Source organism: Tamandua tetradactyla, chromosome 4 (assembly GCF_023851605.1).
Source record: "Tamandua tetradactyla isolate mTamTet1 chromosome 4, mTamTet1.pri, whole genome shotgun sequence".
Lineage (NCBI taxonomy): Eukaryota > Metazoa > Chordata > Mammalia > Pilosa > Myrmecophagidae > Tamandua > Tamandua tetradactyla.
Window position 1 is genome coordinate 53,072,422 of NC_135330.1, and position 288,358 is coordinate 53,360,779.

The window sequence follows — 288,358 nt, forward strand, 5'->3', positions numbered from 1 at the left end:
GTAGTGGCCATTCTAGTAGGTGTGAAATGACATCTAAATGTGATGTTCATTTGTATGCTTGTTTGCTTTGGATGGACAGCATCAGAAATCAAACCCAGGTCTCCAGCATGGTAGGCAAGCTAAACGCAGTTTTGATTTGCATTTCCCTAATAGCTAGTGATTCTGTGAATCTTTTTATTCTCTGTGTAGCTATTTGCCTTTCCTCCTTGAAGAAATGTCTATTCAAGTCTTTTGCACATTTTTAAGTTGGGTTGTTTGTATTTTTATTGTTGAATTGTTGGACTTATTTATACATTCTGTATATTAAACCCTTATCAGATATTTTGTTTCCAAATATTTTCTCCCATTGAGTAGGTTGCATTTTCACTTTCTGAACAAAGTCCTTTAATGCACAAAAGGTTTTAATTTTAAGGAGGTCCCATTTATCCATTTTTCCTTTCATACCTTGTGCTATGGGTGTAAAGTCTAAGAAACCATAGTCTACCACAAAATCTTGAAGATGCTATGAAGTAATTACCATAAGCAGGCTTGTAGAGCTAAAATCTAGAATATGGACTAAGAAGAAGTGTTTGGATTTGGAGAATGGGGAGCTGATGCTTAACTTGAACACAATTGGCAAAAGATAGAAGCAATCCAAGTGCCCATGAACTAATGAATAATTTATACAAATAATAGGATATTATTCAGCAATAAACAAGAAAGAAGTACTGTATTCATGCAACAAATGGTTGAACCTTTATGACATGATGTTGAATGAAGTAAGCCAGACTCAAAAAAGACAAATATTGTATGATCTCAGTGATATGAAAACACTAAATTAAGCAAATTCATAAAGTTTAGAATATAGAATATAGTTTATTATGGGAGAAATGAGTATAGGGATGAGAAGTTAAGACTTAAATTATACAGGGTTACTACTGTAATAGTGGAAATATTTAGGAAATGGATCATGGTGTTGGTAACATAACATTGTGAATGTCATCAATAGCAATGAAACATATATCTGAAAGTGATTAAAATGGGAAGTGTATTGTTTCATATAGGGTAATAGAAATCAAATCCATGGAACTGCACTTCACAGTGAATGTTAAGTAAAATCACTAACTATAGTTAGTAATAAATTATAAAAATTTGCATGCAGGCCATGGTGGCTCAGCAGGCAGAGTTCTCACCTGCTATGCCAGAGACCAAGGTTCAATTCCCAGTGCCTGCCCAAGCAAAAAAAAAAAATTGTATTCCTCAAGTGTGATAAATTTTCCACAAAACTGGTAAGATATAAATAATAGTATAGAATAAGAGGACCCTGTATTCCATGCACAATTTTTCTGTAAACACATGACTACTCAAATAAAAATAGATTATGAAAATAAAGGGATGCAGAAATATTTCACATGCTAATCTTAATCAAAAGAAATATGGAATAGCTATATTAATTTCACCCAAAATGAATTTAAAAGCATGGAAAATTATTTTTTTTAATATCCTAACATTAAATGATAAGAAAACAAACAACACAACTTAAGAATGGCTATAGGTTCTGACAAGACACCTCACCAAATAAAATATGCAGATGTCAAATAAGCACAGGAAAAGGTATTCAGCAATCTATATTAATGAATTGTCAAATAACATCAGTGAGACAACACTATGCAGCAATTAGAGTAGCTGAAATCCAAAACAATGACAATACTAAATACCAATAAGGATATGGAGCAGTAGGAATTCTCATTCATTGTTGGTAATAATGCAGAATGTTAAAAACTTTTTGGAGGACAGTTTGGTACTTCCTTAAAAACTAAATGTATGAGCATCCCATATGATTCAGTAATTGCACTCATAAGTTTTGTCCAAAGAGTTGATAACTTGGGCCACTCAGATAGCTATACATGAATGTTTATATCACCTTTATTCATGATTTCCTAACACAGATGTGATTCAGTAGGTAATAGGATAAAGAAACTATGGTGCATTCATACAATGGAATATTATTCGGTGAAAGAAGGAAATGAGCTATCAGGCCATAAAGTGTCACGGAGGAAGCTGAAATGCATATTGGTAAATGAAAGAAGCCAATTTGGAAAGCTACATACTGTGTTATTCCAAATATATCACATTCTGGAAAGACAAAAATACAGAGACAGTAAAATGTCAATAGTTGCCATGAGCTCACTAGTAGAGATAGAGGAAAGGAAAAGTCAAGAGCAGCACATTTTAAGGGCACTGAAATTATTTGGTATGACACTTAAAAGGTGGAAATGTGACATTGTGCACTTGTCAAAACCCATGGAACTGTAAAAAAGAAAACAAAGATTGAAACCTAATGTAACTATGGACTTTAGCGAATAATAGTGTATTAATTTTGGTAGCCAATTTTAGCAAACGTGCCAAAGTAATGTAAGATGTTAATATCATGAAAAATTGTGCATGGTGGGTGGAGGACAGAATGGTATATGGGTACTATTTGTCTGTCCTGCTCTGTAAATTTAGAACTGTTTTAAAATGTAAAATCTATTAATATAAAATAAAATAGATGATATGGTGGTTTTTCTCTTTATTATACCCTGCTGGCTTTTCCCAAACTTCCCCTCAATTTGAATAAACTAGGAAAAAAACTATTATGAACAAATAGATATTACAATTTGTAATTGGATAACAAAATTTAAAATAAAACCTCTCATATGCAAATTTCCCATGTTAAGTGACTATAATGAGAAAGAAATTACTATTATTAATACCAACTAGAAGGACAAATATCACACCAATACTATGTGCCAATAATGAAGAGGAAGTAAGAGAATTGGAGGATTTGGGTTTTCTTATTTCTTTTCTGAAGGAATGAAAATGTTCTAAAGTTAATCATGGGATGCATGCAAAATTATGTGATGATGCATGAGCCAGTGATTTGTATACTTCAGATGGTTTCTAATATGTGTGGATATATCTCAATAAAATTACATTTAAAAACTGTATATAATATATTATAAAAGCAATGCAATATTATTCATAAAAATTATAAATGCAGACTTGCACAAAAGAAGAATCAATCTTGAATAGGAAGACTTGGCAACATATGGTCAATAATTCATAAACTGCATATACATTTATACAACCCATACATTTACTCTGAGAAAAGGTTGGCAAAACTCTTCTCTTTTCATTAGAAAATAACGTTGGATTCATCAAACAGGTTGCTGAAGGCAACCTTATGCTGCTGAAGGTTTCTTTGTCCCCAAGAGTTCAGTTCTTATCTTACTTCTTTCCTGTTGCATTTCAATCTGAGCTACAAGGAGAAATTAGGCTTCATTTTCCAAATTTATATGGAAATCTCTTTAGCTAAGAATCCATGTTCTTATTCTCTTCCATTCAGTTTCAGCACCTAATTTTCCCAAATTCTCTTCCACCTTAAAACAATAGTCACCTTTCTTCCAGTTTGCAATAACATATACATCACTTCTTTCTAAGGCATTATGAGAAGTATCTTTAGAGTCTACATATCTACTAGCTGTTTCTTCATAGCCTTCTAGGTCTTTGCTATCAAGCTGCCCACTATTCTTCTGGAATCTTCCCTTTATCCATTTCAAAAGCTGTTCCAACATGCTTTGTATTCACAAACTGAAGCACCCCATTTCCTTGGTACCAACATCTCTTTGGGTTTGTTAAAGCTGCCAGAATACAATATACCTGAATGGAATGGCCTTTAATAAGATACTCTATTCCATTATAAGTTTACAGTTTTAGGGTCATGAAAATGTTCAAATTAAGGTATCTATGAGAGGTTACCTTCACTCAAGAAAGGCTGATCATCAGAACATCTCTGTCAGTGGAACAGGCACATGATTATGTCTGGTAGCTTTCTCTCTTGTCTTCTCATTTCACATGGCTTCCCTGGGAACATTTTTCTTCTGCATCTCCATAGGTCTCTGGCTCTGTGTGCTCTGTTGGCTCCATGGGCTCCGAAGCTTTTTCCAAAATGATTCCACCTTATAGGGCTCCAGTGAATGACCCACCTTGAATGGATGTAGACACATCTCATTGGAAACCACCTAATCAAAAGCTCCCATCCACAATTGGTTGGGTCACATCTCCAGGGAAACAATGTAATCAAAAAGATCCCACCCAACAATATTGAATAAGGATTAAAGAACATGGATTTCTTGGAATACACAAATGTTTCAAGTCATATGAAGCCTTAGGGTTGGAAATTAACTGTGAGGCAGGCTAGAATAGGTAACCCAGAGGCCAAGGGCATCAGCCAATGTAGGCACAGAAGAAGGGAAAGAGTTAAGTCAGCTTTACCATGCAATAGAAACTAGGGTGCTATAGGAAATAGCTTAACTTCAAGGCACACAACATCAGTTGTTGGAGACTTTGGTCCTACTTCGCAGAAATGACAAACAAACAAAAAGAGGAAGAAAGGAGGATAGGTAAAACAAGAAGGGGATTTGTAGTTTTCCACACCTAACTTGAGCTTAACAGCATAGGAACAAGCCAGCATATAAAATCCCATGCCTAGCTTAATCATGGGCACATCTGTCCCTTGAGTATGTCCACATTAATTTCTTTAATGTGTACTATCTCCTCAATAAACTTCACTTCTTACTTTTATCCACTTCCTCATCCTTGAGTTATTTTCTGCAATGAGACCCAAAACCTGGATCAGTACTTGGCCCTGATAAAAGCAGAGATGTGGTAACATTTCTTTTTGGTGAGCCAACCAGCAGTAAATGTAAGGCACTGGTCCACAGAAACTGTGCTTTGTAATTCATACCCCTTGGTTCTGACTCTTGCCACACATCTTGGCCATTTTTTCTCATCTTCACATTACTGGCCTATTTACTTTTAATTCTCACCATTCTTATCAGAACTTGCATTCTTCCTTTTCAGAATTTGCATTCTGATGCTTGGATCAACACAAACCACAAATACTTAGCTCCTTATTCCCTGTGGTTTATGGCCAGAACCGTCGTCATCTTCTCTAGGAAAATTTCGCTTGGGACCTGAATCCGATCCCCTCTACTAAATCAAGACCAGAGATTTCTAAAGATCCTCTATGCTTCCTGTTTCTCCTTTACAGTCTTGGAAGACACCTTTACTTGCTGGTTCCTTCTCTTCTTTCTCCAGCTGACGCCCGACTGCTGTGTCTGAACCAAGGTAATTGTGTTAGTTTGGTAAAGCTGACAGAATTCACTGTAACAGAAATAGGTTGGCTTTTGTTTAGGGAATTTATTAAGTTACAAGTTTAGAGTTCTAAGGCCATATGAATTTCTAAACTAAGTCATCAAGAGAATGATACCTTGACTCAAGAAAGGCTGATTTGTGAAGGCATATGTTTGGTGTGGCAAGGCTTCTGGTGTCAAACATTTTCTCCAGGGGAATTTTCTTTCTGTATCTCAACATCTCTGTATGCCAGCTCTGTGCTTTTTCCAAAATGGTTTCCTCTTAAAAGACACCAGTAACTGGATTAATACCCACCTTGAACAGACAGTGTATTAGTTTGCTAAAGCTACTAGAAATGCAATATTCCAGGAACAGAACAGTCTTTAAAAAAAGGAATTCAATAGTTACTGGTTTAAAATTCTAAGACCATTAGAATGTCAAAATAAAGGTATCAACAAGAGGTTACCTTCACTCAAAAAATGCTGATGCCATCTTTAACATCTCTATAATCTGGGAATGTATGTGGCTGGCATCTGCTCGTCCTTGCCACTCATTCCATTGCTTCAAGTTTTTGATGCCAGTGGTTTACTTTCTAAGCATCTGTAGACCTTCATTTATTTTCTCTGGGACACAACTCTGGGTTCTGGCTTATTTAGCATCACATGGGAAAGTCCATGGTGACATCTGTGGGGCTCTGCTCATGTGGGGCTCTGCTTTCTCTGTTGACACTCGAAGAATAACCAAACACTCCTGTCTCTGACAGCTCTGAAGCAACTGTTCTCCAAGCATCTGCATCTGAGATTTCTCCAAAAAGTTTCTCCTTTTAAAGGACTGTAGTAAACTAATCAAGACCCACCTTGAATGGATGGAGTCACATGTTCATCTAATCAAAGAGCTACACTTACAATTGACCATATCACTTCCCCGTGGAGATAATCTAATCAAGAGTTTCCACATTGCAGTGTTGAATCAAGATGAAAAGAAATGGCTGCCCCCACAAGATTGGATTAAAATTAAAATATGTCTTTTGTGGGATACATAATAGTTTCGAACCAGCACAGATAGAGACACTCTATATAGAAACCATCTAATTAAAACGCCCTACCCACAATTGGGTGGTTCACATATCCTTGGAAACAACCTAATCAAAACAAATACCCCCAATATTAAATCAGATTAAAGAACATGACTTTTCTGGGATAAACAGGAGTTTCAAACTGATACAATACCAACATCAAGACTTTCTGTGGCACTATCTTCTATAGTTCAATTGCTGGTCCTTATATCCCTCTGGAGGATATTCATACTTGACCTTGTCCCATCCTCTTTTCACAACCCTCCCCCCCGAGGACATTCTAAGAGTCATACTTTTCCATCTTCTTCTGTGTATGGTCAGGAGTCTACTACAAGAGAAGACCCCATGTCACCCTTTTCACCCTGTGGATACTCCCCTCAAGGAAGCCAGTTCACAAATTAAGAACAGGGGAAAAGGGAATCCCTGCTCATAACTCTTTGCTCATGGTGGCTTCTAGATAGGGACATGAGTGGGTCTTCATGAAAAGACCATCCCCCTATGGGTGGGGAAGTGGCAGGGGTCCATTTTGGGACTTTCCCACAGCCCTTTAGGTCTCCAGGCATTTCATGCCATGACTGCTTTGGTTTTCATGGCACCTGACCTCAGGCAGATTCTGAGGAAGATGCTCCACATCTATCCTCTTTTCCTCCTCCTCCTTAATTCCTCCATGCAGAAACTCTTTCTTTGACTCCTTCACTGCTCTCTTTCCTTACTTCTTGTTTTCTATTGGGTTTATTCCAATGCCATAACACATAAAGTCTCTTGTGAGCAGGTGAAAGGAGATTCTCTAGGAAACCTCCCCTTTGGAGTACAAAGATATATTCAATCATCATCATGTCCAACCTCATTTCCTTGCCCTTTCCCCATAGCTATTGTGCAAAGGCTTCTCTAATACCTCTTTCTTTGTGATTTGCCCTTACACCACTCAACGCAAGCACCTTTGCTCAGCCTAACCCCAGTGTATCTCCTCCTCCTGAAAGGAAATGCAGGCCTCTGCCAAGAAGTACCCCCATCCCTGCAACTCCTCTTCCTATGGTGTTCTCTAAAATGAGGCTTAAGAGGATGGATATTTCAGGATACCTTGGCTCTATTGCTTGAGAATAGGCAAGGATCTGACTCAGAGTCTTCAGGAGGTTTCTGGTTTCTCAGCTCCCCGAGTCTCTTTGGGCACCTCAGGAAATGGCTCTTTCTTTCCCTTCCCCAGAAAAGATCTCTTGTCTGCTCAAGTCATTCTCCTTCCTTCCTCACTTTCAGTCCATCCTTTCCTCTTTCTGCCTTTTTTTCTTCCCATTACTTCCAACTGCCAAGTCCAACTATTTGTTTCTTTATCTCTTCCACTGTTCTTCATCCTTTATGCACACTCAGGGCTGGACCTGTGCCAAAATTCATGCTGGGGTCCAAAGGACCTCCAGTGGTACAGAAATGACTGAATTGTGGTGCTCCTTGAGGGACATTTATCCTTGGCCCTGACTACTCCTATTCCACTCCCTTTCCCCAGAATGAATTATCCAGGATATTTTTTGCCCATCTTCACCTTTGTAAATGGTCCCTTAAGAATTTTGCAAAACCCTAATTCTCTTAAATCTTTTGAACTCCACCCAGAGGAAAGAAAAGGGAGGCTTCAGATTGGTGAAGTAGGATCTGTCCCTTCAATTCCTCTGTGTATGGTGGTTTTAAGATTAGGTAATGGATGCTGCTTTACAAATGACTTCCTTGCTCATATCCTTTCCCAATGGATGGTGCAAGATTAGAGGTCTGGCTCAGAGCCACAAGGGTAAAGAGTTGAGATCATTGACCCTCTTAGTGAGTGAGTATCCCTATGTGTCTCTTCGTCCAGAGTATAGACAGTGAAAACACATCTGGTCATAGTTCTCTAGGAAGCCTCTTGAAGAATTGGAATGACCTGCCAAACAATGATTTGAAAAAGAGAAAAGCTAATATTTTGTTGCAATGTTGCTTGGTCTCAATATAAGCTAGGAAGTAGAGGACCATGGCTTCAAAATGGCATCCTTCCATTTAGTGCCATTTTCCAATTAAATTTCTCTTGCAAAATGGAGGGAATGAAATTCCACACATTCAGATTTTCATGTGTTTACACCATATTTACATCAGTTTTGGCACATTCTTCAGGTTTTGATGTTATGTCATAAATATAGTTTATCATTACACTTGTGATCTGCACCAAGTTCACATCTGTGATTCAATTGTTACCAATTTATGACAGCAAATCTGTGAATTCAGGTATCCCTGTGACAACAGGATAAGTATAACAGGAACCTTCCTACATGAGCATGAATTGTGGTTAGCTCTTTTCCATGATTGGAATAAAAAAGCTGGTATTAAGTGGGTCAAATTTTATTGATATTTTTGTGTTCTCTATATACAAACTTTTGCCGTTTTTTATCTATATATGAAAACTCTGTTCCTTCCAAGGCCATGGGTAAAATTTCTCTGTTCAGTCATGAACAGTCTACTATGAATTTCCAAGAGCAATCCATCATTTTCAAAGGCTACATCGAACTGCTATATAGAGAATTGCCCCATCAAATGTCTGGCTTGTTACATACCATTGATTAAAATTTTAATCTCCTTTAGCCTATCAGCTATGCTGTCCTGAAAAATTAGCCACCTACATGTATGCACATATTTCTGGATATTCCTATTTAGTGTGTGCAAGCTACACTGGCCAAAGAAAAAATGTAACTGTCTCCTGTTTTAAAATATTGTGGAGAAGTTTCTTAGCTTCCTTGGGTTGCTATAATAAGGTATGACAAATTAGGTGGTTTAAAACAGCTGAAATTGGTGATCAATATAGTGGTATAAGATATCTCCTGGAAAATCTCCTCTCAGACATAACTAATAAAAGGAAAATTTTGCTTGCTTGGATTTTGGGAGAATGAAAGTGAATGTTGAAAGACAGTAAAATGCCAAATCAAAGAAAAAGAGAAAAAGCTCACCAAAAGCAAGTTGGAGATTTAGGTCTTGGATCCACCAGTTTGGGTTCCTCCTCGATAGGGACACTGAAGCTTAAGAGTCACTGTGAGGCACCATATACTGAGTACCTTTGGCTGCAAATGCATACCAATGAGCCATTCAAAACAGCAACTGAGAACCCCATTGATATTTAGGCAGGGGGCCCCAAGTCTGCAGAGACTCAGGGTGAAGAAAAGTGGCTGAGGAGTGTCATATGCATGGTCACGGTGTATAATTCTTTTAAGGGCTGTTGAATTTGATTTGCTTATATTTTTCTTAAGGGTTTTTACATCTGTATTCATTAGAGAGATTGGTCTACAATTTTATTTTCTTTTAGCATCTTTATCTGGCTTGAGTATTAGGGTGAGATGAGCTGCACAGAATAAGTTAGGTAGCATTCCCTCTTCTTCAATTGTTTTTGGAAGAATTTAATCTGGATTTATATTAACTCTTCTTAGAATAATTGGGAAATTTTAACTGTGAAGCTGTATGGTTTGGGACATTTCTTTATTGTGAGGTTTATAGTACTGATTCAATTTCTTTAATTGTAATCAGATAATTGAAGTCTCCTAATTGTCTTAGAATCACTGTAGATTGCCCATGTGTATCTAGGAAATTGTCTATTTTATCTACATTGTCTAGTTTGTTGGCATACAGTTGTTCTTAATATTCTCTCATGATCCCGTTTATTTCAGTGGGGTCAGTAGTAATGTCCTTCTCCCATTTATGATTTTATTTATTTGCATAAATGTGTCTACTATAAAACCTTACAATCTAGGCCCCTGTTTTCTTATAAGCATTTTCTAGAGGAGACCATACAATAACTGTTCTTTCATTTCTGGTTTATTTTCCTCACCATATGTCCCACATGTTCATTCACATCATTGCATGCCTCACAACTTCATTCCTTTCTGTAGCAGCACAGTATTCAATCATATGTATCCACCATCATTTGCCAATGTATTTCTCAGCTGGTGTATCCTTCAGCCACCTGCATTCATTAGGCATCATGTATAATGCTGAAAGTTCATAGTCCATCAACGCTCTCAGTTTTAGATAATTTCAATCTTCCCAAGAGGAAGATAACCAATAAATGCACCCTCACCAAATAGGAAATCTAAACCTCCTCTTAACTCTCCCTCCCATTATTTGCCCTACTATTGTTGTCGTAGTGCTGATGCTTTTCTGTGAAACATAGCCCATAGCATGAAATAGCAGTTATTCCCTTGTACTCTGGACTTAACCACTGTTTTTACATGAATCATACCTCTGAAGTAATGCTTGCAAGAACTAATTTATATTTCTAGTGCTAATCAATGGAACACATAGGTCTGTACAATGTCTTTCAATCGTGGCCACCTTCAGTATGGTAATATTACTTATAGACCCACTGGTGAACTGCCTTCACTTTTATCTATTCCCTTACATTGGAGTTCAACTCCACTAGCTAACTGTTCACCCATCTCTAGCTTCTACATATCCCTAAGTCTCCCATATTCCTTATTTTAATCCTCTGATTTTACCTTACCATAGTCATAAATGTGGAGTCATACAGTATCTATCCTTTTTTGTCTGGCTTATTTCACTCAGCATTATGTCCTCAAGAATCACCCATCTTGTCATGTGCTTCAGGATGCCATCTCATCTTACTGCTACCTAATATGGCATCATATGTATATACCACGTTTTGTTTATCCAGACAACTGATGATGGGCATTTGGTGTGTTTCCATCATTTGGAGATTGTGAATAATGCTGCCATGAACATCAGTGTGCAAATCTCTGTTGTGTCACTGTTTTCAGCTTTTCTGGGTGTATACCAGTAACCCTATTGCAGAGTCATATGGAAACACAACATTTAGTTTCCAAAAGAACCACCAAACAGTCTTCAATAGTGCACCATTGTACGTTCCCACCAGCAGGACATGTGTCCCAGTTTCTCCACAACCTCTCCAACATTTAGAGTTGCCTGTTTATTTGACATCAGCCATTCTTATAGGTGTGAGGAAGTAGCTCATTGTAGTCTCGATCTGCATTTCCCTTATAGCCAATGAAAATGAACATTTCTTTCATGTGCTTTTCAGTCATCTGTATTTGCTCTTCAGAAAAGTGCCTATTCATATCTTTAGCACATTTAAAAATTGAGTTGTTCTTTTGTTGTTAAGCTGTATGATTTCTTTATGTATACAGGATATTAAACATTTGTGGGATATGTGATGTCCAAATATTTTCTCCCATTGAGGTGAATCAGCTGCCTCATCTTTTTGACAAGGTCTTTTGAGGTGCAGAAGCATTTAATTTTGACAAGTTCCTATTTATCATTTTTTTCTTTATTGCTTGTGCTTTGGGTGTAAAGTTCAGGAAGCTACCTCCTATTACTTGATCTTGAAGGTATTCCATACATTTTCTTTTAGAAGCTTCATGGTTCTCGTTCTTATATTTAGGTATTTGATCCATCTTGAGTTAATTTTTGTATAGGTCATAAAGTAAGTGTTCTCTTCCATTCTCTTGGCTTTTGATATCCAGTTCTCCCAAATATTTATTGAAAATACTTCTGTGTCCCAGTTCAGTGGATTTGCGGGACTTATCAAAAATCGACTGATCATAGATTTGCTGGTCTGTTTCTGCACTCTCAATTCAATTCCATTGGTCAATACTCCTACCTTTGTGCCAGCAACATGCTGTTTTGACTACTGTGGCTTTATAATAAGTTTTAAAGTGAGGGAGTATTAATCCTCCCACTTCGCTCTTCTCTTTTGGGATGCTTTTAGCTATTGAGGGTCTCTTTCTTCTCCAGATGAATTTGGTAACTAACTTTTCCAAGTCTTCAAAGTATGGTGTTGGAATTTTGACTAGTACAGCATTGAATTTGTAGTTCAATTTGAGTAGAATTCACATCTTAACTATATTTAACCTTCTATCCATGAGCATGAAATATCTTTCCACCAATTTAGATCTGCTTTGATTTCTTTTAGCAATGTTATGTTGTTTTCTGTATACAAGTCCTTTATGTCCCTAGTTAAGTTCATTCCTAAGTACTTAATTATTTTAATTTCTATTTTGAATGGATTTTTTTCCTTAACTGACTCCTCAGTTAGGTCATTGCTTGTGTATAGAAACATTACTGAGTTTTGCACATTAAATTTATATCATGCCACCTTGTCGAATTTGTTTATTAGCTCAAGAAACTTTGTGGTAGATTTCTCAGATTTTCCAAATATATCATGTTGTCTGCAAATAATGAAAGTTTTACTTCTTCCTTTCCAATTTGTATGCCATTTATTTCTTTGTCCTGCCTGATTGCCCTAGCTAGCACTTCTAGCACAATGTTGAATAATAGTAGTGGCAGTGGGCATCCTTGTCTTGTTCCTGACCTTAGAAGGAAAGCTTTCAGTCTCGCTCTATTGAGATTTCCTTTACTTCCTCAGGGTCTGTGGAAATTCACTCTTTCTCATTTCTCATTTTGTTTATTTGCATCTCTCTCTCTCTCTCTCTCTTTTTTTTTTTTTTTTTTGGTCTGTCTTGCTAGTGACACATCCATTTTATTGATTTTCTCAAGGAACCGAATTTTGGTTTTATTGATTCTTTCCATTTTTCTTTTGTTCTACCATTCATTTAACTCTGCTTTAATTTTTGTTATTTCTCTTCTTCTATTTGCTTGGGGTTAGTTTGCTGTTCTTCCTCAATTTCCTCCAGGTGAGCAGTGAAGTCCTTGATTTTTACTTTCTTGTCTTTTAATATAGGCATTTAGGGCAATAAATTTCCCTCTCAGCACAGCCTTTGCCACATCCCAAAAGTTCTTATAGGTTGTATTCTCATCTTGATTTGTCTCCAGATAGCTGCTGATTTCTCTAGAAATTTCTTCTTTGACCCACTGGTTATTTAAGAGTGTGTTATTTAATCTCCATATATTTGTGAATGTCCTTGTTGCTTGGTGGTTGAGAAGCAGCTTCATCCCATTGTGACCAGAGAAAGTGCTTTGTATAATTTCAATGTTTTTAAATTTATAAAGACTTGTTTTGTGCCTAGCACATGACCTATACTGGAGAATGTTCCCTGAGCACTAGAGAAGAATGCGTATCCTGATATTTTGGAGTGCAATGACGTATATATGTCTGTTAGGTCTAATTCATTTATCCAGTTGTTTAACTTTATTTCTTTGTTGATCTTGTGTCCAGTTGTTCTATCGATAGAGGAGAGTGGTTAATTGAAATCTACTACTATTATTGTTGTTGAAATGTCTATAGCTCCCTACAGGCTTGACAATGTCTGTCTCATGTACTTTGGAGCTCCTTGGTTGAGAGCATAAACATTTATGATTTCATAATCTTATTGGTAAATTGTCCTTTGATTAATATGTAGTGTCCATCTTTGTCTTTTCTGATGTCTTAATATTTAAAGTCTATTTTATCTGATAATGTTATAGCTACTCTTGTTTTCATTTGGTTACAACTTGCACGGAAAATCTTTTTCCATCCCTTCACTTTCAAACTATTTGTATCCTTGTGCCCAAGATAAGTGTCTTGTAAGCAGCATATAGCTGGATCATAATATTTACTCCCTTTGGCCAATCTATATCTTTTAATTGGTAAGTTTATTCCATTAACATTCAAAGTTATTACTGAAAAGGCATTTCTTGAATCCACCATCTTATTTTTGGATTTTACTTGTCAAATCTATACATCCTTTTTCCTCTTTCTCTTTTAATCCTTTAAGTTGCTCTTACTGGTTCTCTTCAATTCTGTGCCCTCCTCCAGACCTCCATTTCCTGTCTTTTTTTTTTTTTTTAACTGGCAGAACCTCCTTTAGTATTTCTTCAGGGCCAGTCTCTTGTTGACAAATTCTTTCAGAACTTCTTTGTCTGTGAAAATTTTAATCTCTCACTCAGTTTTGAAGGATAATTTGGCTGGGTACAAAATTCTTGACTGGGAGTCTTCCTATTTCAGGATCTTAAATTTATCATACCACTACCTTCTCATCTCTGTCATGCCAGTTGAGTAGTCTGAGCTCAGTCTTATGTGGTTTCCCTTGTATATAGTAGATTATTTTTCTCTTGCTGTTTTCAGAATTTTCTGCTTCTCTTCAGCATTTGACGGGCTGTTTAGTATGTATTTGGGGAAGGCCTGCTTGGAATTATTCTCTTTGAAGTTCATTGAGCTTCTTTGACTTGCATATTTATATCCTCTGTAAGGGTTGGGAAGTTTCCCTCCATTATATCCTCAACTAATCTTCTTAGCCCTTTACTTTTCTCTTCTCCTTCTGGGATACCAATGATTCTAATATTTGTGCACTTTGTTTTGTCCTTCATTTCCCTTAGATCCCATTAAAAATTTTTCAGCTTTTTTGCTATTTGCTGTTTTGAATACTTGAAATCAATTCTTCTATCCTCTCATTCATTTATTATTTCTTCTGTCTCTTCAAATCTGCTGATGTGTGTCTCTAGTATGTTTATTTGATTTACAGAATCTTTAATCCCTGTTATATTTGCTATTTTTCTTTCAAATTCCTCTTTTGGTTCTTCTGCTTTCTTCTTGATCTCCTTAATGTTATTAGCCATCCCATTTATTTTATATAGTAAAGTAATAAGAACATTTTAAATTAGTTCTTCCAACATCTATGTCTCCTCTATTGCTTTAATTTGGTCTTAGGCTGGGCTATATCTGTATGCATTGTGATATGCTTCGAGATCCTCTGTTCTTTTCAGCACATGTAAATATCTTGATTTACGTATTTTGGAAATTGATTTCTTTCAGTAGTCTAAAGCCTTGTGTTTGTGGGGTGGATGTGTAGAAAGCTGTAGAGCACAGGGTGGGGCACAACAGTGCAATGATGCATTGCAGTTCAGGTATAGGTGGAGTTTGGGGGTGCTGCTCTGCTGGCTGTGAAAGAGGGCACCCAACAGTGGAGTGGCTGTGTGGGTACACAGGTCTGGAGGGTGTGGTTCTGGTGTGCACTGGTTTAAGGCACAGGCCTTTTGTGCCCATGTGCCAAGCTATAGCAGTATGTTGTCCTTAGGCCTGCATAGACTGGGGGCAGATGTGAACTGGCTGTGCAGGTTAGAACTTCCCCAGAGCTAGGGTGTGTGACTGGAACATGCATAGGTCTACAAGTGCCATAATCTGATGTACCCATGCATAGAGGTCAGGGGGATCCTGGCAGGAAGGCAGAGCTGTGCAACTGCATGGGCTTTGGTTGGGTGTAGCTTAGGTATGGAGGTAAATTCCTGCAGCCTTTATGCACTGGCAACAACCTACAGAGAGCAAGGAGGGGAAAGTAGTGCTCAGGAGTGGCACAGAAGAGGTGGGTGGGGCTGTAACAGGTACACAAGTGAAAGGTTCGCAGGTCAGATGCACTTGGAGCATGGAGAGTGGGGGCAAGTGAAAGAGTTCAGGTGCATGGTGTGTGGGGAGTGGGGTGAGTTGCAGGTCACCAGTCTGCCCTGGTAAGGATAGTGCTTTCAAGAAACACAGCTTGGCTTACTTCCTAGACCCAGTCTCCTCATCCATGCACTCCTAGAGTATGTGAACTTCTGTTTGCACCAGGGAAATCTCTATGTTTCTCTGCTTCTCAGTTCCTCAGCTCTTACAACCAGGGCCACCCTACATGGTGCAGAAGACTCTCCCAGATCACTTACACTCTGGAATTGACCTCTCAGTGAGCCTCCAATCCTTCCTGTAACTGTTCCTTGGATCAGGGCTGAACACGATCTATCCTATTCCACCATCTTCCCAGAACTCGAATTGAAATCTGAATTTTTTTTTAACATGGGCATGCCCTTCTTTTTATTTAGGTCTTCTGTGATTTCTTTTAACGATTTCTTGTAGTTTTCATTGTACAGGAATTTCATACCTTTAGTTAAATTTATTCCTCAATATTTTATTCTTCTGGTTGCAATTGAAAATGGAATTTTTTTCTTGATTTCCTCCTCAGACTGTTCATTATTAGTGTATAAAACACTACAGATTTTTGAATGTTGATCTTGTAACCTGCCACTTTGCTGTTCTCGTTGATTAGATCAGTAGTTTTGCTGTGGAATTTTCAGGGATTTTCACGTATAGTATGTTATCATCTGCAGACAGTGAGAGTTTTTCTTCTTTCATTCCAATTTTGATGCCTTGTATTTGTTTTTCTTGTCTAATTGCTCTGTCTAGAACTTCCAACACAATGTTGAATAACAATGGTGATAGTGGAATCCTTGTCTTGTTCTTGATCTTAAAGAAGAAGGTGGAAAGTTTCCAGTTTTTCCCCATTGAGGATGAGGTCAGATGGGTTTTTTTTCATATATCCCCTTTATCCCTTCTATTCCTATCCTTTGAAGTGTTTTCAACAGGAAAGGATGTTGAACTTTCTCAAATGCCTTTTTTGCATCAATCGAGAGGATCATGTGGTTTTTCCGCTTTGATTTGTTTGATATGTTGTATTACATTAGTTGATTTCCTTGTGTTGAACCATCCTTGCATATCTGTAATGGATCCTACTTGGTCATGTTGCATAATTCTTTTTATGTGCTGCTGGATTTGATTTGCAAGAATTTTGCTTACGATTTTTGCATCTATATTCATTAGAGAGATTGGTCTGTAGTCTCCTCTTCTTGTAATATCTTTGCCGGGCTTTGATATGAGAGTGATGTTGGCTTCGTAGAATGAGTTAGGTAGCTTTCCTTGCTCTTCAATTGTTTTGAAGAGTTTGAGCAGGATTCGTACTAATTCTTTCTTGAATGTTTGGTAGAATTCACATGTGAAGCCATCTGGTCCTATAGTTTTCTGTTTGGGGAGCTTCTTAATGACTGATTCAATTTGTTTACTTCTGATTGGTTTGTTGATGTCATCTATTTCTTCTCGAGTCAGTGTTGGTTGTTCATGCCTTTCTAGGAAGTTGTCAATTTCATCTACATTGTCAAGTTTATTGGCATAAAGTTGTTCATAGTATCCTCTCATTACCTCCTTTATTTCTGCAGGGTCAGTGGCTATGTCTCCTCTTACATTTCTGATTTTATTTATTTGCATCCTCTCTCTTCTTCTTTTTGTCAGCCTCACTATGGGTTTACCAATCTTATTGATTTTCTCAAAGAATTTACTTCTGGTTTCATTGATTTTCTCAATTGTTTTCATGTTCTCCAGTTCGTTTATTTTTGCTCTAATCTTCATTATTTCTTTCCTTTTGCTTGCTTTGGGATTAGTTTGCTGTTCTTTCTCTCATTCTTCCAAGTGGACAGTTAATTACTCCATTTTTGCTTTTTTTTCTTTTTTGACATAAGCATTTAAGATAATAAATTTCCCTTTTAGCACTGCCTTTGCTGCATCCCATAACTTCTGATATGTTGTGGTTTCATTTTCTTTTGCCTCGAGATATTTCCTGATTTCTCTTGTAATTTCTTTCTTGACCCACTGATTGCCTAAGAGTGCATTATTGAGCCTCCATACATGTGTGAATTTTCTGGCACTCTATCCATTATTGATTTCCAATTTCATTACTTTATGATCTGAGAAAGTGTTTTGTATAATTTTAATCTTTTTAAATTTATTGAGACTTGCTTTGTGATCTAGCATATGGTCTATCCTTGAGAATAATCCATGAGTAGTTGAGAAAAAGGTATATCCTGCTGTTGTGGTGTGCAATGTTCTATAAAATTCTGTTAAGTCTAGCCCATTTATTGTATTATTAAAATACTTTTTCTTTATTGGTCCACTGTCTAGATGTTCTGTCCATTGATGAGATTGGGGAATTGAAGTCTCCAACAATTATGGTAGATGTGAGTATTTCTCTTTTCAGTGTTTGCCTCATGTACTTTGAAGCATTTTGGCTTGGTGTATAAAAATATTTATGATTATTATGTCATCTTGTTGAGTTGTTCCTTTTGTTAATACATAGTGCCCTTCTTTGTCTCTTTTAGCTCTTTTACATTTGAAGTCTAATCTGTTGGATATTAGTATAGCTACTCCTGCTCTTTTCTGATTGTTATTTGCATGAAATATCTTTTCCCTACATTTCGCTTTCAACCTATGTTTATCCTTGGGTCTACAATGTATTTCCTATAGAGATCATATAGATAGGTCTTGTTTTTTAATCCATTCACCAGTCTATGTCTTTTGATGAGGGAGTTTAATCCATTAGCATTTATTGTTATTATTGTACGGGCAGTACTTTCTTCTACAATTTTGCCTTTCAGATTTTGTATGTCATATTGAAGTTTTCTTCTTTTTACCTTTACTAATAGTCTTCATTTCTACATTCTTCTCCACACCTTTCTCTCCCAGTTATTTCCTATCCATCTCTAGTGCTCCCTTTAGTATTTCTTGCAGAGCCAGTTTCTTGGTCACAAATTCTCTCAGTGATATTTTTGCCTGAAAATGTTTTAATTTCTCCCTTATTTTTGAAGGACAATTTTACTGGATATAGCATTCTTGGTTGAGAGTCTTTCTCTTTTAGTAACTTAAACTTATCACCCTACTCTTTTCTCACCTCCATGGTTTCTGCTGAGAAATCTATGCATAGTCTTATTGGGCTTCCCTTGCATGAGATGGATTGCTCTTCTTTTCCTGCTTTCAAAACTCTCTCTTTCTCTTTGATATCTGACATTTTGATTAGTAAGTGTCTTGGAGTACATCTATTTGGATCTATTCTATTTGGGGTATGCTATACTTCTTGGATCTGTAATTTTAAGTCTTTCATAAGAGTTGGGAAATTTCCAGTGATAATTTCCTCCATTAGTTTTTCTCCCCCTTTTTCCTTCTCTTCTTCTTCTGGGACACCCACAACTCGTATATTTGTGTGCTTCATGTTGTCATTCAATTCTCTGAGACCCTGCTCATATTTTTCCATTCTTTTCCCTATATTTTCTTTTATTTATTATATTTCAGATGGCCCATCCTCCCGTTCACTAATCTTTCTGTCTATTGAAGTCTGACATTGTTGGTTTTCATTTTTTTATCTCTTCTATTGTGCCTTTCATCATATATGTTCTGTAATTTGTTTTTTCAGAGTTTTGATTTCTTCTTTTTGTTGATTCCTTGCCTTCTTTATATCATCCCTTAATTCGTTGATTTGATTTTTGATGAGATTTTCCATGTCTATTGAACATTCTGAACTAATTGTTTCAACTCCTGTATCTCATTTGAAGTATTGGTTTGTTCCTTTGAATGGGCCATTCCTTCAATTTTCCTAGAGTGATTCATTATTTTTTACTGGCATCTAGGCATTTAATTACCTTCATTAGTTTATTCTGGAGACTGTTTTCACTTTTTTAGCTAGGATATGCTTACTAGATAACTTTTTGTCTGTCTGTTCTTTGACATTCAGTCCAGCTTATTCTGGACTTCTAGCTTAGGTTTTGTTTAACAGATCAGAATTTTTCAGTTCTTGTTTTCTCGTTTCTTGCCCTGCCTGTATGGTGCCTTTTCCTCCCTTAGGAGGGTCTACTTAAGTATTGTAGACCTCAGGCAGAATTTTCCAGACCAAACTGGCCTCCTCTCAAGAGGAAGGAATCACCTGCATAAGTTTTCCCTGAGGGTGAGATCCAGAAGATTGAAAGGCTTTCCTATGAAGCCTCTGGACTCTTGAGTTTTTTCCTATCCCTCCCAGTGTATAGTGCTTTTCTGCCCGTGGATCCCACCAGCATAATGTGTTTCAGTACCTCTAATTTCAGCAGACTTTCCCTGCTGGGGGCATGGTTGAGTTAGAGGAGAGGTTGCAGGCTGGCTTTAATTGCTTCACTTTTCCACAACCTGGGATCAGAACTCCTTGAGAGAGGGAATCTACCTGGGCTGGACCTCACCCCTCTCCCAGGGAAGGCACAGGCAAAGCAGGATCCCCATTCCTTGGGTTTTCTAATCAAGAGCTTAAGTTGGTATGTTGCTTTGTGTATCTCCAGGTTCTATGTCCCCCCTCCTTTATTCAGGGCCAAGACCCTTTCAAGTATTATGTACTATCCGATCCCCCAAACCTCTGCTTATTATTTTTTCTTCTTCCATCAGCCTTGCTCTCTCTGTGCTGGGGCAAAAACCAGCAACCTCCCCTTTTACTCAAAGTTCAGCTGAGTTGGGGGCCTATTTTTGGTAGTCAGAGTTTGTTAATTAACTCCATGATTGGAGCTTGGTTGCACTCAACCTCTGTGTCTGGTAAAGCCTCTTTCCTTTCCCCCCTGAGAAGCAGCCTGTGGGGAAGGGGTGCCCTCCACTGCAGCTTGGAGACCTCACAGTTCTGGGTGGGCTCACAGCTGTTCCAGCCTATCCAGACTGGGGTATACTGTGCGTCTGGTCACTGACATGGTCCCAGCAATTGTTCTGTACTGTTTCTGGCTGTACACTAGCTGCCCTGGAGGACAAACTAAATCCTACACGTCACTAAACCACCATCTTGCCTCCTATCACTTTTATGTATTTTTTCTCTCCTTTTGATTTTGTCACTGTTTGGCTTATGTATTTCATGGCACCCTGCTGAAGTGCATACATATTTATGACTATTATTTCTTCTTGCTGGATTGCCCATTTATTAATAACATTCTTTTTCATCTCTTTTAACAGTTTTCTATTTAATGACTATTTTGTCTGATGTTAATATGTCTATCCATTCACTTTTTTTTTTGGTTACTGTTTGCAAGGAGTATCTTTTTCCAACTTTAATCTTACAACCTCTTTGAGCACTTTGGTCTAAGGTTAGTCTCTCGTAGAAAGCTGTTGGCTGCAGCTATGACCCTAAGGAATGTTATAGTAAAGCAAGAGAGAGAAAGGGATTGGGGATCCGGAGACATCAGTCTTCAGACAAGTTTATTTCCAGCCAAGTACAAAATTATATACTAGTAAGAAAGGTGATAAAGCTTGTTTGCATGCAAAAGTTAAACAATGCAAAAACAAGTTCCAGGAAAGTAAGTACTTCTAAGGCTAGGATGTTAAATTCCCTTAAGCAAGTGTCTTCCACACCTCATTGTGCTTTATCTGCATATCTTAGTTTCTATTGAAGTTCCAGATCGTGAAAGCTCAAGTGTGCATTTCCTCATATACTTGTGTCTGCAAGCTTTAGGTTAAGCAACAACCCTTTAACTCCTACAGAAAGCATATTAATGGATCATATTTTTTATCCATTTTGCCACAATGCATCTTTCAAACGGGTAGATTAATCCTTTATCATTCAATGTTAATAATGTAAAGATAGTACTTCAACTGTTTTATCCTTTGGCTTTATATGTAGAATCTCTCTCTCTCTTTCTCTCTCTCCCTCTCTCTCTCTCTCTCTCTCTCTCTCTCTCTCTCTCTCTCTCTCTCTCTCTCTCTCTCTCTCTCTCTCTCTCTCTCTCTCTCTCTCTCTCTCTCTCCCCCTCTCTCTCTCTCTCTCTTTCTCTCTCTCTCTGTTTGTCTTTTTCTCGTGTGTCTCATTCTTTCAGTTATCCTTATTGAAATGTCCCATTTATACACTCCCTTCCAAACTTCTCTCTTCTTTATTTTTGCTTTCACCCTGTTGCACTTTCTTTAGCATTTCTTGTAAATCAGTTATCTTGTTCATGAACTCTCTCAGTTTACATTTATCAGAATAATTTAATTCCTTCATTTTGAAGAGCTGTTTTAAGAGGTAAAGAATTCATGGATGACAAGCTCTTTTATATCAGTACCTTAAATATATTATAATACTGCCTTCTTGGCCTTCTTGCCCCCCTTGGTGTCTGATATGAAATCAGAGCTTAGTTTTATTATGCATCTCTTGTATGTGATGAATTCCTTTACTATTGCTGCTTTCAAAATTGGCTCTGTCTTCTGCAATTGACATCTGTATTAGAATTTCTATTGGCATAGGCCTACTACGATTTATTCTATCTGAAATAAGCTGTGCTTCTTGGATATATATCATTATGTCTTTCACAGGAGTTTGGAAATTTTCTGCCATAATTTCCTCAAATATTCTTTCTGCCCTTGCCCCCACTCTCCTTCTTCTGGAATGCCCATGACATGTATATTTTGTGCTTTGTATTGTCCTTCAATTCCTGAGACCCATCTCTACTTTTCCATTTTTTCTCTAACTGTTCTTTTACCTATAAGATTTTAGATATCCTATTTCTAGTTCAGTAATCCTTTCTTCTGACCCTTCACATCTTCTCTTGATGCCTCAAGTACATCCCACCCCCTTGCTCACACCTCATGCCAACCCTTAACAGGTTTGTGATTTACTTATTTATTTTTAAATGCAATTTTAATGAGATATATTCATACAGCACAGAATCCATCCAAAGTACGCAATCACTGACTCAGAGTATATCCCATAGATGTGCATCCCTCATCACGAACAACTTGAGAGCATTTTAACACTCCAAAAGAGGAAATAAAAAGAAAAAATCAGAAAACCCCAAATATCCCATACTCCTTATCCCCTCTAGTATCAAGGTGGCACATTTGTTACTGTTGATGAAAGAATATTAAGATATTGCAATTAAGTTTAGTCCATAGTTTGCAGTAGGTACATTTTTCCCTTTATACCACCCTATTATTGACTCCTTGAAATAGTTTTGAACATATGTTCTAGTTCACAAAAGAACGATTTTCATATTTGTACTGTTATTCAGATCCTTGTCTCCCACAAGATTCCCTGTTATATGTTCCCATTCTTCTTTTCTCTTCCAATTATGGTTTTTATTCCCATAAGTTCTGTTAATTTTTTTTTACAAGTTTTCAAATTCTCCTTTACATTCACAAAGTGTCTTTTTCATGTTACTTATCACTGCCATATTTTCTTTGACTTTCTTGAACTGATTTAGGGGATTTGTTGAATATCATTGATCAGTTGCTTCAAATCCTGTATCTGTTCTGAAGTTTTAGTTTGTTCCTTTGACTGGAATACATCTTTCTGTTTCCTAGTATGACTTATAATTTTTTGCTGGTGTTTTGGCATATTATTTTCTTGGTGAGTTTATTCTGGAGGTCAGTTTCTCTCACTTGCCTATGGTTTCATTATTGATTAGCATTGTGCTAAAGCTCTTCCTTACACCTGGTTCAACATATTCTAATGTTTAGATTAGCTCGTGTTTAGCTGATCACAACATTTTCATCCCCAGGAGAAAGCTTCTTTTCCTCTTTTTTTTTTTTCCGAATGACCTTCTCTGATTGTTTCAGATTTGCCTGTATACATTTTAAGTCTTCTTTTGTTATGTCTAGGTGTTTTTACTTAGAAGGCTAACTCTCAGAAGAGATTCTTCCCCGGAGAGGATGTACCAAATCAATTTTTCCAATCAAAACAGGCACAGGGTTCCATAAATGGCATGAAGATCAATTGCAATATCCCCTGGGGTGGAGGCCCAAAAGGACGCCTCTCTTCTCTATGGCACTCACGAATTCTGTGCTCTCCTGGCCTGCTCAGCTGAAGGCACTCTACTGCACCTGTTCTCTACAGTCATAAAATGCAGTACACACTTAATTTTCAACTAACTTGGCCATAGCCATGTGCATGGTTGAGACAGAAGCTACAAGCTGCTTTGGCGAGGGCAGGTTGAGATTGTTGCTCAGATCCCAGATCCTGGGGTCTAATACTCTAAACAATATCTGAAATCTGTTTTGAGCCAAGGTCCTATGTTATGGGAAGGAAATAGACACGTTGAGAAGTTAGTGTGTCTCTTATTTTAAAAATATTTTTATTGAGAAATCTTCACACACCATATAGTCCATGCAAAGCATACAATCAATGACTCACAATATCATCATATGATAGTGTATTCATCACCATGACCAGTTTTAGAACATTGGGATCACTCCAGAAAAAAATAGGAAGGAAAAATTAAAACCCCATTCATCTCTTGTCCCTTACCCCACACTCTCATTGACCATAGTATTGTAATCTACCTATTTTTTTTTACCCCTCATTTTCCATATTCTTTATTTATTTATTTGTCTTTGTTTTTTTACTCATCAGTCCATACTCTGGTCCTTTATAAAGGAACCATCAGTAGCAAGGATTTAACAATCACCTGGTCCCACTGTAAAAGCTTTATAGTTACACAATCATCATCAAGAATCAAGGCTACAAGAATGCAATTTGACAGTTTCAGGTATTTCTTTTTAGTTATTCTAATACATTTAAACCTAAAAAAGATACATCTATGCAATGCATAAGATTAACCTGTTGAATCAATTTTAAATATCTAAGTCACAGAAGCTTTATTTTCTCTCATTTTTTTCTAACCCTTTTGCTCAAGAGACATTTCTCATGAAAGCCTGGCTGATCTCTGGGAGTCCTGTACCAGATTGACATGGAGATTTATATTCCTGAGTCATGTCTCAAGTAAGGGGGTGGGCAATGATTTCACCTGCTAAGTTGACTTTGAAAGACAGACCATATCTGAGCAACAAAAGAGATTCTCTGGGGGTTATTCAAGAATCATCATAAGTAGGCTTAGCTTTACCCTGTAGGAATAAGTTTCATAGGGGCAACCTCTAAGATCAAAGGCTGGGCTTATTAAATCAATTATCCCCAGTGCTTGCAAGAATATCTGGAATTCCCAGATGGGGAAGTTTAATATTCTCTCCTTTCTACTCAGTTCCTTTCAAAGGGACTTTGAAATTACTTTTATATTCCCTTCCCAAATTACTCTGGGATGTATTGGAGCATCATATTAACCTGTACAAACTCTCACACCCTATTCAAGATTCCACATAATTATTGTGCTTGAATGAATTGACCACACAAGTTAAATTAGTATGCTATCAAAAACATGAATTTGGCATCAAACACACGTTCTTCCTTTGGTCTTACACAGAGGCAGAAGTTTTCAAAGCAGACCATATCATCCTTTACCTATACAGCTTTTCTTAATCACACCCACCTCCACCCCTGCTAGGAATGTAGTTGAGGCAGATTGCCAGCTCCTTTCTGCCATGGGTGTGTTTACTGTGTATCTGTTTGGGATCTGGAGTTCAGCATCAGAGTTCACTAATCAAGAGTCACATTCAGTGCCCTGGCTTGCCCTCCATCTTTTCTTGGGGAAGAGCTGTCTTTTAGCAACTTGGCCCCAGCCACATAAGTAAGTTACTATGTCTCTCAGTCAGCCCCAGTTCTCTTCCTGCTTGGGGTTGGGTTGAAAGGGAAGCTGCCCACTTAATTCTGTCCTGGGCTTGTTACAACTGTAGCTATAGTCAGAGCTAGAATGAAGACTCCAAATGATTCAGCATGATATGCACGTACCACCTGAAAGTGGACAGCTGTAGCACTACAACCCCTTTTTTGGAGTGTCCTTGAAGGACAGTGGTGAGTGGAAATCCTCCTAATGGGCAGAACCTCAAGTAATGCACCTGGTTGTTCATTTTTCTTGGAAAGATAACTGGCCAGGGGTGCATTTGTATAGTGACTCATGGCTGTTGCTAATGATTTGGATGGATGGTCAGGGACTTGGAAAATTGGTGACAAAGAGTTCTGGGGAAGAAGTATGTGGATAGACCTTTCTGGGTGGGCTAAGAACGTGAACATATTTGCATCCCATGTGAATGTGCATCAGAGGATGACTTCAGCAGAGGAAGGGTTTAATAATCAAGTGGATAAGCTGACACATTCTGTTGATACCAGTCAGCTTCTTTCCCAGCAACTCCTATCATTGCCCAATGGGCTCATGAACAAAGTGGTCTTGATGGTAGGGATGGGGGTCATGCATGGGCTCAGCAACATGGACTTCCACTCACCAAGGCTGACTTAGCTACAGCTAATTTTGGGTGCCCAATCTTCTGGAAGCAGAGACCCACACTCAGCCTCCAATATGACACCATTCCCTGAGGTGACCATCCAGCGAGATGGTGGTAGGTTGATTACATTGGACCACTCCCTTCATGGAAGGGACAGCAATTTGTTCTAACTGGAATAGTTGCATACTCTGGATATGGGTTTGCTTTCCCTGCATGCAATGCTTCTGCCAAAACTACCATCCGTGGGCTCACAGAATGCCTTATCCATCATCATGATATTCCATATAGCATTGCTTCTGATCAAGGAACACACTCCGCAGCAAATGAAGTGCAGGAATGGGCACATGCTCATGGAATTCTCTGGTCTTACCATGTTCCCCATCATCCAGAAATAGCTGGATTGATAAAACGGTGAAATGGACTTTTGAAAACTCGATTATGGTGCCAACTAGGTGACAATACCTTGAAAGGCTGGGGTAATGTTCTCCAGGAAGCTGTATATGCTTCCCTGTATGGTGCTTATTCTCCCATAGCCAGGTACTATGGGTCCAGGAACCAAGGGGTGGAAATGCGAGTGGTACCACTCAGTGTTACCCCTAATGATCCACTAGGAAAATTTTTGCTTCCTTTTGTCCCTGCAACCCTGAGTTCTGCTGGTCTACAGGTTTTTGTTCCAAGAGCGGGAGTGCTTCCACCAGGAGAAACAACAATGATTCCATTGAACTGGAATCTAAGACTGCCACCTGGTCATTTTTGGCTCCTCATATCCCTGGATCAACAAGTCAAAAAGAGGATTGCAGGGCGGGCCGCGGTGGCTCAGCGGGCAAAGTGCTTGCCTGCTATGCCGGAGGACCTCGGTTCGATTCCCGGCCCCAGCCCATGTAACAAAAACGGAGAAACAAAATACAATAAAAACAAGAAAATGTTTAAAAGATGTTTCCCTTTCTTCCTCCTTTCCTTCCTTCTCTCTGTCTTTCCTTTAAAAAAAAAAAAAAAAAAAAAAAAAAAAAAAAAAAAAAAAAGAGGATTGCATTATTGTCTGGGGTGATTCACCCTGACTATCAGGGGGAAATAATACTGCAACCATACAATGGAGATAAAGAAGAGTTTCTTGGAATATAGGAGATCCCCTAGTTTGTCTTTTAATTCTACCATGCCCTGTGATTAAAAACAATGGAAAACTGCAACAACCCAATCCAGGCTGGACTACCAATGGGTCAGAAACTTCAAGAATGAAGGTTTGGGTCACTCCACTAGGCAAAGAAACACAGCCAGCTGAAGGGCTTGCTGAGGGTAAAGGGAACAAGGAATGGGTGGTAGAAGAAGGTAGTGATAAATATGAACTACGACCACGTGATCAGTTACAAAAATGAGGACTGTGGTGCTGTTTTGTTCCTGTTATACTATTGAAGTTGTAAGATATCAAGTTTAAGAATGAATATTACCCAAGAATTTGCACCCTATTCTGGAGAGAGTTAATGTGTTTCCTGTTATATGCAGGGCAGTTGAGTATTGTTAGGTGAAAGAAAAAAATGTGCATTTGAATGTTTTATAATTAAAATTTAGATATGGTTAAAGGTGATATATATAGTTGCCAAGTTGACAAGAGGTGGACAGTCATGGTCAGGTTCATGTGTCAACTTGGCCAAGTGGTGGTACCTGTTTATCTGGTTGGGCAAGTGCTGGCCTGTCTCTTGCAATGAGGACATATCATAGAATTAAATCATGATCACGTCAGCTACATTCACAGTTGATTCCATTTGTAATCAGCCAAGCAGAGTGTCCTCTGCAATGAGTAATGCTCAATCTAATCACTGGACGCCTTTTGAGAAGGATTCAGAAGAGACAGTCTCTCTTCCTTCTTCAGCTGGTGAGCCTCTCCTGTGGAGTTCATCCAGATGCTCCATCAGAATCGTCAGCTTCACAGCCTGCTCTGCAGATTTTGGACTCTACAATCCCATGGTTACATAAGACACTTTTATAAATTATACTTGTGCAAGTGTTCCCTGTTGATTCTGTTTCTCTAGAGAACCCTAACTAATACAAACATGAGAATTCTGCCCACTCCAGGAATTGTGAGCCATCAATGCAGCCACATAAACCATCCATTTAGTGGTCTCTAACCTGTGCACTCTCCTTAGCCTGGTCCTTGGGAAGGCTGAGTAGTTCTCCTGCCTGGACTTGAAGGATGCCTTCTTCTGCATCTGGGTAGCCTCAGTCAGTCAGTAAGTATTTGCCTTTGAATAGGAAAGGCCCTCTCTGGGAACCAAAAGACAATACATTTGGAATCATTTACCCCAGGGGTTCAAAAGGAAAAAAAAAAATTTCCCCAGTATTTTCTGACAAGCACTAGGGAAGGGCTTGCAATTATTCTTGGGTAAAAATTACAACTGCACTATCCTACAGTATGTAGATGACCTCCTGCTGGCCACTGAATGCCTAAGTGACTGCGAGTGATGAACCAGAGTGCCTTCTTCACCATTTGAGCCAGGCAGGCTATGGTGTGTCCCAAAAAAAGGCCCAAATCTGCAAACAGCACATCAGATATTTGGGCCTCTACAGCAAGGGACCTGAAGCCTAGAACTGGAGCATAAGTGGGTACTCTGTGCCCACACCTACTTTCTAAAAACTAATCAGAGTTTTGGGAGCAACCAGGTTCTGCAAAGTCTGGGTCCAGAACTATGCACTTTTAGCAGGGCCCCTCTATGAAGTCACAAAGGGAGGTGACAGAGACCTGTTTCAGTAGAGATCTAAGCAAGAGCACACTTTCCAGCATCCAAAGATGGCACTCCACAGGTCCTGAGTCTAGGCCTCCTTGTCCACAGGCAGGAAGGGACAGCCATTGTGGTCTTGCCCTAAACTCTTGCACTGGATGGTGGAGAAGGCCTGTAGCATACCTCTTCAGACAACTGGACCATGTAGCACTTGGATGGTCTTCCTGCCTGAGTCGTTGCTGCCACTGACCTCTTAGCCCATGAGGCAGGGAAGTTCACATTTGGGCAGAACTTAACTGTGTTGGTCCCTCACGCAGTCTCCAGATTTATGGAGCAGAAGGAACACCTCTAGCTGTCAAAGACAAGCCTCACCAAGTTCCAGGCCACATTTTGCAAAACTCCAACTTTGGGGAAAAGACCCTCACTGCTAGGTTGGACACCCACCTTTATATATCCAGGCTCCCTTCCTGGGTAAAGCTATCATGTAAAATATGTGTCACCTGCCAAAGGGAAAAAAATAGCCAAACAATCTAGTGCCAGAATGGGAGGACTAAACAACCAGTTAGCAAGTCTAAGCCCATTTGAACACCTATTGGTCAACTTCACCAAAGTGCTATGGGCACAAAGGTATTGCTACATCCTGGTATTCATCTGCACTTTCTCAGGATGGGTGGAGGTGTACACCACCCACTCAGAAACTGCTCAAAGGTGGTCTGGACCCTCTTAAAGGACATTATTCCTCGGTATGGAATGCCACTCACGATTGGTTCCAAAAGCTGGAAAAGGCCTTACAGATGACTTGCAAGCTTCACGTTGCTTACTGGTCACATAAAGCAGTGGAAAGGTGGAATGAATGAATGGGACTATGAAGGGAAAATTGAAAGAAAATCTGCCAGAAAACAGAACTGATGTGGGTACAGGTGCTCCTTGTAGCTGTTAAGAATTAGATCTGCCCCTACAAGGAAAACTGGCTTCTCCCCTTTTGAACTAGTGTATGGGAGGCCACCATCCTGCACCAGAATCTTGCAGGGAAATTGGAAACTTAAGTCTAACCTAGCATCTGGTTCAGGTAGGAAAAGTTTTAAGTGAACTAAAAGGAAAACCGTTAGAAGCAGTTCTCGAGCCTTTTAAAGTCTACTTCACCCCCCATACATGGAATTGCACAAGGAACTTGGTGTGGGTGAATGACTGAAAAAGGTTCCTTCCAGTCCAATGAAGAGTTCCTTACAATGTCATTTTAGCTACCCCAACATCTGTGAAAATTGCAGATGTCATCCTGTTGCTCTACCACTCTCTGGTCAAACCAGCCATAGCAAATGACCCCTGGCAGTTCACCCCTGATCCTGAACACCCAACATACTTCACCTCTGAAAACCACTGCTCTCTTCTCCATCACAGCCAAACTCAACTCACCAGTCTCTGGCTGAAACCTGAGCAATCATCGTTGCCCTGTTCTAGCTCATGGGAGCAGCTAGTTAATGCACGGCTGAAGCCTCAGGAGACCTTCAAGCTCTGCTTCAGTCACTCCAGAAGCTGACTGATCTATGCATGGCCAAAGCTTGAGGAGCTGTGAACCAGCCTAAGAGTTGCTTTCCCCTTCCCTACAAATGCTCCTGTCCCTAGGGTTACTCCATTTAATCCCATGTTCTTGCTAATCAGGATCCTGGTCCTCCTGGTTTCCCTAGCCACTGACCAGAGTGTGTGTCTCCATTCCTTCCCTGAGGCTAATTGTTTGTTCATTGTGGCATAATTTTATTCTTGGCCTGGTAGCTTAGTCTTTTTCTCTCCCTCCCTCGCCATTTTGGCACGTCCAGTTTTTCTAAACCCCTGAATTACAAGCCTCACCGGCGACTAGTGATGATGCAGCCTTGTCTCTTTAACCCTATTGGTCTTCTCCTTATTCCTCCACCTGCCCAGCATTCACTGCTACAAGCACACTCAGGAACAACATCTCTATGGCGCCTGTGTGATTGGCTACCTTCCCCTGGAGGCCACGCCCTAACTCCGCCTCTCCTCAAACTGTATATAATCCAGGGCTCGCCGAGCCTCATGGTCTTTAGCTACTGGCGGCCCTGGCATAAGCGTCTACCAACAATAAAGCTACCTCGCTTTATGCCTTAATTGGCTCAGCCTCCAGTCCTTTATACCCGCAGCGAGGTCTCCTGCGCGTGCCCCTTGGACCCAGACCCCCAGCTTGAGCCCCTTTTCTGCGTGCGGCAGTGTCGTCTAGCAAGCAGTGAGAAGCTGAGGAGTAGAGGGTCCCCGATAGTTTAGCGGTTGGGCCAAACCGCAGTTCATGTGGTGGTAGACCTCATAGTCAGCAGCATGTGCTTCACTCCTCTGTTTCCGCTCAGCATGGTCATAAGCCTTTCCAAGGGGAATGATGCACACCAGTCATGCCTCAAGACCACCTATGCTGGGAAAAAGGGTGGAAACTACCATAATTTTCTATAACCAGTATTCATTCAAGGGCAGTTCTCAGACCTGTATTCTTAATGGAACCCAGCATTCGGTATGCACCCTAAAGGAAGATCCCCTAGTGTGATATAATCCCACCTCACCGAGTCAAGTAATTCTATGCTCATTGGTCTACCAAGGAAAGACTGTTGCTCATTCCCCTGAAGGAAGACCCACAGTCCATCTAACCTTCAACACATGTACTGTGCTGGGCTTCACTCACATGACTGAAAGCCTGCAGGACCGTAGTAGGGAGCTTGGCAGTCAGCTCCAACCACCAGCGCAGGTTTCAGGGATATTTGGGACACTACCCACTTGTACCAGTATTCAGTACAACTTTAACTCAGCTGGCTTAAGGAGCTCACCACTTCCAGCCCTCCTGGTAGACAGATGTACACAGTTCTAGGGATTCCCTAACTGGGAGTCAGGGCCAGTATGCCAATGAATGGCACAGGGTTCCATCCTGCTACACTGGAAAATATGGGCCTGCCATCTGGATCTAAACAGGGGCCCTTACTCCGCTTACTTCAGACAAGAGTCAGGCATGCCCAGACCCACCCAGAACCTGTTTGTACAGCTGGCTGAGGAGACAGCTTCCTCTCTCAATATCACCTCATGGTATGCCTGTGGAGGAACAGGAATAGGAAATCAGTGGCCATGAGAAGCCCAGGAATGGGGAGTGCCTACGAACCTAACCATCAATCTCCCTAAATTCCCTGAGCCTCAGGGCAGTCAGTGGTATCTAGTCACTACTGTGGTGGGGAAACATTGCAAGGCACAATGGGACTCATCATTCACCCCACCAGTCGGTGAGCTCCCATGTTTAGGATAGCAGGTATACAACACAAACACCAGGAAAACTACCTGGAAAGAGAAGGAACATGACAGCCTATCATTCCCTTTCCCTGCATTTGATCTGACTAAATATCAGGAGGATGTGAGCATCTGTGGCTCTTGGCCAGCCCAGGAGTGTTATATTGGATATGTGAGGAGACAGCCTATAGACAGTTACATCCTGGGTGGATTGAGTCACACGCAGTAGGAACCATCAGACCAGCCCTTGTCCTAGCCCCTCTGGTGTGGGGAAGACAGCTAAGATACCCTGTATCAGTGACTCCAAGACAGAAAATAAGTGTAAGTGCAGGAATTACCATTGGGGATTGGAAGGATAATGAGTAGCCCCCAGTACAAATAATCCAGGATCATGGACCTGCAACCTGGGCAAAAAATGGGTTCTTGAGGTATAGAACCCCCATTTATATGCTTAGCTGCATCATCCAACTTCAAGACATGTTGGAGTTATTAACTAACAGGATCACAATGGCCCTAAACTTCTTGGCTGATAATCAGGACAAGATTTGAGCCACAATGTGTCCGGATAGGCTGGTTCTAGACTATCTCCTAGCAGATAAGGGTGGAGTTTGTGGGAAGTTTAATTGGACTGACTGTTGCCTCCAAATAGATGAACAAGGGAAAGTCACCAGAGAACTAACCAATCAGATGAGGGAGCTAGCCCACGTGCCTATACAAACATGGAACAATTGGAGCCCATGTGAACTCTTTGGGGGATGATTTTCTGCCTTTGGGGGATTCAAAACCCTGATTATCAGGACCCTAAGCCTGCTAGGAAGATGCCTCCTTGTGCCATGCCTCTTACTGCTCCTAATAGGCAGTCCATGGCCCTCCATAGAGGCTCTGGTAGAAAAGGAAACAATGGCTCAGGTCCTGGAGGTGTGTAAATACCAGTTCCTAACACAACAGGAAGATGAGATATAAGTGATGCAATTGCTCAGTAGCGTGAGCATGCACCAAAGGGGTGAATGTGCCAGGCAAGCTCCTGGTAGCAGGTCTTTTCCCCCATAACCGCTCATCCACTTCTGTAAACTCAGCTTTCACAACCCTTCCTGGTTCTGGCCACCAATGAACAGTCAATCACCTCCCTCGAATGTAGCCAGTGACCATATTAGGAAAACGCTACCAGCCATTTTGTCTATAAATATCTTGTATTGGTCTTTGATCAGGGCTGAGACTTGCAGAGGCTACTCAGCTGACACACATGGCCATAGTCTAATAAAATCTACTTCCTGAAACTTCGGAGCCTCAATCCCAGTTCATTCTGTTTGTGTAACATACCTGGAGGCTTGCAGTCTCATTCCTGGTTACATGCTCCAGTCCTGTTTCCACGTAACATTCCTGGAGTCTCCAGCGGAGCCTCATTCCTAGTTTTACACTACACTGGCTTGTATCTGTTTTTCAGATTTTTTTTAAAAAGTCTGTGTTCTTTTAATCCATTCTTGTGGGGGCATAACTCTGTGGGTGTGACCTTTTCAGTAGATTGTTTCCATGGAGATATTACCCACCTCAATCAAGATAAGCCTTATTCCTTTATGATAGGAGAAAGGAAAAAGCACAAAGCCAGATAGCTTGGAGAGAGAGAAATGCCCAATCATTTTGGAGATAGAGACACTGAAACTAGAACACATGAGAAAGGGCCAGCAGATGTCAGTATATGCCTTATTTCCTCTTGTGGAAGTACAGATATACAGACGTGGAGACTTGATACTTCTTCAGCTGTTATAAAGACTTTATTAATTCTTTCAATCATCTTTTTCTCTATATAAATCATTTTGAAGAATGTCTATTAAATTATTTTGAAGCCCATTGGTTGCTTTTTCTTTGCATTTTTCATTCAGTTGGGAATGTTCTCCAATGCTATATAGAATGATTGGATACTATATTTTCAGCTCTGAGATTCAAATTTGGTTCCTTTATGAAATTATATATCTCTTAACCAAGATATATATGTAAAGATACATATTTATTACATATGTATATATGTATGTAAATTCTGTAATACTTATTTTTGCTCCCTTATTCATTTCAAAGATATGTTTAGTCTGCTGATTTTTCCATTTGGTTCTTGGGATCTGTTTCATTTTTTCTCTTGAATAAACTTTATATTTTCTGCTTCTCTTCATGTGTAGCATGACTTTTCTATGTAAATTGTGATTAATACATTATAGAGATTATAGACTTTAATCTGTTCACCTGAAGAATATTGACTTTTATTCTATTAAAGTTTTGGCTTTCAGCTTTATCAGGGTAAGTTATTTTTTTTTGCATTATTTCAAGAGAATATTTCTTAATCAACTTCTGTGCCCTGCTATGTACTCCTAAAACATTTGTTCTCTATTTCACTAGAACAAATGATGAATTTGTTAATCTACACTGGCCATGAACTCCAATCTCTTTCTCTCAACACTGTGCATTTCGGTATATTTTTCAGTCTTACAACATTTTCCTTTTCGATGGAGCTGCTTGGAGTTTTCACCTCATGTATGTTCAGTGAAGAGACACTAAGTAATTGAGGGGAGCTGATCTGCAGATCAGGTGGCTTCACTGATGGGCCTCCCTTTCTTCCTGCATTTCTATTCTAAATTGACATATGTTCTACCAACCCCGATTCAGACTTGCATTCCCATTGAAATAAGATTTCTGTTTTCTCGTTAAGCTTCATCAGTTGAAAAGCAGAATAAATACATATCTCACAGTTTGATTCCATTCTTTCAAGATTTTAACAGTTAATTTCTGCTTCCTTTTGTCACTCAAGCAGTTAATTTTTGCATTTCATGTTGGATTTATAGTTGTTATTTATAGAGGGGTGAGCCTGATAGACAGTATTCAATTCTCACAGAGGTTGTATATGTATTTATATATGATATTAAAATTTATGTTAACACTTAAATTTATTCTACTTATAGCACAGAAATAAATAAATACACAATTCTGAATCCACTCATGTATTTTCAATATTAATTATCTGCTCATTAGCAGTTCTTCTAAAGGAAAGGATGATTGTTTTACATGATAATTTTACATAACAATTTTACATAAGAAAATAATTGAGCATAAAATATATTGAAATGAAAATAAAAGAAAAAATGAAACATTTACTAAGAGAGAGGACAGTGTCTTTAAAGAAGAAGAGTCTTCAGTGATATTCCTCCAACAGAAGAATAACCATTGTTATGAGTCAAATCAACTGTGCCCTAAAATAGAGAGTCTCTTAAAGCACAATCATTAATATTAGTTTTCAAAAATCAGATTGCATCTAGAAGCCCATGAATATACAGTTATTAGCTACATTCCAAATATATTCATTGGTTTGCAGAGATCCCAATGTAATAAAATGGGGTGACAGTAACTAAAGAACAAAGAAAGTTTTCATGACATAGACTCAGAGTCATTCAATATGAATCAAATGGTTCACAAAGGACCTCACCGATTTTCAAGAAATTTTTGCTTAAAGATTAATATTTAATAAAATATTTTTCTAGTCAATCCATTTCTGCTTACACAGAAAGTTGTACACATGCATAGCAGATGATGAATTTAGCAAATTATTGTGAAACCACTCATAGAAACTAATCCTGATTTTGCAAAACTTTTTGAACTTTGATATTTACTAAATGACATCAATTAGCTAGCTGCATTTAATGCTTTCAAGTTCAAAGAGTCACACTTAATAACTGCTACTGAAGGCTTTTGCAAATTGAAGTAGTGCAACTGGAATATATGCATTTATACTCCATCAGGAATATCTAATATGCTATTCTTTATCAATGTCATTCTCAGCTTGTGGGTTTCCTTTGCTGGGGGAAAAGGTAAGTTGAAACAGATTTGAACACTCATTTTCTCTTACATGCAGCTATATGTCATTTCTACTTTCATGTGTCTATAGTTTTGGCTGGATTAACTGATAAGAATTTTCTATGTTGTGAGATTATAAATGATAAGAATATTCCATATTGTGAGACATAAATGCAAATCAATTTTAGCTTCTCTCAGTTCTTGGAAAATATTGAAGCAAATATAAATTTTAAATGATTTCTATTACTAAAATAATAAATTCTTCATTACATATTTTTAAATTCTGTCATTTTAAAAATGCAGAACTGTCACAGTCAAGTTTTTAAAAGTAAACACCCACTTGGGTAGAGCCACTCCAATGCTCTTTCCTCAGATATTACATTTTCCTATGTGATTTTAATCTTGGAAATATTCTTTAAAAGTTCAGGCCTCATGTAACTCTAAAAGGTCTCAAACCATACCTTGGTGCTCTTCCTCATAGATTTTACCAGCCTCTAAATCAATAACACAAGTGGGATACTTAAGCTAAAGAAATTATGAATTCATAAATTTGATTAGTAAAATAAAGTATAATTATTCATTAATTTAGGATATGATTTAAATGTTGGCAATAATTGAAAATCAACAAGATGACAGTGAAAAGCTGAAAGATTCTTCTATGTTCAAAGAATACGTATTTAATGTTCATAGTGAAATGACACAAAATCACTCGGTTAAATTTCACATAAAGTTGAATTTCTTATGTTACATTTACAAAATCATATATGTGAATAAAAAATTAATTTATCCCATTTTACTGTTAAATTTATAAAATTATTTAATGAAAAAGTAATGATAATACCTAAATTGTAAGAAGTTTCTAAGTCAGAAATTTAAATTTCCTGTGTATTATTTAGAACATTGAAATTCTTTCTTAGGAAACAATATGAACAATAGGAATATATTTGAGGAGAATGTGAATTCTATTTTCCCATGCTCTTATATGGGGACAAAAAAGTAGTAGGTTTTGCAGAAGGAATTTGTGAGCATTGGTAGTAAGATACCGAAAACAAATGGAAGCATCTGCTTCTGCATGCTCTAGTGGTGGAAATAGATTACTGTTAATTCCTCTAATAAATATTTGTTGTGAGCCTTTTATCTGCCAATTTATTCCAAGAGTGTTGGAGTTGTAGGAGTTTATGAGAGTCAGTGCCTCTTTCTTCACAGATATGTTGTCAAGTGGTGGACATTAAAAATACAATAATGATAAAAATACAGGAAAGAAAAATTAAAGGTTTTGAATGATTTATATGATAATGAAAAAATTATATAGGATAATGAAACAAAGGGAAGGAATATATTTCATAAAAGATGAATTCGGGAGTCCTCTACAGTTGTTACTTTTAAGGTTAAATTCTGAAAAGAAGAACCTACATACATGCAATAGCCTTGATGCATTAAAACAATCCTATTGTTTGATGCGAAACTGGAAGGCTGCTGTGGCTTATATTTAGGGCAGGAGTATTCAATTACTTTATGTAATTTCTCTCTTTCTTATGCTTCAGAGACTCACATAATGTGCACACTTGGTGGTGTCTCAGAAGTCTCTTGGGCTATTTTCACTTTTTATAATTCTTGTTGCATTCTGCTGCTCAGCCTGACTCATTTCAATTGTCTTGTCTTTAAGTTTGCTAGTTCTTTCTTCTGCTAGCTCTAATCTGCTATTGCCACCCTCCTTAGAATTTTAAATTTCAGTTATTATTGTTTCTAATTCCAGTGGATCTGTTTGGTTTCTTTTTAAAATTTCTATGATTTTCCTAATATTCTCATGTTGCTTATTCATTGTTTTCTTGATATCCCTTAGTTATTTCTCTGTTTCTACCTTCATCTCTTTGAGCATTCTGATGATCATTTTTTAAGATCTTTGTTTGGGATGCCCAGAATCTGCTCTTCTTTGTTAGTGTTTTCTAGATTTTATCCCTCTCTTTTGGATCGACTGTCATTTCCTATTTTGTTGTTTGTCTTGTACTCTTTTATTGGCCACTGTGTATTTTAATATTTTAAAATGTTAACTCTGGGATTTATTACCAGACATGTTTATTTCTTGATAGTGTAACCAGCTGGACATACGAAGAGATTGTCTCTAGTGTCAGCCATCTTATCAGGAAAGTTCCACCAAGATGATTGACAAGTGCAGCGTTCTACCATTTATGAGACTGTGTCTTGTCCTGGACTTGCGATTATCAACTGCTTTAGAGTTCTATGTTTTCAGGAGATTGAGTGGACCTTCTATTTCTAAGGAAACAGACCCTATCCCTCTTCCAGTTTTTCAAGGCAGATAATTTTTGCCCCATCTGCCTACATCAGTAATTTCTTACATTGCTTTCATTTTTGCCTCAAGCTGCTTTTCTTTAGAGAGAAAATTCTGGGAGTGGTGGCATGTTGGAAAGGAGTTTCCAAAGTCAGTTTTTCCCTATCGGAACAAGGTGAGGTACCCATGAGAAGAGTGTACACTGGGTCCACACTGCACAGGACAGGGAAACAGGAAAGGCACCAGGTGCTTATTCCTGAGTCCCCAAAGCTGTGCTTTTCTGATCTATCCAGCCAATGAGCACATGAACTTGGGTCCTGAGCTCTGAGGAAGCATAAAGTATAGCCTCAGAGTTTTTCTTCAAAAACAAATCTATGATTTATGTACTATAATCATCTTTTTTATATCTGAAGAAACTGTGATCTAAAACAGTAAAATTACATATCCTAGGTTACTAAGGCATAAATAGTAGAGATGAAATTAAAACCTAGGTTACCTGACAATAGAAGATACAGTAGATGTCAAGCATTTGCATCTATGTAAAATTACATAGATGCAATTTGGTAATACGGGCTTCCAGTATAGTTTTTTTTTAATTTTAAAAGATTAGCATGTGTTAATTATTTCCACTGATGCACCATGATAACATTCTGTGTTCAAATAACTCTTCTAAGAAGCATCCTCAGTTTATATTTGCACTTTGAGGGTATCATAAATACTTGATGAACTGAATTGAAGCCACTAAATGAAGTTTTGCCTCAAATAGTTAAGTCTATAGTAAATTGTAAGCCAAGATTACGTTAGCTATAATACCTTTCAATTTTGTATCATGACTGTTCAAGTTTGCTAGCTGCAAGATTGCAATATACCAGAAACAGAATGGCTTTTAAAAGGGGGAACTTATTACGTTGCAAGTTTACAGTTCTAAGGCTATGAAAATGTCCCAATCAAAACAAGTCTACAAAAATGTCAAAATTAAGGTACCAAGAGGAGGTTACCTTCACTCAAGAAAGGCTGATGAAGTTCAGGGTTTCTCTGTCAACTGGAAAAGCACATGGTGAACATGGCACCATCTGCTAGCTTTCTCTCCAGACTCCTCACTTCATGAAGCTTTCCCAGGGTGTATTCCTTCTTCATCTCCAAAGGTCTCTGGCTGCCTGAGCTCTCGTGGGTCTAATGGCTCTGTTGGTGTAAAGGTTTTTCCAAAATGGTTCCTTCTTAAAGAACTTCAGTAAGCAATCCCACCTTCAATAGGTGGAGAGCCACCTCCATGGAAATCATCTAATCAAAAGTTACCACCCACAATTGCATGGATAAGATTTCCGTGGAGGCAATCTAATCAAGTTTCCAGCCTACAGTACTCAGCAGGGATTCAAAGAAGCATCTGCCACCATAAATTGGTTCAGGATTAGAGCATGGCTTTTCTAGGTCACATAATCCTTTCAAACTACACAATGGCCAATCTGATGATGTTGGTTTTTGTAGTTAAATATTATAATCAAGTTGTTTAACTTAAAAACATACTTCATATTATTGATACTGATATCAGAAACTGCTACCACATTTACTGCTTAACACTATACAAAATCTTCAAGTTCTTCACAATTCCTTAGTCTAATCTACCCACAGTGAAAGGCAGGCATGTTCTTAGGAGTCCTTTTGAGCAAGCTTATACTTAGAGTCAATAATGATAAACTGATATTTATATTCAGCATAGCAAATGCAGTGTATTCTAGAGGCCTGTGTTGAAGCTTGCATCCTTACAAGTAGATATAGCTATGGTTAGTGAAAACTTTCTATAACTGCTGATGATATGTCTTAAAGGCCAAGAGTTGTCTTGATGATATGTCCTAAATGATAATATGTCCTAATGATAAGACTTAAATGACTCAGATAAGACATATAAGTCTTAAATGAAAAAGTCAGGTTTCTTATATAAAAGATGTGGTGGAGAAGCATGTACAAATGTCATCAGATGTGACTGCAGTGAGACTTCAATGAGCATGAAGCTCTGCTGATGCTGTTCATTGTTCCCAGGGACCCTAGTGTAGGATGCAGGTGGAGAAGTCAGGGACAGGTTACAGATAGACCTGTGCAGGGCTCTGAGATGCTGTACACACCATGTTGAAGAAATTTGCTTTTACTCACATTGATATGAGAATCAAGCAAACAATAAGTGACACTACAAAAGTTCACTAAGTTATATTCAAGGAGATGTATTAGAAAAGCAGTTGAACAGGTTCAGATAAGTAGTTACAGTGATATAATCCCAGAGAAACATGATTGAGAGAAGATAGTACCACAGATGGTGGTCAGGTTTTGTTTTGATTTTTTAAATAGAAAAACTGGATGGAGGGTAAAGACTCTAAAACAGGTCAGTTACATTTCAGAGGTGTATTGGCAATGACTTAAATTAAGTTCCTCAACAAACTATTGCAGAAATCTATTACTCTATAATATAAAAGCAGAAAGTTCATGATTTTTAAAGCTTACTTAGTAAAAATATTTATCACAGTAAATCTCTGTATTTGATTTTGTATAATAAAATGTCACTGGCCACCATTTGTTTTAAGAGGAGCCACTGACCCCAAACTCAAATAAACATAAGCAACATTATTTTAGTTAAAATTTAACTTACTACAAAAACAAATGTTAAGAGCAACAAATAAATCATTTATCAAGCATGCTAGTCAAAACAGAAATTATATTTTATATGACTGGCTGAATTATTTAGTTGAAAAAAATTTTCTGTTTTTATTAACCTAAGTCTTGATAACAGTTACTCAGTTCATTATTAAAATTTTGAAATTTACTCCCAATGATTTAAATATTTCCTGAAAGTCACCAGAGATTAACAATGGAGGTGCTATAGCTCACAAGAGCATTTATAGAGAGAAGGAGCGAATTCAATATCTATGTAACAAAGATTTTGAATACAGTGAAAGAGGAGATGTTGTGTGCACTAAATTTGAATGGAGTCCAAATCCTTCGAGTAAAGATAATGTTATCTTTCTTTGTTATCACATTTGTAATGTATCAATCATTTTTCTTTTTATAGTTTTTAAGTATGTATTTTTTTCTCTGAACCAGAGGATTAATTTTTCTAGGAATCAACTCTCAATGATAAATACAATACCTCAGAAAAATAAAACATAGAATTTCATATCTGTAAGATCCACTTTGAGAGCAGTTAGCATGAGCCTCTTACTCTGAAGATAGAAAGAGGACCAGAAAGCTTCAATAGCTAATTAAATATTGGTTGTCTAAAAACAGCTCTAGAGCAGTCAAAAAAACCCAGGACTCCTAATTCCAGGGATGTCCAATTCTCAGACAGTTACATTGCATCCTCTGCAGCCTGATTTTTGCTGTGAAAAGTAAATTATTTTACTATCAGTTGAGGAAATTATGAAATTAAATGAAAGAACATGGAGATTTTAACTGTGGGTCTAACATGAATCAACAATGATGTTGCTGCTGGAAAAAAATCTATATTTCTTAGTTTTCTTAATGGAAGGATGTTGCTCAGAGCCAAATAAGTAATGTCAGCCATGTCCTTTGCCCACCAAAAATTAAATCCATATTATGTGTTCTACTTAGCATGCCACATTTAAAAGTCCAGGTGTGCCAGTTTGAAGCTTTTATATACCCCAGAAGAGCCATGACTTTTTCTTGATCTAATCTTCTGGGGGCTTCCAGGTTTCTTTTCATCTAATTCAGCATTGTGGGGTGGAAATTGTGAATGGATTGGTTCCGTGGAGATGTAATACATCCCCTTTAAAATTAGAAACATTTTGGAGAAAGTTCGCAGCACACAGAAGCTTGGAGAACAATTGCTTTGGTGATGCCCTAGAACTGCCAACAGAGAGAGCAGATGCCTAGACAGGGATGTTTGGAGCCTAGCAGATATGTCCATGTGCCTTCCCATGAGATGCTAAGCAGGCCAGGACACAGGGTTGTGTCCCAGAGTAGCTAAGTGCAGACCCACAGATACAGACGGGAAACCACTGATATTATAATTTGGAATGAATGAAAACAGGAACAAGGACCAGCAGAGGCCAACCACATGCCTTCCCATGTGACAGATATCAACTTTGCTTGAGCCAAGGTATTCTTCCTTGGATGCCTTAGTTTGGACATTTTTGTGGACTTAGAACTGTAAACTTGTTACACAATAAACTCTCTTTTTAAGCATCATTCCATTAAACATTGTTAAAACTGCAATCTGACAATTTTAACAAACTAATAGAGATGGGCTCAAATTACCATGGTTTAGAAGTGAGACTATAGCCAGTTGAAAGGTTTTAGATATACTGTAAGAATAATATCAAGAAGATATGGCTGTAGCATGGTAATGATTATCTGAGATGTTTGCAAACATTCATGAAAAGGACTGAGTTAGGATTGAATGTGGGCTGCCACAGAGAATGCAACAAGTTGAAGTGGTATTCTACATGGACTCACAGGTGGAGTGAATTTCTAAAAGATTGATGTCTACAGATATTGCCATACTGTAGGGGGAGTCCTTCTGAACTTTGAATCATATGTTTCATAATTGCATGTATAAATCTTACTTTGATTATCCTCTTTTACAAAAACTAGAGTTAATTTTGGAGTTAATTTTAAAATTTTTAAGAAAAATTGGCTTGAGCCCACAGTTAGCTTCTAGGAGAACATCCTTTCTGAACAACCTTCACTTTCAAACACTGTTAATAAAATAGTTTTAGAAATATAATAATGAGCACTGTCTCGGTCAAGGAAATATTGTGTTGCTCAATATTTCTTCATAGTATTTATGGTTACTAAACACAGAAAGGCATTTATCCATTCCTTCAGCATTAGGCTCCATCATATGTTTTACTTTCAGAGTTCCTCTTAAATAGATAATCTGTCATCCAATCATCAAAATGTAACTTATTAAGCACATTTAAGTCAGGCCCTTTTCTTTGTATTAAGGATAAAATTGAGAATAAAACTTCATTCTCACTTTCAATGAGTGGAATGTATGATTTCAGGTGCTCCATTTTATGTAGACATACATCTCAGTGGAACATATCCTCTTCATCCAAACGTCTGCTTATTCTAATTATTTTTCTAAGTCACAGATTTCCACTTAAAATTCTTGCTTAGTGCACACTGTTTCCAAAAGGAAAATTTCACTGTTTTCCTAGGAATGATACAATTCCAAGATTTGCTTCTCTTGAAAAGTTCACTCAATCATGCACACACACACACCCACATGCAACACTACATATTTACAGAACACTTTCCTTCATTTTTTTTTCACTTCTTGGTCACAAGTACAAACACAAATTAAAAAATCAAAATTACCCTTTATGTCTTGTTTTCTTTAGGACAGGAGATGCTAAGCAAAGGCACTGGGAATGGAAACTATTTTCCACAAGATAAATCATTAATATCAATAATCTTTATTGCTAAGTATTGATCAATAATCTTAGTTCTAAGTAAAAGCCACTTTTGTTCCAAATCTATCCTTTTCCTCACAGACTACTGATTAAAATCACATAATGATAACCTTGATTTCTTAATTTTTCTTCAAATGCTTAATGGCTGTTTTTAACAGGAAAAAAAAATCTATGGCCCAACATATTTGGACAGTCTCAAATACCATTGTTTTGAATAGAGGCACACATCCTTGGTCACGTTTCAATAGCCTCTTTCATTTTAAGGGAGAATACATGAGTAGGGAATTACATTTGTCAAGGGGTTAGAGATTGAATAATGTCCCTCATAGGACATGTTCAAGTGTTAACCCATGGTCCTCTGGGTGTGGACTCATTTGTTCATAGGATCCCCCAAATCCTATTCAGTTGAGGGCAAATTGAATCAAGTATAAGACTTAATCCAATATGATTGAAGTCTTTATAAGTAGAGAAAATTTGGACTCAGCCAGTTACTTGCAATCAGATAAGGAGATAGATCTTGTCATGCACTGGAGGCACAGCTCCATGTAAACAATCAAAAAGCTCTGCCCAGCAACATTGAATGAGAATTTAGACATGGTTTTTCTGGGGTACACCACAGATTCGAACCAGCACATCCTATCATTTGCAAATGCAAAATACGTTCATTCTATAGCAATATCAGAAAGCCTTAAACAATTTAAGTAACAATAGAAATACAATACAAAATCATAAACAGTATAAAATCTCATCAAAGTTTGTTACAGACATGGTCTGTCCTAAGGTAAAATACTCCTCTGGCTCTGAATCTGCAAAACCCACAACAACTTATCTGCTGCCAATATACAAAGGCAGTACCATCATAGTATACATATTCCCATTTCTAGAAGGGGAAATTGAAAGTAACACAGGGCTCACTGTACCCATATGGTTGCTAAAAGTTGCAGGGCAAATTCCCTTAGTTTTCAAAGTCTGAGAGTCATTTATCTTGGGGCTTGAGAAAGCAGCTGCCCCACCCTTTCCAAGGGTCTACACAGTGGCTCATCTCTTTTCAAATGCAAATTTGGAGGACATCAGGGAGATCACCTTTTACTCAGCTCCACCCTCTCCAAGCATCAGGGCCACATTTAGACTCTCTGCCATCTCTGGAGCATATACCCCACCCCACATGTGGTGGCAGCCAGGCTCTCCCCAGTCCCCAAAAAATGTGTTCCACACCCTCCAAGGACCAAGGCAGCACAATTTTTCCACTGCAAGGAGGTGGAAGACCCACCCCCTGCCTTTGAGGCAAACCCACCCTCTCCAAGTAGTTGGGTGGGTACTCTGTCCTCAACTTACATGGTTATTCCTCTGAAGATATCCTATCTTCACTTTGTCCCTCAACTGAGTGTTTTAGTCCATATTGGCAGCATTTCCATTTATACAGATCCCACAACACTCTTGTTTACCTTCCATGGAGTAGGCAAGGATCGTGCCCATCAGACAGAAGGAATTTCCACAAATCCTTTCTAGATAACTCCATCTCCAATCCTGGCTTTCTTTGAAACAGCTGACTGGTTCCACATTTAGTCACATCCTTATGTTCGGCGCCAATCTCTGGGGTCTCCCTTCCTGGAAGTTCAGAATTTTGCAGAACATCAACTTCTGATTCCTTTGTACCCAAGAGTTCAGTTCTCATCTTATCTCTTTCCCATCACATTTTGCTATAAACTGCAAGGGGAAACCAGGCTGCACTTAACACATTTAATTTGGATACCTTAGCTTTTAAATCTGCTTTCCATTTAAAGCCATCAGTCAGTTTTGATGAATTCTCTGCCACTTTAAAACCAGGGTCACCTTCCTTCCAGTTTGCAATAACATGTGCCTCCTTTCTGTCTAGAGTCTTATCAGACATATCTTCAGAGTCCACATTCTGCCAACAGTCTCTTCAAAACATTCTAGGCCTTCTCTATCAAGCTCCTCATAATTTCAGAATCTCCCCCTTATGCATTTAAAAACTTGGTTCAACATGTTTAGTATTTGCAAACCAGAGCAACACTCCAGTTCTCTGGTACCAATATTTGTTCTAATTTGCAAGCTGCTAGATTGTGATATATTGGAAACAGCATGGCTTTTAAAAGGGGGAACTTATCAAGTTGCAAGTTTATAGTTCTAAAGCCATGAAAATGCCCAAATTAACGCTAGTCTATAAAAATATCCTAAATTAAGCCACCAACAAGAGGTTACCTTCACTCAAGAGAGACCAATAAAGTTCAGGGTTTCTCTCTCAGTGGAAGGGCATGTGGCAAAGTCTGCTAGCTTTCTCTCCCAGTTTCTTGTTTCATGAAGCTCCTCCAAGAATGTTTTCCTAATACATCCCCAAAGGTCTCTGGATGTGTGGGCTCTAAAACTTTTTCCAAATGGTTCTTTCTTGAAGGTTTCCTGTAAGCAACCCCACCTTGAATGGGTGGAGACACATCTTCACAGAAACCACCTAATGAAAATTTACCACCCACAATTGGGTGGGTCATGTCTCCATGGAAACAATCAAAATGTTCCCACCAAGCAATATTGAATGAGGATTAAATTATATGACTTTTGTAAGGTACGCCACAGGTTCAAACTGGCACAGAGGCCGAGATGAATCTGCAGCCATAGAGTGCCAAAGACTGCCTGCAAGCCTAACCCCACAATGTCTCAGATATTGCAGAGAGCATGGCCTGCTGATGCATTGATTTTGGACTTCTAGCTCTCCAAAGTGTGAGACAATAAATTCCTGTTGTTTCACCGACCAATTTATGGTCATTGATGTACAAGCCCTGAAAGACTAAGTCAAAAAGGATTCTTGTTCAGTGCTTGAGAGTGATCAGAAGTCATTCTATTCTTCATTAATTTAAGAAAATTGTCCCAATATCATTTTGTCAACCTCTTAGTTATGCTGTTGTTATTTATATCTCATAACTTTGGACTTCAAAGACTGGTGTAAAATTTGAGTACATACATTAAGTGAAATCTAAGTAAACATATACTACTGGATTGAAATGGGTAAATGAAAAATAATAGACATAGCAGAATGAAATGATAAAATAAAAATATATATACAATGAACAGATGTAAGGTTAGCACCAATTAATTCTTAACATAAATCACTGAAGATATATTTTATTTAAAACTTGTATTTATTTAAAACTTGTATTTAGGTATCCACATATTATTTTTAATAAAACCATTACAATATGTAGATAACATCCTGTTAGAAATAGAGACTTATTAATCACATATAATTCTGGAAGATGGGGTATGAATTTAAGACCATTAAAAGTCTATTGCTAAGACCTGAACATACAGAGTGGCAGTCTGGTTTGGAGAGAAGATTTATAAGTCATAATTACAACTAAGAGGATTAAAAAAAAACTTACTGGAATATGGTATCTAGTGGAAGGTTAGATTGATGATGAGGAAAGCACATGGGATATATTTCAAGGATTCTGTCATGAGGTTCTTGTGTCACAATCCAAAATGTTGAACATAGGAGGGAGGACATATATTGAGAGAAAGAGATGCTAATTTAGTCTGACATATTGAAAGTTGAACGTGCTTGTGAAATACACACATGTACATTTCCAATGTGAAGCCATGCTGAGCACATGGATTTAGATCCCAAAAAGGAAGAAATAGGCATAAGGGGTAGGGGCTATTTATTATAGAAATGAATTGAATTGCACAGAGAATATGAAGAGGGAAACAGCAAAATAAAGGATAATTATCACATAAAACCAACGTGTGAGACATAGCTATTCATTTATAAAATAAATAGTGTCTTCAGAGAAGATATCCCTGAGGTGGTGACTGATAGTGGTGAGCATCAATGTAAAAATCTAGGAGAGGGAAAATGGCAGAATAGGATAAGTCAAGTTCACCCCCACTCCAAAGAAGAGTTAGAAAGTGATGGGAAGGCAACAAGGTTGGCAATTCCTGGGAGTAAGTGACCTGAGAGGGTCCTCAACACCACAGAGGGAGGCTCTGGTTGCAAAAGCTAAAGAATTAAGACAAAGGGAACTGGAGACCATCTAGCTAGTGCAAAGAGTCTAACATACCCCTTACAAACAGAAGCCCTGAGTCCTCAGGAGTGAATTGACAGGGAGAACTGGATAAGTAAGTAAGGCAAGCCATGTTCCTTGAATACACTATTCTCATGAATGCCACCCCACCCTTTATCCTTCCTGCCCCCTTCAGGCAGTTACCTGTGCATCCTTGCTGCAGGCTCTCACCCTATGCCTCAGGTTACACCTTCCCCTAGGTCATACTGTCATGCAGTACCTCCCCACCCCATCTGAGCTCTGTGCATGCATACATCAGCATCCAGCTATCCCACCCCAACTCACATACGTGCACACATGCACCCCAAGATGCCACCCCTGCTTAGGGCAAGCACTGACATGTGCATCCAGGCCACATCTGCCCACAGCCCATGTTGGTGCAATCCTGTTTCACTGCCCCTGAACTGTGGGCACAGGCACACAAAGGCCTTGTTCCCCAGACCAACACACACTAGGATCCCACCATACAGATCTGGGCATGGGCACAGCCACATATTTCCTGTGAGGTGCCCACACATCCATGCACCAACCTCTTGACCCCTGCATCCCACCCTCATGCCCTGCACATGTACATACCTTTATCCTAGTCCTTGGCACACATGCTCTGCTCCCACACATGGCAGGTGTTTACATGCACATCTGTGCTACATAGCACTGGTTCTTCCCATGCATGCACCATTGCCCAAACACTCCCAAACCTGTGCAACCATGCCTTGGTCCTGCCCACCTGACATCACCCAACCCTGACTGATGTCCTGCAACCCTTGTGACTTCATCCCACCCATACACACTCATGTATCTGCATCCCCACTGCCTTAGAGCCCTCACACTCTGCAAGGACACATCTGCACCCTGTGGTGCTCCTTGTGCCCTGACTTCTCTACTCTGTATCCCACAGTCTGATACTTTGAATATTAACAGACTAAACTTATCAATTAAAAATACAGATAAGCAGAATGGGTTAAGAAATATAATCTAGCTATATACTGCTTACAAAGGACTCATTTTAGACACAAGCATGCAAACATTGAAAGTGAATGGATGGAAAAAGATGTTTCATGCAAGCTGTAATAAAAAAAGCAAGAGTTGCTATACTCATATCACAAAATAGGCTTTGTATGTAAAGTCATCCTAAGAGACAAAGAAGGACACTACATATTAATGAAAGGGACGACTTTCCAAGAATTTTGAGAATTTATAAGAATTATAAATATTTACACTACCATCAAGGAGCTCCAAAGTACATGAGACAAACATTGGCAAAAACTGAAGGGAGAAATAGATATTTTAACAATAATAGTAGGCTTCAATACACCACTCTCCTCTATATATAGAACCAGACAGAGGATCAACAAGTAAATAGAGAACTTAAACAAGTTGATAAATGAATTAGACCTAGCAGACATATATAGGTTGTTACACCCCAAAACATCAGGATATGCATTCTTCTCTAGTGCTCATGAACATTCTCCAGAATAGGTCATATACTGGGGCAAAAAGACACTCTTTATAAATTTAAAAACGTTGAAATTATTCAAAGCACTTTCACAAATATATGGAGATTAAATAACATACCCTTACACAACCAGTGGGTCAAAAAGGAAATTGCTAGAGAAATCAGTAGCTATCTGAAGATTAATGAAAATGATAATACAACATGTCAAAACTTATGGGATGCAGCATAGGCTGTGCTGAGAGAGGAATGCATTGTCCTAAATGCCTATATTAACAGAGAAGAAAGAACAAAGGTTGAGGACTTAACTGCCTACCTGGAGAAACATGAGAAAGAACAGCAAACCAACCCCAAAGAAAAGAGAAGAAGAGACTTAAAGATAAAAGCAGGGTTAAATGAGATGGAGAGCAAAACAACAATAGAAAGGAACAATAATACCAAAAGTTAGTTCTGTGAAAAAATCAGTAATTCAATGAACCACTAGCAAGGCTGAAAAAGAAAAATAGAGAGAGGATGCAAATAAATAAAATCAGCTATGAGAGGGCGGTTGTTATCACAGACTCGGAAGAAATAAAAAAAGATGATATGATCATACTTTAACAACTATATGCCAACAAACCTGACAACTTAGATACAATGGACAAATTCCTGGAAACATACAAACAAGCTAAACTGACACAAGAAGAAATAGAAGATCCCTCCCCCCCAAAAATATCACAATTAAAGAGACTCAATCAATCATCAAAAATCCTCCTACATAGAAAAGCCCAGGGCCAGATGACTTCACAGGTGAATTTTATCAAACATTCCAAAAAGAATTAACACCAATCCTGCTCAAATTTTCAAAAATTTAAAGAAAAAGGAATACTAACTAACACATTTCGTGAAGCTAAATCACTTTAATACCAAAACCTGGTGAAGATGCTATAAGAAGAGAAAATTATAGGCTAATCTCCCTAATGAACATAAATGCAAAGTTCTCAACAAAATACTAACAAATTAAATCCAAAAACATATTTAAAAATTATATGTAAAAATGAAGTGGAGTTTATACCAATAATGCAAGGACGGCTCAACACAAGAAAATCAATTAATGTAATACAATACATTAACAAATCTAAGGAAAAAATCACATGATCACCTTAATTGATGCTAAAAAAACATTTGTCAAAATTCAAGATCTTTTTCTGATAGAAAACACTTCAAAAACTAGGGGTCAAAGGTAACTTCCTCAATATGATAAAGGGCATATATGAAAAATTGATAGCCCACATCATACTGAATGGCAAGAAACTGAAAGCTTTCCCCCTCAGGTCAGGAAGGAGGCAAGGATGCTCACTCTCACCATTATTCAATGTTGTGCTAGAAGTTCTAGCTAGAGCAATCAGGCAGAAAAAGAAATTTTAAAAATCCAAATCGGAAAGGAAGAAGTAAAACTTTCATTACATTTAGATGACATGATACTATAGTTGGAAAATCCTGGAAATCTACAACTAAGTTACTCAAGCTAATGAACAAATTCAGCAAGGTGGTGGAATATAAAATTAAGATGCAAAAATCACTAATGTTTCTATATTCAGGCAAAGACCTAATTGAGACAATTAAAGAAAAATTCCATTCAAAATAGCAACAAAAAGAATCAAGCATCTAGGAATGAACTTGACTAGGAACATAGAGGGCTTGTACACAGAAAACTACATAATACTAACAGAAATCAAAGACCTAAATAGTTAGAAAGACATTCCCTGGTCACGTACAGGAAGGTTAAATGTAATTAATATGTCGATTCTACCCAAATTGGTCTACAGATCAATCAAAAATCCAACAAAGCACTTTGAAGATTTGGAAAAGCTAGATTCATCTGGAAGGGAAAGAGACCTCAAGTAGCTAAAAACATCCTAAAAAGAATAAATGAAGTGTGAGCATTAACACTTTTTGATTTTCAAAATTTATTAAAAAGTCACAGTGGTCAAAACAGCACGGTATTGACACAAAAATAGAATTATTGATGAATGCCATGGAATTAAGAGTGCAGAAATTGGCCACAAAATCTATGGTCAACTGATCTTCGACAAGGCCCTCAAGTCGTCTGACCTAGGACAAAATACATTTTTTAATAAATGGGCATGGGAAAACTGAAATCAATAGCCTAAAGAATGAAAGAGGATTCTTTCCTTACTTTACACCTTATACAAAAATTAACTCAAAGTGGATCAAACATTTAAATATAAGAAAAAGTACCATAAAGCTCCCAGAAGAAAATGTAGGGAAATATCTTGAAGACCTAGTAATAGGAGGCAGATCCCTAAATATTACACCCGAAGTGCAAGAAAGAAAACAATATAATAGTTAAATGGGAACTCCTCAAAATCAAATGCTTTTGTCCCTCAAAAGACTGTCGAAAAGATGATGAGGCAGCCAACTCAATGGGAGAAAATATTTGAAAATCATACATTGAATAAAGATTTGATATCCTATATACATAATGAAATCATACTAATCAAAAAAAAAGAACAAACAACCCAATTATAAAATGAGCTAAAGATATGAATAGGCATTTTTCTGAAGAGCAAATACAGATAACCAAAAAGCATATAAAGAGATGCTCATTTTCATTAGCTATAAAGGAAATGCAGATCAATACTACAACGTGATTCTACCTCACATGTAGAAGAATAACTATTATGTTATTTTGGTCTCCAGTGTCTTAGAGAAGCTAGAAGAAAAAATGAAATATCATGGAACTGTCACCCATACCAAACCTTAAAATCTGTTGTATAGCTATTTGTTAAAATGTACTTGAAGATTTATTGCTTATTTTATGTATGTTATTTTTCACAATAAAAAGTGTTTGAAGAAAAAATGGCTATTATTAAACAAACAAACGAGAAACAACAAATGTTGGAAGGGATGTGGAGAAACCTGAACACTTATGCACTGCTGGTGAGAATGTACAGACCCCGTGGAAGACAGTTTGGTGGTTCCTTAGGAAACTAAATATCAAGTTGCCCTATGACCCAGAAATAGCACTACATGGTATATATCCAGAAGAGCTGAAAACAGTGACAAAAATATTTGCACACTGATGTTCATAACAGCATTATTTACAATCACCAAAAGATGGAAACAATCCAAATGTCCATCAGTAGTTGAATGGATTAACAAAATGTAGTATACACACACAATGGAATATTATTCAGCAGCAAGATGAAATTATGTCTTGAAGCACATGACAAGATGGATGAACCTTGAAGACATAATGCTGAGTGAAATAAGTCACACAAAGGGATAGACACTGCATGACTCCACCTTTATGATCATGGTAAAGGTAAAATCAGAGGCTTATAGGGGATCTAGTGATACATATAAGCTAGAGATGGGTATATGGTTGGCTAATGAAGTTGAATTTAAATACAAAGGATAATTATAAGTGAAGGCAGTTCACCAGTGGTTCTATAAGAAATATTACCATATTGAAGGTGACCATGATTGAAAGGGGTTGTATAGACCCTGTGTCCCACTGATTAATAATACAAATGTTAGTAAATTCTTGCATGAACTGCTGCAAAGGTATGAATCTTGGGCAAAGAATGAATAAGTTCAAGATATGGGGGAAAACTGCTATTGCATGCTGTGAGCTATGTTCAACAGGAAAACATCAATAGTACCACAGCAATACCAGGGGTAAATGATGGGGGGAGGGACAAGTGTTAAGGGAAGGTTTGGATTTTCCATATGGTGAGGGTGTGCTTATTGGTCATCTTTCTCTTGGAGTCAATGAAATTATCTAAAATTGAGAGAATTGATGCACTGTTTGCTTTGGACATCATACATGATGCCCAATGAATGGAGGTGATGAAAAGATGCACTGGCTGAGAAGTAAATTGACGAATGATGATGTATATATATTATCAAATATTGTGCTGTCACAAATAGGAACAAAGTTGTGAGGCATGCAATCTTGTGAATGAACCTGTGGGACGTTTGGTGAAGCAAAATAACCCAGAAACCAAAGAAAAATATTGTATCATCTCATTTAGAAAATCCTTATATGAAAACAGGGGCTTAGATTGTAAGCTTTTTTAGTAGTCACATTTAATCTGGGGCAGCAATTGTAATTTCTGCATTTTGAGAGGTGGTTTTATATTTGGATAACCTGGTATTTAGATATAAGAATGAAGCCAATCAAGTCAAGATTAAGGTAATTCAGAACACAGGGGTAAGGAAGACATTATATATATTTTAAAACTCATCTACTCTTTAATACCAAATGAAGAATGGTTTATTTTGTCCATTACCTAAATCTTCTTTAACATATAATCTAACTCAACTTGTCTGAACAGATCATTTAAACAATCCAAACACAAAGGAGCCCATAATAAAAGTGAGGGCCTTTGATCCTCTATAGCTTAATAGAATGCCTGGATAAATCCCAGAACTCATTAAGCAGATAACCAAAATCCTTTGAGGGATGGAGAAAAAATTATGAAACTATTCAAGCTTAACCACTGGGGAAACCCTGATACTGTGTGAAACATTAAAGACATCCAAATCAATAGGCCAAGCACTTGAACTTGGAGGTTTACTCTTCTGAAGTGTATGTATATAATGGACAGGCTTAGCCTACCTATAGGTGCACCTAAGAATTATTTCTGAAGAACCTCTTTTGTTGCTCAGATGTGTCCTCTCTCTCCCTAAACCCAACTTGGCAAGTGAAATCACTGCCTTCCTCCCTAAATGGGACATCACATCCAGGTATGAAATTCTGCCTGGTGGCATGGGAGATGACTCCCAAAGAGGAACCTGGCTATGGCACCATGGCATCAACTACATCCTCTTCGTCAAAAGGGGGAAAAGAAGTATAACAAACAAGGTATCAGTGGCTGGGGGAGTTGAAATAGAGTTGAGAGGCTACTCTGGAGGGCACTCTTATGCATGCTTCAGTTACACACTGCTACTTGTCATAGCTTGCCAAACCCCAACCAAAACCATTCTTGCCAATCCTAAAGAATATCTAAGGCATTATATATGAGATTCTACAAAATTTCTATGCACTAGGGTAACTTTTCAGAAACCTACAACCTCCAGATGGGTCCCTGGACCTGATAAGTCCTGAAATGCAGAGGGGCCATCTCCTCCAAAGTATCACTTCTTCCATCCTCCTATCCCAAATCATTGATAATCCAAACACCCCAGGGGAGTGGGAGAAGGCTCACTGTTGATGGTGGAGTTGTACAGAAAGGGTAAGGTTTAACAAATAAGTATTTCTGCTGAATCATTTGTTGATATTTCTTTTTTAGTCTCTGGTGTCTTAGATAGCTAGAAGTAAAGATCCGGAGTTGTGGAATTGTAACCCATCCCAAACTCTGAAATCTACAAATAATTGTTGAAATATGCTCTGAAAGGTTTTGCTTTTTTGTATATATGTTATTTATCATAAAAAAAGAAAGAAAAGGTCAATTGTGATGATGGGTTCACAGCTATGTGATGATGTTGTGGTTCATTGATGGTGCACTTTGGATGTTTGCATTTTATGTGACTATATAGTATATATCAATGAAAAATAAAAATAATATCAAAGAAAAAAACAATATGAAAGAACCATGTGGTTATGGAACTGTTCGGTGTCTCGATTGTTGTGGTAGGTGCACAATCTCCCACAGGTGATAAAAAAAGCACTGAATGAAGCATGCACACAGAAATGAATACAATTAAGATCAGAGAAATATGAGTAAGATGTGTGAATTGTTACCATAAATGTCAATGTCCTAGTATATTATAGTTTATGCAAAATGTTGCAGGTGATCTGTCTGTATTATTATAATTGTATGAAACTGTACAATTATCTCAAAAACTTTTAATTAAAAAGTGAGTGATTGTGGTGATGGTTGCACAACACTGAATATATTGAAAAGCATTGAACTGTATACTGTAAGTGGGTGAATTTTATGGTATATAAAGTATATCAAAACCAAATTTTAATGGGAAAAATCTAGGAGAGAATCATTCAAGACACATATAAAGTGAAAATTATTAAGTAAAGTTTGGCATGTTTGAAGGCAGACAGAAGGTCAGTGCTGTAATAGCATAGAATGTAAGAGGGAAATTTGTAGGGGTTGAGATCTGAGGGGCAAACAGCCCTAAAAACTAAGTAGAGTAGAACAAGAGGAGCCAACGGAAAAATAAAATAAGAGAAAAGGGAAAAGTAATCTTCAGAAATGGAAGGAAAACCATGGCGTATAAGGCATTTGAGAGTGTCAAGAAGTCAGTGGTCAACAATGTATAATATTACAAAGTAACTTGCTCAGTTCAACAAGAATAGAGTAGTCTATTTTCATTTGTTAAAGCTGCCAGAATACAATATACCAAAAAAGCAATAGCTTTTAAAAAGGGTATGTATTAAGTTGCAAGTTTATAGTTCTAAGGCCATTAAAATGTCCAAACTTAAGTATCCAGAAAGAGATACCTTGATTCAAGAAAGGCTCATAGGTCTGGAACACCTCTGTCATCTGGGAAGGTATAAGGTGACCTCTGCTAGCTTTCTCTCCAGACTTTTCATTTCAAAGAATATTCTCTGGGCATATTCCTTCTGCAACTCCAAAGGTCTCTGGTCTTGCAGCTCTGGAGTTTTTCTCAAAATAGTTCTGTCTTAAAGGACTCTAGGAAGTGACCCCAACTTGAATGGTGGAGACACATCTCTGTGGAAACCACCTAATCAAAATGTCCCACCCACACTGGGTGAGTCACATGTCTGTGGAAACAATTTAAAGAATCCCACCCAACAATATTGAATGATGGTTAAACCACATGGCTTTTCTGGTGTACACAGCAGTTTCAAACCAGCACAAGCCCATAATATATACTACTACTACAATTTATTGTATAAAATGAGTTTTGGAATTTTGAAATTGGAGGACATTAGTGACTATTGTCAGATCAGTGTTAGGACCATGGAGGTGTTATAAGCCAGACACCAGTGGGTTAAAGAATAAGTGGGAGGTGGGAAAATGGAGACAGAAATTGAAAAATGTTTTGAGGAACTTGGTTGTAAAGGGGAGTATTAATGTAGCACATTAGTTAAACTGTGTCTACAGGTTGAGGAAATGATTTTAAAATTGGTAAAACTTGCATATCCATTTAAGAAAGAGAAATGAGGAAAGGAATAAATAATGGTGTGCAATACATGGAAAAATGGAGGATCTATAGGTGAGAAACTAACCTGAATTTGAAAGAAATGCCTTATCACATAAAACTGAAGGAGAGGTTTAATCCCAGAATATATATAACTTTTCCACAGAAGGAATGTTGAAAGAAATGAAGGGAAATCACAATTTTTAGGCTCAGCTCTTTTCTGTGAATACAAGAACTTATCTGTTGCAAAGGAGTAATTGGAGTAGGTGGCTTGAGGAAAGTGGCAAACATGGGGAAGATTTGGGAAATGGATTAAGAAGTAAATTAGGATCATGTAGATGAATGTCAGTTAATATTAGAAATATTCCACAGGTTGTTAGTCCAAAATACAATATGGTACCATTATAGATGTGACTTCACTGCAACAATGTTTAAGAGGCATAGTATGTTTCAAACTTTGTTGTAGTAACACATATACACTTAAAATTTCCCATTTTAGCCATTGTGCTGGTTTGAAAGGATGTATGTACTCTAGAAAAACCATGTTTTAATCTTAATCCCATTTTGTAAAGACGTCCATTTCTTCTAATCCCTATTCAGCATTGTGTGTTTGAAACTGTAATTAGATCATCCCCCCGGAGATGTGATTTAATCAAGAGGGTTGTTAAATTGGATTAAGTCAAGGTGTGTCTCCGCCCATTTGGGTGGTTCTTGATTTGTTTACCGGAATCATATAAAAGAGAACAACAAGAGAGATTTGGAGAGAGCAGAGAATGCCATAGCACCACGAAGCAGAGTCCACTAGCCAGTGAGTTTTGGAGACGAAGAAGGAAAATGCCTCCTGGGAAGCTGAAGAGGAAGCTATCAGATGATGCTGTACTCACCATGTGCCCTTCCAGCTGATAGAGAAACCCTGACCGTGTTCACCATGTGCCTTTACACTTGAGAGAGCAACCCTGAACTTCATTAGCCTTCTTGACCCAGGGTATCTTTCCCTGAATGCTTTAGATTGGACATTTCCATAGACTTGTTTTAATTGAGACATTTTCTCACCCTTAGAACTGTAAACTAACAATTTATTAAATTCCCCTTTTTAAAAGCTGTTCTGGTTCTGGTATATTGCATTCCAGCAGCTAGCAAAGTAGAACAGCCATTTTCAAGTGTACAATTCAGTGGTATTAATTATATTCACAATATTGTGCTATACCACTTTACACCCCCTAGGATGTCTATTATGTAAAAAATACCAGTGTTGGTGAAGAAGTGGAGACATATTAACTTTTATACATTGTTTTTGAGAACAGGTATGGGTGTTTTGAGTTCATTCATTCCTCAGAAATTTGGACATATGATTACCATATGACCTGGCAGTCCAACTGCTTAGTATAACATCCAAAATAATTGGAAACAGTGATCTGAACAGATATTTGTACATCAATGTTCATAACAGCATTATTCACAATAAGCAAAAGGTGGAGGCAGAGTATTTTTTTAATGAGCTTTATTAATTATGATGTCCTAGGTTAGGGGGTGTCAAGTTAAATCAGGGCTGTTCACTTTTTTTGGTTTGTAACACTTAAATGGAATACAGTAATGCCCATTTGTTTTATCTGTAGCTATATTCACACCTCAAGTACAGAATTGAATAATTTTATCACAGATTTTCTATCTCCCCCTTTCCAGTAAAGCTTTTCTAATCTCTGGACTAGGTTAAGGAGTTGCAGTAGGAAAAATATTTCCCCCAAATATCAGTAGCTTAATAGATTAAATTTACTTCCTGTTTGTGCTTGATAACAATTAGATCAAAGCGAAATATGTCATGAATTTTATTCTAAAGCTTTAATTCTAAGACATCACCTCTCTATGCTTTTCTGTCTCACTGTTACTGTGGAGAAGAGAACATAGAATTTCACACAATGGCTTTAAAACTTCTTTGCTAAAGTGATACATGTTAATTCCACACTTTTTTTCATATAGCCATGCCCAATTCAAAGAGGTGGGCAATTTTACCATGCATCTGGAAGGGAAAGGACCCTAATAGTTTTAAACAGCCCTTATGACAGCTGCAGAAATCAAGGAGGTTCTAGACAGTGGAAAGAACAGTTGGAATGATATATCATGAGGTGATTGCCAGATATGGAATATCATGATGTGTGGATGGCATTGGAAAAAGGGAACACGAGTGCAAATGGTAGAAATCTAAAAGATAAAAAATATAGCAGAGTGCATTATGGGTGATATAGTAGGAAGGATATGAGGCTGTACTCATTTTTTTTTTTAGAATTTTAGCTATTTTTATTGTATAGTATAACATATATACAAAGAAAAGAAATAAAAAAGCTTATTTTTTCAAAGCACTCTTCAACAAGTGATTACTGGACAGATCCCAGAGTTTATCACGGGCTACCATATAATCCTCTCAATGTTTTCCTTCTAGCTACTCCAGAATATAGGAGGTTGGAGGGCTTAAATATTTTTTATCACAATCAACTGTTTTCCTTCTTTTTTTTTGTGAAAAATAACATGCATACAAAAAAGCTATGGATTTCCAAGCATAGCACCACAATTAGTTGTAGAACATATTTCAGACTTTGACATCAGTTACAACTTCACAATTTTAAGTTTCTACTTCTAGCTGCTCTAAAATACTGGAGACTAAAAGAGATATCAATTTAATGATTCAGCATTCCTATTCATTTGTTAAATCTAGCTTCTATGTATAACTCCACTACCATATTTGATCTTTCCAGACCTCTCTTTAGGGGTGTTTGGGCTATTGCAATTCTAAATTTTTTTCATTGTAAGGGTCTGTCACTAATATGGGGTAGGGAGATGGAACTATCTGATGTTCTGGAGAGGCTGGGCTAGGTTTCAGGACTTATCTGGACCAGGGAACAATCTGGAGGCTGTAGGTTTCTGGAAAGTTACTCCAGTGCATGTAACCCTTGTGGAATCTTATCACCTAGTTGCCCTAGGTGTTCTTTAGAATTGGCTGGAGTGGTCCTGGTTGGAGTTTCACAGGTTGTGATGGTAGCAAGGTCTAACTGAAGCTTGCATAAGAGCAATCCCCGGAGTAGCCTCTTGACTCTATTTTGAACTCTCTCTGTCACTAATACTTTATTAATTACATTTCTTTTCTCCCTTTTGGTTAGGATGGAATTGTTGATCCCACAGTGCCAGGTCTGGATTCATACCTGGGAGTCATCTCCCACTTTGCAAGGGAGACTTTCACCCCTGTATGTCTTGTCCCACGTAGTGGGGAGGGCAATGATTTCACTCGGGCTTAGAGAGACTGAGGCCACATCTGAGCAACCACAGAGGTCCTCCAGAAATAACTCTTAGGCATGCCTATAGGTATTCAAGGCTTCTCTGCTACCTACATAATCTTCATAAGAGTAAGTCTCATGATTGAAGGCATGACCTATTGATTTGGGTGTCCCTAAAGTTTGACACAGTATCAGGGGATTCCCTGATGGTAAGGTGTAATAGTTCCAGTCTTTCTCCCTTCCCTCAGGGGACTTTGTCAATACTTTTTGATTATCTGATTAATATACTCTAGGATGTTTCCAGGCATTACAATAGTCTACACAGGATTAAAAGACCTTTCTTATTATGTGCTCCCTGTGTTTCAATTGTTCAAATGAGCTATACAGATAGGGTGAATTAGATTATGCACTACAGAAAATTTCAATTCCAGATGAAATAAACCTTTCTTTGATTGGTCTCAAGAGTATGTGTAGTTCTAAAATATAGACACTGTCTTCCTTATCCCTATGTTCTGAATTATTTAACCCCAAACTGTTCGGCTCTGTTCTTATTTCTAAATATCAGATTATACATATAAAACAGCCTCAAAAATCCAGAAATAATAATCACCACCCTGGACTTAATATGTCTGCTTTAAAAGCTTACAATCCAGGCCCCTGTTTCTAAGAAGCATTTTCTAAAGGTGACCATACCATTGTTGTTCTTTTCTTTCTGGCTTATTTTGTCTCACCAAATGTCCCACATGTTCATTCACATCATTACATGCCTCACAACTTCAATATGCTTTTTACTGTTTGTTTTCTTTATATTTTTTGCCTTTTTATTTCTTTTATACTGTACCATTTTCATTCATTTTATTGCTTTTTCTACTCTATTATTTTTAATTATTTTCTTAGTGGTTTTTCTAGGATTGTAACAAACTCTTAATTCATCATAATGTCTTTCATATAAAATTAATTCATTTCTACCAAAATATAGAAACTTTGCTCTTACTTCTGTATTCCCTTTCTCTCTTTTGTGTTATAATTTTCATAAATTATACCTTTATGAAATAAATCATAAATTTAAATACATTATAAATGTATTACATTTTTATGTAATATAAGCCCCAAATGCAGCTTTATAATCCTTGTTTTATGCAATTGCCTTTAGCTAAAAGAAAAAAATGAAAAAAATTAGGTCCTCTTTTATACTTGTCCATGTAATTCCCTTTATCTCGGATCTTTATTTCTTCACGTGAATTCAGGTTACTGTTGTGGGTCATTTCTTTTCATGTCCTACAAGGCAGGACTACAAGCACTGAACTGCCACAAGCTTTATCTGTGAACTCATTTATTTCTTCATCATTTTCAATTATAATTTTGCTATGAATAGCACTCAGAGTTGATATTTTGATAGCGCACATTGACATAACTGTGCCTATCACCACTCATTGTCTCTGATGAAAAACTGTTAATCATGTTGTGATTCCCCTGTACATGATTGAGTCATTATCTCTTAGCTGCTTTCATGGTTTTCTCATTATGTTTTGCTTTCTCCATTTTCAAAGTTTTCCTCTTTGTGTTTATCTTACTTGAAGTTAGCTGAGTTTCTAGAATTACTAAAGCGATGTTTATAAGTAAATGTGGGGATACTTTTCAGCCAATTTTTTTTAAATGTGTTTTTGAACTCTTCTTTATCTCTTCTACTTCTGCTACTCTAATAACAGGCCTGGTTATAGTCCTACAATGTCTCATATGTCTCTGGAACACAGTTTATTTTTCTTCATCTTTCTACTTTCTATTCGTCTTATTGGAAATTTTCTATTGATCTATCTTCAAATTTGTAATTCTTTCTTCCCCAAAGTCATATCTAATGTTTAATGTATCTAGTAAGTTTTTTTTTTTATTTTGGTTGCTTTACCTTTAAATTCCATGATTTTTGTTTAGAATATTTGAGAGTGATTTAGCCGGACTGTCCAGAGTCAAGCTGTGGTCTGGAGTTTGCAGTGAGTCTCCTGGCCTCACAGGCTGGAAGATTCTCTTCCAAGGTGGCTCACTCACATGGCTTCAGGCTGGAGGCTACAATTCACATGGGCCTTTCCACAGGTTGCTTGAATGGCCACTAACATTACCCAAAACTAGCGATCCAGAGAAGAGGAAGCCTCAATACCTTTTATGACAGAGACACACAATATCACTTCAGCCATATCTACTCAAAGTGAGTCACTCTGTCCACTCCACACTCAAAAGGAGGGCATTTAGGCTCCACTTTTTGGGCTGATGAGTGCTGAAGAAGTTGCGCTATTTTCTAAAACCATTACAGGTAAATGTTTCCTTTCCTCTGTATATGACAGTATATTACAAAGTTATACCACATTTAAACTGGTTTTCCATGAAAGAAAATGTAATGAATCATATTATAAGCCAGTTGACTCAATGTTAACTCCTGGCATAATTCCAGAACAAATTATAAGAAACATGAGTTGCTGACAGAAGAAGCTATTATTACTATGAGTAAGATTTCCATATATATATGAGGTATAAAGAAAATACTAAAGTTTATGGCTGGTTTAGGAAATTTTTAGATGAAGGGTATAAGTCAGCCCAAGTAAAACTAGGCCTCAACAAATTTAACCCAAGGGGACTTTTTGTAAATCCTTTGATCAAAATGGAGATAAGGGCTATTAGGTGGTTTATATCTAATTTGTAATTTTATTTAATAATCCAATCTGATAATCAGATGCAAGACTATGTTTTTGGGCCTATGCCATTACTCACTGTGGTCATCAAATAGTTTAATGCTTTGTGGGAAATGCAGTACAAATTCACAAGTGGAATGATACGAGGGATGATGAGAGTGAATCTACAATAGAACAGATTCACTAGTTAAAGAAAATAATAACTAACAGTTTGAATCCAAGAAGATAAAATTTAACAGTGATAATGACAAGATCTTGGATCTGGTCAAAGAAATCAACTGCACTAGTACAGACTAATTAATAACAGCTATCAATTAGTCAATATTTTAATAAATTTTAAGACCAGTTTGAGTCATTATGATGAAACCCACCATAACTGCTAAGGAAAACACAACCTGCATTGGTGGAAATGTAGGAGGGGAAAGAAGTCTATTCTTGCCATGTCAATCTCAAAGCTGATGGATCATAGGTGCAAAATAATATCTGCTTCATGGAACCACCTTATAAAAGAGATAAAGGTGGACTCATGCTTCAATGAGAAAGAATAGTGAAAGGACCCAGGCCTGTGATAAAACAATTCCTACTTTTTATTATATCTCATTTTTGTACCTTTTGGAAAGAATTAGAGTATTTTGTTTTGCTAGCATTCTATGACATACCATAATGAGATTGAAAAACATACTTGTCCTGGTGTCACACCACCAAGTTTCAAATCTTTGTTCTACAATGTAATGGGTAATTTCGTTTTTCAGACTCTCTTACTGCAGATCCAGACACTCAAAATTTTCCAGGGTAGAATTATTTCTACTGCTGATTGGCAGGTCTTGACATATTGTTATGGAATTTGCAGAACTGGGAGGTAAAAAGAAAATATTTTTAATAATCAAAAAAGGCATTGGGAAATAACAACTAACAGTTTCCTTAGAAGAAATGACATTAAGAAGAGCCTTTTAATCTGCAATATTTTGGAATCTAAAAAAAAAAGCAGGAAAAAGGTATCAGTATGAGAGAAATGGATTGTAGATGAAGTTTCTGTAATGAGAGAAGTTATCATTTACACATCTTAGATAACGAAAGACATTTAGGGTAAGCAAGGAATCAAAACCTATCATCCATATAACACATTGGGAGAAATTACCTGGGAAAATTTCTTATGAGACAAAAAAACAGATTGCAAGATGGGAGAATGAAGTGTGTAAGCAATAGTTGCTGGGCATTGTGTGTTGGAATGTGTTTTTAACTTGTTACATGAGGCTTCTTGAAATAGAAGGATCATATTTCCTAGAAAAACTAATGCTAGTCTGGAATTAAAAATAGTAAAATGTCTCTAAAACATCCAAGAAAAGTGCACAATTTCTGAAAATAAAAAAGATATCAACCTATTAATAGATAATATACATCTAAACATACTATATCTTTATTAAATTATTCAAATATCAGAATATTCTATATATATATTATATTTATTGAATATATTTATTTTCAACTATAAGAGTAATTTAATAAAGAACAAGTATCTCATACCTCACTTAAAAAATAAATATTATATAAGACACAGAAAGAATTTCATTTGCCAATTAAAATTAAAAGCAAGAAATCAGTTTACCATAATCTTAATTATTTGGTTATTAAGGATTATTCCTTGTCTACTTTTCCTGGTTAAAAAATTATGAAAAGAAAACTGGCTTGGATGAATTAATATGAGACACAAATAAGAATTTTTTTTTCTCTGTGAGGCAATCAAAAGAGATTTTTTGATGTGCTTCTCTTTGGATTTCCTAAATTATACAGAAGAGTAGAAAAATAAACTAATGGAGGCTATTAAATTAATTCCATGTCTCTCTGACTGACTCTCTCTCTCTCTCTTTCTCTCTCTCTCTGCTCACTCTCTCTATCTCCCCTAAATCTGAGCTGGGCTTAAAAGAAAAGCTCTTTCATGAGAGGGGGGTATGAAAAAGAAAGAAGAGAAAAGTCAGGTTGGCTGAGGGGGAAAATCTACACCTTCATTACTCAACTAGGTCGCTGATTTGTCAACCAGCGTTAAGGGTATATGTAATCAAGGAAAACACATTAAATAAGTCTGCACAGTTTTCTTCTTGGAGAGTGTTCAGACAAGTTTATGCCCACTGTGACCCAAAAGATGTAACTTAGTTTTCATTAGCAGTGACCTCCCCAAATACATCAGTAGTCAGAATCAAATAAATTTCCTTGTCTTAGAGTCCTTAATGCAAGGAAGGCAGTTATGATAAAAAGAGAATATAACTCATCAATGAAAAATTTAAAATCCAATTTAAGTGCTTGTTATGATAACATATATATATGGTTTTGTGTTTTTATTCCAAGTGAAGGGGTGTGATCTTCCACAAATAAAACATGGATATCTATATGAAACAGCATTTTTCAGACCATCCTTTCCAGCAGCTATAGGAAAAGCTTACTATTACTACTGTAATGACAATTTTGTGACTCCTGCACAACAACGCGGTGATTACATGAAATGCACAAAACAAGGATGGTCGCCGGCAGTACCATGCCTCAGTAAGTCACTGTTCTTATATCACACGTGTACATCTTTCAGAGATGGCAAGAGAAAAACACGGAAGTGATTAAGATCAAGTCTTGTCCTGCAAAATCAGGGCCAGCAAATGAGTGATGACAGCACATAGGACAAATATGGATCTGTTGATTTTTGAGGTGCTGTTCATGAACTTCAAATGAGAAGTAAAGATGGTATTGTTATAAGGGCATCTATAATGTACATTTTACCATATTTCAATTGTAAAAGCCAAAGGTAATAACATCAAATACTGATTATTCATTTTATTTTTAAATAGTTGAAGTTTTTCCTTAATTTGTACATCGTTTGGATGCATGTGCATCCTCATTTACACATTATAAAGGGAATCATCTTAATATTTTTTATTAAAGCAGTTGTAGATTCACAGAAAGACCATGCTGAATTTACAGAGTTCCCGAAAGTACCCCCAACACGCAATTTTCACTGTGATTAACAATTTGCTTTAGTGTGGTATCTCTTTTACAACCGATGAAAGAATATTATTGTAATTGTACTATTAACTACAGTCCATAGTTTATATTTTGGATTTAGTGTTTGTATTGTAAAGGTCTGTGTTTTAAAAAAAATTATTATACTATATATATATGTTAGCATGTATAACATCCTAAAATTTCCAATTTTATTATAATTTATTGTTTTTTATATATATATAATTTATTATTTTGAGTAAAATCGTGTTATTTTTCATTTATCTTTTTATGGCTTTCAGGACGATGCTATTTTCATTCTGTGGAAAATGGACATAGTTTAAGGGCAAAATACACATATTTAGAGCATGAAACTGTAGACGTTGAGTGCAATCCTGGCTACAGTCTTCCAAATGAACACACCAAAATTACATGCACAGAGCAGGACTGGTCCCCTCCTCCCAGGTGCATCCGTGTCGGTAAGTTTCTGCTCTGAGATGTCAAGATACTTATCTTGTTATATGACTCACAAATGTTAACTGCAACAAATGTATATATTAACTTCTTCTTACCCTGCCAATAGAACCTATGTGTTTTTTTTCCATGTGTACATGGATATACAAAAATTTCTTGATAAAATATAAGAAAATACATGTCCCTATCTAGATATTTTTCAAGAATACAGAAAAACAATTTGAACACAATATTTGTTGGTTAAGTCGTGAAATATTTGCATTGATATCACTAAATCAGTTGACTCGATTACAAATTATAACCAGAAAATAAATGCAGTGCTAACTAAAAATGTCATTCATATGCTTAGGTAGCTACTCAACATGCATTTTTACAAGATATTGATTCTCAGTGTATCTCAGAGGTCTGTAACCCAGAATTGATTTTCTGGGACATTGTGTATGTTCTACTCTCCAAGATGATTTCCAGCTGTTTTCCACTGTAGGTGGACCAATATACACTCGCTTTACATCCCTGTTAATGATTAGTGATGCTGCTTTATATCTTTGTTAATGATTAGAGATGCATTTTAGTGTTTCCACTTTGAGTACTTATAAAATGCTACAGCATTGAAGTTGTAAATTGAGCTCTTTTTTATAAATTAGGCAAAGCATATACTCATGCGCTTATTGGTAATCACTTTTTAAAATCTAGGCCATGAATATTAATGGTTTCTTCATTTGTCTTTTTTGTGTATTTTTATATTCTAGGGATTCTTTCTATTCTCTGAATATGAATTTCAATTATACTTATTGAAAATATTTCTTCTTTTCTAAGGCCTGTGTTTTTCTTTTCTTTAAGATATCCTTAGTGAACAGTTTATTATTTCCTGCAGTTATTAACCTGTTTTCATGATTAATATTGCTTGTGTCTTCTTCAAGAACATAGAGAATGCAATATTTTATTCTAAAAACTTTTAATATTTCTCCTCCCCTGTTAAATAGTTAATCCGGTTTGAGTTTATTTATATGCATGGTAACTATCAAATTTCCATTTTTTTAGAAAATTTGGAAATCCAACATTTCCCCAGGGCTCTGTAATTGCACCTGTCTCATATATCATAAACATATATCATGAGTATTAATTTGAGCTCTCTATTTTGTGCCATAATAATTATTTAAAATCATTGCTCCAGATCTACCCTGTTTTAACTACTTTAGATTTGTAATAAGTCTGGACATCTAGTGAAGACATTTCAGCCTATTTTTTTCTTTATCATTCTTTGATTTATTCTTGGGCTTTGATCTCAGGTACTTTATTTGCATCCTTTCTATTTTTCTTTGTCAGTCTTGCTAGTGACCCATCCATTTTATTGATGTTTCCAATGAACCAGCTTTTGGTTTTATTGATTCTTTCTTTTGTTCTTTTATTCTCCCATTCATTTAACTCTACTTTAATCTTTGTCATTTCTCTTCTTCTGTTTGCATCTGTTGCTATTCTTTCCCAAGTTCCTCCAGGTGAACAGCTAAGTGCTCCATTTTTGCTGTTTCTAGTTTTATAATATAGGCTTTTAGGGCAATAACCTTCCCTCTCAGCACAGCCTTTTCTGCCTCCCACAAGTTTTGATAAATTGTATTCTCCTTTTTATTCATCTCCAGATAGCTAATGATTTCTTTAGCAATTTCTTCTCTGACTCACTGTTTATTTAAAAGTGTGCTATTTAATCTCCATGTATTTGTGAATGTTCTTGTTCTTTGATGGTTATTGAGATCCAGCTTCGTTCCCATGTGATCAGAGAAGGCGCTTTGAATAATTTCAATGTCTGTAAATTTATAAAGACTTGTTTTGTGCCCCCAGCATATGATCTATATTAGAGAATGTTGCATGAGCACTAGAGAAGAATGTATACCCTTGTGTTTTGGGATGCAATGACCTATATATGTCTGTTAGGTCTAATTAATTTATCAAGTTGTATAACTTCTCTACTTCTTTGTTCATCCTCTGTCTGGTTGTTCTATCTATAGAGGAGAGTGGTGTATTGAAGTTTCCTACTATTATTGCTGAAACATCTATTGCTCCCTTCAGTTTTGCTAATGTCTGTCTCATATACTTTGAAGCTCCTTGATTGGGAGCATGATCATTTATCATTGTTTTCTCTTCTTGATGAATCATCCCTTTTATTAATATATGGTGTCCTTCTTTGTCTCATGATACGTTTGCATTTAATGTCTGTTTTGTCCAATATGAGTATAGCTAATCCTGGTTTCTTTTGGTAACAACTTTTGTGGGAAATCTTTTTTCATCCTTTCACTTTCAATCTATTTGTATCCTTTCTCTAAAACGAGTCTCTTGTAAGCAGCATATATGTGGATTATATTTCTTAATCCATTCTGCCAATCTGTATCTTTTAATTGGTAAGTGTAGTCCGTGAACATTCAAAGTTATTACTGAAAAGGCATTTCTTGAATCCACCATCCTACTTTTTGGCTTTATTTGTCAGATCTATATTTTCTTTTCCCTCTTTCTGTTTTTATCCTTTAAGTTACCCTTACTTGTACTCTTCAATTCTGTGCCTTCCTCCAGAACCCCTCTCCTGTCTTTTCAACTGGCAGAACTCACGTTAGCATTCCTTGTAGGGCCAGTCTCTTGTTGACAAAATCTCTCAGGATTTGTTCATATGTGAAAATTTTAATCTCTCCCTCAATTTTGAAGGACAGCTTGGCTGGGTTGAGAATTCTTGGCTGGAAATCTTTCTTTTTCAGGATTTTAAATATATCATACCACTGCCTTCTCGCATCCATGGTGCCAGTTGAGTACTCTGAATTCAGTCTTATGTGGTTTCCCTTGTATGTAGTAGGTTGTTTTTCTCTTGCCACTTTCAGAATTTTCTACTTCTCATCAACATTTGACAGAGTGATTAATATGTGTCTTGGGGAAGGTCCATTTGGATTTATTCTGTATGGAGTTTATTGGGCTTCTTTGATTGTATATTTATGTCCTTTATAAGGGTTGGGAAGTTTTCCCTGATTATATCTTCAATTACTCTTCCTGGTCTTTTACTCCTCTTTTCTCTTTCTGGAACACCAATGATTCTTATATTTGTGTGCTTTGTTTTGTTCATCATTTCACTGAGCTCCAATTCCATTTTTTCCATCTTTTTTGGCCATTTGCTGTTTTGAGTACTCAAAATCAGTTATCCTGTCCTCTAGCTAATTTATGCTTTCTTCTGTCTCTTCAAATCTGGTGTTGTGTGCTTCTAGCATTTTTTTAATGGGTCAAGAAGAGTCTGTGATATCTGCTATTTTTCTTTTTATTCTTTCAAATCCTTCTTTATGTTCTTATGGTGCCTTGATCTTCTTTATGCCATTAGCCATCCCATTTTGTTTTTTTTACATTTTTTATTAATTTTTAATTTTTTTTTAAAATATCAAAAAACACCAAACACAAACATTCGTAACTTTTGATCATTCCGTGCTACATATATAATCAGTAATTCACAGTAATATTCACAGTAATTCACAGTAATATCATCACATAGTTGCATATTCATCATCATGATCATTTCTTGGAACATTTGGATCTATTCAGAAAAAGAAATAAAAAGAAAACAGTAAAAAATTCATAGATACCATACCCCCACTCCTCCCCCTCACCAAGCACCAGCATTTCAAGCTAAATTTGTTTTAACATTGTTCCCCCCTATTACTCATCTTTATTCCATATGTTTTACTCATCTGTTGATAAGGTAGATAAAACGAGCATCAGACACAAGGTTTTCACAATCACACAGTCACATTGTGAAAACTATATCATTATACAGTCATCATCAAGGAACATGGCTACTGGAACACAGATCCACATTTTCAGGCAGTTCCCTCCAGCCTTTCCACTACGTCCTGACCAACAAGGTGATATCTATTTAATCCATAAGAATAACCTCCAGGATAACCTTTCAACTCTGTTTGCAGTCTCTCAGCCATTGATACTTTATTTTGTCTCATTTTTCTCTTCCCTCTTTTGGTCGAGAAGGTTTCCTCAGTACCCTGATGCTGAGTCTCAGCTCATTTTAGGGTTTTTCTCAGTCCCTTGATGCTGAGTCTCAGCTCATTCTAGGATTTCTGTCCCACGTTGCCAGGAAGGTCCATACCCCTGGGAGTCATGTTCCACATAGACAGGGGTAGGGTCGTGAGTTTTCTTGTTGTGTTGGCTGGAGAGAGAGGCCACATCTGAGCAACAAAAGAGGTTCTCTTGGGGGTGACTTGTTGGCCTAATTTTAAGTAGGCTTGACCTATCCTTTGTGGGGTTAAGTTTCATATGAACAAATCCTAAGATTGGGGGCTCAGCCTATAGCTTTGATTGTCTGCACTGCTTGTAAGAATATCAAGAACTCAACTTGGGGAAGTTGAATTTTCCCCCTTTCTCACCATTCCCTGAAGGGGACTTTACAAATACTTTTTTATTCACTGTTCAAATCACTCTGCATCCCACTTATTTTATTAAGTAGAGTTATATGAACATCTTGATTAGTTGTTCCAATGTCTGTGTCTTCTTTGTTGTTTTAATATGGTCCTTAGGCTGGGCTGTATCTATCTGCATTGTGCTATGCTTAGTGATCTTATGTTGTTTTCAAACATGTAAATATCTTGATTGAATTACTTTGGGAGTTGATTTCTTTCAACAGTCTAAAGCGTTGTGTTTGTGGAGTGACTGTGTAGCAGAATGTGGGTATTGGGTGGGGCACAACAGTGCAGTGGTGCATTGCAGCACAGGTATGGGCACAGGCTGGGGATGTTATGCTGGTACTTGTGAACGTGGGTGCCCTGTGGTCAGGGAGGATGTAACAGTGAGGGTGTACAAGTCTGGGGCACGTAACCCTGCTGTGCTTTGGTCTAGGGCATGGGACCCTTTGTGCTCATGTGCAGAGCTATGGCAGCAAGTCAGCATTATACCTGCATGGGCTGGGGGCGGATGTGACCTGGTTGCGCAGGTCATCTTTTTGTCAGAGCTCGGGGGCATGACTTGATTTCATGTTCTTTAGACCTTTTCATCAAGTTCCTTCACAAATTCTGTTTAGATTGTTATTGGAATTACTTTGGTTCTCCAGATCAAATCATGGAAAATATATATCTTTATGACACCTCAGCCTTCCTTTTATTTAATGTGATATATTTTGAAGTTGTTTGATCTATTTGAATGTCTGTATTATAAATTTTCTTATGAGAAGATTTTAGATATGATTTATATCTCTTATAAATGATATGTTTATTATTTATTTAAGCTTTAAGTATATTCATCTTATGTGATTTGAAATTTTAAAAATATATAATAAGTAATGTTGCTTAAAATTTGGAATGAGCATTTGTTGATGGTATTTGACTTACATCATTACTAGCTTTGCTTGTTTATCTTAATTGTTTTTTTTTTTCTGTTTGGAATTTTGGTTATTTCACGTGAAGAGGTGCAACTACTCTCTCGTATTTTCCACTTTACATTTCCTATTCAGGTAGATTGCTTTGGCACTTTTCTTGTAGCAACCCAATCACTTAAAATATTTTAGTGCAATTATATTTATCATTTTATTTTTCAATAAGCAATTTGAATCAACTTTATCTAGGTATAATTATATACAATAAAATTCACACTTGTTTAGTTTGTAGGCCAAAGACTTGCGAAATGGGCCCATGTGCATAACTCAGTCCAGTCAGAAGCAATTTTAATCTCCCTGAAGGTTGTTTTGTGCCCTTCTCTGCTCAATTTCTTTCCACAAACTGCACTGCAAGCCTCTAACGGTACGGGTTCTGAATGGACCACCTTTACATACTGCCACATGGCCGCCTTTGGTAAAATCCTAATTAAGTAAAAGCAGTTTTGCCATTGGGTAAGTATGAATTTTGTTTAAATGTAGCTTTGGAAGTTAGACTCCACCTAGGCAGATTAGATTTCCATTTATGAATTCCCACAGTCTAGGGGAAATGCGCATCTCCTGTGCGATCATTCCTGTGCTTCTGATGCTGAGGTCCTCGGCCTTTGTTTCTGCATTATTTATGCTTCCTCCTGGTAAGTAATACTTCTCTGCTGCTCCTGTGTCCGCGTGAGTGCTCTTTCCTATTGTTTTCCCTATCATGCTGTTGACTTATCTGTTGCCTCTTTTTTCAAAATATAGTCTATCGATTCCTGGCTTACATACTTCCCCCTCCCCCCAAAAAGAAACCAAGCAAACAAACAACAAAAAACAAACAGAAATCAACAAATGGTGCCGCAGTAATGGGATACTCACATGGAAAAAGAATGAAATGTGACCTCCGCCATCCGGCATACAGAAAAATTATGCATATATTCTGAAGTTGCATTAGCTCTCCAGGCTGCTTACTATCTTTTTCACAGCTCATAAATTAATATCACCTATAATAATATGGGTCTTTTTCTTAGTATTTAATCTCTTGATTAGTGGCACATTTGACTTATCCTCAGTTTCTGGCTTGTGTCAGTTTTGCACAAGGTGTTTTTGGAGTGTTTTGCACAATATTCAACAATTCACAGAACATGATATTATCATTGATTGCTTATTATGTGAATAGAGTTTGAACATATATTTCATAATAAAAATTGTGCTTCCCTAGTGTGATGTCTGATGGGTGATAGTTACTTTGAAATATACTTTGGTCTGAGTATGCCAAAGTTCCTCCCAGAAGTGCCTTTGGTAAACACTGAGGCTATTACTAGTAGATGTCAACGCCTACTGACAATGACATCCAGTACTGACAATGGATTTAGTTTGACAACAATTCTTAACTTTGAATATTGTCCTTCACCCATAAAAATATGGTCTAGGGCAGGGCCAGGTATTAAATAGATTTTTATATAAATGGCCAGATAGTAAATATATTTTTCTTGGGGGCTTGCAGTATGTCTGGTGCTAATACTCAACTCAGTTGTAGCATGAGAGCAGCTGCAGACATTATGCAAACAAAAGAGTATGTCTGTGTTTCAAAAAAGTTTATTTGCAATAAGAGTCACCAAGGCTTTTTGGTCCACAGGCAGTGATTTGCCAACAATTGGTCTAGAGGCATTGTGTTACATAACAATATGACAATTCAGGTCTGCTACAGATATTTTATGCCTGTGTGTCCAACAGATAATTGCCTAGGTTGTAGTTATGCAGTGGTCTGAGTCTCTGTTGTTGAAGAAAGCTTTTTGTGTACATATTTGAGTTAATAGTTCCAACAAGTAACTTCCCAAAAGAGATTATCCCATATAAATAACTTGAAAAATTGGGAATAAAAAACCAAAGTAATATTGGTTCTCCTCCCAGATATTATTCACAAGGTGTTATTAGCATTATTGAAATGTGTCACATAGATAATTCCAGACAGAATGCTCTTTAAACCTCCCAAAATCCAATCTGGACTTTCAGCTTCAAACAAAAGGGAGATTTATGTAGAGAAATATCTTCATCGTAGTGGGCATTTGTAAATACAACTAAGAGATTGTATGCTTTTGGTTTCCATTTTACACAAGGTACCAAGGCAATCTTAGCTTTTCCTTTCTGCCTTATGCAAATATTGACCTCTTTCTGGTCAACAGAGCAATCTGTTCCCTTTTTTTCATTTCACCTTCATACTCACCCAGATCTTCTACCCCCCAGCAAACCTCGGGTAGAATCATCAGTTTAAGCTGGAGGATTGACCCCTAGAAATGGCAACATTTTGATACCCCTTTTGCCCATTTTCAGTAATATAGAGTAGGAGGGAATAAAGGAAATTTATAAGACTCACATCCATGTGAGGAAGATGTAGAAACCAGTAATTCAAGTTTAAGCACATGAGAAAAAATGTATGTCCTTACAGTCCTTTAAAATTGGCCACTAGTAAATAATATAGAGTAATTAGACCCATTATTATATGGTGTCAAGTTAGTAATTTATCTTTCCTCTGAAATGGAAAATGCAATCCAGTTTTCACATCTATGTAACAGGAACAGTAAAATAAAAAGTTTATTTGATTTTCTTTGCTATAGCCCATGCCATTTTCCTATCTTCTTCATAATAATGCAACAGTTTATCCAATGGTGCGTCATGTTTACAATGAAATATGTTATGTTTTAACCCACTTTCATCCTCTTATACAAGCCATTCTTTCAGTCTTTTACTGCCATAGCCTATCCAATTTAATAAGTTGGCATTTCATTTGCTCATTGCATTTTATTAATGTCAACTACTCTGTTGGTGGTAAGCTCTAAGTTTAGTTTATTGTACGTGATGTTTCTTAGCCCATTGTTATACTGTATCAGCAGTAAAATGGACTCTCCTTGATTAGATGATTTATAATCAGGTGGATCAAAACTGAAGTATTTTCTGCTCTAAGCCTTAGGTTGTATTAGAGATTTTTGTTTTGTTTACAGGATATGAAAATTAAGATGCAGTATTATATATATATATATATATATATTTCTGACTACGACGTTTGGTATCTACATGGAATTCTGGGTATCAAGCTAAGAAAATCCACTTGCCAACAATGGACTCCCCAAGATTCCATTGGTACTTGGCCTGTCATTGCTTTCAGGGTCTGATAATTCCATTGCACTTTTTTTTTCCTGGTGGATTTTTGAAGAGAGGCTAATAACATCCCATGATATGACATGTAATTTCTTCAGAAATCATACAAACCTTCAAAGTCTGTGCCTCTACCTTGGATTTTGAAACTCATAGAATCAGCTACTTATTTTTTCCTTAGCTTTCACTTCATGCTTTTCCTGAGCCAGACGTGAAGGCCCAGGGTCTACTTAGGAATTTTTTTTTAACATTCATCCTGACTTAGACATGCATTTGACTTTCTAAATTCCCCAAATTTTGATTGCCCTAATTTCCAAATAAACTCTTCTTCAGGTTTTCATGCCAGCAATTTGGCATTCCACTATAAGCCACAAACTGTAGTATTTTAGCCCAGTTTGTTGCAGGTTGTCCATTTGCCTTCTACAGATAGGGACAGGTTCTTGGAGTTGTCATTTTGGAGCTGTTCATTGTTGGTATATAGACACACTGCCGGATTTTTCAAGCTGATCCCATACAATCCACTCTGCCAGATTAATTTATAAGATCTAGTTGCTTTCATATAGATTATTTGCGATTTCATCTATATAGGATTGTGACATCTGTGAATTTGGCTTTCATTCCTTTTCTTGTCTAATTTTCCACCAAAACATAGAATAGCAGTGATGAAAGCAGGTCTCCTCCACTTTTTTTGTTCTTATGTGGAAAGCTTTTATTCTTTTACCATTGAGTATGATGTTACCTGCAAGCTTTTCTTGCATGTCCTTTGTTGTGTTGAAGAAATTTGCAAATGTTCCTAGTTTCCTGAGTTTTTATCAAAAAATGGTATAGGATTTAGTTCAATGCCTTTTCTGTGTAATTGAGATGATTATGTGGGCCTTTTTTTCCCCTTTATTGTCTTAGTATCGTTTGTTGTGTTTTCATTTTCTTATATTGTTTCCTTGCATTCCTAGGATAAATCCCACTTGATCATGGTGAAGAATCTTTTCAACGTGCCGTTGGATTCAGTTTTCTAGTATTTTGTTGATAATATTTGAATTTATATTCATATTTGATATTGGTCTGTAGTTTTCTTGTGATATTTTTATTTGCCCTTCCTAAAGTGATGTTGGCTTCACTGAACAAGTTAAGAAGTGTTACCATGTCTTTGAATTTCTGGAGTGTTTTAAAGGAATTGTGTTACTCAACTTACTTTTTATTTATGTTGTCATATCATTGTCTGTTTATAAATTCTTTCTATTGAAAATATGCTTGTACTTTCACCCTTTTAGAAACATGTCTGAGATCAGATATCACTATTGAGAATGGGTTTCTTTCTGAAAATGAGCATGCATATTTGTTGAACAAACAAGCTCAATATAAGTGTAAACAAGGCTATGTAACACCAGAGGGTGAAACCACAGGATCAATTACCTGTTTACAAAGAGGATGGTCAGATCAACCCACGTGCATTAGTAAGTACTTTATTTTGTTATTAATCATTTTTCTGATGACAGTGTGCAAATGTTTAATTCTTTGTTGGGGGGAGGGCTTATGTGTTTCCATTGAAAAGATAAATAAAACACTTTGAGAAATTGTGTGTGTGGGTGTTAATATATATATATCTAGAAATATTTCTCTATCGATTACCTAAATATTTATAAAGATTTTCTAAAAATAATTTGAGTTTATTTCATTGACTAACTTTATTATCCCAAAGCCACTCAGTAATTCTTCTGAAGTGTGAGTATAAATTCATTTTGATTCTTTAATTTTGTTTTCCTTTTCTTTCAGTTTTCATGCTTTCTATGAGCTGTCTGAAGAAAAAAACGATAAAAGCCATCCCCATGTGAACTCATTTTATATTAAATTGTGATCAATTATCTACTATAAGGCTTTCTTATTATGGAGGAGAAAATGTTGATAAATACATTGATCTTTTTATCAAATTAATCCATTTACCTTTATATATATTTCATAACTGCTTACCGTTATATTCCTTCAAAGTTAACAAAAGGTCAATCTGGTGTTCTGAAAATGTAATATACACCATTAATGGCCTATTTTGCTACCAGCATGTGGCAAGCTCCCTGAAGTAAATAGCATTGACAAAAATGTTGTTAGCATAAATTTTTCAAGGGTTTTAATTACTGAAAATAATGATGACTAGAGAAATAATTTTTATTTTTGGTATATTTCAGGACATCTTATCACTTGTCTTTTGAGATAATTTTAAAATAGTAATTAATTTAGAAGTGCATACTAATTTGCAAAGCTCTTTATTCCTTGGAAGGATTTACACAATTATCCCTTCAAAAACATGATAAATGAAAACCTTAATTTTATTATGACACAGAATCTTGTGATAAGCCAGTATTTGAGAATGCCATATCCAAAAATAACAGCGCATGGTTTAAGCTATATGACAAGTTACACTATGAATGCAATGACGGATTTGAAACAACAGACAGAACCATCACGGGCTCCATAGTGTGTAGAGAGGATGGTTGGTCCAGTACACCCACATGTCTAGGTAAGTATTTTATTTCAGGTATTCATTTTTCAGAATTAAAAAAATTAATAACATGCTCTTTTCTTCAAATTGGTACTATCTAGAGATATTTTAAGGAACAATGACTAAGGTGTCTTCTGATTTAATGTGAACTAAAAAGGGATTGTTTAAGATGATAATCTATCTTCCAAGCATTACATCAAAGTAAAGTTTCTTGTGGGGCACAAATATTGTAGATTACTGATTGAAATATAAATCCTTTTCAAGTTATCCCAAGACAAATTTTCCAATTGTTTGAAACTGGTCATCCATCATCAAAATGATGCTTTGTTACATTTCCTCAGCTATTTGGTTCCTAGTTCCTGCTTTACACCTACCCCTCATTAGTTTCTCCTGTTACTGCCAGGAGCACTTCTTTTTCAGACACTGCTAATTTCCATGGACAATTGGCTATTAACAAATAGCTGTTTGTTTTCCTGGGTTAAAAAAGAAGGCTTCCATCTGTGTAAAGCTGAGTGGATGTAGTGTGTTCCACACAGAGAATGGTATGTGCAATGCTGTGAAATTAAAAGTATATTCAGGAAATACCAGGGTGAGTAGAGTCAATTTAAGCTATCTGAAGTTTTTATGTATAGCGATTTGGGGGGTGTGCAGGTAAAAGCAAGGCTATCATCAAGGTTATTTCAGGAATGTTACCATTGGTATTTAGTTTTGTTCTTGAGAAAAAGCCATACCATACATTTAAATAAATAAATGATTGCATTAGAATTTCAATATTAAAAGTTTTTCTCTGCCTGCATTCTTTGCTTGTGGTAGGGAAGAGATGAAGCAGTGAATTTATACATAGAAACAGTGTGATTCCAGATCAAGCAACTGTTGAAGTTTAACAGACTGATGAATAGTGCAGCCTTTGGAGTCAGCCTGCCTAGATTCTAATTCCTTTTCTGGTATTTGCTAACCACGTATCTTTGGGAAAGATACCTACCTTATTTGAAGCTTTCTTGAATCTCTTATCTCTGAAATACTTTAATACTTAAAGCTGTTGCAATGTTTCCAATGATTGTCATGGTTATTAGGGTAAGTAATCCATGTGAAGTGCTTGTCACAGTGTAAGACTAAAGAAAGTTGAATCCTAATTACATCAGTGTAATAGTTGCAGTGATCAACACATCTAATTCCATTCGTGTGTTCAGTAGAGGACTGTAGAATGTGGTGGATGTGGCAACATAAAGACAATGAAACAAGCATGGGGACATAACCCTTTCAAGAACTTTGTGCCAGGAAAGAAAAAGTTAAGAATATTGCTAGAAGAAAATTATGTCCTGAAAAGATGGTTTCTTTTTTTAAAGATGGGAAACATGAAAATATGGATGAGAAGGCCATAGTAGAGAGGAAACAGCAAAAGACTGAATGCATGAATAGGTATGTCCTCATGAGAATGGAAAGAAGGGGAACCAAAGCTCCTGTGATTGGGCTGGACTTTGGTGTCCACAGGGCTTCTTCCAACTTTTTAGCAGGAGCAAGGGGGGAAAGTAGTTGAAAAATTTCAAGTGTAAAGAAGCAGAAGCTGATGGTTTCTATTTCCATGCAAAGTATGAGACCAGGTCATCTGAAACTGAGTGGTGCATGGGGGTAGAGTCAGAAGAAACACTGGGTGAAAATTTTGAAATAAAGACTGCAGAGGAAAGGACACTAAAGACTTCAGAAAAAAGGAAATCTTAGTTCATTATAAACCAAAGTGGACTTGCTTAGAATCCTGAAGGCTGAGTTAAATTTGCTTCTTTCAGACCATCTAACTAATGTCTTTTATGTTCCAGATAATAGTGAAAAATACAAACATGAGCTTGCCTTTCCAGATTTTTTCATTCCAATGTAAGAGAATGAAAACATGTAAACCAAATATTGACCCGAAAACTAAATATAATTTTTATGTATTCTATATAACATTGTGTTCAAAGAGAAGAAAGTAGTGAAGGATTCAGATTGAAAACAGGAGCAGGCTGAGGGCTCTATTTTGTCTGGGATGGCATCCATCCAAAGATAATTAGAGAAGTCCTCCAGGTGAGAGGAAAGGATACGTTTAACGGCTAGGACAGCAAGGAACATGGCCTATCTAAAAAAATTAAAAATTAAAAATAACTGGAGGGCTGGCCACGGTGGCTCAGCTGGCAGAATTCACATCAAGGCTGTATTGTAAAAAAATTGGATTTTATTCTGAATGAGAAGATTTTAGAATGATCATACAATTCTTTTCATATACCTGAGGCAGCTCCAGATTTTATGAAGCCAAAAGTGTATGCAATTTTGAGTGGCATTCTTTAAAAAAGAATGCAAAATCCCCAATACATAATTCCCATGGCCATACCAATTCTTCAAACATGAAAGGAAAATATGGAGAGGAAATTGAACTGACAGAGACTATTAGGAACTGATGTGGATAATACTAAACAGTTTCCCAATTCAATAAAATAAGCCCTTGATTGGGGCTTGTTCTTATGAAACTTATTTCTGCAATGAGGAAGCTAAGCCTGTTTGTAATTTTGCCTGAGAGCCATCCCTGAAAGCCTCTTTTGTTGCTCAGATGTGCTCACTCTTTAAGCTAACTCTGCAAATAAACTCAATGCCCATCCCCTACATGGGACATGACTCTCAGGGATACAGGCCTTCCTGGCAGTGAGGGACATGAGTATCAGGTATGAGCCTGGCCCTGACACCATGGGGTAGAGAATGCCTTCTTGACAGAAGGGGAAAAAGAAATGAACCAAAATAAAGTGGCAATGGCTAAGAGATTTCAAATAGAGTTGAGAGGTCATTCTGAAGGTTACTCTTATGCAGGCTTCAGCCAGATATTGCAAACCACCACCGTATGCCAAACTCCAACCAGCAGTGTTCCTGAAAGCCTTAGGGAGTGCTCTTGGCTCCATCTAAGTCCATATGAAAGTTTTTCTTAGTAAGTCTATTTTTCCCTGAAGATTGAGAGGAAGGTCAAATGAGAGGGTGGAGATGTAACTGAGAAAGTAGAATGTAACAAGTGACTGTGACTACTGCCACATAATATATCTATTTCTTTTTAGTATCTAGTGTTTTAGAATAGCCAGAAGGAAATACCTGAAGTTGTTCAACTGTAATCTGGTAGCACTGGTCTTTGATAACGAGTGTCAAACCATATAGAAAAAGCAAAAACAAAAAAGTCAGTTGCTTGTGTTTATGTGGATCTACTTTTGGATATTTTGTTCTTTCTCCCGTCTACATCTTCATCTACAGATATAAATCTGATAATTCTACACTGTCTTAGTTAATCTACCCCATAAGTCTTAAACTTAGGTAGAGTCCAATACTAGTGGTCAATAAGAGAATGGGGAAAGGGATATGCAGGTTTTATTTTCTTTTTATTATTTTTTTTTCTGGAGTAATACACATGTTCTAAAAATGGTCGTGGTGATAATGTACAATTTATGACAATACTGTGAAACCCTGATTGTGTAATTTGAATGGACTGTTTGATGTGTGAATATATCTTAATGAAATTTCATTGAAAAATAGTAACAAATGTACCACACCAATATTCTGGATCAACAAATGGGGCAGGATAAAAAGTATGAGAGGATTTAGTTTTATTCTTATTTCTTTTCTGTAGTAATGAATATGGTTTTAAATTGATCAATGGTATGTGGGCACAACCATTTGATGATACAATGTGCTATTGATGGTATACTTTGGATGGTTTGAATGTGTGTGAACATATCTCGATAAAATCACAAATAATAAGTAATAAATAAATAAGTAAATAAATAAAGGAAACCAATGTGGGTTAATGTTTTTTTTTGCAAATTTTATCAACATAGCTGACAATATGAATCAACACATATTGTTAGACATTAGCAATGCATTTTAATTCACCAAGGATTGAATGATCAAAGGACATGTTGTGCTTTTAAAATATTCTTCTCTCATTAATCTGCAGAAAACTGCACACAGATGAGTTTAGTTTTGACTTAATTTCAAATGTACTGTGAGTTCTATACTTATGTGAAAGGTTTCAAAAATTGTCATAAACTACTTAAAACTAAACAGTATCCTCAACAATCGTATCAATATAAATGAAAAGAAATTCATGAAAACATTTGCAGAGTCAATACTAGAATTAAAGATTTTATTACTCATTTTATTAATTATGATTGGAGAAAAAAATATCTTCAATTATATGTCTGTCCATTCAATCTCTTCCTTTAATCACCTTTCCTAAGTTATTATTTCTATATAAATATAGTAGTTGGGAAATACCTGACAGTCAGGTCTTTTTTTACTTGTTAAGCATTTGCTACAACAAGATGAGAAAAATAATTTGTATAAATTGAAGTAAAAATATATAAACAAACATACATGCAAATAACTAATTGCTGTGTGGTTGATTGGAACAGAATTTTAGGGGAGGAATTCCAATGATTTACATTCAAAGGAGATTTTTCTCAGCAGACGGCTAAACTCAACATAAAAAAAAATGAAAGTAAATTTGTTTAGTTACCTTTTTCTCACATTACTCTTAAAATAGTTACTTTATATTCGATGTTATTATTACATGGCAATACTTGACTTTTCAATAGTTTGTTCTTAACATGATGCTAATTTTTATATTACAAGTATTTTATATTCCAATTATTTATTTTAAGAATTAAACAGTGAGGGTGCATGGGTGTTTCAGTTGCAGAATTCTCACCTATGTGGGGAGACCAGATACAATTCCCAGCGCGGGCATGCAGACGTATGCACACATACACACACACATGCACACACATACACATTAAGCGCTGAGAAAGGAGGATTTAAAATTAAATTATTCAATGTTAATGATAAAAACCAAAAGAAGCAAGCTGAATTTACAGATATAAATTCAGGAATCTGTATTTTCCTAAGGGTGTACAAAATGTAATAGTAAATTTTTCCAAGCAGGAAGATTTATTTTATGGCTTTACGCGTACACAGCTCACAGCACCTCTTTTTACAAGTCATGTATAAAATTTGTCAATGAACAATTATTCTGGATAAATTATTTTACTGTTTTTTTTTTAATAGAAAGAGCATGTGGTGTTCCAGATTTAGAACAAAACTTAAGTGCTTCTCCCAGGAAACATAGTTATAAAGTTGGAGATGTGTTGAAATTGTCCTGCAGAATAGGACTTACAATTGTTGGACCAGATTCAATTCAGTGCTACCATTTCGGATGGTCCCCAAATGCACCAACATGTAAAGGTGAATATTTATTTACGATTCCTGAAACGAGGATTAGTATTTTGGTATCAATTTCTATTTTTCCCTTCATTTTCTGCACAATTGTGGTACATCTAAAATCTAACGTATTAAGCCAGAGATGTTATACCTGGCAAGAATGTGGGTTGAGTGGTAGGTACCTCAGTTTCCCTTAAGAAATTAATCACCAATTGTTTCTTAAAATACATATTGGAAGCAATGATTGGAGGGACTTCTTTTTTTTTTTTCTTTTCTTTTGCACATGATGCCATTTTATCTGTCACTGTTCTCAAAAGATCTAGAACCAAATGATAAAGAGATATATTAAAAGGAATTGGCACACATGATTGAAAGTGCTACTCTCTGTAAGACAGGCTAGAGGCTGGAAATCCTGGTGAATGTGAGGTTGAAATCATTTTTGTTTTAATGCTGCACAGATAATATTCAGTATGATTTCCTGTGAGTTATTAACTTAGTCATTCAAAGAAATATGTTCTGTGCATACATGCCCTTCCTTTCTACTCTCTTTCTCTCTCTTCAGTGTTCTCTAGCTTTTAGTGATGACCTCTCTGATGAAGTCTTAATTCCAAATTACTCAGGCTAGAAACTAAAGAAGGAATTGAGTGTACAGTCTTGAGGCAGAATTCCTTCTTTCACATGGAACCCAGGTTTTTACATATAAGGTCTCCAACTGATTGGATGGGCTCCACCAACATTATCAACTGGAAATATCCATTATTTCAAGTCAACTTTTTATAGATACTAATCCCATCTTCAAAATATATCCTCAGCAACATCTAGGCCAAACAATTTGACATCATAACCTAGCCAAGTTAATACATAAAACTATCATAGCCACCATTGACATTGGATTTTTATGGGCCTTACCTTCAATTTCAATGAGATGTCTAAACAACATTCAAACAGCTTATAGTCAATTCAATTTATGTATGACTTAATCAAAGTTAAAGGTTAATCAGTGATTGCTTCAAGTGATGGTACTTTTTTCAACAAGTTGTGATGAAATGTTTTCATGGATTATAAGTATAAATTTAATTTATACAACATATTTGCTAATCTGTATACTTTGGCAAAATAGACATATTAAACATTTAAAGCCTCAAATATGCATCTAATATGATAGTTCAATCTAAGTAAAGAAACTGGAAAATTGTAATCAGTGGAAATGCCATTTTCTTTTTCATTGTGTAAGAATACTGTTATAACTTAAAGATTAAGTAATAAATAAAGACTAAACTTTATTTTGCCCACTTTATATTATAAAATAGGCATTTCATCTTATTGACACAATATTTCTGCTCTAGGGCAAGTAGACTCTTGTGGTCCACCTCCTCAGCTTAGCAACGGGGAAATTAAAGAAAGGAAACAAGTCTATGAACACGGTGAGGTGGTGGAATACGATTGCAATCCCAGATATCTAATCAAAGGGCCTAAGAAAATTCAATGCATTAATGGAGAATGGACAGCTTTGCCTATATGTATTGGTAATGCATATAAAATACTAACATTGCAATGAACTTTTTGTTTGGGTTCTTGTAAAGGCATACAATATATTTTAAAAATAAATATGTTTTTGTGAAATTTGCATAGAGGAGGAGAGAACATGTGGAGATATTCCTGAACTTGAGCATGGTGATGTGCTGTCCTCTGACCCTCCCTATCACCATGGAGATTCAGTGAACTTCAACTGCAGAGAAACATTTACAATGGTTGGACACAGATCAATTACCTGTATTCGTGGAATGTGGACCACACTCCCTCAGTGCATTGGTGAGAATACAGTTCTCCAACTGACATTTAATCATGTTTAATATATTTATTATAAAAATCATTTGCAATGATATTTTTTGAATTTAGAGATGTTACTGAAAATGTCTGGTCTTATATTTCAATAAATCTAAAATTTGTTGTTTATTTTTCAATATGTGTCTAAAGGCGGGAAATATAAACTGGCAATAGAATTTTATGTTCTGTTCTGTCCTGATATTAATGTAGTTTGTTTCTATAATTTGAACCTGTATCTTATTTATAGACTGTATAACTCCACAATTGGACGTTAGTCTCTTTCTCTCAAAGCTTCTAAATAAAATAGTTTCTTTGTCTGTGTCTGTTTCAAATGCAGCAGAAAGAATCTACTGTGCTGAAGAGTGAGTGGGTCTCAGGTCCTCTTAGTCAGTAGTATAACAGCTTCATGAGACAGTGGGAGTTGGGCAAGTAAAATTGTGATTTATGGACTTCACTTTATCTGTGAATCATCCTATCCCTTTGGTCACCAAATTTTTGATGACTAAAGGGTCTTGGGGACCCAATTCATTTTTCCTTGGAATGAGTTCTTTCCCAAATTTTTCCTGGCCCTCCATTCAAAGACAGCTTTTGACTTCTAGTCTTATTCATTCATCAGATCCTTAGATATTAATTACCCTAGGAAAAATTAGGGGGTAAACTCAAGCTTGAAGAAAAGAGATTAGTAGCTGTTTTGTTTACTTCTTTATTTTCAACACCAAGACGAGTAAGAATTTCTTAGGTGAATCAAAACATGTTGCTTATCGATCCTCACATTTTTGCAAAGTATGTCCCTGCCGGTGTTACTGCCGCTTCAAGACCCAAGCTCACCTTTGTTGTCTTCTACCTCCACAAATAATTTCATCTCATTCAGCATGGGAGGAATACCCCAAATTATATCCACTAAAACCCCTCAAATTTTCACTCTTACCCACAGCAAAACTTTTGTTTCAATTAGTACTGTCTTCTGAGCTCAGAAATTCCCTTCATAAAATTCATCCTCTACCTATATTCAGTTTGTTGTAAACCATCCTAGGTTATTATAGACATACTCCACCAATTTTCCCCTCTCAAAGTTTATTTTTGCATGCTTCTGTTATGGCTTCTTTTCTCTTCTTCATATCTATTTTTTGCCTAAAAACAAAGGAATCCGTGCAGGAAACCAATCAACCACATGACAACGACGATGTTAACAACGATATAGCCATCTTATTCCAGTTATAAAGAGAATCCCTTGGTTTGCCTCCCTCGACAACTCTGAACGATGTTGTAGGTCATTCCTTCTTAAAAACAGGGCTAATTCTGAAGTCTTGAGTGTGTTTGGAAACAGTCCTTTATTTCTTTCAAGGTTGCTTTACAAAATCGTTACTTTTGTTTGGCCAAACATTTCACTTTTCTTTATTCTGTTTGAACCTCTCCTTTTCCAATCAGTAACAAAAAATTACATCAAAATCTACATTGATATTTCATCAAATTCAAACAGACCCCATATTTAGTAACATTTGAAATATGTATCTATATCTATATAACAATACTCTATGGTACGTATATTAACTTATGCAGAAGCCGGCAAAGATTTACTATTTCCGTGTTACAGTATTATTTGACTACCACATGATCTGTATTAAATACCTTCTCAAAGAATCGAAGATTACATGTAGAAAAGAGGTTTGACTTTTAGTACCCAATTTCCATGTATCTGACTCTTTTTTGTGGTGATTATACAAAAGATCTGCATAAATATTCACATTCTGTGTATCATAAGGTATGTGCTCTTATTATGTTTTATCTGCTATATTGAGGAATATATTTAAACTAACAACTTCTTATATCGTATTCCCACAAATCATGCCTTTATTTAATGTTTTCAGGTTTCCAATTAAATATAATATAGTCATTTTGAAATCAAGAAAATGAATGTGGACATTTACTGAGATTTTAAATATTGGACCAAATTTAGTTGTGGGATGACTCTTTACTATGTATATTATCCTAAGAAGTGAATCTCTTATGCTCCTCAAATTTCCAAGGGGCAAAATGTCTTTATGACAAATATTTTGTCTGAAATTTCAAAAAGCTGACACAGTTTATCTTTGTGTTTAATAGCCCATCCTAAGCAAAATGACCAAGAATAAATTGATTGGTGGAACTTACAAGAAAAATCATGATGTCATTATACTACTGAATCTTCAATAATTTTATGTAGCAATTCTTTAGATTCTTTATAATTATCAATCATGGGAATATTTTCATTTTACAGCAACAGACCAACTTATGAAATGTAAATCATCAAGATCAGTTTTACTTGAGGCAAATGTAAAACATATATCTGAATTTAACCATAATACCAACTTAAATTACAAATGTAAAGGAAAAAAAGAAAACAAACAATCAACCTGTGTAAATGGAATATGGCATCCTGAATTAAACTGTACAGGTAAGCTTTTACTTTTAATGCTTGAAAAATTTATTCTATTTCTTCCTAACTTATAAAAGTTGTATCTTTTTACCCTTCTTAAAAAATTGGCTATTTACAATTACAAATACTTTTCAAGCTGGAGAGGGTTAAGTTGAAAACAGAGTCTGAAAACCAAGGTGCAAAACGAGTTTATTGAGCTAAGTGACACGTGTAGGAGCAGAACTAAAAGAGAGTCACTGCTCAAAGAACAGTGGCAGGGGAAGAGTTTATATACTCAGCACAAAGAAAGGGTATGGGGGAATGGTGAGGGGCAGGCAAAGAAGATGTGAGCTAAGAGAATTGTCTGGGGCAGGAAGATTTTGGGAGCCATAAATCTGCAGAAGCTGCCCATGTAGGATGTTTATGTAGGAATGGGCTTATCTGGTGAAAAGCAGCACACTTGCTAATTTCAGCATGACTTGTTTATCACAGTTCCTTCCTTCCCATGGAGGCATTAGCACCACAAAACACTGTTGGTGTGACTTTCTGCTTCAGTTGCTTTTTGCTTCTTCTTTGTAGTTTCCTAGGTAAAAATGGAAGTTTAAGCAAATTAAGATGACTAGTAAAGCTATTTACCATTCTAAATTCATTGAGAGTAATTTAGATACTAGCCAAAGCATTGTTTTCTAAATACTAAATATATCTTATGCATTATTTAGCTTGATAACAAAGCACCCATAAACTTGGTGAATTTAAATTAACATCTGGGTACTAGGTATGCTCATTACTATTAGAGTCCCTTAGCTTCCAATTCCTTTGATTACAAATATATGCATCTATACCTATAACTCCACATATAGATATACCTATGCCTGTATCCTCACCTATACTTATGCATATCCCTGTAACTATTATTTATTATCTATCTCCAATTTATCTGGCAACAACCTATCAATTATCTACCAACCTATCCATCATCTTCCTATCATTTATTTGTATTCTCTCATCTTTCTATTCTCTTTTTATCTATATTTATCTTGAAAACCCTGAGTCATATTGACACTTTCAGTTCCAATTGCATAACACAGGGTTCATTCTAAACTACCCACATTTCATATTTGTAACACTCTTCTCCAACTGGGGGAGACCTTGCCCCAATTTCCTCATTAGTTTTACCAATTTTTACAAGCCTAGATACATACAAATTATTTCCATACAATATGAAAGTAAACCTATATACTTGGAGTTCAACATGTTTATAGATGTTTTCCTATGGAAGCAAGTAATATTTACACATGGTGACATGCATATGTTTGTCTAAATTTTCTTCTAGAAGCTTTGCAGTTTTATTATTTATATCTAGGAATAGCATCCAGCTCATATAAATGTCTGAGTATGTGTAATGTAGAAGCTGATTTTTTTTTCTTTATAGATAAACTGTTCTAGGAACATGTATTTAAAAACTGAAATGAAACCAGTTGACTGTTGTACTGTTGGCTTATTTCTGGACACTTTATTCAGCCCATTTGACTGTTTGTTCATCTTTATGTCCAAATCACATTGCTTTAATTATTTTAGCTTTATATTATGTTCTCAAGCTATGATTTTCATTGTTAAGATGTTCTAGTTATTCTGTTGTTTGCTTTTCCATGGAAGTTTAAAAAAACCTTTTCAATTTCTTGTAATTTCTACTTAAATGACAAAAGGGTTGACATCAAATCTATTGATTAATAAAGAGAAATGACATCTCAGCCATATTGAGTTCCCCACTCTATGAACATAATGCATCTCCCCCATTATTGAGTTCTCTTTCATTTTCTCATTATTTTTTTGAAGTGTAGAAGGTCATCAGATTTCAACAATATATGCCCATTTTATTCTTTCAATATTATAAACACAATCCTTCAAAATTATTTTTTGAGGTTTTTCTTGCAAGAAAAAAAAAAACACTGATTTTGTATTTCATTTTGTGTCCTGCAACCATACTAAGTTCCCTTATTCATTCTATTTATTATTTTGTTAGAATTCTCTGTAGACAATTATATCATTGTAAGTGGATGATTTTATTTCTTCCTGTATTGTTCTTACATTATTTTGGTTCTTTTCTTATTTCATTCGCTAGGATCTGCAGTAAGCATGGAAAGGAAGTGATAAAAGCAAACAATCTTGTCCTGTTCCTGCATTGGGAGGGGCTATTTATTAAATATTTCGCCACAATTAAGATAGTAGTTCTAGGATTTTTGTAGATAATTTTTATGAGATTGAAGATGTTTCTTTCTCTTCTTAATCAGTTGACAACTGAATTTGTTAAATACTTTTCCTGCATCTATTGATATGATAATAATATCATTTCATTTTAATTCTGTTACTATGATGAATTACATATGTCAATTTTTGAATGTTAAACAGCTGTTTAATTACTGGGGTAAACTCCACTCAGTCATGATATTTTGTCCATCTATATTTTGAAGTAGAAGATTTGTTAATATGTTGTTTAGGTTATTTGCAATTGCATTAGATTCCTGAAGCTGCTGTAACAATGTAACACAAACTGGGTGATTTTAACAGTCAAAATTTGTATAGACACAGCTCTGAAGGCTAGAAATTCAAGGTCAAGTTGCTGACAGGACCATGCTTCCTCTGAAGTATGGAGGGAAGAATCTGTTCCATGTGTCTCCTGACTTCTGGTGGTGGTTTGTTTGCAGCTGATGATTTTCTCTGCAGTGATTGTCCCCTGGTGTTCTCTGAGCTATCGGTTTGTGTCCAATTCTCACCTTATTATAAGGACAGGCAGTACTGGATAGGGTCCAATAGGGACACCATATTGGATTCATTTGACCAGGTCTACTCCCAAATACTCTACTCCCAAATAAATTCTCCTGCTGAAGCTCTGGGGGATTAAGACTTATCTTTTGAGGGTCACAATTCAGTCTATAACTGCACCTCTGTTTATGGGGAAATTGGTCTGTCTTTACATTTTTCTGTGATATCTATTTTGCAAGATTTTGTTATTTAGTGACATACAGTAAATTGAGAAATGTCCCCTGTTCCTGTTTTCTGAAAGGGTATGTGCAACATTGATATTGTTTTCCTTAAATGTTTGAAAGATTTCATCTGGGTAGCCATGTGATCCTGTAGTTTACATAGTTTGAAGATTTTTTTAATGGAGAATTCAATTTGTTTACTAAGGGTACCTCTTGATTTCCTATATTGTCTTTTCTCAATGTAATGGAGTTGAAGTTTTCACGAGCTATTTCCATTTTATCTAACTTAAAAAATTGACTGGCATACACTTGCTTCTTATAGTTATTTAAGATCCTAAATGCCTTTTAATATCTATTAGAACTTTGGTGGTATAGTTTATTTTCTTCTTGATAGTTTTAATATCTTGTACTTTTATGTTGACCCCTTTTCCTAGATTTTTAACTGAATTAATCTTTTCAAATAACCAATTTTAGTTTTGCTAATATTTTCTATTTCCTCTCTTCTCTGTTTTGAGCTTTCTTAACTTAATCTGTTTTTAGCTTTGTTAATTTTATCTATTTTCTCTTTTCTATTGATTTTATTGCTTTCTTCCTTCAAATAGCTTTTATTTTAGTTTTTCTTCTTTTCTTCATTTCTTAAAGTGAAAAATTAAATTGTGTCTCTAACCAATCTACTTTTAAAATATTATTCTTTTAAAGCTACATTTTTCTTCCTAAGTAATGCTTTAGCTGTGTCCCACAGATTTTTTTCTTAAATTTTATTTTCTTGGAATTTTTAAAAAATTTTTATTGTGATTACTTCTTTGATCTGTCTGCTATGTAGAAACTTCTTGTTTATGTTACAAATATTTATGTTTTTATATACTTTACTTTTACTCATTTTGAATTTAATTCTGTGGTTTTAGAGAACATACTATGGAGGATTTCAATGTTTTGTAATTTATTACTATTTTTTGTTGTACATTATACTGTCTATTTTAATGATTTTGTCATGGTCACATAAAAAAATAAATGCAGACTCTATTGTTTTAGGTTAAATTGGCTCTTAGTGGTCTTAACAATTTTTTGTGTCTTTCTGATTTTTTGTTTTACCAGTCATAATAAGAAAGGTGTCAATATTGCTAACTGGGCTTGTTAAATTGTCTATTTAGTTCTATCCATTTTTTACTTTGATATTTTTTAGACATATACACATTTATAAGGTATTTGGATTTATTCATGGACTCTTTTAAATAATTACAAACTATTTTTATATCTTTATGATACTCCTTGACTTGAAGTCTATATTGTCTGATTATAATGAAGACAATTTATTTAAAACAATTGACCATTTCCATGTGATATTGGCAGCCTCAAAAATGTCCAAATAATCAACATCCTCAAATTATGATCCCTAAATTCAAAGCTCAAATAATGTAATAAGAGAAATAGCTACATACTTTTTTACACATCTCACATTTTGGAAAATAATAAATCACTTATGACTTACCATAAAAAATATTTTAAATTAAATGACAATGTTAGTAAGGCCCATAAAATTCTATAGAATACAGGAAAAACAAGACTATATTTAAATATATATAGCTTTAAAACATCCTTATAAAACATGAAAACAAAAGAAAAGCAACAGGTGTTGTATTAGTTAAGGTTCTCTAGAGAAGCAGAATCAACAGGAAACGCTCGCAAGTACGAAATTTATATAAGTGTCTCACTTAACCGTGGGAATGCAGAGTTCAAAACTCTGCAGGGCATGCTGTGAAGCTGGCGATTCCGATGGAATCGGAGAGGCTCGCCAGCCAAAACCGGAAGAGAGCCTGTCTGTTCTGAATCCTTAAAAGGCTTCCAGTGATTAGATTGAGCATCACTCATTGCAGAAGACACTCCTGTTGGCTGATTACAGATGGAATCAGCTGTGGATGCAGCTGACATGCTCATGATTTAATTCTATGACATGTCCTCATCGCAACAGACACGTCGGCACTTGCCCAGCCAGACAAACAAGTACCACCACTTGGCCAAGTTGACACATGAACCTGACTACAACAGGTGTTATAATTAGATGCTAGGAAAGCATATACACTAAAAAGGCATAGTATGAAGGAGTAAAACATTAATTAGTATAATGTAAATTTAAGCTAAAAAATATATAGTGGAAACCAAGATTTAAATTTCTGCTTTGGAGAAATTTTTCTGGCAAAATGTACCAAGAGGAAGTACAATTTATGATTATTAGGAGAAAATGTGAGTAAATAGTCATTAAAGAAGAAAAATTTCCCGAGAATACATTGAAAAAATATGCCAACAAATTTAAAAACAGGAATGAAACAGAAAATAATTTTAATAAAATTAAAACATTCATATTGATGAAGACAGAGATAGAAAGAAAAGAAAGAAAGATAGAAAGAGAAAGAAACCTGATGATGTAATAAAAATTAATGCAGGGTATGCAGTGAAATATCTCCCTGAATGTGTAATTTAGTTAAATCATATTAATGGTTAGAAATAAAGGAAATAGGTTTTACATAAATTATGTAAGATTTATCACAAAAAGAATAAAAGGCATACGCTGCAAGGAGGAGCAAGAGAATATCAACCAAAAGTGATAATATTAAAATGTTATAGAAGCTAAAAAGTATTACATATATAAATATGAAGCATAATAATTATTTGATCATTTTTGATGCATTGCTACTGAATTATGTAGTTATTGTAAATTATCCTTTTAATTTTTTCAAACTTTTGCTTTTCTAAGCAAGCAATCAATTTTATTGTTTCTAGAAGTAAAAACACCATCGTGTCCTCCTCCACCTCAAATTCCCAATCTTCAAAATATAACAACTACAGTAAATTATCAGGATGGAGAAAAAGTATCTGTCCTCTGTGAAGAAAATTATCTACTTCAGGGACCAGAAGAAATTGTGTGCCAAGATGGAAGATGGCAGTCAGTCCCACGCTGTGTTGGTCAGTAGTTCCCAACCTGCTTCATTCTTTCCGACTGAGGTTCCTATGCCTCTGGGGGTCACTTAATTGAAGAAGGTGAAGACCTTCATCCATATCTAATACACTGTATCCTGAAACAACGCATTACAATTAGGTGTCTAAATCAATCAACATTCTTTCACTTCTCTCAAATGTATCCAGGCAAAACACTGGAACGTTCTTTAAATATGGGATAAACTTTTGTTTACTCCTAGTTCAGTCCTCAGGAGGAAAAGGTCAAGATTGAAGGTGGACATTGAACAACGGGGTATAACTTAGATATTATGGGGATATATATCTTTGGAAGTTGCAAATGTCTATTCAGTTTTTAAAAATAGTATATGTTTACATTACCTTAGTTTTAAAACCTCCAATAAAATTTGATTTTATTTTTCAATTTAAATATTATGCTTGTGCTTGACCCTTTGATTTCTGTATTTTATCTAGAAAAAATGCCATGTTCTGAACCACCTCTTATAGAACATGGAATCATTGAATCATTTATATTTTCTGAAGAAAGGAAAGAAACATCCAAACCTAGGCGTTACAGACATGGCACTACGTTAAGATATACCTGTGAAGATGGTTTCAGGATAGCTGAAGAAGATGAGATAACATGCTACATGGGAAGATGGAATTCTACACCTCGGTGTGCAGGTGAGGGCAGTGTGCCAAACTAGTATTCTGTGTTCAGTGTAACTCATTAACAGTAATCAATTGTCATCAAGGTCAATAGCCAGACTATTTTGATTATATATATTTATATGTATATATAAATCATTGTATATTTACTATTAAAAACAATTTTACAGTGTCCCTTTGGATTTCTTCTTTTTCATGTTTTTTAACTTTTTATTCAAAAAGTTTCCTACTTAGAGGTTAAGATAGATCTAAGTGGAAAGAACTACACAAAACCCATGTGATTTAACATTACACAGACTCTGCTCGATATCTCTGTTTAGTTTGCTAAAGTTGCTGAAAGGCAACATACCGGAAATGGGCTGGCTTTTAACAGTGGGGATCCATTAGTTTCCAAGCTTACAGTTCTGAGGCTGTAAAAGTGTCCAGATCAAGGCACCAACAGGCAATCCCGTGACTCTGAGCTCCCCTTGCATATAGCAAGGCACAAGGCAACCTCTGCTGGTCCTTGTCACCCTGGTTTCACAGCTTTCAACTTCAGGCTTCTCCGTTTGTGAATTTCTTTCTGATCTTCCGTTCATGTCCTTCTCGCAGCGTCTGTTTTCTCTCTGTTTCATGCTCTTATACAGTGCTCCAGTAAGAGGATTAAGACCCACCTCGGGCAAGCCTCAACTGAAGTAACCTAATCAAAGGGTCCCACCCAAAAAACGTCTACACCCGTAAAGAGTGGATTAGTTTAAGAACATATTTGCTGGGATACATAGCTTCAAACCCTTGTAAGCTCCCAACCTCTTTACCTATCGTTTCTGAACTTTCTAAGCAAGTTGCCAAGTTGATGACATATGACATATATGTTAGTTTGTCCCTCAAATCAAGAATACTGTTCTACATTTAAAAAGAAAGAACGTCCATCAAGTTAAAAAAGAAAATTAACAATTATGCATCACTATCCATCATTCAAGTTTTACCCTCAGTCAGGTTTCACCAATGGTCCCAGTTACGTCCTTACAACACAAGGACTCAGCTCACAGTGGGGCATTGCATTTAGTTACCATGTGTCTTAAGAATCCTTCAATCAGGAATGTCTTCTTAGTCTTTCTATGATTTTTAGAGGCTGAACGCTTGTGATGGATATGCCTTAGTGTGGGTTTCTCTAATGTTTCCATGTCATTATCTAGAGGTATGTGTCTCAGTCAGGAATACTGCTGACATGACACAATGTTCTTCCCTGTAGATAGATCACTTGGAGGCAGGGACGTGGTGGCCATTTTGTCCTATTACTGTTGATCGTAACTTGATTCTTTGGCTAAGGTATAGTCTGTCAAGCTTCTTTTTTCATAGAGTAATCTTTTCCTTTCTGTAAAGACAAGTGTTTTCCATGGACATTTTTGAGACTATGCTAATATCCTGTTTCTTCTCAAAAGTCACCCACTAGTTTTAACATGTATTGATAATGCTTGACTAAGACAATTATTACTGCAATGTTCACAAAATATGATTCTCTAACTCAATCATGCCTGTTTGTTAGGAAGCTAATATATGGAAGAAAGAGCTTCCCTTTTTCTTTTCATTTATTACTGACATATATCTGTGTGAATGCAAATATTCCTATTTTATTGTTGTTCTTAGCTATACTGATGATCTGAATCCACTGACGTGGTCACTGGGAGTCCCTTGAAGCTGTTTCTTTGTCTTTTTCTTATCATTATCGAACACTTCTTTATGTGCCATGAGTTCTAGGCTTATCTTGTATTTTCATTACCTCAATTCATCAATTTCTTCAGGAAGCTCTATTTCCTTCTGAGAATAATGGCAATCATAGTATAAAAATTAAAGTGTTAAAAAAAAACTGGTAGGTAATTCATCCAGACGGATTTCTCTGGGTGGACATGAAGCTTATAGACTTCCCGAAGTTCTCTTTATTCCTGATAACTTTCAAACAGTGCTGGAGGGCCTAATAAATCTGGTGAAGAAGCTCTGAAAAAGGGCTTTGAGACAACAGCAGTTAACACATTGTTCTGAATACTGTTTTTGGAAAAATCTTATTCCTTCTCTACCCAGTTCTTCTCCTGGCTCCAACTTAGAACGTATATCTGATTTGCAGACCTGATATACCACTAAGACCAGATGACTGATGTTCCCCAACATCACATTTCTGAACAGCTTTCACTGGGATGTGTTCGGCAGGGCCCACTCATCCAGGATGAACTCTATAACTACATCTTTAAGTTCATTAACTCCAGTGCTTCCATTGTCAACAGATCAGCTGACAACATCTTCATATGGGTTTTCTTTCACAATCAGATAAGCAGTGTGCATGGTCCAAAGTACTCCCATAGCCACGATGCCTCCTACGTGGGTCCCTTTGGATTTCCTGCAATATAGTAGTACTTTTCTTAGGTTCCTTGATCTTCAGTCTATTTACTTTTAACATCCTGGTTAGGTAGAGAAGCACTAGTCACCTATTTCATATAAATGAATTGATAGTTTAGTTTAAGTTCTTGCTCAGATTGATAGAGGAACAGACACTATAATGGTGGGTTTAGGAAATGATTTTACACCTCCTTTGTGATATGAGGTAGTCATTGGATTATTTATTTTCAAATAAAGCTATTAAGTATGACAACCAGTACATAAACTTACATTTTAGACTTAGTGTTATGGATTTATTTTTCAAAAAAATTTCTTTTTAGGAATTCCTTGTGAAAAGCCACCTTCAATTCCTCAAGGTGCTCCTTCTCCAAATTTGGACAGTTATGAATATGGACAAGAAGTTACATATGCGTGTAACATCGGCTTTGGGATTGATGGACCTGCTTCTATAAAATGTTTAGGAGGAAGGTGGCCCCCTCCACCAGTATGCAAAAGTACAGTGTATTTTTATTCTACAAAAAAATATCTATTTTTCAAAGCATAAATGGTACAAGTGACAACCAAGCAGCAATTCTAGAATTTAACAAGTTATCTCTGGAAAGTTGTGTTCTGGCAGAGAAGTAGAACCTTAGTAATAAGAAACGGTTGACATCAGGAACCAAATTATCTCCTTTTCACATCCTCTTGTGTGCATTTTCAGCATCCTCCATTATACATTCTCAGACTGATCATATCTGTTCATGGAGCAGAGCTGGTCCTTCCTCATTCTCATTATTCATTTTGCTATTAATTTTTGAATTATGTCCTTATAAATATATAATTTTCCAGAAGCTAAAAAAGAGAAAGAAATATGCACATAATGTTAATGGCTGGTATGAGGAAGGTTAGAAGGTAAATGCACGATGTAAGAATGTCTGCAAGCATTAGAACTACATATATCTTCTCAGGCTTCTGATATTACTATTTCCACTTTATCCCTTTGATAAATGTAGAACAGTTAAACACAATTAAGTTGTCTCCTTACAAACATGTTTTGTCAAGTTATGAAAAATATTGTATAGCATTCATTGGTTTGATATGTAGTTGATATTATTTTAGTATTTCATTGTTAGCTATTATGTATTTTTAAATATTTACTGACCAAGTGCATATATTTCTTTAGAAACAGATTGTTCTGGATTACCCAATGTTGGTAACGCCATACTTGTAAGTCGGAAGAAGAAATTATATAGATCTGGAGAGCAATTAATGTATAAATGTCCAGAGTATTTCCAATTGGATGGATCAAATATTGTTAAGTGTGTTAACAGAAACTGGATAGGAAGTCCAAAATGCAGAGGTACTGTCATGAAATTTTAAAATTTACCTATTGAAGTGCTTTAAGCAATAGAATATAGAAGTTTTTGTTTCTAGCACCATTTAGAAATGGATATAGACTAATGTTTAGAACTGATTAAAAAGATGGGACTGGATGTGCACGTGTATCTTGTCACTCAGTGACACTCAGAGTCTTCCCTGGATCAGCAGCATGAGCGTCTTCTATGAAATTGTTAGACATGGAAACTCATGGCTCAGCTGGGTTCTTGGAGCAGAAACTCTGGTGGGAGGTTATGACACTTTTTTTGACAAGGCCCCAGTGTAGTGCATGTGCACTTCAATTTGGGAACTGCAGCTGTAGCCTGTTATTACTTCACATTCTCTTGTAATTTCTGATGAATGATAGCATTGTTCATTGCAGTGTCCTTAAGCATTTTCCAAAAGAGTCATTAGAGTTGCTTCTGTCACTTAAAAATTTATTTTTCTGCTACTTTCTCACATCTGCTGAATCTTTTTGATTGCTATCTTCCTAATTAACTGTATTATTTTTCAAAGTGTGCTCTTAATTCTGACCTATTTTCTAGAAGTGCATACCTCTGCTTACTTTTTTAAGGGACTAAATTTCTGATTAATGAGGAGGATAATTGCTTATCCAATCTGATGTCACATAATCTCTTTATTATGCCTTTTTTAGATTCTAAATTCACATTGAATTTTTGTAATTTATATTTATATACCATTCTTATGTTCACTGACTTCATAGAGGAGAAAAAAGATTTCTCAAACATATAATGAAAGATGAGAGAGAGATTTAAGGATGTAGACATTCAAATCTTGTAATGAAAATGTATTTACTGACATTCTTTCAATCTTACATATAATTTTTGAAATTAGTAAAATTTTACATAACAAATTATCTACTGATTTTAAATCGGCCTTGGAATATATTTAGAATCTCCTTCATTGAATTGCTATTCAAAATGCTCACTAACTGAGGAAACTTTTTCCTTTCTATTCAGATATCTCCTGTGTGAATCCACCCTTAGTGGAAAATGCTCATGTAATATCCCCCCGTATGGATAGATACCCACCTGGTGAGAGAGTACGGTATGAATGCATCAAAGCTTTTGATCTATTTGGGGAAGTAGAAGTGACATGCCTAAATGGAACCTGGACAGAATTACCTAAATGCAGAGGTAGAGTATTTTATTCTCAAAAATCTGTAGAGAAAATAATAGGGATACATGTGTGGATGCAAATATATAGTGAGATAGTGCTCAAGGAATATGCTATTTTAAATGAAAATAAAATAATGGTGCTTAAAATCCCATTCATTTTGTGGACCAAACAAGTAATTTGGTATGTTTGTTTTATGAATGATTGGATGTATTAAAGGAGCAGTTAAAATCTTGGAAAATTCCCTAAATTAAGCATTAAGACCCTGAGTTATTTCCTTCAGAATAAACATGTAAAAGATATTTTAATTTGAAATTTGCAAGATGTGGCTTGGAAGTGATCATACAATGTGATATAAATTTGAGCATCTTCAGCATATTAATTATGTCTAATTGGATTTGAGTAACTGACCTCATTCAGAGAAAATGAAGTCTCCACACTTGGTTTTGTGGTAATTCACATTTAGAGTTCAATAGATAAAATAAGTCAGTAAAAGGGATATTTTATTAGCTTCTTCTATTTTGTTAAATTAAATGTTCGCCTGGTATAATACTTTCTAATTTATACTATGAATATATTTAAGTTTATATCTTCAATGTTAACTTTTTGGAGTCAGCATGTACTTGGTATTGTTTTATTTCCACATATTCTTTCTTGGTCTTTGAACAGGTATATTTACAACACGTAATATAAATAAATTCTTGAAATATTAAGGCTTAATATGCCATCTCATTATTGTGCTTCTTTTTCCTTTTTTGTTCATAATTCCATTTCTTGTCTTCCCTGTGGGTTCCTTGACATTTTTAGAATTTCATTTTCATTTCTCTACATTGTATTTGTTAACATCTCCTTGTTTAGTTTTATGTTTTAGTAGTTCCTCTAGGTATTGACAATACATATGGAAAACCTATCAATATCTATTGGCCTCGACATGTTATCATTTCAGGTGAAGTAAGGAAATCTTACTTCCATTAAGGTCCATTTAGTTTTCCCACTTTTTTAATATAAATGTCTGAAGTATTTTGTCTACATACACTGATGTATCAGATAATATGATTTCATGCATCATTTACAAAACTCATGTTAAGATAGATATTATATTTATGCCTACTTTTATGAATTTTATTTTTCATTTTTCTTTCCTGAAATCTCAATCGTTTTTCTGTTATCTTTTCCTTAATATTGGCAGAAATTACTTTAGCCTTTCTTTAAAGGTATATCTGTAGGAGGAAAATTCTCTTGAATTTCTATATCTTAAGATATCTTTAGCTGCTGTTATTCCTAAAGATTAGTTTGCTTGTTTGTATTTTGTGTTGAAAGTTGTTTTATTGCAGCACTTGAAAAGCATTGTACCACTTCCTTCTGATGTTCATGGTCGGATGTGAAACAAAGTATCACTTGAATATTTAATCCCCTATTACATAATTTCATTCCAGGTGCTTTCAAGATTTTTTCTTTTCTTTACTTTTTAGCAGTTTGATTATGATGTGCCACAGGGTGAATTTATTTGGAATTCTCCTGTTTGGAGTCCACTCAGTTTCTTGATCATGTAGATTTATACCTTAGGCCCAATTTGGGAAATTTTCAGTCATCAGTTTTTTTTTTTTTTAATGCTGTGGTATTGAGATACATTCACTCACCCTACAATCCTTCCGAAGTATATAATTGTTGACTCACAGTGTCATCACATAGTTGTACTTTCATCACCATGATCAATTTTAGAACGTTTTTATTAATCCAGAAAAAGGAATAAAAAGAAAACTCCAAATATCCCATATCCCTTATTTCCGTCTATCATTGACCCTTAGTACTGGTGTGTACATTTTTGCCTATTGAAGAAAGAATATTACGATAGTACTATTAACTAGCTGTAATCCATAGTTTGCAATAGGTACATTTTCCCCATATACACTTCTATTATTGTCTCCTTGTAATAGTGGCATACGTTTCTTTCAATTCATGAAAGAACTTTTCATATTTGTACTATCAATCATAGTCATTGCCACCCCAAGTTTCACTGTGCTATACACTCTCATCTTTCAACCTCCAGATTTCATTCTGATGACATATATGAATCTAAATTCCCCCTTGTACCACATGCACCCAAAATTCAGGACTGTGAATTATATTCACCATAATGTGCTGCCATCACCTCTATCCATTTTCAAATATTCAAGCTAGACCTAGTTAAAAATCTGTGCACATTAAGCAACAACTCCTTATCTTTCTGGTCTCATTCTATATTCTAGTATCCTGTGTTCTAAATTTTACATCTATAAGTTTACATACTATAATTATTTCACATTAGTGAGATCATACAATATTTGTCCTTCTTGTCTGATCTAATGTCCTCAAGGTTCATCCATGTCGTGTGCTTTAACTTCATTCTTTCTTGTAGCTTAATAATATTCCATCAAGTGTATATACGACATTTGATTTATCCACCCATCAGATATTGGACATTTGGGTTGTCTCCATCATTTGACAGTAGTGAATAATGCCACTATGAACGCTGGTGTGCAAATGTCAGTTCCTGTCTCTGCTTTCAAATCCTCTGGGTATTTACCAAGTCATAGGATAGGCTTCCTGAGGAACTCCAAACCGTCCTCCACAGATGCTACACCATTTTACATTCCTACCAGCAGTGCCTACGTGTTCCTATTTCTACACAGCCTCACAAACACTTGACGTTTCCTGTTTTTTTAAATTTATTTATTAATCAAAAAATTTAACAAACCAAATAAAACTTTAATATATATATAAGTAATCCACAATATCATCACTTAGTTGCATATTCATCATTTCTTAGAACATTTGCATCCATTCAGAAAAAGAAATAAAAAGACAATAGAAAAAGAAATAAAAACAAAACAGAAAAAAAGGAAGATTATACCTACCATACCTCTTACCCCTCACTTTCACTGATCACTTGCATTTGAAACTAAATTTGTTTTAACATTTGTTCCCCCTATTATTTATTTTTATTCCAAATGTTCTACTCATCTGTTGACAAGGTAGATAAAAGGAGCATCAGACACAAGGTTTTCACAATCACACAGTCACATTGTGAAAGCCATATCATTATTCAATCTTCCTCAAGAAACATGGCTACTGGAATACAGCTCTACATTTTCAGGCAGTTCCCTGAAACCTCTCCATTACATCTGAATAACAAGGTGATATCTACTCAATGCGTAACAATAACCTCCAGGATAACCTCTCGACTCTGTTTGGAATCTCTCAGCCATTGACACTGTCTCATTTCACTCTTACCCCTTTTTGTTGAGAAGGTTTTCTCAATCTCTTGATGCTGAGTTTCAGCTCATTCTTGGGTTTTTCTCAATCCCTTGATGCTGAGTCTCAGCTCATTCAGGATTTCTTTCCCACGTTGCCAGAAAGGTCCACACCCCTTGGAGTTGTGTCCCACGTAGAGAGGGGGAGGGTGGTGAGATTGCTTGTTGTGTTGGCTGGAGAGAGAGGCCACATCTGAGCAACAAAAGAGGCTCTCTCAGGGGTGACTCTTAGGCTTAAATTTTAAGTAGACTTGACCTATCCTTTGTGGGGTTAAGTTTCATATGAACAAACCCCAAAACTGGGGGCTCAACCTATAGTTTTGGTTGTCCACGCTGCTTGTGAGAATATCAAGAATTCCACATGGGGAAGTTGAATTCCTCCCCGTTCTTCCCATTCCCCAAAGGGGGCTTTGCAAATACTTTTCCACTCATTGATCGAATCACTCTGGGATTCATCGGGACATCACTCTGGACAAACCAACAAAATCTCAGGTCCTACCTGAGATTCCAAGTACTTATGGTGTTCAAAGTTATATTAGGAGATGCACTAGTCAAAATATAAATTTTGTACCAAATAAACATTTTTTGCTTTAGTCTCACACATAAGGTGACATTTTAAAATATTAATTACCATCTATTCTCAGTACCCTGCAATAGTGACATTCCTTTGTTCTTCCTCATGCAAAAACATTTTTAAAATTTGCACAATTAGTCACTATTATTATACACTCTAGGCATTCCTAGATTATACCATCTCAATCTTTAATATCTATCTTTCTTTCTGATTTCATTTATGTCCCCATCCCTCCTCCCTCTATCATTCTCACATGCAGCTGCATTCAGTGTTTTAACGTAATTATATTATAGTTAGGTAGTATTGTTCTGTCCATTTCTGAGTTTTTGTATTCAGTCTTGTTGCACAGTCTGTATCCCTTCAGCTCTAATTACCCGATATCTTACCCTATTTCTATCTTCTGATGGTCTCTGTTACCAACAAAATATTCCAAATTTATTCACTAATGTCAGTTCATATCAGTGAGACCATACAGTATTCGTCCTTTTGTTTGTGACTAATCTCACTGAGCATAATGTCTTCAAGGTCCATCCATGTTGTTATATACTTCATAACTTTATTCTGTCTTACAGCTGCATAATATTCCATCATATGTATATACCACAGTTTCTATAGCCACTCGTCTGTTGATGGACATTTGCCTGTTTTCATCTGTTTGCAATTGTAAATAATGCTGCTATAAACATTGGTGTGCAAATGTCCGTTTTTGTTTTTGCCCTTATGTCCTTTGAGTAGATAACTATCAATGGTATTGCCAGGTCATATGGCAATTCTATGTTCAGCTTTTTCAGGACCACTAAACTGCCTTCCACAGCAGTTGCATCATTTGACATTCCCACCAACAGTGAATAAGTGTGCCTCTTTCTACACATCCTCTCCAGCACTTGTCATTTTCTGTTTTATTGATAATGGCCATTCTGATGGGTGTGAGATGATAACTCCTTGTGGTTTTGACTTGCATTTCTCTAATGGCCAGGGACATTGAGCATCTCTTCATGGGCCTTTTGGCCATTTGTATTTACTCTTCTGAGAAGTGTCTGTTCAAGTCTTTTTCCCATTTTGTAATTGGATTGGCTGTCTTTTTGCTGCTGAGTTGAACAATCTCTTTATAAATTCTGGATACTAGACCTTTATCTGATATGTCGTTTCCAAATATTGTCTCCCATCGGGAGGCTGTCTTTTTACTTTCTTGACGAAGTTCTTTGATGCGCAAAAAGTGTTTAATTTTGAGGAGTTCCCATTTCTTTCTTTCTTTCTTCAGTGCTCTTGCTTTGGGTGTAAGGTCTATAAAACACCTCCAATTATAAGATTATTAGATATTTCCCTACATTTTCCTCTAACTGTTTTATGGTCTTAGACCTAATGTTTAGATCTTTGATCCATTTTGAGTTAACTTTTGTATAGGGTGTGAGATACGGGTCCTCTTTCATTCTTTTGCATATGGATATCCAGTTCTCTAGGCACCATTGAAGAGACTATTCTGTCCCAGGTGAGTTGGCTTGACTGCCTTATCAAAGATCAAATGTCCATAGATGAGAGGGTCTATATCTGAACACTCTATTCAATTCCATTGGTTGATATATCTATCTTTATGCCAGTACCATGCTGTTTTGAACAGTGTAGCTTCATAATATGCCTTAAAGTCAGGCAGCGTGAGACCTCCAGCTCGCTTTTTCCCCCTCAAGATACTTTTAACAATTCAGGGCACCTTGCCCTTCCCAGATGAATTTGTTTATTGGTTTTTCTATTCCTGAAAAGTAAGTTGTTGGGATTTTGATTGGTATTGCATTGAATCTGTAAATCATTTTAGGTAGAATTGACATCTTAACTACATTTAGTCTTCCAATCCATGAACACGGTATGCCTTTCCATCTATTTAGGTCTTCTGTGATTTCTTTTAACAATTTCTTGTGGTTTTCTTTGTATAGGTCTTTTGTCTCTTTAGTTAAATTTATTCCTGAATAATTTATTATTTTGGTTGCAATTGTAAATGGAATTCGTTTCTTGATTTCCCCCTCAGATTGTTCATTACTAGTGTATAGAAACACTACAGATTTTTTGAATGTTGATCTTGTAACCTGCTACTTGACTGTACTCGTTTATTAGCTCTAGTAGTTTTGCTGTGGATTTTTTCAGGGTTTTTGACGTATAGTATCATATCATCTGCAAACAGTGAGAGTTTTACTTCTTCCATTCCAATTTTGATGCCTTGTATTTCTTTTTCTTATCTAATTGCTCTGACTAGAACTTCCAACACGATGTTGAATAACAGTGGTGATCGTGGACATCCTTATCTTGTTCCTGATCTTAGGGGGACAGTTTTCGGTTTTTCCCCATTGAGGATGATATTAGCTGTGGGTTTTTCATAAATTCCCTTTATCATTTTGAGGAAGTTCCCTTGTATCCCTATCCTTTGAAGTGTTTTCAATAGGAAATGATGTTGAATTTTGTCAAATGCCTTCTCCTCATCAATCGAGATGATCATGTGATTTTTCTGCTTTGATTTGTTGATATGGTATGTTACATTAATTGATTTTCTTATGTTGAACCATCCTTGCATACCTGGGATGACTCCTACATGGTCATGATGTATAATTCTTTTAATGTGTTGCTGGATTCGATTTCCTAGAATTTTGTTGAGGATTTTTGCATCTATATTTATTAGAGAGATTGGTCTGTAGTTTTCTTTTTTGTAATATCTTGTCTGGTTTTGGTATGAGGGTGATGCTGGCTTCATAGAATGAGTTAGGTAGCTTTCCCTTCTCTTCAATTTTTTTGGAGAGTTTGAGCAGGATTGGTACTAATTCTTTCTGGAATGTTTGGTAGAATTCACATGTGATGCCATCGGATCCTGGCCTTTTTTTTGGGGGGGGGAGCTTTTTAATGGCTGGTTCAATTTCTTTACCTGTGATTGCTTTGTTGAGGTCATCTGTTTCTTCTCGAGTCAAAGTTGGTTGTTCATGCCTTTCTAGGAAGTTGTCCATTTCACCTACATTGTTGTATTTATTAGCATGAAGTTATTCATAGTATCCTGTTATTACCTCCTTTATTTCTGTGGGGTCAGTGGTTATGTCTCCTCTTCCATTTCTGATCTTATTTATTTGCCTCCTCATTCTTCTTCATTTTGTCAGTCTTGCTAAGGGCCCATCAATCTTATTGATTTTCTCATAGAACCAGTTTCTGGTTTTATTGATTTTCTCAATTGTTTTCATGTTCTCAATTTCATTTGTATCTGCTCTAATCTTTGTTATTTCTTTTTGCTTGCTTGGGGTTAGTTTGCTTTTCTTTCTCTAGTTCTTCCAAGTGGACAGTTAATTCCTGAATTTTTGCCCTTTCTTCTTTTTTGATATAGGCATTTAGGGCAATGAATTTCCCTCTTAGCACTGCCTTTGCCACTTCCCGTAAGTTTTGATATGTTGTGTTTACATTTTTATTTGCCTTGAGATATGTACTGATTTCTCTTCTAATTTCTTTCTTGACCCACTGGCTGTTTAAGAGTGTGTTGTTGAGCCTCCACATATTTGTGAGTTTTCTGGCGCTCTGCCTATATTGATTTCCAAGTTCATTCCTTTATGATCTGAGAAAGTATTTTGTTTGATTTCAATCTTTTTAAATTTATTGAGACTTGCTTTGTGACCCAGCATATGGTCTATATTTGAGAATGATCCATGAGCACTTGAGGAAAAGGTGTATCCTGCTGTTATGAGGTGTAATGTTCTATAAATATCTGTTAAGTCTAGCTCATTTATTGTATTATTCAAATTCTCTGTTTCTTTATTGATCCTCTCTCTAGATGTTCTATTCATTGATGAGAGTGGGGAATTGAAGCCTCCAACTTTTATGGTAATGTGTCTATTTCTCTTTTCAGGGTTTTCATTGTTTGCCACATGTATTTTGGAGCATTTTGGTTCGGTGCATAAATATTTATGATTGTTATATCTTCATGCTGAATTGTTCCTTTCATTAATACATAGTGTCCTTCTTTGTCTCTTTTAACTGTTTTTCATTTGAAGTCTAATTTGTTGGATGTTAGTATAGCTATTCCTGCCCTTTTCTGGTTGTTGTTTGCATAAAATATCTTTTCCCAACCTTTCACTTTCAACCTTTGTTTATCTTTGGGTCTAAGATGTGTTTCCTGTAGACAGCATATAAAATGATCCTGTTTATTAATCCATTCTGCCAGTCTATGTCTTTTGATTGGGGAGTTTAGTCCATTAACATTTAGTGTTATTACTGTATGGGTTGTACTTTTTTCTACCATTTTGCCTTTTGGATTTTATATGTCATATCTAATTTTCCTTCTTTCTACACTCTTTTCCACACCTCTTCTTCTGTCTTTGTTTCTGTCTCTAGTGCTCCCTTTAGTATTTCTTGCAGAGCTGGTCTCTTGGTCACAAATTCTCTCAGTGATTTTTTTTCTGAAATGTTTTAATTTCTCCTTCATTTTTTTAAGGACAGTTTTGCTGGGTATAGAATTCTTGGTTGGCAGTTTTTGTTTTTAGTAATTTAAATATATCATCCCACTGTCTTCTTGCCTCCATGCTTTCTGCTGAGAAATCTACGCATAGTCTTATTGAGTTTCCCTTGTATGTGATGGATTGGTTTTCTCTTGCTGCTTTCAGGATCCTCTCTTTCTCTTTGACCTCTGACATTCTGATAGTAAGTGTCTTGGAGTACATCTATTTGAATCTATTCTCTTTGGGGTATGCTGCACTTCTTGGATATGTCATGTTAAGTCTTTCACAAGAGTTGGGAAATTTCCAGTGATAATTTCTTCCATTAGTTTTTCTGTTCCTTTTCCCTTCTCTTCTCCTTCTGGCACACCCACAACATGTATATTTGTACACTTCATATTATCACTCAACTCCCTGAGTCCCTGCTCATATTTTTCCCTGTAGTTTCTGTTTTCTTGTTGGATTTCAGTTTTTCTGTCTTCCAGTTCACTAATCCTACCCTCTGTCTCTTGAAATCTACCATTGTAGGTTTCCATTGTTTTTTTCATCTCTTCTACTGTGCCTTTCATTCCCATGAGTTCTGTGATTTGTTTTTTCAGAATTTCCATTTCTTCTTTTTGCTCATTCCTTGACTTCTTCATATCCTCCCTCAATTAGGTGATTTGGCTTTTGATGAGGTTTTCCATGTCTGTTTGTATATTCTGAATTAATTGTTTCAGCTCTTGTAACTCATTTGAACTGTTGGTTTGGTCCTTTGACTGGGCCGTATCTTCAATTTTCCTGGTGTGATTTGTTATTTTCTGCTGGCATCTAGACATTTAATTACCTTAATTAGTTTATTCTGGAGATTGCTTTCACTTCTCCTACCTAGCGTTTTCTTGCTGGATGAATTTGTTGTCTATCCATTCTTTGACATTCAGTTCAGCTTTTTCTGGACCTCTAGCTTAGGTTTTGTTTAACAGATATGAAGTTTTCGGTTCTTGTTTTCTTGTTTCTTGCCCTGTTTGTATGGTGCCTTTCCCCCCCAACCCTTAGGAGGTTCTACATAGGTATTATAGACTCTGCTGGGTTTTGCTAGACTAAACTGTCCTTGTATCAGGGAGAAGGAGTCACCTGCATCAGTTTTCCCTGAGTGTGGGACCCAGGAAGTTAAAAGACTTTCCTGTGAAGTCTCTGGGCTCTGTTTTTCTTATCTTGCCCAGTATGTGGTGCTTGTCTGCCTGCGGATCCCACCAGAATAAGATGATGTAGCAGCTTTAACTTTGGAACACTCTCCCTGTTTGGGGCATGGTGAACACCGAGGAGAGGTTATAGGCTGGTTTTAATGGCTTCAAATTACCAAGCCCTGGGGTCTGAATTCCTTGAGGGAGAGATTCCACCTGAGTTGTGCTTCACCCCTCCCCTAGGGAAGGCACAGGCTCGAGACAAGCCCTACCTGAAAGGAGCTTCTTCTGCCTATGCCCTGGGCTGTTTCAGCCTGAAAGTCCTGCCACTGAATCCAGAGGCAGTCAAGCCTTTGTAGAAACACAGCCACAAAAACCTCTGTTTCTTTTCTTTTTTTTTTTTCCTTTAGCCAAATGAGCAACCTCCACTTTGACCAGGTTCACCTGAGCTGGGGGCCTTATTTTAGTAGTCAGAATTTGTTAACTAACACCACAATTGCTGTTTGGTTGGACTCAGCCCCTTCTGCTGTTAAAGTCTCTTTCCTTTCCCCTCTGGGAAGCAGCCTGTGGGGGCAGGTTACTGGCCATGGTGGCTTGGGGAACTCACAGTTCTGGGGAGGCTCGCAGCTGGTCCAGCTGGTCCAGACTGGGGTATGCTGTGTGTCCGGTCTCTGATGAGGCTCTAGGAGCTGTTCTGTACTTTTTCTGGTTATTTAGTAGTTGTTCCGGAGGATGAACTAAAACGTGCACATTGCTAAGTCGCCATCTTGGCCCCACCCCTAATACACAATTTTTCCTGTTTTTTTAATAGCAGCCATTTTCATTGGTGTGAGATGATATCTCATTTGGTTTTGATATGAATTTTCTTAATAGCTATTGAAACTGAGTATCTTTTTAAGTACTTTATAACCATTTGTATTTCCTTTTAAGAAACTCTATTATTCATGTCTTTGCTCATATTTTAATACGGTAGTTTGAGTTTTAATTGTTGAGCTGTAGGATTTCTTTGTATATTCTGGATATTGAACTCTTGTCAGATTTATGATTTCCAAATATTTTCTCCTGATGAGTCAGCTGCCTTTTCACCCTTTTCACAAAGTCCTTTGAAGAACAGACGTATTCAATTTTTATGAGGTCCCATTTATCTATATTTTCTTTCATTGCTTTTGCTTTAGTGTAAAGTTTAAGAAACTGCTGTCTATCCATAGATCTTACAGATATTTCCTATGTTTTTTTTAAGAAATTGTTGGTGCTGGTTCTTTTTTTAAAAAACTTTTCAAATTGTATAATATCACATATATACAAAGCAAAGAAAGAAAAAAGCAATAATTTTCAAAGCACTCTAAACTACTTGAGAAGCCCAGAGTTTGTCATGGGCTAACATATCATCATCACAAACTATTCCTTCTAGCTGCTCCAGAATATTGGAGGTTAGAAGGGATATTTATTTTTATCATTGCAATAGATTTTTTCTTTTTTGTGTAAATAACATAAATACAAGAGAGCAATAAATTTCAAAGCACAGTACAACCATTAGTTATAGAGGAGGTTTCAGAGTTTGGTATGGGTTACAATTCCACAATTTTAGGTTTTTATTTCTAGCTGCTCTAAGATACTGGAGACTGAAAAGGAATATCAATATAATGATTCAGCCTTCTTACTTATTTGTTAAACCCTATTTTCTCTGTATAACTCCAGCCTCACTTTTGATCTTTCTCCCACTCTTTAGGGGTATTTGAGCTATGGCCATTCTAGTTTTCTCATGCTTGAAGGAGCTGTCAATTATATAGGATAGGGAGACAGAACTAACTGATGATCTGGAGAGGCTGGACCTTCAGGTTTCAGGATTTATTTGTTCCAGGGGCCCATCTGGAAGTTGTAGTTCTCTGAAAAGTTACCCTAGGACATGGAACTTTCACAGAATCTTATATATGCCCTAGGTGTCTTTATGATTGGCTGGAATGATTTTGGTTGGGGTTTGGCAAGTTATGATAGGTAGCAATGTCTAAATGAAGTGTGATTAACAGTGACCTCCAGAGTAGCCTCTCAACTCTATTTGAACTCTCAGCCACTGTTACCTTTTTTATTGCACTTCTTTCCCCCTTTTGGTCAGGGTGGTATTGTTGATCCCACAGTGCCAGGGCCAGACTCATCCCTGGGAGTCATCTCTCATACCACAAGGGAGACTATCACCTCTGGATGTCATGTCTGATGTATCGGGAGGGCGATGATTTCACTTGCAGAGTTGGGTTTAGAGAGCGTTAGACTACATCTGAGCAACAAAAGAGGTTCTCCAGAAATAACTCTTCAGTATACTATGGTAAGCTAAGCTTTGGTGCTACATACATAAACTTCACAACAACAAGGCTCAAGGAGTTGGGTTATTGATTTGGGTGTCCCTAATGCTTGACTACAATATCAGGGGTTTTCCTGTGGTTAAGTTTAATAGTTCCATATTTTTTTCTCCCATCCTAAAAGGACTTTTTGATTATCTGCTTAATATAGTCAGGAATTAATCCAGGCATTACATTTATCTATACAGGATTAAAAATCCTCATTCTTATTCTGAGCTCCCTGTGTTTCAATTATTTAAATGAGCTATCCAAACAGGTAGAGTTAGATTATGTGCTACAGAAAATTTAGGTTCTTGACAAAATAAATCTTTCTTCTTTTGGTCTCAAAGACTAGGTGAGGTTCTATAATATAGACAATGTCTTCCTTACCCCTATGTTCTGAATTACCTTAATACTGACCTGATCAGCATTGTTTTGTTCTCTAAATACAAGGTTATATATATAAATGTATAACAGTCTCTCAAAATCCAGAAATAATAATTACTACTTCATACTAAACGTGACTGCCGTAAGAGTTTACAATCTGGGTGCCAGTTTTCTTATAAGCATTTTCTAAAGCAGACCATACAATAATTTCTCTTTTGTTTCTGGCTGATTTTGTCTCACCAAATGTCCCACAGGTTCCTTCACAATGCTACATGCCTCACTATTTTGTACCTTTATGCAGTGGCACAATATTAGATCATATATATACACCATATGTTCACTATTCTACTTCTCAATCAGTGCATTCTTCAGTCACCTCCATTCATTAGGTGCCATATATAATGTCCAAAGTCAACAGCCATCAACACTGTCAATTTTAGATAATTTCATTGGTCCCAAGAGAAAGACAACCAATAAACATACCTTTACCAGATAGAAAATCTAAACTTCCCCTTAACACTTGTCGCTCCCTCCATTATTTACCTTTGGTGTTGCTGTGGTACTGTTGGTGTTTTCCAGTTAAACATAGCCCGTAGCATGCAATAGCAGTTTTCCCTCTATACCCTGAACATATGCTCTCTTTGTACAGCAATCATGCTTTTGAAGTAGTTCATGCAAGAACTTGTTTATATTTGCAGTGTTAACCAGTAGGACAAATGGATCTTTAAAACCCCTTTCAATCATGTTCACCTTCAGTATAGTAATATTACTTACAGACCCCTTAGTGAACTGCCTTCCCTTCTTTGTATTCCCTTACATTTGTGTTCAACCTCATTAACTAACTGTTCCTGCATATCTAGTTTCTATGTATCTCTAAGTTCCCTATATTCTGTATTGTAAGCCTCTCATTTTGTCTTTACCATGGTCATAAAAGGGGAGCCATGCAGTACCTGGCATTTTATGTCTGGCTTATTTCACTAAGCATTGTGTCCTCAAGACTCATTTGTCTTGTCATGTGCTTTATTATGCCATTTAGTTTAGTTGCTGCATAATATTCCATTTTATGTATATGCCACGTTTTGTTAATCCACTCATTTTTTGATGGGCATTGGGATTGTTTCTGTCTTTTGGCAATTGTGAATAATGCTGCTATGAACATCGGTGTACAAATGCCTGTTTGTGTCACTGTTTTCAGCTCTTCTAGGTATATACCGAGTAGTGCCATTACCAGGACATAGGGCAACTCGATATTTAGTTTCCTAAGGAACCGCCGAACTGTCTTCCATAGCAGCTATATCATCATACTTTCCCACCAGCAGTGCATAAGCATCCCAATTTGTGCACATCCTCTTCAGCAGTTGTGATTTCCTGTTTGTTTAATAGCAGCCATTTTCATAGGTGTGAGGTGGGATCTCATTGTAGTCTTGATCTGCATTTCCCTTATAGCTGATGAAAATGAGCATTTCCTCGTGCTTTTGAGCCATTTGTATTTGCTCTTCAGAAAAATGAGTATTCATATCTTTAGTCCATTTTGTAATTGGGTTGGTGGCTCTTTTGTCATTGAGTTGTATGATTTCTTTATGTATATAGGATATCAAACCTTTGTCTGATGTGTGAGTTCCAAATGTTTTCTCCCATTGAATTGTCTGCCTCTTTATCATTTTGACAAAGTCTTTTGAGGCCATAAGCATTTGATTTGGAGAAGTTCCCAATTATCTATTTTTTCTTTTGTTGTTTGTGCTTTGGGTATACAATTTAGGAAGCTACCTCCCATTCCTAGGTCTTGAAGATTTTCCTTACATTTTTTTCTAGGAGCTTCATGGTACTGGTTCTTATATTCAGGTAGTTGATCCACTTTGAGTTAATTTTTGTATTGGGTGTAAGGTAAGTGTTCTCTCTCATTCTTTTAGCTAGTGATATCCAGTTCTCCCATGTCCATTTATTGAAGAAATTATTTTGTTTCAGTTCAGTAGATTTGGGGGTCTTGCCAAAAATCAGTTTACTGTAGATTTGGTGGTCTATTTCTGCACTCTCAATTTGATACTGTTGGTCAATATTTCTATCTTTGTGCGAGTACCATGCTGGTTTGACCACTGTGGCTTTATAATATGTTTCAAAATCAGAAAGTGCTAATACTCCCACCGTATTCTTTTTAGGATACTTTTAGCTATTTAGGACATCTCCCTTCCAGATGAATTTGTCAAATTGCCTTTCCAAGGCTTCAAATCAAAGTAGGTTGTTGTAACTTTGGAACTTCATTGAATCTGTAGATCAATTTGGGTAGAATTGATATCTTAACTATATTTAAACTTCCTATTTATGAACAGGGAATGTCTTTCCACCTATTTAGATCATCTTTGATTTCTTTTAGCAATGTTATGTAGTTTTCTGTGTACAAGTCCTTTATGTCCCTAGTTAAGATCATTCCTAGATACTCGATTCTTTTACTTGCTATTTTGAATGGAATTTTTTCCTTAACTAATTCCTCAATTAGGTCATTGCTTGTACTTAGAAGCATTACTAATTTTTGCACATTGCTATCCAGTGAGGTTGCTGAATTGTTTATTACCTCAAGTAATTTTGTGGATTTCTTAGGATTTTCCAAGTATAGTATCACATTATCCTCGAACTATGAAAGTTTTATTTCTTCCTTGTCAAATTTAGATACATTTTGTTTCTTTGTCCTGACTGATTGCTGTAGCTAGAACTTCTAGTACAAAGTTGAATAATAGTGGTGACAGAGGGCACCCTTGTCATGTTCCCGATCTTAGGGAGGAAGCTTTTAGTCTCTCTACATTGAGTACAATGCTGGCTATGAATTTTTCACATATTCCCTTTACCATATTGATGAAGTTAACTTTGGTTCCTAACTTTTGAGGTACTTTTATCAGAAAAGGATGTTGAATTTTGTCAAATGCTTTTTCGGCATCACCGGTATGATTGGCCTGTAGCTTTCCTTCTTATAAGCATCTTCACCTGGTTTTGGTATTAAAGTGATGTTAGCTTCATAAAATGCGTTATGTAATGTTCCTTTTTCTTCAATTTTTTTGGAAAAGTTTGATCAAGATTGGTGTTAGTTCTTCTTGGAATGTTTGATAAAATTCCCTGTGAAGCCCTCTGACCTTGGGCTTTTCTCTGGAGGAAGATTTTTGATTACCGATTAAATCTTTTTATTTGTGATTGGTTTGTTGAGATCTTCTGTTTTTTCCCGAGTCAGTGTAGCTTGTTTGTGTGTTTCCAAGAATGTTCATTTCATCTAAGTTGTCTAGCTTGTTGTTGTATAGCTGTTTATACTATCCTCTTTTGGTTTCTTTTATTTCTTCAGGGTCTGTGGTAATGACCCCGCCCATTTCTGATTTTGATCATTTGAGTCCTCTCTCCCTTTTAATTTGTCAGACTTTCTAATGATTTGTTGATTTTATTGATTTTCTCATAGAACCAGCTTTTGGTTTTATTGATTCTTTCTATTCTTTTTTTATTTCATTCATTTAACTGTGCTTTAATTATTGTTATTTCTCTTTTTCCTATTTGTTTTGGGGTTGGTTTGTTGTTCTTTCTCAAATTCCTTCAGGTGTGCTGTTAAGTCCTCAATTTTTGCTTTTCCTCACTTCTTAATATAAACATTTAGGGCAATAAATTTCCCTCTCAGCATAGCCTTTCCCACATCCTATAAGTTCTGATAGGCTGTATTTTCATTTTCATTCATCTCCAGATAGCTACTGATTTCTCTAGCAATTTCTCCTCTGACCCACTGATTGTTTAAGAATGTGTTTCTTAATCTCCATATATTTGTGAAAGTTCTCATTCTTTGTTGGTTATTGTCATCTAGCCTCATTGCATTGTTATCAGAGTAAGTGCTTTGAATAATTTCAGTGTTTTTAAATTTATAAAGACCTATTTTGTGCCCTAGCATATTATCTATCCCAGAGAATGTTCCATGAGCACTGGAGAAGAATATATATCCTCCTGTTTTGGGGTGTAATAACCTATATATGTGTTAGGTCTAATTCAGTTATCAAGTTATTTAACTTGTCTATTTCCTTGTTGATCCTCTGTCTGTTTGTTCTATTTATACAGGAGAGTGGTGTTTTGAAGTCTCCCACTATTATTGTTGAAACGTCTATTACTTCCTTCTGTTTTGCCAATGTCTGTCTCATGTATTTTAGGCACTCCTTGATTGGGAGCATAAGCATTTATGATTACTATTTCTTATTGGTTAATCATCCCTTCAATTAATATATAGTGTTTTTCTTTGTCTTTTGTGATGCCTTTACGTTTAAAGTCTTTTTTTGTCTGATATTAATATAGTCACCCCTGCTTTCTTTTGGTTACAACTTGCATGGAACACCATTTTCCATCCTTTCACTTTCAATCTATTTGTATCCTTGTGTCTAAGATGAGTCTCTTATAAGCAGTATATATGTAGATTATATTTCTTTCTTTTATTTTTTGGCATGGACAGGCTCTGGGTAGCCCAGGTCCTGGCATGGCAGGTGAGAACTCTGCCACTGAGCCACCATTGTACTGCCCTTCCATCTTTCTCTTTTTATCCTTTAAGTTACTCTTATGGGTACTCTTCAATTCTGTGCCCTTTTCCAGACCTCCCTCTCCTGTCTCTTTTATTCAGCTGGCGTACATTCCTTTAGTATTTCTTGTAGGGCCAATCGCCTGTTGACAAAATCTTTCAGCATTTGTTTGTTTGTGAAAATATTAATATCTCTTTCAATTTTGAAAGACAATTTGGCCAGTTACAGAATTCTTGGCTGGAATCTTTCTCTTTCAAGATCTTAAATTTATCAGGCCTCTGCCACTTGAGTAGTCTGAACACAGTCTTATGTGATTTCCTTTGTATGGTGTAAATTGTTTTTCTCTTGCTGCTTTCAGGACTTTCTGCTTCTCTTCACCATTTGGCAGAGTGAGTAATATCTGCCTTGGCAAAGTCCTATTGGATTTATTCTATTTGGAGTTCATTGGGCTTCTTTGATTTGTATATTTATGTCCTTTATAAGGGTTGCGAAGTTTTCCCCCTTATATATTCAGCTGATCTTCCTGGTCCTTTACTCTTCTCTTTTCCTTCTGGGACACCAATGATTCTTATATTAATGTGCTTTGGTTTGTCCAGCATTTCCCTGAGATCCAATTCAGGTTTATCCATATTTTTTTATATTTGCTGTTTTGAGTGTTTGAAATCAGTTCTCCTGTCCTCTAGTTCACTTATCCTTTCTTCTGTCTTTTCAAGTCTGCCATTGTCTTTCTTTTATTATATTTTTAATTTGGTCTACAGGAGCTTTAATCTCTATTATATCTGTTATTTTATCATTAATTCTTTCAAATTCCTCTTTATGTTCTTCTAATTTCTTCTTGATCTCCTTTATGTCATTAACCATCCCATTTATTTTATTTAGAAGTGTTATATAAACATCTTTGATTAATTCTTCCAAAGTCTGTATCTCCTCCAGTGTTTCAATTTGGTCACTAAGCTTGGCTCTGTTTGTCTGCATCTTGATATGCTGAGTGATTTTCTGTTGTCTTCAAGGCATAAAAATGATTCAGTAGTGTTACTATGGAAGTTGATTTCTTTCAATAATCTAAAGCTTTGTATTTGCAGGATGGATGTGGCAGAATGTGGGGTGTTGGGTGGGTCACAGCAGTGCAGTGATGGCTTGCAGCACAGGTATGGGCACAGTTTGGGGAAATTATGGTGATGCCTGTGAGCATGGAATGTGCAGTGTGGGGTTGTGGAGGTGTGGTGCAGGGCTTTGGAGATGTGGTGAAACTCAAGCACACCTTGGAGCACAGAAGAAGCATGTGGCATGCAGGACATAGAAGTAGGGCAGTGTGGAAAGTGGATGGAGGGGCTGTGTCGATGCATGGGGGCTGGTGTGCAGGTAGGATGTGGGTGGGCACATGGAGCATGGGGGTTTGGATATCAGGGTGTAGGGTAGATGACACAGATGTTGGGGCAGAGGGTGACAGGGCATGGATGTGTCCTTGCACAGAAGGAATGGTCCAGGGGGCCCAGATGTGGATGTCAGAGTGTATAAAGTTGTGGCACAGGACACAGGAGTTGTGGGATGTGGGTCGGGGAGGTTGATTTCGGGTGGGTAGGCACTGGCGTGGTTAGGCAGGTGTGGAGGGGTTTGGATCAGGTGTGCACGCATGCAGGGAAGGGTCTATGTAGCACAGATGCACACCTAAGCACCTGCCAGGTGTGGGAGGTTATAGTGAAAGAATTGGGGTGTAATGGGATTCAGGTGTGTGAGGATTCACGTGTTGCCTGGTGGGAGAGGCGCACGTGAACATAACACATTCAAGGGAGGCAGCTTGGCTTGCTTCCTAGTCCTGTTCTCCTTATTTGTGCACTCCTGTGTCTCCAGGCTTCCATTTAGAAATGGGCATGTTAGGCTCTTTGCATTGGTTGGATGGTGTCTGGCTCTCTGCATCTGAATTCCTTAGCTTTTACAACCAAGATCTTCCTATGGGGTGAAGAAGACCCTCCCAGGTCACTTACCCCTTGGAATTGTTGTCTCAGTTGCCTTTCCACCTCTTCTCTAGCTGCTCCTTGGATCAGGGGTAAACTTGACCTAATCTATTCTGCCATCTTTCCAGAACTCTGGTACTCATTCTTATATTTAGGGCATCTTTGGGGCATTTTGAGTTAATTTTTGTATAAGGTGTGAGATATGGGTCCTCTTTCATTCTTTTGGATATGGATTGTCTGGTTTTCATAGCACCATATATTTTAGGATTTTAATGTTTTGTCATTTTTATGGTTCCTGAAAATCTTTTAATATGTTCTTTGCTTTCATTATATTTTCCTCCTGCGTGATTTCCATTGTTCTAACCTCAAGTTCATAGATTCCTTCTTCTGCCATATCCAATTGACTGTTAAATTCATTGAATCGTTTAAAGAAAACTTCTGGGATTATATCATCAATTTTGTAATTTCCATTACAGTTTCAAAAAATTATTGTTAAATAATTCTACACTCCTGGGCATCTTAATATTGGCATCTATTGAATGACTTTTCTCTTTTGAGGTTTTCCTCATTCTTGATAGGTTGAGTGATTTTCCACTGTATCCTAGAAATTTGGGCTATTACGGCTTGAAACTTCGGATATTACTTATCCATTTCAGTAGTCTCTATTACTAGCATGTAAGGTGCCAGCTCAGGCTCACCACTTGGCTTCACTCACCCCATGGGAGAAAGAATAGATGCCTTGTTATCTCAGGGTGTTGGAAATTTATGATCTTCACTTGTTCTCTGCTGATTGAAGGTTGGGAGATCTTCAATAACTTCTATATTTTTTTCTAGAAAGTTTTGGTGTTGTGAAAAAGGTGGCAGTATGGGTCCTTTCCCGGGCCTCAGGTTTGAGATTGCAGGCCCTTTAGGGGACTTTTTTGTTTTATCCTGATATCGTTTCTGAGATGCAATCTTCTCCAATGCTTATTCCAAGAGGCAAAAATAAAACTCAAGTAGCCCACTGCTTATTACTCCTTGACTCTCAAATTCTTAGCTGTGTCTACTTCTCTACCTCTACCAAGTCTTTATAGTTTCATTCTATATATTGTATCCAGGATTTTTAGTTGTACTTGGCAAAAAATATAAGCAAAGATGTTTCTAAAATACTGTTTTCAGAAGAAGACACCAAAAATTCCCTTTTATTTTATACATAGGATATTCTTTGCAATTTTCCAAAGAGTTGACATTTCTTTTGTAATCTAAGTGAAAATCAAACGAATATCTAAGGACTCAAAGGACTGCAAGAGTTTTGCCTGTTTATCTTAGCTATCCTATAGTTAAACATCAATGCACAGAAAATAACATTATTATATTGGAATATTATAAAACAAACATACTTATTAATAATTTGTGTTTGCTTTATTGTGAGATGAAATAAAGAGCCATGAAATGGTGTGACTCACTACATTTGATTAGAATTTTTAAAGCGAAATATGTCTATTGTTAGAAATCAATGCAAATCTTGACGTATATTGTGCTGTTTTTCTTTGCCTCAATTTAATCTGTAAGTTGATTTTTTCTCAAAAAATAATATTTTTTAGATTCTAAAGGAAAATGCGGGCCCCCTCCACCTATTAAAAATGGAGACTTAACCTTATTTCCACAAGTAGAATATGCTCCAGGAATGTCAGTGGAGTATAAATGCCAGGCCTTTTATGTACTTCAGGGTGACACACATGCGACATGTAGAAATGGAGAGTGGTCAGAACCACCAAAATGTTTAGGTAAGTGCCTCACTCTTCCAGATATCCAAGAATACAAGAGTAATATGAATAAACTTTGACTGTTTATGATTGAATTTTCATGGAACAACACACAAGCAAACTGCTGAGTGCTTGACTACAAAATATTAATATGTTTGGAACCAAAGATTGGGAAATTATTATTCAAATGCAGTGCTAATGGAAGATTTCTGAATTCAGGACACTTAATGTGATAATTCACATTTTGAATCCTTTTTAATAACATCACATTATCACTCATTAAGCCTAATACTTTATTTTTCCATGTTGTATTTTAACATTTAAAAAATCTATGCTACAATTTTTTATAGAGATGGCTTGGTAAAATTTTTGGAAAGAATTCCTGAGACAGTATGTAAGATTTTATTGAAAACCTAGACATCTATGGAAAGTGAGATTTGTATTAATTAATGTTTTATGTACTTTTTTGTACTTACAGAGGCATGTGTAATATCAGAGGATAAGATGAATGAACATAACATAATGTTTAAGTGGTCACATGAGAAAAAACTGTATTCCAGAACAGATGATGTTATTGAATTCCAATGTAAGTATGGATATTACCTAGCAGACACATCAGCTCCTCTTCGAACGAAGTGTCAGGAAGGGACAGTGATATATCCCACTTGTAATTAAAATTTGGTATTCTGCATTTATGTAATGAAAATAAGTGCACTGAATTTGAATTTTGCATTGTTAATCCAATTCAACTCTATCTTATCTTGTATTTGTTAACACATTTTTATTCATTTCAGAATTTGTGTTAAATATTAAGTGGATGATGTTACTGTAATCAGAGAGACCAGTGTCTCACTTCTTAAATGTGCTAGATTAAAACTTGGCAAACAATTGTGTTATGTGTGCTATTCATAAACCAATTGCAAGATATTTGATGCATTCACTTCAGGCTTGCTTCCCTCTGTCACTCTTTTAATTCTCTCAAACCTTTCCCCATAACTTTTGAGCTCTGAGTCTCTGTTATATCAGAAAGAATGGAAAAGATAGGGTTGTCTCCATCTTTAAAATCCTACACTTCATAAACACGTAAAGCCAACTGAGTGATATCTTATGTAATTGACATGGTATCTATAACTTTTTTTGATTCCTAATATATCAACATATAAATATAACAAATATGAAATGTGTGATGCTCTATATGAAGTCAGGCATATTCCATGATCCAAACATATCAGAATGGAATTCAGATCCCATTGGTTGTATAATCATTGTAACTGTCATAAAAAGTGGTGGATACTCAATACCAGGTATAATCATACATACACACACTTACAATTTTTTTTAGTATGAAATTAATATTTATTGAATAAAGATGAACATAAAATGCTATAATATATTTGCAATGACTGTTTCTGAATTAGAGTTAATAGGGGAAAGGATTGATGTTTAAGACCTTCATAGCGCTGCATATGCTCTAATTTTCTACCTTTAACCTTCAATACCAAAAAGATGTTATTTAAATTATGGCTGACTAGAAAGCTAAGGAATGCATGTGAAGAAATATGAAGAGATTGTTGGGAAAGAGCCTGAGTCCTACAACATACTCGTCATTTTCTTGGTGAATAAAGATCTTGGAGATTGTTCGACAACAAGATGCAAAATTTAATTTTTGTGTGCAAATATTTTAAACAACACTAATGTGTTACATCACTCATGGATAGAAATATTTTAATTTCCACAAAGCATAAACCATTTAAGATGTACCCGAAATTTTATTGTTTGAATTGAAAATGAATCTGAACTAACTACAGCATGAAGGAGTTGGTTTGAGGAACTCGTCCTGTGGAACAACTGACCATCTGAACAGGAAGGACCAAGCAGGGAGCTCACCTCCCCTTTCTCAGTCCTGCCCACACACAAGAACTCAGTATCTCCAACCAGATCAATATTTAGTGCAAGGACACTTTGTAGGTGAGGCTGTGTAGTCAATTATACATCACATCAGAAAAACTTAGATGCTTCATAACAGGTAGACCCCATATCTGAGCAGTGTATCACCCTTGCAACAAAGAAACTGATCTTCGAGATGGTCTATTGTATTAAATGTGTGTAAAGATTCCCATTGGTAGGAAAAAAGGCACACACCAGGGCTCAGAGACTGATGACTGCAGGCAGGAAGTCAATTAAGAAGCTCTCTCAGTGGAGGGAGTCTAAAGAATAACTTCAGCCTGCCTCCAGGAGGTTGCACAACATTATATACACTGCGTTACATAGGGTGAGAGGGATTAGTTTGACTGATGAGTTATACTATGTTTGGTGGGGAATTAAGGTAAAGAGATGTAGCATTTTAAGATGGGTAGGTAGTGAGACTTGGTTAAGGGCAGGAGCTCTAAGGGCCAATAGGGAACCGAAGCTTTTTTTGTTCATCCTTGGAAGGAATTGGTGGGTTGCATTCAAGCACATAGACTATGGTTTCCTCAATCAGTCATGTAGGTCATGGATGGGGGGTTGTTGTCACTGGGAAATAAATCGCAGCTTGTTGATCATTGCCAACTTTGTGAGGTGGAAACCTCTGACACCAATCGACCATTTACTATTATTATTTTTAGATACGATAGCTAAACAGTCTTTCTGTTTACACAACAGCATTGAGACCATTCTAAATCAGTGTTATATCCCTACGTACATTTTCCCCAACTTTAAACTTATAGAAATCTTAGAATAAGAGTTTAATAAACACCATTAGAACTAGAATCTAGATTCAGACATAATTAAAAATTTTCCAAATACATTTTCTATAGTTATCTGTCTCTCTACACATTTCTCTATGTTTGTGTGAGTGACCATAAGAAAATAATTTGCAGACATTACCAAATTCTACTTTAAGTTGTTCAGAATGAATCTCCAACAAAGAATTGCATGTACATTAAAAATGTTATCATTTTCACCTATGAATGTTCTTACTAATTCCTTAATTCATCCATCTCCTGTTTATCCTCTGTAGTTGTTATTTAAGGGAAAATTGATTAAGAACATAATCAATGTTTGAGCATTTTATATGATTGCTTTTGAGTTTTTCATCTTTAAATACAATATCTCTTCATTCTATTATTGTGTATTTTGTCAAACATTTACTTTTTTTTTAATTAGAGGTGCACACTGCCTACCACCAATACCTTTCATTTGTCTGGAACAGTTGATAGTATTCAAAATTATTTAGAGATAATTTTATTATTCATTTTTAACACTAGAGTTCATTGTTACAATTGATGAAGGATTATTAAAATACTTTCATCTATTGTACATTATTACTTTAGTTATAAATCTTCCCATATACCACCCTATTTTTACCACCATATATTAGTATTGAACATTTGTTATAATTCATGAAACACATTCTTGTATTTGTAATATTAACTACAATCTATCATCTACAATAGATGTGCTATACAGCCCCAGGTTTCATCTTTTAATTTTTATTCTAGTAACATATACATCCTAATTTTCTTCTCTTAACCACATTCACCTACAGAATTCAGTTTTTTAATTAAACTCAGATAATACCACCATCTCTTTCCAAACCTTTATCTTCAGCCTAAATAGGAAATCTGTAAACTTAATATCCAGGTTGTCACATACATCAGGATTTCATTTCTTTTTACAGCAGGATGATATTCCGTTGTATGTATGTAATGCATTTTGTTTGTCCATTCATCAGTTGATGGACACTTGAGTTGCTTACATCTTCTGTCAGTTGTGAATTATGTTGCAGTGAACATTGTGTTTAAGTGTCTGTTGGAATCCCTGCTTTTATTTCTTCTGGTTAAATTCCTAGAAGCCATTTCCAGATCACATTTGTTCAACTTTACTAGCTGCTAGAATGCAATATACTAGAAATGGAATGACTTTTGAAAAGGGGAATTTAATACATCACAATTTAACAGTTTTTGGGTTGGGAAAATAAATGTCCCAATTAAAGCAAGTCTATAGAAATCTCTAATCTAAGGCATCCAGGGAAAGATACCTTGATGCAAGAAGGCCGATGAAGTTCAGGGTTTCTCTCTCAAGTGGAAAGGCAGATGGTGAACACGATCAGATTTCTCTCTCTGGGCTGGAAGAGCACATGGTGAACATGACATCCTCTGGCATGTTCCTCTCCAGCTGCCAGGGAAGTGTTTTCTTCTCCATCTCCAAAAGCAGCTGGTGTGAGCTCTCTGCTTCCTGGTTCTGCATTCTCTGGCATGGCTTTCTCGTGGCTCTGCTGTTCTTCTCTCCTCTCTCTGAGTCTCCAGCTTTCTCCGAAATGTTTCCTCCTTTATATATTCCAGCAAAGTAATCAAGTCCCACCTGGAATGGCTGCAGACATGTCTCCACCTCATCCAATTTTATTCCAGGGAGATAATCTATTCCAAGTTTCCAACATACAGTACTGAATAGGGATTAGAAGAAATGGCTGCCTTTACAAAATGGGATTAGGATTCAAACATGGCTTTTCTAGGGTACATACATCCTCTTAAACTGGCATACATAGCAATTGTATTTTTAGCTTGTGATGATCCCCCTCACTGCATTTCACAACTGCTGCACCATGTTACTTCACCCTCAGCAATGGATGAGTGTTCCAATTTCTCTACATCCTCTCCAACACTTACAGTTTGCTTTTCTTTAAAAAAAAATACAGCTAATTCTAGTAGGTGTGAAATGATATTTCCTTATTATTTTTTAATTGAAAAATCTTCACAGGCACACGGTCCATTCATGATATATAATTAATGGCTCACAATATCATCACATAGTTGTGCATTCATCACCATGATCATTTTTAGAACATTTGTGTCACTCCAGAAAAAGAAATATAAAGAAAAAATTCATACATCCCATACCCCTAACCCATCCCTCTTATTGATCTCTAGTATTCCAATCTTCACAATTTTTTATGCTTTATTTCTCCCTATTATTTATTTATTTTTATCCTTATTTTTTTACTCATTAGCCCATACCCTGGATAAAAGAAGCATCAGACACAATGTTTTCACAGTCACACAATCATGTTGTAAATGTTATGTGGTTATGCAATCATCTTTCAAGAATCGAGAACAGTTTCAGGTACTTGCCTCCAGTGACTCCAATACACCATAAACTAAAGGTGATATCTATATAATGCCTCGGAATAACCTCCAGGATAATCTCTCGACTCTATTTGAAATCTCTCGCCACTGAAACTTTATTTTGCCTCATTTCTTTCCCCCCTTTGGTCAAGAAGGCTTTCTCAATCCCATGATGCTGGGTCCCAGCTCTTCCCAGGAGTCAGGTCTCACGTTGCCAAGGAGATTTACACTCCTGAGAGTCATGTCCCATGCAAGGGGGAGGGCAGTAAGTTTACCTGACAAGTTGGCTTAGAGAAAGAGGACACATCTAAGCAATAAAACTGGATCTCTGGGGGTTACTCTCAGGCATAATTATAAATAGGCTTAGCTACTTCTTTGTGGGAATAATTTTCATAGGGGTGAACCCCAAGATCGAAGACTCAGCCTATTGAGTTGGTTGTCCCAACTGTTTGCAAGAGTATCAGGAATTCCCCAGATGGAGAAGGTGAATATTTCTTCTTTTCTCCCCAGTTCCCAAGGAGACTTTGCAAATACTTTTTTATTCTCTGCCCAAATTACTCTGGGATATATCACAGCATCACATTAACCTATACAAACCAATAAAAGCTCACATTCTATTTAAGATTCCATGTACTTATGGTGTTCAACTAAACTGAACACACAAGTTAAATTTTGTAGTGCACTACCCAAAATACAAATTTTGCACCAAATAAACATCCCTTCCTTTGGTCTCACACAGAAGTTGAACTTTTAAAATATTGGTCATCACATTCTTTACCCAGTATTCTGATCTGCCTCAGTCCTATCCAGATCAGGTTCATTTATATCTCCAGTTGAAGTCTGATCACTTTTTCAACCTTTTTAACAGTTGCTGTATGGGGTAATGCTGACTTTCATAGCTTCCATGTTCCACCTTGCTCTCAAGAGTCACATACATAACTGAAGTTTCAGGAAATGACCAGGTTATACTCAAATAGTTCAGTATCTCAGAATTTAGAAATAACAGTTACAACTCCTGCATATATACAACTACTTTTAACAGCTTACAATCTAGGACTCTTCACAATAGGACCCAACCTGATAACCCATGCTCTCAAATTCAATTCTCCAAGTTTGTCCATTATTGTTAGTCCATATGATTGAAGCATGATAATATTTGTCTTTTTGTTCCTGACATTTCATTCAACATACTGCCTTCAAGTTTCATTCACCTAGTTGCATGTCTCACACCGTCATTCCTTCTTGCATGGCCAGTCAGTATTACTACTGATTGGCCATGTAAGGGGAAACCACTGTTCCCCCTTCCTTCCCTCAATTGCTATACCCTTTGGTCACCTCCATCCATTGCCAATTGCTAACACTGCCCCCATAAACATGAGTGTACAATTTTTCTTTCATTTCCCACTCTCAGTTCTTCCATGTCTGTATCTAACAACAGGGTTGCAGGATCATATGGCAACCCCATCCCTAGCCTCTTGTGGAACAACCACACGGTCCTCCCAGGGGCTGATCCTCTCAGTTTCCCTATCAACAATGAATGGGTATATCTCTTTCTCCATATTTTCTATAGCATTTTTTTCTCTCTGTTCATTTTTAAACAGTTTTATTCACACATCATATAACCCAACCTAAAGTCAAGCCTTTACCCCTATAATCTATATGTAGACATTTCCTTTTCTTTTGCACAGAATCCATACCTCTGACTTGTTGACATTTAGTTTTGGCATAATGCCTTTGTTGCATTTAGTGGAAACATATTACAATGTTACTGTTGAGTAAAGACTCTACTTTCCATTGATTGAACTTTTTTCTGTATCCCATCCTTTTTTAGTACCTTGCAATGTTTACATTCATTAGATCTCCCTCATGCAAACATGCTTTTTTTATATATTTGTACATTTCATCACCATCATTATCCACTCTGGGTATTCCTAAATTGTACCATTTCATTCTTTATCCTCTATATTTCCTGGTGATTTCATGTGTGTCCCTAGCCCTTCTCCTTCTCCCTCAATCATTCTCACATTCAACTTCATTCAGTGTACTTGTATGATTGTGATACAATCAGATTGCATAGCACTATGCATTTAGGAATTTTTACAATCACTCTTATTGCACAATATGTATTCCTTCAGCACCAAATGCCAATTTCTACCTTATTTCTATCATCTGATAACCTGTGTTCTTAACTTTAATTCCCAGAGTTCATTCATTTATGTTTTAAGTTCATATTAGTGAAACCATACAGTATTTATCCTCTTGTTTCTGGTTAATTTCACACAGCATAATTTTTTCAAGTTTCATCCCTGTTGTCACATGTTTCATGATTTTATTATGTCTTACAGCTGCTTAATATCTCATTGTATGTAGATACCACAGCTTGTTTAGTCACTCATCAATTGATAGACATTTGTGCTGTTTCTATCTCTTCACAATCAAAAAGAATGTGAATGCTAAAATCTTTGGTTTGCAAATGTCCTTTATTGTACTTGCCTTCAGTTCCTCTGAATACATATCTAGTAATGGGATTGCTGGATCATACAGCAATTTCTGTACTTACCTTCCTGAGCAACCACCAAACTGCTTTCTAGAGTGGTTGTACTATTTTACATTCCCACCAGAAGTGGAAAATTGTGCCTTTTTCCCCACATCCTCTTTGGCATTTGTCATTTTCTGATTTTATTTTTGATAATGGCCATTCTAATGAGTGTAAAATATCTTATTATAGTTTTGATTTGCATTTCCCTAATAGCCCTTGAAGTTGATCATCTTTTAGCCATTTGTATTTCCTCTTCTGAGACGTGTCTATTCATGTCTCTTGTCTATTTTTAAATTGGGTTGTTTGTCTTTTTGTTGTTGAGTTGAAGAATCACTTGATATATTCTAGGTAATAAACTCTTTTCTGATATGTGATTTCCAAATACTGTCTCCCAGGGTGTAGGCTGCCTTTTTACTTTCCTGACACGATTCTTTGATGCAAAAATTTGTTTAATTTTTAGGAGTTCTTATTTATCTGTTTCTTTTAAAATGCTCATGCTTTGAATATAAAGTGTAGGAAACCACCTCCTATTACAAGAGTTAAAGATTTTTCCTTACATTTTCTCCTGAAAGTTTTATAATCTTAACTCTAATGTTTAGGTTTTTGATTCATTTTAGTTTATCTGTGTAATGGGTGTGAGATCTGGATCCTCTTTCACTCTTTTGCATATGGATATCCAGTTCTCCAAATACTATTTATTGAAGAGGCTGCTCTGTCCATAGTGAGTTCACTTGCCTTATGAACGATTAATTGTCCATAGATGACGATGTGTGTTTTTGAACACTGAATTCAATTTCATTGTTTGGTATATCTATCTTTATGCCAGTACCATGCTGTTTTGTCCACTATACCTTTGTAATATGCTTTAGGATCCAGTAGTGTGAGACCTTCCACTTCATTTTTCTTTCCAAAATATTTTAGCTCTTTGGGACATGCTACCCTTCCAAATAAATGTGGTTATTGGTTTTTCTTATTTCTGTAAAGTAAGTTGCTGGGATTTCAATTGGTATTGCATTGAATGCATAAATCAATTTGGATAGAATTTTATTCTTAGCTGTGTTTAGTCTTCCAGTTGATGAGCACAATATGCCCTTCCATTTCTTTAGGTCTTCCATACATTTTTTTAAAGCTATTTCTTGTAATCTTCTTTGTATAGGTCTTTTGTTTCCTCAGTTTAATTTATTTGTAGTATTTGATCCTTTTGGTTGCTTTTATGAATGGAATGCTTTTCTTGATTTCCTTCTCAGATTGCTCATCACTAGTATATAGAAACACAGATGATTTGGGGGTATTGATCTTGTATCCTGCCACTTTGTTGCACTTATTTATTAGGTCTCATAGCTTAGCTGTAAATATTCATTTCAACTTTTTCATGACATTTAGCATAGATTCTATTTGACCAGTATTTTTCAGTTTTGTTTTTCTGTTTCATGCCTGCCTATGCGGGCCTTTTTTTTTTCATGAGGGTCGCCTCAGATATTATTGACTAAAATCAGATTTTCTCAGACCAGACAGGCCCATGTCTTAGGAGGAGAGAGTAGCCAGCATATGTTTTCTCTGAGGGTGAGACCCAGCATGCTGTCAGACTTTCCTATGAAGCCTCTAGATCAAACAATATTCCTATCCTGCTCTGCATGTGGTGTTTGACTACCTGTGGCTTCACACCAAAAAAAAGTGATGTGGTGTCTTTAATTCAGCAGACTCTCCCTGCAAGTGGTGTGGTTGAGACAGAGACTTACTAGGCAGGATCTGGTTGCTTCTGTTTTCCAGACCTGGGGCCTGAATATCCTGAAAAAGGGTCTTCACTTGAGCTGGAGTTTGCTCCCTTTTCTTGGGAGCTATTCTCTTTAGGAATTAATCCCTTTCACTTGCCTATTTACTTTGTCTCTCAGACATGCCTTAGTTGTGCCCTTTCCTGGGGCAGTGTTGGAGACTGAGACTGCTTGCAGTTCTATCTAGTGATCTGTTAAGACATAAAATACAAGTAAAAAGCCTTTTCTAAGCTGGACCTCCATTCCCCAGGTTTACCAATCAAGAGCTTGAGCTGGTACATGGCTCTATGTACTCACAGACTTGATATGTCCTCTCCTTTTGGGGGCCCAGGCATCTACCCTTATTTTGTGTGGTCTACTTAAAAAAAACTCTGTTTTTTATTATTTTTTAAATTTTCCTCAACAGTCCTACTCCCTCTCTGCTGGGGTGGAAACTCCTGGTTCCGTTAGTGCTTATTCCAGGTTTATCTGTGCTTGGGGCCCATTTTTGCAGTCAGAATTTGTTAATTTATTCCATTCTGAGAATATGATTGAACTAAGCTTTTGCTACTAGTAAAGTCTGTTTCCTTTTCCCTCAGGGAACAAACCTGCCATGCCCATGGGGAAGGGCACTGACCTCTGCTGCTTGGGAGACTTAGAGTTCTGTGTTGGATCTCAGCTGTTCCACAAATGCCAGACTAGTGTATGCTGTGTGTCCAGTCACTGATGTTCCCTGAGCAGTTATTCTGTACAGTTCCTGGTTATTTACTAGCTGCTCTGGAGGATGAAAGAAATTGCACACCTCACTATGCCACCATCTTGCCCATCTCTCTCTCACTGTGGTTTTTGATATGCAGGTTCCTAATACCAAGCAAAACTGAGCATCTATTCATGGGCTTTTTAGCCATTTGTGTTTCCTCTTTGAAGAATGTCTATTCTTATCTTTTGTCCATTTTTAATAGGGTTGTTTTTCTATTTATTTTTTATTTGTAAGATAAAGGTGTTAATCTCAGCACTTTACTTTCTGTTCCTAGTTTAATCTAACTAGTAATTAATCTATTAGATTAATTCATCTCATTAATCTATGAGACCTTTCAGCTCTGCTCACAGGAGTAAGATAACATCCAGAGCAGGATGAAACCATATGGATTAATATCAACACCTTCCCCGCTTTCAAAAATGAGATAAAAGCCCTGAACGGTCAACAAGGCAAGTAGGGTCTACAAGATATTAGGATATACTTATTACTAGACAAAGATCATAGATTCTTCAGCTTGACATGCTTAATAACCAATTCCCAAGACACTGAGGTTTCAAAGAGAGAAAGAGTTTATTACTAGGCACATAGTAGGAGAGCAGATGACCTACTGGCCAAAATCTGCTGCTCCAAGTTTAGGGGTATCAAAGTTTTTAAGGATTTTAGCAAAGAGTGATGAGGTTATTTCAAATAACAAGTTCAAAGCAGAAAAGTAAATGGTACTATCATTATCATTATCATTTCTATAGGAGAAAATAAGCTAAAAGTAGGAGAGGCAGAGCTATCACTTCAATACTAAATGTGTAAGTGAAAAGGATGGGAAACATTATCTTTCAATAGCAGAATCTAGCTGACATGATTTACAAATGTCCGGGGCTATGGCTAGGTAATGGCTGACTTCATTAGCATTAAGGCTTTTGCCCTACAAGAAAATGACCAAATAAAGGACATGATAGCTCTTGTAGTCACAAAGGCACAAGATAAGGGTTTTTACACTCACTTTAGATATCAGGCAGCTGAGTTATACGTTAGGGATTTCAGGTTACTCCCCAGTCTACTCCAATATCCCAGAAAACAGAAAGGCATATGATTCTGTAATCAAAATCATCCCTTAAAAACTAATTTCTCACTTACAATTCCTCCCTCTCATTTGACAATTATCTCTCAACCTGGAGGGATATCTGGGCAATAACTCTTTGACTGCTTCAAAGCTGAAAAAGGATATTGTCATTAAAGGGCAGAGGAATAAAAGAATGAAATCAATTATTGCAGGAGAGTCCAGTATTTCTGGGTTTCAGATCTTCTTTGGCATTGGAACAATCTGGAGATGTTAAGTTTCTGAAAAACAAATGTAATAAGTAAAGTTTTACAGAGCACAGCCCATCTTTCAGGGTTTCCAGGAACACTGTTTGTTGGGGGTTGCCATGTTGTGGCAGTGTGCAACATCTGACTGAAACTTGCATGACAGTAACCTCCAGAATAACCTCTAGACTCAATTTGAAATCTCTCAGACATTGAAATTCTGTTTCTTTACCCCTTTTGGCCAGTTCATCCATGGTATTAGGGCTAGGGTCATCCTTGTAACTTATGTCTCACAAGGCTAAGGCCAGTTATGTCCCACGATGCCATGGCCAGTTTTGTCCCACGATGCCAGGGCCAGTTATGTCCCACGATGCCAGGGCCAGTGTTGGGCTTGTAGCCCTGGAAATTATGTCTCACATTGGGAGGAAGCTCAGAGTTTGTCTTAGAGAGAGACCACATTTGAGCAGCAGCAGAGATTTTCTGCAGATGGCTCTTAGGCACTAATCCTAAGTAGGTTCAGTTTACTATTACAGAAATAAATTTCATAAGGGAAAGCTTCAAAATTGTGCCCCTGGCTTATTAAATTTAGAGCCCCTCTAGCTTACAAAAATGTCAAGAATTCCCTAGGTGGGGGGGTTTCATAGTTCTATTTTTTCCAGTCCCTCAAGGGACTTCACAAACATTTTTCATTTTCTGCCCCAAATACTCTGAAATGCATTACTGCATAACACTAACTTGTGCAGAACATTAAGATTTTGCTTCTTATTCCAGGTTCTATATCAAATAAAGCTGAATTAATTTGTTTAACTGACTAGAAATATTAAATTAAATACTGGAAATTTTGGACAAAATAAACATTTTCCTTTTTATCCCACACAAAAGTTAAAGCTTTTAGGGGTGCACAGGTCATTCAGTGATAGAGTGCTCCCCTTTCATGTGGGGGACCCAGTTTTGATTCCCCAACCATGCACTCCCCCCCAAAAATAGTTAAAGCTTTGAAATATGAATATATTATTCTTTACCTTGCATATTGATTTATGTTAGTTTTAACCAGATCAGTTTCATCACATCATTAAATGGAGCTGATTATTTTCAGTTGTTTTTTAACAGTATGGACTTATGTTGAATTTCAGAGTTTATGAATTAAACCTGAGTCTCAGGTGTTGTTCTAGTTTGCTAACTGCCAGAATGCAATATGTCAGAAACAAATGGCCTTTAAAAGGGGGAATTTAACAAGCTGGTAGTGTACAGTTCTAAGGCTGAGAAAATGCCCCAATTAAACAAGTCTATAGAAATTTCCAATCACAGGCATCCAGGGAAAGATACCTTGATTCAAGAAAGCTGATGAAGTTCAGGGATTCTTTCCAAGTGAGAAGGCACATGTTGAACACAGTCAGGGTTTCTCTCTTACCTGGAAGGGCACATGGCAAACACGGTGTCATCTGCTAGCTTCTTCTCCTGGCTTCATGTTTCATGAAGCTCCCTGGGAAGCATTTTCCTTCTTTATCTCCAAAGGTCGCTGGCTGGTGGGCTCTGCTTTGTGGTGTTACAGCATTCTCTGCTCTCTCTGAATCTCTCATTCCCCAAAATGTTTCCCCTTTTATAGGACTTCAGAAGACCAGTCAAGACCTACCCAAATTGGTGGAGACACATCTCCCTTAACCCGGTTTAATAACAACTCTTGATTGTGTTGCATCTTCATATGATCTAATTACATGCAGTATTGAATAGGGATTATTCTGCCTTTATGAAATGGGATTTAGATTAAATTATGGCTTTTCTAGGGGACATACATCCTTTCAAACCAGCACAGGTGTCATATAGATACTTAAAGTTTCAAAGAATTACTAGGTTATATAAAGAGCAAAGCATTTCAGAATTTAAAGATAACAGTTAACACTTGCAATCTGAGCTTTAATTTTATAAGCGTTTTTAAATGAAGCTGATTTCCAAAAAAAAAAAAAAAAAAACCAATGTTAGACAGTTGTTTATATAATAGTAGGAAAGTTAATTTACAAAATTAACTTATGGTTTCTAAAATCTAGTTCAGAGTTTTATTTATTTAAATGCACTCTCATATTTAGGTCTTAGAAGTATCATCTCTTCTATGAGGTCTTCTTAGGTTATGCTTTATCTGTCTGCTTTTAAAATTCCTCCAGTATTTTAATTCCTGCATTATGACTGCTTTATACTATGCCCTGGTACAAGTATATTCTAACTAGAATATAAACTCTTTGAAGCTAAGACTTACATCTTTTCTATTCATGACAGCATTTAATAACAACAATATTTGACTAATGTTAAAAATGTCACTACAAATTCAAATTCTCCCACATATGGAGGTAATAAATAGCCAAGTAACTAAAGGTCAGTTTATTTGAAATCTAGGTAAACAAGATTGTAAATAAATCCATTTATATTTCTTACTAAACTTAACTGATTTCTTAAACAGTATGTTTGAAGCATTAGTATATTTTAAATTATACTCTGTATAAGTTTATTACCAGGCACATTGCTCAGTTCATGTAATCTATCCAGTTAGGTTATTTTAAGAGGAATTTCAATAATATATTTATAATATTAACTCATTTTATCAGTAAGTTTATATAGATTTGGGAAGAACACACTCAAGCAGTTTGTTCAGTTCAAAATTTATCATAAAATTCCTTTTACCAGAGGCTGAAAAAACCTGTTTGTTTTCATAATGTCTTACAATACAAACAATTTTAAAAGTACATTGACTATCAAGTTCTGGAAAATACACTACAATTATTTAATTTGTCCCAAACCTAAACCCAGGAAAATTTAACATATCTTTCCAAGATCTTACTGAAATTTGATAATTAGATTTTATTCAGTTACTCCTATCCCAAAGTTATTTTTATTTTAATAATAATATGATTACTACAGTTGTAATTGCAAAGCTATCATTGGAAAAAATAATATTAGTAAACATATCCTATTCTATAGCATTTTTATGCTTACCATTTCTAGTCTCTAGCCCCAGTAAAAAAGAATTCTAAACCACACTTCACCATATTTTTCCATTCCTAGCACTCCCACACATCTGCTTTAGGTGGTGTCTGGAGAATGAGAAGTAACAGGCCTGGTGACCACAGGAGAGTCTGCAATGTACATCTTGTAGCAATTCCGAATAAAGAGAATAGAGTAGATGTTGCATAAGCAATGTGAGAAGCAAATGGCTGAAGATTTTTGAAAGTTGAAGGCAGACAGGAGTCCTCAAAATGTGATAACATAAAGTGTGGAGCAAGATATTAAAAAAAAATTCCAAACAGAGAGACCACTCAATGAAACTGCAGAATTAATGGGTAACTAGGAAAATGTAAAATGATACCCCAGAGGAAAAGGCCTTTGGAACAATGGTCAGTGGACCTTTCATCAACAAAGTAAGATGCCAGTAGACAAAGTCAGAAAGTCTTCAAAGTTTTGAGCGAAAACAACTGTCAGCTCTTTGCTGGTGAATTCCATCACTCAACACTAAGGATGAAATAATATTTTGGGATAAGGAAAGAGAGGCTTCCTGACTCAGATGTTTCAGGACAGAGCTAATAATGAATGTTTTTCAGCAAGAAGAAATGTAAATTGAAAATAAGTTGGAGGATATAAGAAAATTTGAGTGTAAAAATTCATCCAAAGCAATGAAAGAAAAAACGTAAACCATGGAAATGATTACAGATCTGGGCAAAGATGAATACACACATAACTGCCGTTATAGTGAACACCATGAATTTGTCAGCAGAAAATGCTTACTTTACCCACAAAAAACTGGAAATAATAAATACATACCAAACACAACAGAAAGAATGCAATGATCTCTGTTGTATATGTAAGTTGGAATAGTTTAACATTATGCAGTAAATTAAAGAAAATTCTCAACTAACAAAAGGAAATACAAATCTGAAAAAAAAAAGATGTATCTTAATTTACACTCTCTTATGTCAGTATAGAGAGGAGGGGCTCCTTTAATAAGTGGCATACAATTTATGGTAGTAGTAGGAGTGGTTAGCAAGTGTTCTATTTTTTATTTTCACAGATAACATATATCTTCTAATTACTCCCTTTTTTGTCTTCTTTAAAGAATACGAAAGTCTCAAACTGTGCCATCTCATTACAGTCACTCCATATCAGGAAACGTACAAATAGGAGACTAAAACCACCCAGTAATTTGAACACAGATATTTTAATAAAAGTTTTATGAGAAGGCGATTACAGTTATAAGCTTTAGATAAAAGAATTAAAGTGAACTCTAAAGAGTATAGTACAAACCAATATAGCAAGCACTCATCACCTCTAAGGCTGAGATAGAGAATTCAAAGAAGAGCGTCCTAGTAGTAAGTTAAATAAACAAAGGGCTTTTACACATTCTCATGAAGCCTCAACTTCTCTAAAGTCAGTAAGAACATAAGAAGTTTTACATTATCATATCTTTTAAGTTGAAATACTTTTGTATTATGCAATAAATAAAATAAAATTTTAATTAACAAAAGAAAATATGTATCTGAAGAAAAAAAATGTGCCTAGCTCATCAGTGCCTTCTTCCATCAGTACAGAGAAGTGCTCTCCCTTAATAAATGGCTTTCATTTTTTTTGGTATTGGGGGAGTGGTTGTTAAGTCTTCTATTTTTTATTTCTATAGATAACTAATTTCTTCTTCACACTCTCATTTCATCTTGATCACCAAGTCCTTTGGTATCAGTTAGGGTGCAGTGAGGAGACTAAAATCACACAGTAATTTGAACAGGGAAACTTAAAATTTATTATGAACAGGGGATTAGAGTTGCAAATTTTAACTAATAGGAATTAAAGTGAACTCTAAAGAATGGAGTACAAGCTGATATAGGGGCACCTATAACCCCTAGGGATGAGATAGAGAATTCAAGAAATTACTTTACTCCCTGTAGTAAATTAAAATAATGGGGCTTTTTCAGACCACCATGAAGCCTCAGCATCTCTAAAGTCAACAACAACATAAGGAGTTGTGCATCGTCATGTCTCTGCCTCTTAGAACCTATGGTTATTTCCCTCAGTGGCCACCCCCATAAGGCTAAATATAATATATATAAATAATTTATGTACATTACAGTCATGTTTCCTAGTCAATATATATAGCTTCTTCTGACTACAATAGAGGGAGAACTAAAAATTTGTTCTGTGCTTGCTTTTTCTTTTTTTAACTGTAAGTTTATTTGATAAATCTTATCAAACCTTCATTTGCTGGCAGATTGCTCTCATTTACTTAGAAAGACTTCATCTAAATGAATTTGGCAACGCTTCAGGAAAAGAATCATTCTAAAATGACTTTAAATGAAAACATAAATTGTGACATCTTTCACTTCTGAGATTGAAATTTGTGCTTTTACCTGATAAAAAAATGTATTTAATATCAAATTATTTGAATGATGAGCCATCTTACATTCATGTGAAGGACTGAACCTTGCACATGTTTCTTTTATTTGTCATCACATATTTTAAAAAACTAATCAATGAACCCAACAATAAAATACAACTTCACAATTTAGCATTATTGCCTGAGAAATAGTAAACTGAGTTTCAAGGCAATAAAAGCATTTATTTGAACTCTTAGAACTACATTGCTGGGAGCACAGATTTAGATAGCAACCCCGATTTTTTCTCGTTTTGTGGTTTACATAACTGGGTTTTTAAAGAAAAAGAAAGTTACATAAATTGCTTTTAAAGAATTATTATTATTGGATATTTGCTCCATATGTCCTTCCAGTTAGGCATTTTACCGATTTCTTTATCTTGGGGTTGGTTCATGGTGTCTAGATGTCCTCAGATTTCTGAGAAACATGTTTGCTTATGAATGTGCATACTTTGGTATATGTGCATGGCTCAGATGTGCATAAGAGAAACTTTAGAATGGCTTCATGACTGTACAGAACATCTCTTAGCCATAGTAACTCATTTTATTTTATTTCTTTTCACACAATCATTACAGTGGAATTTTTCTTCTGAGGCTTAACATTCATATAATAAACTGTTAAAGATACATTATTTATGTGTGCTGCTTCATGAATATTTTACATTTTATACACCCACTTCACCATAACCTTGATCAAGATATATAATGGTCACACGATTCAGTACTGCTTTTCTCTTCTTTTGCTTTTCAGTACAGCCCTTCTTATGCCACCTCCCACTTATATCCTGCCCATCTCCAGAAATAAATAGATTTCTGGACTTGCAAATTTTGTGCAATCTTGTCTGTTTTGAACTTCATGCTATTGGAATTGTAATCAATATACAGTTTTCTCTCTTAGATTTCTTTTTGACTCAAGAATTTATCATTTTTTTCTTTAATGATTATTGATCCTTAAATTCTTTTAAATTAATATTTCAGTATGCTTTTTTTTTTACAAAGTTTATCCTTTGAGCTTCCCATTTATGCTTACAGTCATTGCTTCATTGGTGTGATAAAGAGACCAAAGATCAGTTTTGTTTACCCAGTAGTTGCTCCACACTTCTGGGAAAACTTCATTTCATCATTGATGGTGTTGGTGCATAGACAAGTGATCTGTGTGTGTGCAAATGCTTTGGACTCACTTCAGTTGCATTGATCAGCTTTTCTTACATTATGCCACTAATACATTTTTTTAACAGTATGTGTTTTTATATATCTTTATACCTTCTGCTGAAAATCTTCCAAAATAGTTCCTATCAAGTTTACCTTGGCCTTACACACATGTGTTTTTTTGTTGTCATGTCAATTATCCATCCATACATATATATATATGGGGCAGACTACAGTGGCTCAGCAGGCAGAGTTCTTGCCTGCCATGCCAGAGACCGGCATTCACTTCCCATTGCCTATCTATGAAAAAAAAAAATATATATATATATGAGTCATATTCACCCCTACAGGGGACATGGCATCCAGGGGTGAAAGTCTCCCTGGTGACGTGGGAGATGAATCCAGACCTGGCAGCTTGGGATCAACAATTCCATCCTGATCAAAAGGGGGAAAAGAAGTGTGATTAATAAAGTATCATTGGCAGATAGAGTTCAAATAGAGTTGAGGGGCTACTCTGGAGGTTGCTCTTATGCAAGCTTCAGGTAGACTTTGCTACCTACCATAACCTGCCAACCCCCAACGAGAACCATTCCAGCCAATCCCAAAGAACACTTAGGGCAACGTATAATATTCCACAAGTGTTCCACGTACTAGAGTAACTTTCCAGAAACCTACAACTTTCATATGGGTCCCTGGACCAGATAAATCCTGAAACCTAGAAGGGCCAGCCTCTCCAGAACATCAGATAGTTCCATATCCCTACCCCATATCAGTGACAGGCCCTTCCAATATCAAAAGTTTAGAATTGCCATAGCCCAAACACCCTTAAAGAGAGGAATGGAATGATCAAAGGTAGTGGTGGTGTTATACAGAGAAGATAGGATTTAACAAATGAATATGAAATGCTGAATCATTAAATTTATATCTCTTTTAGTGTCCAATATTTTAGAGCAGCTAGAAGTAAAAACCTAAAATTGTGAGATTGTAATGTGTCAAACTCTGAAATGTGTTCTACAACAAATTGTGGTGCTGTGCTTTGAAATTTATAGCTTTTTTGTATATATGGTATTTTTCACATAAAAAGAAGGAAAAAAGTCAATTGTGATGATAAAAATATATTTAAGCCCTCTAGCTTCCTATATTCTGGAGCAGCTAGAAGGAAAATTACAAGAGGATCATATAGTAGCCCATGACAAACTTTGGAATCTGTCCTGTAACTACTTGTTGAAGAGTGCTTTGAAAACTATTGCTTTTTTATTTCTTTCCTTTGTATATATGCTATATTATACAATAAAAAACTTAAAAAATTAAAAATATATACATGAGTCATAGTCAGAGCATAAGTTATTTGGAGAGTACTGATATCTTAACCATGGACTTCCAGCCTGTGAATAACATGTGCTTCTCTTTTTAGCCTTTTTGTATGTCCTTAGCAACATTTTGCAATTTTCACTATAGAGATTTACTAATATTTTGTTGAATTGTTTATATTTTATGTTTTTTGGTCTTCATAAAGGATAATTCTCTTATTAAATTTCATTTTACAATTCTGTGTTGCAGGAGAAAAATCTCTTTTTCTATACTTGTTCTAAGGTTGTTTTCCTAAATAATTTTTGCGATGTCCATAAGATTTTAATTACACAGTTTTGTTTTACTATTTTACCACTGTTGTTTCTTTTATTTTTTCTTCTTGATTTAATGAATTTGTAGGAACCTATTTACTAAGAACTACTCTTTATTATTCTCTGGTAATTCTCTTTGTTCTTAATTTTATTTTATCTGTTATTAATGTAACCACTCCAATTGTCATGCACTTAATTTCTCACATGATAAACATTTCTAAAAGTTTTTCTCAGATGTGGCCTCTCTCTCTTAGCCAACACAAGCAAACTCACTGCCCACCCCTCTCTACGTGGGACATGACCCTCAGGGGTGTGGACCTTCCTGGCAATGTGAGACAGAAATCTGAGAATGAGCTGGGTCTCAACATTAAGGGATTGAAAAACCTTCTCGACCAATAGGGGGAAGAGAGAAATAAGACAAAATTGAGTGTCAATGGCTGAGAGATTGCAAACAGAGTCAAGAGGTTATCCTGGAGGTTATTCTTATGCATAATATAGCTATCACCTTTTTAGTTAAGGTGTAATGAATGGCTAGAGGGAACTGCCTGAAAATGTAGAGCTGTGTTCCAGTAGCAATGTTTTTTAAGATGATTGTATAATGATATAACTTTCACAATGTGACTGTACGATTGTGAAAACCTTGTGTCTGATGCTTCTTTTATCCACCTTATTGACAGATGCATAAAACATATGGATTAAAAATAAAGAAATAATAGTGGGAGCAAATGTTAAAATAAATTTAGTAAAGAGAAAATTGTTTTTGCTTTCAGTTTAACTGTATTTATATGTTTAAATAGTCCCTTTTAAAGCAAATTTCATTGAATTTAAAATTTGTATTCAATTTCACAATGTCTTCCTTTTCATTTGTGTAGTTAGCTTATTTTTATTTTATATTGGTGATAATATTGTAAAATTAATTTGAATTGTCCCCCTGAATATGTTCATTGTTCTTGTATGCTTGTTTGTTTTTACTGACACCAATCATCTCTCTATGATTGTTGAAACTAATCTTAAGAATCTAGCTTAATGATTTTATGCCTTTATGTCCTCATAGACCCCATGAAAATTGAAGTAGAGAAAATTTCTACCACTACATAAAGTGTTCTCAGGTATATTTCCAGTCTGTAGGACAACAAATATCTAAAAGTAACCACAGTTATGATTAGATTTGCCAGATCCTGAACTTCATTTGAATGGAATTATATCAAATACAATTTGCATGTATCTATGTTTGACTTTTCTCTTGAAAGAATAGTTGTAATTTTCATCCAAGTTGTTGGCTATAGCAGTATTTCTTTTTTTTTAATTGCTGGTCAATATTGCAATGTATGAAAATGTTACAAGTTTTTATCAATTCTCTTGCAACAGTTCATTTGGACTAGTTCTTTTTGTTGTTGATGTTTTATATAAAATAAAATGAACCACTTCGCATGTATCTTTTTGTGGGCACACACTCTGAATTCTTAAGAATGTTCAAATTACAACGTTTAACTGATAAGAAAGGCATAAATTTTACTTTACTGTTAATTACTGACATATTCCAAATGGGATAGCATTTTACTCTTTGTGGTGATTTGGATTTAATGCACAAGAAAAGCAAGTTCTTAAACATAATGTATTTGGGTGGGTGCAGTCCTTTGTAAATAGCACCTTTTGCTGCAGGTACTTCAGTTAAGGTGTGATCAGACTAATCAGACAGGTCCTAATCTTATTTCTGGAGTCTGTTATAAGAGAACAAACTTCAGACAGAGAGAGTGGAAGCCACAGAGGGAACAGCAGGAAATTGAACATTAATGAGTCTTGGGAGAGGTGGGAGAGACAAGGATACTCCTCCATGTGACATGTCAAATTCTTACATTTGCCTCCCACTGAGATTGGCTCTTCATAGGGGAGGCTCCAACAGCCCTCTCTCTCAGGGTAAGTGAGGCCTTTTTGTCTGAGGTGTGATCGCTTAGTCTGTCAGACTGGCAGTGACTGTCGGAGAGTCGTGTGAGCACTCCCCGACCGCAACCGACAGACATATCCAGGGGTTGCAGGTCACTCTCCCGAGGGACGCCTCAGGATTGGGGGACCTCCAGGGACGCCTGGAGGCTTCCTACAGGGCCGACTCTGATTCCGTTTCCCTTCTGACGGGGGTAGACTCGATCACAGTCATCAGGCCAGTCTGAGCTGTGTCTCTGAAACTGTGTAAACGTGGTGTGCCGGCTCTGTGTGTGTCTGTCTGTATTTGTGTGTTGGGAATTGTTTTTGTTTTACCAAAGATGGGTCAGGGAATGTCGACTCCACTTTCTCTGACCTTAAGACAGTGGTCTGAGGTCAGGGAAAGAGGTCAGAATCTATCTCTTATAGTAAAGAAAGGCAAATGGCAGACCTTCTGCTCAGCCGAGTGGCCCTCCTTTAACGTGGAATGGCCTCGTGAAGGAGCTTTTCATCTACCCTTGATTCGGGCCGTCAAGTCAGTCATCTTCCGCCCTGACCCGTATGGCCACCCGGACCAGCAGCCCTACATCATGGTTTGGCAGGACCTGTGTGAAAACCCACCTCCATGGGTAAAGCCGTTTCTCACTCCTCTTGGTCAACATGACTCTCCCTCTGTACTCCCAATCAAGGTGCCGGGGCCTTCTCAAGCTCTCAGACTCTATCCTTCCTACCTCCTGCAGTCCTACCAATCCCAATCGATCTACTCCTCTTTGACGCAGGTCCTTCTTCCCCTCCTCCCTACCCTTCAGCTCCGGTACAGGACCCCCCTTCTCTTAGCTCACCTTCTCCCTCCTCTAGTTCTCTCTCCCCGCCCTCTTCCATTTCCTCTCCGCAGGTTCACCAACAGATGATCCCAGATGAACCAGGACCGGCACATAGTACACGAAGCAGACGAGCACTAAGCCCATCTGATGTGGCGGTCACTCTCCCCCTCAGACCATACGGGCCTCCAGTGGATGATGGACACGGGGGAGAAATGCCCGCTCTACAATACTGGCCCTTTTCCTCCTCTGACTTATATAACTGGAAAAATAATAACCCTCCTTTTTCCGAGTCTCCTACTAGGCTGACTGGATTGGTGGAGTCCCTTATGTTCTCTCACCAGCCCACTTGGGATGATTGTCAACAACTCCTGGGGACTCTCTTCACCACGGAGGAGCGAGATCGGATCCTACTAGAAGCCAGGAAGCAAGTTCCTGGACAAGACGGGAGACCCACCCAACTCCAGCATGTCATCGATGATTGGTTCCCGCTGCGCCACCCTAATTGGAACCCGAACACCTCTGAAGGTAGGGAGCATCTGTCCATCTATCACCAAACTCTAGTAGCGGGTCTCCAAGCAGCCGCACGCCGGACCACCAATTTGGCCAAGGTAAGAGAGGTTATTCAGGGAGCGGACGAATCGCCCTCAGTCTTTTTAGAAAAACAAATGGAAGCATACCATAGGTATACTCACTTTGACCCTCAATCAGAGGATCAAAGAGCCTCAGTGGCCATGGCCTTTATCGGCCAATCAGCTCCAGACATTAGACGCAAGCTGCAGCGCTTAGACGGGTTGCAGGACCTAGCCTTGCGAGATTTAGTCAAAGAAGCTGAAAAAGTGTTTTATAAAAGAGAAACAGAGGAGGAAAAGAACAAAGGAGAGAGAGAGGGAGAGGAAAAAGAGATGGTAAGAAAGAAAAGGAGAACGAAAGAATTAACAAAGATCCTGGCCACAGTAGTTGAAAGAAACACTGAAGTAGAGGACGAGCTAGAGAAAATCCCTCGGGTCGGCATTATCGTACCCCCCCTTAGTCCAGACCAGTGTGCCTACTACAAAGAAACTGGGCACTGGGCCAAAAACTGTCCGAAAATACGGAGGGGTACTAGGCCCCCAAATTGGCAACAATCGGCCACGTTGGCTCTAGAAAGTGAAGACTAGGGGAGTCAGGGCTCGGCACCCCTCCCCGAGCTCAGGGTAAAATTTAATGTGGAGGGGACACCAATTAATTTTGAAGTCGACACAGGAAGAGTAGTGTCGGCCCTCCAAGAACCTATAGGCCCGCTCTCTACAAAAAGGTCCTTAGTGCAGGGAGCAAATGGCAGTCGCTACCGCACCTGTACTACCAAAAGAACCATGGACCTGGGGAAGGGGAAGGTTCAACACTCCTTCCTAGTCATCCCTGAGTGCCCTGCCCCACTTATGGGAAGAGACTTGTTAACTAAACTAAGGGCGAGAATCACCTTCAATCCTAAGGGGCCAAAGGTGGAATTTTTAAACCCACTAGTAAGCCAACCTGTAATAACTGCCCTCACCTTGCCAGTCGAAGAAGAATATCAGCTGTATGTAAAACCAGAACAGCTCCACAGTTCTATTCCTCAGGCCTGGCTTGAAGAATTCCCTAATTCCTGGGCAGAAGTTGCCAGGTTAGGGTTGGCAGTCAATCAGCCCCCAGTAGTAGTGACCCTAAAGCCCACCGCCTCTCCAATTCGGGTAAAACAATACTACTTAAGCAAGGAAGCCTGGGAAGGAATCAAGCCCCATATAGAGAAATTCCTTGGCTTGGGAGAACTTAAGCCCTGTCAATCAGCCTGGAACACTCCCTTATTGCCAGTCAAAAAGCCAGGGACTAGAGACTATAGACCGGTGCAAGACTTACGGGAAGTAAATAGCAGAGTGCAGGATATACATCCTACGGTGTCAAATCCCTATAACCTGCTCAGCACTCTCCATCCTGAAAAGACTTGGTATACTGTGCTTGATCTAAAAGATGCTTTCTTCTGTCTGCCCTTGCATAAGGACAGTCAACCCTTGTTTGCTTTCGAGTGGATCGATCCAGAGACGGGATCCTCGAACCAACTGACTTGGACACGCTTGCCCCAGGGGTTCAAAAACTCCCCCACCATTTTTGACGAAGCTCTTCATAAAGACTTAAGCTCCTTCAGAATTCAGCATCCCAGAATCACCTTGCTACAATATGTGGACGACTTACTGTTGCAGCAGACACTAAGAGGACTGTGAGTATGGAACCCGAAAATGTTAAATGAGCTAGCCGCACTGGGGTACCGAGCCTCGGCCAAAAAGGCCCAAATCTGTAAAATGGAAGTAATCTTTCTGGGATATACTCTTAAGAATGGAAAGCGATGGCTCACCAAGGCTAGAAAGAAAACTGTAACACAGATACCCCCGCCCATGACCCGAAAGCAGCTACGAGAGTTCTTAGGGACAGCGGGATTCTGCTGGTTGTGGATCCCATGGTTTGCAGCCCTTGCTGCCCCATTATATCCCTTGCTCAAAGGGAGCACTGATTTCCAGTGGGGAATAAAACAGCAGGAAGCCTTCGACAGCATTAAAAAGCGTCCTGTCAGCTCCAGCTTTAACCCTCCCAGACGTGAATAAACCTTTCACGCTTTACATAGAAGAAAGGAGAGGCGTGGCTAGAGGGGTCCTAACACAGGCTTTAGGCCCCTGGAGGAGACCGGTGGCCTATCTGTCCAAGTGATGAGATTCAGTTGCCAGCGGATGGCCACGCTGTCTCAAGGCCATCACGGCAGCTGCCCTCCTGGCAAAAGACGCAGACAAACTCACTCTAGGACAGAAGCTGACCATAATAGCCCCTTACGCCCTGGAGAGCATAATCCGCCAGCCTCCAGATAGATGGATGTCAAATGCCAGAATTACCCACTATCAAAGCATCCTCCTAGACAAAGACAGGGTACTTTCGGGGCCCCGTCAGCTTTAAACCCGGCTACCCTGCTCCCGGATGAGACCGCGGACCTGTGCTGCACACTTGCCAAGAATATTAGCTGAAGAACCGAATCCGCAGAGACTTAAAAGACAACCATTACCTAACTCAGAGGTAACCTGGTTTTCGGACAGAAGCAGCTTTCTCCAACATGGTAAGAGGCGAGCGGGAGCGGCGGTAGTCAGTGGGACAAAAGTTATTTGGTCTTCTAGCCTCCCGGAGGGAACATCTGCCCAAAAGGCTGAACTAATTGCCTTCACAAAAGCTCTAGAACTAGCAAAAGAAAAGCAAGTGACTATCTATACAGATAGCCGTTATGCCTTTGCTACTGCCCATGTACATGGGGCAATTTACCAACAAAGAGGGCTATTAACCTCAGCTGGTAAAGAAATCAAACACAAAGAGGAAATTCTTAAACTCCTGGCAGCAGTCATGCTTCCCAAAGACTAGCCATTGTCCACTATGCTAGCCACCAAAGAGGCTTGGACCCAATAACCATGGGTAATACGCGAGCAGATGAAGAAGCAAAAGTGGCAGCATTAAGGGACTCTGTAAACTTGGTCCTAATAACCAAAGAAAACCAGCAACCCCCTGAAACACTATCTGAAGTTACACCCCAAGGAGAATTGGAAGCCCTAGCTTACATACAGCAGGTCCACCAGCTCACTCACCTGGGGACAGGGAAACTACAGCAGCTCCTGCAAGACCAGAGGGAATCGTACCCTCTGGCAGCCTCAAAAAGAAGAGAACTGGCAGATCGCGTAGCTAGAGAATGTCAGGCGTGTCAAATTGTGAACGCCTACCCCACCAAAGCTCCTAACGGAAAAAGACTAAGGGGAACTCGACCTGGGCAGTTCTGGGAAGTCGACTTTACTGAAATTAAACCTGCAAAATATGGACTTAAATACTTACTAGTTTTTATAGACACCTTTTCAGGATGGGTTGAAGCCTACCCAACTAAGAAAGAAACAGCCCAGGTCGTAATCAAGAAGATTATGGAAGAAATTTTTCCCCGGTTCAGTCTACCAAAGGTAATAGGGTCAGATAACGGACCCGCATTTGTAGCCCAGTTAAGTCAGGGTGTGGCCAGGATATTGGGGATTGATTGGAAATTGCATTGCGCATACAGACCCCAAAGCTCAGGACAGGTAGAAAAAATGAACAGGACAATTAAAGAGACCCTAACCAAATTAGCTATAGAGACTGGCTTGAAGGATTGGACCATGCTCCTGCCTTATGCCCTGTTCAGGGCCCGGAATACCCCCTCTGCTCTTATGTGTAATCTAACCCCTTATGAAATCTTGTATGGAGCGCCACCTCCAGTCAAAGACATGTCCTCCATTCTAGAGATTAATAGTTCCCTTCATACCCCCTTGCTTGACAGGCTGTGAGTCTTGGAAAAAGCCCAGCGGTTCCTGTGGCGGCAGCTCTCCACCTCCTACCAGCCAGGAGACAACAGAACTCCGCATCAATATCAGGTGGGAGACTTCGTCTACATCCGCCGCCACCAGGTACAGACTCTTGAACCTCGCTGGAAAGGACCGTATCAGGTACTCTTGACCACCCCCACCGCAGTCAAGGTCGATGGCATCGCATCCTGGATCCATGCATCTCACCTCAAACCTGCGCCTTCGCCCTCTGAGTCCCAATGGAAACTGGAAAGGACTGACAATCCTCTCAAGCTGCGGGTTCGTAGGGTTACTACTCCTTCTCCTCCTTCCCCCAGGGGACCCCAATTCCAACCCGCATAAGCCTTGGAAATGGACAATATCCAGATGGGAAAATGGGAAGACTATAAAAACTTGGGAAGGAGCAGGGGAAACTTCTTTTCTAGTGACCCCTTGTAATCTTACTATTCTGAGGGACGACCCCGTGCCCTGTTGCGACCTAACCCCCATTACCTATGTCCCGCATCCAACAGGTAAAAAGTTATTAATAGCCCAGGGCATTATTATTGTGCCTACTGGGGCTGTGAGACTTTAGCTACAAAATGGGCAACCTCAGGCGACCCCTTCCTTAAAGTAGGATACCAGAAAAACTGTTCTAATAATCCTGAAACCTGTGGGTCTGATGGGCTTGGGAACATCTATGGAGGACTCACGACTGACGGTAGGCTACATCGAAATACTCACAAAACCTTGTGCTAAAATATGGCTTAATATCACTAATCCCTCAGATACAGTTGGATAAGTGGAAAAACTGGGGAGTCAGGCTATATGAAAAGGCACTGATAGGGGAGAACTAATACTAATTAAGAAGGAAGAAATTCCCCAAAAAGCTATCAGGGTAGGCCCCAACCCTGTTCTGACTATGAAAAACCCAGGGCCTCGTGCGAAGCCTACGCCCCCAGGAAGGCCTAACAATAGCTCCCTAATTCCCACTTCTCCACCCCTTTCGACTCTCCACAATCCAGAGACTCCTGGTGACCGATTATACAACCTAATTCTAGGAGCCTTGTCTGCCCTCAATCACTCCCGACTGATCTCACCCCATCATGCTGGCTTTGCCTGTCGCTTCGCCGCCCTATTATGAAGGAATAGCTATAAATAAATCATATACCATCCTCCCTAATGGCACATCTTGCGACTGGGACAGCGACCATAAGCTTACCTTGTCTGAAGTTATGGGACAAGGAACTTGTATAGGTAACCCTCCTCCCCACGTTAAAATCTTATGTGCCACCATTAACCAAACCCAAAATAATAATAAATTCCTCCAACCTCCCCCAGGTTTAAAGTGGGCATGTGACACCGGAATTACTCCTTGTGTATCTACAAAGGTTTTTAACAACTCTGTCAACTATTGTGTATTGGTTTCTGTATATCCCCGAATTCTCTATCATTCAGGGACAGACTTAGAAACTGCACTATTAAGCCAAACCAGATACAAAAGAGAACCAATCTCAATAACTCTAGCAGTCCTTATGGGGGTAACTGTCACTGCCGGTATAGGCACAGGGACTGCTGCCATTGTACATAGCAATCAACAAACCAGTCAATTACAGGCCGCGATAGATCAAGACTTAAAAAAATAGAAAGATCTGTCTCAGCCCTCCAGAATTCTCTAACCTCCCTTTCAGAAGTAGTTCTGCAGAATAGGCGGGGACTTGACTTACTTTTCCTTAAAGAGGGGGGACTATGTGCAGCCTTAAAAGAACAGTGTTGTTTCTATGCGGATCACTCTGGTGTTGTTAAAGAGTCCATGACAAAACTCAGAGAGCACCTTCGTGAAAGACAAAAAGAATGAGAGGCGCAACACGGATGGTTTGAATCTTGGTTTACCAAATCCCCCTGGTTGACGATGCTATTATCTGCTCTCGCTGGACCTTTAATTGTGTTACTTTTAATAATAACTATAGGACCATATATTCTAAATAAAATTATACAGTTTTTACAAAAACAGATTGGAAGTGTCAAATTAATGCTCATCAGACAACAGTGCTCAGTATTAAATAACCCAGAAAATCTCTAAGATTAGAGATATACAAAAAGGAGTGGGGAATGTAAAAAGGAATTTTTATAAAGCTTAACAGTAGCTAATTTTTCCTGCTTAATTTAGCTATTTACATATATTTTAGCTTATGAATAACAGAAATATCCAGCAAAAACATTTGTGTCATCTTATATTCACTGCTATACATTTGGTGTGAGTTGAAAAGAAAAGAGTTATGGGCCCCATCAGGCTGAAGATAAACAATCCTGGCGCCAAGATTACTTGTTGTAAAAATACCAAGATTACTTGTTGTAAAACTGTTAAGATTACTTGTTATAAAAATGTTAAGATTACTTGTTGTAAAACCTTTAAGAAATGCTTGTTATAAAACTGTTCGTTATCTGTTTTTTGTTTTTTTTTTTTTGCAAAACAGCACCTGTGACCCATGCTCAACCCCCACCCCCCTCATCTTACCCCTTAAAAAGCTTTTGCAAACTCAGGTTCGGGGCTCTCTGGTCCGGCGTGTTCAGTGAGCCCCACGCATGTGTGGTAAATAAACCCCTTGCGTGTTGCATGAGAGAACGTCTCTTGGAGTCGTCTTTTGCGTGGCAAAACACTCGAATTCTCAAATTCTTACACTATAAAAGGTAATGCTGACTTTCACAGCTGTAGAACTTTAGCTCTGATTCTCAAGTATTACACAAATGCCTCTCATTCCAGGGAACCACCAGGTTGTACACAAAGAGTTCAAAGTCTCAGAATTTAGAAACAACAGTGACAATTCTAGAATGGATGTAATTTCTGTAAGTGCTTACAATCTAGGAATCTTTACAAAAGACTTTCACCTGATAAGCTATGCTGTTGAATTCATTCTCAGAGTTTGCACATTGTTGCTTCCTATTGAAACTGAGCTCGAAGAATATTAAGGAATGATGAGAAAAAAAAGAAAGGAAGAAAGAAAGAAAGATACAGATGGGCTCAGGGGGTCTGAAGCTTGAGTTTACTTCAAACAGACTTCAGACAATTTTATTCTTAACCAGATCCTGGTTATATACCACAGGATGTCAATAGGCATGCATGCATTTCCTGAGGGAGCAAAGTTTTTATCTTTCAGTGTTCTTCATATTTAACATAACCATTTGTGGTAAACATTCTCTTCCTCCCAGACTGCTCTACATAACAATCTCCACAGTTTACTGCCACCATCCTGTGGTCAGTTGCTTCCAACAAATTCTGTAGGTCTTGCTTTAAACCCTTGGCTCCTACATTTCCCCCTTTTTATTTTATAAGCCGAGGAAAACAAGAATCACATTTTTAGGGTGACTATAAGCAGAGGTGACCGAGCCTGTCTTAGGTTGCCCTTAGGCTCTGAAGGAAGGGTCTTCCCCATCATTGGCTGCCAGTCAAGCTCTCTGACTTTGATTCAGGAGGGAGCCAAGAGTTTTCGCAAGAATCACCTTTTTAGGGTGGTTATAAGCAGAGGTGACAGGCGCCTGTCTTAGGTTGCCCTTAGGCTCTAAAGGAAGGGTCTTACCCATCATTGGCTGCCAGTCAAGCTCACTGACTTTGATTCTTCGTTGTTAAACAGAGCTGAGGAGGAAGTGAAGTATAAACAGCCCCAAACCTAAGATTTTTTAGCTCTTAGGTAAGTGATTGTGTAACATTACCTCCATAGGCTACATGTAAATTATTCTGAGATAATTCTAATACTCCTTTTTTGTAATTCTAAGATATCAGGACTTAAACTATCTGAAAGCCTTAAAAGATGCCTTTTTACCTTTTCCCATTCTATTTCAGACAGATTATATGTTAAAAGGGGGTAATAGAAAAACTACTCTCATTCCATTTACACTTTAAACTTTGTAAAAAATTTAAATTATACATTTGATCTCCAATATGAACCAATGTCATTTTTATATCATTTAGTCTATTATTAATTTGCTCATCAATGAGATTGTCTATGCCACAGTTCACTGGTGTTTTTCTAACAATGCTGCATTTGTATAGTTTGATGCAATGCAGTTCCAGCGACTGCAGCCACTGTGATGCTTCCAATGACTCCAATGACAGCTGCAATAATGAGTCCAATTAGTCTGTTAGTCCTTTTTAGATATTCTTTTGCCAAATGGATCAGTATATGTTTCTGCAGAGGATTGCCAGGAACTTGACATCTGCACCGGCAGCCAAATGCCTCTTCTCCTTGCTGCTATAATCGTCTCATTTTCCTGCAACATAAATGCTTGGAGACAAGAGAATAGAGGACAATTCCCACAATTAGAAGTTTGATTTCTTACATGCATATGAACTTTGACAAATATGTATGGATCTCTAATACATATTTGTATATAGTGTTTATGGCTGCTATTTAAAAAGAAGTTATAGTTACTAGAATTGGCTATAAAAATTGGTCTCAGTCCTAGGAAAATTTTCTGTCAATTTCTTTGATTAATGGTATATCTATCATCCCATGAATTTGGCACAAATTATCCTCCATGAATTAAACCCTGATTTAGCTTGCCTGTCCATATAGTCTCAGTTATCTTCAAGTTAGAGATGGGAGACCCCACAGGAGCTGCATGTCTTACAATTCCATAGGAATCATTAATTAAGATAACTGCTCAATCCATATGACATAACTGCCATCCATTCCAACTTTCTTTCCCATCTAACAGGCAAGTATCCTTTGTTTCCATAGAGTTATGCATACAGGCCTTTCTAAAAATGGAAGAATTAAATTTGACACCAGTTTTCTTCTTACTGGACCTGCGAATCCTAAACTAGTATTCAGATTATTTTGGTAAAGTTGAATTGGCCCATGTTAGGGCCCACAGCAGAGGTGGGTTAGGAATATAAACCCAATAAGTATGACTATGTCCCTGTCCTTCAGCAATTAAAGTTATATGTCCTATAATATACATTACCCATTTAGTTATTTTCATCCGGGTTGACATGTCTGGGTTTTATTCTCTTCGAGGGAATCCAAACCGAGGTTCTGTCATCTGCAATGACAAGAGCAAAACCCCTACCCCACACCTTTACCATTCCTGGTTTCCATAAATCATCTTTAACATCTTTCCAATAGATTGGCTGCAGCTGCAGTTCTGTTTGGGTTGTATCATTTTTCTTTCCCAAATTACTAAAATGTTGTTCTGCAGGAGTCTGATGAATTATCATAAATGTTTTTTTTAATTTAAAGTAAAAAGTGCTTTTGCTAATTGATCTTTAGATGTACTTATTTTCATTATGTCATTTTCCTGATCATCATCTCCCCCTTTTTGTTTAAAGAGCATAGACTTTAGCATCCAGTTTGCTCATTTAATAATTCCTTGCCTTGAGGGATTATGAGGAATTCCTGTGATATGAGTAATATTAAAAGTAGTACAAAATTTATGAACTTACTTTCCTGTATAAGCAGGACCATTGTCCATTTAATAGATTGAGGGCATTCCACAACAGCAAAAGCATTAAGTAAATGTGATTGAACATGGCAAAAACGATCTTCAGATTGTGCGGTAGCCCACATGAAATGAGAACAAGTGTATATGATAACATGTACATATTGCATTTTACCAAAATGTGAAATATGAGTAACATCCACTTGCCATAATTCATTTGCTTTTTGACCTCTAGGATTAATCCCTGATGCAAATGGGAGTACATTTAAAGGTCCACAGGTTTGACAAGTCCTAATAATGTCCTGAGCTTGCTGTTTAAATAAAGACGGGAATTTCTTTCACAGCCCTTTGCTATTGATATGAGTCAATTTGTGAAATGTAGTGGGATCTTGAATTAAACTCACAAGACTATCTACTTGCTGATTTTGTAATGACAAAGGACCTGGAAGATTGGTATGAGCTCTTTATATGCAAGATAAAAAGGATTAATTTGACTTCTGATTAATGTTTGTAAATGCAAAAACATTCAGGAGAGTTCATCTCTTTCAAACAAAGAAGCTGTCTCAATGTGAGTAACTATTTGGCAAACATATTTAAAATCAGAAACAATATTAAGAGATTGTGGAAAACTTTGCAATACTTGAATTACAGCTGCTAATTCAGTATGCTGGGCTGAGTATAAGGCATTTTTAAACTTGTTTTCCACTGGGGTGACATATTCCCATTAATATTATTATTAGTAAAGACAGTAATAGCTAGCGGGGAAGCCAGAACTATTTTAGGCAAAATCCATTGCGTTCATTTTTAAAAATTGTAAAAGTTTTGACATAGCAAATGATTATTCATTTGTCTTTTAAAATTATTTAATGCTATTTGCCAAGAGGTATTGAAAATATATAGAGTTTGAACCTCTTCATTTGTGAGATCACACACTATGCGATTAGGATCATGACTTCTTAATAATATTTTTGGTGACTTTTGGCTATTAAAGAAATAATCTTTTGCAAATATGTATTTAAACATTTTTGTCAATTGTTTGGTAAAAAAATCCATTTTAAAACACTGTCTTGCTAAAATAGTCCTGTGCGAGATTGCAAGGTAAAGAAAATAATAAAATCAACAGGCTTTTTTAGATTTGAACAAGCTGTCCTTTTTGAATGCATTGTTCAATTAATTGTAACTCTCATTCAGCTGCAGCTGTTAACTGCCTTTTGCTTAATAAATCAGAATCTCCTTGTAAAATATCAAACAAGTTTTGTAACATATAATTAGGAATCCCTAAAGTGGCAGGTAGCAAAAATGAAAGCAGAGTGTCAATAGTGACGTGCTTTTAGTAAATGACCAGATTTTTTAAATTGAATTCATTGGATTGGTTGAAAAAGAATGCAAGAATGTGGATTCTTTATAATTGGTTGTGCACTTTTGCTAATTTTAAATTTATTGCATGCAGTTTTTATGATATTTTCTCACAACAGTGGCCAAATTCCAATTTGCTTACATGACCGGGCCCAGTTCGGTCCTCTGGGAACTGGCTAAGGACCGAAAGAAGCTTCCTGGGACCTAGACATCTTTATTAAAGTACACCTCCTTCTGGGAAGATAGCCAGTCTTCCCAGCTAGAGTATACATTTTAACTATTTCTTACCAAGGTCACGTGATAGCAACATCAGTTGCATGTAATGGCAACATCAGGTGAACAAAAAAGACTCCACAAGTATATTTTTTCCTTGCATTCAACCCTCAAATCTGATCTGCTTCCAATATAAGCCATGGTTATCTTGGGATAAATTTAGTTTATACATATATAGTTTATATAAACACTGAACAAAGCATTAAAGTATTTTGGCTTAAAGAAATTTAGGTATTTATATGATTTGAATATTATTTAGTCAGTAATAGATTCATTTATAGTAATAGTACTTAGATTAATAGATTAAGCCACCTGGTTTAGGTCAAAAGCAGTTTTTGCCAGTATAATGATACCAGGGGGAAATTAGTATTTTTTATACAGATAACAACATGATAAAACTTAATATAAGTTTTTTTGATAAAACACAGACTCTTTGCTTTTTAACTAACTATTTAGAAAAAAAATTTTTTTTATCTTTTCATTAGAACAGGCTAAGAATCCAAGAAAACATTGTCATTTTAGACTCATTAAATCTTTCTTGATTTTAGACATAATTTCCATTTTTACAAACCCTCAGCACTTATTATATTAGTTTAGGCTTTGTCCCATATTTTTCTCATTTAGTAACAGTTATTCATTTTAGGATAAAACTATTCTGTTTTCCTATTAATAAAAATACATCTTTCATATTTTTCATACTTAAATCATTACTTTGAACAAATATTTTACCACATATAATTACCATCAAAATTAAATTTGTTAGAATAATGTTAAATACTTAAAATACTTTAGTTAATGTTTCAAATATGCATTAACTATCAATATATAGTTTTTAACAAGAATTTTTAGTTTTAAAGTTCTTAAAATATATTTCTTTTTAAAATATGAATAGGAGCTAAACTCATGGCCAGTTTCCAAACCACTGCCTGTCGAGAATTTAAGCCAACAAAAGATGGGACTACCATTCCCACTCTCCGTCACAAGACTTTACCTGTAGTATTGGTATAAATCTCATAGAATAATCATTCAGACTAAACAAAGGTAACCTAACACAACACCTTGAGTCAGAACTACAATCCCGAACTGCATACCCCCTTGGGGACCAACCTGCCACAGGAACCATCAATGAGCACTGACCCCCATTTGGTATGGCACCTTTCTCACTGAATACTCTCTGACTCAGGTGTACATGAATCCCTATATAAAGGCAGCCCATCAAGAACAAGGCCAGAAACCAATCTTTATTTATCCTGCTCTGCCAAAGGCATGGCAAAGAAGCAATTTTTAAAATCTATCATAATAAAGCAGTTCTTAGAAATTAAAAATGGTGTGGGCAAGCCAGGCTGCAATGACTCCATAGGCTGAACCACAGTATCAACTTTTATCAAATCAGTCAACATTCTCCATTTTCCTGACCTCCCTCCTGCAATAATTATTGGAGAATTCCAAGAACCATGAGACTCCTCTAAACGTCCTGCTCCAAACTGTGCCCAAATCAACCGAGTCAGAGCCTCAAACCTCTCTGCAGATAAGGGCCACTGCTCAACCCACAAAGGCCTGCCTGTAGTATTTGTGTGGATGTCCCTGGAGTGTTTCCTCACTTTATGCTTTAAGAGTTCCCTTATTAGATCCCTGTTTGGGCACCAATTGCCGAGTCCATCTCAAGGAACTGTCCAAACAGGGTAAGAAGGGGTAGTGGGAGATTGAGAAGAAACACAACTTAGAGTTTATGTTCACTGCAGAGCCTTCATAACCAATTTCCATTACTTAAGATTTAAAACATTATGGCCTTAAGGCTGAAATGAAAAACGATGTTTTTGAATGAGATCAAATAAGCTTAAAAATTCAGATGTTTTAACAGGCACCCTAGTACCTTTAACACACACACATATTTCTCCAGCCACCTATTATGATTACCCGTTACCCTGATGATCCAAGGAAAATGCTTACTTTACCAATATGACTCGAGTCCTCTTCTATTGGCTGGACACACGTGCCTCTAATGAGGCTTTTCCTTGGTTCCTTAATATTGATTTGGAGTCTTCTTCGAGCCCCACGTTGGGCACCAAATGTTGCTTCATATTGAAATGGAGCTCAAAGGATATTAAGAAATGATGAGAAAAAAAGAAAGGAAGAAAGAAAGAAAGACACAGACGGGCTCAGTGGGTCTGAAGCTTGAGTTTACTTCAAACAGACTTCTGACAATTTTGTTCCTAACCAGATCCTGGTTATATACCACAGGATGTCAATAGGCATGCATGCATTTCCTGAGGGAGCAAAGTTCTTATCTTTCAGTGTTCTTCATACTTAACATAAGCATTTGTGGTAAACATTCTCTTCCTCCCAGACTGCTCTACATAACAATCTTCACAGTTTACTGCCGCCATCCTGAGGCCAGCTGCTTCCAACAAATTCTGTAGGTCTTGCTTTAAACCCTTGGCTCCTACAGCACATCATAGGTAGTCCTTATTAGTGAAGCATAATAATATTTGTCTTCTTGTTTCTGGTTTATTTAATTCAGTATACTGGTCTGACCTTTTGCTAATACTTTAATTGCATTGGTTATTTCTCAGTGTTCTTCCAGGGATTTCTTATGGATTTCTTATGGATCCTTATGTTTTATTTATTCATTTATTTTTTAGCTAGCATAGCTGTCACATTTGGTTTGGCCTCTGTCTCTCCCAACCTCATATTTTTTTAGTTCATAATTTTTAAAACGGACAGTCTACCACCTCTATTTGATTATGTCTTGTTTAGTGTTCCTACAAGCTTGTTATTAAATGGGAGGTGGAAATCTTCACACTTCTATTTCACTGCACCTTCAATTCTTTGGTTTTTGTAACATGTGCTCCATTTCCACCACCATTTCAGGTCCCTTTAAGACACCTTTAAAGGGAGGTTTGCACAGTTCATCAATCCAGTGTCCTCTCCTTACAGCAAAGAATCAGGCCTCCCCAGGATTACTTCTGCTGGACCCTACTCTCTCTAATGCTGTGGACCCAAGAAACAAAGGAGTAGTGATCATCTGTGATTCTGTGCTGTTCTTAGTTTCTGTTCCCTTAGATTTGACTTTGAGGTCAGGGAGGATATTGGGGCTGGGTCTGATAGGCTAATGTTGAAAGGATAGGGGGCCGGGCCAGAGGTCGAGCTTGAGGAGGGGAGGGGAGAAGGCAGAAAGGGTTTTTAGCAGCACTGCCAGAAACAGAGAAAAGCAGCCAGCACAGTCGAGGGGAGAAAACGAAAGCAGCCAGTGGAAGCGCAAGCTTTTTTTTTTTTTTTTTTTTTTTTGCATTTTGCTGAACTAGGAGCTATTTGTCAAAATATCTCATTCAGCAAATAATTTGAATTTGGGGGCTGTTAATGTTTCTCCTTGAGATAATTCCATTTAACTTGACCAAAACATCCCCACAGGGGCTAAGTAATTTGGGGTTATTAGAGTGCACCCCTTTCTTTTAGAAAGGAACGAGAACTAGGACCAAAATCAGAAAACGTCAAGTGAGAAGCCATCCTTCGCACATGCGCTTCCCCAGACTTGACTGCCTGATTATTTTTCATAGTAGCAGCAGAAAAATAGGAGAGAAATAGTAGTGAATTCTATTACCTGATGGCCAGAAAACTCCATTTCAATGGGCCCACAAGATTTTAGCTTCACAAACAGATTTGACATTACCTGCAACTCGGCGGGAGTTCAAAGATCCTAGAGGGGCTAGCCAATGCGGTCAGACTTAAAACAGGAGAAGATGGAACACAAAGAATCCCTGCTGGCACCAAGTCCTTCCCCGAGCTGCCATCCTGCCATCATCCCGGTGTTCACCTTTGAGACCCACTCTTCACATGCCCACTGAGTCCTTAGTGTTGGAGTTAGTTTTTGATCGCTGTGTAAGAAATTGCACGACATTTCAAACAACACAAACTGATTACCTCAGGGTTTCTGTAGGTCAGAAGTTTGAGCAGAGTGGTCACGTACTCTGCTCAGGGTGTCACAAAGCAGATCAAAGTGTGGGTTTGGCTGAGTGCCTACTGGAGTCTTTAGTAGGGAAGCTCCCACACCTTCTCAGGCTGTTGGTAGACACATTTCTTGGTGGTTAGACAACAAATGTCTTCTTTGTGTTGCTACTTGTTGACCAAATTCTACTTTCAGCCCCTAGAGGTCACTCTCAGAGACTTGCCATTTGGTCCTCTCTATATGACCTCTCATATCTCCAAGCTGTGACTTCACGAAGGGTCCAGTCCCCTTTCCAGGCTCACCTGATCAGGTCAAGCCTACCCCAGACATTCTCCATATTGATGAACTCCATGTCAACTGAGTAGACATCTACTCATGTAGTGACATCCCATCCAGTCATAAGTTTCTCATGCAGTAAAGGGTAAAAGACCATACAAGGATCAATCACCGAAGGATGGAAATAATGATGCCATATTAGATTTCTGTCTCCAACAGTATTGATAAGGAATACATTCTGGAGTGCCGAAAAGTGGATGTCAGGAGACTGGGGCAAAGCATTGCTGGGATTATTTAAGAAAAATGGGACAAATATTTTGCTAAGCAGAAAAGTTGTTAGAAGAACAACAAAAAAGCAGTAATAAGATCATTAGGCTAAACTTAATCTGATGAGAGGCACTCTGAGGAGTGTTTCTTAGGAGCTCATTGAAGAAGCCTTCAGAATTGGATTCAGACACAAACTGAAAGGGCAGGTGAAACCTCCAATTACCAACCCCTCTCTTACCAATTTGGAAAATTTTCATTTCTTTTTGCTTGAACTCTCACCTCATTGTTTATTTAGAAAAAGCTTGCTTCATGACAAGAAAAGTGGGTTTCTATGACCCTGCAGTTCCTGCCTTGGCCGGTCCTGGTGGTTCTAACCACACTGAACATTCTAATCCTCCATTTAAGACCAAGCGTTTTTGGCCACACAGATTCTCTGCTTTACCCTCCCCCTTAGGCCTGCCTTACCCAAGACTGATTAGGCCACAGCCTCTCCCCCAATCTGTCACCACCTTTTTTGATCACCTTCTCCAGGCAGTAGAAGAGCCCCAACTCTATTTTGCTCATGGAGCTGATCTAAGGTTTCCTCCAGCCTCCTCATTAGTCAATGAAGCAATAAACCCTTTCTCTTCTCAAAATACATAGTGACTAAAAGTGACTTCAGTGCACATCAGGCTGATGAGCTCAGTTTTGGCAACAGTACAGGTCCAGAAAGTGCAATAATGGCTGGCTAAGAGCATTCGGGAGTATTTACCTACGTGAAAGGTGCAAAGGGTCAAGAGGAGCCATATATTTGGGATAACTTCACCACCCCTTCTGCCCCAAGGAAAAATCCTTGAGGGCAAATCAGTGTCCCCACTCTCTCCCTAGGACCCACCACAACACGGTTCTTAGTCTGCACAACATAAAATCTCAACAAATAACTGTTTAATAAATAATAATATGTGTACCTGAAATAGCACCTTGAGACATTATTTCAGCTTCAATTGCTTTATGATTTGGACAAAACATCAAACCTAGGTGTTTTCTGAGGAGTGGTGTGTTCATGAACCTGCTGATTCAATTTTCTCATTGTTCTTATACTGCCAAAGAAAGGATTTGTCATGTATTTCAAAGGTTAAAGGCCTCCCCTTTCAAAGGATGGTTTATACTTGATTGTGCTTTCCTCCTTTCTCTCTCCAATTTCTCTTATTGTCCTAGCCCTCTAAGACTGTCTATGCATGAGAATTCCCAAGTGCAGAGCACCTGGAGGCCTGAGTTCGAGTGTCTGGGTCAGCAGTGTTCATGGTCCAATTACCAGGACTAGGGACAGGGCAGCAGGCACGGGGCCTTCCTGCAGGGACTGACTGAGCCGCATCTGTGAACTGCCATCTCACCAGCCCAGTACCCTCTCAGGGCCCCCACCGCAACCCATTCCCCCTCCCCACCCACCCCCTCCCCAGTGCCCTCAGAGTCCCCCATGTATCCCTTGCACAGGGTCGCCATTGTCAAGATGGCCATAGCTGGGAAGCTCTGCAGAGGCACCGCCATAACAGCCGCGGAACCCGCTGAGGCCGCTCTCCTGGCAGTTGCCCAGGGGGCCTCCCACTGGGGCCTGACAAAGCAGAGACCAGGCACCGGAGCAGGAGCTGGGAAGAACCGGAGAGGCTGGGGTCCTGGGGGCGGCACTGTGGTGAGGCCACAGCAGGCCAGGAGAGGTTTGCGGGTCAGAGCTGGTCTCCCAGGGCTCAGGGGCTGGGGGTGGCTGTGGTCGGCCGGGGGTGGCACTTTGGGAGTCTGTGGGGTCCCTGCTGTGGGCTTTTTGGGTTTCAAAAGTTGGGTTTCTAATTGGGGTGGTTTTGTGGGCCCTGTTGTTTTAAAAAACAAAGGTTTCACATTCCTGATTTCTAACAGTCTCTTACAAATTTATCAGAAAAGGATGAACATATCAATGAAAAAAAGAAACTTGGCAGAAGGAAACCTATCAGTAAAGAAGAATTTGCCCTAACCAGTAAATCCCAAGGAATGCATGAATGATCCAAGGACAAGCGAAAGCTAAAATGAGGTAACATTACTTTACTTATTGATTGAAGAAAAATCAATGATCATTGGAGATGTTGTGAATACAGTAAAAAAGATGCTTCCAGGTACATAGGTCTGTGATAGATGCTTTTGGTAGCCCCTTGAGGGAAAGTAGCTGAGTGCATGAATCAGACAGGTTTACTAGCTCTTCTAATGAAAAATGTCCTCACAGATACATCCCTAAATATTCCATGTCACTGTTCATTTCAGTATTGCTTTAGATTAACACAAAAGGATTGGAAACCTAAATACAAACTAGGGAGGAAATTTGTATATAAGTTTTCTTAAGATGGAATATTATGGAAGTATATTCAAAAGAGATGTCTTTCTCAAACTATTTTAACGTGGAAGAACATACACATAGTTTTAATATTTAGGTAAATTTCGTGCCATTTAGAGACTGAGCCAATCATAAATCTTTAATGTTTTCAATGTCAATATAGTAAATACTATGTCTGCATGTAAATATATCTTATTTATTAATCCAAATATATTGAAAATAGGAAACTAAATATTCATAGTGGATGTATTCGATGATGGGATTGTGGGTTGCTTTTAGTTTATGCTTTTTGTTTCATAGATATCTTAAAGTATCTGTAGTGCTCATGGGATGCATATGTGGAGTGAAAATGATCTATCTTTAGAAACATAATTCAGTAAAATTGGGGTTAATTTTAACCCCAAACTACTACACTACCCTGGCTTGAATTTATTTTTCTTTGCATATGAAATAACCAAAACCCATTGTACGTTTTTTCTTGTACCAAATAAACATTTTGCTTTAGTCTCACATGTAAGGCAAAATTTTAAAATATGAATTAACATCTATTTTCAGCACCCTGCAGTAATAACATTCTTTGTTCTTCCTCATGAAAAAACATTTTTAAATTTGTACATTTAGACACTATCATTATACACTCGGCATTCCTAGATTATGCCATCTCAGTCTTTAGCATCTGTCTTTCTTTCTGATTTCATTTGTGCACCAGCCCACCTCCCTCTATCATTCTCACATTCAGCTTCATTCAGTGTTTTAAGATAATTGTATTACACTTAGGTAGTATTGTGCTGTCCATTTCTGAGTTTTTACATTCAGTCCTGTTGCGCAATCTGTATCCCTTCAGCTCCAAATACCCAATATCTTACCCTATTTCTAACTCTTGATGGTCTAAATTCTCCAAGTTTATTCACTAATGTCAGTTCATTTCAGTGAGCCCATACAGTATTTGTCTTTTTGTTTCTGGCTAATCTCACTCAGCATCACGTCCTCAATTATGTTTTACAGCTGTGCAATATTCCATCATATGTATATACCACAGTTTGTTTAGCCACTCATCTGTTGATGGATATTTTGGCTTTTTCCATCTCTTTGCAATTGTAAATAATACTGCTGTAAACATTGGTGTGCAAATGTCTGTTTGTGTCCTTGCTCTCATGTCCTCTCAGTAGATACCTAGCACTGGTATTGCCGGGTCATATGGCAATTCTCTATTTAGCTTTTTGAGGAACCGCCAAACTGCTTTCCACAGTGGTTGTACCATTTGACATTCCCACCAACAGTGGATAAGTGTGCCTCTTTCTTCACATCCTCTCCAGCATTTGTAATTTTCTGTTTTATTGATAATGGCCATTTTGGTGGGTGTGAGATGATATCTCATTTTGGTTTTGATTTGCATTTCCCTAATAACCAGGGAAGTCAAGCATCTCTTCATGTGCCTTTTGGTCATTTGTATTTCCTCCTCAGAGAAGTGTCTGTTCAAGTCTTTTGCCCATTTTGTTGTTGGGTTGGCTGTCATTTTGTTGTTGAGTTGAACAATCTCTTTATAAATTCTGGATACTAGATCTTTATCTGATATGTCATTTACAAATACTGTTTCCCATTGTGCAGGCTGTCTTTTTACTTTCTTGACAAAATTCTTTGATGTGCAAAAGTGTTTAATTTTGAATAGTTCCCATTTATTCATTTCTTTCTTCAATGCTCTTGCTTTGGGTGTAAGTCTAGGAAACCACTTCCTTGTATAAGATTTATAAGATATTTCCTTACATTTTTATCTAACAGTTTTATCATCTTAGATCTAATGTTTAGGTCTTTGATGCATTTTGAGTTAATTTTTGTATAGGGTGTGAGATATGGGTCTTCTTTCTTGTGCATATGGATATCCAGTTCTCTAGGCACCATTTATTTATTTTTTTGTAAAAAAGCTTTTTATTTTAAAAATGTAACATATATACAAAGCAAAGAAAAAAGAAAGAAAGACTTTTTAAAGCACACTTCAACAAGCAATTACAGAACAGATCTCAGAGTAGGCACCATTTATTGAAGAGACTGTTCTGTCCCAGGTGAGTTGGCTTGACTGCCTTATCAAAGATCAATTGTCCATAGATGAGAGGGTCTATATCTGAACACTCTATTGTATTCCATTGGTCAGCATATCTCTCTTTATGCCAGTACCATGTTGTTTTGACCACTGTAGCTTCATAATATGCCTTAAAGTCAGGTAGCGTGAGACCTCCGAGTTCATTTTTTTTCTCAGGATACTTTTAGCTATTCGGGGCACCCTGCCCTTACAGATAAATTTGGTTGTTGGATTTTCTATTTCTGAAAAGTAAGTTGTTGTGATTTTCATTGGTATTGCATTGAATCTGTAAATCAATTTCGGTAGAATTGACATCTTAATTATATTTAGTCTACCAATCCACAAGCACGGTATACCGTTCCATCTATTGAGATCTCCTGTGATTTCTTTTAACCATTTCTTGTCATTTCTTTGTATAGGTCTTTTGTCCCTTAAGTTCAATTTATTCCTAAATATTTTCTTCTTTTGGCTGCAATTGTAAATAGAATTATTTTCTTGATTTTCCCCTCAGATGTTCATTACTAATGTATAGAAACACTGAAGATTTTTGAGTGTTGATCTTGTAACCTTCCACTTTGCTGTATTCGTGTATTAGCTCTAGCAGTTTTGCTGTGGATTTTTTGGGGTTTTTGACATATATTATCATATCATCTGTAAACAGTGAGAGTTTTACTTCTTCCTTTCCAATTTTGATGCCTTGTATTTCTTTTTCTTCTCTAATTGCTCTGGCTGGGACTTTCAACACAGTGTTGAATAACAGTGGTGATAGTGGACATCCTTGTCTTGTTCCTGATCTTAGGGGGAAAGTTTTCAGTTTTTCCCCATGAGGATGATGTTAGCTGTGGGCTTTTCATCTATTCCTTTATCATTTTGAGGAAGTTCCCTTCTATTCCTATCCTTTGAAGTTTATTCAACAGGAAATGATGTTAAATTTTGTCAAATGCCTTTTCTGCATCAATCGAGATGATCATGTGGTTTTTCTGCTTTGATTTGTTGATATGGTGTATTACATGAATTGATTTTCTTGTGTTGAACCATCCTTGCATACCTGGGATGAGTCCTACTTGGTCATGGTGTATAATTCTTTGAACGTGTTGGTGGATTCGATTAGCTGGAATTTTGCTGAGGATTTTCACATCTGTATTCATAGAGAGATTGGTCTGTAGTTGTTTTTTTTTTTTTTAATATCTTTGCCTGGCTTTGGTATGAGGGTGATGTTGGCTTTGTAGAATGAGTTAGGTAAGTTTCTCTCCTCTTCAATTTTTTTGAAACATGTGAGTGGAATTGGTACTAATTCTTTCTGAAATGTTTGGTAGAATTCACCTGTGAAGCTATCTGGTCATGGACTCCTCTTTTTGGGGAGCTTCTTAATGACTGATTTAATTTCTTTACTTGTGATTGGTTTGTTGAAGTCATCTATGTCTTCTCGAGTCAAAGTTGTTTGTTCATGCCTTTCTAGAAAGTTGTCCATTTCCTCTACATTGTCGTGTTTATTATGATGAAGTTGTTCATAGTATCCTGTCATGACTTCTGTGGGGTCAGTGGTTATGTCTCCTCTTCCATTTCTGATCTTCTTTTTGTCAATCTTGCTAAGGGTTCATCAATCTTATTGATTTTTTCATAGAACCAGCATTTCGTTTTGTTGATTTTCTCAAGGGTTTCCATATTCTCAATTTCATTTATTTCTGCTCTAATCTTCATTAATTCTTTCCTTTTGCTTGCTTTGGGTTTAGTTTGCAGTTATTTCTCTACTTCTTCCAAGTGGACAGTTAATTCCTCAATTTTTGCCCTTTCTTGATTTTTGATATAGGCATTTAGGGCAATAAATTTCTCTCTTAGCACTGCCATGCTGCATCCCATCAGCTTTGATATGTTGTGCTTTCGTTTTCGTTTGCCTCATGATATGTACTGATTTCTCTTGTAATTTCTTCCTTGACCCACTAGTTGTTTAAGAGTGTGTTGTTGAGCCTCCACATATTTGTGATTTTTCTGGCACTCTGACTATTACTGATTTCCAACTTCATTCCTTTATGATGCGAGAAAGTGTTTTGTATGATTTCCATCTTTTTAAATAAATGGAGACTTGCTTTGTGACCCAGCATATGGTCTATCCTTGTGAATGATCCATGAGCACTTGAGAAAAAGGTGTATCCTGCTGTTGTGGGGTGTAATGTTCCATAAATATCTGTTAAGTCTAGCCCATTTATTGTATTATTCAAATTCTCTGCTTATTTTTTGATCTCTGTCTAGATGTTCTGTCCATTGATGAGAATGTGGAATTGAAGTCTCCAACTTAAGGCAGACGTGTGTACTTCTCTTTTCAGTGTTTCCAGTGTTTGCCTCATGTATTTTCGAGCATTCTGGCTTGGTACATAAATATTTATGATTGGTATGTCTTCTTGTTGAATTGTTCCTTTTACTAATACATAGTGTCTGAAACCCATCGTGCCTTTAAGACAAAAACAGAGGTACAACCTGAATATTTTTGCCCAAACTCTATATTTTAGTCCAATATTGCATTATGAGCCAGGCTATGTAAGTGAATTAAGGCAATGTATCTGTAGAAGCTGAGAAAAAAGAACAAGGGATACAGTCTGACAGAATCAGAATAAACATTATTTCTTAATTCAACATACCTTGCATTGAGAAAAATCAAATCATTTCATGAGCATAGTCTCAGGAAGTTCGAACAGAGAAGCTGCATTCATCTGATGCACTTGCTTTCCTCAGTCACACCACAAGTTATCACTGACACACACTTACTACAAGAGATATTTTGTTCTTCCTCTTCATTAGAAATGAAATGATTCTCCTCTGGTTCTTGCATCCTGTGTTATCTTCTATTATAGCCTGTGGTTTTTTTCCTTTGTAAAGCTTTTCAATGGAAATTGTTGAATTCTTATATTTTTTATTTGCTCATTTATTTATTGCTATTTCTGTCTTCTAGGTCCCATGAGATCTATAATAGCAGAAATTTGATTTTTTTTGTTGACCATCAATGCCAAGATCACAGCATAATGCTTGGCCTATAGAAGACACTGAATAAAGAAGAAACTTGCTAATGAATGGAGATACAACCAAGTACTGTTATTCCTATTTTGCCTAGTTCTAGTACTTTCAAATTTAATTTTCACAATCTATGAATCTAATTTCTTTTATAGCATAATTTGTGCCTATCATTTTGTTTATTTTCTCTAAACTTTTTGGCAATCACTGAAGATAGAAAATTACTACTCTATGAAAATCTGCTCCTGGCCTCAAGGAGCTTCTGCTCCTGGCCTCAGGGAGCCAATGGAGGGGAATCTAGAAGTGGGCAGAGATCAGGAGCCAATGCTTCAGCTTCAGGGTAAGGCTCAGGTGTCTGAGGGCTGGGCTGGTGCCTGTATCTGGGCACTTGGGCAAGGAGCTTCAAACATTTGACTGCTCACTCAGTTTGTGACTTTTGAGTGCTTACTATAGACAGGCATGGTGCTTGGTGCCAAGCGGTGAACAGTCTATGGGGCAGATAGCCAGACAGACAATGATTGGGTGGAAAATGGAAGAATGAATGATTAAGTGACTATCAGATGGTGCTGGATGCTAAGAGAAAGAGAATCGGTTGTGGAGACAGTGAGTGCTTAGGGTGCAGGTTGTTGGGAGTTGATCTGGGAAGTCCTGATTGACAAGTTCACTCTTCGTGGGGTGCCTGAATGAGGTGAGGAATGGAGCCCTGTGGCTGCTGGGGAACGAGCCAACCAGGGTGAAAGAATAGCAGGCACCAAGATGCTGGGGCAGGATCATGCTTGGAAACTCTCTGGGGATAATAGTTTTCAGCCCAAAGGGTCAATGTGCTTGCCACTTAGTAAGCGGTCAATAAATAACAGGAGTTATTCTTCCTCTTTGTAGTCCCTGACTGGGTGATGCTCTCTGTACTCTGTGAGTTGAGAGGTTATCCTGGAGGTTATTCTTATGCATTAAGTAGATATCACCTTGTTGTTCAAGATGTAGTGGAGAGGCTGGAGGGAATTGCCTGAAAATGTAGTGCTGTGTTCCAGTAGCCATGTTTTTGATGATGATTATAACAATGATATAGCTTTCACAATGAGACTCTGTGAATGTGAAAATCTTATATCTGATGCTCCTTTTAGCTACTATATCAACAGAAGAGTAGAACATATGGAATAAAAATAAATAATAGGGGGAACAAATGTTAAAATAAATTCAGTTTGAAATAGTGGTAAATGAAAGTGAGGGGTTAGGGGTATGATACGTATAGTTTTTTTTTTCTCTATTATCATTTTATTTCTTTTTCTGTTGTCTTTTTATTTCTTTTTCTAAATCGATGCAAATGTACTAAGAAATGATGAATATGCAACTATGTGATGATATTAAGAATTACTGATTATATATGTAGAATGGAATGATTTCCAAATGTTTTGTTTGTTAATTTTTTTTAATTAATAAAAAAAGAGTTATTGAGAAAAAAGCATTTGCCAGATCAATAACTGCATACCAGGTACTAAGGGATGTATTGATTTGCTCAAGCAATAATACCACATCTGGAGCAGCAGCTGCATTTGGAGTTACCACCTGGTTGAGCTTATGATAATCCACTGTCATCCTCCAAGACCCATCTGTTTTCTGCACAGGCCAAATAAGAGAGTTGATTGGGAATGTGATGAGAATCACCACCCAGGTATCCTTCAAGTCCTTAAGAATGGCAGTAATCTCTGAAATCCCTCCAGGAATCCAGTGTTACTTCTGATTTACTATTTTGTTAAGTAGGGGCATTTCTAGTGGCTTCCCCCTAGCCTTTCCCACCATAATAGCCTTCACTCCACAAGTTAGAGTACCAATGATGTGGGGATTCTGCCCATAGCTCAGTATGTCTATTTTAATTATACATTCTGGAACTGGGGAAATAACAGCAGTATGGGCCTAGGGACTCACTGGACCCACTGTGAGATAGACCTGAGCTAAAACTCCATCTATCACTTGACCTTCATAAACCCCACTCTGGTGGGCCAGAGTGATATTTTGGGCCCCCTGGAATTAACGTCTCTTCTGAACCCGTGTCTAATAGCCCAAAAAATATCTTATCATTTCCTTTTCCCCAATGCACAGTTACCCTGGTAAAAGGACATTGGTCTCCTTGGAGAAGGCTTGGAAGAAGATTCACAGTACATATTTCTGGCAGTGTTACAGTGTTCTCCCCAAAGGGACTTGGCCTCCCCTTCGTTCAACTGCCTAGATGCCCAGCCAAAAATAACAAGTCATACTAAGAAAACTGAAGATATGGCCCAGTCAAAGGAACATACCAACAACTAAAATATGATACATGAGTGGAAACAACTACCTCAGGACATTCAAACAGACATGAAAAATCACATCAACAATCAAATCAATAAGTTGAGGGAGGATATAAAGAAGGCATTGGCCAAAATAAAAAAGAAATCAAGAGTTTGGGAAAACAAATCATGGAACTTATGGGAATAAAAGGCACAATAGAAGAGATGGAGAAAAAAAAAGGAAACCTACAGTAGTAGATTTGAAGAGGTAGAAGAAAGGATTAGTGAACTAGAGGACTGGATATCTGAAATAGGACATACAAAAGAATATGCAGGAATACAATGGAGAAATGTGAGCTGCATCTCAGGAAATGGAATAACAACCTGAAGCCCATGAACATACATGTTGTGGGCATGTGAGAAGGAGAAGAGAAGGGAAAAGGAGGAGAAAGATTAGTGGTGGAAATTATCACAGACAATTTTTGATTTCTAATGACTTGGACAGGCCGGGCACCCAGGCTCCACTTGACCCTCTGTCATGCTCAGGTTGAGGTTAGGAGATCCACTAGGAAATCCACTCAAGTCATCTCAGGAAGCAAGGAGAATATAGATAGGCAGAGGCCTCACAAGGGTCCAAGAGTCACCCAAAGCCCTGGGACAGCTCTGGTTCAAGGCTGGGGAGCTGGGAACCGCACTGCCAGCTAAGAGTTCACCACAGCTAAGAACCACCTCAGCTAAGGCCTCAGTTTCCTCACTTGGTTTTGCTCCCTGCTCCTAAAGCCTAAATGCACCATATTAGAAGTACTGTTCAATTATGGCTGGACTGTGTGGCCTTGGGCCAGTCCCAATCCTACCTGAGCTGGACACCAAGGGGGTTGCCTTTTAGTTCAAAACTTTCAAGTTTGCCTGTCTGCCTTGCTGCACAAGACTAGCCTTGCAGCCTGGCTGGGGCCACAGGACAGGCTGCAAGTGGTGACTAGCCCTGCCAGGGACTGCAGAGGGCTTGGGAGTGGATTTTCTGAGCACAAGATAGGAGGATTCACTGCAATGTCTTCCCAACCTCTGGGACAGCTCCATGGCTGGGAGGCAAAGCATAGCTTTCAGCTGCAATTGACACTGTGCTGTGCCCCAAACACACCAGCACAGCTGAGGAGAAACCCCTCCAGGAGCTCCAGTCAAGTTTACAGCATAGCATCTTCTATCCAGATCCTTCATCAGAAAATCACAACACATCTCTCTCTCTAGCAGGAGATATAAGCAGGCAACTGTGAGGTGGAAGAATGGAAACATTCTTGAGGTTAAAGCCAAAATGCATTATATTAGAAGCATATTGGCAAATATGTAGGTGAGACCATGAACTGGTCTTTCCTTTAGAAAGCTGAAGGTGTGAACACAGAGAGAGGGATGTGGAAAGCACCCTGTAGTAGTAAGAAAGGGTCCTGAACCTGACTCCATCACCAATTTTCTGTATGACACTGGGTAAGAACCTACCCTCTCTGGGCTATGTTTGCTTATCTTTTCTGTCTGACATGTTATTACTAAGCTCCACAGGTTTGCTATTCCCTAACCTCTGACCTCCACTGCCTCCTTCACAGGTTCTGCCAGAAAAACTATTTTCACACACCCACCTTCCAAGGTGGATACAAGGCTGCAGGCATAGCTCAGAGATTTTGCTTACTGGGGAGAGATCAACTACAGCAAAATTATCATTTTGCTGCCAGAAATGAAGCCAGCTGTGATCTAGAATAAGATAATGCAGCTCATTCTCCTAACGTTTCCTCTTGTTAACAAGTGCCTAGAAATCTCCTGGCCCAAGGCTTTGACAAGGAGGAAAAAACATGCATGGCAGGAGCACCCAACCCCACCAGGTGGAGCAAGGGGGCAGCAGTGCTGGCAACAGGGGAATGGTCCTAAAGGCCTCTCAGGAACCATGTCTGCCAAGGGGCATGGCAGACTCAGAGGCATTCCTTCCTTGTCAGGTTGGAGAAGAAGCCAGGCCGTGCCCAGGGTTCCATAGGTCTTGCCCTGTTTGGGCTCCATGGAGGAGGAACCAACATGGCCAGGAAGGGCACACATGACTTGAGTGACAGAGCAAAGCTCCAGGTAGCGAGGATGGCCCAGGCCTGAAGAGTGTCATTGATTTTGGGGTCTGTCGAGAGCTGCCCCCTCAGCCAGGGCAGGGGTGGGTTTGGGAGAAACAGGCTGGGGGGGGCCTTCAGGAAACATCTGAGTGCCCCCACTTCTCACAGGTGTCAAGAACCTAAGGGAAGACCCAACTTTCCTCACAGGAATGAGGAAATTGAGGCCCAGCGTGGAAAGGCACTTGCCTGAGGCCACCTAGCAAATGAGTGATGGGAGTGGTGTTAGAATTTGGGTCTCCTGACCCCCAGGTTAGGGCTCTTCTAGAACTCTGATGCCAGCCACCACGTCTGAGGTGACTTGATCAGCCCAAGGGCTCCTGCCAATGGCCACATGAGGGAACAATGTTAGAGGCAGCACCCCCTGGCCCCAGGTGAACATTCAAATGGCTTCAGTCCCAGCTGATAACTCAACTGCAAACTTCCCAAGAGACCCTGAACCAGAACCCAATAGCTAAGCCAGACTCAGATGTCTGACCCTAAGAAACCGCTAGATAATAAATTGCTTTAAGACACTAAGTTTTGTTATATGTCAACAATAAGTAATGCACTGTTATTAACCCCATTTTACAGATGAGAAAATCAAGGCACTAAGAGGAAAGTCACTGTGCAGGGAGGGTCACAGAGGTAAGAAGCAGCAGAGCACCATTTGAACCCTGGCCCTCAGGGCCCCGAGTTCACTGCAAGCAAATGCATGTCCTGATGCCACGTTGTGCTGACTCATCTAATCTCCCCCAAACATCTAACCCCCCAAACCACTGTTCTTAGCCCATTTTCACAGAGGAGGAAACCCATTCAGAGAAGTTTCCCACTTTCTGTCATGGCTTCGAGCAGGTGCAGTGGTGATGAGCCCGGGTCCTGCTCCCCTCTGGGGCAGGAGCTGACATTCTGGCTGAGTGGTTAGCTAGCTCTGATGCTCAGAAGCCACAGGGTGTTGGTCAAGCCATTCATGTCTTTGAGCCTCAGTGTCCTTGTCTGCATAGGGTCAAAGTTTAGCTCTCTGTGAGGCTCTAAGGAGAGTCTGAGCAAATCTCCCATGGGTGGTTCTGGAGGTGGGGCCAGGAGATGAGACAGAACCCAGCCATCAAGTCAACCCCATCACTCCTGAGAAAGTCACCTCAGACCAAGATAAAAGGCAGAGACGAAGAGCAGGCTGGGTGGGGGCACGGTGCCTGGGGTGCATGTACAGAGCCTGCCCTGGTTCAGGACCCCTGAGAAGGCCTGGCCCCAGCCACCGTGGCTCAGGATTCCCCTGAGTGAGACCTCTACGGCAGTGGCTGCACTTTCCACTGTGGTTAGTGATTCATAACCATCAGATCATCCAGTTCTAAATAACGGGCCCTCAGAGATCATTTCAGTTAACCACCTCCAACTCTGAAACTTAAACTTTTGGAAACCAAGCCATGAGAGATGAAGCCATTGGCCCAAATCTCTCAGCCATTGACATTTTGCCTCATTTTACTCTTCCCCCTTTTGGTCAAGAAGGTTCTCTCAATCTCTTGATGTTAATTCTCAGCTCATTCCAGGGTTTTTCTCAGTCCTTTGATGCTGAGTCTCAGCTCATTCCAGGATCTTTGTCCCACGTTGCCAGGAAGGTCCACACCCCTGGGAGTCATGTCCCATGCAGAGAGGGGGAGGGTGGTGAGACTGCTCATCATATTGGCTGGAGAGAGAGGCCACATCTGAACAAGAAAAGAGGCTCTGTTGGGGGTGACTCTTAGGCCTAAATTTTAAGTAGACTTGACCTATCTTTTGTGGGGTTAAGTTTCATGTGAACAAACCCCAAGACTGGGGGCTCAGCCTATAGCTTTGGTTGTCCACACTGCTTGTGAGAATATCAAGAATTCAACTTGGGGAAGTTGAATTTCTCCCCACTCTCACCATTCCCCGGAGGGGGCTTGCAAATACTTTTTCAGTCACTGATCAAATCATTCTGGGATTCATCAGGGGATCACTCTGGACAAACCAACAAAATCTCATGTGCTACCTGAGATTCCAAGTACTTATGACATTCAATCAAAATATCTACATGAGTTATATTAGGAAATGCCCCTGTCAAAATCTAAATTTTGTAACAAACATTTTTTGCTTTAGTCTTACACATAATGTGACATTTTGAAGTATTAGTTATCATCTATTTTCAGCACCCTGCAATAATGAAAATCCTTTGTTCTCCCTCATGCAAAAACATTTTTAAAATTTGTACATTGTACATTTCACTATTATTATACACTCTAGGCATTCCTGGATTATACCATGTTGATATTTAACATCTATCTTTCTTTCTGATTTGATTTATGTCCCCAGTCCTCCTCCCTCTACCATTCTCACATGCAGCTTCATTCAGTATTTTAACATAAATATATTACAGTTAGGTAGTATTGTGCTGTCCATTTCTGAGTTTTTGTATCCAGTCCTGCTGCACAGTCCGTATCCCTTCAACTCCAATTACCCACTATCTTACCCTATTTCTATCTCCTGATGGTCTCTGTTACCAATGACATATTCCAAGTTTATTCTCTAATGTCGGTTCATATCAGTGAGACCATACAGTATTTGTCCTTTAGTTTTTGGCTAGTCTCACTCAGCATAATGTTCTCTAGGTCCATCCATGTTGTTACATGCTTCATAAGTTTATTCTGTCTTAGAGCTGCATAACATACCATCGTATGTATATACCAGTTTGTTTAGCCACTCGTTTGTTGATGGACATTTTGGCTGTTTCCATCTCCTTGTAATTGTAAATAATGCTGCCATAAACACTGGTGTGCAAATGTCCATTTGTGTCTTTGCCCTTAAGTCCTCTGAGTAGATACCTAGCAATGGTATTGCTGGGTAAGGTGCCTTTTCCCTCCCCACCCTTAGGAGGGTCTACATAGGTATTACAGACTCCAGCCAGGTTTTCCCAGACTAAGCTGGCCTCCTTTGGGGGGGGGGAAGGAATCACCTGCATCAGTTTTCCCTGAGTGTGAGACCCAGCAGGTTGAAAGACTTTCCTGTGAAGTCTCTGGGCTCTGTTTTTCTTATCTTGCCCAATATGTGGCACTTGTCTCTCTGTGTGTCCCACCAGCAAAAGATGTTGTGGCTCCTTTAACTTTGGAAGGCTCTCCCTGCTGGGGGCATGGTGGAGACAGAGGAAAGGTTGTAGGCTGGTTTTAATGGCTTCAAATTGCGAAGCCCTGGGGTCTGAATTCCTTGAGAGAGGGATTCCACCTGAGTTGTGTTACACCTCTCCCGTGGGGAAGGTTCAGGTGGGAGACAGCCCTGAAAGCAGCCTGTTTCTGCATTTGGGGCAGTTGCAGCATGTGTAATCCCACCACTGAATCCAGAGGCAGCCAAGCCTCTGAAGAAACAACCTCAGAAGGCTCCGTTTCATCCCCTTTCATCTTTTTTAGTTAGCCCAATAGGCGACCTCTGCCTTGACCAGTTTCACCTGAGCTGGGGGCCTATTTTTAGTAGTCAGAATTTGTTTATTAATGCCACTATTGGTGTTTGGTTGGACTCAGTCCCTGCTACTGTTAGAGACTCTTTCCTTTCCCTCTGGGAAGCTGCCTGTGGGGAAGGGGTGCCAGGCGCCAGCTGCCGTGGCTTGGGGAACTGCACGTGGCTTGGGGAACTGTGCGCGGCTTGGGGAATCACTGTTCCGGAGACTCACAGCCAGTCCAGCTGGTCCAGACTGGGGTACGCTGTGTGTCCGGTCACTGTTGTGGCTCTGGGAGCTGTTCTGCATTGTTTCTGGTTTTTTAGTAGTTGCTCTACAGGATGAACTAAAAATGCACGCACATTACTAAGCTGCCATCTTGGCCCCCTCAATAACTCTTAGTAAGGCCCACCAGAAGCACTTTGCTTTCAGCTGGCAAGGTCAGCAATATCATTTCACTGTCCTACCTCAGGAGTATATCAACTCTCCAGCCCTAATATTGTCTGCAGGGACCTTGATTGTTTCTCTCTCCCACAACACATCACACAGGTCCATTATATTGATAATATCACATTGATTGGACCTAGTGAGCATGAGCAAATTTACTCTAGACTTATTGGTAAGGTATTTGCATTTCAGAGGATGGGAGCTGAAACCAACAAAAATACAGGGAACTTCCACCTCAGTAAAATTTCTAGGTGTCCAGTTGTGCAGGACATGTTGAGATATCCCTTCTAGGGTGAGGGATAAGTTGCTGCATCTGGCCCCTCCTAGGACCATAAGAGAGGCACAGCACCTAGTTGGTTTCTTTGGATTTTGGCAACAACATGGCCCTCATTTGGGTGTGTTACTCTGACCTATTTATCAAGTGACCAGAAAAGCTGTTAATTTTGAGAGGGGACCTGAACAAGAGGAGGCTCTAAGACAGGTCAAAGCTGCTGTATAAGCTGCTCTGCCACGTGAACTATATGATCCAGCAGATCCAATGGTCCTGGAAGTGTCAGTGGCAAATAGAGATGCTGTTTGGAGCCTTTGGGAGGCCCACATATGTGAATCACAATGCAAACGCTTAGGATTTTGGAGTAAAGTCTTACCACCTGTTTCAGATAATTGCTCTTCCTTTGAGAAACAGCTTTTCACCTGCTGCTGGGCCTCAGGAGAGACTGAACACTTAACCATGGGCCACCAAGTTACCATGAGATCTGAGTTGCCTATCATGAACTGGGTTTTGTTTGACCCACTAAGCCATAAAGCTGGACACACACAGCAGCACTCCATCATAAAACGGGAATGACATATATGAGATAGGAACAGAGCAGTTCCTGAAGGCACAAGTAATTACTTTAGGAAGTGGCCTACATGCCATTGGTCTCCACTCCGGCCACATTATCTTCTCCTTCTAAGACCAGAGCTATGGCATTTTGGGGATTTCCTTATAGTGAACTGCCTGAGGAAGAGAAAACTCAGACCTGATTTACAGATGATTCAGCATGATATGTGGATACCACCCAAAAGTGGACAGATGCAGCACTACAGCCCCTTTTGGAGTGTCCTTGAAGGACACTGGTCAGTGGAAATCCTCCCATTGCACAAAACTTTGAGCAGTGCACCTGGTGGTTCATTTTGCTTGGAGGGAGAACTGACCAGAGGTGCATTTGTATACTAATTCATGAGCTGTTGTCAATGTTTTGGCTGGATGGCCAGGGACATGGAAAGATCATAATTGGAAAATTAGTGACAAAGCAGTCTGGGGGAGAGATATGTGGATAGACCTTTCTCAGTGGGCTAAAACCATGAAGATATTTGTGTCCCATGTGAATGCACATGAGAGAATGATTTCAGCAAAGGAAGGTTTTAATAACTGTGTATAAGATGACCCGTTCTATGGATACCAGTCAGCCTCTTTCCCCGCAACTCCTGTCATTGTCCAATGGACTCATGAAAAAAGTAGTTGTGGTGGTAGGGATGGAGGTTATGCATGAGCTCAGCAACATGGACACCCACTCACCAAGGCGGACCTGGCAGTAGCCACTGCTGACTGCCCAATCTGCCAGCAGCAGAGATCCACACTCAGCCCCCAATATGAAACCATTCCCTGAGGTGGCCAGCAAGCTACATGGTGGCAGGTTGATTAATTGAACCACTGTCTCCATGGAAGGGGCAGTGATTTGTTCTGACTGGAATAGATACACTCTAGATATGGGTTTGCTTTCCTTGTACACAATACTTCTGCCAAAACTACCATCCATGGGCTTACAGAATGCCTTATCCATCATCATGGTATTCCATAGAACATTGTCTCTGATCAAGGAGTATACTTCACAACAAATGAAATGTGGAAATAGGCACATGATCATGGAATTCTCTGGTCTTTTCAGATTCCCATCATCCAGAAGTAGCTGGATTGATAGAAGGGTGAAATGACATTTTGAAAACTCGATTATGGTGCCAACTAGGTGGCAATAACTTGAAGGGCTGGGATAATGTTCTCCAGGAAGCTGTGTATTATCTGAATCAGTGTCCACTGTATGGTGGTTTTTCTCTCTTAGCCAGTATCCATGGGTCCAGGAATCAAGGGGTGAAAATGGAAGTGGGACCATCAACTATAATGCCTGGTGATCCACCAGGTAATTTTTGCTTCCTGTCCCTTTGACCTTGAGCTCTGTTGGAATAAAGGTTTTAGTTCCAAAAGGAACACTATTTCCACCAGGAGAAACAACAATGATTCCGTTGAACTGGAATCAAAGATTGCCACCTGGTCACTTTGGGATACTTATGACCCTGGATCAAATAGCCAAGAAGGGGATTATGTTACTGACTGAGGTGATTCACCCTGACTACCAGGGGTGAATAGGACTGAAACTGCACAATGGAGGTAAACAAGACATTTCCTGGAATATAGGAGATCCCCTAGGGTGCCTTTTAGTACTACCATGCCTTGTGATTAAAATCAAGGGAAAATTGCAACAACCCAATCCCGGTTGTGGATTGGCCATGTGGTGGTACCTGTTTGTCTGTTTGGGCAAGTGCTGGCCTATCTGTTGTTACGAGGACATTTCATAGAATTAAATCACGATCACATTGGCTGCATCCACAGCTAGATTCCATCTGTAATCAGCCAAAGGGAGGGTCTTCTGCAATGAGTGATATTTAATCTAATCAATGGAAGGCTTTTAAGGAGGATTCAGAAGGGACAGTCTCTCTTCCTGCTTTGGCTGATAAGCCTCTCCTGTGGAGTTTGTTCAGACCCTCCATTGGAATCATCAGCTTTACAGCCTGCCCTATGGATTTTGGATTCTATATTCCCATGGTTACATGAGACACTTTTATAAATTTTACATATGGATATTTCCTGTTGATTCTGTTTCTCTAGATAATGCTAACTTATATGCAGTTGATCTTAATTAGTCTACTGGAATCCTTTAAAAGAGGAAACATTTGGGAGAGAGCCAGAAATGACAGAACTCACAGAGCTGACAGATGTTATCATGTGATGTTAAGCAAGCCAGAACTAGGAAAAAGCCAAGGGAAAGCAAGACATGAAATTCAACCCCAAAGAAGCAAAATGAGGAACCCACACAAGAACTTAGACTGAAAGCAATGGAGGTCAGGAGTAAGGGAACTACTCCTGGGACCACATGACTACTCAGCTGACAGAGGTGTTCCTGACCCATTAGCCATCCTTGAATTAAGGTACCTTTCCCTTAATCCCTTAGTTTTGACATGTTTATAGACTTAGAACTATGAATTTGTAACTTATTAAATTTCCCTTTTTAAAAGCCACTGTGCTTCTGGTATATCACATACCAGCAGCTTGCAAACTAATAGACCATCAAACTGTAAATCACAATGGCAACACCATTTACATTTCCACAAAAATTGAATGAGCGTTCCTATTCCTCCACATCCTCTCCAACACTTACAGTTTTCTGTTTTTTAATAGTGGTCATTCTAGTAGGTATGAAATGACATCTAAATGTGATGTTCATTTGTATGCTTGTTTGCTTTGGATGGACAGCACCAGGAATCGAACCTAGGTCTCCAGCATGGTAGGCAAGCTAAATGCAGTTTTGATTTGCATTTCCCAAATAGCTAGTGATTTTGTGAATCTTTTTATTCTCTGTGTAGCTATTTGTATTTCTTCCTTGAAGAGATGTCTATTCAAGTCTTTTGCACATTTTTCAGTTGGGTTGTTTGTCTTTTTATTGTTGAATTGTTGGACTTATTTATACATTCTGGATACTAAACCCTTATCAGATATTTTGTCTCCAAATATTTTCTCCCATTGAGTAGGTTGCATTTTCACTTTCTGAACAAAGTCCTTTAATGCACAAAAGGTTTTAATTTTAAAGAGGTCCCATTTATCCATTTTTCCTTTCATACCTTGTGCTATGGGTGTAAAGTCTAAGAAACCATAGTCTACCACAAAATCTTGAAGATGCTATGAAGTAATTACCATAAGCAGGCTTGTAGAGCTAAAATCTAGAATATGGGCTATTAAGAAGTGTTTGGATTTGGAGAATGGGGAGCTGATGCTTAACTTGAACACAATTGGCAAAAGAGAGAAGCAATCCAAGTACCCATGAACTAATGAATAATTTATACAAATAATAGGATATTATTCAGCAATAAACAAGAAAGAAGTACTGTATTCATGCAACAAATGGTTGAACCTTTATGACATGATGTTGAATGAAATAAGCCAGACTCAAAAAAGACAAATATTGTATGATCTCAGTGATATGAAAACATTAAATTAAGCAAATTCATAAAGTTTAGAATATAGAATATAGTTTATTATGGGAGAAGTGGGTATAGGGATGAGAAGTTAAGACTTAAATTATACAGTGTTACTACTGTAATAATGGAAATACTTAGGAAATGGATCATGGTGTTGGTAACATAACATTGTGAATGTCATCAATAGCAATGAAACATATATCTGAAAGTGATTAAAATGGGAAGTGTATTGTTTCATATAGGGCAATATAAATCAAATCCATGGAACTGCACTTCACAGTGAATGTTAAGTAAAATCACTAACTATAGTTAATAATAAATTCTAAAAATTTGCATGCAGGTCATGGTGGCTCAGCAGGCAGAGTTCTCACCTGCTATGCCAGAGACCAAGGTTCAATTCCCAGTGCCTGCCCAAGCAAAAAAAAAAAATTGCGTTCCTCAAGTGTGATAAATGTTCCACAAAACTGGTAAGATATAAATAATAGCATAGAATAAGAGGACCCTGTATTCCATGCACAATTTTTCTGTAAACACATGACTACTCAAATAAAAATAGATTATGAAAATAAAGGGATGCAGAAATATTTCACATGCTAATCTTAATCAAAAGAAATATGGAATAGCTATATTAATTTCACCCAAAATGAATTTAAAAGCATGGAAAATTATTTTTTTAAATATCCTAACATTAAATGATAAGAAAATAAACAACACAACTTAAGAATGGCTAAGGTTCTGACAAGACACCTCACCAAATAAAATATGCAGATGTCAAATAAGCACAGAAGAAGGTATTCAGCAATCTATATTAATGAATTGTCAATTAAAACATCAGTGAGACAGCACTATGCAGCAATTAGAGTAGCTGAAATCCAAAACAATGGCAATACTAAATACCAATAAGGATATGGAGCAGTAGGAATTCTCATTCATTGTTGGTAATAATGCAAAATGTTAAAAACTTTTTGGAGGCCAGTTTGGTATTTCCTTAAAAACTAAATGTATGAGCATCCCATATGATTCAGTAATTGCACTCATAAGTTTTGTCCAAAGAGTTGATAACTTGGGCCACTCAGATAGCTATACATGAATGTTTATATCACCTTTATTCATGATTTCCTAACACAGATGTGATTCAGTAGGTAAAAGGATAAAGAAACTATGGTACATTCATATAATGGAATATTATTCAGTGAAAGAAGGAAATGAGCTATCAGGCCACGAAGTGTCACGGAGGAAGCTGAAATGCATATTAGTAAATGAAAGAAGCCAATTTGGAAAGCTGCATACCGTGTTATTCCAAATATATCACGTTCTGGAAAGACAAAAATACAGAGACAGTAAAATGTCAATAGTTGCCATGAGCTCACTAGTAGAGATAGAGGAAAGGAAAAGTCAAGAGCAGCACATTTTAAGGGCACTGAAATTATTTGGTATGACACTTAAATGGTGGAAATGTGACATTGTGCACTTGTCAAAACCCATGGAACTGTAAAAAAAAAAACAAACAAAGATTGAAACCTAATGTAACCATGGACTTTAGCTAAAAATAATGTATTACTTTGGGTAGTCAATTTTAGCAAATGTGCCAAACTAATGTAAGATGTTAATACCATGAAAAATTGTGCATGGTGGGTGGAGGCCAGAAGGGTATATGGGTACTATTTGTCTGTCCTGCTCTGTAAATTTAGAACTGTTTTAAAATGTAAAATCTATTAATATAAAATAAAATAGATGATATGGTGGTTTTTCTCTTTATTATACCCTGCTGGCTTTTCCCAATCTTCCGCTCAATTTGAATAAACTAGGAAAAAAACTATTATGAACAAATAGATATTACAATTTGTAATTGGATAACAAAATTTAAAATAAAACCTCTCATATGCAAATTTACCATGTTAAGTGACTATAATGAGAAAGAAATTACTATTATTAAAACCAACTAGAAGGACAAATATCACACCAATACTATGTGCCAATAATGAAAAGGAAGTAAGAGAATTGGAGGATTTGGGTTTTCTTATTTCTTTTCTGAAGGAATGAAAATGTTCTAAAGTTAATCATGGGATGCATGCAAAATAATGTGATGATGCATGAGCCAGTGATTTGTATACTTCAGATGGTTTGTAAGATGTGTGGATATATCTCAATAAAATTACATTTAAAAACTGTATATAATATATTATAAAAGCAATGCAATATTATTCCTAAAAATTATAAATGCAGACTTGCACAAAAGAAGAATCAATCTTGAATAGGAAGACTTGGCAACACATGGTCAATAATTCATAAATTGCACATACATTTATACAACCCATACATTTACTCTGAGAAAAGGTTGGCAAAACTCTTCTCTTTTCATTAGAAAATAGCATTGGATTCATCAAACAGGTTACTGAAGGCAACCTTATGCTGCTGAAGGTTTCTTTGTCCCCAAGAGTTCAGTTCTCATCTTACTTCTTTCCTGTTGCATTTCAATCTGAGCTACAAGGAGAAATTAGGCTTCATTTTCCAAATTTATATGGAAATCTCCTTAGCCAAAAATCCGTGTTCTTATTCTCTTCCATTCAGTTTCAGCACCTAATTTTCCCCAATTCTCTTCCACCTTAAACAACAGTCACCTTCCTTCCAGTTTGCAATAACACATACATCACTTCTTTCTAAGGCATTATGAGAAGTATCTTTAGAGTCTACATATCTACTAACTGTTTCTTCATAGCCTTCTAGGTCTTTGCTATCAAGCTTCCCACTATTCTTCTGGAATCTTCCCTTTATCCATTTCAAAAGCTGTTCCAACATGCTTTGTATTCACACACTGAAGCACCCCATTTCCTTGGTACCAACATCTCTTTGGGTTTGTTAAAGCTGCCAGAATGCAATATACCTGAAATGGAATGGCCTTTAATAAGATACTCTATTCCATTATAAGTTTACAGTTTTAGGGTCATGAAAATGTTCAAATTAAGGTATCAATGAGAGGTTACCTTCACTCAAGAAAGGCTGATGTCATCAGAACATCTCTGTCAGTGGGACAGGCACATGATTATGTCTGGTAGCTTTCTCTCTTGTCTTCTCATTTCACATGGCTTCCCTGGAAACATTTTTCTTCTGCATCTCCATAGGTCTCTGGCTCTGTGGGCTCTGTTGGCTCCATGGGTTCTGAAGTTTTTTCCAAAATGAATCCATCTTATAGGGCTCCAGTGAATGACCCACCTTGAATGGATGTAGACACATCTCATTGGAAACCACCTAATCAAAAGCTCCCATCCACAATTGGTTGGGTCACATCTCCAGGGAAACAATGTAATCAAAAAGATCCCACCCAACAATATTGAATAAGGATTAAAGAACATGGATTTCTTGGAATACACAAATGTTTCAAGTCATATGAAGCTTATTCCATTCCAAACTTATAATGGAATAGAGTATCTTATTAAAGTCCATTCCATTTCAGATATATTGCATTCTGGAAGCTTTAACAAACCCAAAGAGATGTTGGGTTGGAAATTAACTGTGAGGCAGGCTAGAATAGGTAACCCAGAGGCCAAGGGCATCAGCCAATGTAGGCACAGAAGAAGGGAAAGAGTTAAGTCAGCTTTACCACTGCAATAGAAACTAGGGTGCTATAGGAAATAGCTTAACTTCAAGGCACACAACATCAGTTGTTGGAGACTTTTGTCCTACTTCGCAGAAATGACAAACAAACAAAAAGAAGAAGAAAGGAGGATAGGTAAAGCAAGAAGGGGATTTGTAGTTTTCCACACCTAACTTGAGCTTAACAGCATAGGAACAAGCCAGCATATAAAATCCCATGCCTAGCTTAAACATGGGCACATCTGTCCCTTGAGTAAGCCCACATTAATTTCTTTAATGTGTACTATCTCCTCAATAAACCTCACTTCTTACTTTTATCCACTTCCTCATCCTTGAGTTATTTTCTGCAATGAGAACCAAAACCTGGATCAGGACTTGGCCCTGATAAAAGCAGAGATGTGGTAACATTTCTTTTTGGTGAGCCAACCAGCAGTAAATGTAAGGCACTGGTTCATGGAAACTGTGCTTTGTAATTCATACCCCTTGGTTCTGACTCTTGCCACACATCTTGGCCATTTTTTCTCATCTTCATATTACTGGCTTATTTACTTTTAATTCTCACCATTCTTATCAGAACTTGCATTCTTCCTTTTCAGAATTTGCATTCTGATGCTTGGATCGACACAAACCACAAATACTTAGCTCCTTATTCCCTGTGGTTTATGGCCAGAACCGTCGTTATCTTCTCTAGGAAAATTTCGCTTGGGACCTGTATCTGATCCCCTCTCCTAAATCAAGACCAGAGATTTCTAAAGATCCTCTATGCTTCCTGTTCCTCCTTTACAGTCTTGTAAGACACCTTTCCTTGCTGGTTCCTTCTCTTCTTTCTCCAGCTGTCACCCGTCTGCTGGGTCTGAACCAAGGTAATTGTGTTAGTTTGGTAAAGCTGGCAGAATTCACTGTAACAGAAATAGGTTGGCTTTTGTTTAGGGAATTTATTAATTTGCAAGTTTAGAGTTCTAAGGCCATATGAATTTCTAAACTAAGTCATCAAGAGAATGATACCTTGACTCAAGAAAGGCTGATTTGTGAAGGCACATGTTTGGTATGGCAAGGCTTCTGGTGTCAAACATTTTCTGCAGGGGAATTTTCTTTCTGTATCTCAACATCTCTGTATGCCAGCTCTGTGCTTTTTCCAAAATGGTCTCCTCTTAAAAGACACCAGTAACTGGATTAATACCCACCTTGAACAGACAGTGTATTATTTTGCTAAAGCTAGTAGAAATGCAATAACCCAGGAACAGAACAGTCTTTAAAAAAAGGAATTCAATAGTTACTGGTTTAACATTCTAAGACCATGAGAATGTCCAAATAAAGGTATCAACAAGAGGTTACCTTCACTCAAAAAATGCTGATGCCATCTTGAACATCTCTATAATTTGGGAATGCATGTGGCTGGCATCTGCTGGTCCTTGCCACTCATTCCATTGCTTCAAGTTTTTGATGCCAGTGGTTTCCTTTCTAAGCATCTGTAGACCTTCATTTATTTTCTCTGGGACACAACTCTGGGTTCTGGCTTACTTGGCATCACATGGGAAAGTCCATGGTGACATCTGTGGGGCTCTGCTCATGTCCAGGCATCTGCTTTCTCTGTTGACACTCGAAGAATAACCAAACACTCCTGTCTCTGACAGCTCTGAAGCAACTGTTTTCCAAGCATCTGCATCTGAGATTTCTCCAAAAATTTCTCCTTTTAAAGGACTGTAGTAAACTAATCAAGACCCACCTTGAATGGATGGAGTCACATGTTCATCTAATCAAAGAGCTACACTTATAATTGACCATATCACTTCCCCGTGGAGATAATCTAATCGAGAGTTTCCACATTGCAGTGTTGAATCAAGATGAAAAGAAATGGCTGCCCCCACAAGACTGGATTAAAATTAAAATATGTCTTTTGTGGGATACATAATAGTTTTGAACCAGCACAGATAGAGACACTCTATATAGAAACCATCTAATTAAAACGTCCTACCCACAATTGGGTGGTTCACATATCCATGGAAACAACCTAATCAAAACAAATACCCCCAATATTAAATCAGATTAAAGAACATGACTTTTCTGGGATAAACAAGAGTTTCAAACTGATACAATACCAACATCGAGAATTTCTGTGGCACTATCTTCAATAGTTCAATTGCTGGTCCTTATATCCCTCTGGAGGATATTCATACTTGACCTTGTCCCATCCTCTTTTCACAACCCCTCCCCACGAGGACATTCTAAGAGTCATACTTTCCCATCTTCTTCTGTGTATGGTCAGGAGTCTACTACAAGAGAAGACCCCACGTCACCCTTTTCACCCTGTGGATACTCCCCTCAAGGAAGCCAGTTCACAAATTAAGAACAGGGGAAAAGGGAATCCCTGCTCATAACTCTTTGCTCATGGTGGCTTCTAGATAGGGACATGGGTGGGTCTTCATGAAAAGACCATCCCCCTATGGGTGGGAAAGTGGCAGGGGTCCATCTTGGAACTTTCCCACAGCCCTTTAGGTCTCCAGGCATTTCATGCCATGACTGCTTTTGGTTTTCATGGCACCTGACCTCAGGCAGATTCTGAGGAAGATGCTCCACATCTATCCTCTTTTCCTCCTCCTCCCTAATTCCTCCATGCAGAAACTCTTTCTTTGACTCCTTCACTGCTCTCTTTCCTTACTCCTTGTTTTCTGTTGGGTTTATTCCAATGCCATAACACATAAAGTCTCTTGTGAGCAGGTGAAAGGAGATTCTCTAGGAAACCTCCCCTTTGGAGTACAAAGATATATTCAATCATCATCATGTCCAACCTCATTTCCTTGCCCTTTCCCCATAGCTATTGTGCAAAGGCTTCTCTAATACCTCTTTCTTTGTGATTTGCCCTTACACCACTCAACGCAAGCACCTTTGCTCAGCCTAACCCCAGTGTACTCCTCCTCCTGAAAGGAAATGCAGGCCTCTGCCAAGAAGTACACCCATCCCTGCAACTCCTCTGCCTATGGTGTTCTCTAAAAGGAGGCTTAAGAGGATGGATATTTCAGGATACCTTGGCTCTATTGCTTCAGAATAGGCAAGGATCTGACTCAGAGTCTTCAGGAGGTTTCTGGTTTCTCAGCTCCCCTAGTCTCTTTGGGCACCTCAGGAAATGGCTCTTTCTTTCCCTTCCCCAGAAAAGATCTCTTGTCTGCTCAAGTCATTCTCCTTCCTTCCTCACTTTCAGTCCATCCTTTCCTCTTTCTGCCTTTTTTTCTTCCCATTACTTCCAACTGCCAAGTCCAACTATTTGTTTCTTTATCTCTTCCACTGTTCTTCATCCTTTATGCACACTCAGGGCTGGACCTGTGCCAAAATTCATGCTGGGGTCCAAAGGACCTCCAGTGGTACAGAAATGACTGAATTGTGGTGCTCCTTGAGGGACATTTATCCTTGGCCCTGACTACTCCTATTCCACTCCCTTTCCCCAGAAAGAATTATCCAGGATATTTTTTGCCCATCTTCACCTTTGTAAATGGTCCCGTAAGAATTTTGCAAAACCCTAATTCTCTTAAATCTTTTGAACTCCACCCAGGGGAAAGAAAAGGGAGGCTTCAGATTGGTGAAGTAGGATCTGTCCCTTCAATTCCTCTGTGTATGGTGGTTTTAAGATTAGGTAATGGATGCTGCTTTACAAATGGCTTCCTGGCTCATATCCTGTCCCAATGGATGGTGCAAGATTAGAGGTCTGGCTCAGAGCCACAAGGGAAAAAAGTTGAGATCATTGACCCTCTTAGTGAGTGAGTATCCCTATGTGTCTCTTCATCCATAGTATAGGCAGTGAAAACACATCTGGTCATAGTTCTCTAGGAAACCTCTTGAAGAATTGGAATGACCTGCCAACCAATGATTTGAAAAAGAGAAAAGCTAATGTTTTGTTGCAATGTTGCTTGGTCTCAATATAAGCTAGGAAGTAGAGGACCATGGCTTCAAAATGGCATCCTTCCATTTAGTGCCATTTTCCAATTAAATTTCTCTTGCAAAATGGAGGGAAAGAGGAAAGAAATTCCACACATTCAGGTTTTCATGTGTTTACACCATATTTACATCAGTTTTGGCACATTCTTCAGGTTTTGATGTTATGTCATCAATATAGTTTATCATTACACTTGTGATCTGCACCAAGTTCACATCTGTGATTCAATTGTTACCAATTTATGATAGCAAATCTGTGAATTCAGGTAGCCCTGTGACAACAGGATAAGTATAACAGGAACCTTCCTACATGAGCATGAATTGTGGTTAGCTCTTTTCCATGATTGGAATTAAAAAGCTGGTATTAAGTGGGTCAAACTTTTATTGATTTTTTTGTGTTCTCTATATACAAACTTTTGCCCTTTTTTTATCTATATATGAAAACTCTGTTCCTTCCAAGGCCATGGGTAAAATTTCTCTGTTCAGTCATGAACAATCTACTATGAATTTCCAAGAGCAATCCATCATTTTCAAAGGCTACATCGAACTGCTATATAGAGAATTGCCCCATCAAATGTCTGGCTTGTTACATACCATTGATTAAAATTTTAATCTCCTTTAGCCTATCAGCTATGCTGTCCTGAAAAATTAGCCACCTACATGTATGCACATATTTCTGGATATTCCCATTTAGTGTGTGCAAGCTACACTGGCCAAAGAAAAAATGTAACTGTCTTCTGTTTTAAAATATTGTGGAGAAGTTTCTTAGCTTCCTTGGGTTGCTATAATAAGGTATCACAAATTAGGTGGTTTAAAACAGCTGAAATTGGTGATCAATATAGTGGTATAAGATATCTCCTGGAAAATCTCCTCTCAGACATAACTAATAAAAGGAAAATTTTGCTTGCTTGGATTTTGGGAGAATGAAAGTGAATGTTGAAAGACAGTAAAATGCCAAATCAAAGAAAAAGAGAAAAAGCTCACCAAAAACAGGTTGGAGATTTAGGTCTTGGATCCACCAGTTTGGGTTCCTCCTCGATAGGGACACTGAAGCTTAAGAGTCACTGTGAGGCACCATATACTGAGTACCTTTGGCTGCAAATGCAGACCAATGAGCCATTCAAAACAGCAACTGAGAACCCCATTGATATCTAGGCAGGGGGCCCCAAGTCTGCAGAGATTCAGGGTGAAGAAAAGTGGCTGAGGAGTGTCATATGCATGGTCACGGTGTATAATTCTTTTAAGGGCTGTTGAATTTGATTTGCTTATATTTTTCTTAAGGGTTTTTACATCTGTATTCATTAGAGAGATTGGTCTACAATTTTATTTTCTTTTAGCATCTTTATCTGGCTTGAGTATTAGGGTGAGATGAGCTGCACAGAATAAGTTAGGTAGCATTCCCTCTTCTTCAATTGTTTTTGGAAGAATTTAATCTGGATTTATATTAACTCTTCTTAGAATAATTGGGAAATTTCAACTGTGAAGCTGTATGGTTTGGGACATTTCTTTATTGTGAGGTTTATAGTACTGATTCAATTTCTTTAATTGTAATCAGATAATTGAAGTCTCCTAATTGTCTTAGAATCACTGTAGATTGCCCATGTGTATCTAGGAAATTGTCTATTTTATCTACATTGTCTAGTTTGTTGGCATACAGTTGTTCTTAATATTCTCTTATGATCCCGTTTATTTCAGTGGGGTCAGTAGTAATGTCCTTCTCCCATTTATGATTTTATTTATTTGCATAAATGTGTCTACTATAAAACCTTACAATCTAGGCCCCTGTTTTCTTATAAGCATTTTCTAGAGGAGACCATACAATAACTGTTCTTTCATTTCTGGTTTATTTTCCTCACCATATGTCCCACATGTTCATTCACATCATTGCATGCCTCACAACTTCATTCCTTTCTGTAGCAGCACAGTATTCAATCATATGTATCCACCATCATTTGCCAATGTATTTCTCAGCTGGTGTATCCTTCAGCCACCTGCATTCATTAGGCATCATGTATAATGCTGAAAGTTCATAGTCCATCAACGCTCTCAGTTTTAGATAATTTCAATCTTCCCAAGAGGAAGATAACCAATAAATGCACCCTCACCAAATAGGAAATCTAAACCTCCTCTTAACTCTCCCTCCCATTATTTACCCTACTATTGTTGTCGTAGTGCTGATGCTTTTCTGTGAAACATAGCCCATAGCATGAAATAGCAGTTATTCCCTTGTACTCTGGACTTAAACACTGTTTTTACATGAATCATACCTCTGAAGTAATGCTTGCAAGAACTAATTTATATTTCTAGTGCTAATCAATGGAACACATAGGTCTGTACAATGTCTTTCAATCGTGGCCACCTTCAGTATGGTAATATTACTTATAGACCCACTGGTGAACTGCCTTCACTTCTATCTATTCCCTTACATTGGAGTTCAACTCCACTAGCTAACTGTTCACCCATCTCTAGCTTCTACATATCCCTAAGTCTCCCATATTCCTTATTTTAATCCTCTGATTTTACCTTACCATAGTCCACATAAATGTGGAGTCATACAGTATCTATCCTTTTTTGTCTGGCTTATTTCACTCAGCATTATGTCCTCAAGAATCACCCATCTTGTCATGTGCTTCAGGATGCCATCTCATCTTACTGCTACCTAATATGGCATCATATGTATATACCACGTTTTGTTTATCCAGACAACTGATGATGGGCATTTGGTGTGTTTCCATCATTTGGAGATTGTGAATAATGCTGCCATGAACATCAGTGTGCAAATCTCTGTTGTGTCACTGTTTTCAGCTTTTCTGGGTGTATACCAGTAACCCTATTGCAGAGTCATATGGAAACACAACATTTAGTTTCCAAAAGAACCACCAAACAGTCTTCAATAGTGCACCATTGTACGTTCCCACCAGCAGGACATGTGTCCCAGTTTCTCCACAACCTCTCCAACATTTAGAGTTGCCTGTTTATTTGACATCAGCCATTCTTATAGGTGTGAGGAAGTAGCTCATTGTAGTCTCGATCTGCATTTCCCTTATAGCCAATGAAAATGAACATTTCTTTCATGTGCTTTTCAGTCATCTGTATTTGCTCTTCAGAAAAGTGCCTATTCATATCTTTAGCACATTTAAAAATTGAGTTGTTCTTTTGTTGTTAAGCTGTATGATTTCTTTATGTATACAGGATATTAAACATTTGTGGGATATGTGATGTCCAAATATTTTCTCCCATTGAGGTGAATCAGCTGCCTCATCTTTTTGACAAGGTCTTTTGAGGTGCAGAAGCATTTAATTTTGACAAGTTCCTATTTATCATTTTTTTCTTTATTGCTTGTGCTTTGGGTGTAAAGTTCAGGAAGCTACCTCCTATTACTTGATCTTGAAGGTATTCCATACATTTTCTTTTAGAAGCTTCATGGTTCTCGTTCTTATATTTAGGTATTTGATCCATCTTGAGTTAATTTTTGTATAGGTCATAAAGTAAGTGTTCTCTTCCATTCTCTTGGCTTTTGATATCCAGTTCTCCCAAATATTTATTGAAAATACTTCTGTGTCCCAGTTCAGTGGATTTGCGGGACTTATCAAAAATCAACTGATCATAGATTTGCTGGTCTGTTTCTGCACTCTCAATTCAATTCCATTGGTCAATACTCCTACCTTTGTGCCAGCAACATGCTGTTTTGACTACTGTGGCTTTATAATAAGTTTTAAAGTGAGGGAGTATTAATCCTCCCACTTCGCTCTTCTCTTTTGGGATGCTTTTAGCTATTGAAGGTCTCTTTCTTCTCCAGATGAATTTGGTAATTAACTTTTCCAAGTCTTCAAAGTATGGTGTTGGAATTTTGACTGGTACAGCATTGAATTTGTAGTTCAATTTGAGTAGAATTCACATCTTAACTATATTTAACCTTCTATCCATGAGCATGAAATATCTTTCCACCAATTTAGATCTGCTTTGATTTATTTTAGCAATGTTATGTTGTTTTCTGTATACAAGTCCTTTATGTCCCTAGTTAAGTTCATTCCTAAGTACTTAATTATTTTAATTTCTATTTTGAATGGATTTTTTTCCTTAACTGACTCCTCAGTTAGGTCATTGCTTGTGTATAGAAACATTACTGAGTTTTGCACATTAAATTTATATCATGCCACCTTGTCGAATTTGTTTATTAGCTCAAGAAACTTTGTGGTAGATTTCTCAGATTTTCCAAATATAATATCATGTTGTCTGCAAATAATGAAAGTTTTACTTCTTCCTTTCCAATTTGTATGCCATTTATTTCTTTGTCCTGCCTGATTGCCCTAGCTAGCACTTCTAGCACAATGTTGAATAATAGTAGTGGCAGTGGGCATCCTTGTCTTGTTCCTGACCTTAGAAGGAAAGCTTTCAGTCTCTCTCTATTGAGATTTCCTTTACTTCTTCAGGGTCTGTGGAAATTCACTCTTTCTCATTTCTCATTTTGTTTATTTGCACCTCTCTCTCTCTCTCTCTCTCTCTTTTTTTTTTTTTTTTTTTGGTCTGTCTTGCTAGTGACACATCCATTTTATTGATTTTCTCAAGGAACCGAATTTTGGTTTTATTGATTCTTTCCATTTTTCTTTTGTTCTACCATTCATTTAACTCTGCTTTAATTTTTGTTATTTCTCTTCTTCTATTTGCTTGGGGTTAGTTTGCTGTTCTTCCTCAATTTCCTCCAGGTGAGCAGTGAAGTCCTTGATTTTTACTTTCTTGTCTTTTAATATAGGCATTTAGGGCAATAAATTTCCCTCTCAGCACAGCCTTTGCCACATCCCAAAAGTTCTTATAGGTTGTATTCTCATCTTGATTTGTCTCCAGATAGCTGCTGATTTCTCTAGAAATTTCTTCTTTGACCCACTGGTTATTTAAGAGTGTGTTATTTAATCTCCATATATTTGTGAATGTCCTTGTTGCTTGGTGGTTGAGAAGCAGCTTCATCCCATTGTGACCAGAGAAAGTGCTTTGTATAATTTCAATGTTTTTAAATTTATAAAGACTTGTTTTGTGCCTAGCACATGACCTATACTGGAGAATGTTCCCTGAGCACTAGAGAAGAATGCGTATCCTGATATTTTGGAGTGCAATGACGTATATATGTCTGTTAGGTCTAATTCATTTATCCAGTTGTTTAACTTCTTTATTTCTTTGTTGATCTTGTGTCCAGTTGTTCTATTGATAGAGAAGAGTGGTTAATTGAAATCTACTACTATTATTGTTGTCGAAATGTCTATAGCTCCCTACAGGCTTGACAATGTCTGTCTCATGTACTTTGGAGCTCCTTGGTTGAGAGCATAAATATTTATGATTTCATAATCTTATTGGTAAATTGTCCTTTGATTAATATGTAGTGTCCATCTTTGTCTTTTCTGATGTCTTAATATTTAAAGTCTATTTTATCTGATAATGTTATAGCTACTCTTGTTTTCATTTGGTTACAACTTGCACGGAAAATCTTTTTCCATCCCTTCACTTTCAAACTATTTGTATCCTTGTGCCCAAGATAAGTGTCTTGTAAGCAGCATATAGCTGGATCATAATATTTACTCCCTTTGGCCAATCTATATCTTTTAATTGGTAAGTTTATTCCATTAACATTCAAAGTTATTACTGAAAAGGCATTTCTTGAATCCACCATCTTATTTTTGGATTTTACTTGTCAAATCTATACATCCTTTTTCCTCTTTCTCTTTTAATCCTTTAAGTTGCTCTTACTGGTTCTCTTCAATTCTGTGCCCTCCTCCAGACCTCCATTTCCTGTCTTTTTTTTTTTTTAACTGGCAGAACTTCCTTTAGTATTTCTTCAGGGCCAGTCTCTTGTAGACAGATTCTTTCAGAACTTCTTTGTCTGTGAAAATTTTAATCTCTCACTCAGTTTTGAAGGACAATTTGGCTGGGTACAAAATTCTTGACTGGGAATCTTCCTATTTCAGGATCTTAAATTTATCATACCACTACCTTCTCATCTCTGTCATGCCAATTGAGTAGTCTGAGCTCAGTCTTATGTGGTTTCCCTTGTATATAGTAGATTATTTTTCTCTTGTTGTTTTCAGAATTTTCTGCTTCTCTTCAGCATTTGACGGGCTGTTTAGTATGTATTTGGGGAAGGCCTGCTTGGAATTATTCTCTTTGAAGTTCATTGAGCTTCTTTGACTTGCATATTTATATCCTCTGTAAGGGTTGGGAAGTTTCCCTCCATTATATCCTCAACTAATCTTCTTAGCCCTTTACTTTTCTCTTCTCCTTCTGGGATACCAATGATTCTAATATTTGTGCACTTTGTTTTGTCCTTCATTTCCCTTAGATCCCATTAAAAATTTTTCAGCTTTTTTGCTATTTGCTGTTTTGAATACTTGAAATCAATTCTTCTATCCTCTCATTCATTTATTATTTCTTCTGTCTCTTCAAATCTGCTGATGTGTGTCTCTAGTATGTTTATTTGATTTAGAATCTTTAATACCTGCTATATTTGCTATTTTTCTTTCAAATTCCTCTTTTGGTTCTTCTGCTTTCTTCTTGATCTCCTTAATGTTATTAGCCATCCCATTTATTTTATATAGTAAAGTAATAAGAACATTTTAAATTAGTTCTTCCAACATCTATGTCTCCTCTATTGCTTTAATTTGGTCTTAGGCTGGGCTATATCTGTATGCATTGTGATATGCTTCGAGATCCTCTGTTCTTTTCAGCACATGTAAATATCTTGATTTACGTATTTTGGAAATTGATTTCTTTCACTAGTCTAAAGCCTTGTGTTTGTGGGGTGGATGTGTAGAAAGCTGTAGAGCACTGGGTGGGGCACAACAGTGCAGTGATGCATTGCAGTGCAGGTATAGGTGGAGTTTGGGGGTGCTGCTCTGGTGGCTGTGAAAGTGGGCACCCAACAGTGGAGTGGCTGTGTGGGTACACAGGTCTGGAGGGTGTGGTTCTGGTGTGCGCTGGTTTAGGGCACAGGCCTTTTGTGCCCATGTGCCAAGCTATAGCAGTATGTTGTCCTTAGGCCTGCATAGACTGGGGGCAGATGTGAACTGGCTGTGCAGGTAAGAACTTTCCCAGAGCTAGGGTGTGTGACTGGAACATGCATAGGTCTAGAAGTGCCATAATCTGATGTACCCATGCATAGAGGTCAGGGGAATCCTGGCAGGGGGGCAGAGCTGTGCAACTGCATGGGCTTTGGTTGGGTGTAGCTTAGGTATGCAGGTAAATTCCTGCAGACTTTATGCACTGGCAACAACCTACAGAGAGCAAGGAGGGGAAAGTAGTGCTCAGGAGTGGCACAGAAGAGGTGGGTGGGGCTGTAACAGGTACACAAGTGAAAGGTTCGCAGGTCAGATGCACTTGGAGCACGGAGAGTGGGGGCAAGTGAAAGAGTTCAGGTGCATGGTGTATGGGGAGTGGGGTGAGTTGCAGGTCACCAGTCTGCCCTGGTAAGGATAGTGCTTTCAAGGAACCAGCTTGGCTTACTTCCTAGACCCAGTCTCCTCATCCATGCACTCCTAGAGTATGTGAACTTCTGTTTGCACCAGGGAAATCTCTATGTTTCTCTGCTTCTCAGTTCCTCAGCTCTTACAACCAGGGCCACCCTACATGGTGCAGAACACTCTCCCAGATCACTTACACTCTGGAATTGACCTCTCAGTGAGCCTCCAATCCTTCCTGTAACTGTTCCTTGGATCAGGGCTGAACATGATCTACCCTATTCCGCCATCTTCCCAGAACTCAAATTGAAATCTGAATTTTTTTTTAACATGGGCATGCCCTTCTTTTTATTTAGGTCTTCTGTGATTTCTTTTAACGATTTCTTGTAGTTTTCATTGTACAGGAATTTCATACCTTTAGTTAAATTTATTCCTCAATATTTTATTCTTCTGGTTGCAATTGAAAATGGAATTTTTTTCTTGATTTCCTCTTCAGATTGTGTATAAAATCTGAGTGTATAAAACACTACAGATTTTTGAGTGTTGATCTTGTAACCTGCCACTTTGCTGTTCTCGTTGATTAGATCAGTAGTTTTGCTGTGGAATTTTCAGGGATTTTCACGTATAGTATGTTATCATCTGCAGACAGTGAGAGTTTTTCTTCTTTCATTCCAATTTTGATGCCTTGTATTTGTTTTTCTTGTCTAATTGCTCTGTCTAGAACTTCCAACACAATGTTGAATAACAATGGTGATAGTGGAATCCTTGTCTTGTTCTTGATCTTAAAGAAGAAGGTGGAAAGTTTCCAGTTTTTCCCCATTGAGGATGAGGTCAGATGGGTTTTTTTTCATATATCCCCTTTATCCCTTCTATTCCTATCCTTTGAAGTGTTTTCAACAGGAAAGGATGTTGAACTTTCTCAAATGCCTTTTTTGCATCAATCGAGAGGATCATGTGGTTTTTCTGCTTTGATTTGTTTGATATGTTGTATTACATTAGTTGATTTCCTTGTGTTGAACCATCCTTGCATATCTGTAATGGATCCTACTTGGTCATGTTGCATAATTCTTTTTATGTGCTGCTGGATTTGATTTGCAAGAATTTTGCTTACGATTTTTGCATCTATATTCATTAGGGAGATTGGTCTGTAGTCTCCTCTTCTTGTAATATCTTTGCCGGGCTTTGATATGAGAGTGATGTTGGCTTCGTAGAATGAGTTAGGTAGCTTTCCTTGCTCTTCAATTGTTTTGAAGAGTTTTAGCAGGATTCGTACTAATTCTTTCTTGAATGTTTGGTAGAATTCACATGTGAAGCCATCTGGTCCTATAGTTTTCTGTTTGGGGAGCTTCTTAATGACTGATTCAATTTGTTTACTTCTGATTGGTTTGTTGATGTCATCTATTTCTTCTCGAGTCAGTGTTGGTTGTTCATGCCTTTCTAGGAAGTTGTCAATTTCATCTACATTGTCAAGTTTATTGGCATAAAGTTGTTCATAGTATCCTCTCATTACCTCCTTTATTTCTGCAGGGCCAGTGGCTATGTCTCCTCTTACATTTCTGATTTTATTTATTTGCATCCTCTCTCTTCTTCTTTTTGTCAGCCTCACTATGGGTTTACCAATCTTATTGATTTTCTCAAAGAATTTACTTCTGGTTTCATTGATTTTCTCAATTGTTTTCATGTTCTCCAGTTCGTTTATTTTTGCTCTAATCTTCATTATTTCTTTCCTTTTGCTTGCTTTGGGATTAGTTTGCTGTTCTTTCTCTCATTCTTCCAAGTGGACAGTTAATTACTCCATTTTTGCTTTTTTTTTTCTTTTTTGACATAAGCATTTAAGATAATAAATTTCCCTTTTAGCACTGCCTTTGCTGCATCCCATAACTTCTGATATGTTGTGGTTTCATTTTCTTTTGCCTCGAGATATTTCCTGATTTCTCTTGTAATTTCTTTCTTGACCCACTGGTTGTCTAAGAGTGCATTATTGAGCCTCCATACATGTGTGAATTTTCTGGCACTCTATCCATTATTGATTTCCAATTTCATTACTTTATGATCTGAGAAAGTGTTTTGTATAATTTTAATCTTTTTAAATTTATTGAGACTTGCTTTGTGATCTAGCATATGGTCTATCCTTGAGAATAATCCATGAGTAGTTGAGAAAAAGGTATATCCTGCTGTTGTGGTGTGCAATGTTCTATAAAATTCTGTTAAGTCTAGCTCATTTATTGTATTATTAAAATACTTTTTCTTTATTGATCCACTGTCTAGATGTTCTGTCCATTGATGAGATTGGGGAATTGAAGTCTCCAACAATTATGGTAGATGTGAGTATTTCTCTTTTCAGTGTTTGCCTCATGTACTTTGAAGCATTTTGGCTTGGTGTATAAAAATATTTATGATTATTATGTCATCTTGTTGAGTTGTTCCTTTTGTTAATACATAGTGCCCTTCTTTGTCTCTTTTAGCTGTTTTACATTTGAAGTCTAATCTGTTGGATATTAGTATAGCTACTCCTGCTCTTTTCTGATTGTTATTTGCATGAAATATCTTTTCCCTACATTTCGCTTTCAACCTATGTTTATCCTTGGGTCTACAATGTATTTCCTATAGAGATCATATAGATAGGTCTTGTTTTTTAATCCATTCACCAGTCTATGTCTTTTGATGAGGGAGTTTAATCCATTAGCATTTAGTGTTATTATTGTATGGGCAGTACTTTCTTCTACAATTTTGCCTTTCAGATTTTGTATGTCATATTGAAGTTTTCTTCTTTTTACCTTTACTAATAGTCTTCTTTTCTACATTCTTCTCCACACCTTTCTCTCCCAGTTATTTCCTATCCATCTCTAGTGCTCCCTTTAGTATTTCTTGCAGAGCCAGTTTCTTGGTCACAAATTCTCTCAGTGATATTTTTGCCTGAAAATGTTTTAATTTCTCCCTTATTTTAGAAGGACAATTTTACTGGATATAGCATTCTTGGTTGAGAGTCTTTCTCTTTTAGTAACTTAAACTTATCACCCTACTCTTTTCTCACCTCCATGGTTTCTGCTGAGAAATCTATGCATAGTCTTATTGGGCTTCCCTTGCATGAGATGGATTGCTCTTCTCTTCCTGCTTTCAAAACTCTCTCTTTCTCTTTGATATCTGACATTTTGATTAGTAAGTGTCTTGGAGTACATCTATTTGGATCTATTCTATTTGGGGTATGCTATACTTCTTGGATCTGTAATTTTAAGTCTTTCATAAGAGTTGGGAAATTTCCAGTGATAATTTCCTCCATTAGTTTTTCTCCCCCTTTTTCCTTCTCTTCTTCTTCTGGGACACCCACAACTCGTATATTTGTGTGCTTCATGTTGTCATTCAATTCTCTGAGACCCTGCTCATATTTTTCCATTCTTTTCCCTATATTTTCTTTTATTTATTATATTTCAGATGGCCCATCCTCCAGTTCACTAATCTTTCTGTCTATTGAAGTCTGACATTGTCGGTTTTCATTTTTTTATCTCTTCTATTGTGCCTTTCATCATATAAGTTCTGTAATTTGTTTTTTCGGAGTTTTGATTTCTTCTTTTTGTTGATTCCTTGCCTTCTTTATATCATCCCTTAATTCGTTGATTTGATTTTTGATGAGATTTTCCATGTCTATTGAACATTCTGAACTAATTGTTTCAACTCCTGTATCTCATTTGAAGTATTGGTTTGTTCCTTTGAATGGGCCATTCCTTCAATTTTCCTAGAGTGATTCATTATTTTTTACTGGCATCTAGGCATTTAACTACCTTCATTAGTTTATTCTGGAGACTGTTTTCACTTTTTTTAGCTAGGATATGCTTACTAGATAACTTTTTGTCTGTCTGTTCTTTGACATTCAGTCCAGCTTATTCTGGACTTCTAGCTTAGGTTTTGTTTAACAGATCAGAATTTTTCAGTTCTTGTTTTCTCGTTTCTTGCCCTGCCTGTATGGTGCCTTTTCCTCCCTTAGGAGGGTCTACTTAAGTATTGTAGACCTCAGGCAGAATTTTCCAGACCAAACTGGCCTCCTCTCAAGAGGAAGGAATCACCTGCATAAGTTTTTCCTGAGGGTGAGATCCAGAAGATTGAAAGGCTTTCCTATGAAGCCTCTGGACTCTTGAGTTTTTTCCTATCCCTCCCAGTGTATAGTGCTTTTCTGCCCGTGGGTCCCACCAGCATAATGTGATTCAGTACCTCTAATTTCAGCAGACTTTCCCTGCTGGGGGCATGGTTGAGTTAGAGGAGAGGTTGCAGGCTGGCTTTAATTGCTTCACTTTTCCACAACCTGGGATCAGAACTCCTTGAGAGAGGGAATCTACCTGGGCTGGACCTCACCCCTCTCCCAGGGAAGGCACAGGCAAAGCAGGATCCCCATTCCTTGGGTTTTCTAATCAAGAGCTTAAGTTGGTATGCTGCTTTGTGTATCTCCAGGTTCTATGTCCCCCTCCTTTATTCAGGGCCAAGACCCTTTCAAGTATTATGTACTATCCGATCCCCAAAACCTCTGCTTATTATTTTTTCTTCTTCCATCAGCCTTGCTCTCTCTGTGCTGGGGCAAAAACCAGCAACCTCCCCTTTTACTCAAAGTTCAGCTGAGTTGGGGGCCTATTTTTGGTAGTCAGAGTTTGTTAATTAACTCCATGATTGGAGCTTGGTTGCACTCAACCTCTGTGTCTGGTAAAGCCTCTTTCCTTTCCCCCCTGAGAAGCAGCCTGTGGGGAAGGGGTGCCCTCCACTGCAGCTTGGAGACCTCACAGTTCTGGGTGGGCTCACAGCTTTTCCAGCCTATCCAGACTGGGGTATACTGTGCGTCTGGTCACTGACATGGTCCCAGCAATTGTTCTGTACTGTTTCTGGCTGTACACTAGCTGCCCTGGAGGACAAACTAAATCCTACACGTCACTAAACCACCATCTTGCCTCCTATCACTTTTATGTATTTTTTCTCTCCTTTTGATTTTGTCACTGTTTGGCTTATGTATTTCATGGCACCCTGCTGAAGTGCATACATATTTATGACTATTATTTCTTCTTGCTGGATTGCCCATTTATTAATAACATTCTTTTTCATCTCTTTTAACAGTTTTCTATTTAATGACTATTTTGTCTGATGTTAATATGTCTATCCATTCACTTTTTTTTTTGGTTACTGTTTGCAAGGAGTATCTTTTTCCAACTTTAATCTTACAACCTCTTTGAGCACTTTGGTCTAAGGTTAGTCTCTCGTAGAAAGCTGTTGGCTGCAGCTATGACCCTAAGGAATGTTATAGTAAAGCAAGAGAGAGAAAGGGATTGGGGATCCGGAGACATCAGTCTTCAGACAAGTTTATTTCCAGCCAAGTACAAAATTATATACTAGTAAGAAAGGTGATAAAGCTTGTTTGCATGCAAAAGTTAAACAATGCAAAAACAAGTTCCAGGAAAGTAAGTACTTCTAAGGCTAGGATGTTAATTTCCCTTAAGCAAGTGTCTTCCACACCTCATTGTGCTTTATCTGCATATCTTAGTTTCTATTGAAGTTCCAGATCGTGAAAGCTCAAGTGTGCATTTCCTCATATACTTGTGTCTGCAAGCTTTAGGTTAAGCAACAACCCTTTAACTCCTACAGAAAGCATATTAATGGATCATATTTTTTATCCATTCTGCCACAATGCATCTTTCAAACGGGTAGATTAATCCTTTATCATTCAATGTTAATAATGTAAAGATAGTACTTCAACTGTTTTATCCTTTGGCTTTATATGTAGAATCTCTCTCTCTCTCTCTCTCTCTCTCTCTCTCTCTCTCTTTCTCATGTATCTCATCTTTTCAGTTAACCTTATTGAAATGTCCCATTTATACACTTATTGAAATGTCCCATTTATACACTACCTTCCAAACTTCTCTCTTCTTTATTTTTGCTTTCACCCTGTTGCATTTCCTTTAGCATTTCTTGTAAATCAGTTATCTTGTTCATGAACTCTCTCAGTTTACATTTATCAGAATAATTTAATTCTTTCATTTTGAAGAGCTGTTTTAAGAGGTAAAGAATTCATGGATGTCAAGCTCTTTTATATCAGTACCTTAAACATATTATAATACTGCCTTCTTGGTCTTCTTGCCACCCCTTGGTGTCTGATATGAAATCAGAGCTTAGTCTTATTATGCATCTCTTGTATGTGATGAATTCCTTTACTATTGCTGTTTTCAAAATTGGCTCTGTCTTCTGCAATTGACATTTGTATTAGTATTTCTATTGGCATAGACCTATTATGATTTATTCTATCTGAAGTAAGGTGTGCTTCTTGGATATATATCATTGTGTCTTTCACAGGAGTTTGGAAATTTTCTGCCATAATTTCCTCAAATATTCTTTCTGCCCCTGCCCCCATTCTCCTTCTTCTGGAATGCCCATGACATGTATATTTTGTGCTTTGTATTGTCCTTCAATTCCTGAGACCCATCTCTACTTTTCCATTTTTTCTCTAACTGTTCTTTTACCTATAAGATTTTAGATATCCTATTTCTAGTTCACTGATCCTTTCTTCTGACTCTTCACATCTGCTCTTGGATGCCTCAAGTACATCCCACTCCCTTGCTCACACCTCATGCCAACCCTTAACAAGTTTGTGATTTACTTATTTATTTTTAAATGCAATTTTAATGAGATATATTCATACAGCACAGAATCCATCCAAAGTACGCAATCACTGACTCAGAGTATATCCCATATGTGCATCCCTCACCACAAACAACTTGAGAGCATTTTAACACTCCAAAAGAGGAAATAAAAAGAAAAAATCAGAAAACCCCAAATATCCCATACTCCTTATCCCCTCTAGTATCAAGGTGGTACATTTATTACTGTTGATGAAAGAATATTAAGATATTGCAATTAAGTTTAGTCCATAGTTTGCAATAGGTACATTTTTCCCTTTATACCACCCTATTGTTGACTCCTTGAAATAGTTTTGAACATATGTTCTAGTTCACAAAAGAACGATTTTCGTATTTGTACTGTTATTCAGATCTTTGTCTCCCACAAGATTCCCTGTTATATGTTCCCATTCTTCTTTTCTCTTCCAATTATGGTTTTTATTCCCATAAGTTCTGTTAATTTTGTTTTACCAATTTTCAAATTCTCCTTTACATTCACAAAGTATTTTTTTCATGTTACTTATCTCTGCCATATTTTCTTTGAATTTCTTGAATTGATTTAGGGGATTTGTTGAATATCATTGATCAATTGCTTCAAATCCTGTATCTGTTCTGAAGTTTTAGTTTGTTCCTTTGACTGGAACACATCTTTCTGTTTCCTAGTATGACATAATTTTTTGCTGGTGTTTTGGCATATTATTTTCTTGGTGAGTTTACTCTGGAGGTCAGTTTCTCTCACTTGCCTATGGTTTCATTATTGATTAGCATTGTGCTAAAGCTCTTCTTTGACACCTGGTTCAACATATTTTAAATGTTTAGATTAGCTCGTGTTTAGCTGATCAGAACATTTTCATTCCCAGGAGAAAGCTTCTTTTCCTCTTTTCTTTTTTCAGAATGACCTTCTCTGATTATTTCAGATTTACCTGTATACATTTTAAGTCTTCTTTTGTTATGTCTAGGTGTTTTTACCTAAAAGGCTAACTCTCAGAAGAGATTCTTCCCTGGAGAGGGTGTACCAAATCAATTTTTCCAATCAAAACAGACACAGGGTTCCATGAATGGCATGAAGATCAATTGCAATATGCCCTGGGGTGGAGGCCCAGGAGGACGCCTCTCTTCTCTATGGCACTCACGAATTCTGTGCTCTCCTGGCCTGCTAAGCTGAAGGCACTCTACTGCACCTGTTCTCTACAGTCATAAAATGCAGTACACACTTAATTTTCAACTGACTTGGCCATAGCCAGGTGCATGGTTGAGACAGAAGCTACAAGCTGCTTTGGCGAGGGCAGGTTGAGATTGTTGCTCAGATCCCAGACCCTGGGGTCTAATACTGTAAACAATATCTGAAATCTGTTTTGAGCCAAGGCCCTATGTTATGGGAAGGAAATAGACACGTTGAGAAGTTAGTGTGTCTCTTATTTTAAAAATATTTTTATTGAGAAATCTTCACACACCATACAGTCCATGCAAAGCATACAATCAATGACTCACAATATCATCATATGATAGTGTGTATTCATGGTGTATTCATCACCATGATCAGTTTTAGAACATTGGGATCACTCCAGAAAAAAATAGGAAGGAAAAATAAAAACCCCATTCATCTCATGTCCCTTATCCCACCCTCTCATTGACCATAGTATTGTAATCTACCTATTTTTTTTTACCCCTCATTCTCCATATTCTTTATTTATTTATTTGTCTTTGTTTTTTTTACTCATCAGTCCATACTCTGGTCCCTTATAAAGGAACCATCAGTAACAAGGATTTAACAATCACCTGGTCCCACTGTAAAAGCTTTATAGTTACACAATCATCATCAAGAATCAAGGCTACCAGAATGCAATTTGACAGTTTCAGGTATTTCTTTTTAGTTATTCTAATACATTAAAACCTAAAAAATATACATCTATGTGATGCATAAGATTAACCTGTTGAATCAATTTTAAATATTTCAGTCACAGAAGCTTTATTTTCTCTCATTTTTCTCTAACCCTTTTGCTCAAGAGACATTTCTCATGAAAGCCTGGCTGATCTCTGGGAGTCCTGTACCAGATTGACATGGAGATTTATATTCCTGAGTCATGTCTCAAGTAAGGGGGTGGGCAATGATTTCACCTGCTAAGTTGACTTTGAAAGACTGACCATATCTGAGTAACAGAAGAGGTTCTCTGGGGGTTATTCAAGAATCATCATAAGTAGGCTTAGCTTTACCCTGTAGGAATAAGTTTCATAGGGGCAACCTCTAAGATCAAAGGCTGGGCTTATTAAATCAATTATCCCCAGTGCTTGCAAGAATATCTGGAATTCCCAGATGGGGAAGTTGAATATTTTCTCCTTTCTACTCAGTTCTTTTCAAAGGGACTTTGAAATTATTTTTATATTCCCTTCCCAAATTACTCTGGGATGTATTGGAGCATCATATTAACCTGTACAAACTCTCACACCCTATTCAAGATTCCACATAATTATTGTGCTTGAATGAATTGACCACACAAGTTAAATTAGTATGCTATCAAAAACATGAATTTGGCATCAAACACACGTTCTTCCTTTGGTCTTACACAGAGGCAGAATTTTCAAAGCAGACCATATCATCCTTTACCTATACAGCTTTTCTTAATCACACCCACCTCCACCCCTGCTAGGAATGTAGTTGAGGCAGATTGCCAGCTCCTTTCTGCCATGGGTGTGTTTACTGTGTATCTGTTTGGGATCTGAAGTTCAGCATCAGAGTTCACCAATCAAGAGTCACATTCAGTGCCCTGGCTTGCCCTCCATCTTTTCTTGGGGAAGAGCTGTCTTTTAGCAACTTGGCCCCAGCCACCCCAGTAAGTTACTATGTCTCTCAGTCAGCCCCAGTTCTCTTCCTGCTTGTGGTTGGGTTGAAAGGGGGAGCTGCCCACTTAATTCTGTCCTGGGCTTGTTACAACTGTAACTATAGTCAAAGCTAGAATGAAGACTCCAAATTTGCTAATCAAAAGCCACAAGCATTGCCTTCTTCAGGAAGAGCTGTCCTTAGGCAAACTGATACCCACTGCCCCAACTGGTTACTTATCTTTCAGTACGCCCTGCTTCCTCCCCTTCTGGGACAAGATTTGAAACATGATTTGCTAGGTACTTTCTGCTCTGGATAGGTATAAATTTAGCTGTGCCTGGAGCTGATATCCAGCAGTCCAAATTTGTAATTGGAAACCCAATCTGTGCCTGGCCATATTCCATGCCCCTGTTCCTAAAAGTGAAGGCTTCTATTTCTATCCAGAAAGTGGATCCAGAAGCAGCCTGCAGTGTCAGTGAGGAATGGGCATAACGCTTTGCAGATGGGAGAGATCTATTCACAGATATTCACTTCAGTTTATCAGTCTCTTCTTTCCATTCTCCCTTGGACAATGACAGTATAATTCCGGTCTCTGTTGTACTAAAAAAGAAGTGTTTCAGTTTCTGACAACTAGTGCTTGCCTGGAGAGGAAACAGAATCCTGGAGCTCCCTGTACTGCCATCATACCTTCTTGGCTCTTTTGCATCATTTCTATAATAACAGCTGAAAGACAGTTATCCAAAATTGCTCAGTTTTTTATTTGCCTGTACAAGCGTAGCTAGCAAGCTCGTGACCGCAGGCTGCTTTTTCCCATAACCACTCATCTGCTTCTGCATACTCAGCTTTCACAACCTCTTCCTGGTTCTGGCCACGAGCAAGCAGCCAATCATATCCCTCAAGTGTAGTCAGTTACCATATTAGGAAAATGTTACCAGCCATTCTGTCTACAAATATCTTGTATCAGCCCCTTAGCAGGGCTCAGGATTTCAGAGGTTACTTGGTGGGACCTATGGCCATAGACTAATGAAACCTATTTCCTGAAACTTCAGAGCCTCAACTAGGTTCCTTCTGTTTGCGTGTAATATTCCAAGAAGCTTGCAGCCTCATTCATGGTTATGCACTCCAGTCTTGTTACTGCATAATGTTCCTGCAGGCTCCAGTACAGACTCATTCTTGGTTTTGTGCTACACTTCCAGGGGCTCATCTGGGATAGAGAGCTGGTGGTATTCTCACCTCTGTCACCGGTGGTGGTGACATCACCCAGATGGAGACTCAGTGGAATCCAATACCAGCAATGGGAATTTTCCCTGTCATTTGGACTCCTGACCTCCCTGCCATGGCACTTGTCTCTGCCAGAGTGGAAAGAGATCTGATATAGTTTCTGGAACCAGGTAACAGGGAGGACAGCCTGTCTGACTGGCAATCACCCAGGTGTGTTAAGTATCAGCCCACTCATAAAAGGTTAGAGGAGCCTAAGTGGAAGGGGAGTTGATCACCTCCTAAGGCTACCCAGATACCCTTGGTCTCTACTTGGATGACCAAGCAAAATTAATCTCTTCAGGTCTGATTCTGTAAAGGGCATGTTGGTTGAATGTGCATGACTAAATGAGTGAAAGGAAGTGATGGGCTGTAGGAGCCATGTTCCATGCCTCAGTTGAATTTGGACCCTGTAATTCCTGCATCTCCATTGGGAGGAGCCATACTGAATGAAGTGACTGTTTGTCTGAAACCTTCTGTTGTTCCATTATTAACCCTCTCCCTATCTGTTGGTGCTGGCCATATGGGAAGGGATGTCAGCAAGACACCACTAGAATGCATGATGTCCAACTTTAAGAAAGATTTTTTACTGAAGACTGGGAAGCCAAGCTGATCCCTGGCCAACTTAGGGACTTTTGTGAATTGAAATACACCACCATTTTGGGTAGATTGACCATCCGAGGGAACTTTTGAATCAGAAAAAGTGAAGGCAGTTTATAGTGTAATGGCAGGGGTGCCGGACACCCAACTCAGCTTCCCTAAACTGCCACTTGGCTGGAAGTTGCAAAGGAGAAGGCAGGGAGGATAAAAGATTCCTCACTCAAGTGGCAGACAAGCCATGCAAGAAACTGAAGGGCAAGTCCAAGGTCCCAGTTCTATCCAGTAAACCAGAAGAAGAAGATCCCCTGCCTTATTGTCTGCCATCCACAGCCTCACCAAATTCCTCCTCAATGAGCCCAGAATTCCCCAGTAGTTCAGAAACACCACCCGAGGCTCCATTGACTCTGACCACTCTTGGGCCCCCCCACCCTAGACACAGCCACTGCGGCCCTGACCAGGCATGAAAAATGCCCCAGTACCTGTTATGCAGCTATTGATCTGGCAAATGTTTCTTGTCAATAGCTCTTAGTAAGGCCTACCAGAAACCCTTTGTTTGCAATTGGCAAGGTCAGCAATATCCTTTCACTGTCCTACTTCAGGGGTATATCAACCCTCCAACCCTATGTCATAATCTTGTCTACAGGGACCTTGATCGTTTCTCCCTCCCATAAGACATCACACTGGTCCATTATATTGATGATATGATGTCGGTTGGACCTGGTAAGCAAGAAGTAGCAAATACTCTAGACTCATTATTAAAGCATTTGCATATCAGAGGATGGGAGAGAAATCCAACAAAAAAACAAGGTCCTTCCACCTCAGTGAAATTTCTTGGTGTCCAGTGGTGTGGGACATGTTGAGATATCCCTTCTAAGGTTAAGGATAAATTGCTGCATATGGCCCCCCCAATGACCAAAAAACAGGCACAACACCTAGTTGGTCTCTTTGGATTTTGGTGACAACATATTCCTCATTTGGGTGTGCTACTTAGGCCCAATTATTGAGTGACCAGAAAAGCTCATAAGTTTGAGTGTTGACCTGAAAAAGAGGAGGCTGTGCAACATGGCCGAGCTGCTATACAAGCTTCTCTGCCCTTTGGGCCGTATGATCCAGCAGATTCAATGGTGCTGGAAGTGTCAGTGGCAAATAGAGATGCTGTCTGGAGTATTTGGCAGGCCCCTATGGGAGAATCAGAGTGCAGACCCTTAGGACTTTGGAGCAAAGTTTTACCATCTGTTGCATATAACTACTCTCCTTTTGCGAAACAGCTTTTGGCCTGCTACTGGGCCTTAGAAGAGACTGAATGCTTAATCACCAAGTTACCATGTTACCTGAGTTGTCTATCATGAGCTGGGTCTTGTCTGACCACCAAGCCATAAAGTTGGGCATGCCCAGCAGCACTCTACTGTAAAGTGGAAATGGTGTATACAAGATAGGACCTGAGCAGGTCCTGAAGGCACAAGTAAGTTACAGGAGGAAGTGACCCAAACGTCCATGGCTCCACTTCTACCACATTACCTTCTCTTTCCCAGACCAGAGCTATTGCTTCTTGGGGATTTCCCTATAATGAATTTACCAAGGAAGAGAAAGCTAGGGCCTGGTTTATAGATGATTCAGCATGATATGCAGGTACCACCTGAAAGTGGACAGCTGTAGCACTACAACCCCTTTTTTGGAGTGTCCTTGAAGGACAGTGGTGAGTGGAAATCCTCCTAATGGGCAGAACCTCAAGTAATGCACCTGGTTGTTCATTTTTCTTGGAAGGATAACTGGCCAGGGGTGCATTTATACAGTGACTCATGGCTATTGCTAATGATTTGGATGGATAGTCAGGGACTTGGAAAATTGGTGACAAAGAGGTCTGGGGAAGAAGTATGTGGATAGACCTTTCTGGGTGGGCTAAAACCATGAACATATTTGCATCCCATGTGAATGTGCACCAGAGGATGACTTCAGCAGAGGAAGGGTTTAATAATCAAGTGGATAAGCTGACACATTCTGTTAATACCAGTCAGCCTCTTTCCCAGCAACTCCTATCATTGCCCAATGGGCTCATGAACAAAGTGGTCTTGATGGTAGGGATGGGGGTCATGCATAGGCTCAGCAACATGGACTTCCACTCACCAAGGCTGACTTGGCTACAGCTACTTTTGGGTGCCCAATCTTCTGGAAGCAGAGACCCACACTCAGCCTCCATATGACAACATTCCCTGAGGTGACCATCCAGCGAGATGGTGGTAGATTGATTACATTGGACCACTCCCTTCATGGAAGAGACAGTGATTTGTTCTAACTGGAATAGTTGCATACTCTGGATATGGGTTTGCTTTCCCTGCATGCAATGCCTCTGCCAAAACTACCATCCGTGGACTCACAGAATGCTTTATCCATCATCATGATATTCCATATAGCATTGCTTCTGATCAAGGAACACACTCCACAGTAAATGAAGTGTGGGGATGGGCACATGCTCATGGAATTCTCTGGTCTTACCATGTTCCCCATCATCCAGAAATAGCTGGATTGATAAAACGGTGGAATGGACTTTTGAAAACTCGATTATGGTGCCAACTAGGTGACAATACCTTGAAAGGCTGGGGTAATGTTCTCCAGGAAGTTGTATATGCTTCCCTGTATGGTGCTTATTCTCCCATAGCCAGCTACTACAGGTCCAGGAACCAAGGGGTGGAAATGCGAGTGGTACCACTCAGTGTTACCCCTAATGATCCACTAGGAAAATTTTTGCTTCCTTTTGTCCCTGCAACCCTGAGTTCTGCTGGTCTACAGGTTTTTGTTCCAAGAGGGGAAGTGCTTCTACCAGGAGAAACAACAATGATTCCATTGAACTGGAATCTAAGACTGCCACCTGGTCATTTTTGGCTCCTCATGTCCCTGGATCAACAAGTCAAAAAGAGGATTGCATTATTGTCTGGGGTGATTCACCCTGACTATCAGGGGGAAATAAGACTGCAACCATACAATGGAGATAAAGAAGAGTTTCTTGGAATATAGGAGATCCCCTAGTTTGTCTTTTAGTACTACAATGCCCTGTGATTAAAAACAATGGAAAACTGCAACAGCCCAATCCAGGCTGGACTACCAATGGGTCTGAAACTTCAAGAATGAAGGTTTGTGTCACTCCACTAGGCAAAGAAACACAGCCAGCTGAAGGGCTTGCTGAGGGTAAAGGGAACAAGGAATGGGTGGTAGAAGAAGGTAGTGATGAATATGAACTACGACCACGTGATCAGTTACAAAAATGAGGGCTGTGATGCTGTTTTGCTCCTGTTTTACTATTGAAGTTGTAAGATATCAAGTTTAAGAATGAATATTACCCAAGAATTTGCACCCTATTCTGGAGCGAGTTAATGTGTTTCCTGTTATATGCAGGGCAGTTGAGTATTGTTAGGTGAAAGAAAAAAAATGTGCATTTGAATGTTTTGTAATTAAAATTTAGGTATGGTTAAAGGTGATATATATAGTTGCCAAGTTGACAAGGGGTGGACAGTCATGGTCAGGTTCATGTGTCAACTTGGCCAAGTGGTGGTACCTGTTTATCTCGTTGGGCAAGTGCTGGCCTGTCTCTTGCAATGAGGACATATCATAGAATTAAATCATGATCACGTCAGCTACATTCACAGTTGATTCCATTTGTAATCAGCCAAGGGAAGTGTCCTCTGCAATGAGTAATGCTCAATCTAATCACTGGAAGCCTTTTGAGAAGGATTCAGAAGATACAGTCTCTCTTCCTTCTTTAGCTGGTGAGCCTCTCCTGTGGAGTTCATCCAGATGCTCCATCAGAATCGTCAGCTTCACAGCCTGCTCTGCGGATTTTGGACTCTACAATCCCATGGTTACATAAGACACTTTTATAAATTATACTTGTGCAAGTGTTCCCTGTTGATTCTGTTTCTCTAGAGAACCCTAACTAATACAAACATGAGAATTCTGCCCACTCCAGGAATTGTGAGCCATCAATGCAGCCACATAAACCATCCACCTAGTGGTCTCTAACCTGTGCACTCTCTTTAGCCTGGTCCTTGGGAAGGCTGAGTAGTTCTCCTGCCTGGACTTGAAGGATGCCTTCTTCTGCATCTGGGTAGCCTCAGTCAGTCAGTAAGTATTCGCCTTTGAATGGGAAAGGCCCTCTCTGGGAACCAAAAGACAATACATTTGGAATCAGTTACCCCAGGGGTTCAAAAGGAAAAAAAAAAAAAAGATTTCCCCAGTATTTTCTGACAAGCACTAGGGAAGGGCTTGCAATTATTCTTGGGTAAAAATTACAACTGCACTATCCTACAGTATGTAGATGACCTCCTGCTGGCCACTGAACCCCTAAGTGACTGCGAGTGATGAACCGGAGTGCCTTCTTCACCATTTGAGCCAGGCAGGCTATGGTGTGTCCAAAAAAAAGGCCCAAATCTGAAAACAGCACATCAGATATTTGAGCCTCTACAGCAAGGGACCTGAAGCCTAGAGCTGGAGCATAAGTGGGTACTCTGTGCCATCCCACACCTACTTTCAAAAAACTAATCAGAGTTTTGGGAGCAACCAGGTTCTGCAAAGTCTGGGTCCAGAACTATGCACTTTTAGCAAGGCCCCTCTATGAAGTCACAAAGGGAGATGACAGAGACCTGTTTCAGTAGAGGACTAAGCAAGAGCACACTTTCCAGCATCCAAAGATGACACTCCACAGGTCCTGAGTCTAGGCCTCCTTGTCCACAGGCAGGAAGGGACAGCCATTGTGGTCTTGCCCTAAACTCTTGCACTGGATGGTGGAGAAGGCCTGCAGTATACCTCTCCAGACAATTGGACCACGTAGCACTTGGATGGTCTTCCTGCCTGAGTCGTTGCTGCCACTGACCTCTTAGCCCATGAGGCAGGGAAGTTCACATTTGGGCAGAACTTAACTGTGTTGGTCCCTCACTCAGTCTCCAGACTTATGGAGCAGAAGGAACACCTCTTGCTGTCAAAGACAAGTCTCACCAAGTTCCAGGCCACGTTTTGCAAAACTCCAACTTTGGGGAAAAGAACCTCAATGCTAGTTTGGACACCCACCTTTATATATCCAGGCTCCCTTCCTGGGTAAAGCTAGCATGTAAAAGATGTGTCACCTGCCAAAGGGAAAAAAAATAGCCAAACAATCTAGTGCCAGGATGGGAGGACTAAACAACCAGTTAGCGAGTCTAAGCCCATTTGAACAACTATTGGTCAACTTCACCGAAGTGCTGTGGGCACAAGGGTATTGCTACATCCTGGTATTCATCTGCACTTTCTCAGGATGGGTGGAGGTGTACACCACCCACTCAGAAACTGCTCAAAGGTGGTCTGGACCCTCTTAAAGGACATTATTCCTCGGTATGGAATGCCACTCACGATTGGTTCAGACAATGACCCCGCCTTTGTAACTGAGGTACTCCAAAAGCTGGAAAAGGCCTTACAGATAACTTGCAAGCTCCACATTGCTTACTGGTCACATAAAGCAGTGGAAAGGTGGAATGAATTAATGGGACTATGAAGGGAAAATTGAAAGAAAATCTGCCAGAAAACAGAACTGATGTGGGTACAGGTGCTCCTTGTAGCTGTTAAGAATTAGATCTGCCCCTACAAGGAAAACCGGCTTCTCCTGTTTTGAACTAGTGTATGGGAGGCCACCATCCCGCACCAGAATCTTGCAGGGAAATTGGAAACTTAAGTCTAACCTAGCATTTGGTTCAGGTAGGAAAAGTTTTAAGTGAGCTAAAAGGAAAACCGTTAGAAGCAGTTCTCGAGCCTTTTAAAGTCTACTTCACCCCCCATACATGGAATTGCACCAGGAACTTGGTGTGGGTGAATGACTGAAAAAGGTTCCTTCCAGCCCAATGAAGAGTTCCTTACAATGTCATTTTAGCTACCCCAACATCTGTGAAAGTTGCAGATGTCATCCTGTTGCTCTACCACTCTCTGGTCAAACCAGCCACTGCAAATGACCCCTGGCAGTTCACCCCTGATCATGAACACCCAACATGCTTCACCTCTGAAAACCACTGCTCTCTTCTCCATCACAGCCAAACTCAACTCACCAGTCTCTGGCTGAAGCCTGAGCAATCATCGTTGCCCTGTTCTAGCTCACTGGGAGCAGCTAGTTAATGCATGGCTGAAGCCTCAGGAGACCTTCAAGCTCTGCTTCAGTCACTCCAGAAGCTGACTGATCTATGCATAGCCAAAGCTTAAGAAGCTGTGAACCAGCCTAAGAGTTGCTTTCCCCTTCCCTATAAATGCTCCTGTGCCTCGGGTTACTCCATTTAACCCATGTTCTTGCTAATCAGGATCCTGGTCCTCCTAGTTTCCCTAGCCACTGACCAGAGTGTGTGTCTCCATTCCTTCCCTGAGGCTAATTGTTTGTTCATGTGGTGGTAGACCTCATAGTCAGCAGCATGTGCTTCACTCCTCTGTTTCTGCTCAGCATGGTCATAAGCCTTTCCAAGGGGAATGATGCACACCAGGCATGCCTCAAGACCACCTATGCTGGGAAAAAAGGTGGAAACTACCATAATTTTCTATAACCAGTATTCATTCAAGGGCAGTTCTCAGACCTGTATTCTTAATGGAACCCAGCATTCGGTATGCACCCTAAAGGAAGATCCCCTAGTGTGATATAATCCCACCTCACCGAGTCAAGTAATTCTATGCTCATTGGTCTACCAAGGAAAGACTGTTGCTCATTCCCCTGAAGGAAGACCCACAGTCCATCTAACCTTCAACACATGTACTGTGCTGGGCTTCACTCACATGACTGAAAGCCTGCAGGGCCGTAGTAGGGAGCTTGGCAGTCAGCTCCAACCACCAGCGCAGGTTTCAGGGATATTTGGGGCACTACCCACTTGTACCAATATTCAGTACAACTTTAACTCGGCTGGCTTAAGGAGCTCACCACTTCCAGCCCTCCTGGTAGACAGATGTACACAGTTCCAGGGATTCCCTAACTGGGAGTCAGGGCCAGTATGCCAATGAATGGCACAGGGTTCCATCCTGCTATACTGGAAAATATGGGCCTGCCATCTGGATCTAAACAGGGGCCCTTACTCCACTTACTTCAGACAAGAGTCAGGCATGCCCAGACCCACCCAGAACCTGTTTGTACAGCTGGCTGAGGAGACAGCTTTCTCTCTCAATATCACCTCATGGTATGCCTGTGGAGGAACAGGAATAGGAGATCAGTGGCCATGAGAAGCCCAGGAATGGGTACTGCCTGTGAACCTAAGCATCACTCTCCCTAAATTCTCTGAACCTCAGGGCAGCCAGTGGTATCTAGTCACTACTATGGTGGGAAAACACTGCATGGCACAATGGGACTCATCATTCACCCCACCAGTCGGTGAGCTCCCATGTTTAGGATAGCAGGTACACAACACAAGCACCAGGAAAACTACCTGGAAAGAGAAGGAACATGACAACCTATCATTCCCTTTCCCTGCATTTAATTTGACTAAATATTGGGAGGATGAGAGCCCCTCTGGCTCTTGGCCAGGCCCAGGAGTGTTCTATTGAATATGTGGGGAGACAGCCTATAGGCAGTTACCTGCCAGGTAGACTGAGTCACACGCAGTAGGAACCATCAGACCAGCCCTTGTCCTACTCCTCTGGTGTGGGGAAGACCACTAAGATACTCTGTATCAGTGACTCCCAGACAGAAGAGAAGTGTAAGTGCAGGAATAACCATTGGAGATTGGAAGGATAATGAGTGGCCCTCAGTACAAATAATCCAGGATCATGGACCTGCAACCTGGGCAAAAAATGTGTTCTTGAGGTATAGAACCCCCATTTGTATGCTTAGCTGCATCATCCAACTTCAAGACATGTTGGAGTTATTAACTAACAGGATCACAATGGCCCTACACTTCCTGGCTGATAATCAGGACAAGATTTGAGCCACAATGTGTCCGGATAGGCTGGTTCTAGACTATCTCCTAGAAGATAAGGGAGGAGTTTGTGGGAAGTTTAATTGGACTGACTGTTGCCTCCAAATAGATGAACAAGGGAAAGTCACCAGAGAACTAACCAATCAGATGAGGGAGCTAGCTCACGTGCCTATACAAACATGGAAAAATTGGAGCCCATGTGAACTCTTTGGGGGATGGTTTTCTGCCTTTGGGGGATTCAAAACCCTGATTATCAGGACCCTAAGCCTGCTTGGAATATGCCTCCTTGTGCCATGCCTCTTACTGCTCCTAATAGGCAGTCTATGGCCCTCCATAGAGGCTCTGGTAGAAAAGGAAACAATGGCTCAGGTCCTGGAGGTGTGTAAATACCAGTTCCTAACACAACAGGAAGATGAGATATAAGTGATGCAATTGCTCAGTAGCGTGAGCAAGCAAAAAAGGGGTGAATGTGCCAGGCAAGCTCCTGGCAGCAGGTCTTTTCCCCCATAACTACTCGTCCACTTCTGTAAACTCAGCTTTCACAACCCTTCCTGGTTCTGGCTACCAATGAACAGTCAATCACCTCCCTCGAATGTAGCCAGTGACCATATTAGGAAAACGCTACCAGCCATTTTGTCTATAAATATCTTGTATCAGTCTTTGATCAGAGCTCAGACTTTCAGAGGCTACTCAGCTGACACACATGGCCATAGTCTAATAAAATCTACTTCCTGAAACTTCGGAGCCTCAATCCCAGTTCATTCTGTTTGTGTAACATACCTGGAGGCTTGCAGCCTCGTTCCTGGTTACATGCTCCAGTCCTGTTTCCACGTAACATTCCTGGAGGCTCCAGCGGAGCCTCATTCCTAGTTTTACACTACACTGGCTTGTATCTGTTTTTCAGATTTTTTTTAAAAAGTCTGTGTTCTTTCAATCCATTCTTGTGGCGGCATAACTCTGTGGGTGTGACCTTTTCAGTAGATTGTTTCCATGGAGATATTACCCACCTCAATCAAGATAAGCCTTATTCCTTTATGATAGGAGAAAGGAAAGAGCACAAAGCCAGATAGCTTGGAGAGAGAGAAATGTCCAATCATTTTGGAGATAGAGACACTGAAACTAGAACACATGAGAAAGGACCAGCAGATGTCAGTATATGCCTTATTTCCTCTTGTGGAAGTACAGCTATACAGACGTGGAGACTTGATACTTCTTCAGCTGTTATAAAGACTTTATTAATTCTTTCAATCATCTTTTTCTCTATATAAATCATTTTGAAGAATGTCTATTAAATTATTTTGAAGCCCATTGGTTGCTTTTTCTTTGCATTTTTCATTCAGTTGGGAATGTTCTCCAATGCTATATAGAATGATTGGATACTATATTTTCAGCTCTGAGATTCAAATTTGGTTCCTTTATGAAATTATATATCTCTTAACCAAGATATATATGTAAAGATACATATTTATTACATATGTATATATGTATGTAAACTCTGTAATACTTATTTTTTCTCCCTTATTCATTTCAAAAATATGTTTAGCCTGCTGATTTTTCCATTTGGTTCTTGGGATCTGTTTCATTTTTTCTCTTGAATAAACTTTATATTTTCTGTTTCTCTTCATGTGTAGCATGGCTTTTCTATGTAAATTGTGATTAATACATTATAGAGATTATAGACTTTAATCTGTTCATCTGAAGAATATTGACTTTTATTCTATTAAAGTTTTGGCTTTCAGCTTTATCAGGGTAAGTTATTTTTTTTTGCATTATTTCAAGAGAATATTTCTTAATCAACTTCTGTGCCCTGCTATGTACTCCTACAACATTTGTTCTCTATTTCACTAGAACAAATGATGAATTTGTTAATCTACACTGGCCATGAACTCCAATCTCTTTCTCTCAACACTGTGCATTTCGGTATATTTTTCAGTCTTACAACATTTTCCTTTTCAATGGAGCTGCTTGGAGTTTTCACCTCATGTATGTTCAGTGAAGAGACACTAACTAATTGAGGGGAGCTGATCTGCAGATCAGGTGGCTTCACTGATGGGCCTCCCTTTCTTCCTGCATTTCTATTCTAAATTGACATATGTTCTACCAACCCCGATTCAGACTTGCATTCCCATTGAAATAAGATTCCTGTTTTCTCATTAAGCTTCATCAGTTGAAAAGCTGAATAAATACATATCTCACAGTTTGATTCCATTCTTTCAAGATTTTAACAGTTAATTTCTGCTTCCTTTTGTCACTCAAGCAGTTAATTTTTGCATTTCATGTTGGATTTGTAGTTGTTATTTATAGAGGGGTGAGCCTGATAGACAGTATTCAATTCTCACAGAGGTTGTGTATATATTTATATATGATATTAAAATTTATGTTAACACTTAAAATTATTCTACTTATAGCACATAAATAAATAAATAAATAAATACACAATTCTGAATGCACTCATGTATTTCCAATATTAATTATCTGCTCATTAGCAGTTCTTCTAAAGGAAAGGATGATTGTTTTACATGATAATTTTACATAACAATTTTACATAAGAAAATAATTGAGCATAAAATATATTGAAATGAAAATAAAAGAAAAAATGAAACATTTACTAAGAGAGAGGACAGTGTCTTTAAAGAAGATGAGTCTTCAGTGATATTCCTCCAACAGAAGAATAACCATTTTTATGAGTCAAATAAACTGTGCCCTAAAATAGAGAGTCTCTTAAAGCACAATCATTAATATTAGTTTTCAAAAATCAGATTGCATCTAGAAGCCCATGAATATACAGTTATTAGCTACATTCCAAATACATTCATTGGTTTGCAGAGATCCCAATGTAATAAAATGGGGTGACAGTAACTAAAGGACAAAAAAAGTTTTCATGACATAGACTCAGAGTCATTCAATATGAATCAAATGGTTCACAAAGGACCTCACCGATTTTCAAGAAATTTTTGCTTAAAGATTAATATTTAATAAAATATTTTTCTAGTCAATCCATTTCTGCTTACACAGAAAGTTGTACACATGCATAGCAGATGATGAATTTAACAAATTATTGTGAAACCACTCATAGAAACTAATCCTGATTTGCAAAACTTTTTGAACTTTGATATTTACTAAATGACATCAATTAGCTAGCTGCATTTAATGCTTTCAAGTTCAAAGAGTCACACTTAATAACTGCTACTGAAGGCTTTTGCAAATTGAAGTAGTGCAACTGGAATATATGCATCTATACTCCATCAGGAATATCTAATATGCTATTCTTTATCAATGTCATTCTCAGCTTGTGGGTTTCCTTTGCTGGGGGAAAAGGTAAGTTGAAACAGATTTGAACACTCATTTTCTCTTACATGCAGCTATATGTCATTTCTACTTTCATGTGTCTATAGTTTTGGCTGGATTAACTGATAAGAATTTTCTATGTTGTGAGATTATAAATGATAAGAATATTCCATATTGTGAGACATAAATGCAAATCAATTTTAGCTTCTCTCAGTTCTTGGAAAATATTGAAGCAAATATAAATCTTAAATGATTTCTATTACTAAAATAATAAATTCTTCATTACATATTTTTAAAATCTGTCATTTTAAAAATCCAGAACTGTCACAGTCAAGTTTTTAAAAGTAAACACCCACTTGGGTAGAGCCACTCCAATGCTCTTTCCTCAGATATTACATTTTTCTATGTGATTTTAATCTTGGAAATATTCTTTAAAAGTTCAGGCCTCATGTAACTCTAAAAGGTCTCAAACCATACCTTGGTGCTCTTCCTCATAGATTTTACCAGCCTCTAAATCAGTAACACAAGTGGGATAATTAAGCTAAAGAAATTATAAATTCATAAATTGGATTAGTAAAATAAAGGATAATTATTCATTAATTTAGGATATGATTTAAATGTTGGCAATAATTGAAAATCAACAAGATGACAGTGAAAAGCTGAAAGATTCTTCTATGTTCAAAGAATACGTATTTAATGTTCATAGTGAAATGACATAAAATCACTCGGTTAAATTTCACATAAAGTTGAATTTCTTATGTTACATTTACAAAATCATATATGTGAATAAAAAATTAATTTATCCCATTTTACTATTAAATTTATAAAATTATTTAATGATAAGACCTAAATTGTAAGAAGTTTCTAGGTCAGAAATTTAAATTTCCTGTGTATTATTTAGAACATTGAAATTCTTTCTTAGGAAACAATATGAACAATAGGAATATATTTGAGGAGAATGTGAATTCTATTTTCCCATGCTTTTATATGGGGACAAAAAAGTAGTAGGTTTTGCAGAAGGAATTTGTGAGCATTGGTAGTAAGATACCGAAAACAAATGGAAGCATCTGCTTCTGCATGCTCTAGTGGTGGAAATAGATTATTGTTAATTCCTCTAATAAATATTTGTTGTGAGCCTTTTATCTGCCAATTTATTCCAAGAGTGTTGGAGTTGTAGAAGTTTATGAGAGTCAGTGCCTCTTTCTTCACAGATATGTTGTCAAGTGGTGGACATTAAAAATACAATAATGATAAAAATACAGGAAAGAAAAATTAAAGGTTTTGAATGATTTATATGATAATGAAAAAATTATATAGGATAATGAAACAAAGGGAAGGAATATATTTCATAAAAGATGAATTCGGGAGTCCTCTACAGTTGTTACTTTTAAGGTTAAATTCTGAAAAGAACCTACATACATGCAATAGCCTTGATGCATTAAAACAATCCTATTGTTTGATGCGAAACTGAAAGGCTGCTGTGGCTTATATTTAGGGCAGGAGTATTCAATTTCTTTATGTAATTTCTCTCTTTCTTATGCTTCAGAGACTCACATAATGTGCACACTTGGTGGTGTCTCAGAAGTCTCTTGGGCTATTTTCACTTTTTATAATTCTTGTTGCATTCTGCTGCTCAGCCTGACTCACTTCAATTATCTTGTCTTTCAGTTTGCTAGTTCTTTCTTCTGCTAGCTCTAATCTGCTATTGTCACCCTCCTTAGAATTTTAAATTTCAGTTATTATTGTTTCTAATTCCAGTGGATCTGTTTGATTTCTTTTTAAAATTTCTATGATTTTCCTAATATTCTCATGTTGCTTATTCATTGTTTTCTTGATATCCCTTAGTTATTTCTCTGTTTCTACCTTCATCTCTTTGAGCATACTGATGATCATTTTTTAAGATCTTTGTTTGGGATGCCCAGAATCTGCTCTTCTTTGTTAGTGTTTTCTAGATTTTTATCCCTCTCTTTTGGATTGACTGTCATTTCCTGTTTTGTTGTTTGTCTTGTACTCTTTTATTGGCCACTGTGTATTTTAATATTTTAAAATGTTAACTCTGGGATTTATTACCAGACATGTTTATTTCTTGATAGTGTAACCAGCCTGACATACGAAGAGATTGTCTCTAGTGTCAGCCATCTTATCAGGAAAGTTCAACCAAGATGATTGACAAGTGCAGCGTCTTACCATTTATGAGACTGTGTCTTGTCCTGGACTTGTGATTATTAACTGCTTTAGAGTTCTATGTTTTCAGGAGATTGAGTGGACCTTCTATTTCTAAGGAAACAGACCCTATCCCTCTTCCAGTTTTTCAAGGTAGATCATTTTTGCCCCATCTGCCTACATCAGTAGTTTCTTACATTGCTTTCATTTTTGCCTCAAGCTGCTTTTCCCTAGAGGGAAAATTCTGGGAGTGGTGGCATGCTGGAAAGGAGTTTCCAAAGTCAGTTTTTCCCTATCCGAACAGGGTGAGGTACCCATGAGAAGAGTGTAGACTCGGTCCACACTGCACAGGACAGGGGAACAGGAATGGCACCAGGTGCTTATTCCTGAGTCCCCAAAGCTGTGCTTTCCTAATCTATCCAGCCAATGAGCACATGAACTTGGGTCCTGAGCTCTGAGGAAGCATAAAGTATAGCCTCAGAGTTTTTCTTCAAAAAAAAATCTATGATTTATGTACTATAATCGTCTTTTTTATATCTGAAGAAACTGTGATCTAAAACAGTAAAATTACATATCCTATGTTACCAAGGGGTAAATAGTAGAGATGAAATTAAAACCTAGGTTACCTGACAATAGAGGATACAGTAGATGTCAAGCATTTGCATCTATGTAAAATTACATAGATGCAATTTGGTAATACTGGCTTCCAGTATAGTTTTTTTTTTAATTTTAAAAGATTAGCATGTGTTAATTATTTCCACTGATGCACCATGATGACATTCTGTGTTCAAATAACTCTTCCAAGAAGCATCCTCGGTTTATATTTGCACTTTGAGGGTATCGTAAATACTTGATGAACTGAATTGAAGCCACTAAATGAAGTGTTGCCTCAAATAGTTAAGTCTATAGTAAATTGTAAGCCAAGATTACTTTAGGTATAATACCTTTCAATTTTGTATCATGACTCTTCAAGTTTGCTAGCTGCAAGATTGCAATATACCAGAAACAGAATGGCTTTTAAAGGGGGGAACTTATTAGGTTGCAAATTTACAGTTCTAAGGCTATGAAAATGCCCCAATCAAAACAAGTCTATAAAAATGTTGAAATTAAGGTACCAAGAGGAGGTTACCTTCACTCAAGAAAGGCTGATGAAGTTCAGGGTTTCTCTGTCAACTGGAAAGGCACATGGTGAACATGGCACCATCTGCTAGCTTTCTCTCCAGACTCCTCACTTCATGAAGCTTTCCCAGGGTGTATTCCTTCTTCATCTCCAAAGGTCTCTGGCTGCCTGAGCTCTCATGGGTCTAATGGCTCTGTTGGTGTAAAGGTTTTTCCAAAATGGTTCCTTCTTAAAGAACTTCAGTAAGCAATCCCACCTTCAATAGGTGGAGAGCCACCTCCATGGAAATCATCTAATCAAAAGTTACCACCCACAATTGCATGGATAAGATTTCCGTGGAGGCAATCTAATCAAGTTTCCAGCCTACAGTACTCAGCAGGGATTCAAAGAAGCATCTGCCACCACAAATTGGTTCAGGATTAGAGCATGGCTTTTCTAGGTCACATAATCCTTTCAAACCACACAATGGCCAATCTGATGATGTTGGTTTTTGTAGTTAAATATTACAATCAAGTTGTTTAACTTAAAAACATACTTCATATTATTGATACTGATATCAGAAACTGCTACCACATTTACTGCTTAACACTATACAAAATCTTCAAGTTCTTCACAATTCCTTAGTCTAATCTACCCACAGTGAAAGGCAGGCATGTTCTTAGGAGTCCTTTTGAGCAAGCTTATACTTAGAGTCAATAATGATAAACTGATATTTATATTCAGCATAGCAAATGCAGTGTATTCTAGAAGCCTGTGTGGAAGCTTGCATTCTTACAAGTAGATATAGCTATGGTTAGTGAAAACTTTCTATAACTGCTGATGATATGTCTTAAAGGCCAAGAGTTGTCTTGATGATATGTCCTAAATGATAATATGTCCTAATGATAAGACTTAAATGACTCAGATAAGACATATAAGTCTTAAATGAAAAAGTCAGGTTTCTTATATAAAAGATGTGGTGGAGAAGCACGTACGAATGTCATCAGATGTGACTGCAGTGAGACTTCAATGAGCATGAAGCTCTGCTGATGCTGTTCATTGTTCCCAGGGACCCTAGTGTAGGATGCAGGTGGAGAAGTCAGGGACAGGTTACAGATAGACCTGTGCAGGGCTCTGAGATGCTGTACACACCATGTTGAAGAAATTTGCTTTTACTCACATTGATATGAGAATCAAGCAAACAATAAGTGACACTACGAAAGTTCACTAAGTTATATTCAAGGAGATGTATTAGAAAAGCAGTTGAACAGGTTCAGATAAGTAGTTACAGTGATATAATCCCAGAGAAACATGATTGAGAGAAGATAGTACCACAGATGGTGGCCAGGTTTTGTTTTGATTTTTTAAATAGAAAAACTGGATGGAGTGTAAAGACTCTAAAACAGGTCAGTTACATTTCAGAGGTGTATTGGCAATGACTTAAATTAAGTTCCTCAACAAACTATTGCAGAAATCTATTACTCTATAATATAAAAGCAGAAAGTTCATGATTTTTAAAGCTTACTTAGTAAAAATATTTATCACAGTAAATCTCTGTATTTGATTTTGTATAATAAAATGTCACTGGCCACCATTTGTTTTAAGAGGAGCCACTGACCCCAAACTCAAATAAACATAAGCAACATTATTTTAGTTAAAATTTAACTTACTACAAAAACAAATGTTAAGAGCAACAAATAAATCATTTATCAAGCATGCTAGTCAAAACAGAAATTATATTTTATATGACTGGCTGAATTATTTAGTTGAAAAAAATTTTCTGTTTTTATTAACCTAAGTCTTGATAACAGTTACTCAGTTCATTATTAAAATTTTGAAATTTACTCCCAATGATTTAAATATTTCCTGAAAGTCACCAGAGATTAACAATGGAGGTGCTATAGCTCACAAGAGCATTTATAGAGAGAATGAGCGAATTCAATATCTATGTAACAAAGATTTTGAATACAGTGAAAGAGGAGATGTTGTGTGCACTAAATTTGAATGGAGTCCAAATCCTTCGAGTAAAGATAATGTTATCTTTCTTTGTTATCACATTTGTAATGTATCAATCATTTTTCTTTTTATAGTTTTTAAGTATGTATTTTTTTCTCTGAACCAGAGGATTAATTTTTCTAGGAATCAACTCTCAATGATAAATACAATACCTCAGAAAAATAAAGCATAGAATTTCATATCTGTAAGATCCACTTTGAGAGCAGTTAGCATGAGCCTCTTACTCTGAAGATAGAAAGAGGACCAGAAAGCTTCAATAGCTAATTAAATATTGGTTGTCTAAAAACAGCTCTAGAGCAGTCAAAAAAACCCAGGACTCCTAATTCCAGGGATGTCCAATTCTCAGACAGTTACATTGCATCCTCTGCAGCCTGATTTTTGCTGTGAAAAGTAAATTATTTTACTATCAGTTGAGGAAATTATGAAATTAAATGAAAGAACATGGAGATTTTAACTGTGGGTCTAACATGAATCAACAATGATGTTGCTGCTGGAAAAAATCTGTATTTCTTAGTTTTCTTAATGGAAGGATGTTGCTCAGAGCCAAATAAGTAATGTCAGCCATGTCCTTTGCCCACCAAAAATTAAATCCATATTATGTGTTCTACTTAGCATGCCACATTTAAAAGTCCAGGTGTGCCAGTTTGAAGCTTTTATGTACCCCAGAAGAGCCACGACTTTTTCTTGATCTAATCTTCTGGGGGCTTCCAGATTCTTTTCATCTAATTCAGCATTGTGGGGTGGAAATTGTGAATGGATTGGTTCCATGGAGATGTAATACATCCCCTTTAAAATTAGAAACATTTTGGAGAAAGTTCGCAGCACACAGAAGCTTGGAGAACAATTGCTTTGGTGATGCCTTAGAACTGCCAACAGAGAGAGCAGATGCCTAGACAGGGATGTTTGGAGCCTAGCAGATATGTCCATGTGCCTTCCCATGAGATGCTAAGCAGGCCAGGACACAGGGTTGTGTCCCAGAGTAGCTAAGTGTAGACCCACAGATACAGACGGGAAACCACTGATATTATAATTTGGAATGAATGAAAACAGGAACAAGGACCAGCAGAGGCCAACCACATGCCTTCCCATGTGACAGATATCAACTTTGCTTGAGCCAAGGTATTCTTCCTTGGATGCCTTAGTTTGGACATTTTTGTGGACTTAGAACTGTAAACTTGTTACACAATAAACTCTCTTTTTAAGCATCATTCCATTAAACATTGTTAAAACTGCAATCTGACAATTTTAACAAACTAATAGGGATGGGCTCAAATTACCATGGTTTAGAAGTGAGACTATAGCCAGTTGAAAGGTTTTAGATATACTGTAAGAATAATATCAAGAAGATATGGCTGTAGCATGGTAATGATTATCTGAGATTTCTGCAAACATTCATGAAAAGGACTGAGTTAGGATTGAATGTGGGCTGCCACAGAGAATGCAACAAGTTGAAGTGGTATTCTACATGGACTCACAGGTGGAGTGAATTTCTAAACAATTGATGTCTACAGATATTGCCATACCGTAGGGGGAGTCCTTCTGAACTTTAAATCATATGTTTCATAATTGCATGTTTAAATCTTACTTTGATTATCCTCTTTTACAAAAACTAGAGTTAATTTTGGAGTTAATTTTAAAATTTTTAAGAAAAATTGGCTTGAGCCCACAGTTAGCTTCTAGGAGAACATCCTTTCTGAACAACCTTCACTTTCAAACACTGTTAATAAAATAGTTTTAGAAATATAATAACGAACACTGGGTCAAGGAAATATTGTGTTGCTCAATATTTCTTCATAGTATTTATGATTACTAAACACAGAAAGGCATTTATCCATTCCTTCAGCATTAGGCTCCATCATATGTTTTACTTTCAGAGTTCCTCTTAAATAGATAATCTGTCGTCCAATTATCAGAATGTAACTTATTAAGCACATTTAAGTCAGGCCCTTTTCTTTGTATTAAGGATAAAATTGAGAATAAAACTCCATTCTCACTTTCAATGAGTGGAATGTATGATTTCAGGTGCTCCATTTTATGTAGACATACATCTCAGTGGAACATATCCTCTTCATCCAAACATCTGCTTATTCTAATTATTTTTCTAAGTCACAGATTTCCACTTAAAATTCTTGCTTAGTGCACACTGTTTCCAAAAGGAAAATTTCACTGTTTTCCTAGGAATGATACAGTTCCAAGATTTGCTTCTCTTGAAAAGTTCACTCAATCATGCACACACACACACCCACATGCAACACTACATATTTACAGAACACTTTCCTTCATTTTTTTTCACTTCTTGGTCACAAGTACAAACACAAATTAAAAAATCAAAATTACATTTCATGTCTTGTTTTTTTAGGACAGGAGATGCTAAGCAAAGGCACTGGGAATGGAAACTATTTTCCACAAGATAAATCATTAATATCAATAATCTTTATTGCTAAGTATTGATCAATAATCTTAGTTCTAAGTAAAAGCGACTTTTGTTCCAAATCTTTCCTTTTCCTGCACAGACTACTGATTAAAATCACATAACGATAACCTTGATTTCTTAATTTTTCTTCAAATGCTTAATGGCTGTTTTTAACAGGAAAAAAAATCTATGACCCAACATATTTGGACAGTCTCAAATACCATTGTTTTGAATAGAGGCACGCATCCTTGGTAACGTTTCAATAGCATCTCTCATTTTAAAGGAGAATACATGAGTAGGGAATTACATTTGTCAAGGGGTTAGAGATTGAATAATGTCCCTCATAGGACATGTTCAAGTGTTAACCCATGGTCCTCTGGGTGTGGACTCATTTGTTCATAGGATCCCCCAAATCCTATTCAGTTGAGGGCAAATTGAATCAAGTATGAGACTTAAATCCAATACTTTATAAGTAGAGAAAATTTGGACTCAGCCAGTTACTTGCAGTCAGATAAGGAGATAGATCTTGTCATGCACTGGAGGCACAGCTCCATGTAAACAATCAAAAAGCTCTGCCCAGCAACATTGAATGAGAATTTAGACATGGTTTTTCTGGGGTACACCACAGATTCGAACCAGCACATCCCATCACTTGCAAATGCAAAATACGTTCATTCTATAGCAATATCAGAAAACCTTAAACAATTTAAGTAACAATAGAAATACAATACAAAATCATAAACAGTACAAAATCTCATCAAAGTTTGTTACAGACATGGTCTGTCCTAAGGCAAAATACTCCTCTGATTCTGAATCTGCAAAACCCACAACAACTTATCTGCTGCCAATATACAAAGGCAGTACCATCATAGTATACATATTCCCATTTCTAGAAGGGGAAATTGAAAGTAACACAGGGGTCACTATAACCATATGGTTGCTAAAAGTTGCAGGGCAAATTCCCTTAGATTTCAAAGTCTGAGAGTCATTTATCTTGGGGCTTGAGAAAGCAGCTGCCCCACCCTTTCCAAGGGTCTACACAGTGGCCCATCTCTTTTCAAATGCAAATTTGGAGGACATCAGGGAGATCACCTTTTACTTAGCTCCACTGTCTCCAAGCATCAGGGCCACATTTAGACTCTCTGCCATCTCTGGAGCATATACCCCACCCCACATGTGGTGGCAGCCAGGCTCTCCCCAGTTCCCAAGGAATGTGTTCCACACCCTCCAAGGACCAAGGCAGCACAATTTTTCCACTGCAAGGGGGTGGAAGACCCACCCCCTGCCTTTGAGGCAAACCCACCCTCTCCAAGTAGTTGGGTGGGTACTCTGTCCTCAACTTACATGGTTATTCCTCTGAAGATATCCTATCTTCACTTTGTCCCTCAACTGAGTGTTTTAGTCCATATTGGCAGCATTTCCATTTATACGGATCCCACAACACTCTTGTTTACCTTCCATGGAGTAGGCAAGGATCATGCCCATCAGACAGAAGGAATTTCCACAAATCCTTTCTAGATAACTCCATCTCCAATCCTGGCTTTCTTTGAAATAGCTGACTGGTTCCACATTTAGTCACATCCTTATGTTCGGCACCAATCTCTGGGGTCTCCCTTCCTGGAAGTTCAGAATTTTGCAGAGCATCAACTTATGATTCCTTTGTACCCAAGAGTTCAGTTCTCATCTTATCTCTTTCCCATCACATTTTGCTATAAACTGCAAGGGGAAACCAGGCTGCACTTAACACATTTAATTTGGATACCTTAGCTTTTAAATCTGCTGTCCATTTAAAGCCATCAGTCAGTTTTGATGAATTCTCTGCCACTTTAAAACCAGGGTCACCTTTCTTCCAGTTTGCAATAACATGTGCCTCCTTTCTGTCTAGAGTCTTATCAGACATATCTTCAGAGTCCACATTCTGCCAACAGTCTCTTCAAAACATTCTAAGCCTTCTCTATCAAGCTCCTCATAATTTCAGAATCTCCCCCTTATGCATTTAAAAGCTTGCTTCAACATGTTTAGTATTTGCAAACCACAGCAACACTCCAGTTCTCTGGTACCAATATGTGTTCTAATTTGTAAGCTGCTAGATTGTGATATATTGGAAACAGCATGGCTTTTAAAAGGGGGAACTTATCAAGTTGCAAGTTTATAGTTCTAAAGCCATGAAAATGCCCAAATTAAGGCTAGTTTATAAAAATATCCTAAATTAAGCCACCAACAAGAGGTTACCTTCACTCAAGAGAGACCAATAAAGTTCAGGGTTTCTCTCTCAGTGGAAGGGCATGTGGCAAAGTCTGCTAGCTTTCTCTCCCAGTTTCTTGTTTCATGAAGCTCCTCCAGGAATGTTTTCCTAATACATCCCCAAAGGTCTCTGGATGTGTGGGCTCTAAAACTTTTTCCAAATGGTTCCTTCTTGAAGGTTTCCTGTAAGCAACCCCACCTTGAATGGGTGGAGACACATCTTCACAGAAACCACCTAATGAAAAGTTACCACCCACAGTTGGGTGGGTCATGTCTCCATGGAAGCAATCAAAATGTTCCCACCAAGCAATATTGAATGAGGATTAAATGACATGACTTTTGTAAGGTACGCCACAGGTTCAAACTGGCACAGAGGCCGAGATGAATCTGCAGCCAGAGAGTGCCAAAGACTGCCTGCAAGCCAACCCCACAATGTCTCAGATATTGCAGAGAGCATGGCCTGCTGATGCATTGATTTTGGACTTCTAGCTCTCCAAAGTGTGAGAAAATAAATTCCTGTTGTTTCACCGACCAATTTATGGTCATTGATGTACAAGCCCTGAAAGAGTAAATCAAAAAGGATTCTTGTTCAGTGCTTGAGAGTGATCAGAAGTCATTCTATTCTTCATTAATTTAAGAAAATTGTCCCAATATCATTTTGTCAACCTCTTAGTTATGCTGTTGTTATTTATATCTCATAGCTTTGGACTTCAAAGACTGGTGTAAAGTTTGAGTACATACATTAAGTGAAATCTAAGTAAACATATACTACTGGATTGAAATGGGTAAATGAAAAATAATAGACATAGCAGAATGAAATGATAAAATAAAAATATATATACAATGAACAGATGTAAGGTTAGCACTAATTAATTCTTAACATAAATCACTGAAGACATATTTTATTTAAAACTTGTATTTAGGTATCCACATATTATTTTTAATAAAACCATTACAATATGGAGATAACATCCTGTTAGAAATAGAGACTTATTAATCACATATAATTCTGGAAGATGAGGTATGAATTTAAGACCCATGCTAAGAACTGAACATACAGAGTGGCAGTCTTGTTTGGAGAGAAGATTTATAAGTCATAATTACAACTAAGAGGATTTAAAAAAAACTTAGTGGAATATGGTGTCTAGCGGAAGGTTAGATTGATGATGAGGAAAGCACATGGGATATATTTCAAGGATTCTGTTATGAGGTTCTTGTGTCACAATCCAAAATGTTGAACATAGGAGGGAGGACATATATTGAGAGAAAGAGATGCTAATTTAGTCTGACATATTGAAAGTTGAACGTGCTTGTGAAATACACACATGTACATTTCCAATGTGAAGCCATGCTGAGCACATGGATTTAGATCCCAAAAAGGAAGAAATTGGCATAAGGGGTAGGGGCTCTTTATTATAAAAATGAATTGAATTGCACAGAGAATATGAAGAGGGAAACAGCAAAATAAAGGATAATTATCACATAAAACCAACATGTGAGACATAGCTATTCATTTATAAAATAAATAGTGTCTTCAGAGAAGATATCCCTGAGGTGGTGACTGATAGTGGTGAGCATCAATGTAAAAATCTAGGAGAGGGAAAATGGTAGAATAGGATAAGTCAAGTTCACCCCCACTCCAAAGAAGAGTTAGAAAGTGATGGGAAGGCAACAAGTTTGGCAATTCCTGGGAGTAAGTGACCTGAGAGGGCCCTCAACACCACAGAGGGAGGCTCTGGTTGCAAAAGCTAAAGAATTAAGACAAAGGGAACTGGAGACCATCTAGCTAGTGCAAAGAGTCTAACATACCCCTTACAAACAGAAGCCCTGAGTTCTCGGGAGTGAATTCACAGGGAGACCTGGATAAGTAAGTAAGTCAAGCCATGTTCCTTGAATACACTATTCTCATGAATGCCACCCCACCCTTTATCCTCCCTGCCTCCTTCAGGCAGTTACCTGTGCATTCTTGCTACAGGCTCTCACCCTATGCCTCAGGTTACACAATCCCCTAGGTCATACTGTCATGCAGTACCTTCCCACCCCATCTGAGCTCTGTGCATGCATACATCAGCATCCAGCTATCCCACCCCGACTCACATACGTGCACACATGCACCCCAAGACGCCACCCCTGCTTAGGGCAAGCACTGACCTGTGCATCCAGGCCACATCTGCCCACAGCCCATGTTGGTGCAATCCTGTTTCACTGCCCCTGAACTGTGGGCACAGGCACACAAAGGCCCTGTTCCCCAGACCAACACACACTAGGATCCCACCACACAGATCTGGGCATGGGCACAGCCACATATTTCCTGTGAGGTGCCCACACATCCATGCACCAACCTCTTGACCCCTGCATCCCACCCTCATGCCCTGCACATGTACATACCTTTATCCTAGTCCTTGGGACACATGCTCTGCTCCCACACATGGCAGATGTTTACATGCACATCTGTGCTACATAGCACTGGTTCTTCCCATGCATGCACCATTGCCCAAACACTCCCAAACCTGTGCAACCATGCCTTGGTCCTGCCCACCTGACATCACCCAACCCTGACTGATGTCCTGCAACCCTTGTGACTTCATCCCACCCATACACACTTATGTATCTGCATCCCCACTGCCTTAGAGCCCTCACCCTCTGCAAGGACACATCTGCACCCTGTGGTGCTCCTTGTGCCCTGACTTCTCTACTCTGTATCCCACAGTCTGATACTTTGAATATTAACAGACTAAACTTATCGATTAAAAATACAGATAAGCAGAATGGGTTAAGAAATATAATCTAGCTATATGCTGCTTACAAAGGACTCATTTTAGACACAAGCATGCAAACATTGAAAGTGAATGGATGTAAAAAGATGTTTCATGCAAGCTGTAATAAAAAAAGTAAGAGTCGCTATACTCATATCACAAAATAGGCTTTGTATGTAAAGTCATCCTAAGAGACAAAGAAGGACACTACATATTAATGAAAGGGATGACTTGCCAAGAATTTTGAGAATTTATAAGAATTATAAATATTTACACTACCATCAAGGAGCTCCAAAGTACATGAGACAAACATTGGCAAAAAATGAAGGGAGAAATAGTTATTTTAACAATGATAGTAGGCTTCAATACACCACTCTCCTCTATATATAGAACCAGACAGAGGATCAACAAGTAAATAGAGAACTTAAACAAGTTGATAAATGAATTAGACCTAGCAGACATATATAGGTTGTTACACCCCAAAACATCAGGATATACATTCTTCTCTAGTGCTCATGAACATTCTCCAGAATAGGTAATATACTGGGGCAAAAAGACACTCTTTATAAATTTAAAAACGTTGAAATTATTCAAAGCACTTTCACAAATATATGGAGATTAAATAACATACCCTTACACAACCAGTGGGTCAAAAAGGAAATTGCTAGAGAAATCAGTAGCTATCTGAAGATTAATGAAAATGATAATACAACATGTCAAAACTTATGGGATGCATGATAGGCTGTGCTGAGAGAGGAATGCATTGTTCTAAATGCCTATATTAACAGAGAAGAAAGAAAAAAGTTGAGGACTTAACTGCCCACCTGGAGGAACATGAGAAAGAACAGCAAACCAACCCCAAAGCAAAGAGAAGAAGAGACTTAAAGATAAAAGCAGGGTTAAATGAGATGGAGAGCAAAACAATAATAGAAAGGAACAATAATACCAAAGGTTAGTTCTGTGAAAAAAATCAGTAATTCAATGAACCCCTAGCAAGGCTGAAAAAGAAAAATAGAGAGAGGATGCAAATAAACAAAATCAGCTATGAGAGGGGGGTTGTTATCACAGACTCAGAAGAAATAAAAAAAGATGATATGATCATACTTTAAAAACTATATGCCAACAAACCTGACAACTTAGATACAATGGACAAATTCCTGGAAACATACAAACAAGCTAAACTGACACAAGAAGAAATAGAAGATCCCTCCCCCCAAAAAATATCACAATTAAAGAGATTCAATCAATCATCAAAAATCCTCCTACATAGAAAAGCCCAGGGCCAGATGGCTTCACAGGTGAATTTTATCAAACATTCCAAAAAGAATTAACACCAATCCTGCTCAAATTTTCAAAAATTTAAAGAAAAAGGAATACTAACTAACACATTTCGTGAAGCTAAATCACTTTAATACCAAAACCTGGTGAAGATGCTATAAGAAGAGAAAACTATAGGCTAATCTCCCTAATGAACATAAATGCAAAGTTCTCAACAAAATACTAACAAATTAAATCCAAAAACATATTTTAAAATTATATGTAAAAATGAAGTGGAGTTTATACCAATAATGCAAGGATGGCTCAACACAAGAAAATCAATTAATGTAATACAATACATTAGCAAATCTAAGGAAAAATCACATGATCACCTCAATTGATGCTAAAAAAACATTTGTCAAAATTCAAGATCTTTTTCTGATAGAAAACATTTCAAAAACTAGGGGTCAAAGGTAACTTCCTCAATATGATAAAGGGCATATATGAAAAACTGATAGCCCACATCATACTGAATGGCAAGAGACTGAAAGCTTTCCCCCTCAGGTCAGGAAGGAGGCAAGGATGCTCACTCTCACCATTATTCAGTGTTGTGCTAGAAGTTCTAGCTAGAGCAATCAGGCAGAAAAAGAAGTAAGAGAAATCCAAATCAGAAAGGAAGAAGTAAAACTTTCATTACATTTAGATGACATGATACTATACTTGGAAAATCCTTGAAATCTACAACTAAGTTACTTGAGCTAATGAACAAATTCAGCAAGGTGGTGGAATATAAAATTAAGATGCAAAAATCACTAATGTTTCTATATTCAGGCAAAGACCTAATTGAGACAATTAAAGAAAAATTCCATTCAAAATAGCAACAAAAAGAATCAAGCATCTAGGAATGAACTTGACTAGGGACATAGAGGGCTTGCACACAGAAAACTACATAATACTAACAGAAATCAAAGACCTAAATAGTTAGAAAGACATTCCTTGGTCACGTACAGGAAGGTTAAATGTAATTAATATGTCAATTCTACCCAAATTGGTCTACAGATCAATCAAAAATCCAACAAAGCACTTTGAAGATTTGGAAAAGCTAGATTCATCTGGAAGGGAAAGAGACCTCAAGTAGCTAAAAACATCTTAAAAAGAATAAATGAAGTGTAAGCATTAACACTTTTTGATTTTCAAAATTTATTAAAAAGTCACAGTGGTCAAAACAGCACGGTATTGACACAAAAATAGAATTATTGATGAATGCCATGGAATTAAGAGTGCAGAAATTGGCCACAAAATCTATGGTCAACTGATCTTCGACAAGGCCCTCAAGTCTTCTGACCTAGGACAAAATACATTTTTTTAATAAATGGGCATGGGAAAACTGAAATCAATAGCCAAAAGAATGAAAGAGGATTCTTTCCTTACTTTACACCTTATACAAAAATTAACTCAAAGTGGATCAAACATCTAAATATAAGAAAAAGTACCATAAAGCTTCCAGAAGAAAATGTAGGGAAATATCTTGAAGACCTAGTAATAGGAGGCAGATCCCTAAATATTACACCCGAAGCACAAGAAAAAAAAACAATATAATAGTTAAATGGGAACTCCTCAAAATCAAATGCTTTTGTCCCTCAAAAGACTGTCGAAAAGATGATGAGGCAGCCAACTCAATGGGAGAAAATATTTGAAAATCATACATTGAATAAAGATTTGATATCCTATATACATAATGAAATCATACTAATCAAAAACAAAAGAACAAACAACCCAATTATAAAATGAGCTAAAGATATGAATAGGCATTTTTCTGAAGAGCAAATACAGATGACCAAAGAGCATATAAAGAGATGCTCAATTTCATTAGCTATAAAGGAAATGCAGATCAATATTACAACGTGATTCTACCTCACATGTAGAAGAATAACTATTATGTTATTTTGGTCTCCAGTGTCTTAGAGAAGCTAGAAGAAAAAATGAAATATCATGGAACTGTCACCCATACCAAACCTTAAAATCTGTTGTATAACTATTTGTTAAAATGTACTTGAAGATTTATTGCTTTTTTATATGTATGTTATTTTTCACAATAAAAAGTGTTTGAAGAAAAAATGGCTATTATTAAACAAACAAACAGGAAACAACAAATGTTAGAAGGGATGTGGAGAAACCTGAACACTTATGCACTGCTGGTGAGAATGTACAGACCCCGTGGAAGACAGTTTGGTGGTTCCTTAGGAAACTAAATATCAAGTTGCCCTATGACCCAGAAATAGCACTACATGGTATATATCCAGAAGAGCTGAAAACAGTGACAAAAATATTTGCACACTGATGTTCATAACAGCATTATTTACAATCACCAAAAGATGGAAACAATCCAAATGTCCATCAGTAGTTGAATGGATTAACAAAATGTAGTATACACATACAATGGAATATTATTCAGCAGCAAGATGAAATTATGTCTTGAAGCACATGACAAGATGGATGGACCTTGAAGACATAATGCTGAGTGAAATAAGTCACACAAAGGGATAGACACTGCATGACTCCACCTTTATGATCATGGTAAAGGTAAAATCAGAGGCTTATAGGGGATCTAGTGATACATATAAGCTAGAGATGGGTATATGGTTGGCTAATGAAGTTGAATTTAAATACAAAGGATAATTAGAAGTGAAGGCAGTTCACCAGTGGTTCTATAAGAAATATTACCATATTGAAGGTGAACAGGATTGAAAGGGGTTGTATAGACCCTGTGTCCCACTGATTAATACTACAAATGTTAGTAAATTCTTGCATGAACTGCTGCAAAGTTATGAATCTTGGACAAAGAGTGAATAAGTTCAAGATATGGGGGAAAACTGCTATTGCATGCTGTGAGCTATGTTCAACAGGAAAACATCAATAGTACCACAACAATACCAGGGGTAAATGATGGGGGGAGGGACAAGTGTTAAGGGGAGGTTTGGATTTTCCATATGGTGAGGGTGTGTTTATTGGTTATCTTTCTCTTGGAGTCAATGAAATTATCTAAAATTGAGAGAATTGATGCACTGTTTGCTTTGGACATCATACATGATGCCCAATGAATGGAGGTGATGAAAAGATGCACTGGCTGAGAAGTAAATTGACGAATGATGATGTATATATATTATCAAATATTGTGCTGTCACAAATAGGAACAAAGTTGTGAGGCATGCAATCTTGTGAATGAACCTGTGGGATGTTTGGTGAAGCAAAATAACCCAGAAACCAAAGAAAAATATTGTATCATCTCATTTAGAAAATCCTTATATGAAAACAGGGGCTTAGATTGTAAGCTTTTTTAGTAGTCACATTTAATCTGGGGCAGCAATTGTAATTTCTGCATTTTGAGAGGTGGTTTTATATTTGGATAACCTGGTATTTAGATATAAGAATGAAGCCAATCAAGTCGAGATTAAGGTAATTCAGAACACAGGGGTAAGGAAGACATTAGATATATTTTAAAACTCATCTACTCTTTAATACCAAATGAAGAATGGCTTATTTTGTCCATTACCTAAATCTTCTTTAACATATAATCTAACTCAACTTGTCTGAATAGATCATTTAAACAATCCAAACACAAAGGAGCCCATAATAAAAGTGAGGGCTTTTGATCCTCTATAGCTTAATAGAATGCCTGGATAAATCCCAGAACTCATTAAGCAGATAACCAAAATCCTTTGAGGGATGGAGAAAAAATTATGAAACTATTCAAACTTAACCAGTGGGGAAACCCTGATACTGTGTGAAACATTAAAGACATCCAAATCAATAGGCCAAGCACTTGAACTTGGAGGCTTACTCTTCTGAAGTGTATGTATATAATGGACAGGCTTAGCCTACCTATAGGTGCACCTAAGAATTATTTCTGAAGAACCTCTTTTGTTGCTCAGATGCGTCCTCTCTCTCCCTAAACCCAACTTGGCAAGTGAAATCACTGCCTTCCTCCCTAAATGGGACATCACATCCAGGTATGAAATTCTGCCTGGTGGCATGGGAGATGACTCCCAGAGATGAACCTGGCTATGGCACCATGGCATCAACTACATCTTCTTCGTCAAAAGGGGGAAAAGAAGTATAACAAATAAGGTATCAGTGGCTGGGGGAGTTGAAATAGAGTTGAGAGGCTACTCTGGAGGGCACTCTTATGCATGCTTCAGTTACACACTGCTACTTGTCATAGCTTGCCAAACCCCAACCAAAACCATTCTTGCCAATCCTAAAGAATATCTAAGGCATTATATATGAGATTCTACAAAATTTCTATGCACTAGGGTAACTTTTCAGAAACCTACAACCTCCAGATGGGTCCCTGGACCTGATAAGTCCTGAAACGCAGAGGGGCCAGCTCCTCCAAAGTATCACTTCTTCCATCCTCCTATCCCAAATCATTGATAATCCAAACACCCCAGGGGAGTGGGAGAAGGATCACGGTTGATGGTGGAGTTGTACAGAAAGGGTAAGGTGTCTTAGTCTTGTCTTTTTTAGTCTCTGGTGTCTTAGATAGCTAGAAGTAAAGATCCGGAGTTGTGGAATTGTAACCCATCCCAAACTCTGAAATCTACAAATAATTGTTGCAATATGCTCTGAAAGGTATTGCTTTTTTGTATATATGTTATTTATCATAAAAAAAGAAAGAAAAGGTCAATTGTGATGATGGGTTCACAGCTATGTGATGGTGTTGTGGTTCATTGACGGTGCACTTTGGATGTTTGCCTTTTATGTGAATATATAGTATATATCAATGAAAAATAAAAGTAATATCAACGAAAAAAACAATATGAAAGAACCATGTGGTTATGGAACTGTTCAGTGTCTTGATTGTGGTGGTAGGTGCACAATCTCCCACAGGTGATAAAAAAAGCACTGAATGAAGCATGCACACAGAAATGAATACAATTACGATCAGAGAAATATGAGTAAGATGTGTGAATTGTTACCACAAATGTCAATATCCTAGTATATTATAGTTTATGCAAAATGTTACAGGTGATCTTTCTGTATTATTATAATTGTATGAAACTGTACAATTATCTCAAAAACTTTTAATTAAAAAGTGAGTGATTGTGGTGATGGTTGCACAACACTGAATATATTGAAAAGCATTGAACTGTGTACTGTAAGTGGGCGAATTTTATGGTATATAAAGTATATCAAAACCAACTTTTAATGGGAAAAATCTAGGAGAGAATCATTCAAGACACATATAAAGTGAAAATTATTAAGTAAAGCTTGGCATGTTTGAAGGCAGACAGAAGGTCAGTGCTGTAATAGCATAGAATGTAAGAGGGAAATTTGTAGGGGTTGAGATCTGAGGGACAAACAGCCCTAAAAACTAAGTAGAGTAGAACAAGAGGAGCCAAGGGAAAAATAAAATAAGAGAAAAGGGAAAGGTAATCTTCAGAAATGGAAGGAAAACCATGGCATATAAGGCATTTGAGAGTGTCAAGAAGTCAGTGGTCAACAATGTATAATATTACAAAGTAACTTGCTCAGTTCAACAAGAATAGAGTAGTCTATTTTCATTTGTTAAAGCTGCCAGAATACAATATACCAAAAAAGCAATAGCTTTTAAAAAGGGTATGTATTAAGTTGCAAGTTTATAGTTCTAAGGCCATTAAAATGTCCAAACTTAAGTATCCAGAAAGAGATAGCTTGATTCAAGAAAGGCTGATAGGTCTGGAACACCTCTGTCATCTGGGAAGGTATAAGGTGACCTCTGCTAGCTTTCTCTCCAGACTTTTCATTTCGAAGAATATTTTCTGGGCATATACCTTCTGCTTCTCCAAAGGTCTCTGGTCTTGCAGCTCTGGAGTTTTTCTCAAAATAGTTCTCTCTTAAAGGACTCTAGGAAGTGACCCCAACTTGAATGGTGGAGACACATCTCTGTGGAAACCACCTAATCAAAATGTCCCACCCACATTGGGTGAGTCACATGTCTGTGGAAACAATTTAAAGAATCCCACCCAACAATATTGAATGATGGTTAAACCACATGGCTTTTCTGGTGTACACAGCAGTTTCAAACCAGCACAACCCCATAATATATACTACTACTACAATTTATTGTATAAAATGAGTTTTGGAATTTTGAAATTGGAGGACATTAGTGACTATTGTCAGATCAGTGTTAGGACCATGGAGGTGTTATAAGCCAGACACCAGTGGGTTAAAGAATAAGTGGGAGGTGGGAAAATGGAGACAGAAATTGAAAAATGGTGTTTTGAGGAACTTGGTTGTAAAGGGGAGTATTAATGTAGCACATTAGTTAAACTGTGTCTACAGGTTGAGGAAATGATTTTAAAATTGGTAAAACTTGCATATCCATTTAAGAAAGAGAAATGAGGAAAGGAATAAATAATGGTGTGCAATACATGGAAAAATGGAGGATCTATAGGTGAGAAGCTAACCTGAATTTGAAAGAAATGCCTTATCACATAAAACTGAAAGAGAGGTTTAATCCCGGAATATATATAGCTTTTCCACAGAAGGAATGTTGAAAGAAATGAAGGGAAATCACAATTTTTAGGCTCAGCTCTTTCTGTGAATTCAAGAACTTATCTGTTGCAAAGGAGTAATTGGAGTAGGTGGCTTGAGGAAAGTGGCAAACATGGGGAAGATTTGGGAAATGGATTAAGAAGTAAATTAGGATCATGTAGATGAATGCCAGTTAATATTAGAAATACTCCACAGGTTGTTAGTCTGAAATACAATATGGTACCATTATAGATGTGACTTCACTGCAACAATGTTTAAGAGGCATAGTATGTTTCAAACTTTGTTGTAGTAACACATATACACTTAAAATTTCCCATTTTAGCCATTGTGCTGGTTTGAAAGGATGTATGTACTCTAGAAAAACCATGTTTTAATCTTAATCCCATTTTGTAAAGACGTCCATTTCTTCTAATCCCTATTCAGCATTGTGTGTTTGAAACTGTAATTAGATCATCCCCCTAAAGATGTGATTTAATCAAGAGGGTTGTTAAATCGAACTAAGTCAAGGCGTGTCTCCACCCATTTGGGTGGTTCTTGATTTGTTTACCGGAATCGTATAAAAGAGAACAACAAGAGAGATTTGGAGAGAGCAGAGAATGCCATAAGCACCATGGGGCAGAGTCCACTAGCCAGTGAGTTTTGGAGACGAAGAAGGAAAATGCCTCCTGGGAAGCTGAAGAGGAAGCTATCAGATGATGCTGTACTCACCATGTGCCCTTCCAGCTGATAGAGAAACCCTGACCATGTTCACCATGTGCCTTTACACTTGAGAGAGCAACCCTGAACTTCATTAGCCTTCTTGACCCAGGGTATCTTTCCCTGAATGCTTTAGATTGGACATTTCTATAGACTTGTTTTAATTGAGACATTTTCTCACCCTTAGAACTGTAAACTAACAATTTATTAAATTCCGCTTTTTAAAAGCTGTTCTGGTTCTGGTGTATTGCATTCCAGCAGCTAGCAAAGCAGAACAGCCATTTTCAAGTGTACAATTCAGTGGTAATAATTATATTCACAATATTGTGCTATACCACTTTACACCCCCTAGGATGTCTATTATGTAAAAAATACCAGTGTTGGTGAAGAAGTGGAGACATATTAACTTTTATACATTGTTTTTGGGAACAGGTATGGGTGTTTTGAGTTCATTCATTCCTCAGAAATTTGGACATATGATTGCCATATGACCTGGCAGTCCAACTGCTTAGTATAACATCCAAAATAATTGGAAACAGTGACCTGAACAGATATTTGTACATCAATGTTCATAACAGCATTATTCACAATAAGCAAAAGGTGGAGGCAGAGTATTTTTTAATGAGCTTTATTAATTATGATGTCCTAGGTTAGGGGGTGTCAAGTTAAATCAGGGCTGTTCACTTTTTTTGGTTTGTAACACTTAAACGGAATACAGTTATGCCCATTTGTTTTATCTGTAGCTATAATATTCACACCTCAAGTACAGAATTGAATAATTTTATCACAGATTTTCTATCTCCCCCTTTCCAGTAAAGCTTTTCTAATCTCTGGACTAGGTTAAGGAGTTGCAGTAGGAAAAATATTTCCCCCAAATATCAGTAGCTTAATAGATTAAATTTACTTCCTGTTTGTGCTTGATAACAATTAGATCAAAGCGAAATATGTCATGAATTTTATTCTAAAGCTTTAATTCTAAGACATTATCTCTCTATGCCTTTCTGTCTCACTGTTACTGTGGAGAAGAGAACATAGAATTTCACACAATGGCTTTAAACCTTCTTTGCTAAAGTGATACATGTTAATTCCACACTTTTTTTCATATAGCCAGGCCCAATTCAAAGAGGTGGGCAATTTTACCATGCATCTGGAAGGGAAAGGACCCTAATAGTTTTAAACAGCCCTTATGACAGCTGCAGAAATCAAGGAGGTTCTAGACAGTGGAAAGAACAGTTGGAATGATATATCATGAGGTGATTGCCAGATATGGAATATCATGATGTGTGGATGGCATTGGAAAAAGGGAACACGAGTGCAAATGGTAGAAATCTAAAAGATAAAAAATATAGCAGAGTGCATTATGGGTGATATAGTAGGAAGGATATGAGGCTGTACTCATTTTTTTTTTTTAGAATTTTAGCTATTTTTATTGTATAGTATAACATATATACAAAGCAAAGAAATAAAAAAGCTTATTTTTTCAAAGCACTCTTCAACAAGTGATTACAGGACAGATCCCAGAGTTTATCACGGGCTACCATATAATCCTCTCAATGTTTTCCTTCTAGCTACTCCAGAATATAGGAGGTTGGAGGGCTTAAATATTTTTTATCACAATCGACTGTTTTCCTTCTTTTTTTTGTGAAAAATAACATGCATACAAAAAAGCTATGGATTTCCAAGCATAGCACCACAATTAGTTGTAGAACATATTTCAGACTTTGACATCAGTTACAACTTCACAATTTTAAGTTTCTACTTCTAGCTGCTCTAAAATACTGGAGACTAAAAGAGATATCAATTTAATGATTCAGCATTCCTATTCATTTGTTAAATCTAGCTTCTATGTATAACTCCACTACCATATTTGATCTTTCCAGACCTCTCTTTAGGGGTGTTTGGGCTATTGCAATTCTAAATTTTTTACATTGTAAGGGTCTGTCACTAATATGGGGTAGGGAGATGGAACTATCTGATGTTCTGGAGAGGCTGGGCTAGGTTTCAGGACTTATCTGGACCAGGGAACAATCTGGAGGCTGTAGGTTTCTGGAAAGTTACTCCAGTGCATGTAACCCTTGTGGAATCTTATCACCTAGTTGCCCTAGTTGTTCTTTAGGATTGGCTGGAATGGTCCTGGTTGGAGTTTCACAGGTTGTGATGGTAGCAAGGTCTAACTGAAGCTTGCATAAGAGCAATCCCCGGAGTAGCCTCTTGACTCTATTTTGAACTCTCTCTGTCACTAATACTTTATTAATTACATTTCTTTTCTCCCTTTTGGTTAGGATGGAATTGTTGATCCCACAGTGCCAGGTCTGGATTCATACCTGGGAGTCATCTCCCACTTTGCAAGGGAGACTTTCACCCCTGTATGTCTTGTCCCACGTAGTGGGGAGGGCAATGATTTCACTCGGGCTTAGAGAGACTGAGGCCACATCTGAGCAACCACAGAGGTCCTCCAGAAATAACTCTTAGGCATGCCTATAGGTATTCAAGGCTTCTCTGCTACCTACATAATCTTCATAAGAGTAAGTCTCATGATTGAAGGCATGACCTATTGATTTGGGTGTCCCTAAAGTTTGACACAGTATCAGGGGATTCCCTGATGGTAAGGTGTAATAGTTCCAGTCTTTCTCCCTTCCCTCAGGGGACTTTGTCAATACTTTTTGATTATCTGATTAATATACTCTAGGATGTTTCCAGGCATTACAATAGTCTACACAGGATTAAAAGACCGTTCTTATTATGTGCTCCCTGTGTTTCAATTGTTCAAATGAGCTATACAGATAGGGTGAATTAGATTATGCACTACAGAAAATTTCAATTCCAGATGAAATAAACCTTTCTTTGATTGGTCTCAAGAGTATGTGTAGTTCTAAAATATAGACACTGTCTTCCTTATCCCTATGTTCTGAATTATTTAACCCCAAACTGTTCGGCTCTGTTCTCATTTCTAAATATCAGATTATACATATAAAACAGCCTCAAAAATCCAGAAATAATAATCACCACCCTGGACTTAATATGTCTGCTTTAAAAGCTTACAATCCAGGCCCCTGTTTCTAAGAAGCATTTTCTAAAGGTGACCATACCATTGTTGTTTTTTTCTTTCTGGCTTATTTTGTCTCACCAAATGTCCCACATGTTCATTCACATCATTACATGCCTCACAACTTCAATATGCTTTTTACTGTTTGTTTTCTTTATATTTTTTGCCTTTTTATTTCTTTTATACTGTACCATTTTCATTCATTTTATTGCTTTTTCTACTCTATTATTTTTAGTTATTTTCTTAGTGGTTTTTCTAGGATTGTAACAAACTCTTAATTCATCATAATGTCTTTCATATAGAATTAATTCATTTCTACCAAAATATAGAAACTTTGCTCTTACTTCTGTATTCCCTTTCTCTCTTTTGAGTTATAATTTTCATAAATTATACATTTATGAAATAAATCATAAAGTTAAATACATTATAAATGTATTACATTTTTATGTAATATAAGCCCCAAATGCAGCTTTATAATCCTTGTTTTATGCAATTGCCTTTAGCTAAAAGAAAAAAATGAAAAAAATTATGTCCTCTTTTATACTTGTCCATGTAATTCCCTTTATCTCGGATCTTTATTTCTTCACGTGAATTCAGGTTACTGTTGTGGGTCATTTCTTTTCATGTCCTACAAGGCAGGACTACAAGCACTGAACTGCCACAAGCTTTATCTGTGAACTCATTTATTTCTTCATCATTTTCAATTATAATTTTGCTATGAATAGCACTCAGAGTTGATATTTTGATAGCGCACATTGACATAACTGTGCCTATCACCACTCATTGTCTCTGATGAAAAACTATTAATCATGTTGTGATTCCCCTGTACATGATTGAGTCATTATCTCTTAGCTGCTTTCATGGTTTCCTCATTATGTTTTGCTTTCTCCATTTTCAAAGTTTTCCTCTTTGTGTTTATCTTACTTGAAGTTAGCTGAGTTTCTAGAATTAGTAAAGCGATGTTTATAAGCAAATGTGGGGATACTTTTCAGCCAATTTTTTTTAAATGTGTTTTTGAACTCTTCTTTATCTCTTCTACTTCTGCTACTCTAATAACAGGCCTGGTTATAGTCCTACAATGTCTCATATGTCTCTGGAACACAGTTTATTTTTCTTCATCTTTCTACTTTCTATTCGTCTTATTGGAAATTTTCTATTGATCTATCTTCAAATTTGTAATTCTTTCTTCCCCAAAGTCATATCTAATGTTTAATGTATCTAGTAAGTTTTTTTTTTTATTTTGGTTGCTTTACCTTTAAATTCCATGATTTTTGTTTAGAATATTTGAGAGTGATTTAGCCGGACTGTCCAGAGTCAAGCTGTGGTCTGGAGTTTGCAGTGAGTCTCCTGGCCTCACAGGCTGGAAGATTCTCTTCCAACGTGGCTCACTCACATGGCTTCAGGCTAGAGGCTACAATTCACATGGGCCTTTCCACAGGTTGCTTGAATGGCCACTAACATTACCCAAAACTAGCGATCCAGAGAAGAGGAAGCCTCAATACCTTTTATGACAGAGACACACAATATCACTTCAGCCATATCTACTCAAAGTGAGTCACTCTGTCCACTCCACACTCAAAAGGAGGGCATTTAGGCTCCACTTTTTGGGCTGATGAGTGCTGAAGAAGTTGTGCTATTTTCTAAAACCATTACAGGTAAATGGTTCCTTTCCTCTGTATATGACAGTATATTACAAAGTTATACCACATTTAAACTGGTTTTCCATGAAAGAAAATGTAATGAATCATATTATAAGCCAGTTGACTCAATGTTAACTCCTGGCATAATTCCAGAACAAATTATAAGAAACATGAGTTGCTGACAGAAGAAGCTATTATTACTATGAGTAAGATTTCCATATATATATGAGGTATAAAGAAAATATTAAAGTTTATGGCTGGTTTAGGAAATTTTTAATGAAGGGAATAAGTCAGCCCAAGTAAAACTAGGCCTCAACAAATTTATTCCAAGGTGACTTTTTGTAAATCCTGTGATCAAAATGGAGATAAGGGCTATTAGGTGGTTTATATCTAATTTGTAATTTTATTTAATAATCCAATCTGATAATCAGATGCAAGACTATGTTTTTGGGCCTATGCCATTACTCACTGTGGTCATCAAATGGTTTAATGTTTTGTGGGAAATGCAGTACAAATTCACAAGTGGAATGATACGAGGGATGATGATAGTGAATCTGCAATAGAACAGATTCACTAGTTAAAGAAAATAATAACTAACAGTTTGAATCCAAGAAGATAAAATTTAACAGATAATGACAAGATCTTGGATCTGGTCGAAGAAATCAACTGCACTAGTACAGACTAATTAATAACAACTATCAATTAGTCAATATTTTAATAAATTTTAAGACCAGTTTGAGTCATTATGATGAAACCCACCATAACTGCTAAGGAAAACACAACCTGCATTGGTGGAAATGTAGGAGGGGAAAGAAGTCTATTCTTGCCATGTCAATCTCAAAGCTGATGGATCATAGGTGCAAAATAATATCTGCTTCATGGAACCACCTTATAAAAGAGATAAAGGTGGACTCATGCTTCAATGAGAAAGAATAGTGAAAGGACCCAGGCCTGTGATAAAACAATTCCTACTTTTTATTATATCTCATTTTTGTACCTTTTGGAAAGAATTAGAGTATTTTGTTTTGCTAGCATTCTATGACATACCATAATGAGATTGAAAAACATACTTGTCCTGGTGTCACACCACCAAGTTTCAAATCTTTGTTCTACAATGTAATGGGTAATTTCGTTTTTCAGACTCTCTTACTGCAGATCCAGACACTCAAAATTTTCCAGGGTAGAATTATTTATACTGCTGATTGGCAGGTCTTGACATATTGTTATGGAATTTGCAGAATTGGGAGGTAAAAAGAAAATATTTTTAATAATCAAAAAAGGCGTTGGGAAATAACAACTAACAGTTTACTTAGAAGAAATGATATTAAGAAGAGCCTTTTAATCTGCAATATTTTGGAATCTAAAAAAAAAGCAGGAAAAAGGTATCAGTATGAGAGAAATGGATTGTAGATGAAGTTTCTGTAATGAGAGAAGTTATCATTTACACATCTTAGATAACGAAAGACATTTAGGGTAAGCAAGGAATCAAAACCTATCATCCATATAACACACTGGGAGAAATTACCTGGGAAAATTTCTTATGAGACAAAAAAACAGATTGCAAGATGGGAGAATGAAGTGTATAAGCAATAGTTGCTGGGCATTGTGTGTTGGAATGTGTTTTTAACTTGTTACATGAGGCTTCTTGAAATAGAAGGATCATATTTCCTAGAAAAACTAATGCTAGTCTGGAATTAAAAATAGTAAAATGTCTCTAAAACATCCAAGAAAAGTGCACAATTTCTGAAAATAAAAAAGATATCAACCTATTAATAGATAATATACATCTAAACATACTATATCTTTATTAAATTATTCAAATATCGGAATATTCTATATATATATTATATTTATTGAATATATTTATTTTTAACTAAAAGAGTAATTTAATAAAGAACAAGTATCTCATACCTCACTTAAAAAATAAATATTATATAAGACACAGAAAGAATTTCATTTGCCAATTAAAATTAAAAGCAAGAAATCAGTTTACCATAATCTTAATTATTTGGTTATTAAGGATTATTCCTGGTCTACTTTTCCTGGTTAAAAAATTATGAAAAGAAAACTGGCTTGGATGAATTAATATGAGACACAAATAAGAATTTTTTTTCTCTGTGAGGCAATCAAAAGAGATTTTTTGATGTGCTTCTCTTCGTATTTCCTAAATTATACAGAAGAGTAGAAAATAAACTAATGGAGGCTATTAAATTAATTCCATGTCTCTCTGACTGACTCTCTCTCTCTCTCTTTCTCTCTCTCTCTGCTCACTCTCTCTATCTCCCCTAAATCTGAGCTGGGCTTAAAAGAAAAGCTCTTTCACGAGAGGGGGTATGAAAAAGAAAGAAGAGAAAAGTCAGGTTGGCTGAGGGGGAAAATCTACACCTTGATTACTCAACTAGGTCTCTGATTTGTCAACCAGCGTTAAGGGTATATGTAATCAAGGAAAACACATTAAATAAGTCTGCACAGTTTTCTTCTTGGAGAATGTTCAGACAAGTTTATGCCCACTGTGACCCAAAAGATGTAACTTAGTTTTCATTAGCAGTGACCTCCCCAAATACATCAGTAGTCAGAATCAAATAAATTTCCTTGTCTTAGAGTCCTTAATGCAAGGAAGGCAGTTATGATAAAAAGAGAATATAACTCATCAATGAAAAATTTAAAATCCAATTTAAGTGCTTGTTATGATAACATATATATATGGTTTTGTGTTTTTATTCCAAGTGAAGGGGTGTGATCTTCCACAAATAAAACATGGATATCTATATGAAACAACATTTTTCAGACCATCCTTTCCAGCAGCTATAGGAAAAGCTTACTATTACTACTGTAATGACAATTTTGTGACTCCTGCACAACAACGCGGTGATTACATGAAATGCACAAAACAAGGATGGTCGCCGGCAGTACCATGCCTCAGTAAGTCACTGTTCTTGTATCACACGTGTACATCTTTCAGAGATGGCGAGAGAAAAACACGGAAGTGATTAAGATCAAGTCTTGTCCTGCAAAATCAGGGCCAGCAAATGAGTGATGACAGCACATAGGACAAATATGGATCTGTTGATTTTTGAGGTGCCGTTCATGAATTTCAAATGAGAAGTAAAGATGGTATTGTTATAAGGGCATCTATAATGTACATTTTACCATATTTCAATTGTAAAAGCCAAAGGTAATAACATCAAATACTGATTATTCATTTTATTTTTAAATAGTTGAAGTTTTTCCTTAATTTGTACATCGTTTGGATGCATGTGCATCCTCATTTACACATTATAAAGGGAATCATCTTAATATTTTTTATTAAAGCAGTTGTAGATTCACAGAAAGACCATGCTGAATTTACAGAGTTCCCGAAAGTACCCCCAACACGCAATTTTCACTGTGATTAACAATTTGCTTTAGTGTGGTATCTCCTTTACAACCGATGAAAGAATATTATTGTAATTGTACTATTAACTACAGTCCATAGTTTATATTTTGGATTTAGTGTTTGTATTATAAAGGTCTGTGTTTTAAAAAAATTTATTATACTATATATATATGTTAACATGTATAACATCCTAAAATTTCCAATTTTATTATAATTTATTGTTTTTTATATATATATAATTTATTATTTTGAGTAAAATCGTGTTATTTTTCATTTATCTTTTTATGGCTTTCAGGACGATGCTATTTTCATTCTGTGGAAAATGGACATAGTTTAAGGGCAAAATACACATATTTAGAGCATGAAACTGTAGACGTTGAGTGCAATCCTGGCTACAGTCTTCCAAATGAGCTCACCAACATTACATGCACAGAGCAGGACTGGTCCCCTCCTCCCAGGTGCATCGGTGTTGGTAAGTTTCTGCTCTGAGATCTCAAGATACTTATGTTGTTATATGACTCACAAATGTTAACTGCAACAAATGTATATATTAACTTCTTCTTACCCTGCCAATAGAACCTATGTGTTTTTTTTCCATGTGTACATGTATATACAAAAATTTCTTGATAAAATATAAGAAAATACATGTTCCTATCTAGATATTTTTCAAGAATACAGAAAAACAATTTGAACACAATATTTGTTGGTTGAGTCGTGAAATATTTGCATTGATATCACTAAATCAGTTGACTCGATTACAAATTATAACCAGAAAATAAATGCAGTGCTAACTAAAAATGTCATTCATATGCTTAGGTAGCTACTCAGCATGCATTTTTACAAGATATTGATTCTCAGTGTATCTCAGAGGTCTGTAACCCAGAATTGATTTTCTGGGACATTGTGTATGTTCTACTCTCCAAGATGGTTTCCAGCTGTTTTCCACTGTAGGTGGACCAATATACGCTCGCTTTACATCCCTGTTAATGATTAGTGATGCTGCTTTACATCTTTGTTAATGATTAGAGATGCATTTTAGTGTTTCCACTTTGAGTACTTATAAAATGCTACAGCATTGAAGTTGTAAATTGAGCTCTTTTTTATAAATTAGGCAAAGCATATACACATGCGCTTATTGGTAATCACTTTTTAAAATCTAGGCCATGAATATTAATGGTTTCTTCATTTGTCTTTTTTGTGTATTTTTATATTCTAGGGATTCTTTCTATTCTCTGAATATGAATTTCAATTATACTTATTGAAAATATTTCTTCTTTTCTAAGGCCTGTGTTTTTCTTTTCTTTAAGATATCCTTAGTGAACAGTTTATTATTTCCTGCAGTTATTAACCTGTTTTCATGATTAATATTGCTTGTGTCTTCTTCAAGAACATAGAGAATGCAATATTTTATTCTAAAAACTTTTAATATTTCTCCTCCCCTCTTCAATAGTTAATCCGGTATGAGTTTATTTATATGCATGGTAACTATCAAATTTCCATTTTTTAAGAAAATTTGGAAATCCAACATTTCCCCAGGGTTCTGTAATTGCACCTGTCTCATATATCATAAACATATATCATGAGTATTAATTTGAGCTCTCTATTTTGTGCCATAATAATTATGGCCTATGCCATTACTCACTGTGGTCATCAAATAGTTTAATGCTTTGTGGGAAATGCAGTACAAATTCACAAGTGGAATGATACGAGGGATGATGATAGTGAATCTGCAATAGAACAGATTCACTAGTTAAAGAAAATAATAACTAACAGTTTGAATCCAAGAAGATAAAATTTAACAGTGATAATGACAAGATCTTGGATCTGGTCAAAGAAATCAACTGCACTAGTACAGACTAATTAATAACAGCTATCAATTAGTCAATATTTTAATAAATTTTAAGACCAGTTTGAGTCATTATGATGAAACCCACCATAACTGCTAAGGAAAACACAACCTGCATTGGTGGAAATGTAGGAGGGGAAAGAAGTCTATTCTTGCCATGTCAATCTCAAAGCTGATGGATCATAGGTGCAAAATAATATCTGCTTCATGGAACCACCTTATAAAAGAGATAAAGGTGGACTCATGCTTCAATGAGAAAGAATAGTGAAAGGACCCAGGCCTGTGATAAAACAATTCCTACTTTTTATTATATCTCATTTTTGTACCTTTTGGAAAGAATTAGAGTATTTTGTTTGGCTAGCATTCTATGACATACCATAATGAGATTGAAAAACATACTTGTCCTGGTGTCACACCACCAAGTTTCAAATCTTTGTTCTACAATGTAATGGGTAATTTCGTTTTTCAGACTCTCTTACTGCAGATCCAGACACTCAAAATTTTCCAGGGTAGAATTATTTCTACTGCTGATTGGCAGGTCTTGACATATTGTTATGGAATTTGCAGAATTGGGAGGTAAAAAGAAAATATTTTTAATAATCAAAAAAGGCATTGGGAAATGACAACTAACAGTTTACTTAGAAGAAATGATATTAAGAAGAGCCTTTTAATCTGCAATATTTTGGAATCTAAAAAAAAAAGCAGGAAAAAGGTATCAGTATGAGAGAAATGGATTGTAGATGAAGTTTCTGTAATGAGAGAAGTTATCATTTACACATCTTAGATAACGAAAGACATTTAGGGTAAGCAAGGAATCAAAACCTATCATCCATATAACACATTGGGAGAAATTACCTGGGAAAATTTCTTATGAGACAAAAAAACAGATTGCAAGATGGGAGAATGAAGTGTATAAGCAATAGTTGCTGGGCATTGTGTGTTGGAATGTGTTTTTTAACTTGTTACATGAGGCTTCTTGAAATAGAAGGATCATATTTCCTAGAAAAACTAATGCTAGTCTGGAATTAAAAATAGTAAAATGTCTCTAACACATCCAAGAAAAGTGCACAATTTCTGAAAATAAAAAAGATATCAACCTATTAATAGATAATATAGCATCTAAGCATACTATATCTTTATTAAATTATTCAAATATCAGAATATTCTATATATATATTATATTTATTGAATATATTTATTTTCAACTATAAGAGTAATTTAATAAAGAACAAGTATCTCATACCTCACTTAAAAAATAAATATTATATAAGACACAGAAAAAATTTCATTTGCCAATTAAAATTAAAAGCAAGAAATCAGTTTACCATAATCTTAATTATTTGGTTATTAAAGATTATTCCTGGTCTACTTTTCCTGGTTAAAAAATTATGAAAAGAAAACTGGCTTGGATGAATTAATATGAGACACAAATAAGAATTTTTTTTCTCTGTGAGGCAATCAAAAGAGATTTTTTGATGTGCTTCTCTTCGTATTTCCTAAATTATACAGAAGAGTAGAAAATAAACTAATGGAGGCTATTAAATTAATTCCATGTCTCTCTGACTGACTCTCTCTCTCTCTCTTTCTCTCTCTCTCTGCTCACTCTCTCTATCTCCCCTAAATCTGAGCTGGGCTTAAAAGAAAAGCTCTTTCATGAGACGGGGTATGAAAAAGAAAGAAGAGAAAAGTCAGGTTGGCTGAGGGGGAAAATCTACACCTTGATTACTCAACTAGGTCTCTGATTTGTCAACCAGCATTAAGGGTATATGTAATCAAGGAAAACACATTAAATAAGTCTGCACAGTTTTCTTCTTGGAGAATGTTCAGACAAGTTTATGCCCACTGTGACCCAAAAGATGTAACTTAGTTTTCATTAGCAGTGACCTCCCCAAATACATCAGTAGTCAGAATCAAATAAATTTCCTTGTCTTAGAGTCCTTAATGCAAGGAAGGCAGTTATGATAAAAAGAGAATATAACTCATCAATGAAAAATTTAAAATCCAATTTAAGTGCTTGTTATGATAACATATATATATGGTTTTGTGTTTTTATTCCAAGTGAAGGGGTGTGATCTTCCACAAATAAAACATGGATATCTATATGAAACAACATTTTTCAGACCATCCTTTCCAGCAGCTATAGGAAAAGCTTACTATTACTACTGTAATGACAATTTTGTGACTCCTGCACAACAACGCGGTGATTACATGAAATGCACAAAACAAGGATGGTCGCCGGCAGTACCATGCCTCAGTAAGTCACTGTTCTTATATCACACGTGTACATCTTTCAGAGATGGTGAGAGAAAAACACGGAAGTGATTAAGATCAAGTCTTGTCCTGCAAAATCAGGGCCAGCAAATGAGTGATGACAGCACATAGGACAAATATGGATCTGTTGATTTTTGAGGTGCCGTTCATGAATTTCAAATGAGAAGTAAAGATGGTATTGTTATAAGGGCATCTATAATGTACATTTTACCATATTTCAATTGTAAAAGCCAAAGGTAATAACATCAAATACTGATTATTCATTTTATTTTTAAATAGTTGAAGTTTTTCCTTAATTTGTACATCGTTTGGATGCATGTGCATCCTCATTTACACATTATAAAGGGAATCATCTTAATATTTTTTATTAAAGAAGTTGTAGATTTACAGAAAGACCATGCTGAATTTACAGAGTTCCCAAAAGTACCCCCAACACGCAATTTTCACTGTGATTAACAATTTGCTTTAGTGTGGTATCTCCTTTACAACCGATGAAAGAATATTATTGTAATTGTACTATTAACTACAGTCCATAGTTTATATTTTGGATTTAGTGCTTGTATTGTAAAGGTCTGTGTTTTAAAAAAATTTATTATACTATATATATGTTAGCATGTATAACATCCTAAAATTTCCAATTTTATTATAATTTATTGTTTTTTATATATATATAATTTATTATTTTGAGTAAAATCGTGTTATTTTTCATTTATCTTTTTATGGCTTTCAGGACGATGCTATTTTCATTCTGTGGAAAATGGACATAGTTTAAGGGCAAAATACACATATTTAGAGCATGAAACTGTAGACGTTGTGTGCAATCCTGGCTACAGTCTTCCAAATGAACACACCAAAATTACATGCACAGAGCAGGACTGGTCCCCTCCTCCCAGGTGCATCCGTGTCAGTAAGTTTCTGCTCTGAGATCTCAAGATACTTATGTTGTTATATGACTCACAAATGTTAACTGCAACATATGTATATATTAACTTCTTCTTACCCTGCCAATAGAACCTATGTGTTTTTTTTCCATGTGTACATGTATATACAAAAATTTCTTGATAAAATATAAGAAAATACATGTTCCTATCTATAGATATTTTTCAAGAATACAGAAAAACAATTTGAACACAATATTTGTTGGTTGAGTCGTGAAATATTTGCATTGATATCACTAAATCAGTTGACTCGATTACAAATTATAACCAGAAAATAAATGCAGTGCTAACTAAAAATGTCATTCATATGCTTAGGTAGCTACTCAGCATGCATTTTTACAAGATATTGATTCTCAGTGTATCTCAGAGGTCTGTAACCCAGAATTGATTTTCTGGGACATTGTGTATGTTCTACTCTCCAAGATGGTTTCCAGCTGTTTTCCACTGTAGGTGGACCAATATACGCTCGCTTTACATCCCTGTTAATGATTAGTGATGATTTTTGTTTAGAATATTTAATAATTCCTTTGTCATTATTAATGCTCTCTATTTAAGTCATTTTCATCACATTCTCTCTTAATTCTTTCTTCCTATTATTTCTTCAGTATTTGATCATATATATAACTGCTCTCAATCACTTTTGGGTGGTAAGTCCAATTTCTGTGTACTCTTGTGACAACTTCAATTTAATGTGTTTTTTCAATTGTTTAAGTAACACTTTCTTGTTTCTTTGCATTCCTCAATAAATTGCAGGGATTTCTGTAGCTTACACTGTAGTTACATTGTAGCTGTGTGTATTTTGATAACAGTATTTGCTGTTGCCATTCGTTGATAAAATAATTTTGTGACACAGCTGGATTGCCAGGTATAGCATCTGTCTCCTCTGAGACATACAGTAACTATGTCTCTCTTAAGGATATTCTTTTCTATTTCTTTTTTGAATTCTTCTTTAAGCTTGGCTTCCTTTGATTCCCCAGAACGTAGGAGAGTTTAGTGATTGAGGAGTCACTTACAGGTTAAACTAAAATTTGTAAGTCAGTAAGCTTCTGCCTTTTTCCAGTCCTATAATTAAGAGGGTTTTCATTTTTTGAATAGTAATTAACTTGTACAATAAATTTTATAATCACCTTACCCATTCTCCATTCTTCTTTGTTTTGCTTTTAGGAGTCCAAATTTGTATCTGGAGACATGGGTATTTAGTAAGTCTTTTGCTAACTCCCCTGAGCTAATTGTAACCATGTGAATAACTAGATATCTAATTAAGGAAATATACATTTTAACAACAGTTGAGTATTTACATACCAAGTATGTTTCCACATGTTTTAGGTAATTAATATGAGTGATCTTGACTGAAGACTTTGAGGTTGAGTATAGAATTATACTCAATTTTAAAAGCTTGAGGAGATGGACACAACAAAAGATACAATATCTACCAGTATATCCTGGGGTCACATTTTAATACATTTTCACCTGGCTATACATTGTTCCATTATCATAGCAGTATATCCTGGGGTCAGAATTTAAATACATTTGCACCTGGCTATATACTATACCGTTAATAACCATGCTATGCTGCTTCTCAAATACATAGGGTTGTATAATCCTAAGCACTATCATGTATTAAACAAGACATTGAAACAATCAAGAATATGGTTCAGTCACAGTACTTAGAAAACATGGCACAATTTGATTATTCTGATAAGGGTAGTGGTGACAATTGTGGATTTCATGTATATAGGGAGGAAATGAAAGGAAGGTAAAAATACCTGTTTTTAATTGTGCAAAGTCAAGTTGGTGGAACTGAGAAATTTTGGGCATCGTATATCGTTTTTACTTTACTCCCACCAAGGTTAAGTCCATTGAAATTGTGATTGCATATATTCATGTAGTCTCATGAGCTCTGCTATTGACATCATTGCAAATAAATTAGGATTGTAGCAGGGCAGTCCACAGTGGCTCAGCAGGCAGAGTTCTCTCCTGCATGCCAGAAACCTGGTCTTGATTCATGGCACCTGCCCATGTAAAAAAAAAAAAAAAAAAAAAAAAATTCGGATTGTAGTATACCATCTCAACAGGTAATTTTTGTTTGGTTAGAGAAGTTTCTTTCTATGTCTATTTTCAAGAACAGTTAGTTTTTACATTGTGTTTCTTTTATAATGAAATATTTGCATTGAATGGCATGCTGGTTTGAAGCTATTATATACCCCCAGAAAAGCCATGTCCTTTAATCTTCATTCAATATATTTGTGTAGAACTTTTCTTTATTGTTTTTATGGAGATATGACCCAGTCAGTGATAGGTAACTTTTGATTAGATGGTTTCCATGGAGATATGACTCCACCCATTCAAGTCGGGGTTGCTTACTGGAGCCCTTTAAGAGGAAACCATTTTGGAAAAAGCCTTAGTGGGAACAGAACCAAAACAGCCAAAATAATGGACAGAGCCCCAGGGGAGCCCTTGAGGAAACCTGGAGAGAAAGTAGCAGATGTCACCATGTGCCTTTCCAGCTGAGAGAGAAACCCTGAATGTCCTCAGCCTTCTTGAACCAAGGTATCTTTTCCTAGATGCCTTAATTTGGACATTTTTATACTCATGCCTTGCCTTCATTTGGATATTTCATGGCCTTAGAAGTGTAAACTTGCATCTTAATAAATTCCCCCTTTTTAAGGCCGTTCTGTTTCTGGTTTATTGCATTCCAGCAGCTTTTGCAAACTAGAACAAATGGTATTGTGTTACTATTTTATCGGCATCTGTGATGGTTTTTACTCAGTGGCAAAATTCAGAAGGCTCTGTCCGAAGAAACAAATGTTTTGTCTTGTTTTTCACCAGAGGACCTATTGATATTTCTCTTTACTGGAAGTTGGTCATTTTGGAGTTTTTCAGGTCGATGAACTAACAGTCATGAAGCTGGGTTATCCACACTACCTGGGGATATTTTCAAATGGACATTTTTTGTTGCTACACAATTTCCTGGTCAATATATTTAAGTCTAGATTATCTGACTAATCAGAGAGAAACAAATTTGTGGCAAGAATGATTATTTTACAGACAAAGAAAGCTGTTTGATTTTTTATATTTGTTATAAATCTAATCACAGTTTTCATTCACTTTCAGATTGACAAAGATCTCACCTAAAAGATGTTTGCAACTTTTGACTTAGTTTGCATAAGTCAAAAAATTATTTCAAAATAAACTTTCTTAAAACGCAAAATAGAAATATCTGAAAGACTTTTCATCTCTGATATTGAACTTTGCATCAGCTGCATGAAAAATATGCACTGATGTCCAGTCATGTGTACAACACTCTCCTGACAAAATTGAACATTCAGAATCTTCTTTTGTGATTATGTACTTTAAAAATAGGGAAATTAACCAGGAGTTTACTCTTAACTTTGTTACTAGAACTATTAACTGTTAATAGATTCATGTTGTCCTTCACTAATTTTCTTGTGACCAAGTGCTATGTATTTTTAAGCAATTATCTTTGGGAAAAACTTGTGCTAGTTTTTATAGCTTGCTATACTCTACCTTTATGTCATAATCAAACTTGTTGCAAGGGTAATGATACCGGAAAAGGAAATATTTTTTTCTGAGTTACATGTAATTTTTTTTCAGGATTTCTATTATTAACAACCCCATTAAGAACAGTCAGTAATTTTGAAAGTAACATTTCTGAAATTTTAAGTTCTTTACCAACATTACTCATGGAAGGAATAAAATATCATTAGGTTTAAGTATGTATTCACCTACAGATAGTTTATATTTATTTAGCTAAAATTCATTATTCAAGTATTTCCGACATTCTTCTTGCTACTTCTCCACATTACTCAAAAAAGTTATCTAATTTTAGGGCGGTGTCATGGTGGCTGAATGGCAGAATTCTCACCTGCCATGCTGGGGGCCTGGATTTGCTTCCCAGAGCCTGCCCATGCAAAAAAAAAAAAAAAAATTCTAATTTTAATTGCATGGTACCATTACATTACAACCTCCATTACAGCTTGAAAAAGTACTTATTTTTCCATTAGTGCAAATTCTCATATTTTAATTATTTGTTTTTCATAGGAAATCACAGAGAGATGATTCTTATAGTTTTAAAACATCATGACAGAATACATTTTTCAAATGATTTCTTTATATTTCATTGGTGTGCTTTCTTAATTTTATTTAATCTTCATGATTTTAATGCTTCCTTTAAAGGTATGTTGATAAAATAGTCATATTAGTATCAAACATTTTATACAAAACCAATAGCCTAATTATAGTTGAAACTTTTCTGGTGCATAACATTCAGATAATTAAGTACAAAATATGCAGTAATCTTAAGTATCCAGCTTCATGCTTTTTTAGATATTTATAAACCCACATGACCACCACCTAAATATTATATAGAAAATTTTCAAAACTCCTTAAGATACCACTTATGAAACCTCAGTTTATATCCTGCTCATCTCCGAAGGTAAAGAAAGATCTGGACTTAGAAACTCTGATGAGTTTGTCTGGGTTTTTTTGTTTTTTTTTTAACATGGGCAGGCACCAGGAAACTAACCCAGGTCTCCAGCATGGCAGGCGAGAACTTTTCCTGCTGATGTTTTACCACAGTGGCCCATCTGAGTTTGTCTGTTTTGAACTTCATAGAACATAGAAAGAAGATGCAAATAAACCAAATCAGAAATGAGAGGGGAGTCATTACCATGGACCTCAGAGAAGTAAAGAAGAATCATAAGAGAATACTATGAGCAATTGTATGCCAACAAACTAGACAACACACAAACAACCTGTACTGACTCAAGAAAAAATAGAAGACCTCAGCAAACCAATCTACTTGAAACTGTGGGTAACAAGCTAAGAAAGTCTACTTGCCAGCAATGGGCTTCCCATAACCCATTGGTACATGGTCCATAGTTGCATGCAGGATCTGATAATCCTATTGTTTTTTTTTTCCTTATGGATTTTTTTTTTTTTTTTTTTTGCATGCACAGGCATTGGGAATCGAACTGGCATGACAGGCAAGAACTCTGCCTGCTGAGGCACCATGGCCTGCCCTTTCCTGATGGATTTCTGAAAGAGAGTTCAGTGACATACCCTGATGTGATATGCAATTTCTTTAGAAACCATAAAAGAATCAAACCCTGTGCCTCTTGCTTGGAGCTAACAGAATTAGCTATTTATTTTTGCCTTAGCTTTCATTTCATGTTTGTTTTGAGCCTTGAGTTCAAGCAGAAGTGAAAGTTTTGGGTCTTCTCAGGATTTTTTTGCTTGCACCCTGACCTGGACATGTATGTGCCTTTCTAAATTTCTGGTATACACAGGCAATTTTAAATGCTCTAATTCCCTTATAAACTCTCCTCTAGTTTTCATCCCAGGTGTTCAGCTTTCTACTGTAAGCTTTCAACCATAGTCTTTTACCCCAAGTAGTTGAAGTTTGTTCATTTGCCTTAGAGGGATAGATTACCGGAACTGCCATTTTCGGGTTCTTCATCGCTGCTATATAGAAACAGCACTGAATTTTGCAGGTTGATCTGGTAGCCTGCCACATTGCCAAATTAATTTGTAAGCTCTAATAGCCTTCTTATAGATCATTTGGGATTTTATCTGTAAAAAAATCGTCATCAGTGAATTTGGGCATCTTTCATTTCTTTGTCTACCTAATTGATATGGCTTGATTTTCCATTATCACATTGAAAAGGAGTGGTAAAAACAGGCCTCCTTGTCTGTTTCTTGATTTTATGTGGAGAACTTTCAGTTACCATGAGTATGATGTTATCTGTGGGTTTTTCTTACATGTCTTTTGTCATATTGAAGAAGTTTCCAAATATTTCTTGTTCTCAAAATGTTTTTATCAACAAATTGCCCTGGATTTAATTAAATGCCTTTTTTGTGTCAAATGAGATGATCACATGCTGTTGTTTTTTTTTTTCCCCTTCATTCTATTTGTGTAGTATGTCATGTTGATTCATTTTCCTATGTTGAACAATTCTGCCATTCCTGGCATAAATCCCACTTGGTCATGGTGTAAAATTATTTTGGTATGTTGTTGGATTCAGTTTGCAAATATTCCACTGAAAATTTTTGCATTCATATTCATAAGAGATATTGGTTTGTAATTTTCTTTTCTAGTGATGTTTTTATCTGGCTTTGGTATTAGAGTTATGGTGATCTCACTGAACAAGTTAGAACTGTGACCATATCTCTTGAAAAACATGTTTATTGAACATATTCTTGTGCTTTTTCCCTTTTAGAAACATGTACAAAAGCAGATATCTATATTAAGAATGGGTTTATTGCTGAACATGATTATGCATATCCTTTAAATAAACAAGTACAATATAAGTGTAAACCAGGATATGTTTCACCAGAAGGTAAAACATCAGGATCAGTTACATGTTTGCAAAGAGGTTGGTCAGCTCAACCCACGTGCATTAGTAAATAATTTATTCTGCTATTATTCATTCTTCTGCTGATAGTATATAAGTTTTCTTTAAATTCTTTTTGGAGAGTTTTTATAAGGTTCCATTTGAAAAGATAAATAAAACATTTTGAGATGTGCGTGTGTACAAATGCTATATATATAAATATTTTGTTCCCTCAATTACCTAGATGTTATTGAGATTTTCTGAGAAAATTTTCTGTTTACTTCATTGACTAATTTAATTATTCCCAAAGCCACTCAGTGATACTATAGACATATTAGTTAGCCATTTCCATTCTTTAATGTATTCTCTTTTTCTTTCCATATCTTTGCTTTCTATGGGATCTGGATAAAGAAAAACCGATAAATACTGTCTCCATGTCAATTCATTTTATATTAACTTGTGGTCAATTGTCTATTTTAAAGCTATCTTATTATGGAAAAGAAAATATTGATAAATTCATTGATCTTTTTATCCAATTAATCCATATACCACTGCATATATGTCATAACTGCCAATCATTATATTATATCTAAATGCACAAATGTCCATCTGGTGTCCTGAAAAATGTAATAAACATCGCCATAACTGCCAATCATTGTATTACATCTAAATTCACAAATATCCATCTGGTGTCCTGAAAAACATAATAAGCACCATTAATGACCTGTTTTGGTGCCAGCATGTGACAAGCATAAAAAGTGAATAGAAGTCAAATGATTTGTTGAAATAAATTTTTCAGAAGGTTTATTTGATAAGATAATGATGTATATAGACACTTCTTTAATTTTTAGTAGTACTCAGAGCAACAGCTTATCACTTGTCTTCTAGATTACTTTCAAATGGTACTTAATTTATAGGCCACACTAACTGACAAAGTTTTTGTTCCTGAGCATTTACTAAACTGTCTAGTCAATAAGTTAGAAATTAAGACTTTAATTTTATCATGCTTCAGAATCTTGTGATATGCCAATATTTGAGAATGCCAGACCCAAAAGTAACGGCACTCGGTTTAAGCTCAATGATGAGTTGGACTATGAATGCCGTGAAGGCTACGAAACAAGTGACGGAAATACCACAGGCGTCATAGTATGCAGAGATGATGGCTGGTCCAATCCACCCACATGCCGAGGTGAATATTGTATTTCATATGTTGATTTTTCAGAAATAGAAAAAAATGATGTGCTCTTTTTTTCATATTTGAGTTATCTAGAGATGTTTTCAGGAGCAGGGATTAAAATCAAGGTGTCTTTTGATTTAGTATGAACTTGAGAGCGATTGTGCTTGGAAGCCAAAAGATAAAAGTCTCTCTTCAAAGCACTGACTCAAAGTAATGTTTCAGGTAGGACACATACATTACAGGTTTGTGACTGAAATAGAATTACTTATCAAGTCACCCTAAATACAAACTTTCAAATTATTTAAAACTGATCACCGTATCAAATTTGTTGTTAGATAAATTTCCTCAGCTATATGGCACCTGATTTTCTGCTCTTAGCCCTTATTAATTTCTCCAGTGATTGACAGGAGTTCTTCTTTTTCAGACATTGGCAAGTTCTGTAGACAATTGGCTATTAGCAAACAGCTGCTTGTTTTCCAGGGTTAGAAAGAGAGCTTTCATCTTTGCAAAACTACTGGATGCAGTGTGTTCCACATGAAGAGAATTTTATGTGCAAAGCTCTGAAATTAAAAACATATTGGGGAAAAGCCAGGATGAGTAAAGTAAATTAAAGCTATGTGAAGATTATGAGCTGAGGCTGAGGAGGAGATAAAGGCAAGGTTATCTAGGTTATTTCAGGAATGTCAGCATTTGTATTTAGTTCTCCTGTCTGGAGTCCACCCAGTTTTTTAATTATGTAAATTAATCAATTGGGCCCAATTTTGGAAAATTTCAGCCTTAGTTTTGTTTTATTTAAATACACTCTTATTGAGATATATTCACACACCATACAATCCATCCAAAGTAAGAAATCGTTGGTTTAGTCTCATTGCATTGTTGTGCATTCATCACCATGAAAAATAGTACAACATCTTCATTCAGCCAACAAAAGAAAGAAAAAGAAAAAAGAAAACCTGAAATATCCCATACACTTTGTCTCCCTTATTATTGACACCTAGTATCAATGTGGCACGTTTGTTGCTGTTAATGAAAGAGTATTAAGATATTAGTGTTACTTATAGTCCATGGTTTTCAAAGGTGCCCTTTTTCCCATATACCCCTCTATTATGAACTCCTAGTAATAGGGTCATACATTTGTTCTAGTTCACCAGAGAACCTTTTTATACTTGTGCAGTTAATCATAGTCATTGACCATCCCAAGATTCACTGTGTTATGTTCCCATGTTTTAACTTCCAGTTTTCCTTTTAGTAACAGACTCTTTCCACCACATTCACCTACAATTCAGCACTGATAATTATATTCACAAAAACATGCTCCCATCACCTCTATCCATTTTCAAATGTTTAAATTTGACCTTGTTAAAAATTCTGCACATATTAAGCACCTGCTCCCCATTCCTTGGCCTCATTCTATATCTTGGTAACCAATATTTTAGATTTTATATCTATGAGTTTACATATTATAATTAGTTCATATTAATGGAATCATACAGTATTTGTCTTTTTGTGTCTGGCTTATTTCACTTAATATAATGTCCTCAAGTTTCATCCGTATTGTCCCAAGCTTCACGACTTCATTTCTTCTTATTGCCAAATAATATTCCATCGTATGTATACACCATATTTTGTTTATCCATTCATTTGTTTATCTACCGTTAGGTTGTTTGCATCTCTTAGCAATTGTGAATAATGTCATTATGAGCCTTGGTGTGCAAATGACTGTTTGCATCCCTGTTTTCATTTTTCTAGGTAAATACCTAGCAGAGGGACTGTCAGATCATATAGCAATTCCATAGTTAGCTTCCTGAGGAACTACCAAACTGACCGCCAGGAAGGCTGCCCCATTTTACATTCCCACGAATAGCGAATGAGTGTTTCTTTCCTCCACATCCTCTGAAACACTCGCAATTTTTTTAATGGCTATTTTAGTAGCTATGAAATGATATCTCATTTGGGTATTGATTTGCATTTTCATAAAAGCTAGTGACGTTCAGCCTATTTTCATGTACTTTTTTAGCCTTGTGTATTTTCTTTTCAGAAAAATTTCTAGCCATGTGTTTTGTCCATTTTGTAATTGGTCATTCATCTTTTTATCATTGAGTTGTAAGATTTCTTTATATATTCTGGATATCAAACCCTTTTCAGTATGAGTTTTCCAAATATTTTTTCCCAATGTGTGTACTGCTGTTTCAGCCTTTTGAGAAACCTCTTTGAAGCACTGATGTATTTAAATTTTGAAGAAGTCCAATACATCTATTTGTGTTTTGGATGTAACATCTAAGAAATTATGCCCATCACTAGATCTTGAATATGTTTCCCTACAGTTTCTTTTAGGAGTTTCATAACACTGGTTCATATATTTAAGTCTTTGATGTAATTTGAGTTCCTTTTTTTGTAAGGTATGAGCTACGGCCCTCTTTCATTCTTTGGATATGGATATCCAGTTGTCCCCAAACCATCTATTTTAGAACTTGGAAGTTTTGTTATTTTTCTATGATCCCTGAAGCTCTGTTCAAATTTTCTTTTAAGTGCATTTTCCTAGTGCTTAATTTCCATTGTTCTAACTTCAAGTTCATGGATTCTTTCACCATATGCAATCTACTGTTAAACTCATCCAATAATTCTTAAAATTTTTCTGGAATTGTATTATCAAATCTATAATTCCCATTGAGGTTTTTAAAAATCAGTGTTAAATAACTTCAAATTCTCAATCAACTTGATGTTCGCATCTGTTGAATGCCTTTTCTCCAGTCAGATTGTCCTCATTTTTGATAGATAGAATGATTTTCAATTGTATCCTGGAAACTTGAGCTATTATGGCTTGAAATCTTAGATTTTACTTAATTCTGATATTTCAGTAGCCTCATGCAGGTGTACAAGTTCAAGCTTACCACTGGGCCTCCACTGACACCACGAAAAATGGATAGGTGCCCTGTTACCTCAGCGTTTTGGAAATCCAGGCCCTTCACTTAGTCTCTGCTGTTTGCAGGTTGGGAGCTCTTCCATTACTTCTATGATTATTTGTTAGAATAGATTTGTATTATAAAAGAGTTTTCTGTATTGCTAGGTTGCTCCTTTCCCAGGCTTTAGGCTTGAGATGCAAGCTCTTTTGGGGAATTTTTTGCCTGTGACCTGATAACAGTTTTAGGTTGCAGTCTTCACCAATACCTTGTCCATGATATATACACATGAGTCAAAAATTTAGTCATGTCTAAATCTCTACCACTTTCTGAGCCTTCATAGTTTCATTCTACGTAATGTATCCAGGATTTTTTGTTGTACTTAAGAAGAGAAATAGGCAGAAATGTTTCTATCACATCTTGTCCATAGAGAACACCAAAAGACCCATTTTTATTTTATACAAATTGTATTCTTTGAAATTTTCCAAGAATTTGATGTCACTTTTTTAATAAAAGTGAAAGTCAAGAAAAATGTTGAGACTCAAAAGATGACACAAGCTTTTTCTGTTTACTTTAGCTATCCTATAGTCGAACATTGATCATGGAATAAAGCAATTTTTAATGTTGGAAAATTACAAAGCAGACATATTTATTAATACTTTGTGTGTACTTCATTGTGGTATAACTGTCACTGTATCTGATAAGAATTTCTATAACGAAACCTTTCTATTGTTAGAAATCACACCTTTTAATATACATGGTGCTTTGTTTTAATTTGCCTCAGTTTATCCTGTAAGTTGATTTGATCTAAAAAAATTATACTACTTAGATCCTAAAGAAAAATGTGGACGCCCTCCAGCTGTTGACAATGGAGATTTAACCTCATTTCCACTAAAAGAATATGCTCCAGGAATGTCAGTGGAATATCAGTGCCAGGCCTATTATGTACTTCGGGGTGACACACATGTGACATGTAGAAATGGACAGTGGTCACAACCACCAAAATGCTTAGGTAAGTGCCTCACTATTCCAGGCATCCTGGTAAACAAGAGTAAGGAGAATAAACTTTGACCATTTGCAATTGAAATTTCATGGAAAACCAAGTGACCAATCTGTGGAGTGTTTGACTTCCAAATGTTAACATTTGGAAACAAACATTGGGAAATTATTGCATAAACACTGTGATAAAGGTTTCTAAATGCAAGACATTTAATGTGATAATTCACATCATGAATCTTTGATAATAGAATCTAATTATTACCCATTAAGCACATTACCTTATTTTTACATCATTTATCCTTTCAAATTTTAAAAATATACATTATATTTTCTCACAGGTGGTTTGGCAAAGGTTTTGAGAAAGAATTCCTGAGTTAGTATGTAAGATTCAATTGAAAACCTAAAAGTCTATTAAAAAGAAGATTTGTGTTAATGTTTTATCTTCATTTTTTTCCTACTTACAGAGGCATGTGTAATATCAGAGGATATCATGAATGAACATAACGTTGAGTTAAAATTGATAAATGCCAAAAACCGGTATTTCAAAACAGATGAGAATATTGAATTCAGGTGCAGAAATGGATATAACCCAAAGACACCAGAATCTTCTTTTGAAACAAAGTGCCAGGAAGGGGCAGTGACATATCCCAGTTGTGCATAAAATTTGGTACACTGCATTCTTGTAATTACAAATACATGCATTTATTCTGAACTTTGCATTATTCATCCAGTTTAAATCTATTTTATTTTCTATGTGTTGACTCAATTTTATTTATCTTAGAATTTGTGTTAAATATTAAGTGGATGATGTAATTGAAATCGGGGAGACCAATGTCTCCCTTCTTAAGTGTAGAGAAGTTGAGACTCACCCTCCCCCCATCCCCAATCTGGATTTGTCACTTAATATGGCTTAATACACAGACACACTGGAATAATAAAGGGTTTATTTACACTGGTGGGAGGGTAGGAGAAATGTCCCAAATGTGCCTCTCCATCGTGATTTTTGGCTTGGCTTTTATACACCTCAGAGATAAAGAAAATTAATCATCATTGGGTAACAAGTAACAGGGTCTGGAGAACATCACTAGTTCTTTATCTGACTTACTACTTCCTTTAAGAGTGACATCCTCTGAGATACCTGGGACATGGTGCTTCCAAGCCTGGGGCGGTAGATGAAAGCCTATTCACGTGTGAGTGCATACCTTACATATTGCCCCTCTGTGACATTAAAACTCAAATTACCAGCTTGCTTTAAGTTTTAGGGTTACATATAAAATGCGAACACTACAGTGCCACATTAAAACTTGGCAAACAACAATGCTACATGTTCCATTCATAAAACACCTATTGCAAGAAATTAGATATATACTTCAAAGCTTGTTTGTGTGCATCACTCTCCTAATCATCTCAAAGCTTTCTCCATAATTTCTGAGGTTTTCTGAGACTATTTCAGAAAGAATGGAAAAGATAGGGTGATATTTATCTTCAAAATCATATCACCTCATAAACATGTAAGGCCAACTGAGTGAACCCTTACTCAATTACATGATAGATGTAATTATGTATCAGTTCCTAATATTAGCTTACTTATATCACAATAGAAGAATATGCCAAACATGATGAAATGTGTTTTCCTCTATAGATATCTAGTTTACTCCATGATCTCAACAAATCATAGAAAGAAAATAGAATCCACTTGTCAAAAAAGTGGTGGGTTTACAATACCAAGTATCATCACACACAAACACATGTAATTCTTTGAGTTTAGAATTAATGCTTATTGATAAGTATTAACATAAATGCAATAAAATATTTGCAATGACTATATTTTTATTGGAGTCAATAGGGGTACGAGTTGATGTTTAACTCATTCATCGTGGTGCGTATGCTCCAATTTTTCTACTTTAACTTTGAATATCAAGAATATGTTGTTTAAAAATAATAAATTAATAAAGCTGACTGGAAAGCGAGGGAATACATGTGGAGAAGTATGCAGAGCTTATTGGTAATGATCTTGAGACCTACAACATACTCATGATTTTCTTGATGAAAGAGGGTCTTGAAAATTATTCAAAACCAAATCCCGAATAAAAGTTTTGTGTCCATACTTTTTAAACAACATTAATGCATTAAATCATTCATGGATAGAAACATTTTAATTTCTACAAAGCCTAAATCTTTAAAGATGAACCCAAATTGTATTGCTTGAATGTAAAAGGGATCTGCACTAACTATAGCACTAATGCAGTTGGGTTGAAGAACTCACCCAGGAAACAGCTGCCATCTGACTAGGAAGGAGCAAGTAGGGAATTCATCTCCCCTTCTCACTCTGCTAATACTCAGAGACTCAGACTCTCCAACGAGAACAATATTAGTGCAAGAACACATTTTAGGTGAGGCTGTGTACTCAATTCTACATCATATCAGAGACATGTAGGTGATTCACAGCAGTCAGATCCCATCACTGAAGAGTTATATCTCCTTTGCAACAAAGAAATGATCTTTGAGGTGGTCCTTTGGTATAAAATGTGTGTACATTTTCTCATCAACCATTTACTATTGTTATTTTTGGACACAATAGCTTATTAGCCATCAAGCTGTGTACACAGCAATTTCTTGAGATTGAGAGACATTGTAACTTCCTGGTGTGCCTGTGGCTGGGTTGCTAAAGGCAGGCTGCTCCCAACAAAAGATGGGGGACAAGCCCAGGCATGGACTGTGACTTTTGATTAGAGAACTGTGATGCTGAACTCCAGATCTCCAAACAGCTACACAATCAACACCCACTTCCCCGCCCATGACAGAAAACAGCTGTAGGTCTGCCCTGAACAATCCCCCCGGAAGGGCCAGAAATGGGTTTGATTAAGAGACAGTATAACAGGTGAAAGTTGATATGGTCTATATTTTAAACCTTTAACTTCTGTGTGAGCCCAAAGAGGGAGATGTCTATTTGGAGCAAAATTTATATTTTGGTAACACATTATTTTTGTAACAATATTTTAACTTGCATGGTCGGCTTATTCAAACACTATAATTATAAGGAATCTTGAGTAGGGAGTGAGATCTACTTGATTTGTACAGGTTAGTGTGATGCTCCAAACATCCCAGAGTAATTTAAGCAGAGAATAAAAAAAAGTATTTGCAAAATCCCTTAAGAGACTGAGGAGAAAAGAGGAATTATTAGACTTTCTCCCAGGGAATTCCTGATAGGCTTGCAAGCATTAGGGACAATAAATTTAATAGACTAAGCCCTTGATCTTGGAGCTTCTCCATATGAAACTTATTCCTACAAAGGAGAAATTAATCCTACTTATAATTATGCCTAAGAACCAGTCCCAGAGAACATATTTTGGTGCTCAGATGTGGCCCCCCTCTCAAAGCTAACTTGGCAAGTGAACTTACTGACCTCCCCCCTATGTGGGACATGACTCCCAGGGTGTAAATCTCCCTGGAAACATGGGACATCACTCCTGGGGATGTGCCAGAGCCTGGCATCATGCCATTGACAAAGCCTTCTTGACCAAAAAAGGTCAAGAGAGAAATGGGACAAAGGAAAGTTTCAGTGAGTGAGAAATTTCATATAAAGTTGAAAAGTTATTCTGGAGGTCATGTGTTAGATATATATATATATCCTTTTTAGTTTTAGATATATATATATCTAAAACTATTCTGGAGGTCATGTGTTAGATATATATATATATTCCTTTTTAGTTTTTTCTGTATTAGAATAACTAGAAGGAAATACAAATACTGTATTCCAGTAGCCTTGATTCTTGATGATTATTGTACAACCATGTAACTTTCACACCATGACCATGTGATTATGAAAACCTTGTGGCTGATGCCCTCTTTATCCAGAGTATAGACAGATGTGTAAAAAAAAAAAGAAATAAAAAGAGCAAAGAAAAACTTCATAAACCCCATACCCCGTACCTAACTCACTCATTGACTGTTATTATTACAACCTATTTATTTATTGTTCTTATTTATTTTTTACTCATCTGTCCATAGTTTGCAATAGGTACATTTTTCCTTTATTGCAAACTATGGAATATAGTTGACAGTAATACCTGAATATTCTTTCATCAACGGTAACAAATGTACCACATCAATACTAGCAGGGATAAGGGGTATGGGATGTCTTAGGTGTCTTTTATCACACCTTTTTTTGGAGTGATAAAATGCCCTAAAATTGATTGTGGTGATAAATGCACAAATAGGGGATAATACTGTGAGTTATTGATTGTATACTTTGGATGAATTCTATGGTGTATGAATATATTTCAATAAAATTGCATTTAGAAATAAATAAGTAAATCACAAATCTGTAAAGGGCTGGCATGAGGGGTGGGGCTGGAGGATATACTGAGGCATACAATAGAAAATTTAAAGAAGCAGAGGAAAAGATCAGTGAACTGGAGATAGGATATCTAAAATCTTACAGGTAAAAGAACAGTCAGAGGAAAGTTTGGAAAAGTAGAACAGGGTCTTAGGGAATTGAAGGACAGCACAAAGCTCATGAATATACATGTCATGGATATCCAAGAAGGAGGAGAGTGGGGAAAGGGGCAGAAAGAATATGTGAGGAAATTATGACTGAAACTTCCCCGACTCTTATGAAAAACACAATACTGTATGTCCAATGCTGTTGGCATACGCCAAACAGAATAAATCCTAATAGATCTATTCCAAGACACATACCAGTACCAAGGTCAAATACCAAAGAATTTTGAAAAGCAGCAAGAAAACATCACTTTGTCACTTACAAGAGATGCATGATAAGACTAAGCCCTGATTTTACGTCATGGGAGCAAGAGGTAGTGTTTCAATATATTTAAGGTGCGGAAATAAAAAAAAAATTCCAGCTACAAATTCTTTATCTGTCAAAAGTGTCCTTCAAAAAAAGAGAGGTAAACATAAGCTGAGAGAGTTGATGATCAAGAAAACTGCCCCACAAGAAATATTAAAGTGAGTACTACAGGCTGAAAGGAACAAAAAAAAAAAAAAAATCAAAGAGTGGCTTGGAGAAGAATGTAAAAATGAGGAATTTTAGTAAGAGTAAGTGATAGGGTGTGTGTGTGTGTTAGAGAGAGAGAGAGAGAGAAGATATGATATATAAAAACCAAAGGATAAAATTGTTGAAGTACTACATTTACATTATTAATATCGAATGATAAAGGAGTAAACTACCCAATAAAAGGATGCCATATGGCAGAATGGATACAAATATATGATCCATTAATATGCTGTCTATAAGGGACTCATCTTAGACCAAAGTGTGCAAACATGTTGAAAGTGAAAGGCTGGAAAAAGATACTCCATGCAAACAATAGCAAGAAAAGTGCTTGGATAGATATACGAATATCAGATGAAATAAACTTTAATACAAAACTATTAAAAGAGACAAAGAAGAACATTATTTACTAATAAAGAGGCAATTCATCAAGGAGACATGACAATCATAAATATGTATACAGCTAACAAGGGTGCCACAAAATCCATGAGTCAAACATTGTTAACACCAAAAGGAGAAATAGACATCTCAACAATAATAGCTGATGTCCAATACACCACTCACATCAATAGACAGAACATCTAGAAAAAGGATCTATATGGAAACAGAGAATTTGGATAATCTGGTAAATGAACTACACCTAATAGATTTTCACAGAACATTGTACCCCAAAACAGCCTGATAAACATTCTTATCACAAACTCATAGATCATTTTCCAGGATAGATCAACTGTTGTGTCAAAAATCAGAGCTCAATACATTTAAAAAGATTAAAATTGAGCAAAACACTTTCTCTGATAATAACAGAAAGGAGCTGGAAATCAGTAACATGTGGAGTACCGAAAAGGGGAAAATATATGGAAGTTAAACAACATACTCAACCAATCGGTGAGTCAAAGAATGTACAAGATAAATCAGTAAATATCTCAAAATAAGTGAAAAATAGAACAAAATATTTCAAAACTCAACGTATGAGATGGGATTTATAGACTTAAATGCCTGCAAAGTTAGAAAAAAGAGCTAAAATTGAAGATCTAACTGCACACCTGGGAGAAATAAGAAGAGAAAAGCAAACTAACCCAAAAGAAAGGAGAAGGAAAGAAATAAGAAAGATTAGAGCAGAAACAAATGAAATTGAAAACAAAAGAAACAATAGAGAGAATCAACAAACCAAGTGATGGTTCTTTGAGAAAATCAGTAAAATTGGCAAACCCATGGCTAGGCTAACAAGAGAGAAAAGATGCAAATAAATAATATCATAAATGAGAAGGGAAGCATTGCTACTGCTCCCACTGAAATAAAAAGGATCATAAGAGGCTCCTAAGAACAACTGTATGCCAACAAGCTAGAAAACTTAGATAAAATAAACAATTTCCTTGATACACATAGACAAACTGCAGTGAAATAGAAGATCTCAATAAACCAATCACAAGTAAAGAGATTGAATCAATCATCATAAACCTCATAATATAGAAAAGCCCAGGTCCACATAACTTCAAAGGTGAATTCTTCCAATCATTTCAAGAAGAATTAATACAAATCCTGCTCAAATCCTTCCAAAAACAATTGAAGAGGAGGGAACACAACCTTCCTTATGCTTTGAAGCTCACATGATCCTAACACCTAAGCCAGGTAAAGATGCTACAAAAAAAAAAAGAAAATTATAGACCAATTTATCTAATGAATATAGATGTAAAAATCCTCAACAAAAATACAAGCAAATCTATTTCAACAGCATGTTAAAAATCATGCATTCTGATCATGTATGTGGAACTCCTCAACCACTTTTCTTCACCCTGGGATTCTACAAGGCTTGGGTCACTATGCCTAGATATTCATGCTGTTCTCACTTGCAATTTTGAATTGCTCAATGGTCTGCCTTCATAGCTTAAGTTACTCAGCTCATACTGCCTCTCAATGACTCTTAAGCTGTGTGGGACCTATTGCAGGGAAAGAGTCCAGACTGGTGGTTCTAAGATCTAAATCTCCTACCTGTTTTTGGTGTAATATATTTTCTCTTTTTCGTTGATTCAGCTTTTTTGGTGTCCTCTTCCATTCTCTATCATCCTCCCGAGACCCAAGCAAGTAAGATTTTTCCCTTCATTAGTGATTTCTGAGGGGAGACTTTTCCAGGGGTGTCTTACATCACCATATTGATGACAGCACCAATTTCAGTTATTTTAAGACACCTAATTTATGATACCTGGTTATGACAACACAAGGAAACTAAGAAACTTCTCTACTATATATATATATATATAATTTTTCTTCTTTTTTTGCATGTTAGGCACCAGGAATTGAACCTGGGTCTCTGGCATGGCAGGCGAGAATTCTGCCACTGACCCACTGTTGCACCACCTCTGTGATATTTTAAAACAGAAGATATGTAATATTTTTCATTGGCTAATGTTAATTGGACATGTTAAATGGGAATATTTAGAAATCCATGAGTCCAAGCAGTTGGCTAATTTGTGCAGTATTGCATAGTTGATGGGCTAAAGGAGATTACAGTTTTAGTCAATGACACCTAAGAAGCCAGCCTTTTTTTTTCCTTTGTTTTTTTTTTTGCATGGGCAGGCACCAGGAATCGAACCTGGGTCTCTGGTATGGCAGGCGAGAACTCTGCCTGCTGAGCCTCTGTGGCCCGCCCGAAGCCAAACTTTTGGCATTAATGATTCTGCATATAGTAGCTCTGTGTAGTCTGTGAAAAAGATGGTTTGCTCTTGGAAATTTATAGTAGACTGTTGAGGCCTGTACAAAGAAATTTTGCCCATTGTCTTGGAAGAACTGGAGATTGTTTCAACAGAAAACAGGTGCAAAAAGCAAAAAGTGATGCTTTTTCAGTGATTTATCCAATACCTTCTTTTCAATTCCAATCATGGAAATGGATTACCCTCAATTCATTCTCATGTAGGAAGTTTCGTATTGTATTTACCCTGTTCCCTCAGGCTGCCTGAGTTCACAGATTTATTCTCACAAATTTGTAATATCTCTAACACAGATTTGTCCTTGGTGCAGATCTCAAATGTAATGATAAACTATAGTGAATATATGACAACATCAAACCCTGAAGAATGTGCCAAAATTTATTTAAATACGATGTAAATACAGAAGACTCACTGAACATATGTCAGCCAATATTTAAGGTCAGGTCCCCACATTAACATATTTGAAAATAGCCTCGACAGGAGCCACTTGAGGTATTTCACAGGAACTAAGAATAAACTACTGTTGTTACCGGATTTCTGCTGGCACCAGGGCCAAGCTTTGACCCTAGTCCAAGTCATTGGAAAGAATTCAGGGATGACAAAGTAGGTAGAAACGAGAAGTGAATTTTACTGAGAAGATAGTACACCTTAAAGAAATTAAGTGAGCATCTCAAGGGAAAGACAAACCCCCAATTAATCTAAGCTTGAGTTTTATATGCTGGCTTATTACTATACTGTTATGCTAAATCTAGTTGTGGAAATTACAAATCGCAAATCCCCTTCTTGCTCTACCTCTCCTTCCTTCCTTTTGTTTTGTTTGTGTCAGCCGTTTCTGAGAAGTAGGACTAAGGTCTCCAACACCTGATATTTGGTGCTTTGCAGTTAAGCCATTTCCTATAATACCCTAGTTTCTACAGCAATCTTAAGGCTGACTTAGCCCTTTCCCTCAGTACTTAGACTGGCTGATGCCCTTGGCCCCTGGGTGACCTATTCTAGCCTGCCTTAACTCTCCCATAAAAGAGTATTACACCCCTAATTTTAGGATGTGTCTGAAGGGCTAAGGCCTGGTTTCTGGAGCTACTTACTGTTCGTAGACCCTACCTGCTAGGGTATAAAACTCTCTCTAGTAGTAGAGGTTGAAAGGGATTGGTCTTGGTCCAGGAGAGTAGTTTATTCATAAGTCTGCATGAGCTTAGAATGGAATGCTTGCAGTCTGTTAGAGACAATTTTAACAAGAAGGTTAAACAAGCATGGACCAATTATTAAGATGACAAATATAGGTATTAGAAGCCTAAGTAATGGGAAAATCCATGAGATCAGGTTGAGGAGGGACAGATTAGGCCACCACTGTGATGCTTTGAGGCTAATCCATAAAATCAAAGATGCATTCTTGCATTCTCCCACACCAGTTCACATAAAAGTAGTGCTCTTCTTGTAGAAAGAGGATTGTTCCTCCTTGGGCTGCAATTAAGTGCATCTGGAGCTCACCTATGTTGGAGGACTACTGCAGCCAGGGGCTTAACTTGAGCGTGCAAGCGTCCTAGGGTATGAGCAGTGCAGTCAGTGCTGCAGGTTAATTGAAGCAAGAGTTGATGGTGAACGTGATAATTTGCCATTTCTCCCATTCCCAGGCTGTTACCAAGGAGACTACCAATAGCATATTATGAGAGGGTATTGCTCTTTTAATGCAAGAGAATGAAGAAAACTCTTGGATTTTTATAGCTGTAGAGCCATTGAAGTAAGAGAGGTAGGACTACCATAATCAAGGGTACACAGACCATCTCACAAAGCAGGGAAGAGTTATGTAGTTGTTGTTTCTGCATAGGAAGAAAATACCATCCTTAGGGTTAAGAGATAAATTGAAGTTTATGATCCCCAGGGGTCCATCCATCCAGTATTACTCCTCAACAAGTATTATAATGCCTGGGACAATGTATATGTTCAGGCAGGAGGTAGCAGTAGCTTTAAGGGTTATTGTGGAGAGGGATAGAAAAGCAATTAAGAGGATAGAAGGCTATATGTAGCAGAGGAATCCCTGAGGATTTCACGTCATGTTAATGGGAGAAGTTAAGTTTTTGTTTTTGTTTTTTTTTCAGTATAAAGCATGGCCCTCCTAAGGGGATTGGCATAGGGGATCCACAGCTTTAGGGTCTTCCTGTACAGAAGGAGGACATATCAGCAGAGTTGGTTGATTCTTGCAGCTGGATGGTGAAGGTTACTTTGTCCAGCAGGACCTCTATGAAGTAATTTTCTTTATAGGAGGGCTTGCTGCTATTTCCAGGCTATTTGGTATACTCCTTTTTTGCTTTTTGAAATGCTTGTTTAAGGTCAATGCCCTATCTTTTATTTGGGGACAAAGATACTTTGATGGTAACTTGACACTGGGATAGGGAAAGTTTACCCACTAATTTTCCCATTCCTTCAGCCTGGAGACAGATGAGGAAAACAAGGTTTTCAGCCACAGTTGCTTTAGAGTAATTAGGCCTTCTGAAGCAGGGAACTGCCCTATCTGAGGCTTGAGAAAATGCAGAAGAGAATGTGGGCATGGTAGAGGGAAAATCTACTAAGTGCTTGCTCTTCAGGAATCCTGTGCTGTTGTGGTATAAATGTGTTGAGAGAGTTCTGGTTCCCTAGTAGGTTATATTAGCCAGCCATGCTAAAGTAGAGAAGTACAGCTGCAAGCATATCCATCAGTGAAATAGGTTTAACTGCTGGGAGACATACTTGACTAGATTTAGCATAAGGTGGGTAGGCTTGTCGGGAAAGAGAATAATTGAAAGAAGAAGGGAAGGGATAGTCAGTGTGTTTATGCTTAGCTTTATAAGCAAGAATTTTAGTCCTTCCAAAGGCTTGCCCTCCTAGGCCTCCACGTATCCAGGGATTCAGTTGACTCCTGGCAGGGCAGCTTGATTCTGGACAAATGGATTTCCATAGGAATCCAAATGGAAACCCACTGACCTTCTCTGCTGTAGGAGTGACAAGAATTACAAAGTAAGTTCCCTTCCATTTCAGCCCAGCTGGGAGCCAGGCCTGTCTCACCTTAGGAAGGGGTAAATCTGGCTCTAGGGAAAGAAGAAATTGGATTCCAAGCTCTTGTATAAATTTTTTTTGGCTCTTAGGGAAGTAAAGTACTTGGTTAGATTATGGACTCCAGGGTCTAGTTCCAAGTCCTGAGTTTAAAATGGTGTCTCATACATCATTTCAAAGGAGCTCAGATGGAGAGGCTCTTTTGGTGCTAGGTGTATCCTGAAATGTGACAAAGTAGGTTAGTTGCCCAAGGCCTATGTGTCTCTTGACACAGTTTAGCTAACATTTGTTCTAAGGTCTAGTTGGCTTTTTTTAACCTTGCTACAGGGTTGTGGTTTCTGGGTACAATGGAGATGGAAGTTTATGCCAAGAGCAGTTGTTGCTCCTTGAGTTACATTACCAATGAAGGCTAGCCCACTGACACTCTAGATGACACTCCAGGTAAGCCAAACCTAGAGATAATTTCTTTAAGAGGTTTAGAAGCTGCATTAACTGTTTCTGTATGGGGAGGAAAGGCTTTCATCCACCTGGTGAAGGTATCTACAAAGACTAGTGTTTGAATTCTGACAAGGTGATACATGGTGAAGTTTGCCTGACAGTCCCTTCCAGGATATGTCCCTCACCACTGGACTGGGGATGTCACGAGTTGTTAATAGTACACAAAGGACAACTTCAAGTAGCTTTCTTGATGTGTTTAGTCAAATTTTCCCCTTTAAACACTCCCCTTACTGAGGTTGTAAACGCCTCTCTGTGCAGATGGGTGGCTTGGTGGAGACATTGAAGGACCTAGCACTGAATTTTATTGAACAGGAAAAATTTTTCCTTCTTTATTAAACCATCCATTTGTTTCACACATTTATCCTGATTCCTTTGCTAGTTTTACCTCTCCTTGGATATATATAACAATAGTAGGTGGAAGAAAGGGTCAGAGATTGGTGCTAGCATGGAGATTGAGTCCTGGACAACCGCCTTTGTGACTGTCTATTTTGTCATCTCCCTTAGACACTAACCAGTCAGACTTTTGATGTCCTTGACAGTGAATTACTGCAACTTCTTGGGAAAGCTATACAACTACCAGTAGGTTGAGAATTTCCTGTCTATGCTTGGCAGGAGATTTATGATTTGTAAGCAACCCTCCTTTCCTCCAAATAGCTGAGTGAGCATGCAACACAAGGAAGGCATACTTAGAGTCAGTGTTGAGATTAACTTTCTTCCCAGCTGTTAATGTTAAACCCTGAGTGAGGGCTATGAGTTCAGCTTTTCAGGCCAATGTCCCCAGGGGTTGGTGTTTTGCTTCTATTATCTATTGTAAAAAGGCCATAGGATATCCTGCTTTTCTAACTCCTCTGTTCACAAAACTTCTCCCATTTGTAAGCCATTCTAATTCTGGGCTAAAGACTGAATTTGTAAGTCTGGCTTGCTAGACTAATTTTGAGTCAAGGTTTCTGTGTATGAATGCTCTAGAAGTGCACATTCCTGATTTGGGTTCACTGGCAACAAAGTAGTCATGTTCAGGGTGGTACACACTTGAATTTGAACCTCTGACATGTCTAAGAACTGGGCTGATATTTGAAAGTCTATTGCTTGAACACCACTGATGTCCTCTTGTTTCCAGGATATCTCTGACTTGATAGGGGTATATATGGTCAGAGTTTGTCCCCACATCAGTTTGGTGGCTAGCTCTATAATTACGACAGTGCTCTCTACTCCCCTGAGAAAGGTGACCATCCTTGGCCTGTGGCATCCAGCAGCTTTGAAAATTATGCCACACGCTATGGGATGTTTCCAAGCTTTTGTGCCAAGACTCCTAGTGCTATTCCTTTCTTTTCAGTCACATACAGGTAAAAGTGCTTATCTAGGTTTGGCAGGCCCAGGGTAGGCAGACTAGTAAAAATACCCTTGTGGGCAGTGAAAGCAGTAGCCTTCTCTGCTATATTCTAAGGAGGTACTATCTAGTCTGCCAACAGCTTCATACACTGGCCATGCAATCTCTCCAAATTGGTGTATCCAGATTATACAATACAGATTCTTCCTTCTGAGGAAGACCCTAAACTGCCTTTCAGTCTCAGAGGGTGAGACAAAGAGTATAGCTTGGATTCTTTCTGGTGATAAACAGTATTTTCCCGGAGTGAGGATAAATCCAAGGTAAAGAACTTTTTGCAACGCAGTTTGAACTTTAGAAACTGAAACCCAGTTCAGCCAAGACTTAAGAAATTATGGCAATAGTGTCCATAAGGGAGGCTTTCTTTTTGTTACTGAAAATCAACAACATTCTGAAGAAGGGAGTTAGATTCTAAATGCAGAAGGGCTAGGTCTTGTGCTAGACATTCCCCAAAAGTTGAGGGCTGTCCCTGAATCCCTGGGGTAGAACAGTCCAAATGATGTGGGTTGGGCAACATCTCCCAGCCCTGTCACTCAAATGCATATAAAAACTGAGAGTCTGGGTGTAGGGTATGCAGTAGAAGGCATCCTTTAAGTCAAGAACTGAGTACCACCTCATGGAGTTTGGGATTTTATTTAAGAGGGTGTAAAGTTTAGTTACTATGGAATGGATGAGGCTGACAAATTGATTCACTGCCCTAAGACCATGCACTAGCTGATAAGTCCCATTTGACTTTGAAATGAGCAAAATGGGGTTATTACAAGGGGACTGGAAAGGGATGAGAAACCCCACTTTTAGGAACTTTAGGATGACAGTCTGGATCCCTTTGATGTACTCCTGTTTGAGGTGATGCTGTCTTTTTAAGGAAATGACAGGTCCCTTTTGTGCTGGAATATAATAGGAGGAACATGAATTGCTTCTCCAGATAGCTCTGTTTCCCAGACCTTGGGATCTACTTGACTGTTTACTACAGAGGGTAAAGACTTCAGGGAGTCCTCAGTTTTAACCAAAGCCAGACTCATGGCTACAATGTTTTTTTGGTGGGACAGACTTTCAGGATTTTGACTTACCAGGCAGTCTATTAATTGAATTTGAGCACCCATTGCTCCCTAATTCTGGTAAAATGCTCCACAGAAGCAGGGTGGGGCATTCTGCTACTATTACAAATTGATTAATTAGAAGAAGATTGCTAATTTGGCAGAGAAGAGGTAGGGTGGAGTCCTGAGCCTGAGCCTTTCCATCTATCCCTGGTATGGGATGAGTTTCAGAGGAGAGGAGCTAGAGTGAGAGGTCAAGAGCAAACTAGCAGCTCACATATCAATTAAAAAAAAATTCAGTGGTCTTACCCACTACAAAATTGTCACCTGGAGCTCATCAAGATGATGTTTTTTGGTTAGGTCTAGGGAGTCATTGGGCCAAGGTCCCAGCTCCTTGAGCTCAGGTCAAGGGTGGTCATCATGGTTCATGAAGAACCCTCACTACCCCTTCAGGCTTGACACACACCAGGACCTTATAGCTAAGGCTCTAAAACTGGGTATGTTCCAGTCTCTCCTTTCTCTCTCCTCCTGTGTTGCCCTGTTCTGATTGTTAAAGACAGAAAAGGTAACATTCATGAAGTCATTCATTGGTATTCAGGGTCCCAAGGACATTTTCTGTAGCTTTCTTCTCATGTCTGGGACTGACTGCTCTGTAAAATAGGTTTTTAACATTGTTCACCCTTTCTTGGAATCTGGATCTATCTTGGCATAATTTTTCATAGCTTCTACCATTCTCCCATGAAACAGAGATTGATTTTCTTTGTCTTCTTGTGTTATGCTTGGCAGAATATTGCAATTCACAGGCTTGACAATATTTTTTCATACCCTCTGTCAGACAAATAATCATATGGTTTCTAACCTCAAGATCTTGCTGTCCTCTCTGATAGTTCCACTCAGGGCCTGTGTTAAGAAATGCTTCAGCCCTCACCCTGTACTATGCTGGTTGTTGTCCTTGCAACTTGTCTTCATGTCCCTGAGCTTTAGCCCATATCCTCCACTTCTCCTCAGAAAAGCAACAGTAATAAATAATGACTTGCATGTCCCTCCAGGTATGCCCATAGGCTAGAACCAAATTCTTGAATTCCTCAATGAATTTTGAGTGGCCCTTACAGAGTTTCCCTAGCTGTGTTAAGTTCATCATAGGAAATGGGATGTGGACACTTATAGTTCTATTTCCCCATAAGCCACTTCACTGAGGTGGTACATTCCAGCTCCCCTGAAATCTCTTCCTTCTTCTCCAGCATGGTAGTGGGGCCCACTACATGTCTTTCCTACTGTACTCGAACAAGGGGTCAGTAAGGGTGGTGCAGTGGGTCCAGGGGAGTCCTCACCCCCTTCAGTGAAGGGGGTTTAAGGGCAATGCAGTAGTTAGGTTCAGGTGTCAATTTAGCCAGTGATGGTACCTAGTTCCTCATAAATGAAATGTGAAATTCAGTTATGGCAGATTACATCTGAGGTTGGCTAATGGAAGTATCTTCCACAATGAGTGACATTTAATTTAATTAGCTGGAAGTTTAAAAGAGAGAGGTCAAAAAAGAGTTCAGTACACAGCCATACAGAGTTTAGCATAGCCCAGCCCAGTGCAGCTCAGAGCTGGCTCAAACCTAGGTGTTTGGAGATGTAGAAGGTAACTGCGTTGTGAAAAGATATTTGAACCCAGAAGCCAGGAGATAAGCCCAGCAGATCTCACCATGTACCTTCCCAAACAAGTAAATTTGTAACTAAAGAAATTCCTTTTCTAAAAGCCAGTCCATTTCTGGTATATTGCATTCTGACAGCATTAGCAAACTAAAACAGATTTTGATACAAGTGGAGTGGGATTGTTGCTTCATTTGCAAACAGCAAATATGTTGAAATGGCTCCTTTAAATGGATAAGAGGAAGATGCTGGAATAATTGTGAGGAGCTTGATAGAGAAAGCCTAATTTTCTTTGAAGAGACTGTTGGTAAAATTACAGACTCTCAAGTTGCTTCTGTTGAAGATTGGAAGGAGGGTGACCCTTGTTTTAAGGTGGCAGAGAATTTGGAAAGTTGAATCCTGGTATTGGATAGAAGGAGGAATTTGAATGTAATGAACTGGGATATTTGGCTGAGGAAATCCCAAAGCTAAATGTGAATGTTCCTGCCTGGTTTCTCCTTGCAGCTTATAGAAAGGATAGAATGAAGACTGAAATTTTGGGTGCAAAGAAACCAGAAATTGATTTTCTGGAAAATTCTGGGCCTCCAGAATGTGAGATACCAGAAAATAGTGCTGCATATGAGGATTTACCCAAACATGGAATCAGTTAGCCATTGAAAGACAAACCAGGATTGGAGATGGTGTTATCCAGAAAGGATCTGTGGAAGGTCCTATTGTCTGATGGCTTTAATCTCTGTATGCTGCATGTCAAGTCCACAAATTGTTTTTGCGAGACCTGTATAAACAAGACCACTGCCAGTGTGGATTGAAAGGGACAGAAAAGGGACATATTGAAGGAAGAATGGCCTCATTCAAAACCATGGAATTTAAGGTCTGCAGCCAAGAAGCCTAGGGCAATGAGAGCAGATCCACCTGTGCATGTGGAGGGGGTGAGTTTGCCCCAGAGGCAGACGGAGGGTCTTCTGCCTGGATGTTCAGGAAGAGTTCTGGTGCCCTAGGCCTTGGAGATGGTGGAACCCATTTCCTCGGGATTAAGGGGAGCCTGGCTGATACCTCAGTTTTCTCAAGGGTGTGCCCCAGAGATGTTAGAGAACCCAGGTTCCACCCAGATGATTGTGAAGGTTGAGGTAAAGAAAAAGGTGGTCTCCCCAGTGTTTCCCAATGTTGCAACTTCATTTCAGTGTTTGGAGACAACAGGGCTGCTGAGTAGGCCATTGGAAAGGGTGGGACTGCCACTTTCTAAAACCCCAAAGATGAATGACTCTCAGATTTATAAATATAGTGGAGTTTGCCCTACAGGTTTTCAGAATTCTTTAGGTCCAGTGACACTTGTATTCCTTCCATTTTGTTCCTATGGCAATGGAAGAGTTTATCCCATGGCTCTTACTTCTTTATACACTGGAAACAGGTAATTTGTGTAAATCAAAGGTCCATAATCAATAGAGAATTTCACTTTAAGACAGAAGATGCCTGGTAACTGACTTTGGTGAGATTTTTGTAGTGTTTTTGAGTTGATATTGTATTTGTATTGTTACTGAAATGCTTTAAGGGTTTTATGATATTGTGATGAAATGAACGTGTTTTGTACATGGAGATATTTAGTGCATTGTACACAGAACAGATGAGCATTGTTAGGAACAAAATATGGCAGCTATTGTTTTCTATTTACAGATTAAATATGGTTTAAGGTGACATGGATAATTGTCAGTTTGACAAGGAGTGGACTCTCTAGTAGTTAGGTCCAGGTGTCAGCTTGGCCAGATGGTGGTGCCAGTTTTTCATTGCTGTGGACTTAAATCATTAACATGTGAAATTCATCTATGACTGATTACATCTGAGGTCAGCTGGGAAGCTTAAAAGAAAGGTCAAAATCTCAGTACAGCCCAGTGGATGTCAGCACAGCTCAGAACAATGAAGCTCAGAGCCCAGAGCCACACAGACCTAGGTGTTTGGAGATGCAGAAAAGAACCACCCAGGAGAAAGCTGTTTGAACCCAGAACCTGGGACAGAAGCCCAGAATATGTTACAATATGCTTTCCCAAATTAGTACATTTGTAACTAAAGAAATACCCTTTATAAAAGTCAGGCCGTTTCTGGTGTATTGCATTTTTGCTGCATTAGAAAACTAAAACATGTGCCTTGGGTCTGCTGGGCTCAGGGTCAGGGTCTCGAAGTGATGTCCTACATGGAGAACAAGCCAGCATTGGATTATCTAGTATATCCACTTCCTTCATCCCCTCATGGCCTCATCTTGACAATATGTCATGAAAAACTGGATGTATTAAATTTCAGACCACTTCCCCTCCCTTTGGCAAAAGTGATTTAATCGGAAAATGGTGATAAAGCCAATGATGACATTTTGAGGCCATCGTTCTCTGCTTCTTAACTTATATTGGGGGCAAGCAATATTGCAATAAAATACTAGCTTTCTCTTTTTCAAATCAGTGGTTTATAGGCCATTCCAATTCTTCAAGAGGCATCCTGGAGGACTATCGATGAGGATGCTGTATGCACTGCCCATACTCAGGAAGAAGAGAGAACATATACTCACTCACTGAATCCCAGCATCCATTTGCCTACCAGCTGAGGGAATTCCCTTCAAAAAAATGTTTATACCTAGCATCCCCAGGGGGAAACCTGACCTCTGGAAATAGGTGATCTGCAAGCACCCTCTAACTCCTGATCCAGGCTCAGAGGGTGGGTGATCCATACTCTTCACCCCTGCTGCTCTGAGCTGGACCCCTAATCTCCCTCCAGTCATGGGGCCAAGATGTGGGCCAGGAAGCTATTTGGAAAGTCTTATCCAGTACCCAATCTAAGAACCACCACAAACAGCAACACTTCACTTTTCTGTTCAATATTTCTGTAAATTTTAAATGGCTGAAAAGGATAAAGTTTATTTTTCAAAAAATCTACATGAGTATACAACAATGACTAAAAAAAACCATAATCTAATTTCAAATATAAGCCTACACATACATCTACACAAAGAGAAATACGTACTTGCTGCTTAGAACTCTGATTTAAAATTTATAGAACCAAAATTGGCAAAATATATAACTGAACATTTACAATGACTATACTTGGGGTCAGAGGAAAGAATTTATGTTTAGGTCCTTTCTCCATATCTGTATTTTGCATTTCTTTTGCCATTAACACTAACCACCTTTTAATCACAGAATATGTCATTTTTATATAAATATGCTAAAAGTCAAGGTAATACATACTGAAAATATTAACTTTGTTGGTAATGATCTTGAGGTCTAATTACACTGCCATGATTTTGTTGGTGCAGAATAGTTTCTGGAAAATATTCAACAATAAGAATATTAAATAATATAGTTTTCTTCACATTTCAAAAAGTAGTAATTATTTTAAATTGTTCTCACTTGAAACATTTTTAATTTCTATGAAAAACCTTAAACCATAGAAAATGAAAGTGAATATTAACAGTAGCACTTAGTTGGATTCTGTAAGAACTTCTGCAATGGTGGAGTTATGCTGAAGAGCTCACTTCTGTAACTATCTGGCCATCTGACTAACACAGAAGGTAGCAACCTCACCTCTCCTTCTCATTCCTTCCCACACTCAGAATTTGCAAGAAGTATACTTTTGGCAATGTGGTGGATTGGAGGTTTTATGGCCACTGGAAAAGATCATGTTCTTAATGCTAATCCAAACCTGTGAGTGTAGACCTATGATAGGTGGTATGTTTTGACTAGGTTATTTCAGTTGAAGTATGCCCCACTGGGTCTTACTTCTCTTTCTGGAGTCCTTTATATAAGAGGATGAAGTAGAGAATGGGATAGAAACTAAAAGAGACAGAAGCTAAAAGAAACACATAGAAGCTCAGAAGGAAAACCATAGGTGGAGAAGGAAGAAGCTGAAAGCAATGAAACCCAGGAGAGAAGGTCCAGTAGATGTTGTTATGTGCCTTCCCATGTGACAGAGGGATCCAGGATTACCATCAGCCAGTCTTCTGGAAAAGAACATCACCTGATGATGCTTTCATTTGGATATTTTCATGACCTCAGAATTAAGCTTGTGAGTTAATAAATTCACATTTTAAAAGCTAACCCGTGCGTGGTATATTGCTTTTTGGAAACCTAGCAAATTAAAATAGGCCAGAACACACTGTAGACAGTGTTTTGAACTGTATTTTATATCATAGTGGAGATACATAGATGATTCATAATAGCCAGATCTCATCCCCGAATAGTTACATTTTCTCCCTTGTGACGACAGAAATAATTTGTGAGTTGTACTTTTGGTATTAAATTAATGTCCAATTTCTCATCAATCATTTCTTAGTAGTGCCAATGAGCTCTATTAAGCAGCAAATTGGAAAATTCTATATAGGCACACATTTTGCCCTAACTTGCAAACAATTGGAAAAATAATATAAAAGCACTTAGTTACCCAGACTTGAGATCAACCATTGTTAACATTTTGCAACTATGCTACCAATAATTATTGAACCTGTATACATTTTTTCTATTTTTATGTGAGTGGTAAACCACTAGAAAATAATTTACTGGCCTTTATAAAATTCACCTCTAATTTTTTCAATATATGTCAATAGAGAAGTAAATGTCCACATAAGAAGATATGTTTAGAACATCTATGAAGAGTAACACTAATTCCCTAATATCATTTCTTATTCAGACTCTACATGTGTTATTTTGAATGCTGTACTATGCAAATCCATGGATTTGATTGCTATGCCTCTTCACTATCATTTAATAAGATATATCTCTTTTTAAAATTTTTTGTCTTCCTTTTTCTTTTTTTTCTAAACATTGCTTCTTCTGAGAGAGTGTAATATTTTCCCTATTGAATGTTTCACATTCTGGATGCCTTATTTTCTTACTGTGTTTTTTAACTAATTTTTCTTATCAACTGTTTATCATGCCAAATTAGTGTACAAGATTGATTCAAGTATATGGGTACATTTTCTTAATACTTTATAGGCAATGTATTGTTACTTCTATGGCCTCAATTGTGGTGCAAATAAATATTCTAGGACTGCCCCATTGTTAGGTCCAGGTATCATCCTTGTCTATAATTAATTATTTAATAATCTGCAAAATGGAGATCTTTTTTAAATATTTCTATCATCTGCATTTACCAATTGTGTTTCTTTGTAAAGACAGGTGGTCCTTTACCAGCTATGTTTAAATTATACTTTTTTCCTAAAAAGTTTTTGGTAAATCTTTATTTTTCCACTAATTTCAAATTTTTAGAGTAAGATCTTGAAATGAACTTCAATGATAGCTTTAAACATTATTTTTCTTTCTTTTTGTTGCATGTAACACCAAGAAATCATGAATTTTATTTATGAAATTTGTTGGTTAATTACAGTCATTATTCTTAGTGAAACTTAAATTATTCCAAATTTGGCTAATGGATGCCTCTTAATACTGGCTCCTGATCGTACAAAAGTATCTTCCAATTACTTTAAGCCCTTTATTCTCTGTAGTACAACATGGTTTTCCACGCTCACTGTGAGCTTCTTCTGCCCAACATCTGTAATCTGGCATCTTTCCAAGGAGCTCTGGTTATTTCTGTGGGTGATTGTATTAAAAATCATGATTTTTGTGCTTGTTGTGTCATTGGAAGTGTTCTACACTATTGGAAGGTTATTACATCCAGGATATTTCAGGGGTCAGAATGTTGAAATATTAAATGAAATTTAAAATTTGTTAACTCCTGTTTTGTTTTATGATTATAGTTTAATACACAGGGTTTTAAATCTTTAATGTACTTTTCTCCTTTTTAGTCACATTTCTTTTTATCTTGCAATATTCATAACAATAAAATCAAACATACAATAAAAGTACTATTACTAATAGGAAATATGAAAGGTAAAATTTCTTTGTATTTCTATATATCCTCAGTTCATTTTCCTTGAAGTTGAGTGTTAGTATTATCTTTCAAAAGAACTTTAAGTAATGTTTATCTCAAGGTACTTCTATTACAGAATTGATATTAAAATTTTTATTTTCATTTGCTTTAGTTAAGTTATCCAGTTTAGATTTTGCTATATAGTCTCAATTTATATAACCTTATTTTCTGAACATGAAAAACACATGTTTTTGAACTCAAAATAATATAAAAGGATCTGGGCAGAGTTGTTTTACCCACATCACTTTGTGTCCAATCTGTTCCATCATTATTAAACAAAGTGGTTACTTTTATTAGATCCTTACACCTCCAGTGTACATTATTTTCTTTTTCTAAAATGAGTAAAGCCACTATTTTATACATTGGTCAGTAACCTGTTGCTCTTACACTAGATTATATAACAGCACATTTCAAAATTTTATTATACAGGTAATGATTTGATGAATGCTCTTGAAAATATGATTCTTTGTACTTGTGTGGGAAATGTTTTGGTATGTCTGTTAGGTGATTCCGAATCTTTCTCCATTGGAGTATGTTATTTTAGCGTTCCACCTATAATGTGCTAGAGAGCATATTTCTATGCTTCTGAGTTTATTTTCAAACTTTAGCACTGTTCTTTTTATTTTTTCTTTTTTTAACATTGTTCTTATTTGGTACATTTGGATTCCTTCTGCAGTAGCAATTTGAATTTTACTTCTCATGAATAAGTTTGAACTGCATTTAAAATATTAAGGGTAATTTGTTTTATTTATTCTCAATTTTCTCATGAAGACACTAGTTGCTTTTCCTATTCAGTTATTACTTTTTCCAATATTAAAATATTAATGAAGTTATCACTTTTCTGTGACATGAATTAGAAACATTTTTCCAAAGTGCCATGTAACTTCTGAGTTTTATTTTTTTGCTAGTCATAGGTTATTTATTTATTGTGTGGGCAGGCCCCAGGTATTAAACCCGGGTCTCTGGCATGGCAGGAGAGAATTCTGCCACTGAGCCACCATTGTACCTCCCTAGTCATAGGTTATTAATTTTATACAGTTCAAATTGTCAATGTTTATTTTATTTCCTAAGATGTAATTCAGAGTTATAAATGTTTCTACGTTCAAAAATTTCATCATTGTTTTGAATTATTGCTATAGTTATATTTATTTTATATTGAAGATATCTAAAGTTAAAATGGTACAGAGGGTGGGTCATGGTGGCTCAACAGGCAGAGTTCTTGCCCATTTCCCAGTAACTGCCCATTCAAAAAAAAAAATGCTGTGGAAGTACGGATCTATTTTATCTTTTCTTTTCAAAAGGGTATCCAGTTGTCTCAACACCACTTATTAAAAATTCCATCACTTCCCAAGTCATCCGAAATGAGATTTGTTAAGAATAATATAACAAATAAACTCGTGCATGTGTATATATATATTTTTTTGTTGTTTTCTATTCCATTTGTATGCCTATTCCTATGACAGGATCACATGTGATCATTATAATGGTCACTTAGATATTTTAATATTAAGTAAGGCCAGGTCATCTCCTATTTTATTCTGTTTGGTTTTTAATGCTTTCAGGGGTATGGTTATCTATCCTTTTGAATTTTAGAATAAACTTATCTAACTTAAAAAAAAAAACTGTTGGTATTACCATTGGCCATTGTGCTTGAATATCAATAGTACTCAAGATTCAGAGATTACACTAACCACACACATATAGACAATTGCAGATAGTTTTCTCATATTTGGTGTAGGATTGGGGTAACAAAACTGCATATCATAAAGGACGGAGTCAGCAGGCCTTGTAGCCATAGAAGTGTTCTCCATAGCTCACTTCACCTCATTTCCAAAATGAGAAAATGATACCACTGTTTACATATGTAGATATACCCTAATTTGGATATTTTCAGCACCACAGGGTTTAAATCTAACTAAAGAAAACTTGGGTACAGTTTCTCAGATCTGGCAAGAGAAGCATTGCCATACAAATAATAGGGCATTCAGGAAAGTCCAAAGCTCTTGCTTTCTCTGAAATAGTCATGCTTCATTTCCAAGGCCTTTGCTTACCATTAACACAGAGGAGCTTCCCTTTTAGATAACTCAGTGTCCCTTTTAGATAGCTCAGTGTGAGAGAAAGTGAAAGCAAGACCATTTTCAAATGAAAAGAGGAGAAAATTTTTGTTAACCTTTTCACATAGCAAATGTATGGGTTGTATACATGCATATGTAATTTATTAATTATTCACCATATGTTTTCAAGATTTCCTATTCAAGATTCTTGGTTTTGTTTTTATGCATGTCTGGATAAGTATATCTTAGGAGGATTATTTCATTCTTATCCACAAAAATGTTTTTCACACTTTGTATGAAGTTGATACTTGGGAGTTTGTCCTTTTCATGGGAATTAAAAATAATATCTGCTTTCTCTTTAAACCTATTAAACATGGTAAATTTGCATATGGGAAGAGGTTTTATTTTAAATTTCATAATCTCATTACAAATTGTAATATCTTATCATTTTATAATAGGCTTTTTCCTAGTTTATTCAAATTGAGGGGAGGTTTGTGAGAAGTCAACAGGGAATAAAGAGGAGAAAACCACCGTATCATCCTTTTTGGTTTTACTTTAATAGATTTTATATTTTAAGGCAATTCTACATTTACAACAACTTGAGCAAGAAATACAAAGAGTACCCTTATACCCTTCAGCCCCACACTCACTATGCACAATTTCTCATGATATTAATATCTTGCATTAGTGTAGCACATTTTCTAAAATTGACTGATATGAATACATTTTTATTAACTCAAGTTCACAGTTACTTTAGGTTACACTCTTTGTTTTGTGCAGATCTATGGGTTTTGACACTTGCATAATGTCACAAATCCACCATTTAAGTATCATATCATCTAGTTTCAGTACCTTTAACTGTGCTGTGCTTGACCTCTTCCCTCTCACCCTGTGAGTCCACCACAGCATTGATCTTTTGCTATTATAGTTTTGTCTTTTCCAGAATATGATATATTTAGAATCATATAGTATATAACTTTCCAGATTGGCTTCTTTCATTTAGAATTATGCATTTCAGCGTCCTCCATGACATTTTGTAGGTTGATAGTTCATTTCTTTGTATCGGAGTAATATTCTATTGTATGAAGTTACCATTGTTTATCTTTTCACCTATTAAATCACATCTCTGTTGTTTCCAATATTTAGCAAATATGAAGAAAGTTGACATAAAAAACTAATGTGCAGCTATTTGAGTAGCCTCAGTTTTCAATTCATCTGGACAAATACCTAGGAGCACAATTGCTTGATCATATATATGGTAAGCCAAACACTTAAATCTGTAAGAAGAGAAAAACAGTCTTTCATAACAGCTGTACCATTTTGCATTACTACCAGCAGTGAAGAGAGTTCCTATTGTTCCACATCTTATTAGCATTTAGCATTTCTTTTGTTTTGGACTTTAGCTTCTTTAAGTGTTGCCTAGCGCTACCTCATTGATGTTTTAATTGAAAATTTGCTGACATAAGTTGCTGCATATCTTTTCATATGTTTATTTGACATCTGCATATTTTCTTTGGTGAGATGTCTTGTTCAGATCCTGTTGCCATATTTTAGTAGGACTGTTTGTTTTCTTATCATTGTGTTTTAGGGTTGGTTTTGATAATTTTCCTTACTCTGAAATTTACTTTGGATGATATTAATATAGCTATTCCACATTTCTTTAGGTTTAGCATGTTATATCTTTCTCCATCCCTTTGCTTTGTTTATAAATGTATTTTATTACAGTAGTTGTGGGTTTACAGAATAATCTTGCATAAAATACAGAGTTCCCCTGTACTCCACTGTTATTTATACATTACATTTGTGTGGTACATTGTTTAAATTGAGGAAAACATTTTTTTTAAATTAACTATAGTCATTGGTTTAACTTAGGGTTCACTGATTGTGACGTGCAGTTCCATGGATTTTTTTTTTATTATTCTATATATAACATAACGTTTGTATTGTAATCATATGCATACATATTTCAGTGCTCTTAAGGATGTGCTACCCTCACTGCCATCCACACTCTGAACTCTTGCATTACTTTAAATAGGAACACTGCATTTTAAGTCTTAATTTCCCATTCCCTACCCTCAACCTATCCTCTGCTAAACTATATTCCGTAATCTAAACTCAATAAATTTGTTTATGCTAATTGTTTCATATTGTTCCAGGCAACCCCTGTTTGTTAAAGGTACTTCCTGTTGCAGTAGGCAGGCCCCTGTTTATTTGGGCCACTTCCTGTTGAGAAATCTCCCAGGCCCTGAGGAGAAGAGGATAAGAGAAGTCCCTGTGAAGTCCCCTCTCCCTTAACTGCTCATCCACTTCTGTAAACCCAGCTTCGCACCATTCCTAATTTAAACCAGTCAATTGTTTACCTTGTGTTTAACATGGCATCCTGTCTATAAAAACGGATGTGAACCTTTGGTTCAGGGCTTAGACTTTCAGAGGCTACTCAGCTGAGCCCTGTGGCCATAGACAATAAAACCTACTTCCCAAAACTTCAGAACTTCAGCCCTGGTTTGTTCTGTTTTCATGTAACCTTCCAGGAAGCTTGAAGCCTTGTCCCTGTTTCATGCAACATTTCTGGGGGGCTCATCTGGGACTGAGAGGTTGGCAAATTATCACCTCCCTTGCTCACAGTGGTGGCAGCACCTGGACCTGAGACCCTACAGAATCCAGTGCTAGTAACAGGGCTTTTCTCCATCTCTTAGATTCCTAACCTCCCCAGGTGGGGTGCCCATCACCACTGGAGTGGCGATGGATCCGGCCCAGTCACATAAGCTAATTTGAATTTGGCCACTATTATGTGAAGACATTATAGAAAGAGGAGATAAAATAAAACTGCATGCAGGTAGTTAAAGAAAGAAAAATGAGAAACTTGGGAGAACAAAAGAGAAAAGAATCTTATGAGAGAGGGAGAGCACCTCATCAAAATCTTATGCTCTGCTATGTATCTTAACTAAGGAGACTCAGAATGCTGTCCACAAGATTTTGTGAATTTTTACTAATGAGACTTAAAATGCTGTTTCTAACACTCTCCAGCACTTCTCTTCAGGTGTTGGTGCCATCTTATCTGCTGATGTAACTGCGCTTTATTTTTGAAGACTCTTTTAATTGCTATATTTTCATTATTTTCTTTAATTACTTTCCAAATAAAATATGTTCTTATATCACTGAAGTCTGTGTTGTCTGTGAATCTGAATGTATAAATTAAATGGCCACAAACATCATATTGCCCTTTGTGTACAAAATCGGTGCTGTGAGCAGAATTCGCATTTCAGCATGGCTTCATAGTGGTAAAAGTCAGTAAGACAGGCTTTAAAAAAATTGTGCAGAAAATGTGGACTATGTTCTTCTAAATATTGTAATGCTTTATTAGGACCATTCTTGATAGACTTAAAGTTGCCAGTTTCTTATTCTTTTTGGGTGCAGAATGCTTTGGATTTAAACATTTTGTCTCCCTGGATTGTACTTTCTAATGCTATGAGACATTTGGGAATGTTTAAGTCAGTAGCCCAGCTTCAAAATTTACTTAAAGTAAATTAATAATAAGTCATAAGCTTCAGACATAGATTAGGAAATAATGTCATTTAAAAATAAAAAAAAGTCTTCTAAGCTCAAAGTGAAGAATCAAGAAATCCCATGATGGGATAATTTACCTTACTCCTCACTTGCAGAGGAATGAGCGAAATGCCCAGGACCCTGTAAAGATTGGGGGAATAAAATTGAACAGGAAAAGCCTACTCGGGTTGCTCCGTGTCTAGAAAGCATTCCATTAGAAAATGGGAAAGAAATAATTGGAATGTATAGACAGGATGGGCTTTGTTAATGGAATATAGAAAAACGTGTGAACAAAGAGATCGAGCAATCTCTGAAAAGAATGAATTATGAAAAAGAGTTGGCACAATTACAGGAAACACTGTCCATGCTGCAGAATCCAAATTTTGTTTTGAAAAATCAAATTTATAATTATCAGTCAGTAGCTGAGAGGGCCGCAGTCCATGTAGCCCAATATAAATACCTCAAAAGAGATGAGGTAAAGTAAACAAAGGAAAAGTACATGTGGTATTTGCCACTGCCACTGCTTATTGGGACCCTGATAAGTGGGATGGTGATGTGTGGGATGAAGCAGATAATGAAAAAGATGGGACTGTTTTAGATGAAAAAAATTGCAAGAAAAAAAGTAAATATCCTCCAAAAATAGGATATGGCCCAGTACAAAGGCAAAAAGGAGAAACACAGGGCAATCAGGTTACTTTCAAAACCACTATAAAAGAATAAAAATAACAGACATTCTTAGGCATTTTACTAAAAAAAAACTGGTCAGCCATTAATAACCTGAATGGTCAAAATTGCTGAGGCAGGGGTAGAAGAGTATTGCTAGACTGTGCTAATTGCATAAAACTTGTAGGAATTAGTACCAATCCCTATATACAAACTGCTTTTCAGGAGTTTAGCTGGCAGACTGGAAACAGTTCTAACTTGCTGGTATTAGCTGCACAAAGGTGTAATTAGCAATACCCTGCTGACACTATGTGGCCATGAAATAATCGACCCTGGTACACTTTGTGAGATGCTATGCAGAAATTAAAGAAGGAAGTTATGAAGTCAGCAGTTACATTGGGAGGGACTGACACATGCCATCTTCACAGAGAATTGCTGTCATTAAGGCAGCACCTCCAGTAAACACTTGATAATGACTTTATCATTAGGAAAAACAGGCAATCCACTTAAAAGTGTCTTAAATAAAATGACGGAGCTGGGAGACATGGGAGACTGGAATACAGGAAAAGGAAAGGCCAAAAAAAATGTAATGGGAAATGGTTTCCCAATACCACAGAGACATGTTCCCGCAGAGACATTTTCCAAGCCCTGGTGGAAGCTGGAGTCAACCGAAAAAGTATTAATGTTTTGTCAAATAATGAGATAAAGAGAATGTATGCAGAAAAATGTGAACCAAGTTCTAATCATAAAGTAAATAGTGCTCCTACTCCTGGCAAGGCAGAAAACCTGTGTCCAGATGCCATGCACCTCTGTAGCCTCATTTAATCCCTTTCTTCCAGATAAATGGATTAGGCCAAACCCCATTATCTTTGACTCCAAATTTATGACTCCCCTTTGGTTTTATGTTTCATATTTTTAAATTGGGGAAGCTGTTTAATATTGAAAAACTCCTAGCTTGCAAGTTTTATCCTTACAGTTTTTTTTTTAAGTCTTGATATGTGCAAACAATTCTTAAAAAAAAAAATTGTATATTGAGGTTTCATGAAGTACACCAGGCCATGGCCCCAAGGACCTGGAGCCCATCTTTCCATCTAGAGAAAAAGTCAGGGTGGTTTCCTGAAGCAAGATGAGAAGCCAGTATGACCTTGGCTTTCCCACCCCTGACTGCAGTGGAAAGAGAGAACAATGTGCTGCAATTTTCACCAGGAAAAAATGAGTACCATGCATTTGAACTCCTTTTTCTGTTTCTTCATACCATCAGAAAGGACGCAACAAGAGCAGTGGGTCAGATTGTCGTGAAAGAATGACAGTTGCTTTTGTCTAGGCTCTGGACTGTATATTTAATCCCTTCCTCCCAGGCACTGGTATCTCCATACCCTATCTCTCTTGCTCTTCTTTGCTTCAAATTTTCTGCCTCAACCACCCTGACAACTTTGGAATCATTCTGTACTGGGGAACAAACCTCCATCTGGGTCGCCTTTAGCACTATTGAAGAGTTACTAGAGAGGGCATTGTTGGTGGCAGGAAGCAGATTTTTATCCTCAACCTTCCTAGAGGGTCTTTTCCAGTGAGACCCTCATCCAGAATATTCTATCAGCTAATAC

At 37.3% G+C, this 288,358-nt stretch overlaps 2 protein-coding genes and 2 long non-coding RNA genes across 4 annotated transcripts; 2 read left to right on the forward strand and 2 right to left on the reverse strand.

Annotated features, from left to right (window-relative positions):
* Nucleotides 1-3,835: 3,835 nt before the first annotated feature.
* LOC143680798 (uncharacterized) lies at nt 3,836-153,644 on the reverse strand. Its single transcript, XR_013174179.1, has 3 exons — nt 153,561-153,644; nt 44,833-44,995; nt 3,836-4,007 (listed from the first exon to the last, which is right to left on the reverse strand). It is a non-coding gene; the product is annotated as an uncharacterized LOC143680798 (long non-coding RNA).
* On the forward strand, nt 35,517-118,711 carry LOC143680796 (complement factor H-like). The gene is made up of 16 exons (XM_077157301.1): nt 35,517-35,688; nt 64,338-64,532; nt 65,282-65,458; nt 75,255-75,437; nt 76,319-76,495; nt 81,548-81,724; nt 83,047-83,226; nt 83,333-83,512; nt 85,785-85,961; nt 91,685-91,867; nt 92,333-92,542; nt 95,218-95,391; nt 96,060-96,236; nt 97,234-97,410; nt 117,659-117,841; nt 118,299-118,711. The coding sequence occupies exons 1-16, from the start codon at nt 35,631-35,633 to the stop codon at nt 118,493-118,495; spliced, it is 2,805 nt and encodes a 934-aa protein (XP_077013416.1). The 5' UTR covers nt 35,517-35,630; the 3' UTR covers nt 118,496-118,711.
* On the reverse strand, nt 128,447-133,056 carry LOC143680792 (uncharacterized). Its single transcript, XR_013174178.1, has 3 exons — nt 132,260-133,056; nt 130,601-130,685; nt 128,447-129,310 (listed from the first exon to the last, which is right to left on the reverse strand). It is a non-coding gene; the product is annotated as an uncharacterized LOC143680792 (long non-coding RNA).
* A 59,768-nt stretch (nt 153,645-213,412) lies between the features above and the next one.
* Nucleotides 213,413-260,031, forward strand: LOC143680803 (complement factor H-related protein 3-like). The gene is made up of 8 exons (XM_077157306.1): nt 213,413-213,584; nt 242,149-242,343; nt 243,093-243,269; nt 246,703-246,897; nt 247,645-247,821; nt 255,218-255,394; nt 259,112-259,294; nt 259,746-260,031. The coding sequence occupies exons 1-8, from the start codon at nt 213,527-213,529 to the stop codon at nt 259,940-259,942; spliced, it is 1,359 nt and encodes a 452-aa protein (XP_077013421.1). The 5' UTR covers nt 213,413-213,526; the 3' UTR covers nt 259,943-260,031.
* The last annotated feature ends 28,327 nt before the right edge of the window (nt 260,032-288,358 follow it).

Bases quoted from the DNA above. Each gene is read 5' to 3' on its own strand.
- LOC143680796 (XM_077157301.1), top strand. From the start codon at position 35,631: ATGCTATTCTTTATCAATGTCATTCTCAGCTTGTGGGTTTCCTTTGCT. The intron at 64,533-65,281 runs GTAAGTCACTGT...TATGGCTTTCAG, and splicing joins GCCGGCAGTACCATGCCTCA to GACGATGCTATTTTCATTCT. The intron at 75,438-76,318 runs GTAAGTACTTTA...ATTATGACACAG, and splicing joins AGATCAACCCACGTGCATTA to AATCTTGTGATAAGCCAGTA.
- LOC143680803 (XM_077157306.1), top strand. From the start codon at position 213,527: ATGCTATTCTTTATCAATGTCATTCTCAGCTTGTGGGTTTCCTTTGCT. The intron at 213,585-242,148 runs GTAAGTTGAAAC...TTTTATTCCAAG, and splicing joins TTCCTTTGCTGGGGGAAAAG to TGAAGGGGTGTGATCTTCCA. The intron at 243,270-246,702 runs GTAAGTTTCTGC...TTTTATTCCAAG, and splicing joins TCCCAGGTGCATCGGTGTTG to TGAAGGGGTGTGATCTTCCA.